Here is a 283,612-nt window from a genome sequence, read left to right on the forward strand (position 1 = left end):
GGAAATAGCTAAGATGGCTAATTCTATATTTTCATCGCACTTTAAAAAGTTAAAGTATAATTGCCTGAGGGAACTTCAGATCTCACAGAAGAGGAGCATGAATGTGCGCACGGCCCCTCCTGTTGGGAACTGGTTCTAGTGCTCTGTCTTATTTTGGCTCCCACAAGCTGCACTTCAGACCTGAGGTCCCTGCCTCCAGCTAGCTCCTGTTGATAATAAAGAATTGCCTTATAGCCTTCGGCTGGGCAGGGAGGCTGGGCGGGACTTTTAGATTGTGTGGGCAAGGGACCAAGCGAGGGAAAGGAGAGAGGAGAATTGCCATGACGTGGAGAGAGAAGGATCAGGTTTAAGAACTGCAGGAGAGAACGCATCTAGCAATTTAGATAGGAAAGGAATGTGACCCTACGAGGGGTTGGGGGATCCAGGGGTGGCTGCTCAGACAGTAACAGGGCAGCAAACATTAAATATAGACTTAGAAGGTGTTAAGCCGGGAATATGTGAGGGAAGTGTGTGCTAACTTGCTTACCTCACAAGTAGGAAGACCTAAATTCAATCCCTGGAATGCATACAAACATGACCTGTGTCACGGCAATGCTGTAATCCCGTGCCATAAGAGAATACAAGAGGATCCCAAGGGGTTGCTGGTCAGGCAGTCTGGACTAATTAGGAAAGTCCAGGCCAAGGAGAGATCTGATGTCAAAGGAGATGATGTCTGAGTGCACTCCATGTTCTCTTCCAGCCTTCACATGCACCTTCATGCATATGCACATGCACTCACATGGATGAAAAATAATACTTAAGGCTCCTGAAGTCCGTAACTCCAGTAGATTCAGCAAGTAAATACTACAGGAAATCCCTCATAGCATCCTCTTCCCACTGCCCCGTGGCTCGAGCACCTGCTCACTTCTTCCACACAGGATGGGAGATGCAGCATTGAGACCCAACGCCGTGTCTCCAGATCGAGATAAATGGCTTGGCTTCATCTACCTGGAGGCTGTTAATACCATGCAGTCCCCGGAAGCCATCTGCCCAGAAGAATGAGAGGCTGGCGTCCTACCTGAGCATCCCCCCACCCCCTTCAAATGAAGTTGAGGCTTTTCCCTGTAAATACCAATGGGAACACGGGGGAAATCTATTCATTTAATGCCAGGCTCAGTGCTCATCACTGGGGGCAGGGTGAATAAAACGTGGATCTTATAAGGTCCTTGTCTAGGGCTTTCATTTAATTTTAGAAAGTCTAAACTCAGTTTATAAGGTGTGTGACTGGAGGATTCATACCAATTACTTAATTCCAAACCAATATAGAACCATTGATGGGGCTGGAGAGATGACTCAAAAGTTAAGGACCCTTGTTATTCTTTCGGAGGACCTGGGTTCGAGTCCCAGTAGCCTGTGGCCAGTTACAAACATCTGTAACTCCAATCCTAGGGTCTCTGATACCCTCTCCTGGTCTCCAAGGACAATGCACTGTACACTCATAGTGCACAGACAGATGTGCAGTCAAAACACCCATACACATAAAAATAAACAAATACTTTTCAAAGATGTGGGGGTGTGTATTTATGATTCTAGTGCACAAGGAAGTCAGGAATAAGAGCTGAAGGACACCTCGGGCTGTGAGGAAGACACTGCTCAAGACAAAGGAAGACCAGACCCCCTTCCATCACTATTCCCCAGAGCAAAGAGCGTCAGTCCACTTGTTTTGATCACATATTGGGCAGCACTGTGCTAGCCCCTAGGTCATAAGGACAGGAAATAGCCACAATTTTAACACCATCAGCAAGTGGCTCTCCCAGGGAGGTCACAGATACAATGTATCTCCAGTCACAGATACAGGCAGACATTCTCCTGCAGAGTGATCTGTGTTAACTCCTACACTTGCCAGGCAAGTTCAGTTTCAATGGAGAGAAGACATTTGGGGATGCTAAGAAACACTTTTAGATTGCCTCAAAGAGAGAGGCAAAAGCATTGTGAGGACCAGGCAAGAGGTAGTCATGCTTAGACCCCAAAGATTCATAGCTGGCCACCTCCTCTGACATAGTGAGGAAGGACTTGTCATCAGAAACGAAAAGAATGAGAGCACAGGGTCCAGGTGAAGCATCTAGCCTGGCTCTCTGATTCTTCTGGGTCCAGCAGTGACAAGATACTGTCATTTCCACCACAGACCTCTGTACTACTACATGTGCTCACATAAATGTCTCCACTATTGTCATTCCTGGTCCCTTCTCTCCAGAGTTCCACCTACACTCCCAGTAGCATCCACACTATGAACTCAACTCTCCAGTCTTACTGGAGTCTGCCCCCTTCCCTTGCCCAGTGTAGCACCAGCCCTGGTCCTTGCAGTAAGCCCTGCTGTTAACATTGTCAGGCATCTGAACCCTTTGTCTTTGGGTTTTTAATTTGCACTGCATGTACCCAGCACCCAACAATGAGGGTATCTGTTACAAATCTATTATTAGCAACGAATGCCAGTCACATCATCTTGTACAAAGAGAATATTGAGAGTGAAACGTTTGGTCACTCACAGACACATGGCAGCCTAGAACAAGGAGCTTTGTCCAATGCTGGGACTCTAGGTGACACAGGGCAGGGAGGTCTGCGGTTTGGGGGAGGAAGTATGCAGAAGACAAAACAATGTAACTTTCCGTAGTTCCTTCTGCTTTGGCACTCCTGGGAAGTGGATACATTCTGTACATTGCCTACAAAGTCTGGCTGCTTGCCAGGGAGAGAGGGCCAAAGGACTCTTGAAGAACACTCAGGGAGCTTGGGTGCCGTACAGAGTCAGATGCACATGCTTGGGGCTTGGCTCATGAAAGGTGCACTTTTGTCAGGATCTACCTAGCTAGCAATTACAGACCAAGTTAAATGACCACAAAGCTTTTGGCCACAGAGATCAGAACACTTCAGGAATCTTGTCTATTCCACCAGCCCAAGCAGAGTAAGATCACTTAGGTTAGTTGTTGGGCTCTAGGGACATTTTTTCCAACCCAAATAGACTATGTATAGAACACCCAGTATTTCTTGGGGTCAATGGATGAACTCTGACCTCTGAAAGCATGTGGGGTTTTTAAGATGTTTTAATTAGCTGATGACATTGAAAACCCCAAATATTTTTCATAAACTTTCAAGTTTCTAGCTTCTTCTGAAAATCAGAAAATGACAACCGTGTGACCATCATTCTCTGAAAACACCTGTTAGATGCCTCCTCTCTGGGCGCTCGGACAAGTGGGCAGGGACAGAGGCAGGGGGAGAGCCTTAGTTGAGGAAGTATTTACTTCCCTCTATGAACAATGAAGGTCAACAGGGCAGGGAGATTTGTGGGGGAAGGGGAGGGAGAGAGAGAGGGAGAGCAGAGCCCACATACTTTTAAGTATCAAAAGCTTCAGCCTCCCTCTTGCCAAGTTTGCCAACACAGAAGGATGTATCAAGTCCTCCTGCAACCTCACATCTTCAAATAACAAAACAGGATGAACAGGGATGGCCAGATAGCCCAGAGGGTAAAAGCACTGGCCATGAAGGCCCATTTGAGCTCAGTCACCGAAACCCACAGTAGAAGATAAGGGACTTTCCATAGTTGTTGTCTGGTGTCCCCATGCCTGTACACACACATGAATACACACAATCACATACACACATACACATGCAATCACACACACACACACTCCACACACATACATATCACACACACACAATCACACATACATACACATACACATCATATACACATACACATCACACACACAATCACACATACATACACACACACATCACACACACCCCACACACATACACATCACACACAATCACACATGCACATCACACACAATCACACACACATGAATACACAATCTCACACACACACAATCTCACACAAACACACAATCTCACACACACATACACAATCACACACAATCACACACACAATCACACATACATACATATCACACATATATACAATCACACACACAAACAAATAGGAAATGAGAAAGCAGTAATTATCAACAAGAAGAAACTAGCAGTAACAGAGAGATGGGGCATGTTGGAGCACACCTTTAATCCCACCACTTGGAGGCAGAAGCAATAGGAGCTCTGTGAGTTCCAGGTCTGCCAAAGCTACATAGTAAGACCCGGTCTTAACAACAACAACAACAATAATAACAACAATAACTAATACTAAGGGTTAATGTCTGGAAAGGGGACTCCATAATGGAGCTTCTATGTGTTTATCATCTACCATAAGATAGACTCTTAAGTGACAAAAGTCTTCGAGGGTCTTCTACACTCCTGTAAGTAAGCTCAATAAACTTATTGTCTTAAGCCGGGTCTGAGTAGAAGAACCCTTCCTACTTGTTCTGGGATCAGTGGCTAAATGATCTGAGCAGACAGGCATAAACTAGCAAAATCCACCTTGTGGAGGAGACCTGACCATGGAGGGCCATGAGACCTGGAGCCGAGGTATACTCCTCAAAGCCAAGTAGACCTCATCTCTGAAAGGCCCAGTAAGCTGGGACCTCACCAGTGGCTAAGTCATCTGTGTGGCTAGATGTGTCGCCTCTCAATACCGCTGAACACTGCCGTGAGCATCATTGCCTGGGCCTGTATTAGCTCCCTAACCTCCACAGGGCCCTCACTGTTGTGAATGATGCAGCTCACTTCAGTTTAGGGAGAGGAAGACGCCAAGCCTGCATCGTCCATGAGCACAGACGAGCCGTTTAAATGCCCTGTGCATGCCGGGAGCACAGAGCTCCAAGTTTCCTGGAGTTACAGACTCCACCGGCCTTGCTGTATGGACTCCTGAGAGAGGGAAAGAATGGTGGACGCTGTCTTCATTAGAGTGTCATTGCTGTGAAGAGACAACAACCAGGACAACTCTTATAAAGGACAACATTTAATTGGGGCTGGCTTACAGTTCAGAGGTTCAGTCCATTAGCATCCTGGCAGGAAGCATGGTGACCTGGAGGCAGACATGGTACAAGACAGGGAGCTGAGAGTTCTACATCTCAATCAACAGGCAGCAGGAAGTGACTGAAACATACGTCCTCCGACACAGACACATACACTCTCTATGGTGTCAGGAGCTGATTGATTGTCTGCTTCTCTGAAGCAGAGAGAGAGAGAGAGAGAGAGAGAGAGAGAGAGAGAGAGAGAGAGAGAGAGAGAGAGAGAGAGAGCGCGCGCGCCAGGCTGAGTCAAGACAGGTCACAGTCTGTTAGATTTCCCAGCCTGCTGAGGTGCACCCAAGGTTCAAGGCAAGCGACTGAAGATTCGATTGACCTTGGTGGAAAGAATAGGGAGGTTTTGGGGTGAGAATAAACGCCTTGTGTATATTTTAGCATTATTGTTTGTGTCAGCTTGTGGCTTTGCTCCCCACAGTACTGTAGCATATGAAGGCCGTGAGAAATGCACTCAGAGCTGGTGTGGTAGTGGCTTGCAGCCCTCCCATATCTGTCTCTTGCACCCTTTTTTCTCTCTTTCCTACAACCTCCCCTTAGAGGACTGTTTGGCTTCATATTGGCTGGACCAGTACAAATGGGCCAATGGGGGCCTTTTTCTTTCAAACCTCCACAGATACAATATCTGTGAGATTCTTGGTTCTGATCCTTTTCTCTCATCTTACCTTCCCCATGAGTATCCAGGATTAACTTTAGATGAGTACTTTGCTGGGTATCTCAACTGGAACATCAATGACAAGTATCGTTGTCCTGATAGCATAAACCATAAACATCAGCGTCTTGGCTCTGGAGGCTGGAAGTCCTCCATCGGGGTACTAGTGTGATCCATGTCTTGTGAAAGCAATTACCAGATGGTTCCCTCCTTCCTCTCTCCCTCCCTCCCTTCCAAATATTTGTCAGTTTCTTTTTTTTTTATTTTATTGTGAAATAAGTTTATAAAGAATTTCAGTAATAATACAAATGATCCCTATGTGCTACCGACCAGGGTTTCTTTGTTCGTTTTTGTTTATCCTAATTGGACTTGAACTCACTGAGATCTCTGAGCACCAGGATTAAAGGTGTGTACCGCCATGCCTGCCCGGAAGACACATTTCTTTAAGGTCTTAAACCCAGAAGCTTGGGGACACCCCAGGAATCACAGTGACTTTTTAGGAGTGGCAGTAGGTGTAGTGAAACTACCTGCATCCCTGTCTGTCTTCATCTAAGGTGACTCTAATGTTCCCCACAAGCCACGGCAGAGTGACCAGCACGTAAGGAGTAATTAATAATATAGCAAGCGTGCCCTGAAACACAGGAAACGGTTATCATAACTCTTCAAGCTCCTTCGGATTAAGACTGTGATGCTTTTCCTTTTAACGTCTGTGGGTACTTTGATGTGTTCGGGCACTTCGCTTTCGTGTCTGTTCACTCTTAGCTTCCTGAGCGGTCACCTGAGCCACGCCCCCCCACCAGGTGTTTTATTTAAAAGATAGCGCACGTGACACACTGAGCTCAGCTGTTTCTTACGATGCTGCCTTGTTTTCATTTGCTCGAATAGTTTCCAGTTGTTGATTCCATCGGTCATATTCATTGAGTCTTCAACATACAGAATAAAGAGTGAGGAAGGTAATGACCTGCTGTGTTGATCATACGTGACGAAGGACTTAAACTTTGAAAACAATAGGGCAGTGGTTCTCAGTCTCCTAACGCTGCGACCCTTTAATACAGCTCCTCATGTTGTGGTGACCCCAACCATAAATTCATCTTTCTTGTCCTTCATAACTTGGCTACTGTTGTGAATCATAATGTAAATATCTGTGTTTTCTTAGGTGACCCCCTATTAAAGGGTGGGTCAACCGCCTTAAAGGGGTCACAACCCACAAGTTGAGAGCCACTCCAATAGGGTGTCTAGAGGGCCATTTGTAACAATAGTCAAGATGATGTCATCCCAGCAGGCCAGGCGGGAACACTTGCCATTTAAGAGGTTTCTCAGGTGGGAGAAGCAAATGCAGCAGGCCCTCACAATTGGATCCTGAGATCTTTGCAAACCATTCGTTCTAGAGCTTTCCTGAGTCTCCTTATCTGGAGCCAGGCTCCCCAGAACCTCCATGTCTGCTTTTCTTCACTCCAGCTTCCTGCCCTTCACTATTCAAGTGTGAACCCACTAAGACTCCATGGTGCAGGCTGCAGGCCACTAATTTGGGGTTTTGGATAAGTCACTAAAATGGTGTTGAGAGGCCAAATCTTTTAAGTTCAGACTCCATCTAGAGAACCTGACCTAAGTTTGAACTCAGGTAAAGTAACAGGCTGGTACCTAGCATCAGTTTCCAAGTTGTCACCCCCAACAAAACTCTAGCTCCAGCCTCTTGGCTAATCCCCCAGAAGATCAGTTTTTCCAGGTTACACCCTCAACAAGACCAGCTTCTCCAGGTTCCTCCCCCAACAAACCTGCACCCCAGGTTTTAAGCCCACCCCCTGCCTAACGACCACCAATGTAGGAGAAGAGAAATTAAGTTTATGATGAGTCCCAGCACCAGCCAATTATGTTAAAGGCCACAGTATCTTTACAATTAAATGCTTGCACATTAACCCCCTGCTTGCTGCTTACTCACCCAGATAGACATTTGGTGCTCCCCCGTGTGTGATAGTGGTGCACTGGGGGGGGGGGGTGAGGGGTGGTGGTGGTGAGCTAGCTCAAATAGACTAGAGACCCTGCTGTGAGTTGCAGCAGGTTGGCTCCTGTCTGTGTTTTGGGGGGAATCACTAACATTTCCCTGGCACAGCAGTGTTACCTCTTAGTAAATGTGGTACATCTATGAAGTGTACAGATGGTCAGACATGCAGTGGTTCAGCAAGGCACACAGCACCTACTCCTGTTTGCTGGGCTGCCTGCTACTTCTCCATTTAGTTGAACAGCATCAGTTACAAATGTTCAGTCTGTTCTGTGAACCCAGCTAGTATCAAGCACACCCCTGAATCCACCCAACTCCCACCAAGGCTCATCTCCAAACACATGTTCCTACCTGGCCATTTCTCCCTCTCTCTCTCCCCCTTCCCCCTCCCCCTCCCTCTCTCTCTCCATAATGATGCTCATTTCCATGTCTGTGTGTGTTGCAGGATATTTGATCATACCGTGAACCATGAGGTTGTATTGGGTTGTTTTGGTTTGGTTTGGTTTTGTGCCTCTGTTTTTAGGTTCTGGGGGGTTTGTTTGTTCTGGGAAAAAGCTGTTTCTAGTTGTGCGGTGGTTCAGCTTTAGCACACACCTTTAATCCCTCTGGCTGGAATACAGACACGCCCTTATAGCACGAGCCTTTAATCCCAAACAGTGTAGGTAGTGTAGGTAAAGTTAATTTGTAGAGGGAAGCACCCCATGTTTGAAAGTGATGTTCAATTGAGTGGCAAAGTGACAAATCAGAGAGATTTAACAGAAGAGGATATGAAGGGAGAGAGCAGGAAGGCCAGGAGAGAACACTTGCATTTAAGAAGTTTCTCAGGTGGGAGAAGTGAAGGAAAGTAGACACTCGATGTCCACACAATTCAATCCCGAGATCTTTGCAAAGTACTCATTCTAGAGCTTTCCTAAATATCCTGAGTATTTTCACAAGAAGAGAGAGGAAAAGGAAGCTACTTGAGGGGCAGTGCAGAGAAGAGAGAAGGCAGGTTTACTGGGACAGTGGTACAGACAGGTTGCAGAGAGAGAGCCAGCTAGACACAGGCGAAGACAGAATGAGTCACAGAATGAGAAGGAACCAGAAGGTTAGAACAGAATGCCACGGTTAGTGTGAAGCCAAGCAAAACAATTCAGAAGAAACTAAGAGAAGCCAGATTGAATCAGTCAGCACGGAGATGAGTTTTGAGCCAAAACAGCTGAGTTAGCCAGCCAGCCAGCCAGCCAGTGCTTAGTCCATAGTTTAAGTCTCAGAGGCAGAAAACATTATAGGCCTGAATAAGATTGTATGGAGGCTAGAAGCTTCCAGGAGTAGGACTAGGTTAGCAGACAGAGGCAGTGAACCTCCTAGAATATAATTATACCAGGTGAGTAAAAGTCTCTTTAACGTGTGTGGCTCACTTAAAGATTACATCCAAAATGGCATCCTACAAATACAGCAGAGCCTCTCGTTCTCAAACCTGACTCTGCTTTGTCTTCCACACAGCTCTTAGGAGGAGACAGGGTGTCTTCATATATCACTCTTCACGAGGGCTTCAGCCTCAAGAGTTAAAGTTGTCCACATCGTCAGTGTCCTTGAAGTTAAGACATCACCTGGTGCCCAGCAGATTATCAATAAACACTCGTTGGACAGATGGATGGATGGATGAATATTTCGGGCATTAAATATTGATGTCTACAAGTAAAGATGCCCTCTGGGGTTTAGAGAACCAGATGTTGAGCAGAGAACCCAGAATAGTCACGATACAAAGACACTGTTAGGTCCAAAGAAAACACCTTTCCCCAAAAGACAGTCCAAATATCCAAAAATGGGTTCAACCCGAACTGTAGGAGAATTTCTAACAGTTAGACAAAAGCCAGCTTTCCTCAGAACTTGTGAACCTGGTTCCCCTCTACCAAAAGGAGCCATTTCCCTTACCAGACACTAACCTATGGCGCCGGCGACACAAGTACGCGTTACACATTCCGACGTCTCTGCTATAGTATTCTAGCCCTCGGCGTCTCCTTACGCATTCTAAACTCCCTCCCCCAGCCGCTCGTTCTCCCTATAGCTGTATCAGCTGTGCGGTCTCGCTGCTCCCGCTTCTCTCGCCATGCTTTCTGTACTCTTTATCCCCTGCCGTTCTTCTTTCCGTGACAGATACCCCAGGCAATGTTCAGTCTGCTCCTTGGATTCTTGCTCTGACGTCTACCACGCCATGGGACAGTCACGTCACCAGTTTATACAGGTACTGTTTCCAGGACCCTAGAGAGAAGATTTTTAAAATGCAGAAAGTCAGCCGCCCCAGTCATGTCTCTCTGTAGCACAGAGGGTTAGCGAGGGTGCAGGGCCTCACCCTGGAGTCTCTGCGGCAATGAGCAGTAGCAGGAGAGTCTGGTGTTCCAGTATGAGGCTGATGAGCAGAGTGAGAGGCCCAAGACCACTAGAGCAGGCCGTTTCTCACCGGGGTGCTGTCAGCTCAGATGTTTTCCTTGCCACCAGTCTCTGCCGTGAGTTCCTGGCAATTGTTTGTGGGTTTCTATTTAGGTAACAAAAACACTGGGGAGGGAAAACACTTTTGAATCCATATATGGCTGCAATCCAATGTAGTACAAATATCTCTAAATATCTGGAAATAGCTGCTTACATATATATAAAACAAAATTAGCTAACATCATGGTCAATCATGATAAATAATTCAGTGTACCAGGTAGGTGAAACCCACAGCTGAAAAGGTTTTAATAAATCTTAGAGGAGTCCCAAGACATGAGCGCCAACCTCTACAAGCATGCGTGCAGGTGTGATTGCTAATGTAACAAGTTTGCTTAGAAGTAATAATAACAACAGCTGACATTTATTAAACCAAATTGTATGCCTGGGCGAAACCCGCACGCCAGTTCCAGCTCAGGTGCACTCCAACCAGGAGCTCGCTGTGCCCAAAGGAAGCAGAGAGCCAGAAGGCCGCCAGATTATTGAAAGATTACTCCGTAAGTCCTTGTAAGGTGCTATAAAGAAAGGTTAGGACTTTTGGCTCCTGCATGCTTACAAAATCCTGACCTTGCTCTGGTAACATGGCAACCAGGCCAAGTATGAGAAGGAATGGAATTTGCAAGTAAGCTCATATGACCCTTTGTATAAATAAATATCTGATTAGATCATGTGGGAAAATAACCGGAAACGTAATGGAGGGAAGATTGCTGGGCAGTTTTTGGTTTTATTTTTGTTTTAACAAAGCTAGTCATATATTTTTTATACCACCCAGTGACTGATTTCTTCATATTTTGACAAATAAACTCAAAGCTTTCCTCCACACAAAATACTATATAGAGATGTTTATGGCAGTTACAGTCATAATTACCCAAACTCGGAAGCAACCAGGACATCCTTCAGCCAGGTAAACAAACAGGGGGCAGGGGCAGGGGCAGGGGCAGGGGCAGGGGCAGGGGCAGGGGCAGGGGCAGGGGCAGGGGCAGGGGCAGGGGCAGGGGCAGGGGTGGGGCAGATGGATCTCTGAGTTCAAGGCCAGCCTGGTCTACAAAGCAAGTTCCAGGATAGCCAACACTAGAAAGCCCTATCTCAAAAAACTGAAAGGAAGGAAGGAAGGAAGGAAGGAAGGAAGGGAGGGAGGGAGGGAGGGAGGGAGGGAGGGAGGGAGGGAGGGAAGGAAGGAAGGAAAGGGGAAAAAGCAAGAAAATCTGCATCGTGTATGGCCCCAGTGATAGGATATACTAGATGAAGTATGAAGACAAAGCCCATGGTCAGGAAGGCATGGCTAGGTGGCAGAAAGGGGAGTTGCAGGCAGTAAAGCTGTTGTACGTGGTGCAATATCCAAGCCCATAGACTACACAGCACCAAGAGTGAACCTGATATGAACTACAGCCTTGGGCAACAGTAGACAGAGGGCCAATGTTGGTGTAAAAGGCACACCATGGTAGGGGGGTGTTGATAATAGGAGCTTCTGTTGGGGCTGAAATTTGATAACTATACCTTACTTTCTCTAAATGGTTAGGAACTCCTCAAAAGTATAAAGTTCATTAGTTTTTGTAAAAGGGAGAACCAGATAAACCTGTAGGATGGCAGTGAGGCAGTGGCACTCAAAAGCCACAGGAGGAAAGCCACAATGGTGTGTCCTTGGCCTTGAGCTAGAGTATACAGATGCACAGAAGCCATTCTTTTTCAAACCTACCTACTGCCTCCCCTTGGCCGCCCTGTTCTCACCATATAGAATCTATTTTATGAGTAGGTGTGTGTCTCCATGTACACGTGCCATGCTCATGCCTGGTGCCTATTAGAGTCAGATAAAGGTATCAGAACACTTGGAAGGTTGTGAGGTAGCATGTGGGTTCTGGGACCCAAATCCACATCCTCTGCAAGAGCAGCAAATGCTCTTACCCAGTGAGTCATCTCTACAGCCCTTCATACAAAGGCTCGCACTGAAATTTTGGCTCAGGGAAAATGAACGGATTTTTCTTTACCGAAAGACACGTCAAAAAAGTGGCAAAGCCAAGGGCGAATGACTCTGTGCTGACTCTAACCCCGTGTCCTCTCCAGCTGCCGGGAGGAGGAGTGGCAACTAAGGAAAGGTTTGCTTTCCTGAACACAGCACACTTCAAGTTTGTACCACATACGGTTCCCAGCAGGCACAAGAGTGGCCTCAGTGGGGGCAGAGAGAAAGCACAGACCACATTAGCACCAGTGTATACCTACTTCACTATTAAAAGAAAACAGTGGGTTGTGGGAGGTGGCCATGAAGTACCAAAGAACCATTATTGCTTCAGAGTAACTGGCTTCTGGGAATTTCTCTTCCCGGGGTGTTAGGTGTTTGCAGTGCAGGAGCAGAGGCAAACTTTCCTGGGAGTCACCCTCCTTGATGAAGAGGTGGAAAGCCCTGTAGCTCTGAAGCCATGCCAGGAAAGGTTGCCTCACAACCAGTAACAATGCAGGGCGCAGCTCACACGCTCAGGAACCAGCCAAGAGCTCTCTGCAGACACCACTTTGTTTACTCTTGGGAGGCAGAGACAGCAGCGAGAAAGCTCAGAACGCAGAGGGAGAGGCAAACTGTGAAAAAGTTCAGCTCTGTACAGACAGCTGGATGCCTCAGGACCACTAGACGGTGAATGCATGGGGTCTCTGACACCCATAACAACTTCATAAGATGACGACTACCTCATTCATTTTTTCATTCTTCATGGATCTGGATCGGAGCTCCCACCTTAGCTGGGATTTTGACACAGGATAGTTTTGTCTTGTGGATAATATCACTCTAAGACTAGAAGAATAGAAAGTAGAGAACTTCCTTAGGAACTTGATAACACATGTGTGTGGCAGAAGAGCAAAGAGGAGACTGGAGACATGTTCTCACTAAGTCCAGAAAGCTCTCACTAACTCCAGAAAGCTCTTCTAATGCAGTATGCTGGCCTCCACTGGGTAGACATCCAAAGCGGATGCTTTAAAGTCAAGGATAAATGGATGCGTTCTGGGGCTTCAGACACCAGCAGGGAGGTGCACATCTCCATGGGCCTCTTTAGAATTTGGACATAAAGCAACATTTACCACGTGACTCAAAAGCAGGAAGGGATTTCCACCAGTGTAGTAAAAGCAATTTAGCCCATGTTCCTTAAAAAACCAGGTGATCCGACTGTGTCAAAGTCTATGTGACAGGTTAAGTGTCTTGTGGCGAGGACTCTCAGCCTTGATGGCACGGTGGGAGCATTCAAGGCCATTGCATCTCGGATCTCCACAGTGCAATGCTGGTGCCTAGGCTCCAGTTCCAGAGGCTCTCGTCTAATTGGCTGAGATCCCTCTAGAGACCAGCCGTTGCCCAAGCTGAATGTCCATTAGCATCACCTGAAGAGTTTCTTAAACTAGATTCCTGGGACCAGGAAGATGGCCCAATGGGTAAAGGTGCTTGTTGCAAAAGTCTGCCAATACAAGTTCATTCCTTAGAGCTCACTTAAAGATGAAAGGAGAGAACTCTACACATAAGCACAAGCACTCGCGTGCGCGCGCGCACACACACACACACACACACACACACACACACAGTAGTAGTAGTAGTAGTAGTAGTAGTAGTAGTAGTAGTAGTTGCTGTTGTTGTTGTAGTAAATGAAATTAAGAAAAACAGACTTCTAAGGCCTACTCTAGAGTTTAATTCAGTGGGTTTATGACATTAGAATTTGCATGAGTAGCTCGCTAAGCAAATGCCCTGATCATACTAATCCCAGGAGGAAGGAAACCACACCCTTGAGAGTCACTGATGTTGGCCCCATTGAGCCCCTAGAAAAGAACCTGGTCGTCTCTCCATCTTGGCTACTCACCAATGATGACATCCGTGCCACTGGGTTTGTGTGATCTCAGCTCCAGTCCAAGCTCACGGAACTGAGTTTGTGTTTTAACACACTAGACTCATTTCAAGTCTGAGAACCCTTATTCTGGGCTTATGAAGCAAATCACTGCTATGTTTGATATAGAACCCTTTACCTTCAGAGCAGATGCCCCCTCTCCATTCTAAGAACTTGCCTTGCTACTGGGCACTGACAAGGTAGACCCTAGCATAGTAGGCCAACACACAGATTGACACCCCCATAATAAACTGATGACTAGGCCATCAAACCATATCCATTGTCTCTTAGTCATGAAGCAGATGAAAATGATCAGGGCATGGGTCAAAGCGATGGTTCAGTATAATGTTTCAAATCTATCACTGTGATTTCTTTTTAATGACCAGGACATGAAAAGTGTTTAAGGACAAGTAAATGTCACATTCAATAGTAGGCCAGCACACAGGCAGCTTCCACTATTCCTCACTTACAGCCTTCTTGAGAATCCCGTGGTGAGCCCGCCCTGGAGGAAGAAAAAGAGTGATCACAACAGCAGACAGCTTTGACAGCCAGCTAAAATATCAAAGGTGATTCACCCGAGGCAGAGCCTACCAGGTTCTTATCATCGACCTCTGGAAGGAAACAGGTAAGACCACAGCGAAGGCCATCTTGACAGAAAAGGAGCAAGGCCTGCTACTGGAGGCCAAGATCTATTATAAAGCTGAAAGAGTGAAGACACCTGTGATGGTTTGAATATGCTTGGCCCAGGGGATGGCACTCTTTGGAGGTGTGGCCTTGTTAGAATAGGTGTGTCACTGTGGGTGTGGGCTTTAAGACCTTCACCCTAGCTGCCTGGAAGCCGGTCTTCTGCTAGCTGCCTTCAGATGAAGATGTGAAATTCTCAACTCTGCCTGTACCCTGCCTGCCTGGATGCTGCCAGGCTCTCGACTTGATGATAATGGACTGAACTTCTAAACCTGTAAGCCAGCCCCAATTAAATGTCCTTTATAAGAGTTGCCTTGGTCATGGTGTCTGTTCACTAAGATGACACTAGATACAAAAACACGTCAATGGAGGTAAATAGTGAGTTGGAAATCAACTTCGTCTCGTGGAAGCAAATAGGCACATTGAACAGAGAGCATTTCCATAAGCAGTGCTGGGAAAATCAATATCCACGTGGGGAAACTTGGTTGGGGTCACATGCATGAAAGTGCAATTGTCATACAATAAGTACAATTTGAAAACAGGGCCCACTATTTTAAATGAGAATGGCAACTTATCAATCAAAAAATCAGCTTTCATCCAGCTCCCATGACAATTTCCTCAGACGGTAGACTTTCTGAAACCACCGAATCGTCATCTGGAAGGAATGCCTCTGACCTGAACCATCTTTTGGCATAGCTCCCACAGGCAGAGACAGCTCATGACCACACCCATTTCCACATCAACAAGTTGTGAATAAATGTCACATAACTGACAAAAGGCAAGGCCTGCTCTGCACTCAGGGACGGGAGGGCCAAGGAGTGTAAACTGCGGTGGTCGAGGCTGGCACCTCACCATAGAGATGAAGAGCGGGAGACAGACGGTCAAGCGTCCGAGGTCACAGGGAGGGAAACAGAAGAGGGCTATGCTTGCTGTGGTGCCCCCTCGCAGCTATGGGCTGCTCTGAGCTTCACCCACTGGTCTCCAGGAGAGGCCATTGGGCTAATTACCGGTTGTTCTGGCCAGAGGCCAAACTGATGACCTTGGGCTTAGCCGTCACCATTAGATATAGATCAGTTGACTTAGATGGATACACCCCAGCAATTCGCCCTCACTCTCCTTTTTGGAGAGAGGGTCTCACTGTCTAGCCTGGCCTAGAACTTGCTATAATGTTTGGGGTCAGAAAATCACCACGCAAACCACTCAAACACCAGTCTCAGTCAAATAGGGATGGTTTATTGAATGCCACACTCCAAGACTATTCAGGGAGACCATTCAGGCTCCGGAGCTGACCCATGACATTGAATTAAGATCTTATGTAGGTTTTAAGCCTCAGATATGGAAATATATGTGCCAAGTTATTTCCACAATTGGGATTTAGGGTTAGGGGATTCCCTAGGAATGTATGACAAATACACTTATTCTGCCGCCATTGGTTGTGGCATTCAACTGTGGAAGGGAACGTGCCTTGTCTAGCATTCGTGTCTTAAATTGTCATCCAGGATGGGAGAGTATAGAGAGAATATCTTATGTATTTTATGGTTGCATCACTTGTCATTTATAAAGCCTATGGCCGATGGCATAGGCAAGAAATAGAAGGTGGGATATCCAAGAAGAGAGAGAATTCTGGGGTAGAGCCAGGCACAAAGATCGGCCCTGGGAAGATGTGAGGAGATGGACGAATGGTACTGGTCAGAGTAGAGCCTAACTATACGGCCAAAGTATTTGTAAATATATTATGAGTCTGAGTCTTATTTCTGGGAGCATGGGGCTAAGAGGAAGAACCAGGCATAATGACTACAGGACTTGTCTAACATTCATGTCTTAACTTGCCAACCAGGATGTCAGTTCCCAGGGAGGAAGTCTTGGGAACTTAAGCTTTATTTGACCCCTACTCAAAAAGGAAGTCTTATTCCAAATAGCTCTGGTGCAGGTGTCTCTTATGTTGGGGATCTATCCCAGAGGCAGCTTATAAAAGCAGATACCATAAAAGCTTATGCATCAGTGCAGGAAGTGCTGTTGGGTGGTTGGTTTGGGTCTAAGCTTATTGTGGGTAACTATACAAACCAGTTCTACTGACTTCTATCATGATTGGTTTCCAAGAACATAACAGAATATGTAATCGACTTGGCCATGAGAAAGTTCCCATTAACAACAGAAACAACATATGGGAAAGTTTTCCTTTTAATGAAAGGCTAGCCAGGTAACAGTTACCTAGACCTTAACAATTTACCTAGTCCTTAACAATATAGCCAAGGCCTGGTCTTGAACTCATCTTGTCTCTGCCTCCCAAGTTCTGGGGCATACCTGGTGACCCTAGCATTCCTTTGCTTAATCAAGGTAGTAGTTTCATTTAATAACTGTACATCCTTTTAGTGAATATATATATATATATATGTATATGATATATACATATATATTCGTGTGGATATAGAAATTAATGAATCAAGCAATGAGATCCTCAGGAAAACACAAATGTATGAGAATATAGTAAAGTAGCAGTGGAAAAATTAAGTGGACATTCTTTTTAAAAATGTATATGTGAGGGGCTGGAGAGATGGCTCAGTGGTTAAGAACACTGACTGCTCTTCCAAAGGTACTGAGTTCAAATCCTAGCAACCACATGGTGGCTCACAACCATTTGTAGTGGTCCAATGCTCTCTTCTGGTGTGTCTGAAGACAGCTACAGTGTACTTATATACATAAAATAAGTACATATTTAAAATGTATATATATACATATATATATATGCATGTTTGTGTCTTCATGTATGCACGCATGTGTGGGGAACCCATAAATGCCAGAAGAAGTGGCTGAATCTCCAGAGCTTTAGTTAAAGGCAGTTGTAAGCTGTCTAACGTGGTGTTATGAACCAGCTCAGGTCCTCTGCAAAGGCAACAAGTTCTCTTAACTGCCGAGCCATCTCTCCAGCCCCTAAATTGGCATCCTTGATTTGGAAACAAAATTTGGAACAACATAGGGAGATTTCAGCTCACAGCAGCTGAGTTTATCTACACAAGATCTGCAGGGAGTCAGGCCATCATAGGTTGGAGAGCGGCCACTGAGATCTCCAACCCTGCCCCCCATTAGAGAAGCCATAGCCAGGTGATGTCTGCAGAGGTAGGAAGAGCCACTCTCCTTTGGTAACAATTTTAAAAGGAGGACTTGGAGCTGAGAGGGAAATAGGGGCACTGGAAAGACTCCAGGGGAGTAGTAGTGGGTTGATATTATATATAAATATATAAATATATATAACTATATGAAACTTTCAAAGAATAAAATATTAGTTATACTGAAAAATCAAAACGTATCTATCTAAACTAAAAATTTTCTCATTTAAGTTTCTAGAAAGTCCATTTGCCTGTTGTCAAACAGAGTTCTTTAACATTGCCCTGCAAGTTGAAAAAAGCTACTTTTTCCTTTAGTTTGTCCTTCTTCCCTGTCTCAAAAAGGATTGTCAGCTCCGCAGGCAAACGACTAAGGAGTTGTGGGTTTCTGCTTTGTTGTTTTATATGGGGTCTTTTATATGTCAGGCTGGTTTTGAACTTGCCAGAAAGGAAGATGTTTGAATGTCTGATCCTTCCCCTTTGACCTCTGAGTTTTGGGGATTACAGGTGTGAGACATCCATCTCCTGTTTGTTCAGAGCTGGGGATCAAACCCAGGGCTTTAGAGATGCTAGGTAAGTGCCCTGCAGGCTGAGCTATACAGCCAGCCCAAGACATTCTTCTTTTGGTTTTTTCATTTACTCCAACCCACCATCCCATCTTTTTGCATCGATCACCAGCTGTATTTCCTGAGTATATTCATATGTTCACCCTTTAGTGCCAGCAGCTGTTATTTCTTGTAGAGGTCTGCCCTCCCACCCAGCCGAGCTGACAGAGCCATTTTGTTCCATGCCCTCGAGCTATCTTATATTGCTGCTGTAACATGCCTGCCAGTCATTGATTGAGAACAGGGTCATGCTGACCGCATACTCTGTTTTGGTTTTGTTCTGTATGTTATGAGGTCTGCTAATCTTACAAAATTCCACAACTATAAGCTTCATGTAGGACCCATCAAATTAAAAGTCAATATGAACCGTTATGTCTAAATGGCTTGTGTCAGGGCTGACCACTGGGCAGCACGTCCAGCACCTGCATATGAGCTCATTGTGGATGTTGCTGTTTTAGCCTTTATAAGCTGACATAGAAAACTGTATGGGGCTGTAGCCACAGCCCCCCAATTCTGAGCTACAGATTTGATCAAGCAGTCTTTGGGTATGAGTTTAATAAACCATCCCTGCCTGAATTGTGTTTGTGTGATTTGTGGGGTGACTCCTGGACCCCAACATTTTGGTGCATTGCCAGGAAGCCCCCTACTGACAGTGAATACTACAAGCCATGAGGAGGTAAGGTTGTTTTTTTTTTTTTTTTTTGGACCTGAACACTTCATTTTCTTGGTTTGGTCTTAGTTTTTCTTGGTTTGGTCTTGTTTCTTGTACCGTTGGGTGACTTAACTGAAGGCAGCTGGACCCAGTAATGCTCTTGGGTCAGGGGATGGAGGATACTCTGATTCTCCTCTTGGCTAGGGAGTTAGCCAATCAACTCCGTGGATGCGGGCTTGGTCGGGACTCTTATCCGAGAGTCTCAATGTGCAGTGCTATCTTTAAAACTCCGTTTTGTTTGCCGTCTTTCACTTTTGTTTTGTTTTTTAGTACCTCTTTCCTCTATCTTTAACTCCTGCACTCTGGATACTTGGGTCCCTTCCTTCTCCTGCCCAACTCTAGTGGTTGTCCTTGGAGGTCAGTCTGTCCATATCTGTCCATTTGGGTCTATAGTTCTGTTTAGTTGCTTGATTGTTGCTGTGTGTTTCGTAATCAGAGGAGAAAGATGGTTAAAACTTGCTCTGCTGGCCGCTTACTCCTTCACTTAGCTTCAACTTATTTCAAGCATTTCTTGGGGGAAGCAGCTGGATAGGAACAACACCAACTGGTAGTAACTCCTGCCCCTGGAGCCCTCAGCTGCAGCCCCCGGAGTCCCCCACGTCTGGGGAAGCCCTGCCAAGCCACGCCTACAGGGGACCAGCTGCTTCTCAGGTTCTCTGGTGACAAAGCTGATGGCTAGTCCTGCTACAAAACCTCTGTGCCAGACCCTGAGAATCAGAATCAGCAGGTGGCAAGGTGCTAGAATAGAAACAAAAATAAAACTTTTGACTGTGTATTCAAAGTGTCTAAGTGTATGTGGCCACTACATCAATTCTGACTGGTCTTAAATGTTCGCTATGTTCTGCATGTCTCGGCTATAGATTATTGGCTTAAAAGTTATTGGGGTGTGGTTAAAAATCTGCAACGTCAGTAAAAAGCTAGCTTAAAACTGGTAACTCAGCGTTGGGGTCGTTCTGGGCAATAATTCACGGCACAGGGCAACCCAAGAAAACAAGTCTCTAAAGATACTTTTAAGTCGGGATAATATTTTTATTCAATTCCTGTCCAAAAAAAATCAGACTTATAAAAGATAGGATTTAAAGCAATGTTTCTCCACTGAAGTATTAAAGCTGCACCTTCATGCATTCATATATAAGAAATTTTCCTGCTGGCAGTCAAACTTTATAACAGCAAAATAGTACTTGATATTGATTTTAGGAACAACAACCTGATTAAACGGCTCCAAAATTTGCTTTGTCTTCTAAAAATTATGGTTATGCGCCATGGCTTCACTTTTTAAAAAAGATGTTTTGTTTTGATGTCGTGAAAACAGTATTTTTAAAAAGGATTTACATATATAGAACTATGGGACATTTTAAATGTTATTAAATGTTTTCTTACAATGTCTCTTTTAGTATAAGATGATTACAATGAAGGAGAAACTTTAACAGAAATAACTATCCTGTGATGGAAACTATAATGCCATTAGAAATTATAATAGAAAACAGCGATCAAATTATGAACCCGTGAAAGGGGGACAATTATGACTAAAACCTCAGGCAGTCCCCTACTGATAGTTATGGTCTGGTGGAGATAATATGATAGCAAGGTTTTCGTTTAAAATTACAGTTGTTGATCAATATGTCAGATAGATATACATTGTTTTTTTTCTTTTTTTTTTTCCTTTTTTTTTTTTTTTTTTTTTTGGAGCTGGGGACCGAACCCAGGGTCTTGCGCTTGCTAGGCAAGCGCTCTACCACTGAGCTAAATCCCCAACCTGAGGAGTTTTTTTTAATCTGCTGTAGCTTCGTCTTCTGCTTTTTCTTTTCATGACATCAGGTAATTTATATAAAATACAGGTAAATCTGTGAATTATGGTAATGATACCAAGAATAAAAACTGAGAAATTTTTAATTTAAAAAAGAGGCTTGCAATAGTAAAATGGTTAAGAATCACTGGCCCTTGAGATTGATCCCCAATCCCCTCAGTTTGCCTGAGGACCAGCAAGACTCCAACAGTGCCCCCTCCTCACAGCCCAAAGAGTTGAGCACAGAAGACTTCCCTTGCCATTTCTGCCAACATCTTAACCTTTTTCTATCCTGATATTGGCTTCACCTTAAACCTAATCCTATAGGGAACTGTTATGTTCTATTGTTGTGTGTAATACTTAAAAAAAAAAACAAGCTTTGGGGCTAATATCCATTTATCAGTGAGTGCATATCATGTGTGTTTTTCTGTAATTGGGTTACCTCACTCAGGATGATATTTTCTAGTTCCATCCATTTGCCTACGCATTACATGAAGTCATTGTTTTCAATAGCTGAGTAGTAAGTACTCCATTGTGTACACACTTTCTGTATCCATTCCTCTGTTGAGGGACATCTGGGTTCATTCCACCTTCTGGGTATTATAAATAAGGCCTCTATGAACGTAGTGGAGCATGTGTCTTTGTTGTATGTTAGAACATCTTTAAGCATATGCCCAGGAGTCCTCAGATAGCACTATGTCCAATTTTCTGAGGAACCTCCAGACTGATTTCCAGAATGGTTGTACCAGTTGCAAACCCTCCAACAATGGAGGCGTGTTCCTCTTTCTCCACATCCTCACCAGCATTTGCTGTCACTTGAGTGTTTGATCTTAGCCATTCTGACTAGTGTGAGGTGGAATCTCAGGGTTGTTTTGATTTGCATTTCCCTGATGACTAAGGATGTTGAACATTTCTTTAAGTACTTCTCAGCAATTCCATATTTCTCAGTTAAGAATTCTTTGTTTAGCTCTGAATCCCATTTTTAATAGGGTTATTTGGTTCTCTGGGGTCTAAATTCTTGAGTTCTTTGTATATATTGAATATTAGCCCTCTATCAAATGTAGGATTGGTAAAGATCTTTTTCCAATTGTTGGTTGCTGTTTTGTCCTAATAACAGTGTCCTTTGCCTTACAGAAGCCAAGTTCAAGAAGAAGGGTGACCAAAGTCCGGATACTTCAGTCCTTCTTAGAAGGGGGAACAAAAATATTCATAGGAGGAGATACAGAGACACAGTTTGGAGCAGAGACTGAAGGAATGGCAACTCAGAGACGGCCCCACCTGGGGATCCAGCCCATACTCATACAACCATAAAACCCAGTCACTACTGGGGATGCCAAGAGGTACATGCTGACAGGAGCCTGATATAGCTGTCTCCTGAGAGGCTCTGCCAGAACATGACAAATACAGAGGAGGATGCTCGCAGCCAACCGTTGAACTGAGAATGGGATGCGCGTTGGAGGAATTAGAGAAGGGATAGAAGGAGCTAAAGGGGCTTGCAACTCCATAAGAACAACAATAACCACCAATGGTCTTGATGGCCTTGATGTATTAAAATGTGTCTCACCCAGCTTTCACAAATAAAGGCCAATCAGCCAAAGGTTACAACTAGACTTTTTTCCTAATATTGTAGTTTCAAATAGTGGGATCACTGGACCAACAACATTTGCTCTGTCTCCAGACAGCCATGCGCATGTCTAATCTAGGGAAATACATCACTGTGTACTAACAAGTTCTACTTGTGTCTCCTATACCACACTTCCGGTGAAAGCCATCCACATATCCTTCACTAGTGTGTGAGTGTGTATGTGTGAGTGTGTGTGTGTGAGTGTGTCAGGGACTGTGTGAGCCAGGCTGGATGCCAGTGTGTAAGGCAGAGGATATTGGGTCTCTGTGTGCTATGTGGCCCCTAGGAATCCACTCATGAAAAGACTTGGAGGCGACCGTCTTTCCCACTTAGCCATCTCATCTGCCCAATGCCTTCTCACTTCCTTGTGAAACAAATTCATGTGGGTGTCCTGAGACCCTATGTCTTCCCTCTGTGCCTGGACACAAATGAACTCCTTCTGTTTCTAGGAGAACAATCTCTATGCTCCCTGGCAGTCTCGGGTCTGTGCTGATTCTGCAGATAGGATTTGGTGCTCTCACCCTGCCTTTTTCTACATCTTGGCCTCAGAAAGGCACCCTTTACTTTGCAGCCTTCCAGGATGAAGTGGCCCCAGGCATTCTCTCCATCCATGTCTGATAGTAACATCTATGGAGGATCAGCAAGATGGACCAGAAGGTTAAAATACTTGCCTCACAAGTCTCCCTGAAATGACACCACCCAAAACACAGACTCACACACTCACACATACTTACATACACCTAAACACTCACACATGCACCCTGCACACACACATATCTACATACCCACACACACACACAACCCCACATACAAACATACATACACACACCTACATACACACAACCTGCACACACCCATCTACACACCCATATACTTACCCTTGCTACACACATACACCCCTACATCCTCCACAAATAGACACATACACACCAACACACAGCTACACCCACACACATACCTACAAACACACACAACTAAATACAGATACATATTTACACACCCAGATACTTACACATCCACCTGACACACACACACACACACACACACACATCTCCACAAAACCCACACCCATACCTATACAGCCACATACATCTATACACACATACACAATTATACACCCCACCTAAATACCCAGACCCACATATACATACCCACACACATATATATCTACAACACACACACAAACAGCACTATGCACACATCCCCCCAACTATTATTAAACTATTATTATTAACTATTATTTAATCTAATAAAACACACTGGATCCTGCCTTTTGTCCACCTTCTTGTTGAGTGTTCATTGGCACTCCTATAACTGTCAGGGGTTCTGAAATGTTTTCTTCTAGTACATCTAGTACTTGTACTTCATATACTTACAATGTTAGCCGTTAAGTATGAGTGTAGGTAAATGCACTTGAGTGTGCCATAGCATATGAACCTGCAGTCCGATGTAATTTTTTTTTAACAAGAGAGGGTTTCTTTGTGTAGCCCTGAATATCCTGGAACTCTTCTTATAGGCCAGGCTCCAGGCTGCCCTTGACATCTGAGATCTGTGTGGCACTGAACTCAGTATGTTGTGTGTGTGTGTGTGTGTGTGTGTGTGTGTGTGTGTGTGTGTCATTCAAGTGCTGCCCATCAAGCCTCCCACTGCTCAAATGATGGGAAACCTGCAACATGTGGGATGGCCACAGGTTTTTCTCTGAACCCTCAGGTCTCAGAGGCACAACCTTGTGCCATAAACACCTTGCCTTGTAACTGAGGGATGGGGGTCTCTGCCTAAAATTTACCTTCCTGAAGGAGACTAATCCATGCGGCAGGCAAAGCAGAAGAGCCAGGGCTGTAAACACAGGTAGTGCTGGGGGTCTGGAGACACCAAATGGTTTTGGGACTCTGAAGCACCCAAATGACTGTGGAGATCGGCTGGGCTTCTTAGGAGCCACATGGAGATTGGCACAAAGGGGTCCCCCAAAGGATCCCCCTACCCTCCAGTTCAGACCCAGGGGAGGGCAGATCAGGTAAACTGGTGAGTGAATTCGGCCCAATTAAGAATGTTCTTCAGCTGGTGACTGACAGTAGCTAGCTCTTTCCTGTCCATGATTTTGGCTTCTACAGGGACCACAGCACCACACTGCTTTCCCAGTTCTCCACACATATGCTTCAGAATGCAGAGACCACACAGTGTCCATGGGGAAGCTCACCCTGGCCTCCCCACAGCTGCCTCACACTTCAAGTGTCCTGGGGGTTAGAGATGGCTGTGTGACAGGCACAGATGGAGTCTCTCCCAATCTAGACTAATAGACTTATTGGAGAAACCTGTCCTTGGAAGACAAAAATCTCTACCCTCCCTTACAGAATCCCCCACACATACTAAAGAATAAACCACACTTTAGTTAGGGAGGGAAGATATTTATTGGACCTATTTACAGAGCATGGGATAGTGGTAAGTAATAAGAACCCTTACGAGCCCTGCCGCCCTCGTGTGGACAGCAGGTTATTCATGCCCTCACATGTGGAGTCCCCCCACCCATTGTGTAAACCTCCCACAACCTCTAATCTCTAGCCCCACCTGAGCCAATGAGACAATTAGGACAGAATTACAACCAAAGGCCGGGAAAATTCATCAGAGAGAGCAGTCTGTAGCCTCCCAGTCTCTCATTCCTTCACATTTCTAGGAGGGAAAAGTCAGTGAACTCATCTGGGTCGCTTGGTGGTCCTTTCTGATGTTCCAAAGACAACGATTTCAGGGTGCAGTTTGGCCACACACGCATATGCACGTAGGCTATGCTGAGAGCCTGAGATGTGCTTTTTCTCACTGTGGCATCTGATTGGGGAGCTTCAAGTCAATGAAGGTCCAGTGGCCAGAGCAGGAGAAAGAAAGCATCAGGCACCCTCAGCACAGCCATGTCCTTCAAAAGATAGAAGTTCTTACTCCTCAATGCAATTGCACAAGACCTTGCAGATCCAACTTGTGCAGGAATTCTGAAGGAGACCCTGTGCAAACCAAGAGGAGACTCAAACGAATCATCCAAAGCTGATTTGCCAACATCTTAGACAGCTGTTTACTTATGTGATTAAGAATGTCCACTGGTAGCCAAACGGCCTCAGATTGTGTGTGTGTGTGTGTGTGTGTGTGTGTGTGTGTGTGTGTGTGTGTCGGGGGTGCGTGTGCACGAGATCTGAATGAACTTAGTTCAAGTCCTGAAGCGGCAGGGAGACTATGAGGCTCCTATCCAAGATCCTACAGGCCTGTGAGTGGTTCACAGCTAGAACATCAGCACAAATGGCAGGTGTCTTGGAGGATCCAGATGCCTGCTTGGAGCATCTTGTCCCTTGGGGAACAGATCGAGGAGCCAAAAGCTTGCCCGTGGGAGGGCATGGGGATTCTGCATGCACCTTTCTGTATGGACAGCTTTTCTGGCCTCTCCTCAACCAGTTCCTGCGAGGTCCTGAATGGGAACCATTCTGCTTCGAATCGGGTTTCAGCTGATCGATCCCGAGGGTCAGTTCCTGTCTGGGACCTGAGGTGAGCGCCAGGGGGTCCATAGCTCTTTGATTCCCTTGCTGTTTCCACATCTCATATGGCTCAGGCTGCAGGAGGCCCTCAAAGGCATCCATGGAGAAGCTCACCCTGGCCTCCCCACAGCTGCACTGAGATGCCACCTTGCCATAGTCAATCCACCTCGGCGTGGCGAAATTGATGGCCTCTGCACAGTTGAAGCCATGGTTGAAGCCCGCGTGGTAGCCATAGGGAAAGGTGACCATGAACTCCCCAGCCTCCTGGGTGATTCGACCAAAGGGGATGCCATTCTCCTTGAGCACAGTGGGTGAGATGAGCGCCACCTTGTGCCTCAGGAAGGCCTGGCAGCCCTGGGAGCTGCCTGGGAAGAGTTCCTTGGCTAGGAGCTCCAGGCGCCTGCCATGCTCAGGGGGTACAGCATACCAGGTCTTGGGCTGTCCAAAGTGCAGGTAGTTGATACTGTACAGGTCCATGTCCTCCGTGTGCCACGCAAAGGAGGTCTTCCACATGCCAAAATACAGGTAGGGCGTGTTGACGCCCTCAATCACTATGCCGCGGTCCTGCTTCAGCACATCCAAAAGGCTTCCAAGGTGGCCCACGTTCCAATGTTGAGTGTTCTCATCAAACAGAGAGCCGCTGACGTCAGCACCATAAATTGGTGATCCAAACAGGCGATTCTTCCAGTATTTTCTCTCCAAATCTTCAAAATCCAGGTGTGGTGGGGTCTGGTATTGTTTGCTCTCGGCCAGCTCACGATACTTCCCCACTGTCATGGCTTTCTTCTTCTTATGGTATTGGGTGAACACACCTGCCTTCCCAGAGACCACTTGCTGCAGAGGAGCAGGAATCGACATGTCCATGACATCCTCATAGGACTGTCTTCGCTTCCAGTCCTTGGGCGGGATGACCTTGGCCACCCCAGCTCTGTGTGCACCTTGGGACTCCATGTAGGCAATGTATTTGCAGAAGTCGGAGAATTCTTCCATGGTTGGGCAGAAGGTCATGATGCTACAGCCTGGGTTCTGGGACACATCCTGTTCAAGGTTTGTCATGGCCACAGCAATTCAAGAGCTCAGTCTGGGATCCTGGCTGCCCCTGGGTCTTCAGGCCTCTCAGAGGGATCTTTCTGTCTGTCTCTGAGTACCTCTTTCCAGGCTCCCGTGGGATTTTCTTCACTCTTATCTGTCCTTAATCTCCTCCTTTTACTCCTTCTCTTTGGTTTCCTGCTGGACAAGATAACATGTTGAGGATTCAATATGGCTCTCAGGAGAATTACTGGTCTGAGCAGACAATTATCTATGGAGCAAGAACCTTCTTTTTTTTTTTTTTTTTTTTTTTTTTTTTTTTTTTTTCAGAGCTGGGGACCGAACCCAGGGCCTTGTGCTTGTTAGGCAAGCGCTCTACCACTGAGCTAAATCCCCAACCCCGAGCAAGAACCTTCTAAACTCTACACTGGAAAGAAAAGCCAAGAAAATGAAGGACTGGAGAAGCCTTGCTGGCTTGATTTCCCAGGGCATCCTCCTCCTGGTCAGCACTTGAGGAAAGGAAGTGTCTGTGAGTAGAAGACCTACCCTGCTCCTGCAGCACTGGGAACAGAAGTCCAACTCCACACCTGGAGCGCTGGGAGCAGTAGGCCTACCCCACTCTGGAGCACTCCCTTGATTCCTACTCATACTTGGTCCCCCTTGGTCGCTGTGTGACCATAGGGAAGGCTCAGAGCCCGTGCCTTCTAAGTGGGATGCACACAGGAAGGAAAACAGTTCCCCCAGGGAGCATTTCCTTCTCCTGCCTGCTCTAAACAGCCGAGGGGGAAGGGGGAAGTGCCCCTGGACTGAGCCTAAAGCTAAAAGTTCCACATCTTTCTCTCTCCCAATTTACCCAACGATGGGTAAAACTGGAAAACTCAAAACAAAGCTGTCTCTGAAAAGAAGTGGAAACACTTCAGCAAGACGGGGGGGGGGGGGGGGGGGGGGGGGGGGGGGAAGGGAATTGCTGCACACAGCCCAGCCTGGATCACTGAGCTCTTCCTTCTGCCAACACAGGCTGAGATGATTCAAGCCATTTTTACTAGGTCCTCATTAGAAGGATTGAAGAAGGAGCTACAAAAAGAATTTCCCTTTGTCACCCAGTTGGCTGCAGATACTAGGTATAAACAGGTGTAAAAATGTAGAAAAAAGTTACATGTAATAGGTCCCAGTTTCTATGAAAAGGTGTTTAACAACAGAGGAATGATGGGGAGGAGACATTTTGCATAACAATGTCACCTGCTTCCATGGTGAGATGCAATTAGATTTACAGAGAGCCAGGAAACTTTTGTCTTGTCATCTCTCAGAGAGCATCTCCTAGCAGAAAGTCCACTCCACAAGCAAAAACCATAGGTGCATCTTATAACAAAGGGCAAAATCCATCAGTGGTTTCTCAGGCCCTATTCTTACACTATATAAATGATTGCCTCCAAGTCTGTAAATCTAAACAAGGTTATAAAAGGGTCACTGAGGAAGTTCCTCAAGAATTACAGACCTGGGTTTCCAGAGTGTTGCCTGTGCAAGTCCAACTTTGTACAACATGGACTGACTTCCTGTCTGTTCCAGCTGAGCGCTGGCAAAAGGAGTCTGCCTCAGAGGCTGCTGCCATCCTTCAGATCACAGCTCCAAACACTAACACCAGGGTGAGCCTTTCCAGCTGTGACAGAGTATGGTGGCCTCTGGGTACCAGTGTTTTGAGGAATAACAAGCCATCTGCACATAAGCAGGAGGTGGGGCCTGGACAGCAATGAGCTCTAATACAGAACTAGGCTACAAAATGGGGTATTAACCCAAATTATTAATGGTTGGACCCTTTAGTCGTAGAACAGCCCACCCATGTAAGAGCTGGGTGTGGGGGAATGGAAAAGCAAAAAACAAAACAAAAACAAAACAACACAACACAAAAAACCCACAAGTTAATCTGGATCACAGCACCCCACAATGCAGCTGAGGGAGAGACCACCTCCTGAGAACAGCATAACTCTAATGTCTGGGGGACTCAGGACCTGGTCCTCCTCCTAAATCACTGTCATTGACCCTGCAACTATCCTGCCTGGTGACAATCTATGCTCATCTATGACTGTCATGTGAGGGGACATGACATTGGGAACCTGGGTACTGCAGTCTTTACTTTCCCTGGAACTATTTGGATCCAGGCCAGGCCTCCCATCCCAGAGAGGACAACCAATCAGTTTAACCCAGGCTCTCAGAGAGAGAAGAGAAAGGCACAGCACCTTCTACACACACAGCTGCTATGACTTTCCTGCCATACAAGGACCCGGGATCATCTATAGAGAAAGAGGGCTTCCCATGACAGGGGCAAAAGGACATTAAAAAGAAGATGTCAGTGGGTCAACAGGCCACTGAGCTGACTCCTGACAAATGGCTCTAAGACTGTGAGGCTTTTGAGATCCGGATGACACTCCACTACCTGTTGCTTCCTGAGAATCCGAATCACAACCCAGAGCAACATAATGCAAAAAGGAAAAATGAACAGTGCATCTCGAGAAGATGGAGGACCCCAGAGGGAATGGTCACCCTCAAAAACCTGTCAGGACTCTGTAACTGACTTTCACAAAGGGGACCCATCTGAGATCCATAAACCCTGAAAGAGACCAGGATAGAGAGGACGCAAAAGATGATGTCTCAGTCACATGCCAGGTCTGTCCATCCCCAATCCAATAGAAAGCCTATACCCAGGAAGGGGCCTGAATGATGCCAACACCCCTGGAACCCTGGGAAAATGACTGCATGAAGATGTAGAGTGACAGGGCAGGTTACAAGAACTTTCCAGACTTTATAGGTAGCCTCTCTGGGTTCATAGTTGTATTCTCCACTCAGAATGAAAATGCTCGCTAACCAAAAAGTTCCCCTCGGACCTGTCCTCAGGGTTTGCCCTTCCCTAACTGTGGAACCTGACGATGGCCTGGACTCTACAGTTAACCACTCCTAATACCTGAAGCTTTAGATGCTCCTTAATGTAGACCTTAAGAGTTCTGCCCAGGACAAAGCAGATAATGAGGGCATTAAACGTACTACACAGGATGGATAGACCTACTGCCTTTGCTTAGAGTCCTCTGTGCCCCATGGAGAGAGGCACAAATCCCAGAAAAGAAGTTCACCTGAGAAAGGTTCAGTGCTACCCTGGGATCGCCAACACCCAGGACACATGCCTGCAAGCTACTGAAGTCTTTCTCTAGGTTCAAACCCATTCCCTGTTCTCTCCTCTGGTTGCTGCCCAATAATAATCTGACTGATGTGCCATGTTCACAAGAAAGAAACACAAATAAAGCTCAGATAAAACTGACACACTAAAGCCAAAGATGACCAGCATTGTCTGATGCTTTGTACAATGGTTGAATCTTAGGAACCGTCACCACCTGTCACTTTCTCACAGGAACAAGTATGCAAAGGTATGAAGAGACAGGACTCACCCAACACCAGTGGAACAGAGTCCGGGGAGCAGACAACCCAGCACCAGAGAGTAGCTTTCTCCTGTGGGACTGGATCTTCCTATGAGCCTGGAGCCTGATGGCCTCTTCTATTATAGCCATGGAGGAGGCCTGAGGCATTAAGTGCTTGCCCACCCACTGCTGTCTCAACCTATCACTTGCTCTCAGCTGACTTAGCCCCGTCCACCTTTGATGTAAGCAATCCCAATAGGAGATAAGGCAAGCCAGGAATACACTGGAATATTGCTATAATAGCAATATTCTATCACAGACTGCTCACAGAATCAGTGCAAATATTTTAGAATTCCTCAAAGCTAACTGGGAGCACGTGACAGAGCGACACAGAAGTGAGACACAGAGAACATGTCTCTGGTCTTGGACATACCACAGTGTCTGCACCACCACCTCTAATCCTGAAATCGACAAGAAAACAGCAGGGTCCTCAAGTCCTGAACAACTAAACGATGATAATTATTTAACCAGAAACTATCACAGAACACAGGAATGAAAATGCCTTTTTCCTGGCATTGGGTTGCATGCCTTTAATCCCACTCTCCAGAAGCAGAGGCAGGAGGATCTCTGAATTTGAGAACAGCCTGGTCTACAGATCCAGTTTCCAGCACAGTCAGGATTACAGGGATAAATCCTATCTCGAAAAGACAGGACCGGGGAGGGATGCCTTTTACATACATAAAATCATTTCAAACTTTTACCAGTAGTGATATACAAATCTGAATGCCATAGAACCAGTATTGAGCACAGGTTTGCCCACAGAGAGGCAAACAGAAAGATAATACTAAACATGCCCAAGTAAACAGAGCTGTCTGGCACACGCCTTTAATCCCAGAATCTGGAGGCACAGACCACAGAGGCAGAGGCAGAGGCAGAGGCACTTGGACTACAAAGTCAGTTCCTGACCAGCCAGGGCTGTTACACATAAATCTCATCTCAAAAACAAAAAACAGAAGAAACTATCCAACATGGGGAAGCAATCTCCATGTTACCTCTACTGGATCTGTGGGTGTTTGTTCATCTGGAAATTACTAGTGGACCCCAGGAGTCAATGCTGCCTGAAAGTATAGAGCTGTTAGTCAGTCAGGACTGTCTGGGCATTGTTTACCTGATCTCCTCCTATCACCTTCCCATCTAACCACCTTTTCTGAGCCTCTCTCTGCTGCTCCCTCAGACTGGGAAGCTTCTGCCCTGACTGCTGCATTTGATTCGTTTTTGTTTTAATAAGTTTTCTTTGATATTAATCCACCCAGTCCTTCACCTTGAATGGATAAACACTTTATTTCTCACCTAATGTAGGCCTTGACCTTACTATTCACCCCTTTATGACCTCCAATTCCTGAAACTTCCAGCCACCCCAAGTCCTTTTCTTTCTCTGAGATTCAATTGCCTTTCCCAGCACAGTTCAAACCTCTAGGGTGTTTGTTTGTTTGTTTGTTTGTTTGTTTGTTTTTTGGTTGTTGACCTGTATTTGACTTGACTTTCATATTTACATTTCCTTGTGTTTACCTTAATTTCATCTCGGTATTTTCTTTGAATTATGCAAGGATTACTTGATTACTCTATATTTTCTTTAGGTTCTGAGCTTAAACTTTTTTGGAGACACTGAGGCACTGTAGCCAAGTCCGAGGAATCTCATGCCCTCCAGAAAACATAAGACCAGAATGGCTGGTCATGCTTAGACCCGTGCCTCAGCCCCAACACTACACAGGGACAAGAACTAACCAGACTGTTACCCACTGACTGGCAAATCTCTCTGTGCATAGGGCAGCCCTGATGTTTAAACTAATACTAGATGACTTATAAGGGATCCAAACCTTTAGTCCTGTGTTTCCTCCATTAGCAGACACCTGCTGCTCTCTTCTGTGTCAGCTCATCTGGACAACAGCAGTATTACTGGACATCTGAGGCTGGTTGGCTGGCAGGGTACTCATGATTTGTCTATATGTGCCTCTTCCGAAGCTTTCCAAACTAACTAGACAGTTTGAGCAGGACCTAGAGGTATTAAAAGTTTCTGCATCTGTTAAACAACAGTTAGATTCCTTACTGAAAGTAGTCAGGAGTAATTAGAAAACATTGTGCCATGGTTGGGAAAAACAAAACTCAAAAGAAAAAGTCAAAGCCATAAATCAGATCCCGGGTACCAGTCTCTGTTCTCTTGGTCCCTGGCTAGCTTCTCTGCTGTCGGTACTGCCTGGGTCTTTAACTCTCATTCTGATTCATTAAGACCAGCAAGGAATGTGAGCCCCACACGTAGCACAACTGATCCTTTGAAGTGTGATATCTAAAGCTCAGCAGACAGACTGGACTAGCTGTGGAGATGGAATCAGAACAAAAGAACAAACGAACGCCAAAGTCCATAGTTCTGGGGAAATCTCTAAGCGTTCTAACCTCTGGCTTTAACGTCTGCAGCTCTGCTTCCTGCTAGCCATCCTTGTTAAGGGGAGCATGGCAGCACAGCGGCTTAAAAGCTAACCCTGGAAAGGCTTGGTGCTCTGCAGGGCTGCCGAACACACACTGTAGTCACTGGCAGCTTAATAAAGGCTTTCTACTGGTCTCAACCCGTGTCCCAGTAGACACCCCACAATAACCGAAAACCAAAGATTATGTGTTTTATTATGTGTATTTTATTCGGAAACAATCACAAAAAGGACAACTGTAAGTAGAGTGGTGGAACGAGATTTTAGTAAATTCTGGTATTATGAGGTTAGCAGAGAGAGTAAAATAGTTTAAGGTAAAGTGAAAAGAGAAAAAAAAGAAGAGTCCTGTTCAACTGAAAACTAATCAGGTTTAAATACAAAGCTGGAAGGTTAACATGGAAGGTAAATACAGATATTTACAGAGGTTGAGGCAAAATGAAACACAGCATGGACTGGGACATACATCCTTGGGCACAGTGGTTGGCTTTGAACCCTGGAACTGCACAAACTGTGTGTGGTGCTGCTTCCCTGCAATCCAACCACTGGCTAGGAAAAAGCAGGCCAGTCAGGAGTCCAAGGTTAAGGCTTTGGCCCCTACAGCAAATCTGAGGCCAGCTTGGGAGACCTGAGACTGTCAACATGAAAAGACAACCGGCTGCGTGAAGAGGACTTCAGAGCACCAGGGGGAACTGGTTGTGAGGAGCGGAAGAAGGATTTAGTAGATTGGTCTCTATGACCAGAAGCGCGATAGGGCCACAGAGGCAATCTCCATGCTGGGGTGAAAAGGAAACCTTTAGAGGGGGAGGAGGCTGGAGCAGGAAGCGGAGAGCAGGCCACTGTAGTGCCAGGACCAGGAACTCAGGCTGGAGACCTCGACTGAGTCTGGGCTCCACAGCAAGACTCCAATCATACAACATAAAGACTAAACCTCTGGGGGAAAGCAAATGCCTGAGATTCGCGGTTTAAAAGTACTAACTCGGTATGGTTGCAGTCCCTTTAAGCCAGCACTTGAGAAGTGGAGGGAAGAAGACAAATTCAAAGCCATCCTTAGATACATAGCCAATAGGAAGCCACCCTGGAATACATGATACTCATTTTTTTAAAACTCATTCTTTTCTTTGTTGTTTTTCAAAACAGGGTTTCTCTATGTAGCCCCTGGCTGTCCTGGAACTCACAGAAATCCACCTGGGTCTGCCTCAGCTATGCTGGCATTAAAGGCTGACACCGTCTTAAAAACACAACAGAATTACAGACAAGCGCCCCTCGTGGGCTTTGGTGGTTTCTATGAACTTACGAAGCTCCTCAGTCTGTGACTGGAATTTATGCAGCATTTTCTTCTCTGCAGAACTATTCTGAGAGTGTGGAAGCTCCCTGCACGATGCTAGGATATAGATTTTAGTTTCTTCTGAGCCTCAAATATTAATAGTCTGGCCTGGTTTGGATTTACACCCCCAATCCTCCTGCCTCTGCTTCCCGGTGCTAAGATTTAAGGCCTTACTAGGGACTGCTCAGTTTCAGTTCCTACCGCAGCTTGGCTTTCTGTCTCAGCGCTCTCTCTACGTGCAGGAAGTTGTCCACTGGGTGCATTCCTAGTGAGCTCTCTGCTCAGAGGACATTAGAAAACCCAAGCCTCTCTTTTAACCCATTAAGTATACTTAAACTATTGACTTACATTTTCTGTTTTTCCAGACAGGATCTATGTAGTCTTCGCAGGAGGTTACTGTGTAGAACAGGCTGGCTTATCAATACAGGCCTGCCTCTGCTTCTGAGAGCTGGGATTAAAGGCTTGGGCTGTCACACTGAGATAAATATTAGTATTTGTATAGGTACCCAGGTTGGGGGGGCATGTAGGTGTGTGTGTGTGTAGGTAGGTAGGTGTATGAGGTGGTGATGGTGTATATGTGGGGGGTGGAAGGGTAGGGGAGACTGTATTTTGGGTGGGTGCCATTTTGGGAAGATGGTTTTTCCTTCCGCCATTGTTTCTGAGGGTTGATAGTTCTTAGCCTTGTGAGGCAAGTATTTTAACCTTCTGATCCACCTTGCTGATCCTCCATAGATTTTACTATCAGACATGGATGGAGAGAAGGCCCGGGGCCACTTCATCCTGGAAGGCTGCAAAGTAAGGGAGGCCTTTCTGAGGCCAAGTTGTAGAAAAGGCAGGGTGAGAGCACCAAATTCTATCTGCAGAATCAGCACAGACCTGAGACTGCCAGGGAGCATAGAGATTGTTCTCCTAGAAACAGAAGGAGTTCATTTGTGTCCAGGCACAGAGGGAAGAAAGGGACTGTGTGGGGTGGTATCTTAGGACACCCACATGAATTTGCTTCACAAGGAAGTGAGAAGGCATTGGGCAGATGAGATGGCTAAGTGAGAAAGACGCTGGCCTCGAAGTCTTTTCATGAGTGGAATTCCTAGGGACCACATGGCACACGGAGACCCAACTCCAGCCAATATCCTCTGCCCTCCACACTGGCATCCAGCCTGGCTCACACACTCCCAGACACACTCACACACACACACACACACACACACTCACACATACTCACACACACACTCACACACTCCCAGACACACTCACACACACACTCACACACACATACACACACACTTACACACACACTCTCTCACACACACACTCACACACACACTCACACACACACTCACACACACTCTCACACACACTCTCACACACACTCTCTCACACACACTCACACACACTCACACACACACTCACACACTCACACACACTCACACACACTCACATACACACACTCACACACACACACACTCACACACTAGTGAAGGATAGGTGGATGGCTTTCACTGGAAGTGTGGTATAGGAGACACAAGTCGAACTTGTTACTGCACAATGACGTATTTCCCTAGATTAGACATGCGCATGGCTGTCTGGAGACAGAGAGTGTTGTTGTTCCAGTGATCCCACTATTTAAAACTACGATATTAGGAATAAAGTCTAGTTGTAAGCTTTTGACTGCTTTGCCTTTATTTGTGAAAGCCGGGTGAGACACATTTTAATACATCAAGTTTGAGAGATCATCTGTGACTCTCAAATGACTTTTGACCTTTTTTGTGACTACTTCCTTTGTGAGTAGTCATCTAGTGTCAACAGTTAGACATTTGCAAGAAATGGCAGAGGGAGGGAAGATGAGCACTGAGCAGTCTCAGCTGAACTTGGCTCTCAGAAACTCAAAAGGAGCAGCCAATGAAATCTCTCCTGGAAGAGCAGGAGTTAGCAGTATCCAGAGCTGGCCGAGTTCCGGAAGGAGGAAGGGGCAGGGTGTGTTTAGGAGTTAGAACTGACAAGGAACTCTCTCAGGTGTAGCCAGTGCCCTGCAAACTCAGTCAAAACTGAGGTAATGGCCTTAGAGAGCATCCTGAGTGCGGGGCAATGAGCTGTAAGTCAGGACATAGGTTTAGGGGTCAGAGGTCAATCCCCCTTCAGAAGCTGTCACAGGATGCTGTGGCCCAGGATTTACAAGGTCTGAGTTGACTATTAAGTCTCCAGTCACGGACTGGGACTGAAGCTCTGGGCTGGGACTTCTGTCATCTCTGCCTTCTGGAAGTCGCCTCTTGACTGGAGCTCCATTGGTGGACTCCTGAACTCCTAGTTCACAAGGGCGACGACCAAGACCACGTTTTCCAGTTGACATGTGGCCAGGAGAAGATAGACCCAGAGGATATGGTGGGGCTATGGCTGGGTCAGACTCCTGGACCTCATCACCTTTCGAATCTGCTGCTTGCCTGGAGGTGTGGCACATCTGGGTGTTGTTGGCAATGTTACTGTCAGTGGCTACAGGCAGAAGACAGCGTGAAACCTGGCGAAGCCGGAGATGCTTCAGGCCCCAAGTTTTTCTTGGTGCCTGGATCACCCGCCAGGTGGTGAGCTCCTGACTGGTAGGCCCCATAGCCTCTGTGTGGTCCACAACTGCCTGATCTTGACCTCGTTTCCACATCTCATATCGCTCAGGCTGCAGGATCCTCACAAAGGCATCCATGGAGAAGCTCACCCTGGCCTCCCCACAGCTGCACTGAGATGCCACCTTGCCATAGTCAATCCACCTCGGCGTGGCGAAATTGATGGCTTCTGCACAGTTGAAGCCATGGTTGAAGCCCGCGTGGTAGCCATAGGGAAAGGTGACCATGAACTCCCCAGCCTCCTGGGTGATTCGACCAAAGGGGATGCCATTCTCCTTGAGCACAGTGGGTGAGATGAGCGCCACCTTGTGCCTCAGGAAGGCCTGGCAGCCCTGGGAGCTGCCAGGGAAGAGTTCCTTGGCTAGGAGCTCCAGGCGCCTGCCATGCTCAGGGGGTACAGCATACCAGGTCTTGGGCTGTCCAAAGTGCAGGTAGTTGATACTGTACAGGTCCATGTCCTCCGTGTGCCACGCAAAGGAGGTCTTCCACATGCCAAAGTACAGGTAGGGCGTGTTGACGCCCTCAATCACTATGCCGCATTCCTGTTCCAATAGGTCTTGAATTGTTCCCAGGTGGCCCACATTCCACTGTTGAGTCTTCCCATCAAACAGGGAGCCACTGACGTCAGCACCATAAATTGGTGACTCATACAGGCGATTCTTCCAGTATTTTCTCTCCAAATCTTCAAAATCCAGGTGTGGTGGGGTTTGGTATTTTTTACTGTTGGCCAGGTGCCGGTACTGCCCAACTGTCATGGCTTTCTTCTTCTTATGGTATTGAGTGAACACACCTGCCTGCCCGGAGACTACTTGCTGCAGGGGAGTTGCTATTAAGATGTTACTGATATTGTCATAAGACTGCCTGGCCCTCCATTCTTTTGGCGGGATGACCTTGGCCAGTCCAGCTCTGTGTGCCCCTTGGGACTCCATGTAGGCGATGTATTTGTCAAAGTCGTTAAACTCTTCTTTGGTTGGACGAAATATCATTATGCTGCAATTTGGATTCTGAGCACAGGTGGACTTAGTCTTCATAGCTTCAACTTAAACACCAAAATCCAATATATACACAGGATTGAGGAAGCAGGATTTTACAAAAAGAATTGCTGTGTGTGTGATGTAGCCGAGTGTCCTGACGGCTTCTGTGCGGGTGATGGGACTAGCTTTTGTTAGGTTGCTGACTAACCCAGATCCAGCACTCTGGGCATCAGCTCAGTCAGGGAGCCCCAGACTCTCACATGTTCAGTTGGAACCTGGTTCTTTCCTCTCGTTGTCTACTGGATTGCAGAGACGGGTGCAGCAGAATCTCTTCAGGGATGTGACTAAAATATAATCTGAAAGAAAAAGGGTTGAAATGTTTTTTTAAAAGCTCTTAGGGAGATTCAAATTAAACACACAAATGTCTATTACTTTCAGAGGTCTGCGCCTTAGATGGCCGAGAGAGCTGATAATCCTGTTTCTAATCAGCGCATTCTGCACACACCCAACACCCACCAACAGTGGGGAGAAGTGCACTCCTATGTCTCTCCAATGCAAGACCGTCAAGTGAGGAAGATGACTGTTTCTTGCAGGAACCAATTTTATAAATGTGGTAGCAGAATTTTTCTAAATTCAAGAGGATACCTATTACATGACTCCATCTATATAAGACTGAGACAAGACAAAGAAATTTATGTTCTAAGTCGGTGTTCAAAGTTCACAGTGGGTGTCTCTGTGAAAGAGATGTTTGTGAGTGGGAGCCTCAGGAGAGATTTGCAGATCTGCAGTTGTGAATCTGTTCTGGACCCAGCTTAACGCTTCTCAGAGTGACTTGTTGTGACCATTCCTCTAGCATGAGGACCTTCACAAGCTTCTCTATATTAGCTCCAGATCGAAATGAGCACCAATGGCAGAGAGGCGTGAACGCCTGGAGTAGAAGAAAAATGTGCTTAGAAATGACCCAAACATTCAGTCAAATTATCTAGGGAATTAGGATATAAAGTGAAAAAAAGATATTGTTAAGAAAAAAAGAAAATTAAATATGGGACATGTGTTTGCTTAACTGACGTTGTATGATTTTTATGGTCACATAAATGTTTTTGCATAACTGCTCCTACACAGCCCAGTTCAGAAGGATGGAACTTTATGAGTAATGACTGTCAAATATATAAGAAAAGTAAATGGGAGGTATTCAGTCATCAGTCAGTTTAGGTTTCCCCATGGCCATGCGTCACAGAGATGACATCTACAGACTGTGGTCAGAGGGAAAAGCGAGCGCATGATAATGATTGATCATCTAATCTATCCTAGATCAGAAACAAACACAGAAAAGAGCATTGAAGGTGGCAAGGGAGGAGGAGAGGCCATTTCATTCTAAGACTAGTCTTTTCTCCATCAGGTCAAATATTTCTGTTAGGGTGCAAAGGTGAGGCGGGAAACACACCTAAAATGATTTCTAAGTGAACCACATTTTAAACTGAATGCGTTTTATGCATTCTCTTCCCTAGATTTTAATCTGTGCTGTTAGTCACACTATTTCCTCTCACAATCTCTCTCCCCATATCCTTAATTTTCCTATTCTACCCTTTCCTAACTAGATGAACTTGACCCTTATCTTCCTTTTCTGTCTCAGCAGAATCCATGCCTTTTCCTCCCTGTAAGCTCTTTCGGAATTTATTACGCTGACCTTCCTTTGCCAGGACCTTTCTCGAAGGTGTCCTACCCTACCCCTTGTAGCCTCACAGCTCATCCATGGAGTCGGCTCATCAGCACCCCCGCTTTATGGAGACCGGTGTGGAGATGATGATATGAAACCTACTAGCTTGTGTCTTCAGTCTCAGTTCCTATCTGGTCCTGCCTTGTCTTCCCTACAGTTACTGAGAGCTTAGTCTGCATGCCACTCTCCAGGATCATAGGACTTGGTTGTAGGCACTTGGAATACATTTAGTAGAGAGAGAATAGAATGAGGCCTACTGGCCCAGAGTCCAGTCTCCCCTAGGTCACACACCATCTCTCCTGCTCTCCTCCCAGGAGAAGCTGCTCCTCCCTGGCAGGTCCCTGCACTTCGCTCCTTCCCTTGGCATGCTCCCACCTTCACTTCAGACGCACTTGTGTAAACACTATCAGCATGTCCTCTATGAAGCTATCAGTCGCCAGTAAAGACAGGGCATCGAGTGAGGGAAGGAGTTGCTATCCCAGTCAAAGCTCTGACCTGTCTGAAAGAAATGCAGGAATGTAAATGGAGAAGAGCCTGAGGAAAAGAAGGTCCAGCAATAGGCCCGAATAGGGATCCAGCTCAAGAGGAGGCCCAAGACCTGATGCCATTGCTGAGGCTTGGGGCATTCACACAAAGGGACCTATCATGACTGCCCTCCAACAAGCAGCTGAAAGAGTCAGATGCAGATCTGTGCACCCAACCAATGAACAGAAGCTGCTGACCCCTCTGGTTGAATTAGGGAAAAGTTGGAGGAAGCTGAGGAGGAGGGCAACCCTGTAGGAGGACCAGCAGTCTCAATTAACCTGGACCCCCTCTCAGACACTGGATCACTAACCAGGCAATATACACCAGCTGATATGAGGCCCCCAACACATATAGAGCAGAGGGCTCCCGGGTCTGGGTTCAGTCAGAGAAGATGCACCCGACCCTCCAGAAACTGGAGGCCCTGGGGTGGGTGGGGTGGGAACATCCTTGTGAGACATGGGGGAGGGGGGGAGGAGGTATGGGATGTGGAACTGTTTGGGGGTGAACCAGGAAGGGAATAAAATCTGGAGTGTAAAAATAAATAAATTAAATTTTAAAAAAATTTAAAAAACTGAAAAGTGAGATAATTCAAAAGGAGTATCTTTTCTCCAAGGCATCACAGAAATGCTTGCTATTAACACAAGTCCCCATTTCTAACTGAATATTGATTGAATTAAATGTGGTTTGAGCTAGACAGAGTTTTTAAAACCTTCATTTGTAAGTATTCTAGAAATAAGGCAATGTGTCTCTGTATATAGTCTTAAGAGGCTACATATCCAAAGGCAACACTGTGCTTCTCCAAGTTTAATCGTGCCCATGACAGACTTGCCCAGAATGTCAACTACAGTTACAGCAATCCTCCAGTACTGCAGCCCAATCTCAAATGTCCACCTGACTGTAAGACCGGCCTCTGGGTTCTCTCAAGTAGAGAACACCTGTCACATAGACGTCATCTGATCCGTCGCAGCCAGAGTGACAGAGCCTTCACCCCAAGACTGGATGGTTCTGACAGCTGAAGAAACATACTTTATCCCATCAGTATGTAAAAGAAAAAACGATGTCTTAACCTGAAGGTTCTCTGGGAATTAGAAAGCCATTGCTCCACATCTTTAAAAACCAATGCCTCTGGTCATCTCCAGATTACTCAGTGGGTAGGGCGCCTGCTGGCCAGACTGGAGATCTGAGTTCACTCTCTAGGACCCACAGGGTGAAGGCAAGAACCCCAACCACAGGTTGTTCCCTGGCATCTGCACATGCACCCTGCCATATTCTCCCTGAAACTCTCCACACAGAATAAACAGTAACGATGCCTACGTTTTCTATGTATGTCCTTTTAAGACAAGAAAACATGAAGAGTATTAATGGCCCTTTCCACTACAGTCCTGGCACATGTCTTACATGCTATCAGCATGTTCCAAATCTATTGCTTTACATGGGGATTACTGTCACCTTGCCTCAAGTATTAGCCACCATTTCTTCATACAGCATCATTTTTATTGACCGTTTATTAATCATCAATCGTGACGCTCAATAGCTAAAAAGTGCAGTTGAAAGGATGCAGGAAGAATTATAGAAATGAGTCGCCCTCCCCTCTGGACAGTCGTTGGTTCACATGTCCACAGTTACTACCAACCACTTACATGCAGATACCTCATCTTCCAGAACCTGGAACACTGAAGTTCCTCGGGTTGCATACATGTAAGTGGGAGACAGTGCTGTGGGATGCTTTAAGACCTTTAGCAACAGTGCTTTTCTGTAAGAAACCATTCTGCCCCAATGTTGAGCAACCTTTATTTTTAAGCCTTTTACTATTTGGGGAAGTTATTATAACTCAAGTTATAATTTACGTTTCTTGGGTCACCATGGAGATAAATGTTTTCAGTGACGCTGGCCTTTGGAGCTCGCCATATTCGCCCATTCTCTTTGGTCCATGCTTCATCAACAGCGGTGTGTTTCACGCCGTCTATAGCAGCACTTTACACATTTCCTGTACATGGTATGCCTGAAGCTCTTCGTTACATTGATTAATATTTCTGCCTATTTGGGATAGCTGTTATATTTAATTCCACTGAAGTTAAAATATTTTACGTTATATATACTTTCTAATGTAAACACACAGCATTACCTTAATTTTATCTTTTTATGTGATTATTATAGTTTTATTCTGCAGTTTTAGAGTTTAACTTTTAAACTTGCTTTTGTGGGTCTCCGTAGCTGCCCCTTCTGCTGTCTGTGGTGAATTTGGTCTGGTTTTCCTCTTTGCCCCAGAGAAGCTTCTCTCCCAGTGTTCTGAAATTTGACAAGCTGGGGTGGCTTCATGACGTTTCTGAGTTATTTCTTTGAGAACTCTCCCTGCCTGACTCTGTGCATTACCTGTAAACTGGGTGCTACAATGCCCATGAGTTGAACCCTTCTGATATTTTTATTTCTTCCAATTCTCTAAGTTTTTATAATTGCTCTACTGAATCTTTTAAGGTTTTTTTCTCATCTTCACCAATCTATAATTTTCCCTTTTGTTGAACTCCCGATTTTGCAATAGGTCATTCCTGTTGCCTTGGTTTTCATTGTGTGGACTCCACTTTTTCATATTGCTCTTGTTTCCCAGACACATAAATTCTACCTCTAAAAACTATATCCCTGCTTTTCGAGTTCTGGTCCTTGATACAGTCTCTTTGAAGAGGCTGCTGGTCCCTTAGTTTGGGCCTCTTATGTGCACATTTAAAGTCTTCTTCAGACACCTGGCCCTCCTTAGTTGGTTACAGATCAGGAAGCTGACTGGCAGTGAGCTCATTCTGGTTGGTGCTCACCTGCATGGGAACCTTTTATTTCCTCTAGGCTGGACAGTCCACAGTGAAAGATCTCCCGACTTTTCTCCTGGGGGCAACAAGCCTGGCTTCTCCACTCAAAGGAAAACAACAGCTCAAATTTCCACCATCTAACTTTAAGTTCACCTGCCTTTACTCACTCCTGATGATCCCTGGCGATCCCAGTCCAGAATCTACCTTTGCTCCTGCTGTAGGGCATGAACTGGAGTCCTCTGGCCCTTCTGACTGGCAATGGCCTACATTGCCGAGAAAAGGTCTTATTTCCAGAGGTGCCACTGCCATGGCATCCTAAGTCCCAGAGGTTCTGCAGAGATAACTGTGTTGCTTGGCTTTCCTGCTAATTGCAGACTCTTTTGCAGGATTTTATAAATCAGCATGTATTTCTCCAACTAATTTCCAACTTCCACACTTTGCCACTCTCTCCTCTCTTATCTCCTTTGACACCTTCGTAAGTCTGTCAAGATACAAACACTGTTACTGTCCCCTCAAAAGGATTGGGGGTAATAAAAAAATAACACTTAAATTGTGTCCATGGGTTCTGTTTTCCATACTCCACGGTTGCTGTTCCGCAGATGTCTAAGGAAAACTGCTGGCACAGGAGCTCCCCAGAAGGCAGCGTGTTTAGCAGGCAGCATCTACCTCCCATGGGCGCTCAGAAGGTGCTGAGCTTTTTCCAGAGCTTTGGGTTTTTTGTTACCCAAGTCATCTCAGTGCTCCTCCCTCATCAGGCACAAATAAAAAGCACAGAAAAACAGTGGCTTTTCCTGTATGTTTTTTCCTTTAAATGCCAGTATTTTCTGTGGACATTCAAGTTAGAAGTATACAGGAAGTGTGCATATAGAGAAATATACTTAGCAGGAAGAATTGGGCAAGATCAGTAAAGGTTATATTGTGACATAAATCCCGAATTGTGGGATTTGGCCTTAAAATCCAGCAATATAACTGTCACATTATGACTTCAGTGTGGCCCATGATAAATTGGGCATAGTATTATTAACTTTGTTCTAGCTGCTTTATTCTGCATGGAGATTGGGGTGATAGTGATTGTACCCAGCTACAAAGAGGAGCAGAGGTCCTTAACTCCCCTAGCAAGGATATACCACTCAGTGAATAAATTACCTTCAATTGTAAGTTTTTCATCTGCTCCCTGAGTGAATCTGTGAATGTTGGTCATGATCCAACACTGACACAACCTCCCTTTAGTGTAAAGCATACAGGGTTTTGTAGCACACAAGTGAGAGATGCCACATTCACACATGTCCTCTCCTTCACTCCCAATCCCCAGAGCCAATTGCTGGTGTGTGTTAGGTATTCGTTCTGCCTTTCCTGTGCTTTCAGATCCCATGAACACATCCTACCAACAATAGAATGTGTTCTGTGATGCTCCATCCCACTGCAGACTACTGCCGACTCCTTATCACTGTATCACATTGCCTGGGTAAAATCTTCAATCTTTGTCACATAAAATTGACTACAGATGCTTTGTATAGTGAACGGTGACTGCACTGCTACTCATTTATAAATTTTTATTCTTTTCCCTTTTCTCTGCTTTATACATAGTTACTTCCTGATTCCTTCCTAGACATGTAAATCTAAATGCACAAAGCCAACTAGGTCACTGAAGCAGATTTCTCCTTTCAGGAATATTCTTCCTGGAGACCCTGTGCTTGCCTGAAGCTGAAGCCGTAGCCCTAGGTAGCTGCACAGCCTGCATGCTGGCCTGGTTCATCCTCCATCCTCCATGGGTCCCTGTCTATTATGATAGGCCGTCAGGCCCTTCCTGACAGGCTGCATCCATGTATACAGGATGGCGGGGAACAGCCTGGGAACATCCCTGGGAGCCCCACAGAGATTAGAATTCTCCAGAAGAACCAAGTGGGCTTTGAAGACTGCATCTGGGAAGAATATCCAACCATCTGTACTGGGCATGAAAACCTTTTCTTAGTAGAAGCAACAAAGACGCTGAGCAAAAGCCATTTCTGACTAGAATTCATGCCATGATTGTGTCTGCAAACTCACCACACCCACCACAAAGGTACACGGCAAACTTATCCAGGTCTTCCTAGGTCAGCGTCTACCATGTTTGCTGCAGTAAATGCCGTGTAATGAATTCTGGCTTCTGGTGTCAAAAGTTTCCTAACTATGAAACAAGAACCTTGAAGCTATCAGGTGGCCATAAACACCATACCTGTTTACCAAAGTTTGAATTCTGAAATTAACTTGGTTCCATGCTGCTACTTTCCTTTGAGAATTCTGAAGACATTCTACTGGTGTCTTCTCAAAAATCCCAAAGCAACCTTTTGTTAATCCTTTTCTGAACTCTGTGTACACTTTTAGAATAGTCCTCTGATCGTTCCCAATAGCTCTGTGAGGGTGTGAACGATGCATCTGCTCTGTTGTGTGCCTTACACACCTCCTGCTCTGCGTTGCTGTGGAACAGCCATATCCTCTCTTTCCAGACCATTTCTCCTTCTCTCCATGTGTATCATCCGGACGTCATTTGGACACCCAACCTCACAGCTGAGCCTTTAATTTTATTACTTCTTATTTTCAACATTCTGTTCTTTTGTTATTAGCCAAGCCTCCCATCAGTTTTTGGTTCCAGAAACTACTTTGGTTGTGTGAATGTTCATTGTAGATTAATTGCTAAGGATTTCTCCTCTCTCAGAGAGGGTTAGTTTGTTTTTAGGTTCCATTTGCTCTCTGCACTGCATCTTTTCTCTCTGTATTCACTTCATGAGGACCTTCTGGTTTCCCTGTATCAGGTTAGATTTAAGAAGCAGGCACTATGTAACTATGTTTGTCATGAGTGCTCTGGTAGGAACCTAGCCATTTCCTTTGGAGATAGCAACACCTGGCAATATCTAAAAGAGAGTCCAATTAAAAGACTTGAAATTTGTACCTTTTTTTGAGACAGGACAGGGAATGTCCACAGAGCGTTGGCTGTCCTGGAAGTGCCAGGGTTAAAAGCATGTGTCACCATGCCTAGCAATACATTTTAAAGAGTAACTGGACCCCAGGAATTTGTAGTGTCTGAGAGTTTTATGTTTTTGTTTTTGTTGTTGTTTTGGGGGTGTCGTTTTTGTTTGTTGTTGTTTTTGAGACAGGGTTTCTCTGTATGGACCTAACTCTGTAGACCAGGCTGGCCTTCCACTCACCATCATGCCCAGTTCTTCTTCTTTTTTTTAATAGATACACTAAAATAAAAAATAAGGTGTGGTAGTTGATACTGTAATTTCAGCATTCCAAAAGAGGTAAGAGGACCCTGAGATTGGGGCAACCCGGCTAAGTGGCGAGTTCCAAGGACAGGCAGGGCTACACTGTGAAGCCCTCTCTGCAACAGATGAGCAGAGATCAGATGACCAACAAAGCCTCCAGTCCAACCAGATAGAAATGGCAGTGTCACCTTTCACATTTGCCTCAGGAGGTTTTTACATTATTTACACGTTTCAGTATCCACGTTGGTGGTGTTAAGTGCTGTTTACATGTGTTGCTGTACAGTCAACCATCTCTAATTGTAGGGTATTTCAGTCACTCCAAATAGCACCCATCCACACCAAGGCAACTCTACTGTTTGAGTTGCCCTCTTCCTGATATCAGGTGTAAGTGAGACGTAGGTACGCGGCCTTTTGTGCCTAGCTTCTTTCCTACAGCAAATTCTTGAGATTTGTGTTCGATTACACGCCAGCATTGTTTCTTTTTATGACCAAATAGTGTTCGACGATGTAAAGACAGACTGCGTTTTATTTATCCATTCATCCGATGATATAAACTTGGGTTGTTCTCACTCTCTTGGATGCCTACAATTGGTGGACCAATTGACAGCTCTGTCTAACATCTTGAGAAATCGCTACACTGTTTTCCAGAATTAACTATCTTTTCTCTCCCACCAACAGTTATGAGGAAGGCAGTTGCATAGGCAGCCTCTCCAACTTCTTCTCTCTCAGAGAAATTCCAGGAGTGGCCATCTGGCTGTAACATGCACTTCCTCAGTGACTAGCTACACTGAGGATCTTTCCATAGGCGCATTCATCATTCTGCATATTTTAAAAGGAGTTTCTGCTCAAACCCTTTGTTTTATTACTGGATTGTAAAGAAGTTCTTTTATCTTGAGTCTTTTGAAGTACATGTTTTGATCTTTTGGGGGGCAGTGTTTTGAGACAAGGCCTAGGGCTGTATAGCTCAGTCTCCCAGCTGCTGGGATCACAGGCATGTGTTATACAACAAATTCTTCAAATCTGACAAGTCCAATTTACCAATGTTAAAATGTGTCACCTGCTGTGCCAAGGCACTAATTACTGTCTGATCCCAGACCATGATGCATTTGCTGTTCTATCCTCTCAGGCTTTGGTATTTTAGTTGACCTTTAAGTCTATGGTCTCAATAGAAATTAATTTTCATGTAGGAATCCAAATTTATCCTTTTGTACATGGATATTGAGTTGCTTCGGCTCCATTTTCTTTTCTGAAGGTTATTCATTTCTCCTTGAGTGGCCCTCAAACCTTTGTTGAAATCACTTATCATAAGAGCTTTGGGGATTTGTGTTCCCCTGAATTTGTGCACATCGGTGTCAATGTGGTGACCCAAGGGGCCATCCTAAAAACATGCCAACCAACAGAACAGGCCTCTTTTGTCTCCTCATCGTTCAGGTGCACTTACTAGTCAGCATCTTGGACTGACTATTTTACTGACTTATCCCATTATTGTTTGTGTGTGAACATTTTCCAGGTTTCAGTCTATGAACTGTGATGGTAGTTAATTCTTTAAAGTCAGTCATGCGGCTGAACTGCTTCTCTTGTTAACTTGTAAACTTTCAATGTTTACACGGTCAGATAATTCTGAGCATTATCTTGTCGCAAGTACCTTATTGCTGACCACCAGCCTCTATTTAAATTTACTTATTTAAATAAGTGGAAATCAGAAGAGGAAATACGTCTGGAGGTAAATTTGGGTAACAATAGCTAATAGAACAGAATCCTGAATTTGAGTCCCCTAAGTGGTCAGATGCTGATCCAATCAGTCATAACTTTTAGGATATAAATAGATGGCTGGGATTTAGTTATAGGGTAGTTCTCTGCTGGATTAATCTTCGCTTCTCACGAGCCTCTTTCTAGTTTTCTGACATCTTTACTCTCTGACTCTTATGTAGATACAAATGAACAAATAATTTGAAGCCATGATCCAAATATGAGAACATGTGGTCTTTGTCTTTCTGAGCCTTAGGATATTTCCTAGTTCTATCCATTTTCCTGACAACTCCTTAATTCCATTGTTCTTTATGGTTGAAAACTCGAATGTCTATATGACCATGTTCTCATTAGTAATTCGTCTACTGATGAATATGTAGGCTGATTTATTTTCCTAGCAATTCCTTTTTCTAGCAGGCATAGATGAGCAAGTAGCTTTTCAGATAGTCCTTTGAGGGCCTAGAGATGGATAGCTGGGTCACATGGAAGCTCTAAGTCCTTTCCAGCATTTTTATCATTTTCCTGATAGCTATCCTGACATGGGATGAGACGAAATCAGAGTAGTTTTAATCTGCATTTCCCAGATGGTTAAGGATGTTAGGCACTTTTGTTGTGTGTGCTGAGTATTGATACTCTGTCAGATGTATGCTGAGTATTGATCTCTGTCAGATGTATGCTGAGTATTGATCTCTGTCAGATGTATGCTGAGTATTGATACTCTGTCAGATGTATGCTGAGTATTGATACTCTGTCAGATGTATGCTGAGTATTGATACTCTGTCAGATGTATGCTGAGTATTGATACTCTGTCAGATGTATGCTGAGTATTGATATTCTGTCAGATGTATGCTGAGTATTGATCTCTGTCAGATGTATGCTGAGTATTGATCTCTGTCAGATGTATGCTGAGTATTGATACTCTGTCAGATGTATGCTGAGTATTGATCTCTGTCAGATGTATGCTGAGTATTGATACTCTGTCAGATGTATGCTGAGTATTGATACTCTGTCAGATGTATGCTGAGTATTGATATTCTGTCAGATGTATGCTGAGTATTGATCTCTGTCAGATGTATGCTGAGTATTGATCTCTGTCAGATGTATGCTGAGTATTGATACTCTGTCAGATGTATGCTGAGTATTGATCTCTGTCAGATGTATGCTGAGTATTGATACTCTGTCAGATGTATGCTGAGTATTGATCTCTGTCAGATGTATGCTGAGAATTGATACTCTGTCAGATGTATGCTGAGTATTGATACTGTCAGATGTATGCTGAATATTGATATTCTGTCAGATGTATGCTGAGTATTGATCTCTGTCAGATGTATGCTGAGTATTGATACTCTGTCAGATGTATGCTGAGTATTGATACTCTGTCAGATGTATGCTGAATATTGATATTCTGTCAGATGTATGCTGAGTATTGATACTCTGTCAGATGTATGCTGAGTATTGATACTCTGTCAGATGTATGCTGAGTATTGATACTCTGTCAGATGTATGCTGAGTATTGATCTCTGTCAGATGTATGCTGAGTATTGATACTCTGTCAGATGTATGCTGAATATTGATATTCTGTCAGATGTATGCTGAGTATTGATACTCTGTCAGATGTATGCTGAGTATTGATACTCTGTCAGATGTATGCTGAGTATTGATACTCTGTCAGATGTATGCTGAGTATTGATACTCTGTCAGATGTATGCTGAGTATTGATACTCTGTCAGATGTATGCTGAGTACTGATACTCTGTCAGATGTATGCTGAGTATTGATGCCCTGTCAGATGTATGCTGAGTATTGATACTCTGTCAGATGTATGCTGAGTATTGATACTCTGTCAGATGTATGCTGAGTATTGATACTCTGTCAGATGTATGCTGAGTATTGATGCCCTGTCAGATGTATAGCTGGCAAATTTCCTCCCATTCTATAGGATGCCTCTTCACTTACTAATTTTGCTGTACAGAAGAGTCTTTTAATTTCTTCAAGTCCCATTCGCTGATTATTAATTGACTCTATTTCCTGAGCTACTGGAGTCCTTCTCACAAAGTCTTTACCTATTGCATATCCAGTTTGGGGTTTGTTTGTTTGTTTGTTTGTTCATTTTGTAGTTTCTTCACATTTTGGAGTCTTACAGAGTGGGTTTCAATCCACTTATAGGTGATTTATACGGATGTAAAGGTAAAAGATAAGGCTCTAGTTTCATTCTACATATGGAAATCCACTTTTCCCAGCACTTTGTTGAAGACAGTAACTTTTCCATATTTAGCACTTTTGTCAAAAAAACACGGGACTTAGCTGTGAGTGTTTATGTCAAGGGGTTTTGTTGTTTGTTTCCTGTTTCACTGATCTGCAGTCCATTTTTGTGTTGGTACCTTTTTTCCTGTTTGTGTTTGTTTTCCACACAGATAAAATACTGTGTCTAGGAAAAACAAATCTGAATTTCTGGTCTTTGAATTTTCTTTCAATTTGGTTTCAGAGGTCCCCTTTTTAATTTTCCATCCACTCCTTCCTTTGCACATATCTATGTGACTGCTCTGTTTTATTTCTATACTACTTCACATTGAGAAGTGGCACACAAACTCTCACCATCCACCAGCATCCCCTTTGCAAAACTTGGCTAGATTTATAGTTACACTTGAGCATTTTTCTAGAGTAAACTCAATTTACTCCTGGTGCTTTGCATTAGGATAACAGTGAAATATTACAGTGAAATAACAAACAAACAAAAATTGGAGTCAGATTTTGTTCAGCCCTTTGGGCATTCTTGCTTATCGTCTGGTATTTACTCAAATCTTAGAATACTTCAGCAGTACATTAACAGGAAGGTGATGCATGCGTCCTTATACTCGGAGAAGGTTTGGTGTATGTGTGCGTGTGCGTGTGTGTATGCACGCAAAACACAAGCATTTCTTCATTTTACAGTCCTTCTTAGACATTATTTTTATTGTTTTGACTGACTATTGACTTTATAATATTTCACTTACATTATTATAGTTCTGTTGCTCATAGTTACTCCTTTTTGCTTTGGAACTGACACAAGCCATATACTTGCTAACTAGACACACTCATTAGTGAGATGCTAAATGCTGCCTGATCTATAAAAATCCTACACTCATTGCAGATTATAATAAGAATTACTCTAAACTTTCATACTATCATACCACCATTTATCACCTAATCTGGCACCCCTTTAAATATAAGAACCCAGGGTGACAGTATAAACCACAATCTTATTGTTACATCAAGTTAAAAAGCAACAGTAACACAGAATTGTATTTTCCCAAACTGCAAAATACATTTTTTTTCAAATATTATAAATACTTCAGAAAATTGACCATAGAGTATGGCTGTAAGTTTTCACAAGTGTCAAAAATTTAAAATATCTAGAATATATTCTACTACTATAAAACAATGAAGTAAAATCAGAAATTAAGGACAAAAAAAAAGAGAAACCCCCAAATTTGTAAAATATATTTTAAATAGACCCTTAATAAGAATGAATTCAAAAGTTAAGTGAGGAAATTCATTCTATATAAATGAGAATGAAACTACTACTTCTCAAATCTGTGGTATGCCAGTAAATAATATTAAAGAACAGTTGAAAACCTTAACTAAAGAAACAGTTAAAGCAGGAAGCTAGGAAATCATATGAACTGGGTAGGCATCAATCTAAAAATAAATTTTTCAAAAGAAAAAACTTATTTAAAAAAAAACTAAAAAATAGGACCATACATGGATGAAATACAAAACTGCATAAAATAGAGCACATAGAAGCCTCAACTTCTGAGAATTTGAATAAACTCAAAAACTCTTCAGTGAAAATGAAGAAGAATAACCAGCGAGCCACACAGAGTCAGCCCTGGTGACACAAAAGAAGGGAAAACACGAACAGAAATAGAAAAATGGGAAGAAAAAGAGAAAGAATATGGAAATTTTACACTAATGCACATTTTAAATTAAGGGAATAGATTTCAAGAAAAATATAACAGACACAAGAAATGAGAAGATTGACTACGTTCATAAGAAACTGAAGTAGCAGTCAAACTCTCAGAAGCAAAATTCCAAACCCAAGATGGCTGTACTAGGGAATTTTACCAATTCTTAAAAAAAAAGATGTAATTCCAATCTTGGGCAAACTTTCCCAGCGAACAGAAGATATGCTTCCTACCCTGTATTATGGCACAAATCCTAGGAGAAAGGAAAACAGTTAATACCGCTTTTGAACACTGACAGAAAAATTCTAAATACTGTATGAGCACACTGACTCTAAGACTAGGGGCACTGAGGGCTTACGTCGGCAAAAGACGCTGGGTAAAACTCTAAGTATATTACACACCGACAGGCTAAAGGGAATATCACTGCAGAAGAGGTACCTGATGAATTTATTATCATTTTACAAGTGAAGTTTACACTTGCACACTAGTGCTGTCATGATTTGGTCTGAGCAGCTTTATTTGAAGTGAGCAGCAGTGACAGCAGGGACTAGTGACTAGTCCAGAACAGAGGTAATGGCTGTCGGATGCTCAGCCCTAGGTGGGACACCCAGATCATCCCTTCCTGGCACGGTGAAGGGACTGGAACAATGGCAGGCAGTGGCAGAGTGTCAAAGAATAATCTTCAGGCACGACACGGCTTACACTCTTGAATTTAAAAGCTGTAATTGCCTGTGCTAGACCTACACAGGATTGGATTTGTCAGCATCCTGCCAGAGAAGAGAGAGGGACTCACAAGGCCCCACCCCTCTCGGAAGATCTCTAGGTGACTAGTGACTTCCAGAGGAAAGAAGACATTTTCTTCAGGGTGTAGCCACTAGTAAGATGCCCATGCTCCTGTATGCCCCTAATGCAACTCCATGGGTCACAAAATAGTAAGTAGATGTTAAAGTAGAAAAGGGATGAGTTGGGAAGAGGAAGTGGAATCAGTAGGAGGGGAAGAGGTATGAACACAACCAAAATACGTTATATGCATAGATGAAAATGTCATAATAAGGGCTGGAGAGATGGCTCAGTGGTTAAGAGCACTGACTGCTCTTCCAGAGTTTCTGAGTTCACTTCCCAGCAACCACATGGTGGCTCACAACCATCTGTAATGAGATCCGATGCCCTCTTCTGGTGTGTCTGAAGACAGTGACAGTGTACTCATACATAAAATAAATAATTATTTTAAAAGAAGAGACTATCAATAATAAAACCTATCAAATATATGACTTTTTAAATATTTTTCAACATCCTAAAATAGTAAGAAAAATACCATAAAACATATCACTGCAAACCATCAAAATGTACTTAGTAGTAATAAGTTAAAAGTTTTATCTTGCAGATCAAGAAAAAAACAAGGACACAGGATCAGAATCTTTATTTGACATTGCCCAGAAGCTCTAACCAACACAGGGCAAAGAAGAAGGGAAGGCTGGTGGAAAGAGACTGAAAAACAGGAAACATATTACTGTTATTGGCAGACTGTAATCGGGATATAAAAATATTCAGAGTAAACCACTTGAACTAACAGAAGTTTGCTGAGTTCTCTGAATTTAAAACAGGTATATATAAAAATCAATTATGCTTGTGTACGTCAGTTACAAATGATCCAAGTTTAAGAATGACCTCATTGACAATACCGTTAACTGTTACTTAGATTGTGTGAGATTTCCATGAGGAAATATACTTAGTGATGTAAATATACTCAGAGAAGTAGTATACTGACACACTTAGAAAACAAAGATGACCTAAACAAATGAAAACAGTGAAGGCAGGAACAAAAGTGGAGCAGAGACTGAAGGGGGAGCCATCTGGGGACTGCCCCACCTAGGGATCCATCCTGTCTGCTGACACCAAACCCTCCTGCCATTGCCAAGAGGCACGTGAAGACAGGAAAGCTTGGTGTGGCTGCTCCTTGGGAGTTTCTGCCAGCAACTGGCCAATGCAGATGTGGGTGCTTGGAGCCAATCATCAGACTGAGCTCAGGGACCCCGGTGGGGGAGATGGCAGATGGACTGGAGGAGCAGAGGAGTGCAACCCCATAGGAAGAACAATGTCAGTTGGCTGGACCACCCAGTGCTCTCAGGGACAGACTACCAACCAAGGAGTGTACAGGGAGGAATCCATGGCTCCAAATACATATGTAGCAGAGGATGGCCTTGTCTGACATCACTGAGAGGGGAGGCCCTTGATCCTGTGGAGTTTGATGTCCCAGAGTAGGGGAATGCTGGAGCAATGGGGTAGGAGTGAGGAGGGGGAGGACACTCATAGAGGCAAAGGGGAGGGGGGAGAGAGTGGATGGGATGCGGGAGTTTTGGAGGAGTAACTGGGAAGGGTGTTATCGTTTGAGTGTAAATGAATGGAATGATTAATTTAAAAAAGAAAATATACTTCATTCCTAAATCTAAAGACTCACTACTACATAAAAACATCAATTCTTAAATTTGCAAATGTAATGTTATTTCAGTTAAAATTCCAAGTGTGTAGAACCTGACAGTTCCTGAATATACAAAGGGCAAGAGGTCCTTAGATGAGAGGAAGAGGCCATAAGAACTGTTAACTAGTGTCAAGACACCACCATCACATCACGGATAAAACAAATTCTGGTGGCCTGAGAAGTCTTTAGAAGGTATTAACAGAGAATATGAGTATGACGTCAAAGAACACTCTCAAGTAAAAACAGCATGCACGTAAGAAAAAGGACTCTTAAATTGAACCCCCAAATGGAAGATGTCTATATTTCAAAATTAGTATAAAATACTTTCAAATGGGAAGCTAAGTAGGAAGTTGTATGTTCAGTATGAGCACGCAGTAGGAATTACTATCCAAAGCATTAAGAACTCAGAAATCCTTTAAGAAAAAGACAATTCAATAGGAAAGTAACACACACACACACACACACACACACACTCCAAGTAGATGATAAACATGAATTAGACATAAGGAAAACAGCCAAGACATTAATGACAAGTCACTACACACACTGCCAGGTCAGATGCTGGACAGTATCAGCCATGGTGAGGTGCGGTGAGGTGAGGTGCGGTGCGGTGCGGTGCGGTGCGGTGCGGTGAGGTGAGGTGAGGTGAGGTGCGGTGCGGTGAGGTGAGGTGAGGTGAGGTGAGGTGAAGGTGCAGTGAGGTGCGGTGAGGTGAGGTGCGGTGCGGTGCGGTGCGGTGCGGTGAGGTGAGGTGAGGTGCGGTGAGGTGAGGTGAGATGCGGTGCGGTGAGGTGAGGTGAGGTGCGGTGCGGTGAGGTGAGGTGAGGTGAGGTGAGGTGCAGGGCGGTGCGGTGAGGTGCGGTGCGGTGCGGTGAGGTGCGGTGCGGTGAGGTGAGGTGCGGTGCGGTGCGGTGAGGTGAGGTGCGGTGAGGTGAGGTGAGGTGAGGTGAGGTGAGGTGAGGTGAGGTGCGGTGCGGTGAGGTGAGGTGAGGTGAGGTGAGGTGAGGTGAGGTGAGGTGCGGTGCGGTGAGGTGAGGTGAGGTGAGGTGAGGTGAGGTGCGGTGCGGTGAGGTGAGGTGAGGTGAGGTGCGGTGAGGTGAGGTGCGGTGCGGTGCGGTGCGGTGCGGTGAGGTGAGGTGAGGTGAGGTGCGGTGAGGTGAGGTGAGGTGAGGTGAGGTGCGGTGAGGTGAGGTGAGGTGAGGTGCGGTGCGGTGAGGTGAGGTGAGGTGAGGTGCGGTGCGGTGCGGTGAGGTGAGGTGAGGTGAGGTGCGGTGAGGTGAGGTGAGGTGAGGTGAGGTGAGGTGAGGTGAGGTGCGGTGCGGTGAGGTGAGGTGAGGTGAGGTGAGGTGAGGTGAGGTGAGGTGCGGTGCGGTGAGGTGAGGTGAGGTGAGGTGAGGTGAGGTGAGGTGCGGTGCGGTGAGGTGAGGTGAGGTGAGGTGAGGTGAGGTGAGGTGCGGTGAGGTGCCACAGCGCTCTTGCCTCTGCTGATGTGTTCCATATGAAATGCACACTTAGAAGAATATCTGAAGTAGCTTTATTTGTAAGTGTCACGGTAACAGACGCATAACTGTTAGATTTATAGAGTCCATTTTTACAGTTGAATTCCACAGCTACGCACAATGCACACTAAGTGGGAGGGCAAAATTTCTTTTGTGACATCTACATAAACATGTAAATAGAGAGTTCAAGGTTGACAAGCCTGAATTTCCTTCACAAATTAATTCATGGGCATTCAGGATAACGTTCCGGGGCTGGGGAGATGATTCAGTAAGAGTGCCTGGTGGACCTGAACTCCAGCCCTCAGCTCACACGTGAGCAGATGGTCACGTGCATGCACTCGTTTCTTCATTAGGAAAAATAGTCACCTTTTTTGAGCTATCAGGTTCATACATGATGGATTTCAGAAGGAGGGGAAATGATTCAATCGGTCGGAATGGAGGGAGATTTGGTTAGTTGTAACTGGATTGGGCTAGGCTGACCTAACTAAAATTTTGATAGTGTATATGAAGGAGCCTGGCCATCACATGCGTTTTCACTTATGACATCACCTTCTGAGAGGAATGCCTTTCTTGGGGTCTTATGCCGTCTTTTAAAATCCAGACTCAGGTAAGTTTGATTACCTTTTTCCCTCTTAAACTATGCATGTGGCCAGCAGAAGACTGCCCACCTGTCACCTCATGCACACCATGACAGACACACGCAGGAAACAAAACTGTGTACAGTAGGACATGGTCTCTTCCCATTCCTTTGTCCGTCCATTCATTTATCCGGGAAGTCTCACTAGGAAAATGTTAGGCTAATGCCTGTTTTAACTGCTTGGCCTCTACCACTAAGCATGCCCTCATGGAGCTTATAGCATTGTGCATGTTCTGCATAGAGGTGGAGAAACATAACAACACGGGACCACACATGTGCAGAATGCTAGAGACCAGAGTACAGGATGCTAGAGGCCAGAAGGAGGAACAGCTGCAGCTTTAACCAGGGCTGTCATAGCTGGCTAGCACTGTCCTAGTAAGAAGAAAGTCCTTTCCTGGCAAAAGCTCTAGAGAAGACATAGCTGTGTCTTAGCAAGAAGGCAGGTAAGCTGTAAGGGCATAAGGGTTAAGTCCCGGAGGCCAACAGGCTGCGACAGACACAGAAAACTCTGCAGCCCACTGTATGAATGGTTTGCCCTCTCCTGGGAGGGCAATGGGGTGCTACTGCCACCTCGCTGTCTGGCTGGGTGTCCTTTTTCTCAATCCCATTCAAATGTTTGTTTTTTCATAAATTGCTGGGAACACAGGATTGTAATGTGATCATTGAAAAGTTGAATCATATGTTTTTAAGATTTTATTTTATATATACACACATTTTATATACACATATTTTATATAGATACATATATTTAATTATATATACATACACATATATATAGTTGTTGGTGGTGTTTGTTATTTTTTTTCAAGACAGGGTTTCTCTGTGTAGCCCTAGCTGTCCTGAAACTCACTCTGTAGACCAGGCTGGCCTTGGACTCACAGGGATCAAAGTTTCTCTGTTTTGTGTGCATCTGTGTGTGAGTACACCCATGTGTGTGTGGATACCCACTGAAGGAGGTGAGAGATTGCCTAGTGCTGGAAATACAGACAGCTCTAAGCTGCAGTGGGTGCTAGCAACTGAACATGGGTGTTCTTCAAGAGCAGTGCCCGCTCTCCCACCGAGCCACTCTCCAGCCTCATGCTTACTTGCTCTTGTTGGAATCTCTTTTTCTGCAGTTTCTACTGGGTTGTTTGCATGTATGTATGTATGTATGTATGTATGTATGTATGTACGTATGTATGTATTTTTTACATTATATGTTTTAGTCACAGGAGTAGCACTGAATATATGTTAAGGACTTTTGTCTTCTGATATTTAGCTCTTGACTTTGTTCATATAACTTACTTATTTGGAGACAGGGTATCTCTATGTAGCCATAGCTTTCCTAGAATTTTCTCCAATTCAGAGATGTTTCTGCTTCTGCCTCCCTAGTGCTGGGATTAAAGGAATATGCCACCCAAGCCTGGCTGGGGATTTTTTTTTCCTTTTCTTTTTTTCAGAGCTGGGGACTGAACCCAGGGCCTTGCGCTTGCTAGGCAAGCACTCTACCACTGAGCTAAATCCCCAACCCCGGTGATTTTTTTTTTAAAGACAGGGTTCTTGACTCAGCCTCAGGTGTACTGGGATCATAGATGTGGATCACCACACCCAGTTTAAATTTAAGTCAATGTGGTTTTAAAAACCACAAAGCCATAGGATGTTCTGTCTTCATCCTTTGGAATACTGTTTTTCTGTAGCCTTTGAAGGTGGAATTCCGACATTTTCCTCTCCATACAGTCCCTTTCACGATCACAAGTATTACATATAACATCTTCCTACACTATATGTTTGCTATATTAAAAATGAAGGTACACATAAGGCTGGTGTGGTCTACATGAGTATGAGACTGAACATGGGTCACTAAGGCTCAGGGAATAGAACCAAGGTTACCAGGAATCAGATAGGGTCACCTCATTTCTAGTGACACATGGGAAGTTAAGGACAAAGCAACCTGACAGATAAGCCAAGCAAGAAACCCTTGTTGAGGGGATTCTATTTCCCAAAATTCAAGGATCATCTATTATGGGGCTGGGAAGATGGTTCTGTTGGTGAAGTGCTTGCTGGCAAACATGGGAACTCAAGCTTTGATCCCAACAAAAGCTAAGTATGGCAGAGAGCATCTGTCAAACCACAAGGACAGAAAGGCAGGCAGGCAGGCAGGCAGGCAGGCAGGCAGGCAGGAGGCTCCTGGCTAGTCACTCCAGCCTAAGCTGACAGTCAGGGGGTTAGTGAGAAACTGTTTCCAACACTGAGGTTGAGAACAACTGAGGAAGACCCCTCACCCCACATGCCATGCCTCCACAAACACACACACCAAGAGCGCACACAAGATCTTCTCCAGAAAGATGGGAGGGAAAAGACCTGATCTAAAGAAGGAAATGCGTTTGTAGGAAAGCAGGTGGCTAATTCTGTCAAATTGACGGACCTGAAATCAAGTGAGAGATAAGCTGACAGGACCACCTGTAAGGGATTTTCCTGAAGAGATTACTTTAAGTAAGATGACCCACCCTAAATATGGATGGCAGCTTCTGGTGGCAGCCAAATAAAAGGCAGCCCAAGGGGAAAGTGTGGGGATTGCCTGCTTGCCTTCCATAGCACTGTCCAGTTCATCCCCCTGCTCTCAGGTTGTTGTCCAGTTCACCCACCCTGCTGCTACCATTTTTTTGTTGATATCAGAATCCAGATTCTTCAGCCTTCCAATGGGGAATGCAGACCAGGCAAGGACTGAGTCCTCCAGGCATTCAGCAGCAGACGGGACTGTTTTACACTACAGAGGCATGTGCTCTGGTAGGCTGTGTGGCTTCTGAGTTCCCAATCTCTCCAGTGTCAACATCGTACTGTAGCATGTAAGCCAATCTAGTAAATCCCCTCTCACTGTATGCTCACTCCATCAGCTCTGTTCCTCTGGAGAACCCTATCTAATACAGACATCTTTCCAACGGCATCTCTGTTTTAAGTGTTTTCACTGTTTAAGTCAAAAGCTCTATGGTATCATTTTGTTATTTACAGGTACTTAAGTTATTTTTTGTTTTTGTTTATCTTTCTTATTAGCACTTCCAGACTATTTTAATCAAATGCTAGACTGTAGTGGAATCATCACATCATCACATTTATTAATTATTAATTCCGAAGTCCAATGGACTGGGGTGACTTAGTGAGGGGTTGATAAAGTCAGCTGGAATATAAAAACTACGCCCTTTCTGTCACCACCTTGCCACTGAGATTTCATTCCTGTATTTATAACACGTCATTCATTCACTTGACTATGCTTCCTCAGCACCTGTCATGTACAGTGTACTGTTCCATATGTAGAGGACCCTAGTGAAGAGAGGCAGGGTTCCTGCCTTACTGGAATTCAGGTTCTAATGCTAGTATTACTAACAGCCAATCCTGATTCAGCAAGTCGCTTGCTGAGGTAGTTCTAAGCACTTTACAAATAGTAGCATAATTACCACAGTGACAATAAGTATCACCCCTATTTTTTGCACAAGGAATGGAGGCCAGAAGAGGAAAACTAATTGGTCCAATTGCACATAGCTAGAAAGGGCCTGGTGTTAGGGCCAAGAGAAGCCTCACAGATAGTAGATACTTGGTCTCAATACTTGGCCTCTGACCAAAAAGAAAAAGATGCATGAGGTAACATAAACAAAGAGGAAACCCAACTAGGGTTCAGCATTATGGAAATACAGAACTGGGTGCATAAAGACATTTTTGCAAGGGAAGAGTGGGGCACAGTGTAAATGTCAAGGAAACCTCACTAAGGAGGCAGCAACAAGCTATGACCTGAAGAATGGAGTTACAGTTGTCTTGGGGACAGAGGTAAGAAACACAGTCCAAGACTTTGAAAAACAGAAGAATGCACGCCTGCACTCAGGGGTCTGAGGCAGGAGACATATAATTTAAGTTCAAAGCTAGCCTGGGCTACAATGCAAGACCTTGATTCAAAACTCAAAGGCAACAATGGAATCCTGCCTTGGAAGAAACAGAAATGTCCAGTTGAGTGTATCTAGAGTGTTATGTACCCGAGACTGACTGAAGTCGGGAAGGCAGGCAGGCAGGAGTCAGCCTGGGTAAGTTAAAACACAAGTGGTTGTTTTATCCTAGGTGTCAAAAACACTAGCTGGTAATCTGAAAAGATCTCCTGTTCTGTGCAAAGCTAGGAACATCCCTTTAAGGCAATTACAAATCCAAGAGGAAAATGCCAGTGGCCTGAATTGAGGGTTAGTAACAGGGAAGGGAAGCTCAGGGTAATTTTCACAATACTGGGCAAGCATGGCAAGTGAACAGGATGTGATGAGGGAAGGTAGAGGGTCTCCAGCTTTGGGTTGGAGCCACTAATATGATAGCAGCGTCCTTTGTGTGAGGCTGAGAGAGGTGCACACCTTCCATAAATTAAAAAAAAAAAAAGAAAAAGAAAGAAACGAAGCTTTTCACCTTCTACTTTCAGGGGAGGCACATTGGGGGGGGGGGGTTCTTTTATAATTCTCTTTCTTCATTTAAAAGTTCCAAAGGAAGGTCAGGGAAGAACTGAAATGTTCAGTTTTAGGAGATCCTTCCACTTGAGATAAACTGGAGAACAGAATTCTCTTTATCGAGCATTGGCCGTCCCCAAAATCTCAATGATGGACACCAAGACAACGTTGGCGAAGCCATCTTACCCATCTCGTGCTCCTCCTGGCAGTTAGGCCCACTGTTCCATAAATTCTCACTATCGTAAACGCTCACGGCATCTCCTCTCACACTACAACGCTTAATGCATATAGCTATGTATATATATATATATATATATTTATATATCTTAACAAGCAATGCGACTATAACCCCTGCCTTCAAGGCCAGTGGTTTCGCAGGAATGGTACCTTTGGAAAGCTCGTGGCTGCCCCCGTACTTATTTGCGCCTTCTTCATATCCACTTAAGTGACAACTCTAGTCCCTAGGCTGCGGGGTCTACTGAGGAGCAGGAGCCGTTGGGTCGGTCAGTTGGCAAGCTCTCCTCAGATCTCACGCTTGCGAGACGCGGACCGGCTCCTGGCGCCTTCCGTCCTCGCAGAACCGCAGCGAAAGAGTCTGGGAGGGGGTCGGGAAAGGAAAAGACGCAAGAGAGATTAAGTAATTGGTTCTCAAAGGCACAAGATGATATTTGGGGTCGACTATGAAGCACCGGTTTCAAACGCCCGCCCCCTAAGCAGCCTTGGCTCCGCCCCTAGGCGACGTCACTCCATCTTTTTCCCGTGTCTCTGCGGATTGGTCACTGGGTCAGCCTCTAAAAGACGGTTTAAAAAAAAAAAAAAAAAAAAACCAACTCGGGATTTGCTTCCGGGTGTGGAGTTCGCGTCTTCTACACAGCCGTTGGGAGCGCGAAGATTTTGCTTCCGGGTCTTAGTTGAGTCCCAGGTGTAGAGACTGGAAGTTCTGCATTTTGCTTCCGGTTTTGCGCAGAGATTTCTGGGAGTTAAGGGTCGCAATGGTTCGTGAGTGAGCTTCTGAAGGCACTGCGTCGAACCCCCGCCACAGTGAGTAGCAGGGCATAGTGGTTTGTGGTCCCTGTGCGGGCCGCACCGGGGAGTCGGGGAGGCCCCGCGAGCCGTGACTATCGTCCGGGCCGCGGTGCTGGAATGGCGGTCGGGAGCTGCAGCCGAGCTCGGGGCGGTCACCGGCGCGGCACCGCTGACACTGAGAAAAGCAAAGGAGGGTAGGATGGGGTAGAAACTCCCACGTCCCACACGGTCTGTCTGAGCATGCTGCTTAAGCTAACGGAGATTTAGTAGCCCTGTAGTTAGGCTGGAATTCTTATTTGACAGCTAAAAATTGCAAAAGGTTCTCTGGTAGCCTAGGCTAGCTTGGAACTCCCGATTCTATTGCTCTCACCCCCCAAGCTCTGGAATCACAGGAGTAGTACCCAGTCATGCCCAGTTCTTGATGTTTGGTTGAGTGGAGTTCCGATTTTCTTAGGATTGCGTTAAGTTACAGCCTACCAAAGCTTTACGAATGTTGCGGTAACTGCTTTAGAGGGAAATTGAATCAACAAGATTCTGGGGTAATGTTGCCAGTGTAAATGTCATTGGGTTTTAAACAAACTCTAAGACACTCAATAAGTTTGCCTGTAACTTTAAAAGAAATTTGTTTTTTATTGGTCCATTTGCTGTAGTGTGAGGTTTCTGATAAAAATGCAAATCTTGGCCGGACAATTCCAGCAGTGCAGAGGCAGTCTGGTAGATCTCTGGAGAGTCCTAGGCCAGCTTGATCTGCATTGTGAATTCTAATTCAGCCAGAAATACATTGTGAGATCCTATCATAAAAAATAAATAAAACAAAATCTCAGAGAACCTAGTGCTAGTGGGATATAAAAAAAAAAATTTAAGTCATTTATTTTAAAAGCCACACTACACTGTTGTCCAAGATCTGACATCACGTGTCAGAAATCTCATAATAATTCTATAGAAGTATCAACATTCCACAAGTGATAGAATCAAGCTAGGAGACTTGCGCAGGGCTACCCAGCTAAAACAGAAGCACAGACTCAGACCTTCAGAGTAGTTATTTATATCAAATAAGAGCTGCCTGGCAGTGCATATCTAGTAAACACCCTGAATTTCATGATTCTGCTCTTTAGAGACTTGTACTGAAGCAAACTACTTAAGCAGTTCTGGGGAGAGTTTTGAGAATGATTTAAGGACAGGTAATTATGAATGATCTATAAAATGAAAGTATAATTAAACCCATGTTTGTCAAAGAATAGAAGATGACAACAGCAGCCAGGCCAACTTTTGAACCTGCAAGAGGTGGGAGAGGAAAAGGAGAAGGTGATTTGAGCCAGCTCTCCAAGCAGTATTCAAGCAGAGACCTTCCCTCTCATACAAAGATAAAGTACAGGTAAGAAGCCTTTCATTTGTCCTGTTCACAGAATGGAACCAACCATGACTTATGATCATGTCTAAATTAATAGTATTTAAGTTACCGATCTTCCAAGAAAAGGCTTTCAAAAAGTTTACAATACAATTATTTGCTGTAGTTGTAAAGTGCTCTACGGTCTTTCAGCATAAGTTCCTATTGAGCAGGGATTGCTGGTGTGGATGAAGCCCTCACTAGTCATGATAACCAGCTCAGTCTTCTGAGTGAGTATGGGAGTTGCTGTAACAGCCCTGAGTGGAGGACTGTTTTCAAGAGACGTCCTGCTGTAGGAAGTTGTGTGATACGGAACCCCACGAGTGTATTAATAGCACTCTGATTGGGATATTGTCCTCTTCCGTTTTGTTCTTGATTGACACTTACATTCTGAATTGTCTCAAGTTGCTATAGCCATATAGGTTCTTTTCCTTGACAACTGGGGGCAACATTTTTGACCTGTTTTGGCTTGTTTTGTTTTTCTACTTAAGACAAACCACACAGGATGCCCCTGAAGAGGTTCGCAACCGTGACTTCAGGAGAGAGTTGGAAGAGAGGGAGAGAGCTGCTGCAAGGGAGAAAAATAGGGACCGTCCAACCCGAGGTATCTGCTGTCCCTCGTGTGTCACATAGTTATGTGATGCAAACTGTTTCCTGGTGATTGGAAACAATTAACATTGTTGTGAGCTATACCTCTTTGATAAGAGACAATAATGAGGTTTATTCCAGTCCCATCTTGTCATGCATTGGTACTGAAGACATGGTGACCTGAAGTGTTTAAAACCATTTTTCAGTTCCTGTCAGTAGACTTTGACTTTACAGCAGCTGGAACCCGCCCGAGGCCTTCTGTCTGGGACTCCCCATGTAATTGATGAGTTTTGAGAGAAGCATCAGTTACCCTTTTTATGTTTCTACCACATGTGAGCATTGGCTAGTCTCCTGAGACGCTGTGATCTGCGTGCTCACTAATTCACCCCATGTTAACCAACAAGTATTTATCAGAGACTTACTTGCCCGTCACAGGGTGGGTCCCTGCTGTCACTGTGCTTTGTGTGGATTCTTTTTGCCCAAAGGTTTCTAAAATGTTACTTAAAATCCAGTATGTACTTCAATATGCTAAATGTTTGTTTTCTTCAGAACACACAACTTCCTCTTCGGTGTCCAAGAAGCCCCGCTTAGACCAGATTCCTGCTGCCAACCTTGATGCTGACGATCCTCTCACAGATGTACGTGTTTTAGGTTTGGGTTTGGGTTAGCTTGTGTTTATTTGTTTGCTTGTTTCAAGCCGCCTCAGTGCTGGAACTGTGGGCCTCTGCCATTGGGCACAGCATATCATATTTTCCTGAAAAAAAAATTTAATACACTTTGGCTTTATGTTACTGAAATATATCACTGACCTCGACTTTGAAGTTTATATTGTTTTTAAAACATCAAGTATTCTTCTGTGTCAAGGACTTTTAGGACAGGTTTAATCCGGAGGGCTGTGTGGAAGCAGTCAGTGAAAAAGGATATGCCCACCCCTGACAGTATTGTCAGTGGTGCAGGAGGTTAGCCTGCCTTGCTTGAACTGCACAGGACACTGTCAGGATGAGTGCCCTGTGAATAGCACATTGAGCATTCTACCCAGGGCTGCCCTTTACTTCCCTTAGATAGGATGCCTTTTTAGACACATAGCGCTCAGAGACCCCTTAGTGACTAGAGAGGCAAGCAGTCGAAGCGGATAGAACTTGAGCATTCACTGGGACACACTGCCATCTTTCTGTTGTCTGTGACTGAGGCTGGTCTACTAACCACAGCCTTCCTGCCTCACACCTCAGCCTCCTGAGTAGTCTGCTACGCCTGACTAACAGCGCCAACTGAGCTACCTGAGTGGCCTTCCTTGAGTAGTATCGAATTGCATATATGTCAGCAATTAGAGCTGACTGATGAGTCATTAAAATGAGAAAGTTTACAGTAAGTGGAATTCAGTTTTTCATTCCAGATATTTCTGTCGGAATCTTAGTACCCGTTTTTGCACATTTGCACTTGCTAACTTTAGTCATTTTGAGCTACGTGAAATTACTTTAACTCTTTAGGGGTAGGACACTGAAGATAGTAATGTACTTGAGTGTGAAGCATTGCTTGTTTTAGAACGTCCCATTTGAAAATGCTTTTTGGCCATGTAAATATGAAAGGTACTTTATCAGGGGTTGACATTTTATTAAGCATTTATAATTTTTGGTTGGGTTTTATTTATTATATTTGTATTGGTTATATCTTCCGGTATGTTTCCCTTTAAATTTGTTCCAAAGACTTGGTAAGTACAGTTTCTATGAGAAAAGTAAATGACGTATGTTTTCTTTCTGCTATTCCTGGTCCCCTTGACCTGTCACAGGAGGAAGATGAGGATTTTGAAGAGGAAAGCGATGACGATGACACTGCAGCTCTTCTTGCAGAGCTAGAAAAGATCAAGAAGGAGAGAGCTGAAGAGCAGGCCAGAAAGGTAGTGTTGCTATTCACACCACACCATCACGTTCTAAACCATGTCTAAATGTTCTAACACCTGGAGATCTGTCTTCTTAAAGTGGCATTCTCAGGCTCCTAATTATATGGGACATTTCTTTCAGATAGTTCAGATAGAACTATGATGCTCAACTTGTTTAAAAGCAAATGAATAAATGATTTCCTAATTAAACGCCAGAATTAAAGATAGTCTACAGCAATGGTTCTCAGCCTTCCTAATGCTGCAACTCTTTAATACAGTTCCTCATGCTATGGTAACTCCCAACCATAACATTACATGGTTGCTACTTCATAACTAACTTCATGCTTCACATATCTGTGTTTTCCAGTTGTCACAGGAAACTCCTGTGAAAGGGTTATTTAATCCCCAAAGAGTCGTGACCCACAGTTGAGAACTGCTGGTCCACGTGGTTTATAAAGATTCTCTTTTTGTCTCCTGCCTACTTTGAGACATTTGTGTCTCAAAAAAAAAAAAAAAAAAAAAAAAAGGGAGGGAGGGAGTTAGTTCTATATAGTCCAGGGCAAGACACCCAACCTATTTGCATAGCCACAATATCTTCAACTACACAATGGGGAAAAATAACATTGAACTGAAAAAAAATCAAGAGAATACTCTAGATCCTAGTGTTGAAAGCTCAGGCAGGTTTTGCAGTTTGAGGCCAGCCTGGGCTACAGATTAAGACTGCCTCAGGAAAGTTGAAGGTGTAGAGTACCAGGTTTATAGAGCAGTGTGTAGGACGTGAAGGCTTTGTTCTAAAGGATTCATGGAGCTCCTTCATGTGTGCAGGGTTGATTGCTTTTGGTAAAAGTAGAGAGGTTAGAAAAAGTTTGAGACTGTGTCAGTAATCCTCATATGCAATGAAATGAACTATAATCTGCATGGTAAGAGCTAGAGAGATGGCTCAGTTATTAAGAGCACTGACTGCTCTTGCAGAGGACCCAGGTCCAATTCCCAGCATGTACATGGTGGCTCATAACCACCTGTAACTCCAGTTCTCAGGGATCTGACTCCTTTCTGGTCTCCTTAGTCACCAAGCATGTGTGTGATGCATATACCTACTTGCAGGCAAAATACCACAAAATAAACATTTAAAAAAAATTGAAAATGAGAGAGACAAACAGATGTTGGTAACGCTGTGTGGACGGTAAGTACGTGACTATTGGTTGTGGCAGCAGAAATGACCTCCATTGGGCTGATAGACGGAAAGCAGAGAGTGAGAGAGTGGCGATGAGTTTTACCTTCACACAAAGTATCAAGTGAGAGGCCTCTGCTCCGTATTCAAGCGAAGTACCACAGCCTTTGCTGTGGGCTTTGGTATAAGGTTTTATTTGAGCCAAGAATAAAAACCTTCAGGGAAAGGCGCTCTCATGGGCCAGTGCTAAGCATCTAGGGAGGTAAGGTTCATGTTAATTAGAAGGGTCAAGGAAGAATTCAGAAAAAGACTAGATAGGCTTTGGAGACTGAACTCAGATTGGAAGAAAATATAATAATTCTCATTAACAGTCCTCATAAACTTTGGTCTATAGAGGAAAGCTAATAGATGCCTAAACTGTCTGCAGTTTTCTGGTTGACACCCAGGGGACAGATAGAAGCACTTTTTAAGGTCTTAAGAGTTCCTGGCATTTCCTCTAATTTCTGTATAGAATGTGCTGGTATTTCTTGGAATTGAGTGACAGCTTCACTTCTTTTGTCCCTGCCTTCCTTTTTTGCTGCTTTATGAAGGTCTTACAGTAGCTTTTTTTTTTTTTTTTTTTTAAGATTTATTTATTCTTATGTCTGTGAGGACACTGCAGTTGTCTTCAGACACCAGAAGAGGGCACCAGATCCCATTACAGATGGTTGTGAGCCACATTGTGGTTGCTGGGATTTGAACTCAGGACCTCTGGAAGAGCAGTCAGTGCTCTTAACCACTGAGCCATCTCTCCAGCCCCTTACAGTAGCATTTTGAAGCTAAGGAGCCAGTGTATAGATGAGCACACTTGCTGTGAGGACCAGACAATAACTGATCTTATATGGCTGACCACCGCATCTGTTCTACACTATTCCAGGGCAGAAGTGGGTACGGTGCCTATATAAATAGGGTGGCCATGTTTCCAAAGATCTAATTCTCCAGTGTGGAGGCGGGAGTGTGGATCTGACCCACAGGCTATCTGACCATTAGGCTATAGGCCTGGTAGCCGAGCAGGGAAAAAGGGTTGCCTTTTCCCCCCAGTGCTGTGTGTTAAGTGTGAGTGGGCACGCTCCTGGTTTTGTGGCATCTTTTGAAATTTTTTGCTGGATTCGGGGGTAGATGCATGCATGGAGATTAGAAGACCCATGGTTTGGTAACTGAACCTGGGGTTGAATTCAGGCTATGGCTTACTGACGAGCACCGCTATTTGCTGAGCCACCTCAGTGCTCTCTTCCCCACCCTGGTAAGCTTAAAAGCTGTTGATCCTAATTGTAATAGAAAGTTCCCGACTTTGAGATCTCTGCAGTAACCTAAAAGGTTTTCCCACAAGTGACGTACTTTTCGCCTACCAGTTACTCGTCCTGGTAAAAGTGAAATCCACTGTTCACATTTGCATATTAAAATGAAGTATCAGGAACCTATATGGGAATAAGGTTCATTTTTAAAGTGACTTCTAGAGAGACTCTTTCTTCTTGATCTATTAGGTCATCGATTTCTGTCATCCCCAAAGCACAATAAAGTAGGATTGATATTTGATTTAAGTTATGTTAACAGATAACTACAAAAATTACAGGTAAGAATTTTAGAATTTTGGGTTTCTAAGTCTTGAAATGGAGTGATTTGAGTTTAAGGAACCTGATGTTAAAATCGAGTGACGAAAATGATCTAGACATGGTGGCTCACACCTCTAATCCCCACACTTCATTGGCTAAGGCAGAAAAATGCCGTGTTGAAGGTCAAACTGAACTAGTATTGAAAACTTTTGTCTTTAAAACAATGGAGAATGGGCAAGATGGCCTACACAGTGAGAAGGAATTTCTGCGAGTTGTCCCCTGACCTCCATTGTACTATGGAACCCATATGCACGCATACACGCTAATATATACAGAAATGCTTTTTTAAAATATAGACAGTATTGTAGCTATAAAGAAAGTATATAGGAAAAGTATAACAGAACCCGGTAACCATAAAGCATAAGAAGAGAAGGTATTTATGTAAATTAGTGAAAGTGCAATTACTAGAATGTAACCATCTTTTATAAGATAGCTTGTCTGCTAATAACCAATCAGTCCTAGAGATGGAAACTTACATGGTTAGTAACTCAAAATTAAATTATGTTGTCTGTAGCCCTTACAGAGTGAGACAATAACCTTGCTAAACTGTTCTTCAGTAATATGTTCTTAAATTATGTTTATTAATATATTCTTAAATTAATTTGTATAAGCATCTCGGCTTTTCATAGTTTAGAGAGGCTAATGCCTATGTTGGCAAGGACAAGCTACTTATAATAAAAATGGCAAAGTACTCAACTTTTATAAATAAGATTTTTCTGGCATTTATCAAGAATCAAAAAGCGGAGTGAGTCAGTGGTAAAGTGCTTTTCTAGCATTAGCAGGCCCTGGACCCCATCCCTAGCACTGCAAAACTGGGCATGCTTTTGCACACCTGCAGTGCACTCAGAAGTTGGATCAGAAGGTCAGAGTCATCCCCTGCTCCTAGGAAGTCCTACGCCAGCTTGGGCTGCTGGAGACCCTGTCGTTTAAAAAAGGAGAAGGAAAACCACCCCTTCACCCTATGCTGTCTGACTTCATCTGTGGGCTAATCTAAGACAGTTGGCCTGGAGTGAGCAACTGGGTCTTCCTCTGTCATTGACAGGAGCAAGAACAAAAAGCAGAGGAAGAGAGAATTCGCATGGAAAACATTCTGAGTGGAAACCCTCTCCTGAATCTCACGGGCCCGTCCCAGCCTCAGGCCAACTTCAAGGTTAAAAGAAGGTACTAATAGTAATGGTCGTCGTATGTGTGTGGACTGTGGTTAGGGCTGCGTGTGTTAGATAAAGCTTCTAGGACCCCACCTCCTATTGATAACCTTCCCAGTTAAAGACTCTACAGTAAGGGAAGATGGAAAGAGGTGGAGGAGTGACTTCTAAATGAGAGAGCCACAGTGATGAAGCTAGCCCTTGACCGTAGGTACAAAACTGCATCTGAGATGTGGGTGTTGGGGTCCTCAAGACCACCCCTCACAATTCAGTTCTAGAAGGATTTGGGGGACTTGGTATGGCCATATTCATGTTTGATATTATAAGACACACAGATCATACACTTGTAAATCTTCATAGATATACATCCAAGTCACAAGGTGGAAAGATAGAGGCTTCCTTAAACTCCTGTTCCCTGTAAGAGGTCACTGAACAGTGAAACCAAGGTTGACACTCAGTGTTCAAGGGAGTGGTCCTGTAGGAACTTGTGCTGGGCGGAAGTCAGGTTAGTTGTGTACTGGAGGCACAGTGCTGACTAACCAAAGCTAAGTTAAAGTCAGGGCCCCAGAGGGAGATGGGGACGCCTCACAGGAGCTGCTGTAGCAGGGGAATTGTGGGTGTGGGTGTGAAGTACCTAACCTCACATCTATCCCTCCTCACCTCCCCAGTTCCCTCCTCCCCTCCCTCACCACCCTTCATGAGCAAAGCGCACATCCAGCCTCTTCTCATCCCAGAGCCATGGTTCTTTTAAAGTCATAGTAACAACTGTTTTTCCCTAAACTCCTTGGCTTCTTTACTCCATCACAGTAAATGTAGTGACCTTTGTAGTGACCTCTACAGCTAAAAACTTAACACATATTCTTGAAGGCAGGAGTACAGGCAAGGAGATGTTTGGTGACAACCTGCAGGTTATCAGAGCCGGTCTCTAAGCATTTGACCTGAGCAGTTGCCAGGCAGGAATGAGGATGAGTGTGGCTTATGCTGACTGAAAGAGGAAACAGGATTCAGGCATTGTAGGTTTGGAATACTCTGTACATCTGAATCTAGCCTGTGTGTCTCCAGAGCTTCTCTGAGCTGGAAATAATGCATCTGGGAGTTGCCAGCATGGGCAGAGAGAAGTGAAAAGATAGTGTCAGTACCTAGAGTGGTGCCCAGTCTAAGTGCATAGTAAATGCATAATGGATAGTATTTGAACTTAAAGTCTTAGACTGAGACTAAGCAGCCAGAGAGGAGGACAGCCAGAGGTTCACATAGGAGTGGGAGGGAGAAGAGGGATGGTCTAGGGCTAGTGGTGTAAGTGCTGGGAGTGAGCACCATACCTTAGCGTTGCAGGGGGGCAGGGCAGTTGGGTGTGGGAAATGAGGGAGTAAGTTAACAGAAACTATCAATTACATGTTGAATATGAAACAAGCATTTGTAGGTTCAGGAGTAACTGTCCCTGTCACACTGTCAAGTTCAGCTTTGTGTGTGTGTGCACTACATCAAGACAAGTTTACTGACATAGTTCCCACAAGTGGACATAGCTTTGCTCATTTCCCTTGGGCAGCTTCTCCTGTTAAGCATGCACCAGCACATACATGCATGTTACATAGGCTGTGTCCAATGCATGTTTGCGAGTGTCTTTGCTGTATGTGAAGGCTTATGTTCACAGAGGAGGTGATGGCTCTGATGTATGTACTTTCTGTAACACTGCCTATGGGTGTGTTTAATGTTTTCTGAAATGTGCCCTACTCTGAGCACTTGAGCAGGCTTGGGACAATCTATAAGTCTTACTTGTTCCATTCCTGTAGTGCCTCCTTGCATCATGTTGTGTGTCATGGTGGGTATAACTGATGAGAAGAATGTATGAAACTTTACAAAGCATGACAAACAGATCCCTTACTGTCTGATGATATCTGGATCAGGACAGTGGCCCTGCCTTTGGGTTTTAAATCTGAAAATGCCACACCTTTACCTAAGCCCAATCTGTGAGTCTCTCTTGTAACGCAGACTGGCTCTACTAGAGCAGTGGTGTGTGCTCTGAGTAGGGATGTCCTCCTGCTGTGACAGCCTAGGGCAGTGAGCAGGCTGCTGCTGTGACAGCCTAGCGCAGTGAGCAGGCTGCTGCTGTGCTATCAGGTGTGCTGAGCACTGTGATGACTTACGGTCTGTCCTGTTCTCGACTCCTGATAGAACTGTAACCACTTTGTTCTCTGTTTTTCCTCTTTAGGTGGGACGATGATGTTGTTTTTAAGAACTGTGCAAAGGGTATAGATGATCAAAAGAAAGACAAAAGATTTGTAAACGATACGCTGCGATCTGAATTTCACAAAAAGTTCATGGAGAAATATATCAAGTAGTACAGTTTTATGTGCTTAATTAAAGACTAAAGTGTCCAGGATCCATTTGATGTTTGGTTTTGTTCTTTCCCAGCTCTGACTTTCTCAATCCCTTCCCTAAGTGTCGTACTTTACTGGATAATGGGTTTAGAAATGGGTTGAGGGCTGGAGAGATGGCTTAGCGGTTAAGAGCACCCGACTGCTCTTCCAGAGGTCATGAGTTCAATTCCCAGCAACCACATGGTGGCTCACAACCATCTGTAAAGAGATCCGATGCCCTCTTCTGGTGTATCTGAAGACAGCTACAGTGTACTCATATATAATAAATAATAAATCTTTAAAAAAAAAAAAAAAAAAGAAATGGGTTGAACCAGGCCTTAGTTTCTTTTTAATATGGGGAAAGGGGAAATCTGCTTGTGATAAATATTTTTAACCTAAATCATTGTCCCCAACTTTTTGCTATAATTTATACAGCTTATAAAAAGTTGCATAACTCTTTTCAAAATGAAAATTATCTTTGTGTGCTGTGTTTTTAATACATTAAGTTTTCTCCTTTATCTCATCGATTTGAGGTCTATTGGTAGATGACATCACTGTTTTGTAAGTGTGGTGGAGGCTAAGAGGAATTCCACTTCAGAGACAGTGTCACCATTAGTAGTCACCTGGGGTGGCTCAGGAGCTGCCTGCCATCTCAGTCCTGAGGATAAGGTTCTCTTCTTGGCCTGTGATAAGCGTTCCCAGGACAGTGCATGGCACTCATTCTGCCCTTTGGTGCCTGAGTTAGGTCCGTGTGCACACACTGGTCTGCCTGAGGTGCAAAGCTGCGTGCAGTTTCACATCACACACACAAACAGCTCTCTGAGTGGCTTATTGTTGAGGGGTATTTCTGGGAGGTATACTTTATTCTACTAAAAGGCATAATTTCTGAGAAATGTGGCTTTAAGTGTGCTACTTTAATAGAAATTTTGGGACCACAAATTGAGCCTTTCACAAATGGGATGCCATTTTTAAAGTGGCATTTTGCTGTGTAGTCTACCCAGCTTCACCTCAAAACTGTAATCTTCCTTTCTCAGCCTCTTAAATGCTGGGATTGTGGGTGTCAGCAATGAGGACTGACTCAAACTTTTCAAAGACAATTGCCATGTCTTATTTCTGGTTATTTAGTTATTTTCCTTAAAAACCCTATTAACTTGAGGAGTGGAGTTAATATTGATTAACTTGACTCATTAGTTAATAAGGTTTGTTCTCTTGTGGAGAACATTAAGTTCCTATAACTAACTTGGGGGGATTTAATGACCTTTTATGACCTTCATGTACATATATGTGTACAGACACATAGAGAAAAATAAAATCTGTAAGAACAAATGGGAATTCACCCACCATTTGCGCCGTGGAGAGTTGATGTAATTGTTATGTCACCTGGATTGAGAGTGAAGCCGGGAGAGGAGCTAGGTCTGCACGCTGCATGCTCTCCCCGTTTCCTCATTCGTAGTGTGGCTGTGGTTGACCCTCCAGCCCCATTCATAAGCTACCCTCCCTCCACAGAGCCTCTGCCACTCTGAAACCAGGTTTACAGTCAAGCTCTTTAGGAATTTCTCATTTCATTTTTGCAAAATATACTGCTCTCTCCTGGCCTGCTTTCAGAGCACTGTATGAGGGAGGGGAGAGGAGCGTCTGCTGGCCTTCCTTTCCAGAGTAGTTCCCCAGCCTGTACTCCAAAAGGGGGAGGGAGTGGTGGGAGGAAAGGTAAGCTAACCAGAAGCAGCTTCCTTGGTGCACACGTGTGTCGACGAGGGTCATGGCCTGAAGCAGAGGAAGGACTCCTTAAAAGCCTCCTGGTCCTGGGCCTCTAACTACCAAAATGTCATTAAATAAGAACAGGGCCCTGAGTCTCTCCTTGAGCATTTCCTTCTAAGAAGCAAGCTGTCAATGAGGAGAACACCAAGGATACCTAACAGCTGGCAATGTCTGCAGTGAGTGTTTCCTGTGCCACAGGCCCTGCTGGCACCCAGTTCCTAGCCAGACCATTTCTACCAACTGGCTAAGATCTGACCATTTCCCATCTCTCACGCCAGCCCACTCCTAAGCCTTAGTGCATGGTAATCAGAAGTTGGAGCAGACGCATTCACCACAGCTGCAGAAAGTGTGAAGTCATGACTAAAACCATGCTGGGATTCTGAAGGAAAGTCTCAGCGCTCCCATAGGTCACTAAAAAGACAATAAGGGGGCTGGAGAGATGGCTCAGTGGTTAAGAGCACCCGACTACTCTTCCAGAGGTCCTGAGTTCAATTCCCAGCAACCACATGGTGGCTCACAACCATCTGTAAAGAGACCCGATGCCCTCTTCTGGTGTGTCTGAAGTCAGCTACAGTGTACTTATATATAATAAATGAATAAAATCTTAAAAAAAAAATTAAAAAAAAAAAAGACAATAAGGGAGAGGACTCGTCTGTTTAAACTACTAAAGTTAGTTCTCCAGCCAGGAGGAATCACAATTCCATGGATTCACACCTTTAAGAAAATTAGTATTTGGTCAAATTATTCTAAGATTTGGCTAGAACAAATAGGTGAAGGTGTGCCATGTCTCTAACTCCAGCACCCCAGGCGCAGAGGCAGGCAGGCCTCTGAGTTCTAAGCCAGGCTGGTCTGTAGAGTGTATTCCAGGCCAGGCAGGCCTACACGTTGAGACCCGTTCTTTAAAAATATAGAGAGTAGGTTGTGAGGGCCCAAGCACCGAAGGAAATGCCTAGACAACAGTGTGGCCAGGGCAGTCATGTAGTGAGTAAGTGGTGGAGTGAGGGGGGAGAAAGAGCAAGCAAACGTGGTGGAGTTGGAAGACAGAAGCTGGGATGTGTGCACCATGAAGAGAGGCAGGACTGGAGAACCAAGGCAGTTGCTGTTTTCGCTCCTGGGGGATGGTGAATTATGCTGTTCATTAACAGAGCCAATAACAAATGCAAGTGCCAGTGGGCCCTTGCCTTCTGAGAAAACTGACCACTATGAATCACTGTGACTCCCGGAGCTGCATCCTCGTCCAGGAAGAAGAGCAGGACGTGTGGAATGGAGACCCACAGCCGACTGATATGGTCTGCTCTGTTTACTTCTCCTCATCGGCCTGTCTGCTCGTCTCTCTGGTTGTGGTAGTGGTTCAGCCATGAAACCAGACAACTATATATTGAATCACAGTTTTACTGTGCTGTGTTTAACTTTGGCCAGAGGTTTATTTTCTTTGGAATCTTTGGGGGCAAACATTTGAAGACACCAGAGGCCTTGCCTGCTGTGTGGCCTGCTCACGGCATGAGACACTACCGTGAGCAAGTATGGGGCGGAGAGATGGGAGATAAAGAGGAGCGAAATGGTTTGAACACTGTGAATACAGGCAGAACTGGAGTCAGGGTTGGAGAGGAAGCCTGATGTGAGTAGCCTTCGATTCCACCTGAGGCCGTGGTGAAGTCTTGCCCATGCTGCCATGTCTGGCTCTGTGGCCTTGCAGCAGCAAGTCTGTGTAGATGTCCATGGCCCACATTAGCACCAAAGAGAATGCAGCTGTTGTGACGGTTTGCATATGCTTGGCCCAGGGAGTGGATTTGGAGAACTACAGAATGCTTTAAGTGGGGCTTAATGGGCCAACCTAGTAGGAAAATGGATGACAGTGATGCTGAGGGTCATTTGAACTATGTAGTGCTGCTGGCCCAAGAGGTTTCCGTGGAGAAGAACTTTGTGCTGTTTTGGTGAAGAGCATGGCTGCTTTTTGCCAGTGTCTGAGGAGACTGCCTAAGGCTGAGGTAAAGAGATTTATATTAATTGCATCGACAAAGGAGATCTCAAAAAACCCAATAGAACTCTGGTTAAATCTGATGAAGAGCATTTTGAAAAAAAATGTAGCAAGCTGAGAAAGGAAAATAGTTTGAGTATTAAAGGGACACTAGGAAATGAAATGGAGCTGAATCCTGTGTTCAAGGATGTTAAATTGAATTAAGGGAGTAGTGACCTTGGGGCAAGATTCCACCCAGCTAAATTTAGGTCTAGGCATGGGAGTACAAGCCTTTAATCCCAGGAGGCAAAGACAAGCAGCTCTCTGAGTTTAAGGCCAGCCTAGAACAGAGCAAGTTCTAGGTGAAGAAAACCTTAAATCCAGGCTTGGTGGACCACACCTTTAATCCCAGTGCTTAGGAGACAGGCATGCAGATCTCTGAGTTCAAAGTCAGTCTACGGAGCAAGGTCCAGGACAGCCAAGCTTAGGCAGTGAAGGTGTTGGAAAAAAGGAAGCTAATGATAAGGTAATAGAACAAGGGGGCCATATTGCAGCTCCTGCAAGCAGCAGAACTCAGCAGCTTCGGCCATGTGGCTCTGGCTTTATAGAGAAGAGGAGAAGGAGACTCCTGGGACGATTGATGCTGGTTAGCTGGAGCTAAGAAACTAGTGGTGATTAAGAGACCAGCATCACTGAGGTGAAATTTCCTGGGAACTGTTTTCTGAGAGCACAAAAAGAAATGTGTTCCAGAGTAGCACAAGGTTTTACCTAGTGCTGCAGATGTTCTTGGTAATGTGTAAGAGTCACCCAGGTGGTACTGGTTTTGATGGCATGAAGGCATCATGAAGAAGAGCTGAGGCTTGGCACTGTGAGAGGCCATGGGAGGCCATTGGTGAAGGTGCACCCTCAGTAGTAGTTGACAATCCAGGACTGAAGGGGTCATGCAAAGGATTTGAGGCTTGGCACCATGAAGAGAGCCTATGAGAGGCTATTGGTGAAGCCTAGTTACAGCGGAAGACCCCAGTGTATTGGAGATGCCAGTACCATGGGATGATCACCAAGAACAGCAGCAGCAGTGGAGAGGATCAATCTGAGCTTAGAGCGCTACAGAGGGCAGAGCTGGAGAAGTGACACCAGCCCTTTGGAGGAGCCCAGAAGATCATGTGTGGATCCCAGACATTGAAACAAGAAGCTGTGAAACTGAAGTTGACTTGAGGACCCCAAAATGTTAAAGATGCCAGAGCCACAGGCTCTCTGCTAAGGAAAGCTGCTAACAGGGAGGGGAACCAGCGTAGGAGAAAGAAGCTCATTGCAGTCAACAAAGATGAAAAGGGAGTTGAAGATCTGAAGATGACTTTGACATCAGACATGGAGATGCAGGGTTTGGAGTCTGCCCAGCCTGTCTTAAAGTTAAGTGATTAGGTGGATCTCAGAAGAGACTTTGAACTTTAGACTTTTAACATTGTTGATATTGCTATAGACCATGGGGACTTTGGAAGTTGGATTAAATGTACTTTTTTATTATGCTATGTTTAGGTATGGCCTTCATAGACTCATGTGTTTGAACAAGCCTGTCGGGGTCAGGGAGTGAAATGTGATGATTTGCATATGCTTGTCCCAGGTAGTGGTGCTATTAGAAGGTATGGCCTTAATGGAGGAAGTGTCACTATGGGGGTGATCTTCCTCCTAGCCACCTGAGGATGCCCAGTCTGTTCCTGGCTTCCTTCGGATGAAGATGTAGAATTCTCAGCTCCTCCAGCACCATTCCTGCCTGGATGCTGCAGTGCTCCCACCTTGATAATGAACTGAACCGCTGAACCTGTAAGCCAGCCCCAATTAAATGTTATTTATAAGACTTGCCTTGGTCATGGTGCCTGTTCACAGCAGTAAAACCCTAATTCAGCCATCATGCAGACACAGGGTTGCTGCTCATCTGCCACTTGGTGGTGTGAGCAAGGGAGAGATGCCCTCCCCTCCACCTTGCTCCTTGACACATCTGTCAGGTCCTGAGATCATGAGAGCATGAGAGTCATCCCCACCCATCACCAGCTAGCCAAAGCACTCGGGAGAGCTGACCCTGCACTTTGCCTGGCCAGCACAGTAGAGCTGATCCTGTGGGGGTTGGGAGGTGGCAGGGGAATGGGTGAGCCACCTGGAGGCATGGGAGCAGGGGAGCTGACCCACTCCTGGCCAGCTGCAGCAGTGAACTAGGTGTAGCAGTGCTGGAGAACTTGCCCTGGTGATGAGGAAGTGGGCGAGCTGGCCGGCTGACCATCAGCTACCACCTAGGCCCAGATTCAAGGCTTTGAGTTGACCCACCCCACTGTCCACCCCATCTATGATCTGCTGGAGCATGTGAAAGGAGCATGTGAAAGGGCCTCCAGTCCCGTGGATCAAAAGCTGCAAGATCTCCATGACACAGGACAACAAGATATCCAAGAGGAGTTGCAGCAAGGATCCAATATTGATAGTGTAGCCAAAGCCAGAGGCCTAGAACCAAACCAATGACTCACTACAATGAACATTAGTAAGTAAAGGTACGTGAACAAAAGGGTATACTGTGGAACACACTGTGACACATTGTAGCTTCCACAACAAGATTTTTGTTTGTTTGTTTCCTTGGGGGTGGGCGGAGATTGCAAGGGCAGAGGGTGGATACAAAGGGATGGGAAATGAATGGGAAGGGGTGCATAGTGTGAAATTCACAAAGAATAAGAGTTAAAAAATAAAAAGAATGAGTGTATATGGATGTTCAGAAAAAATATCTAACAGGCAACAATAGTGAGAATTCTGCCTAAATTTTTAAAGGCTAAACCCACCCCACCCCCACCCCCAGTATGTGCACATGCTTGTTTATGAAGGCAGACCATGTATAACATGCATGTAGAGGTTAGAGGACAACTTTGGGTGTTGGCCTTATTTATTTGGGGCAAGCTTTTTTTTTCCCTGCCATGTTGCGTACTCCGGCTATTGTCTTCGGAGCTTCCAGGGATCCACCTGTCTGTCTCCCGTCTTGCCTTAGGCATGCTGGGATTGCAGAGTGACCCTACTGCACTCAGCTTTTACACAGGTTCTAGGGAATTCAAGCTCAGATTGTTGTGGTTACACAGCACTTCTAGCCACTGAACCATTTCCCTGGCCCTTCCTCACCAATTTTCAAATGGACTGTAATTATGACAGTATTAGTATGCTTGTAGACTATCATTGGCTCACACACAACATATACCAGAGCAGAACACAGATGTGTCTTTTGTAAGTTGGTATAGGTTGTAGTCTCTGATAGATTCTGCCAAAGAAGAAGCACATGTCAGGCATTTCAAGTCCCCAGTGTTGGCTTTTTCACATGAGTCAACATGTCAAAATACTCTGTGTTTGCACAGATGTTCACAGGCTAGTCTGGGCTCAAAATAGATATCAAATGCCGATACCTGAAGTGTTTCCACAGACACATTCTTGTAGAGGGAACAAGGTCTCTGTGCTTACAGATAAGCACCAGGAACCCAGGAGCGTTAAACACAGGGTGGTCTCTTCAACAGAAGGGGTGTGTATACCCGTTCTCCATCCATCCAAAAATGGATATTGTTTCATGGCCTGGTGACTTCTGTCTGTATGACTGAGATCACATCAGATCCTAGGTGCTTAAGCCATAGAGCCCATCTTTATGGTAGAGCTCTCACGTCTTTGCAAAATGCTGTGATCTTTTCATGCCTGAAGCTTTATCGTGCACATGGAATCGAGAAAACTCCTTCCTAAAATTAGACTGTACTTAAACTATGTCTAAAATAAACTGCCTGGTGTCAGGCTCTAGAGGTTTGAGCCAGTACTGGCTAAGGCATGCTCAACCAGAGTTCCTTCTTGCTCCTTTCGAATTGTTTCTCCATGGCATTCAGAAGGACACATGCATCCCCTCGTGCAGACATTTGTAATCTCTCTCTTCCCTCTCCCTCTTTCAACACATGAGCGTCTCACATGGCGTTTCTTCCATACCCCATCCCTTAGCACACAGAACACATTAGCCCATTTGCTTCTGCACCATGGGCAGGTGCATGCCCCGTCCACTGCTTTCTGAGAAAAGGAAAAGAGCCTACCAGACGCTGGGGCTGAGGGGGAGATATACTTGTCCCTCAAAGTCAGGGATCGTCCAGAGTTCCTGGCCTTTCTTTACAGCACCTTTGCTGTTGCAGTCATTTTCAGAAACCCAAAACCAAAGATCTCTGCCTTGTTAGGGAAGTAGTTAGATCCCCCTCCACTTCTGGTCTGTATTAAATCACTCTTGGGCTTTCCTTGTCTTGATTATGAGTGCTTAGATATTCACAAATGCATAAAAGATGTCAAAAATGGTTGTTGGGTGGCCATGCCCACCACTGGCACAGGCCGAGGACTCATTACATTTGAATAAAGTCAACAGGCTTTGAGTGGCAACCCAGGTAACATGCTTTATGCCTGGGTCCCAAACAAAGGCTGACCCTGTTGGTCACAGTACGTCCTTACATGCTCTGTTTTCTTTCCCCCTTTGCCAGGGAAGTAGCTGGAATCTCAGATCCTAGAGCCCCAGACTATATTGACAATTAAGCTGCTGACTGAAGAGACATAAGACAAAGCTAGTTCCACTTTCACTGGGCCCAGACTGGGAGACCTACAGCCATGAGCTTGCTGCTGACCTCAGAGGGCTTTGTTTGCTGAGCCTTTTATGGTACTAGACATTATGTTCTTTGGGCAATCTTAAGAAGTAGGAAGGCAGTCTGTGTCTTAAAGTTTCATGTCTGTGAAGAGACGCCATGACCATGGCAACCCTTAGAAAAGGAAAACATTCGACTGGGGCTAGTTCAGAGGGGTAGTCCATTCTTGTCATGGTGTGGGAAGCATGGCATTATATAGGCAGACATGGGGCTAGAGAGGTAGCAGAGAGTTCTACATCTGGATCTGCAGAAGACTGTGTCACACTCTGCATGGGGAACCTCAAAGCTTACCCCTACAGTGGCACACTTCCTCCAACAAGGCCTCCTAATAGCACCACTTTCTGTGGGCCAAGCAGTCAACACATGAGTCTATAGGTTGGGTGGGGGGTCATAGCTATTCGAGTCACCACGGTTTGTTAACAACCTTTAGAGACAACTGAGGGTTACATAATCCGATGGATACCCACTGTAAAGAAATCTGATTGCCCCTTGAGAAGTCCACACTAATCCTACCCACCCTCAGCAGTGGCCTTGGAACCCTGTGTTTCTGCCCCAGTGACAGTTGCCACAGCTGCTTTAAAGAAAAGTCTGTGAGTGCAGGAAAAGCCCTTCCCGGTGAGATGCTAGATTCAGGCAGAGTGACCCTACGCAGGCCCCGAGGACTCCTTATTAAGCAAGCAGGTCTCCAGCAAACCCCTTCATTTCCCACTGGCTCTGTGCTTGGTCTGACCCTACCTGAGCTTCTCCAGAATCCAAGCTATGGAGTAAGGGACCAGATGGTAAACCACACCTAAGGGCGGGAAAAGGATTTCTTGCTTTCCTGTCTCAGCAGTGTTCCCTTCCCAGTTGTGGCCTGAGATAGTGGGCGTTGTGTCACAGCAAGAGAGGGGCTTTAGACAAAGAAAGGGGGATTTCAGTCAGTGCCAACTTTCCAGACGTCAAACGTGCCCAGAAGTTCTCATTGGCTGTCTTGGGATGAAGCAAGCAAACACAGTAGTACTCCAGCAGCAGTCAGCAAACAGAAAACCTACTCACATCCCCCTCTCTGCATAGCCCCGATAGCTGGGTATCCCCTGCCTTTGTGAGGCTGCTTGTGCTTGGATCTGATGGCCAAATCCAGCAGACAAAAATTCAGTTTGTAGCTCCCTCTTGACCAGTGCTCCCTTTGATTTATTTTCCCCTTTGTTTATATGGTCCATTTCCCCTCATTTTATTTGTATGATTCCGTTTCCTCCATGGTGCTCTGAACTCTGCTTGCCCCTCATATATTCTGCAATCTATTTATTTGGAATATCTTTTGCCTGTATGTATGTCTGCCAGAAGAGGGCGCCAGATCGCCCGGAACCGGAGCCTCCATATGGATGCTGGGAATTAAATCTAGGACCTGGAAGAAAGGCAAATGCTCTTAGCCACCTCTCCACCTCCACCTTCCCACCTCTGTATATTCTGATTTTATCTTGATTTCTATTATTTTATTTTGAGGTACTTGGAATTGAACCTAGAAAGAGTGGTCTAGCCCCAGGCTACATCCTGACCCTTCATCTTCTCCTGCCTGGTGGTCACTCACACTTCCTGACATATCCTCCAGAACTGAGTAAAGCACTTTCTTCCAATTTCTGGTGCACCTGCCCCACTGTCTAGTGCTTATCTGGCTTTCGTTATACCATAAGAAACGATGAAGTCCTTAAAGCCAGAGAAACTGTAAGGGTCCAAAAACCACTGAAGGAAGATCCCAGATTTGAATATTATGCTAAAACAAAGAGTGTTCATTCTGCAGAAACAGACAGCCTGTGGGGGCCACCCATCCAAGAAAAGCAGCGACCACAAGGGAAGCTCACAGGCCCCTTTCAAAGCCAGTTCGGGGCTCTCCGGTTGCAGTTGGGTCACCTTCTTCAGGATTGGTTGACTCTATGGTATGGGGTATTTGTCCAATTCTGATTGGTTGTACATGAAGGAGAGAGGGTTACCTTACAGGGACTTTATCTGTTGTAAGCTCCCGGCCAGACATTGAGGCAGTTGCTGATTGGCTGCTCTTTCTCTGCGTTTTTCTGAGAAGCCCTGGCTGTCCTGAGAAATTGAAGCTTAAGGCTGCCTGCTCTAAGATAGAGTGAGTTACTCTTATTCTCCCCCTGAGTAAGGGTCCATCTCAGATTCTTGAGTGGAGTCTAAGGGCTGGTATTAGGACTTTAGGTGCATGAGTTGAACAGTGGAAACTCGTTCCTTAGCAAATCTTATTAGGGTATGAGTGATGCAGGGCCCACACGCCAAGGCAAGTGTTAGTCGGGCCAAGGGTCCGTCTAAAGCTAAAACAAGTGTTATGAGCCATGCAGACCACTTGAAGAAGGACTCATACCAGCTCTGGGATTATCGTCTTTCTTTCTAGCTTGTAACCTTTTATGCACCAAAAACATTGATTCTGTTATGACCCCTGAATGACTGGCATAGAAACAGCATTGTTCTCCCAATGCCGGACATAGCCCAACCAGCTGTAAAAATAGGAGGTCCAGTCCTCCCCCGTCCTTGTAGAGCCGCCTCAGCCAAGGAGGTTTATTAAAGAGACTTCTAGGTGGGATATACACGTTTCTAATTCAGACAAATCAGCATTTACCATAGAACTTCAGGCTTTATAATCTTGGTCTTGGAGGATGAGAGCTGAAGTACCCATTCCTGCTGTGCCCACCATGCCAAGCCCTAAGACTGTAGGGAGGGCAGCTCATTTTATATGGGTGGCTGGGAGCGGGGATAACTTGGCGCTCATCTCCTCGTTTAAGTGATAGAGGGTCCCGGGACTGGTTGGACCAGTACACAGAACCCATCGGTGCAGTTGAGGATCTGCTTATGGATGCAAGGGGCCAATCTGGTAGAACAGGCCCACCAGGTATTAGTGGGGGTACGAGGTAAGTTTCCTCTCTGGGGACCTCCTAGGTGATATTACATAAATGTATATGGGTATGGGTGGATTTCAATCCTTTCGTGACACAAGTCTGTTTTCCTTGACAAGTTCTAAGGTTATTATCCCACTACCTGGGTGCTGCCATCAACAGTGCTTGCTGTCAGTGGAGGTGCTGTAGTTTCCAGGGATGGCTATCCCCATCCCCTCATAATGGGGGAGGCGGGAGGGGTGGCAGCGGCTATGCATCTAAGCCGAGCCAACCATCGGTAGTAAGTTATGACTTAGAGCCATTCAGTACCTGAGAAGTGGCCCACATCAGGATTGCAGCCCCTGAGTTGTAGGGACTGTGGATTGATTTGGAGTTCCTCCAGGTCCCATGCTGCTGGTCCTTTAGTAGGTCTTATCCCCTGAGGGGGTACCTCAAGGTGGAGTAGAGCCTGTTGCATATAACCTTAGTCCCCAGGTCTTACCAGTGGCCTACCCAATAGCCACTTTCCCTTGGTCAGTAAATCTAATTATCAGATTGTCAGGAGTCATCCCACAGGGTTCACCAAATTGTTGTGTCCCCTTAATGATCCCATATCCTATCGAGGTGGCTCCATATCTTTGGGATATGAGAAAGTCTGTTTTTACTTGGAGGGTCCAGCCAATAGTTCCATTGGATTTGCATCCCCAAGATGCATGAATAAGAATCTGGGCCTCCATGTTTTACTGAGAACTCATGACTACAAATCTTCCATTTGGGACTACTGGTGGAGGAGGTAATTTCTTGCTGTCATGACTGTAAGGTGGTGAGACCCTTGGCTAAGGGACACGGTAATGAAGGAAACAGGTTACTGGGTCAGAGGTCAGGTGCCAACTGGGAAATAGACTACATAGAAATCAAAATAGGTCTGTTCCGGGATACAGATATTTCCTAGTTCTTGTAGATATCTTTTTAGCCTAGGGGGAGGTGCTCCCCACCAAGAAAGAAACCGCCAACATGGTGGCTAAGAAGTTATTTGAAGAAACTATTCCCAAGTATGGGCTATCCACACTGCTGGGATCTGACAATGGACCAGCCCTCATCTCTCAGGTAGCACAATCACTTGTTAAGGTTGTGGGGATGGTTTGGAAGCTTCATAGTGCATATCATCCCGAGTTGAGGTCGGGTAGAGAGAATGAATCAGGCCTTAAAGGAGGTCTTAACTAAATTAACCCTAGAAATTGGTGGTGACTGGGTGACCTTCCTTCCTTATGAGCTATACAAAGCAAGAAATACCCCCTACACCTAAGATCTTGCTCCTTTTGAGAATCTCTATAGAGTACCCCTCCCCTTTCGCCTAACCTCCAACCTGAAATTCTTGCAGAGTTCGACCACCAGAGGTTTTTGGAATGTTTGCAAGCCCTCCACTGGGTTTAGACACAGATTCGGCCAGATATATGTGAAGTCTCTGAGTCAGCTCCCCCCTCCTAACCCTCATTGCTTTGAACCAGGTGATGAAATCTGGATTAAGAGCCACAACTGCTGGAAAAGTCTGCCACACGGTGATCCTGACCACGCCCATAGCTGTTAAAGTCGACGGGATATGGGCCTGGATACACTGCACTCAGGTTAAATCTGCAGGATGAGAGACAACCCAGCAGCTGTGCCAGCAACAAGAAGGACTGCTGGGTGGACCCTTACACTGTTTTTATTGATGTATTGTCAAAACTTAGCTTAAAGTCGGGCCCAGCAAATATCTAAGATGGAGAATGTTTTCTAGTCATTTGCTTGCTTTAAAGGAGATTCTTCCAGGTCAGCAGGACGGCTTGGTTGGTAAAGGTGCTCGCTGAGCCAAATTCGACCCTCAGAAGCCATGGGAAGGTAGAAAGAGAAAACCGACTTTGTGATGTCGGCCTCTGACTTGTACGGCTGCACGCGGCACATGTCCTCCCACCGTGCATGTGTGCACACATAAAACAGTGTATATCTATAACACATCACTAGGAGAGAACAAGTCTGTCATCACTGCCCAAATCAGTCTTCATCAGCGTTTCCAGACACCCACAGCTTGGCTAAGAGAAGCAAACAGAAACAATTCGCCATTGTTCCTGCTAATTGGGGCACAAGTTGGGGAATTCCTGAGACATCTGTAGCCTCACTTAAGTCTAGAGTTCCAAAGCCTTCCAAAGCACTGAGGCTGTTTACATGGAGGTTATCAGTTGATATTTCAGAGGCTTCTACTGACCCCATTTATCAAGGAATGACACGGCCCTCAAGTAGGAAGGAACATGGAGGCCTGAGCCCACGGGTTTCTGCCAAGCGGAACTTTATGGAACTCATAACCAACATGTGAGCTTCAAGGTGATGGACTCTCTCAGGCTGGGAGAGCCCCACTGGACTGTGTTTGCTGATGCCCAGTATCTCCCTTCAGTCCCATAGCAAGCCCCCACACACCATGTCAACAAAGCCATTGCCATTCCGTAGGGACATACTGTGTGCCTGGTAGTATGCCAGATTGACTTCATAAGTTCAGTTCTCTCACTGGCCAAATGAGTCATACCATACCTCAGAGCAGCAGTGACCAAGGCTGTCTTCATCATGGCATTGCTGCTGTGCCTGTGTGAGAGCTCTTCCGGGTGTCACTGGCTGGGTTTTTAAGTGGTCAATGTAAGACATAGGTCTCATTTTATAAATGGAAGACTGAGTCTTTGGTCACACATGACAAGGTCAGGCTAGGATCTCCTTGCAACCTCTCTCCATGGCATAACAGCTTCCCAGAGGATGGCTGTCCTCACCCATGTGAAGTCAGTCTTCTATGCAAAGAGTGAATCTAGAGGTGACCTCATTTCTATACTGATCATCTCTGCATGACGTGAGCTGTGGCCTCTTCCCTTGTAACTGCAGTGTGTGTCCTGGCTTCTCTGTGGAGTCTAGAGAGGGTCAAACTCCATTAGCTCAGTGGACAGTGTGAAGGCATCTCCTGGAGACACCTGGTCCTGTGTGTATTATTGGTAGGGACATGGCGTTCAGAGGAAAGCCAGGTTTCTGTGCTTTTAAGGTAAATGTTAGGAAGGAGACAGCTGAGCTCCTCACTCCCTGTGGCTCGGCGTGCTTTAATTCAAAAACTTTGAAAGCAAAGAGTGATATTTAGAGGCACAGCTCCCAGAAATAGGCAGGGAGAAGAAACTTGAGCTCCCTAGTGAGGGCCACTGGGGTCAGAGAACCTCCCAGGCCCCCATCCCCCTGTCACCAGTGTCTTCTCCCAGGTTCCAGGAAAACTCCCCATCCCTAGACTCCTTACCACACTGGTGTCCCATTCCCTCTCCCACAACAGCAAATTTACTTGAATTGGATTGGGGAGGAAATTAGAGGAGGAGGCCTGTGTGGTTGGGGAGAATAGCTGAGAGAATTCTGATTTGCTGAGCTAAATGCTGGGTGAGGTCCAGGGCCAAGTGTTTGGTTTATTTTATAACATGCGCCATTCACAATAGCCCAAATGGAACATTCCTGTTTCTGCTTCAGAAATGAGGAGACGGGCTCAGAATTGAGCTATGTGTCACTCGAGAAGGGTCCACATCTGTGGGGTGATGGAGATGACTCCAGAGCAAGAGGCCTTTGTGAGACCAGCAAGATGGCGCTCTGATTTCTCCCAGGAGTTCCTCTGAATGTGCCTCTGAGGAATTCTGGGTATGCGGATGCCCTGTTATGACACGGTGTTGCACCACGGGAGTCCAGCAGGTCTTTGGCTGTTCCTAAGGATTTGAACACAGCCCTGTAAACCTCACATCCACTCCATGCAGGGCAACACTCCCCTCTGATGATGATGCTTTTAGAATCTTCTCGACTTCCCCGAGTGTCTTCCCTGAGAGTGCAGTGAGCACCACACTATACGTATGTCTCATCCAGGGCCCTGTGCGACATCTGCTGTTGAAGATCTAGGTCACTCTCGATGCTCTTAAGTCCAGGTTGATAATGCTGAATGAAGGTCATCAAGACCCGAAAAACAAAGGTTGATAAATCTCCCGCCTGCTCTCTTTTACATTCTGTGTCTAACCAACCACAAAGAGCCACCAGCCCAGAAGGCTTCACTCACTGCCCAGTTGCTCAGGATTCCAGAGAGACTCTGCAAAATGCAAAATATCTCAAGAGGTCAGATAAAGACTCTCGTAGTCTCTGGGTTTGTCATTTGGCTAGTTGGTGTTGTCCCATGAATTATTTACTGTACGTCTGTCTCCCTGAAGGTGAGGTTTGTATCTCTGAAGACACAGAGACGAACGGTCCCCATTCGGCCTGCTGGATGATGCTCCTGCCTGGTTAAAAGAGCAATCCCAGGGCTGAAGAGGTGGCTCAGCAGTTAAGAGCTCTGACTGCTCTTCCAGAGGTCCTGAGTTCAAATCCCAGCAACCACATGGTGGCTCACAACCATCTGTAATGGGGGTCTGCTGCCCTCTCCTGGTGTCTGAAGACAGCAACAAGTGCACTCACAGACATGAAATAAGTAAATATTTTTGAAAGAAAGAAAGAGTAAGCAATTCCAGACACAAACTCCCTACCGCTAACTCACTGCTTCCTCTTCATACACACGAATCAGTATCACTTCCTGGGCCGTTCTCACTTTCACCCCAGTGAAGTCAGTAGGCTTTCTTTGGGTTTCGACAGTGGTCAGAGATGATAAGGGAGTCAACAAAGGATATACGTAGTCATTACCATTAAAATGATTTTTAAAATGGGGCGGGGGTTAGTAATACTTTCCAGCAGGTATTAGCATGTTAGATTCTCCAGAGAGGGCCAATAAATGCACACATTTGATTAGTTTACTAAGTTGGCCGGTGGAACTGCAGGGCCTGAGAGCTTCATGACCTGCATTCGGAACACAGGAGCCTCTCAAGTGCTTTGCTGATAGCTCCAGTCTGGCTGCAAAGGCCGGAGAGCCAGAAATGCAGACGATATGTTTCAGTTCAAGACTGAGAATGAAAAATGAAAGATTAATGTCACAGACTAACCCCATGCAGAGAGACAGCATTCTTCCCTCCCTAACCTTCTGTTTCCACCTCAGCACTTCCTGGATTGGTCAGAGCCAGGCGCAACTGAGGGGTCATTTTGGTTTACCCTACAAATTTAAATATTAATATCACCCAGAAAGACAGACATTCTCAATATAATGTTAGGCCACATACCTTGGTGTTCTTTGTACCGGGTGACACGTAGAATCCCCCGGCACAGTGCAGGGGGAACTTTTGCTAACATGAGGCAGTCATACCTGCACGGAGCAGGGCGATGAGAAGGGTCCAGCCATGAGAAACTCTGGGAAGGGGACCCCCAAAAGGAAAATCAGAAATGTAGTGCTCTGCTGATTTAAGAAGCAGAAATGGAACCAGGAAGGCTGGCCTGCCAAAACCCCAGATAGAGGCGTGAGAAGAGATGGGCAAAGAAGACGGAGACAAGGTCACATCCCTGTTTCCATCCCGGCTAGAAAGTCTTCCTGTGTAGCCCAGGCTGGTCTTGAACTTGACTCAGATTCTGACCTCATCCTCTCAAGTTCTCGGATTACAGACCTGCATCACCAGGGCTGGCCTTAGCTTTCGGCTTCCTGTAGACTCTGTAGTGTTTCAACCATGCTGGGTGACTGATGGGGCCACTGATGCGTCATAGATCCCTGTAGAGGAAGTGACAGGTTCTATGAAGTCCTACCCATGGCTCTCACGTGACATAATTCTCCTGCTTTATTAAGAGAAATCTGAGGCCGACCCTAAGTCTTCCGAGCCTATAAGGCAGGGCCAGCGACTTCTTCAGGTCAGGAAGTTAGCTGGCCTGAGAGAGAGGGTCTGAAAGCCGCTGGAAAACACTGTTAGAAGAGAGACGGGCGGGCTTCACGGAGAACAGGCAGGGAAACCATAGCAAGGCACAATGACACCAATGCGTAAGAAGCATGATGGAGCCGCTTAGGTGACATAACGATTTGAACTGGTTCTGAGAAGCCTGAGGTATCAAAATACCGAGGGAGACAGTGGAACATTCTATGGATGTTTCAGACCTCTCTGAAAGGGCATCTTTCCACGCAGGGCTTTTTATCCTGGTTTGTCTTTTTAGAATGTTTGGTGTATAGCTCCTGACTCCCAAACACACCACACTGCCCTGCTTGGTTTTACTCATAATTCCCCTCTGTGGCCTCGCTGTGCTTGCCACCCGTGTTAGATAATTTTATCTTAATTTACATAAGCTAGAGTCATCTTCAAGGAGGGAACATCAACTGAGAAAATGAGATCCAGCTGTAGAATATTTTCTTAATTAGTGATTGATGAGGGAGGGCCCAGCGTGTGGTGCCATCCCTAGGCTGTGGTCCTGGCTGAGCAAGTCAGGGGAAGCAAGCCAGTAAGCAGCACCCTCCATGGCCTCTGCATCATCTCCTGCCCCCAGGTTCCTGTCCCATTTGCATTCCTGACCTGACTCCCTTCGATGATGCACTAAGTCAAATAAACTCTTTTCTCGCCAAGTTGCTTTGATCGTGTATTTTGTCACAGGAATAGTAACCCTAACTAAGATGCCACCCTATTCTACTTCAAATGCCAATATTCAGTCAACCGTCTACTTGTCCTTTAACAGATTCAGGTCAAGGGTCACAACCTCTATGGTGCTTAAAAATAAACCCTACCCCCACCTCCACCTGAAGAGGAAATTGATTCTTAAGTCTTTATACAAGGTTTGATGCCTGGCTTCTCAAGGTTTGAGCTTAAGCAAGCTGCCCTGGGGTTCAGTGTCAACATTTTAAAATGTAGTTTGTTATGCCTAGCCCATGTGATGTCTGTGGACACACACAAGCGGCATGCTGGGAGATAATGCCAAGTTTCCCTACTGTTCTATAATACTATCCTTTTGAGAACTAGTGCACAGTGAATAGCCTTGAAGATAGGACTGGACTCTTTCCTGAGAGCTAAGGCAAGGATGCTTAGCATCCATTACAAAAGGCTGGGTTTTCTGCCACTCAGGTCTTCTCACTGTTAAGGCAGAGACCTTGGAATCAGCCTGGGTTGCTGCATAGAAATATGGTACCCTGGACACAGCTGTTGCTGGGCAAAATGAGCTCTGCTTCGTCTCTTGTCTCCTACAAAGAGCTATGCAACTGTAGCGGTAGAAAGGTTGAAGGCTTTCACCGACCGCAGGAAGTACTTGCCAAACATTATTTCCCCTCTGTGATAGCTCTCATTTCCCCAAACATCACCCTGGCTAGCAGGAGCCCAGGTCTAGGAAGTTCCTGCTCTGGCTGACAGTCAGCAACTAAGAGAAGTAGAAAACCCATGCCAGCCCTCCTGGGCTGGGATTAGAGCATTCACATAAAGTAGCAACTCGCTTCAAGGCTCATTCTAAGCTAAACATGAGTGCCTATGACCCAGAAAGATGCAGTCAAGTTACCCTGAATGTGACATGTTCCACTGTGAAATTCCATGAATTCTCATAGCCACAGAACACAAGCATGCCGTTAACCCGTGAATTTTAAAAATCTTCGGAGGGACATCAGGGCTACCGCAGAGAGATTTCTTGTACAGGATTTGCATCTGCCTTATCACATTCTTAGTGTTAGGCCTGCCAGAGGCCAAGTCCCGGCCTGGCATACATTCCAAGAGTTTTATGTAGCAGTCATGAGGACGTGAGGTCAGACAGTATAAAGGGGCACTAAAGAAAGCTCTTAACCTGCCACATTTCATCTTTCCACCATTCTAACGTTCTATCAGCCATCAACACAGGTGTGGCTTCTTCTCAGGGGAAGAGGAAATTCTGTGGTGGTCCTTATGGTCCAGAGCCATACCTTTGCATGGGGTTCAGGATAGACCCCCAAGGATGCATCTTTCCTCAGCCCATTCCTTTCTCTGTGCAGCTCTCCAGCCTCTCTCCCTCAGACTTCACCCAAGAAGTCTCCCCCAAATGACTCAGGCCTCAAACCATTTACTGGGCTGTACCGAGGACACACACAGCATTCTTTCTGCACCGTGGCTCAGGGTCTGCAGCCTGTCTGAGATGTGCACAAAGGCTACGACGTGCTTTCTACGGCACTCTACCGTCCATCAACCAGCCAGAGGCAGCTGCTGACCCCGGCGCTCTTAGGAGTAAGACAGGGGGTAAACCTTGTGATGTTTACATTTGATAATCAACATGGCTGGATTGAGGAGATTAGGAAAGCACACTAGGTGTGTCTGCAAGGGTGTTTCCAGAGAGCATTAATTAGGGGAGAGGAGTCGCTGTGAATTCCGGCAAAACCAATCCAGAAGCTAGGGCCCTGGGTGGAGTAGGAAGAGCACTGGAATACAGTTCTTGCTGTTTCCTGTTTCCTGTCAGTTGTGAGCAGAGTGGTCTCAGTCTCCTATTCCTGCCGCTATACCTCACCATAGGCTCAAAACCCATGGAGCCAAAGACATCTTTCTGTAGACATATGTCTAAAGAGAGGTTAAGACATTGGATTGCCTAAAACCCCTCCTTACAATGACTTATTTATGGTGTGTGCATGTGTGCGTGTGTGTGTGTGTGAGTGTGTGTACATGAGTGTGGTGCCTGTGGAGGTTAGAGGAGGATCCCCTGGAGCTGGACTTATAGGTGCTAAGAACTCTGGTTTGTAAGACCAGCAAGTGCTCTTAATTGCTGATCCTTCTCTCCAACTCTAAAAATACACCCAGGAGGGAAACTGGTGTTCTGTGGGCTGAGGAGCAGAGAACACACACACACACACACACACACACACACACACACACACTCATGTCTTCTAATACCCAAGGGCCTCTTTGTGACCATTTGAGGTTCCCTTTTCCATAAGTAGTTTGCAGCCACAGGGAGACTCCTAGGCTGCTCTCTCTGCAAGAGCAGAGACTAGCAAGCCAGATGGCTTCCCGTCTGTACAGGCCTCCTCTTTCTCTATGTTCTTGCTCTCCAGCAGTCGGACTTACACATTTCTGTAGAGAAAATGTAATTCTAAAGACCCAGCCCTTCCCTAAGAGTTGAGAGCTGTTGGAGCAACCCCAGAAGCAAATGTGTACAATCAGACATGAAAGCGGAAACTCAGAGCACTGCGCCATGAAAAGCTTCCCGGAACAGCAGAGATTTATCCAGGCTCCTTCTGCCCTCATAGTCTGGCCTAAGCCAAGCGCCTGGAGAAAGCGGCAGTCATTCCCAAAGTTGGCCACTAGGTGGCACCCCCATCACCAAGCAAGCGTTCTGACGGGATCTACTTCCGGGAGAGCAGTGTCAAGACTCAAGATGTCAAAAGGTGGAAGAGATCGCTACCTCTTCTTTCTCCTTTGACGGGAGGAATGTTATTAAACACACACAAGCTTTTCAAAACTCATTATAAAAGCAGTGTTTTTGACTTTCCTAATAAAGACTTTGCTCACCATTTTATATTTAGCTCACAGCTAGAAGGAAGTTAAAAGCATGGTTAGTACTTAAACCACACAGACTTATTTGGGAAAGAGATGACACAAGGAAGCCTATCAACCTTGTCATGTGCCATGCATTATGTGACCGGCACGAAGGGAATTTTGCTCCAGATTCTGGGCACCCAAGGGACACACCTGTAGGAGTAGTCCAGTTCTTTCTCCACTGTGGAGCCGTGGGAGTCTCTGGAAACACCTACCATGTGGCAAATCCAGATGCTAAAAGACGCCACTTTAATTCGGTGTCTTCATGGGCAATGAGCAGTGTCAGGAGACTTGTGAGTTTGCTGAGGGTTTCTACAGTCCCAGAATCAAAGCTTTCAGCATTCCTTTGTCTTCTGAACAGACACGTGATAGTTTGGGTATGCTTGGGCCAGGGAGTGGCACTATTAGAGGGTGTGGCCCTGTTGGAATAGGTGTGGCACTGTGGGTGTGGGCTTTGTCTTAGCTGCCTGGAAGTCAGTCTTCCACTGGCAGCCTTCAGAGGAAGATATAGAACCCTCAGCTCTGCCTGCACCAGGCCTGCCTGGACACCGTCATGCTCCCATCTTGATAATGGACTGAACCTCAGAACTGTAAGCCAGCTCCAACTTAATGTTCTCCTTATAAGAGTTGCCTTGGCCATGGTGTCTGTTCCCAGCAGGAGAAACCCTGAGACAAGACATTACCCCCAACATCCACTTGAACTTGGAGGCATCATGCTATCTTTGCATTTCTTACTTTGCCCCGGTGTGGTGTCCCCCATGTACCCAATGTCACATCCATGTTAATGTTTGCTTGTTTTTCAAGATAGGGTCTCTCTATGTAGTTCTTACTGTGCTGGAACTCACTACGCAGACAGGCGGGCCTCAAAGTCATAGAGATCCGCCCATCTCGGCTATTCTCTGGAGTACTGAGATTGAAGGCCTGTGCCACTACGCCTAGTATTTGCCTCTCTTGAAGCAGCTTGGGGTTCCTGGCCTCTCGTTACTGGAGCTCCATGAGGACCTTGGCATGGCGCTCTCACCTCTGGCTGGGACGAACATCTTGCTGTCCCTGCCTCACATGTGCGCCATGGGAAGACTCTCAGAGTGGCTTTGTGGAAAGCTCTGTCTTAGGGTTTCTATTGCTGTGAACAGACACTACAACCATGGCAACTCGTAAAGGAAGGAAACATGGCAGCGTGCAGACACAAGTGGTGCTGGAGAAGGAACTGAGACTTCTACATCTTGATCCCATAGGCAGCAGGCAGAGAACTAACTTGAGCTTCCTAGACCTCAAAACTACACACACACACACACACACACACACACACACACACACACGAGAGAGAGAGAGAGACAGAGAGACAGAGAGACACAGAGAGAGAAAGAGACAGAGAGACAGAGACAGAGTGACTCACTTACTCAGGCTAGGCCACACCTCCTAGTAGTGCTACTCTTCATGGGCCAAGCACATGAGTCTATGGGGGCCATACTTACTCAAGCTACCAGAGGATCTATTTTGATTTTTTTAAATTTATTTTATTGAATTTTTACATGTATGTGATTTTTCCTGCACTCGTGCTTACTACATCCCTGTACTGCTTGAGGTAACTGAAGAGGACATTGGGTCACCTGGATCCGGTGGTACAGACAATTGTCAGCTGCCAGGTGCATGCTGGGAATCCAACCTAAGTCCTCTGGAAGAGCAACAATTGCTCTTTAACTCTCCAGCCCCCAACCGTTTTGCTTTGCTTGTAATTTTATGCACTTGGGTGTCTGTCCTGAATGCACGTGTGTGTACCACATGGGCGCAGTGTCCACAGAGGCTCAAAGTCAGGCCCGTGGAGCTGGAGTTACAGTCGTAAGTCACTATGTGGGGGCTAGAATGCCAAGTGCATCCTCTGGAAGAGCAGCCAGTGCCCATAAGCCCTGAGCCATCTCTCTAGCCCTTACTCTGGTTTTTCAAAAGGAGTGTGAATGGTCACAAAGAGGCTATTAAACCTTGCGTTGTCAAGATTCCAAGGAGCACTCTGCTCTTTCTGCTGGATACTGACCTTAATCTGGAACTTTGAAGAATCTAAATGCATTTAGACCAGGGTTTCAAACAGCTGTGCAGATTCTTCTGTGCAGCCTGAAGTACGAGGGCACTGCTCAGGCTCAGGCTCTGACACGCGTGCGTCTCCATCATGCTCCCCGGCAGAACACATGGTGAGTCTCTGTGTCCTGCCATTGAGCTGAGCTCTTCTGCCTCTTCTGCCACTGACATGTCTCTGGCCGGGACGCCACTCACCTTGCCTTTTCTTTCCACTTGTGGCTTCCATGGGGGAGCCATTGGAATGTTCCCGACAAGTTTCTCAACTTAGTCACGGTCTGGGCCAGGAAAGGAAGTAGGATTGTGAAAAAACAAAACAGAGTAAAACAAAACCCTCACAATATAGCATTGTAAACTTTAAGCCCTGAAAAGATCCTGGCTAGGAATCTTCAACAAACTGACAAGGTGTCAAGAAAGTCCTTACCAGGTGAAAGTGCTTCTGGGATTCCTTGGATTTCAAAATCAGCCTCTCAAGTTCTCCAAAATGAGGGCTGCTCCTTAAAGGCAGAGCAACCAACCTCCAGGGGGAAGACTGTACTCACCGAGGTGGCTTGCAGGCCAGCCTGGGGTCAGATGGTGAAGCCTTGGGGGAAACAGGCCACAGGCCTGTCCTCGAGGCCCTCAGAGCCCACTCGGTGTTGGCACTTTGCTCATACTTCAAGGCTCACCCGTATCTCTTCCTCACGCACCTCTCAGGCTGATACTGTTGACTCTTTGTCAGATGGGTGGGTTGGCCAAATTCCTGTAACCACGAGGGTCCCTTAACGAGTCATTAGAAAAGATTCCAGTGTGACTTCAGGTCCCATACCCAAACCCTACTGTTACAAACCTCAATTCCTTGACTAGAGCACCTGGGTCCAGGTGGAGGGAGAGCAGGGGCAAGAAGCAAAGCCCAGGTTGGCCATCTTGGCTGCTGCAGAAGGTCACGGTTCTCAGTGGGGGGAACTGTTATTTACCTCAGAAGCTCCCAGAAGGCGTGTTCTCGACAGCAGGCTTCCTGATTTGAGTTCTCTGTCATCTGCAAGCTTGACACTGAGATGCATTTTCAAGACCAGCAATCACCAATTAGATTCAGAGTCTCACCCTAAAACTATTCAGACGCAAATTTCCAAAGAACTGGGAGGGTGGTCAGTCATGACTGAAAGCAGGCATGTCAAAAAGGAAGGGTGAGGGGTTGGGGATTTAGCTCAGTGGTAGAGCACTTGCCTAGCAAGTACAAGGCCCTGGGTTCAGTCCTCAGCTCCGGGAAAAAAAAAAAAAAAAAAAAAAGGACGAGTAGGGAAGAGAACTGAGGCTTTGGGGAGGATTAGGTCTCCGATGCGGGAGGAAACAGAAGAGCAATGTCTATGCCAGATGGATATAGAAGAGGTGTATACAGAAATCTCCCACTTGTCCCTCTTTAAGTCAGCAGCACTGGGAAGGCTGTCCATCTTCCTGGACCACTGTCTTGGATTTTAACACTTCCGTTGTCTCTCAGCAGGAAGAACTCTTCTTGAATGTGAGTACCATTTCTTTCCTAGTTTTTGGTCCAAACCTTGTGAGTAACGGGATCTGGGGTAGGAAGTGGAAGCTGCATGAGGCAGCAGGAAAGGGGAAGGCATGAAAGGAAAGGGTGTGTTATCTCCATTCTAATGGTAGCAAGCCTCAGAGAGCCCAGTGACTTGCTCAAGATCACTCAGCTAGCAAGTAGCAGTAGCAGATATACAGGCCAGTGTGTGGGGTCCAGCCTGACCATGCATGGTAGAGCGGGTTCCATACAACCAAATTACAAGATTGGACGCGGGTATAACATTTCCCTAGGGTTGTATATGGGCAGTTTGCCAGCAAATGGTAACCAAGTATCATGAGTAAAGAGTATGTTTTCCTAATTTACAGTAGCTGTCTTCAGCTTTGGATTATTCCGGAAGTGCACTGTGTTTATGGACAGCATGCTTAACACACTTGGACAGGTTAGTTCAAACCCCCCTAAGAACCTCTGACTCTGAACCAGGTAGGGGCAGAGGCCAGAGGACAAGAAATAAGAATTCATTCATCATGGCAATGAAAATGTTACTAAAACCAAACTATACCACGCAGGCTATACTGACCAGGAAGAGCCAAGGAGGAAAAGGAGCCAAGTCTGGGCTCCACCATCACCAGCTGAATGCTTAGCTGTCCTGGTTGCCCATGGCAACCCAGGACCAGTAAGGCATGTCCTCACCACGGCCAGTGCAGGCAGGGCTCCTGCACCCTTCCCAGGATGGTTGCTGAGGGACATGACCTCTCCCTGGTTGTCGAGCATCTCTCAAGGCTCCCACTAGGCACTTCAGGAATGCAAGTCCCCTACTACTCTTTCCTGGGCCCTTTCTCAAGGCTGTGTTCCCTCAAGGCTAGCAACCTTGAGAGATGAGGTAATGTCTCCCTTGGAACAAAAGCTGGTCACTGCTTAGCATAGAGGCAGTGACTCTGGGTTTGGGGCACCTCGCCTGGGACACAAAGCCCCTGTGTCTACCTAGCCAACTTGTAGGGAGGGAAGACACTCTTGGTCCCAGCAATACTGCATCCCCCGAACCCTAGTATCCACACAGCAGAAACAGACTGGCTGACCTACCTCCTTACAAGTCCATTTAAAATGCAGACTCAGCACTCTGGGGACCCTTTGGTTAAGAGAAGAACCTATGGTGATTTGCCCTTCGAAGGATCTTTATTTTGAAGATGTGTCTATTAACGCCTTAGGAGCGAGCAAGGTAAGAAAAGCGAATCCATTAAGGATCAGCTGTCTGTGCCCAATCTGGTCTGAAATCTCTTGGCTCCACCAGTGCACTCAAAGCTCCTCTGGGTACCAAAGCAGCCTGGGCTGGGCTTTGTGAGCACAGGCAGGGGACCAGGTATTGCCAGCTTTACCCTGCAGGGTGCAGCTGGGGAGAGGGAGGGGAAGAACAACATGGATAGCTGAGATAGCCTGGACTATCTGTGGCTCTGACTTCAGGGGATTTCAGTTTGGGTTCAGTTCTTTCGTGTCAGTGCTCTTCAGCCTTGTTAAAACTTGACGGGAGTGGGCTCAAGACCCCAAATGCCAAGGGTCTTTTGGTTTCTGAGTGAGTTGGGAGTCACCTCCAAGCCTTTCCAGAAATGACCTTCAGGTCTTAAAAGCAAGCAAACAAACACGGCTGGAAAGGTGAGAAGTTCGTGTTCAACTCCAATGGCGGAGGCCAGCAGGGGCCATTGGAGGAAGAAAAGACTTTCACAATACAGAAGCGACAGAGTCCCTGGGAGACTATGTCTGCTCAAATGCAGTGAAGCAGTTTCCAGAAATGCACTGGGAAGAAGGGGAGTTTCTGCTGTCACACGGATCCAGGGGTGAGCATGGTCTTGGGTAGGAGAGCTGGGGGGTTAGAGTTAGTGCTCCTTTTCAGGTCTACACAGGGTACAGGCGGGCGTCTCACACCTTTCTGCTGCCAGCTTCCGTGAGAAAGGGTCTGACATTCTCACTAGGATCTGACTCCATGAAGGGGGAGTGACTGGCCCAAGGTCACACGCTGTATCAGAGGCCACCAAATGCTCCAGCGAACAAGAAACGGTCTTCTCTACTTGTCTCATGACCTCAGACTCGGAGGCGACCACAGAAGTGTTGGCTCGGAGACTCACCCAGGCCTACTCTTAGATGATACCCTGCCACTTACTCGGACATGTGTCTGGGTAATCTGTCGAGCCTCTCAGACTCTCACTGTGCTGTGTGACGATTAATACGCTCCACACAGAGAAGTTTACCCAGGGCCCCTCTGTTTCCTCCAGGATCGCCGACAACGTGGTCCAAATTACCAGCTTTTACCCAGGATCTAAACGGTGCTGAACATGAAATCAACTTCCAGGATCCTCCTGAATGAGTCTTGAATTGGCCTTTGTACAAGTGATTCCCAAAGCTACTGATTTGTAAAACAAAAGAACAAAACCTCCTGGAGGTTCTTCCTTGCATGAAGATGCACCTGTCACCCTTGACACCATGCTGTCCAACCAACCCCTCACACAAGGTAGGGCCACACGCGCTGTTGGGAAAGCGATGACCTGGTGTTCAATGCAAACCACATGTTTGACTAGAGTGATCTGCTCTCCCGATCACTGTGTGTTTATACAGACCCTACACTTTACTACTTGTTTGCCTACTGGAAGAAAGTCCTCTAAGCTGTTGAGAACAGCTGTTTACAGGAGGGCGTGCTTCTGTTTTGTACACATCTACACTGTTTTGTACACATCTACACTGTCTTGTTGTCTTCATAACAGATATGAATCACTCACACAAACATTCTAAATAAAATTCCTTCAGAATGGCTTCCTCCAGTCTCCATGACACAGACACGGAACATATGTGGCGAGAAGCTTGGGGCATTTCGCAGCTAGCTCAGCTTTTAATGAGCGTCTTCTCTGGGTCCAATCCAGACTCTCCACCATCTGACAAATCAGCTGGCAGATGCTTGTGTAGGAAGCGCACAAGAGGCAGACCGGGACCAGAGCTGGGACAGCTGCCTGGCGTCTGTGATGGAGCTGTGGTGTTCCTGCTCCCTACAACTCTGCCCACATTAGACCCCGAGGGTTGGCTCCGTCAGCAGAGCGCCTGCATGCGTGAGAACTAGGCCAGGTACCTGGGCCACATTCCTGGGAAAAATAGACACGGTGTCTGCTCTAGTAATCTTACAGAAGAGAAACTCAGAAGTGCAATGACTTTCTCAAGGCCGCGCAGCTCATGATGCAAGAGCAGTGGTGACCTTGACCCTGGCAACCTGAATTCTTAATACTTACGTGTCTTAAGCACCGGGCCTCATCTTCAGTGCTGAAGAGAAGCTAGCCTGAGTCACCTCGCAGAGCCTGAATAGCTAGCTATATGGTAAAGGCTGTGGATCGGGCGTTCATGTTATGCTCCAAATGACTCAGTGATGTAGCCCCCAGTCTTATACATGACAGGCACATTAAGAGTTGTTAGGAACGTGGCCAGAGCTGCCTTGTGATAGACCTCACAGACGGTGTGTGTGTGTGTGTGTGTGTGTGTGTGTGTGTGTGTGTGTGTGTGTGTATGTGTGTGTGTCTCCTGGAAGCTTCGGGTTAAGCTTTTTTCCCTTCAGTTTTATGTGTGTGGGTGTTTTGACTGCATGCATGTCTGTGCACCGTGTGTGTGAATTGTCCAGAGAAGTCAGAAGAGGGCACTGGATCTTCTGAGACTAGAGTTATAGACCGTTGTCAGTCACCATGAGGGAGCCATGTGAGTGCTGGGACTTGAACCCAGGTCCTCTGAAAGAGCAGCCAGAGCTCTTAACTACTGCTGGGCCATCTCTCCAGCCTCCAGTTCAGCTTTAAAAGTCATTCATGTCAGAAGAGGGGCAGACCTGTCAGGAATAAATGCAGCTTTGCTCGCCTGGATACAATGGCCTGCTGGGATATAGAAAATGCATCACACACACACACACACACACACACACGCGCGCGCACACACACGCATGCACACACACACACGCATGCACGCGCACACACGCACACACGCACGCACCCACCCACCCACATGCACTTGGACAAACATATAATAACATCTTTTGATGGCAGAAAGCGCTGTCATGCTTTATGTTGCAATCTAACTTCCGAGCACAGTTGAAAAGGCATTGCTGTCCTCCAAAGTGTCTTCCAGGGATCTTGGCCAAGTCTGTGTTTCCTTCATGGTGGAGTGCATACTGCTAGGAATAGAACTTCTGAAATGAGGGCTTTTCCCCCACAGAGTGCCAAGGATAAAGAGAAAGGTGAGTGTCCCAGGGATGCGTCACACGAGCTGCAAGCGCTGTGTCAGGAGGAGTCAGGAGGATGCGGGCATGACAGACAGCTCAGAAAGTGTTCATCCGAGTCTGAGATGCAAACATTCCAGCAGCTGTCCTCCGGGACTATCCTGAGAGACCCAGGCTCTGCCAAGAGCCATCCATTGCGCAGTCACAGGCACATGCGGAAATGGAGTTTCCAATTTCCTTTATCTGCTTCCTGGATGCTGTGAAAAGATTATGTTCTTCTGCCACACGTCCCCCCTGCCCTGCTGTTCGGTCTAATGACTAAGTGTGGGGTCTCTGAAGCTGTGAGCAAAATAAATCTTTCCTCCTTTCAATTGCTTGCCTCAGATCATTTTATTATAGCAATGGAAGGCTAATCAATAACTGATTTAAAAAGAAGTGGCTATCAGATTCCATATGCAGTTGAGAGCTCCAGTGGGGATTGTTCTAGAGATCATTGACATTACATTGTGATGAGAACTTGAGTGTGCTTTGTTCAAGCCCAAGCCTTTGTGATGGGCTGAACATACAGGAGATGGACTAATGGATCTGGTGATACAGGTAATGGACTAACGGATCTGGTGAATATACAGGTGGTGGACTAACGGATCTGGTGAATACAGGAGATGGACTAACGGATCTGGTGAATACAGGAGATGGACTAACGGATCTGGTGAATACAGGTAATGGACTAATGGATCTGGTGAATACAGGAGATGGACTAACGGATCTGGTAAATATGCAGGTGATGGACTAATGGATCTGGTGAATATGCAGGTGATGGACTAATGGATCTGGTGAATATGCAGGTGATGGACTAATGGATCTGGTGAATATACAGGTGGTGGACTAATGGATCTGGTGAATACAGGTGGTGGACTAATGGATCTGGTGAATATGCAGGTGATAGACTAATGGATCTGGTGGATATGCAGGTGATGGACTAATGGATCTGGTGGATATGCAGGTGATGGACTAATGGATCTGGTGAATACAGGTGGTGGACTAATGGATCTGGTGAATATGCAGGTGATGGACTAATGGATCTGGTAGATATGCAGGTGATGGACTAACGGATCTGGTGGATATGCAGGTGATGGACTAATGGATCTGGTGAATACAGGAGATGGACTAATGGATCTGGTGAATACAGGAGATGGACTAACGGATCTGGTGATACAGGTGGTGGACTAACGGATCTGGTGAATATACAGGTGGTGGACTAATGGATCTGGTGATACAGGTGATGGACTAACGGATCTAGTGAATATGCAGGTGATGGACTAACGGATCTGGTGAATACAGGTAATGGACTAATGGATCTGGTGAATACAGGAGATGGACTAACGGATCTGGTGAATATGCAGGTGATGGACTAATGGATCTGGTGAATATGCAGGTGATGGACTAACGGATCTGGTGAATATGCAGGTGATGGACTAATGGATCTGGTGAATATACAGGTGGTGGACTAATGGATCTGGTGATACAGGTGATGGACTAACGGATCTAGTGGAGCAAATTTTAACACAGGGCCAACCTTGCATTATGTGCTGTGGGCACTCCTGGCCACTGGAATTCCGGCCAGGTTTGTAATGAAAATGGAGAGCAACAAGCAGAGGCCAGATTTGAAAGACTTTCCAGTTCAGACAGAACACTGCACAAAAACTGGGCCGAGGAAGGTGTTGCTGAAGAGATTAGCATCATTCAAAAGAAGCCAGGAACTCTGTCTTGGGACAACAGGGAGCGAGCTTTGTTCTCGCCCGTTCTTTCTGTCCTCTCTTTTGCCTGTCAGCCTCGAGGTGCCGCTTGCTCTGCCATGTTCATCCTGCCGCAATGTCCTGCTTTGCCACAGGTCCATCAGGATGGACCCAACAATTAATTGCCAAGCAATTAAAAGCGAAGCCTCCATAACGGTAACCCTCAGTTATTTCTCAGGCATTTTAATGCAGGGGTGGAGAGGTAGGGCAGATGAGGAAAGTGCACATTACAATCTTTAACTACAGAATGTTAAGGATGTCCGCTGTGGTCTGGGAACGGTTCCGTGGAGTTCCAGTGGCATTTGCACTAAGATTTCCAGTGTTTACTGTTTTCCTCTGTGGCACTTAATGACTACCAACTGGGACATTGAAATGGAATTTAAATTTTTTCATGGTAATCAGAACAAGAGGAGAAGAATTTCCCAATGAAATAGCCTTTCCCAAACACCTAGCCAAGAGTAATTGCTCCAAATCTGACTTGCGGATTCCATCCCAAACTATGGGTGGATCAGCCCTTCTCACTATTTAGGATCCCTGCCTCCCACACCGGCCACTCTGGCCCACACCGGGAAGCTCATTTCTTCTCTCCTTAGCTTGGCTTTGTAAAATGAATGGTATTAAGACGCACATAGTGCCAGCTAGAGAGCTACTGTCCGCTCATAGGCCGTGATAGTTCCTTTGGTTTCTGCTCCTTCCTACCTAAGTCCTGATGGCTTCATCAGCTCCAGACAGCATTCCTTGAAATAGACATGGGATGTTCCAAACCCGGAGCCAGAGTTAAAGGACATTTGTGAGGCCCCTCAACATAGATGCCGGGAACTGAACTCAAGTCCTCTGGAAGAGCAGCATACAATTTTTTAAACACTGAGCAGTCTCTCTAGTCTTCATGTTTTCTTTACACATAAAAAAGCACATTTCTCAGTGTAGACGGGTCTGTGAGGGGCAATTTCTGAGGAGGGGCTTAGGTTCACAATAACAGAGTGAGACAATGTGCTGGAATTAAGAATGTTGTCCTGGGGCTGACCTTTTCACAGTGTTCTCTACACCCACCTAGCCACACCTGCAACGTCTGCATAGATTCTATTTACACAGTTCAGTGGCTTCCAGACTGGGCTATCGCTCTGGACCATGTGCACATGGGTCCCTCTGCCCCAGCCCTGGGGTTCACTCTGCAGAGTCCCAGAGAGACTGAACCCAGCCCAGTGCCTCGATGCACCACACGGGTGTCAGAGTGCCAGCACAGAAGCACCCAGCATCCTGATTGGCTAATCCAGACTGGTTAATCTCAGAAACCTTTCCTCATCCCATCTGCACAGAGACACAGGCGTGCATACATAGATAGCACTCTGTCAGAAATTATAGTTTTAGAATAATTGCTTTCATTCAACAAGTTATACAGTCTAACAACACCGGGCCCAATGGTAGCAGCTATCTTAATCATCATTAATCCTATTTTATGTGAGAGAATCCTAATAATTCTGTGTAGATTACCCCCCGCCCAAGAAACCGTTCCCCCAGAAGATTTATCTGGGCAGAAGGAAGGATAGATTAGAAGCCAGGCACATGTGGGCTTGAACTCCTCACCTCTAAAGACCCACATGTTTGCAGGCCACCATCTGTCAGGAGGACCAGGGTTGGAGTCCCTGTCCCACTACCTTTTGCTACTACTTGAGCCTCAGTCTCCTGGTCTTTGCAGAGGGACGGTGACTGGACAACGGTGAGGAAGGAAGGGAACCAACCATGTTTGTGGTGGTTTAAAGCCGCCTCCTTCATGCTCTCTCTGAACTCATGTTTAGGACTCCCCTCCCATGCTGGGTCCTGCGGCAAGGAGACAGAGAGGTTTCCCCTCCAGAAGAAACGGCCGGAGATAAACAGCCAGTTCCCAGCCAGTGATGCCACGGCGTTTACTCTGGTCACTGTGTCTCGCTAAGGCTCCTTGCCTGAATTCTAGTTTCTCATGAGACTCATTGCTATTCTCTTGTGACAAAGCAGCTACCATTCCTGCCCATCTTGCAGCACAGAACATGTCTGCCTGTGGTTTGCTCCCTGGCATCCAAGCTGCTTGGACGAATCCCCAAAGCAGAGAACTGTTTCCCACAGTCACAGGCCAGCATCCAGGAGCCCCAGCCTCCCGGGATGCCTGCATATACTGAGAGAACACCCCCTCTTCCTCCTTTCCACCTGCCTTGCCCCCACCCCAGCCCGGCCTCCCACACTTCTTCCCTCCTCAACCATCTTCTGGGAATGGATGGCGGGTTGCCAACCCCAGCAGCTAGGACTGTGTCCACGTGAGCTGAGGGTGACTGGGGAGGGCACAAGTCTCTGGGGCTAACATCAGGAGGTACATTCCATGTGCAAGATGTCAAAGTGATATCCGTTCTTCGTCTATGTCCTTTGGAGGAAAAAGAAACGAGGAAGGAAAAAGAGGAGCCACCTTGCTTGTTTTAACCGTTTATATTTACAATATTAAGGCACAAAGTTTAAGCAGCAAAGAATAGGAAAGTCTTTGGCTGACCAACAATATCCATAGTCACTTTCAGGGGACTCCCCACTTTGCACACAGACCCATCTACACAGATCTGCACACCACAGATCTGTCAATGCGGTCCAGGAACACAGATGCCAAAGGTTACATGTGGATACCAAAGTCCACTGCGAAATGCGGCACATGCCCCAACAGAGACACACACACAACCACACCCATGCACACACAAGGCAGTAGAGAGGGCAGTGGCTCCAGGGCACTCAGGGTTGGGGTGAAGCTGGTACTAGTGTTGGACCCCGTTCACAGAATTTGACACAGATTCTGTGAGCACCTCACTGAGGAGGGGGCTCCATTGTCCCTCCCTGGAAACATTCAAACACAAGTACTATGGCTACGCCTGTCCCCGTTCTGCCTTGTAATAAATACTCACAGGTGTGTACGTGAGGACAGACTCTCAGGCAAAGCCACAAGTAAACACAACACAGGCGGGAAAACTTGAGAAGCTGATTCCAGAAACTGCTGTATATTTCCTTCCTCGGAGGGAGGGCAGAGTCTTAATTTGGCAAAGAAGCAAAGTTTCATGACAAAGACACAGCTCAGTCGCGGCACACACGACAATAACATGCACTTAAGTATATCCGTTTTACAGAATACCTACTGGGTGTTCATGTTAGCGAGTATGTACTTAGGTCTGTAGTGTACGCAGGGGTTGCACACGTATAAGTCCTGGCAAGAGAAGCAGCAGGCTTGGAAATGAGGCCCTAGAGGTTGCAGGTACTAACAAACCTTTTCCTACATCATAGATATTCTTCCAAAAACTCTGTGTGTGTGTGTGTGTGTGTGTGTGTGCATGTGTGTATGTGTTTGTGTGTGTGTATGTATGTGTTTGTGTGTATGTGTTGCATGTGTATGTGTGTGTTTATGTGTGTGTGTGACACTTGCATCGGCTGACTCTCTCCTGCTGCCATGGGGTTCCTGGGGACCAAACTCAGGTCTTGGCTCTGGTTGGTGGCAGTCCCTTTTCCGTGGAGTCATCTTGATGGCCCTGGGATTCTGATTCTGACTAATTGTTCTGTGTTCAGTCGCTTGCACTGTGAACAGCGTGGGGTATTTCCAAAACTTAAATCCATTCTCAAAAGACAATGACCTCTCACTTCAAAGGGAATCTGAGGAATGGGCCAGGCCTTGGAAGCCATTCTGCTAGAGGAGTCCACAACCATTTTACACAGTGAGCCCTGCAGTCCTCCCCAAGGAGAGAGCTCAGAGGGCAACAGAAGGACTTTTTTGGATATTAAGAGAAATTCCACCGTTTATGTATGCATTCACATATAATGCAATATACCATTAAATTACTAAATGAGAACAGGCATACTACTGAAAAGAGGGAAAAATACTGCTCTCCAATTCCTGAAGAAATCCACTGAACTTGGGCGCCCCTTGGATGACTGGCTGGCTTCTGAGGGTTCTTATTACACAGCCTATCTCCCATGGAGCCACACCACACACAAATGCCTTTAAAAAAATCCTCACATCAACTAAAAACATTTAAAACACACTGATTAACTAGAAAAAAAATAGAAGAAAGCCAACATGTACATACTTAGAGACTGGCTGACTCAGCTTTTAGGAAGTTACGGGGACTGACTTTTCTCTAGCACCACCATTTAAGAACATTTATCAATCTTGCTTCTAATATCCACAACACCCCTTTGCTTAAAGAGGGTGTGATCTTACTCAGAGAACACAGAGAAACACACCCTACTCGTTCAGCACAGACAAAGAAGGCACCATGTGTTCGTACAACCCAAGCTCCCAGTCAGGACAGCTCTCTGCAGCCTACGCACAAGGGACCTGCCTGGAAACACCTTGTGTCATGGTCATCCCCTGTCTCCCAGATTGGCCTTATCCGACTGCTCACACAAGTCTCTGGGACTCAGAAGGCTGTGGGGAGGACAGGACCCAGCACACTAGCTCTTGGAAAGGAGGAGTTTCAGCCACTTTATTAAATGTGTGGCGCAGGTGGCTGGGGCCAAGCAGGACAGAGCCTCTCTGTAGGGGACACTGCGGCTTCTTTCTTGAGTGCTGAAACCGCTGGGTTCTCTGTACTGAGGCCAGAATTCACTTGCCTCTAAATGCACTCACAGCAAAAGGTCAAGCCCCATACATGGGCTCCAAAGAGAGACTTCTCTCTGAACAACACTGGCCCCACCATTCCTTGTCTCCACCCCTAAGGAAAGCAGGGTGTGGGGCAGTCACCGCTGAAGGCCACAGCCTTTACCTGTCCTTTATCCCGAGAGGAGACCGTCAAGCTCTATGATCAAAGGCTCCAAGAGATCTGAGGAGGAGCCCTCTGCACCACGAGGAAGGGCTTTGACTTATTTTTATCGGCTTTGTACTTGTGCTTGTAACAGACCGTGAAGACTTCCATCCACGCCTGTGGATGGCAGTGGTATGGTTAGTTATATGGGGTTTGGGTTTAGTCCTGTTTTCAGGCCCCGAGAGGAGCGTCAGCTTCCCTATGTGCACACAAGTGTCACAAGTTGGGCCACCGATCACCCAGGCATAGTTCTAGATATCATGTTCAAGGCTGTGCAGCCTGTGACTGAGACTCCTCTTCTGAGTCTTTGCTTTAAGTGCTAGCCTCTGTGTCAAGCTTGGAGGTGGGCTGGTACACCTCACGGGTCCAGCTTCTGCATCTGAGCAATCAGGAGAGTGAACTCGGCCTCGTTTCCCTGATGCTGTGAGGGCCATTCAACGGGTACTTTTTCTAGTGCTTGCACAGTCAGTACCAAAGTACCTATGCAGTACTGTTGTTCCCGGTGTTGAAGGAGTTCAGGTCCCATGAACTTCCCGGAGTACAACATGGCTTCTGAGTGCCTGGGGCTCACGCTTCAAGAGAATTACAAGGACAGAAGACTGAAGGGCCTCGACCTTAAAGACATAGCCTCTCTCTTCTTCAACATGGATTCTTAGGCAAAATCTACACTCCACATGCAGTTAAAGCCTAGTCTGCGCCCCCTTTGCTTTTGAACAACTGAAACGTACTAACAGTATGGGGGAGAAGGTATGGGGGAGGGGGTATGGGGGAGAGGGTATGGGGGAGAGGGTATGCTGGAACAGGAGATTTCCTGTCCAAGTGTACAATGTGTCTGGAACACTTAGACTAGAATTTGAGTAAGGGGCAGTGCCCCACTCCTATGCTGGGAGACAGCCTAAGTTTGGGGTGGCTCAGACATTGCTCCAGGGCTGGAATATCTCATTAATTACCCATCTCTATACCCTTCCCTTTCTGGGTTGTCTCCAACATTAACTGGAGACAATATGCTCTTAAGAGAATTAGTTGCCGTCAACCAAACAACATGCCCTATCCAAAATGATTCCTACACCCACCTGCTTCATCTTCCAGCCCCACCTCAACTGGCAAGACTTCTTATGCTGTCCTCTCATCCCCTTCCCTGCAGAGCACAGGGCAAGCTAGGGCTACAAGGTCTGAGAGAAGAGGTAAGGAGGGGGTGGGGGACTCCAAGCCTGGTTCCCACTGCCATGTGCAGCATGGGGAAGCCAGTCCCACCTCCTCTGTCTTGTCAGATGGCCCAGGGTCCTGTAGGGAGACACGATTGCTCTCTCCTCCCTATCCCCCCTCCCCCTCTTCTCTGCTCTCCAGGCTAATCTCTCACAATACACGTGCCACCTCAACCTGGGGAGGCCACAGTCTCACCCTAGGGACAAGTCAGAGATCTCCGAGCCAAGCTAGATTCAGCGCTGCATTTAAGAGGGACTTAGAGTCACAGAGTTACCACTTTTCTTTTTTCTCTTGAGCAAAGAAGGAATGAGGAAGGGGACTTGGAAAACAAATCCTACTGATCTGGGGATAGATAGTTCAGGAGCCTGAAGGGCCACCCGTGCTATGGGCAGCGTCTCCTGGGGTTTGTAGGAAGCTAGTGTCCCCAGCAATGAACATGAGACCTTGTGGCAGCAGCCTCGGGGCCTGTCTCTCGCTCACAGGGGTTCACTTCCATGACATTGCTGCTTCACTTCAGGGAAGTCCTGTCCCTCGGGTGACACTGACCGTGCTGCCAGTCTACCAGCCTGATGGGCTACGAAGCAAATTCACAGGAAGAAAGAACTGATCAGGGACGGCACTGTGCTCATCAACAGGAGCCAGGGCAGAAGGAGGCCAGAGGGAGCAATGAACAGAACTGAGAGCTTCCGATACAGAAAGTGGCTGGGGGATGCCTGTGAGATCTCGCAGCCACCCAGAGAGCTCTGCATAAGCCATCATGGGGTTCCTGTGGTGCCTGCTCACAAGGAAGCCTTCCTACAGGGCATTGGGGTGTGACTGTCAAGTTCCTTGCAAGAGAGCGGATGTGAATGAGAGGCACATCAGGGCACGATGTTACCCTATCTATCGACTCATGGACTCCTCATCCAAGTTTCCCTAGCTCACAGTAAGATTGACAGCTGCAGTCTGGCTAAGCAGAGGTGTGGGGGAGCAGCCGGGGTGTCAACAGGAGGCTCTGTCCAATTGGACACCACAGCATGGATGGTAGTCTCCTAAGTCCCATACGTAAGGAACTCTGCTATGTCTAATTAAACAGAAAAAAATTACAACAAAATAATAAGTAGAGACAAGACAGATAAGTTCAAAGAAGTCAGGGCGGATGAGGGCCAAGGGCATCTCTCTCCCATCCTGCTCAGAAAATACCATTCAGTCCAGACAAGCAAAGCCTCACACTCTCTGAAACCACAAACCACAAATGAAAACAGCCAAGAAGGTGACAAAACTTGCCTGTGGAATCCCCCATTATCCTGGATGTATCTGCTAAGGACACACACACACACACACACACACACACACACACACACACACACACACAACATTATGCCAAGATTCTTCTTAAACCAAACCTGCTAAGAGACAAAGGGAAGAAGGTCATTCCAAGGAAAGGCTGGCTTTTCTTCATCTGTTTATCAGCCAAGAACGGGGAAGCATGGAACCTCCCCAAAACATACACTTTCTCTACAATGGAAAATTCCACTCCTCCTCAACTCTGCTTCTCAGCCTGCATGCGTTCTCTTTCACTCCCTCTGCAGACAAGTGAGCCAGCTGCGTTGGTAACACTGTGACACGAGCCAGCTGCGTTGGTAACACTGTGACACGGTGTCCACAGCTGTCCTGGTTTTGCAGTTGCTACTGCAACTGACCATCTGGATCTTCTCTCTTCTTGCAGCCTCTAGTGCGTCTGTCAGCATGCTGGCACCACACTCCACAGGACGACGGTTAGATGAGCACTTCCATTATCTCTCCATCCGGGAACTCAGGCTTCTGCAACAAGCTGCTGACTCGGCCTCTGTGTTCTGATGACTTCCCGTGCCCAGGAGAGTTCTCTGCCAGACAGAGGACAGATATCAGAAACCTGTTACTCAGTGGGTACCTTGGTTTACGGGGAATTTTTATGGTGGAACCATTTCTAACGTCACACCTTGCCCAAGAATCTCATACACCCCGGTGGAGGCTATGCGAATCTCTTGGTGCGAAGTGCACAATGACTGGAGGCAGCGCCCAGAGAAGACGGTGTCTTAGGGTTCTGGACTGAGTAAAAACTAAGGAGAAAGCCAGCTGCAGACCTGACTCCCCCCATTTCCTGTCTGCCCAGATGTGAGCAAGTGCCTCCTACTTCAGTCACTGCTACTTTGACGGATGGATTGTCCCTCAAACCATGAGCAAATCCTTCCTCCCTCAAATTACTTCTTATGTCTGTTCTACCTATCCCCTGGGGATACACCTTAGTCCCATGCAACAAAGAACACACGACCTGAGGTGATGACCACCACTGAACACGGGGGTTGACTGGACTTCCTGATCTCTCTAGGCACGGGAGAGATAGGGGCCACATACCCTGTTTCTCCACGGTTCCTTTGGCAGCTGGATGTTTCAGGACGGGGCTGTTGGAAGGGGCGGTGCTGAGCCTGCCGCGGCTCGGGAGGGAAGCCATGCTGGGCCAGAAGAGCTCAGTGATCTTGTCGGTCTGCGTGCTGCTGTCCTTGCTGCCTGTCTTGGCGTGGGTGCTGCTGGCTGATGTGGTGGAGGTCGGCGGGGACAGTGCAGAGGCAGGTGTGGCTGGCAGCAGAGGGGCAGAAGCCTGTCCCTGGTGCTCCTTCCCCAGCAGGAATCCTGAAGGCAGAAGAAGCAGCTTTTCAAGGATAATGTTTTCTCTCAAGTCCTTTTGTAAGAACACTTACCCTTTTCTTCCTAGATCAGGGATAACTTTATTTACTCAATGATATATCCATTAAACCCTTAAGTACTTGTGTGCATTCTTGATGAAGTGAAGTATTATGTATCAAGTCCATATAACTAAATTCTGTATGGAGTTGGTATTTGCATTCTAAATTCAAACAATGGAAAACCATATTTGACCGGTGGGGTAGCTCGGAAGGAAAAAGGGCCTTTTGCTGCCCTGAATCCCATCTTATTGATGCCCGGCGAAACTCCGGAGTGAGACGCAGTCATCTAGTAGTAGGGGAAGAGAAGGGATGGACAAGTGCTCCTGGGAGCTGCTCAGCAATTAGGAAGGTAGACACCATGGTCCTCATCAGCTCTTCAGGCCCATCATGGGTGAAATGGGAAACCCTAAGGTCCTATGCAGAAGCCTGTGAGGGTGGTTTCCACCCGAACCCCAGAGCCCCTCTTGTCTCTATGACTGACGTGAGGGCCCCAGTCACATTGACAAGGAGGTAGTCTGGTGCAGACAATATGGCCAGTCTTCCTTAGGCCTCAACTCTCTGGCCTTGTACTGACCTGCTAAATGTTGAGAGAGAAGCCCAGGCACCGTGATGTGTACCTGAATCATCACACAGATTTCTCCTAGAGCAGTTTCTGGCAGAACTGAACAAATTTAGACTCCTCAACCAAACCTGCCTCACTGTCCGTGTGATGGGCTTTAATAATCACAGTTCCCATCCCTGTAGATCCTCTCTGATGAGCTAAGGTTATTGGGGTCACCAATAGAGGGACATCAAACAGATGAGATTCTGGTTGAGAGTCTTTGATCCCCCTACTCTGTGGGTTCATACGGAAGCCCTTATACCCTGTGGAATAAATCAGCCAGACACCACGGAGGCCCTGTGCTGGAGAACATTGACTCCGGGTATAGAGAGAAATGAAAATGTGTGCTGAGCAGGGGACAGGTGTAAGAAGGGACAGACGCTGGCAGGCAGGGCGAGGGGAGAGGTGGTCTTGGAAGCTTCCTTTCCAAGCTCACTGGCCCAGCCTGTGAACAAGCATGTCTGTGCTAAGACCCCTGCTGGAGAATTCTCAACATCCCACATACACAACACAGGCTGACCCTCATCCTTGACCCTGACCCCTTTCATGTTCCACAGGTATAGAACACATCATGGGAAGTTACAGAGATGGTCCAGGATTCTGAGGGACTCTAGGCTTATCCTGCTGAGACACTTTATGTTGTTCTTGTTAATTATATTGACAAGAATCAATCCATGCCCAAGAGCTCACATAGCCTTTGGAATCCAAAGCTCTCCTGTGTATCTCATTTAACCCTCACAACCCCACATGGCTGGCTTTCCTCTCCCTTTGAAGAATGCATAAATTGACAAAAGATGACACCCCAAGATCCAGCAGTGATAAGGCGGCCAATTCAGGGCTTCTGTAGGTGCCGCTCTATATGCTCTCTTCTACGGGGTCCTCTTCTCACCTATACTCCCCTTCCAGGTCTTCTCTTCCTTCTTGTCTTCTGCCAGCTGGCCGCTGGTCAGTGAAGTCTGACGGGAATGTGTCCCGGTGGCCGCAGCAATGGATGGGACAGAGCGGGCAGGCCGCAGACTGGAAGAGTCAGTCTTCCCAGCATCCTTACGGGATCGCTGCTGCAGGACTTTTATCATGGCATCCTTCTCTATGATTTTGGCATGGAGGTTTTTAATACTGTAAAACCAAACCATGGAAGAACAAAGATGTGATTAAAATGCCAGTTAGATAGAAAACTCTGCAACACTTGTCTCAGGGACTTTCACAGTAATTCTGGGATATGGGGTTGAGAGTGGCAGAGGCAGTCTGCAACTTTCCCAAGCTGTGCTTCCCAAAGTAGATCAAACAGTGCACCTTCCCTGGCACCTCAGCAGATGGGGGAGACCCAGGGGCCTGTGAGAAGGACAGGAGCCATCTGCTAGGAACTCTGAGGACTAAACTAAGGACACCTGTGGCTCACATTTGGGGGTAAAGAGTGGAGGTGTGAACACCAGGGAAGCAGAAGCTCTGGTCCCACACGAGGTAAACTGTGACTGCAGGGAAATGTCTATGGGGAAGGAAAAGTGAAGAAATGGCTGGGTTCTAGGAGAGAAGATGGCTTCCCCACCGATGGCCAAAGATGAGAAGCAGAAAGCCGGGGGTCTTTCCACAACTCACAGATACTTGCTGAACCTATTTCTGGTTCCGTTGGGAAGCCCTTTCTTCATATCAGCCCATGGGAGCCTCAGGCATTCCAGTGACATCACAACTCCTGCTGGACACTGTCCATCCGTCAGGGGAGCACATGCTGGCTGGTTAGAGCTCTTTATCTTTGGTGGGAATAGGTAACTCTGGCCCCCAATCTCTAGACCTTGGGGATGGTATTTCTGTTTCATTCTCAGCTCATAGGATTGTGGAGGTAGGGCAAAACCGCCCAGAACTTTCAGGGACTGATGGAGACTCCAGTTATTAGACAGCCTCCGTCTTCACCTTTCCCCTCTCCAGAGCAGGAGGCTTTGAAGCCCTTAAGCTCATGCCAGTTAGAACCAAGGAAAGTAGGAGAGTGAGGAGGGCCTGGCATGGGAGTCCAGCACCTGCTGGTATCCACTCAGAGCTGGCATCTTATGTGGGTATCTTACGTGTACTCCATGTCCTGACACCGCCTGTTGGCCTGCACCACCTCCTCTTCCTCTGGCCAGATGTGGGCCTCCAGGGAGCTCTCACCATAGCTGCCATTCCTTGAGTGGTTGCTGATGGTAGTGTCCCTAGGAACACGAGACACACTTTGACTCTAGAGCCCCCTTTCCTTGGTCTTCAATGCAAACACAAGTAGAACGGAGAGAGCAGCATTTGCTTGGTAACAGATGCACTTTACCTTCTAGAGGGCATCAAAGGCCCTCCTCCACCTCCAGGACCCTACCTCAGGGTCAGTGTCCCCAGGATGGGAACTCCTGCAAACACCTCAGGAAATGTGAATCAGGGGCAGCAGCTGCAAAGTGTCCCAGAAAAGCCCCCATCTGGCAGCTCACCCCAAATCTTGGCTCAATTTTCTCTCCAAACTTAAAAGAATCAAGACTCTAAGGGCTGCACTCACCAACACTCCTGCTTACTGCAGCTTTAACCTGCACCAGACACACTGCTTTCTGCAGCAGGCAGATTGTTACACGGAGTACAGGGAATGAGTGGATGCAGAGAGCGATCTCAGGGAGCATCGTGGAAAATGGGGCAGAGATGGAAAGAGCTGGATGGAGGACGGGAGGACAGCTGCGAGCTCGTGTCTTCAGCAAAGTGACACCCAGGAACCCTCCAAAGCTACGGCTGTCTGCACAAGACCCGTGCAAGCCAGTCACCATTCTAGCATGGACGGGGAGGGGGAGCCTTCACAAGATACTGTGCTTAGCTGAGGAAGTAGGGCTAGTTAGTGGAGAGAGAGAGAGAGAGAGAGAGAGAGAGAGAGAGAGAGAGAGAGAGAACAGGGAGAGACAGAAATACACAGAGAGATACACAGAGAGAGACAGAGACAGAGAGACAGGGAGAGATAGAGGTACACAGAGAGAGGGGGAGAGAGGGAGAGACAAAGAAACACACATAACACAGAGAGAGGACATGAATTCAAGAGAGGATTATGGCAAGGGGAGGGACTTAGAAGGAGGGATGGCTAAGATAAAAATTCATTATAGCCATGTGAACTCTTAAATAAAGAAATGCTAAACAAACAAGAGAGACAGTATCTCGGGAAAACAATATTTATTCACAAAAATCCCTACTTCTTGTATCATCAAGGCTGCTCACCAACCTATGCTATCTTGTGTGTGTGTGGTTTTTTTTTTTTTTTTTTTTTTCTATTTTTCAGAGCTGGGGACCGAACCCAGGGCCTTGCGCCTGATAGGCAAGCGCTCTACCACTGAGCTAAATCCCCAACCTGCCAACCTATGCTATCTTATGAGTGTGTGGAAGGTGCCCATACTGGGTCCGCTGACACATGGAGACTAGGGCTTCTGCATTTGCTGCTGGCCTTGTACTTACTCTCGCCCTAGCTCGCTCTCCCACCAGCAGTGGAATGTCTGCCTCTGTGTATCACCCATGTAGCTGCTGTCTGTGTATTTTAGGACTGGTGGCTACTCAATATGTAGGTCTTTACCCTGCTGCAGGGCAGCTAGTGAGGAGTGAACCCTTATTTCACTCAGGGAACACCGGAAATAGTACACTTGGCATCCATTCTTACAGCGTGTTCACAGACGGTGACTTCTAGGACACTGTCAGTGTAATGACAAAAAGAGGCCCTAGCCCTTCACTACGCCCAGCCTGGTTCTGAATTTCACTTGTCTTTATGAAGGAGGTCTCAGCAAAGATGCATCATGGTAAAAACAAACACATGAAAGTGCAGGGGTGAGAACGTGACCCAGAAAAGTAAACAGTATGGCCGTGAAAATGTCAGGAAAATGAATCTCAGAGAAAGCAAGCAGAATGCTTTGAACCACTATGCAGAATCATAAACACCCCGGGGTTCACAGAAACATCCACACAGGGACCAGTAGCTAGAAACATTGCCCATCGAGTTACTTTGAAAAAATTCTTGTGGCGCCAGAAGCATATTTAAAAATTCATGTGTGGGCTGCTGAGTGAGCCAGCAGGCACTTAGGTAAAAAAGCAACAGATAGCAAGGGTCCAGAAACTCTGAGGGACACTGCTCTGCTTTGAGGTCTGTGAAGTTTCAAAACCTTGCCCACACATTAAAAAACAAACAAACAAAAAAAAAAAAGTAAAAACCCACTTCAACATCCTAGCCAATGCTGTCAAGATTGATAAAGAAGTGAATAGCAGCCTCTGAGTAAAACGACCCCCATTTTATAAGATCCCCCATCTCAGTGGGGCTTACAGACAGCCCCCATAGAAGGAGAAAGCAGGGTCACGAAATCCACACCAGATACCACTCTTCCCAGAGTTGTGTGCAGTGTGTCCTAACTGCACATGGTCTCAGGGGCTTGGGAAGGGTTAGAGGGCAGAGGGAAGCCAGGGGGACATGAGCTGCATCTAGTACACCCTCTGGGAAGCCATCATCAGAGTCAGACTTTCCAGTAACCCCTCCGCACTCTCTCTGGAAAGGAGTCCAATAAATCCATTGCTTCTCCAGGGCGACCTTGGTGGAGAGCTGTGGTTTGCCTTTGGAACCTGGAGGAGGTGGTGGGCACTGTTCACATCTCCCTCAGGGAAAGAATTTTAGCAAAAGGAGTTGGTGGGCAAAGACCATGCTGCTTGTTTAAAGGTTGGTGCTTTTAAATGTGACACATGCACCTGACTGAAAACTCAAAACGTAATGGCTGTAATCAGTCTCTTTTGTCCATTTCTCCAAAGCCAATCAGCATGGAGACAAGAGCTTAGAATTTCATTCTTTCTCAGAATAGTTTGTGTGGTCCTTCCCCCCACTGTATCATCAGAAAAGCCATGGTTAGAATGACCAATTTTTTGTCTTGTTTTTATAAGATTATCTATCTATCTATCTATCTATCTATCTATCTATCTATCTATCTATCTATCTATCTATCTATGTACCTACTTATTGTGTGTATATGTGTGTGAGTGTGTGAGTGTGTGTATGTTTGAGTGTGTAAGTGTGTGTATGTGTGAGTGTGTGAGTGTATGTGTGAGTGTGTGTGTATGTGTGTGTGAGTGTATGTGAGTGTGAGTGTGTGTATGTGTGAGTGTGTGTGTATGTGTGTGTGTGAGTGTGTGTGTGAGTGTGTATATGTGAGTGTGTGTGAGTGTGTGTATGTGTGTGAGTGTGAGTGTGTGTATGTGTAAGTGTGTGTGTATGTGTGTGTGAGTGTATGTGAGTGTGAGTGTGTATGTGTGAGTGTGTGTGTATGTGTGTGAGTGTGTATATGTGAGTGTGTGTGAGTGTGTGTATGTGTGTGAGTGTGAGTGTGAGTGTGTGTATGTGTAAGTGTGAGTGAGTGTGTATATGTGAGTGTGTGTGAGTGTGTGTATGTGTGTGAATGTGAGTGTGTGTATGTGTAAGTGTGAATGTGTGTGAGAGTGTGTGTGAGTGTGTGTATGTGTAAGTGTGAGTGTGTGAGTGTGTGTGAATGTGTGTGTGTGTGTGTGTGTGTGTGTGTAATAGCACTATGGCTTTAAGGATTTCTTGGGTTGGGCTGATGCCCAGCAATTGCCAAGCAAGCAGGACGACCTGAGTTTGAACATCCAGATCCCGTGTAAACTCTCAGACTCAGCACACGTCTGTAATCCCAACATGCCCCTACAGTGACAGGAGAGGCAGAGATGAGGGAGTCCCTGAAAGCTCTGGGGCTGGCTAGCCTGGTGTATCCCATGGGAAGACTATGAAGAGGCCCCGTCTCAGCTAAGGTGAACACCCAACATTGTTCTGATATCCCCTCCTACGTATTCCAGGACGTGCATGTGACTATACTTACGTACAGACACAAAACAAGTGTTTAAGAAAGGGGACGTGCATTAGGAAAGCGGATGTACACTAATAGCTTTCCGAGTTTTAACTCTGTCATGGATTTTTTGGTTTGGGTGTAGACATGTATACAGAATACATTTGATACTAAAAGTATAAATCTAACACAAGCTCCCCGGCTTTCCTCCTGCATCCAATGCTATTGCATGAAGTTCACTTAGTTGTATGGACTTTGGACCTGGTTAGCTTTTCTGTGTGATGTTTTTACTTGCAAATTTTCTTTGTTTTTGAATAATGAAGTTTATTTTTTAAAAAAGTAGATATTGCTCCCTGGGAGAGTCTTCTCTAGACTTCCTTAGGCCCCCTGATATTTTCATTTGCTATTGAGACAAACTTTTAACCCAGCCCAGACTGTTTGTGAGTTCCTCGGCCACTGTGCCCAGCCCCATCCGTCTGAAGCCCTGAGAGGTGGGGCCACCTCTTACCTCTCGGCCGTGGCAGCGGCGGCGGCGCTCATGGCAAAGTGTCGGATGGTGCTCTCTTCCAGGTACTTCTGCTCCCATTTGGTCATGTCGGCCTCCAGGGCTAGAATCCGCTCCTCCTTCTCCCGCACAAGCTCCATGAGGGCAGGAGCATTATATTCCGGGAGATTGACGGGCTGGCCATTCCCATGTTTCTGCAGAAGTAGACACAGTATCGGAATGTTCTAAATGGGCCACAAGATGGGTCGCAGCCCGGTCTGCCGCTACCGGATGAGCGACGCTCAGCTCCTGCATTCTGCACTGACCTCACCTCAGCATGTGCCAGCCCAGACTCCCTCTAACACGAGCACCTGACTGAGCAGGTCCTAGCTTGCCCCGTGCCACCTCCATGCGCCTCTGTTTCATCTAATGCCCACCTGGTCCTGTGGAACACACGCTATTCCAGTTTTACACACAGATTAGGTCCCTGAGAGACTGAGTTCATGACTTGATGCCTCTAGATAACGCATAACAGAGCTGCGCTTCAGGCTCAGGCCTGCCTCCCCATCTCATTGTAAACCATGCAGTTAATGCCACAATCGTGAGAACAGGACCAAGTCCTGGCCTTGGGGCGCTTTCTCTGGAATTGCAGGGAGCCATTTCAGACTGCCGTCTCTCATACTGGAAGGTTAAAAACAAAGGCACAGAAGTAGAGTGAGAAGCCCAAACATGCAGGTTCTAGGTGGCGGACTGTCACCTGGGAAGAAGGTACTGGTACCGGGTCCTGCCCTGTTGGAGGCAGAGACAGAGAAGCAGTGAGGTGATACACAGGAAGGTGGATATCTTTAGGGCAGGGCACAGCCATTCCACTCTCAGTTAGAGGAAATAGGGTGCATGCTATTTGGATGTCTCTGGGTCTGGGAAGAGTCAGAGTCAGACTTCTCCCTTAACTTGGGAATGTATAGCTAACCCATCTTTCCCCCCTCCTCTCTTCACTCTGACACATTCTGTCATCTGTTTTGGAGTAAATAAGTGTGAGGGGACAGAAGGTAGAAGTGTCCTGTGGTGTCATGCACCCTAGGCAAAAGCGTTCAACCATTGACCTACAGTTTGAAGCTTGTGCAGTTTTTCTTAGCTGCAGTTGCAAATACAAGACGGGCCTCGTGTGCTTCCCTCATTTTACAGAGGAGACAACTGAATCACGCTGTTCACCCGGGCATGAGGAGGCACAGGGCAAGAGTGCATAGAAGCAAGCATCATGGGAGCGAGCTTGCCCAGGGGAGGGGCAGTGGGGTGGTGAGCGTGTGTGTGTGTGTGTGTGTGTGTGTGTGTGTGTGTGTGTATTAGTATTAGTATGTAATGTGCAGGGAATGAGTTTGAGTGGAGGTGAGCATGTGCAGGGAGTGACCATATACGTTGGGGCATAAAAGTGCACATGGTGACCATGTATGTGGGCAGGGTGAACGTGCTTAGGGAGCGACTATGTATGGGGTGGAAGTGTTAGGGGTGAGCCTGTACAGGGGTAAGCATGTACGTGTAGGATGGATAGAAGGAGTGTGTGCAGGGATGAATGTGTGTGGGGTGAGCGTGTAAGCATGATTCCAGACTCACGGTCCTTCTTTATTTATAGTTGAGTCTGTTCTCACAGCTCCCGGAGTAAGAGGTCCACAGACAGGTCACCTAACCACAGGGCGGAGCATGGTGACTGGAAAAGCACATTCTTCCTGGCTCCAGCCAAGCTCGCATTGCCAGCCAGAGATCTTAAGGTCTACCATCCGGGTGTCAGCATGGCCCGCGGTGGGGACAGAGGTCTCAGTAGCTGAGCGACAAGGACTGGCTGTGGGAGAACCGTCTCTGTCCTGCGTGGACCTACCATGCACTAGGGCTGAGCTGCCCCAAGGGCAGCTTTCAAGGGCAGTCACAGCCACTCTGCCCTATACAGTGAGTGGATGATTGGAGCCTGCAGTGCATGTCCCCGGGCGGCTACAGACGGAGCTCACTCACTTCCCTAGAAAGCCAGGCGAGCCTCAGAGCCTCAGAGGCAGGAGCTTGCCTGAACTGGTATTTCCTGCACGAATTCTCTTTGCTGAGACATGGAGACATGTACAGTACCTGGACAGGCATATTCCTCTCTGTGGTTCCTCACTGCTAAGCTTCACAAGTGGCTGTCACCAGCAGATGCTGGAGGAACTGTCGTTCACAGCCAGTCTTACTACAGGTTGCTGAGTTTCTTCCTCAAATGAATTCATCGATCAGTGTGACCCCTATTTTCCTTTACTTGCAGCTCCTCCTTGGCTCTCCAGGGTCAGACTTAGACTTCATGGAAGTCCCTGGTTTACCACCAGCATCCTTAGGGGTTCTTCTCTGACTCACTGCAGGTTCCCCTAACTTGATCCTCTTCCCAGGTGCTTGCTCTCCATCGACATAGGATAAGGCCACACTCTACATATGGCCAACTGCCTTCCACGGACAACTCCCTCCATAGCTGATCTGGCTGCCCTGGCTCTGCAACACTTTCCAGGTTCTGTCTTTTACATGTCCTCCTCTTCTGCCTCTGTGTTTTTGTCCTGCAGGCCTAATAAGTCAATGTCCCCTATGTAAGGTCACCTAAAATTCCCTTCTTTTTAGCCTCAATTCAGAGACTCCCAGTCTCTACAGAGGCCATGTAGGTGCACAGAGTCCATCGGAGGGTCCTGAGGGGGCTGCTAGGTGAATCTGCAGGCCGTTCTACCTGATTCACCAGTCCTGTCACTCACCTGCTGTGTCCTCAGAGCATCCAGCTCCCTCTCCAGCCAGGTCCGCAACCTGCGCTCCATCTGCCCTCGCTTCTCACACGCAGACTGCAGCTGGGTCAGGGCCTGCTGCAGCTTCTCCACCTTCTCCACATAGGCTTGCTTCTCTCGTAACTGAGGGAGACAGAAACTGAGTGAAACAGTGCAGAGTGGACACCAGTGACCCTGCAGCTGGGCTGGGGGACAGGCTGGAGACCCCCCAGCTGAACTGCAGGAGTGAGCACCACCTCTCTCGATCCTGCAGAAGCCTGTGGCAGGTATGGCCAGGTGTCCAGGAGGCTGGGGATGGAGGGCCCTCTGGTGTGCCTGCACAGAGTTATGTGAACACCTAGGTACTCTCTGACTCATTACTGGTTTATAATCATAGCACTTGCAGCCATTGGAAAGGAGATTAATAGAAAGCTTTTGGTGTATAGAACACCTAATCTCTAAAGCCTAGCGAAAAATCCTAAACCAGAAGTTATGTTATCACAACCATACCCGTCTATTATGTATATAAAGAGCCGTGAAAAAAAGAGAAAGGATAATCTTTACACGTATTTGTCATGTTTATGGTAGAATAGCCATTTCTGCAAGAGTAAGGGATTTATTATTTTCTGAATTTTCTCTACTAAATGAAAATCATTTCCATAAAGAGCAATATATGAAAAATATAATTAATAAAAATGCACTATGTAACAAATGCGCTACAATTATTTCTACACCAGAGGGATTAGGTCTACATGCATGGTTTGGATGTATGCAAGTGCACATGTGCACACACTTGCTGGTACAAAGAGAAACAGTGTCACCTCAGCAGTGTCTGGAGTGAGTAGCTCCAGAAGGAAGCTACTCTGCGGCTGAGTAGCTTCCTGAAGGAAGAGGAAGGACACAGGGAGCACCTGGGGGAATGACTAAGGAAGTGGAAACGACTGCTAAACAATTGCACAAACACACCATCAGGATGAATTTAGGGTCATGACTCACAGTGCCAAACCCTAACCCTTAGCACTCAGGGCCCTGTCTGCTCTGGGAGTCTGGTTCACGTGCATAAATCCATGTGTTTTTCCTGCTTCCTGGGAATCAACTGGGGCCAAGACATCAGGCCAAAACATTTCCTGGATCTGGTGCTCTGCGAGATGACACCGGATGCTGTTTTCCTGTCTCTCCACACCTGGTTGAACAGACGGATGCCTTACTAGTGACTCAGCAGTGCGCCGAAGCCCTGTCACCCAGCAGGCTGTGACTCGCCCGGCTGAGGGAGGCCTCTGGCTGTGCGGCAGCTCTGCCAAGAGCCTTGCCTACATCTGCTCGCCCTACCAGAGCCACCACAGTAAGGGAAGCGACAGCCGTTACCTGACAGTTGGATGATTTTCTCTCAGGGTGCTTTTGACTGTTTACATTAGCAGACTCTTGAGTACAACCTGACTACCAGGCAGGTTCCTGAGCTTGGCGTTCTCACTGGAGCAAATGATTCATGTCAACCACCAGACACTCTTACCACTGTATGCAGGCAGCGTTCTGAGTATACAGCCACCATGAAGTGTGTGTGTCTATGTCTCTGCTGGACAGAGCGAGCAGTGTGTCTCCAATGCATGGGCCAGTACCAGCGGCCAGCAGGCACTCAGTGTATAATGTTACGTGAAGAGTAGTATCCCTGAGCATCTGCAAGATCCTTTGATGTGTGGATCCATCCCCAGATGTTTCAACCGTAAGGCTGGCAAGGGGCATTTCCCAATGAGGATGACTCATGGCAGCCATTCTACTAGCTGTCGTTTTCGGAGCACTGCCCCACCAGGTATTTGCTCTGTAAGTGCATCTCATCTAATCCTCCTGAGGACAATAAGGAGCAGTGTCCTATTCTACTTCCACACGGGGGACGAGAAAGTTGAAGGCCAGGAGGCCACATGACTTGGTCACAGTCATGCAGCTGGTGTCATGCCGGGAAGCTTGTGTGTCACGCTGCCAGCAGCCTGGCTCTACGACCCTGTTGTAGGGACTAAATCAAAACCCTTCCAAAGAAACCCGCATTAGAACAGGGAGTGCAGAGCTGGAGAGATGGCTCAGTGGTCAAGGGCACTGACTGCTCTTCCAGAGGACATGAGTTCAATTCCAGCACCCACATGGTGGCTCACAGCTGTCTGTGGCTAGAATCCCAAATGCAGACAAAATGATATGCATAAAATAAATTTAAAATAATAATAAAAAATGAACAGGGAGTGTGAATAAAGCCAAATACCCTGAGTCATGCAGCCAAACACATCCAGATACAAGGGAGGCCAAGAAAAGACCATGATGCGGTTTAGGAATTAGTGACAGGAACCATGATGGCCCTTCAAGTGCCCATAAATGACTTTCACTTCTATAAAGAATATTAAAACCAAACAAAGGCTGGAGAGACGGCTCAGTGGTTAAGATCACTGCTCTTCCAGAGGTCCTGAGTTCAATTCTCAGCACCCACATGGTGGCTCACAACCATCTGTACTGGGATCAGATGCCGTCTTCTGGTGTGTCTGAAGGCGACTACAGAACTCATAAATAAAATAAACAAAAGGGCTGGCACAATGGCTCAGAAGATGGAGGTGCCCACTGTGCAAGCCTGCAGTGCAAGCCTGCCAACCTGAGTTCAGTCCTGGAACCCACATCAAAGTTGTCCCTTGAGCCCCACACGCATGCTGTGACACATATGTTCTGCTCCCATGCATTTTAAAAGGTAACAATAAAAGTTTACACCATAGAACTTCCCTTAGCTCCATGCACAGAGAGGAGGCCTCAAGACATGATTTCATTGAGAACAACGATACAGGGGCCTCCAGGTCTCCCTTGCTCAGAGCAGACCTCCTGTCTGCAAGGTCAAAGGGCATTCTCTCTATGATGACAAGGTAGGTGCTCTTGGCTGCCACTCAGGATTCTCCTGCTAGTACTCGCATTTGAGCTTTTACACAAGACTTGCGGGGTTAAAATGCACCCAAGGGGCATGGCCCTTGATGCCTTTGGTGCCAAGGGCCAGGTTCAGTATTGATGTGTTCGTTTGCCGTCCTCCAGATTTCCTAGCTTCTACTTACCAAGATGATGCCTGCTTAGGTTGCCCCATCATAGACGTGACAGGCACCTCTGTAGGGAGAGAAGGTGAGGGCCAGCCCTGGGGTTAACACCTGTCCTCCTCCTCTTAGACTACAGCTCGGAGTCCCCGGCTTGAGCCCTGTACATGGTTCCTGTGGTCCCTCTCTTGGGGTTAAAGGGACAGTGAGTGCAACTACAAAGGTAAGCTAGAAAGCCAGCTTCATCACAGACCGCTAAATCAGCATCTCCAGAATGGGGGATGTGGGTTACCGCACAGCCAACCAGGAAGCGAAAGTGGGTCAACTGAGTACCACGGCACCCACCCTTTGCCTCAGAATTGGGAGCCCAAAGACAGGCCACAGTGACTTTTCTTTACAGAAGCCAGCGGCTTCTGTTTGTGCCAATTATTTGCAGCACTGGACAGTTGCCTACCAACAGGCTGTGGGCTCTCGGGCTATGTTGTTAATATCTGTCTCTCAGATCCTGCCCGGTTCCTCGATGGGTAAACTGTGTATTCGTTTGCATTTGGGTTGTTCTGGGTAAAGTAGCTGGGTCGGGGGCAGCAGGGGACGTCTTCTGGGCTCTACTCCTCCCCGTGCTGGTCTCACCTCTTCCTCCAGCTTGATCACTCTGGCCTGGGCATTGCTCAAAGCTTGGTCCAGGATCTCAATATGCCTCCGGTGGTCCTCGCTCGCCGTCCGCACTGCTGCCAGCTCCATTTCCAACTTCTCCTTCTCCTTCAAGAATTCTTTATCTGGAAGGGAGAGAATAAAACAGGGCGAGCTCCATCAGGAAGTGCTGGGCCTGCGGCTCGCTGCCAGGCTACATCTGGCAAGGATGACGTTAAAACTGTGCAGATGGCAGAGGGACGCCACGGCTGCTGCTAGCCAGCAGGGGAGGGTGGGTGATGTCTCAAGCCCGCCCTTAACTCTCAGGACATGCTTCCCCAGTCATGTCTCGGTGGGAGAGCATGGGCTAAGCATACACAAGGATTGATCCCAGCGCAGCAAGAAGGACATACACACAGGAGACAACGGCTCCCAAATTCTCCCACAATGACTTTAATACTCACAATTAAATCTCGTATGTTTCTATTTATGCTTCCAACCTCCCCTGCTTGCATCATCCAAGCCTGAGATGAAAGGGTAGGCGCCCCTTGCAATAGTATTATATTTCCCATTCCAGAACAGCAAAGCAGAGAGGGGCTCTTTCACTGCAACAGGACAAGGGATCTCTCGGCTCCAGCCTGACCACTGGCTTCCCCTATGATGAGCTGAGGTTTTCCTCTAGTCCTGTCTAGATGGGCTAGGGACTCCAGCTTTAGGAGAGCTGTTCTCCCACTCAACAAAAGATGATCACACGCCTTTGTGGCTGGGACTGTGACCCAGCCGCCTCTCATCCCCTTCCTGAGCAGCCTTCCAGTGAACAGGGAAGTCCACAGGTCACGGAACGAGTATTGCTTAAGAAAATGGGTTTCCTGCTTCAAAAGCTGTATCTTCACTTTGCACATACATCGTATAGACATGCTTCCCACAGTATGAAAATGCCTGGAAGAACTTGTCCCATGAGAATAAAAGGAGCCAGGCTGGGTGATGAGCCTATAAACCCAGACAGACATTTGGGAAGCTGAAGGCCTGACCAGGCTATGCTGACTTCAAAGCCAGTCTGGACAACGTGGTAAAGTCCTGCCCTCAAGAGAAAAGGTCAAGGGCTGCCTGGAGGTTTGGCTCAGCCTAGAATCTGCATGCCTAGATTCAATCCTCGTTATAACCAAAAGTAGGGAAGGAACGGGCTAAACTATTAATCCTACCGGAGAACTAGAGAAGACCATCATGACTGACATTCAGGTTACTTCATCATCAACTTTACACAGCCAGGGCCATCTGGGAGGAGGGGGCTTCGGCTGAGAAAATGTCTCCATTGCATCAGCCTGTACGCACGTTTATAGACTATTTTCCTAATTAATTGATAACTGATAATTGTTAATTGAACCCTGGGCAGGTGGTCCTGTGTTATAAGAAAGCAGAGGGAGCAAGCCAGGGGGAGCACTCTCCTCGGCCTCTTGCTTCAGTTCCTGCCTCCCGGTTCCTGCCCTGATTTCCCTTGTTCCCCTAGAAGCAAAATAAACCTTTTCTCTCCTCAGGGTGCTGTGGTCATGGTGCTTATCCCAGCAACAGAAAGCAAGTGAGAACAACTGATAAAAGGTAACTGACAAAACCAACAGAATTTATATCTATAGAGAGGAGACAAGCAGCTCCAATGGCAGCTTCAGGAGAATCTCTCTAATATCATGTCACCAGAGCACTGTCATCAATCCCCCCAGCCACACAGGCGGAAACCGAGAGCCAAGTCTGGAAGCTGCACCAGCACGTTGCTATGGGGGCATTCATTCAGTGGACGTTTCCTCCCATGGGCAATCATTCGTGCATGTAACAAAAATAGACCTCGGGCTGAGGACCGGCACCTTGAGCAGAGAAGCAACTGGAACAGCGTCTCACAAAAGGAGCAAACAACATGGGTTTGAATGTGGGGCCTGGTGACCCGAAGCTTGAGGCTGCAGGTCAGTCACTAGGGAGAGGCCGGCAGTCCACACAGGAACCGAGCAAGGAACCAAGTGCACTTGGCACTGTGGGAACGGAGAGCAGAGCGCAGGACTGAAGGCCTGTGCGTGAGGCCCACCGGCAGCTGAGGCAGAATGGGCTCCCAGGGTGCCTGGCTACCATCCACTGGGATGTCCTTCTCACTTAACTGAGCTACCCTTGCAACAGCGAGTTATGTCAGTGGGGCCAGCCTGGTCTGACTGAGCACCTTTTTTTCTTCGGTTGTTTTTTTTTGTTTTGTTTTGTTTTGTTTTGTTTTTTCTCCATCTTTATTAAATTGGGTATTTCTTATTTACATTACAATTGTTATTCCCTTTCCCAGTTTCCAGGCCAACTTCCCCCTAATCCCTCCCCCTCCCCTTCTTTATGGGTGTTCCCCTCCCCATCCTCCTCCCATTACCACCCTCCCCCTAACAATCCTGTTCACTGGGGGTTCAGTCTTGGCAGGACCCAGGGCTTCCCCTTCCACTGGTGCTCTTACTAGGATATTCATTGCTTCCTATGAGGTCAGAGTCCAGGGTCAGTCCATGTATAGTCTTTGGGTAGTGGCTTAGTCCCTGGAAGCTCTGGTTACTTGGCATTGTTGTTCATATGGAGTCTCAAGCCCCTTCAAGCTCTTCCAGTTCTTTCTCTGATTCCTTCAACGGGGGGTCCTATTCTCAGTTCAGTGGTTTGCTGCTGGCATTCGCCTCTGTATTTGCTGTATTCTGGCTGTGTCTCCTGACTGAGCACCTTTAAGGGTAGGTACAGTGAGGCTTGACTGTGATGTCACCTCTCAGACAGTCCATCCCATCCAAGAAACAAACAGGATGGGTTTTGCAGGACCATTCTTATAGTTTAAACAACCATTAAAGATGTTCGTTTTGGCATCCGGTGCTTAACAGACTTTTGATTAACTAAAGTTAATAAATATCCCCGGAGACTTACCATGCTCCAGACACCGGGACAAGAGCTTCACAACAGAGGCTCCGTCCTCCTCCTGTCAGCCAGCTGATAAGTGAGGAAAATGGAGCAAGTGGTTTCAATATGGGATTTGGTTCGAGGTCTCTGGAGGTGCCACACACACCCTTGCTCCAGGAAAGAGGAGCCAGGACTTTGAGTGCGCTAGGCAAGCACCTGCTGTGTTAGCTTTACCTATACCCAGGCCCGCAGCCCTTGCTGGTGCTCCTGCCCCTTCTGCCTCCTCCCCTCTCCTCTTCTCCTCTCCACCATGGTGGGAAGTAAGGTTAGTAAACTATGATCTGCAGGTTAAGTCCCGCCCATGGCCTGCTTTTTGTTTGGTTTTTGGGTCTTTTGTTTTATCTTGTTTTTGTTTGCTTGCTTGCTTGTTTGTTTGCTTTGTAAACACATTGTACTGGAGCATGGCTCCATCCTTAGGGATCATCTGTGGGTGCCTTGAGGCTCTGGCTGCCGAGCTGAGCACTGGTTGCTCCAAAGCTGAGCCCCACATCACCCATCCTTCAACTGAAAGGGTGCTCGCCAAGCCTAGGACACAGGAGATCACAGCAAATGAAAATCATGGCCACCGTTTCACTGGAATGTTTACTAAATGCCTCTAAGTGTCAGGTTCTGGAAACACAGCCGAGCAGGGGTGTAATGGTGTGGGTGGCAGGTCAGATCTGAGTTTACAGACTGGCTGGGCAGCGGGGAACACTGAGATGGCTCTGTAAGCCATTACTAATGTACACTTGCGATGAGTGTGGGCAGAGGGAAGGACGGAGCACGTGCACGGAGTGTACACCAGGAAGAGCCAACTCCCTTAGGAGGCGTCCCTAAGAAACTGCCATCTCAGCTGAGGCTTCCCCAAGAAACCGCCGTTTGAGTTGAGGCTGGCAGGCCTCCAGTATCCGTGAGGAGGGTCCCCGACGCCACGTGAAGCTGAGATGGTGATCTGCTTCCTCCGTCCATCTAGCCCTCTATACAGCGGAAGGAATGTGGCCCACACAAAGCAGCTCAATTTTCAACTCTATCACGTGAATGCCAAGCAAAACGACACCTGTAAAACCATCGGTGTGAGAATCTTAATGTGTGGAGGCAGCTAGACATCAAAATGTGTCTAGCAGTCTTCCTTAGTCAGCTCGGTTCACGAGGTGGGGACAATCAGAGCTTGAATTAACTCCCGTTTATTTTCACACTTGGAGAAGATTCCTTTGCATATAAACAGCTACCCTTCAGACACTCTGTTTCTGTAAAGGCCTGGCTGTCTCAGGGGTGCCTGCAGGGCCAAACCAAGTGGATGAAACCCTTGAACCTTCTACTGTTAAAATACAACACGGACAGGCAAGCTTTGAAGGCATGCTTGGGGAATTCGCTCCCCTGAACGCTGGCAAGGTGTGGAGACCCTGTGCAGGCCTCACATGTGACTTACTACACACCCTGGAATAGCACACATGCCCGGCTAGCCAGGTGTGCCTTATCCAAAAATGTCACAAAGCTTGACGTGGTCATTTAAAAACTCAACAAGATGAAACTTCATACCTCTCAATGCAGCTTCCCCCATATCTAGTAGTTTATTTTTACTTCCCTTGGCTGAAACAGACAAATTTGTAGTCATTGATTTTCATAAAGGAATGACTAAAATATGAAAATTCTAGGGCTAGAGAGATGGCTCAGCAGTTAAGAGCCCTGACTGCTACTCCAGAGGTCCTGAGTTCAATTCCCAGCTACACGAGGTGGCTCACAACCATCTGTAATGAAGTCCGATGCCCTCTTCTTGGTGTGTCTGAAGACAGTGTACTCATATAAATAAAATAAATCTTTTTAAAAAGAGGTCGAATGGCTGAGAAGTTGTAACTAAGATTGATAGATATTCTCAGGTGGTGGATGTGTTTTTGTGGTAAAGCTGACTTTAGCAGGTGAGAGGTGAGGTGGGGATGGGGATGTAGGTGGGGATTGAGATGATGGAGATGATTGATAGATATGGATGGGTGGGTGGATGTGGGTGGGTGGGTGGATGGGTGGATGAGTGGAGAGAGGGGACCTCAATTAAGCTAAAGGATAAAGAAGGCTCAGTTTCACACAGCCAGTGGCCTACAATCTTGTTCTTCAGTAACAATTTGGCCTTGACATTGTCCTCTTGCAGTCTGTACAAATTTGAAAAACACAGAGACAAAGTCATAAAACAAAGTTTTGAATTCCTCTGGTGACAATCATTAGGGGATAGGAAAGGGATCTCCTTAAGATCCTCAAACCCCTGTGCACTGAACCTCCAGAGAAACACCAAGTTTCATGACTACACAGAGGCCAGCAGACCTGTGTAGTTCCCCCCTTGGCCTTCGGAACTCAGTGGCAACTGTGCGGAACAGAGTTCAGTTTCTAGTATTGGGGTGTGTGTGTGTGTGTGTGTGTGTGTGTGTGTGTGTGTGTGTGTGTCTGTGTCTGTGTGTGTGTGTGTGTCTGTGTGTGTGTGTGTGTGTCCGTCCATCCGTCCATGTCTGTGTTCCCTTCGGACTTACACATCTTACATCAGGGATGACACCAAGCAAAAAACCATGAAGCTTCTTACTCTGTACCTTGTCTTACCCTCGTTTTTTTGCATGAGCCAAGGTAGTTGTCAGCCTTACACCCCAGTCCCTATTCTCAGCACATGTATCCACGTGTCATGACTAATGTTTGGCTGTCTTGCCTTTCTCTGAACCAACTGCTAGAGTCTCAAAGGACTCATTTGAATAGGATGCTGCTCCTTGAATGGGTGATATTGAGGTTTTGACGAGAAGGGTTTGATGACCTGTGTTCTCTTTTGTTCTAATACTAGAGTTTCTGGGAGAATATGGAATAACAGAGCGTGTTAATACATAGGCAGAGATGTAGTAATCCATGCCTGTCACTCTGTATCCACACCATGAGTGAAAGCTTGGTGGAGTGCACCTCACTTTCCAGCCTTCTCCCGTCCAGCCTTCTCCCACCCAGCCTTCTCCCATCTCTGCATCTTTTTATTACAGCTGTTCACGAGCGAGGCTACAGAGGCAAGATGAAAGGGAAGATTGCACAGTGCAACTTTCACTCATTGTCTGACCCCCAACTTATACTTCCTGCATTTTATTAATAAGGGTGACCATGTCATGGTTTGAACAGGAATTGCACACTTGGTTGTGCTTCTAGGGGACACAATAGAACCTTCAGGAGATAGGACCTAGGTGGAGAAAGCTGGTCACTCAAGGGTGGTCCTTGAGGTTTGTATCCACGTCCTCTTCCTGTTTCCATAATCAGCTGGGCAGTGGTGGCACACCCCTTTAACCCCAGCACTTGGGAGGCAGAGGCAGGTGGATCTCTGAGTTCAAGGCCAGCCAGGTCTATAGAGTGAGTTCCAGAACAGCAAGAGATACACAGAGAAATCTTGTCTTGAAAAACAAAAAATAAAACAAAACAAAAAAAAATAAATAAAAAGTGAACAAAACCCATAATCAATCACCAAATACTGTAAAAGCTTCTCTGATGAGGGCTGTGTGAGCAGGAAGAGCTGACAGTTCACATCTCAAGTTATAAGCAGGAAATCGAGAAAGCCAATTCAAAATGGCAAAAGTCTTTCAACTCTCAAAGGCTGCTTCTAGCGACATATTTCCTCCAACAAGGCCACATGCCACATACCTTCTAAGTCTACCACACACTGCCATTAGCTGAGAACCACCTAAGTATTCAAATTCCTGAGACTGGGGGATGATTCATTCAAGTCCACACACATGAATGATACCTTCCAGCACCGTGGACACTAGCAAGAACAAACACTGGGGGATATCTGCACTTTAACTGGGGGCCACGCTAATTTTCTCAATATTCAAAAGGTTGTCAGGTTTCACTAAGGAAAAAGGTCTATGTAAACATGGAAATCTATCCATTCTGGTTGAAGAGGGAAACATTTTGAATCCTGATAACGCTGAAGGAAGGAGGAAGGTGTGCTAGGAAGATTTCATGTGGGAAGACTGGTCAGGAAGCACCATTATCAGGTCTGTCTGAAAAGCCCTGCCTAGACTCAATTACCTAACACATCAACCTCGGGATACTCTAAGCAGTTGTGAAATGCCTGTGGCCTTTGTCTATGCCTTTGAAAGGTAGCAAAGCACGTTTGCAGAGAACAAACCATGCCCTATAAGTCCAGGGGGGCTCTCGATGCCTGACTGCTTTGAGCTAGAGATGAAAGTCTTCAGGAATGTGAGCTCACCAAACACCGTTGTTCCAAGCTCAGCCATTGTCTGGGAGACCAAATGAGTGCTCATCCCACGGCATGAATGACATACAATATGGACTTATACCCTGACAGAACACAGCCAGCACGTCTCCCTCTGCCCACGCACGGTCATCCAAAAGCACATCCACGCAAATAACACACAGACCTGGCCTTATGTCTTACGGTCTCTTATGCTGAGATCAGACACCATGATCAAAAGCAAGTTAAGAAATGGTTTATTTGGCTTATACTTTCACATTGTAACCCATCACTGAAGGGAGTCAGGACAGGAACTCAAACAGAGCAGGAACCTGGAGCAGGAGCTGATGCAGAGGCCATGGTAAGCCTGGGTACTGGCTTGTTCCCCTCTGGCTTGTTCAGCCTGCTTTCTCATAGCACCCAGGACCCCAGACCAGGGGTGGCACTGACCCCAATGGGCTGGGCCCTCCCCCACCAGTCAGTAATTAAGAATATGCCTCACAGGTTTGCCTACAGATTGATTGTAAGGAGCCATTTCCTCTGTGGGGGCTCCCTCCTTTCCAATGACTCTAGCTTGTGTCAAGTTGACATAAAACCAGTCAGCACAACTTTCCTATGCAAGCTCAGGTGAGATGGCAAATACATGGCATCAATATCAACAGACACATCCTGGAGCCCACAGCAATCACCCGAGGAGCAAAAGCCTGGCTAGCACCAGCGACCCCTTGCCAAAGACAGAACTTAAATAGAGACAGGGCGTGAAAAGGTGGAATCGTGAGGCAGTTTGGGAGACAGAAAGGATGTTAGGCCAAACTGCTGAAAAATCACAATATTTAGTCAATTATTTCTCAGTGTTAAAACTTGAAGGGCTTTGATACACCCACATGTCAGAATGCCGTTATGAGAAGATGGATGGCCACTTCTCAAACATGCGAACTTTTCGCTGCTTTGGATTGTCTTTAAGCGGTGAGCACTGACTCGTGATGTTGTCAGGAATTATGACATACGCCAGAATACAGTTTTGTAAACAGCTTTTTAAAAAGATGACAGTTGGAGTTTTACACTTCGGGCTCATTTCATGCAATGAGTTTGCAGAAATTCACACTTGGCTGATAGCTCTTCAAAACCCATCTGATGCTATTGTTTGCCTCTCCCTGAAATCTGGATGGAGGCCTACAGAGACCCTGCCCCTGTTCCTGGATGAAATGGGTTCAGTGGTTCCTGGGACACCGTGCGTGGAGACGCGAGTGCAGTTTGATGATTCCCAAGGAATGTGTGTGGGAATCACACCAGGCTGGCACTCCGACCTGCCCAGAGCGCCAAATTCCCCCACCGAGTATCCTGTCCTTTCCTGGAAGGAAGGGTTGTGATTTATTTGAAACAGTGGCCCACACGTGTTTCCTGCAGGGGATCATGGATAGCAAGGAGCTGTAGGACAGCTTCATTAGATTAATAAATGTCTCAGGCATTTTCACACAGAAATAACGGAGGAAGAAAAACCTCCCTGAAGTGGGCCAGGGCCCCAAACTAAATGAAAAAAGGAAACAGGAGAAAGCAAGCTGAGTGGGAAGACTCTTCTCTGCTTCCTGACCTACCCTTATGTGAACAGGCAGTCCTGTATGATGCTGTCACACCCTTCCCCACCATAATGGCCCTTATTCTCAAGCCTTTCCTCCCATAGGATGCTTTTTCTCAAGAGTTTTGTTACAGCCACAAGAGTAGCTAATGCATACACAGACTTAACATCCCTGAGATGAGGTTTGACAGCTCAGCTTTGCCCCTGACTGACTGAAGAGACTCATCTGAGAACCATCGGTCCCAGGTTAGATTAACTCACAAACAGGAAACAGCACGAAACCTACTAGAAGCTGGTATGAGCCTTGCTTCACGCTCCCATACTTTGAAGGTAACAGCTTTGGGACAGACACACATACTCACTCTGGGACATGTGATGGCTCTCTGCAGCTTTGTCTTCGTGCCCTTCATATTCCCTGCTGGACAGCTGCCTGTTGGCTGTCTCCAGTCGATCTGCAAACACAGGAGAAATGAACCCAAGCCATCACACAACAGAGAAAGACAGACAGTGCCAAGAGCTGTGTATGATGAGAGGGGTGATCAGGTAGGGCTCCAGAATGAGCAGTTCGGGGGGCAGGAACAATACTGCACTGTCCAAGCTATCATAGGAGAAACATTGGGGGGCTGGGAAGATGTCTCAGCCCCTAAAGTTCATTCTGAACAAGCATAATGACTTGAGTTTGATCCTAGCACGCACAAGAGAGCTGTACACGGTGGTGTGCATCTGTAATCCCAGCTCTGGGAAATGGAGACGGGAAGATCCCCAGGGCTTCCGCTAGTTGTACTGGCCAGCTCCAGGTTCATCAAGAGAATCCCCAGTCTCACAAAAATAAGGTGAGGCTGGCTAGATAGAAAAGGCTAACCGTGAAGGCCAGACTACCTGGGTTCAATTCCCAGACCCACAAAAAAGCCATATGCAGTGGTTTGCATCTGTAAGCCCAGACCTCTTGTAGAGTGACACTTAGAACTTCATAAGCCAGCTGGCCTGGAGCATTAAGTGTGACAGAAATAACAAGACCCTGACTTAAGCAGTAGAGAAAAACAACTCTCAAAAGTCAGCACACACACACACACACACACACACACACACACACACACAATCAGGCAGAGAATGGTCAAGGAAGACGCCTATGTTAACGGCGTGAAAGCACAAGGCATACCTCGGAGATCTCTGTTGAAGTCATGAAGCCTCCTTATCTCGCCTTCGAGCTTGTTTCTCATTGCCTTGTCCAGGGACTCACGCTTGGTGGTGGACTTGACCAGGCTCTCATAGGCCTCTGAGATACTCTGCAGCTCTTTTTCAAACTGTAAGAAAGACCTAGCATTGAAGTGGCATTTGTGACAGGGCCTCTGTGCTGCTGGCTGTCCAATACCCCGAGTATGAAGCTGCATCTTCATGGATGTCTTTCTGTGCCACAGCCTTCATATCTACTCCGCCTTCCTCCTCCTGTCTCGTAACAGCTTCAGTGACCCTGTCAGAACAGTCTCTGGTCATGCTGTCCAACACACCCAGTAAAGTCTCTCTCTGACAGGAGGGAGGGAGAACTCTAGGCTTTACTTACTTATTTGCTATTGTTTGCATGTCTCTGTGTGCTCACACACATGCACACACACACATGTGTGGGTCAGTACCCAAAGAGTTCAGTAGAGGGTGTTGAATGCCCCAGAGTTCCAGGCAGATGCAAACCCCCCAATATGGGTCCTGGGAACTCAGGTCCTCTGTAAGAGCAGCAAACACTTTTAGCCATTAAACTAGCTCGCCAGTTCCCTAAATATCTTATTTCTGTAACCCCATTTATAATCATTAATGAAGTTTCAATTTCACGTAGGAAGACATTAAGGTGCGGATGAACTCAAGTATTCCAACCAAAACTCAGACTTCCAATCCTTAAGCACAGCACTCTTTCCAGAGATCCTGCTCCTGTCTCCATGCCAGACTGGGCTTCATTACTGAGTGCTGTCTGTCAAAAGCTGTACAGAGAACTAACGCACCCCCAACCAACTGTAAACAGATACACAGGTATCGTATACAAAGGAATTGCAGCGACTCGAATGAAGCAGCAGCTGTGAGTTTATCAAATCAAGGCTACTAATGGTGGAGCCTTTAGCCTACTGCAAAGCCAGACCAACAAGTGCTGTAACTGCCTTACTAACAGTCAGGCATAATACTGTTTCCAAGTGAATATCTACGGCTTCTAGCACAGTGTTATGCAGTGCAGGGCAGACTGGGTGAGGTGACACACAAGATATGGGACCAGCCTAGATCTAGATGCCCATCTAATGGACAGATGGGTAAAAAAAAAAGTGATTTAATAATATGTATGCGTGTGTGTTTGTGTCTGTCTGTCTGTGTATGAATGTATATATGTGTGTTGTATGTATAAATGTATGTATGTATTATGCATGTGTACTTGTATGTATGAATCTATGTATATATTGTGTGTGTATGTATGTATGTATGTATGTATGTATGTATGTATGTATGTATGTAGAGTTTCCCTAATTGTTAATTGGCTAAATAAAGATGGCAGAAACTTTAAAAGGATTGCTGGGAGAAAGAGAAGGTGGGATTTCTGGACAGGTCTGGAAGAGAGGAGGGAGAGGATGGGAGTCGGAACAGACTGGGGAGCGGATAAGAGCTACACACATGTAGGTTTCTTGGGGCACTGATAGTTTGTGGCTTCTGCAGGCAACGGCTAAGGCCATGGAGGATGGGGAAGGATATTCCTCACCCAGCCTTTGAGTTGTCTGGTCAGTTTTAAAGTATAAAGTCTCCAGTGTTTCCCTTCCATGGGGCTAAAGGGAGCTGGGTGAGGCGGCCATTGCTGGCACTGGGCAGGGAACAATCAGAGGCCATAAATGAAGTCATATGTCATGACATAACATATGAATATGTTAGGATGAAGCGGACTCAAAGAGCACACGTGGAAGCTCTCAGCCGGTGACTGCTTACAGCAGGACCTTAAGCCGTGGCCAAGAAGCACATGTGCCTTCACCCTGGCCACCAGAGGGCTAGAGCCTGGCTTTCAGTCCTTCCCTGGAGTACGCAGGTCATCCGAGCGGAGCGGCGTGGAGGGAGCAGGTTCCTTTGGTGCCCTGTGATTCTCCCTTAGGCCTCCTCATACAGGAGCTGCTTCTCCCTTTGCCCCACTCGTTAACAAGGCCTTTCTGTTTCTTCCAGAGCTACCATGAGTGGCTGATGTGTCCTGAATTGTGTTCACAGAATGGCTGCCAAGATCCTCCTTCCTTTGAATTACATTCAAAACAGGAAGTGCCCAGACAGGCCATCAGACTCATAAGATCTCTGTGAAACACCCTTGTGGCTCCGAAATGAAACCCAAGCATCTCATGGTGTCCTGCCAATGACAGCCCACTATTTACCTATCTCTCTTTCCCAGGATCCATCAAATTACCCCAGCATGTCACGTACCTTGTGGAGCTTGTCGGCGTTGTCATAGCAGCCCTGAAGCTCCTGGTGAAGCACACGGTTCTCCTCTGTGAGGATCTCTACCATTTGTTGGGCTCTCTCCACAATCGCGAAGGCATCTGGTCCGAGCTGCTGGCTGGGGGAGGCCGGTGGGGGCTGTGGAGCCGCCAGGCTCATGGGAAGTGGAAGAGGCAGGGAGACCGAGTGCAGAGGACCACTGATGGAGGAAGTCTGAGAGGACATGGGGCTATGCTGCTGCACCGTGGAGGGAAAAGGCAGCTGGCAGGGGCGACTGCGAGGGAAGAGAGGACCAGTCGTCAGACTCCAGAGGAAGTATGGGAGAAGGAAGGCCATGCGGCCAAAGGCATAGTCAGTGGCTTCGTTCGGCAGGGGTCAGCCATGCCCTTCCTCATACCCTGCTAAACAGCAGGCTCAGGCTCAGAGGTATTTATCACATTCCTCTCACTGGAAAGACAGTGCACAAGGCAGAGCAGGTCTATGCTCTCCACAAGAGACAAGCAAGCCGTGCTGAAAGTGGAGTCTTGTTCTCCAGAGAAGAGAATTTTAGAGAAGCTATTTCTGGGGGCTCAGCGGTTAAGAGCTCTGACTGCTCCTCCAGAGGTCCTGGGTTCAATTCCCAGCAACCACATGGTGGCTCACAACCATCTGTAATGGGATCTGATGGCCTCTTCTGGTGTGTCTGAAGACAGCTACAATGTACTCACATACAATAAAATAAATAAATCTTCAAGAGAGAGAGAGAGAGAGAGAGAGAGAGAGAGAGAGAGAGAGAGAGAGAGCTATTTCTGTGAGAGGAAGAGTCTCCCAAAGTCTGAAGGCAGTCAAGAAAGACCCAGGGATTTGGATGAAAGGGTGAAGTCAGGGAAAGATGTACTTCGGACAGGAGGATTGGCCAGTGCACGAGACCCGTGGCAGGAAGTGGCACCAGCCAGCATCACCAACCAGAGGAAAGCACACCCATCGGGTGGCAGTGCTCGACGGGGGGTAGAGTCCACGCAAGCTGCAGCCACAATTCCTTAAGAGACACACAGGCCAGTGGGGGCTGCCTTGCTAGGAAGAAGAAGAAGAAGTTGCCGAGACAGGACTCAGTGTACAAGTCTGGGTATGGTGCATATGAAGAATGAAGAAAAAGCAAAACTGGAGGAAGATAAAATATTTCTAGATGTGGGGCTTAGCAAGAAATGGGCAGGGGTAGCACTTAATCAGATGGGAAGGCATGAGCAAAGGGCTGGCCTGTGCTTTGATCTGTCAGTGCTGAGGTCTAAACATCCAGACTTCCAATCTGGCCCGGCGATAAAACACCCAACAGTGCCCTTCAACAGCTCAGTACCTGGTTCTGGACTTCAACTCAGAATCATGAACTTCCGCCTCTGGTCTTCACTCCCTCTCCCCTCAAACTCCTCACCATCCTGGCAGCCCATGAGAATCACCATGGTTTCCTTCACGCTAAGGCAGGGGCGCCACACGGGAGCCTGCACAGGTGCAGGAACACGGCATTCATAAATCTGCGGCTGACCTCAGGCCTTGTTTCCTGACATCAGCCTTTCCCACCCAGCCTCAGGAGATGCTCCAAGGTGAATCTCCTTCGAGTTCCTTCTCCGAGTCATTCTAATCTCTCGGGGTCTCAGCTTCCTTTCCTGGTTGAGGTAAAAATATTGGAGCACCATATAGTTCTTTATTCTGTAAGTGACATCGCCCCCCTTTTTCCTTCCTCCACTCAGAAAAGTCAAGAACAAAACCAAACAAAAAGCCATCACCAGGAGCCCGAAGCATCTTTTTCCCTCTCTATGAACTCTAGAGAACCACTTAGCCTCTCTTTAGACTACGACATTTGACGCATCTGTGCCCATTCTGAGTGCTGTCCTGTACAAGAGGGTGGGACCCCATCACAGGAGCAGACAGGTTGTGAGTTCTGTTCATACCGTGAAAACACCTGTCATGCACGGACCCCAAACAACTGACTTATTAATGCTCATGGCTGCCTGCAGGCCAGTGGATCCTGCACTGTATTTTACATAGAAATGGAGTATTTTAGAAAGAGCCCAATGCCACAGTTGCAGCACTGGCTTCAAAGGCTAATGCTCCTTCATACCTCTGATGCTTCTCCTCACAAGGCATGAAGGTAATGAAACGGCTAACCTTAGAGCCAGGGTGGGGGACAGCTTTGCTCTCGAATGGACTGCAGGCAAGGGTGGGGTTTCCGTCTGAGATGTACTTAAATCTGGGTTGAGTCCACTTAGTGAACACCACCTCCGTGGTCCTCTCTTCCTGATAACAGGAAACTCAAGAGGAAAAACAGACAATGACATCCTGATGCCTACCTAATGCCTTCGAAAGGCAGGAAGGACACGGGGAAAACACGTTTGTCAAGCTTTAAAGAAGCTTCTGCCAATCGGCAAAGCAGCTCTGCCCTTGCTGTCCACCCAGGAGAACTTTCCAGAGAACAACGCCTGTACTCGGATGGGTGATGGTCAGACAGGACAGAAAATCTCTGTTCCTGAGGTCCACTACTCAGGCAGCCAGGGCTTGGGCCTCCTAGGGCAGGGCCAAGTGGAACTGGGCTTAGAGTAAGGAGCACCAGGGAGAACGTATAGGCACATGGGCAAACATTTCAGTGCCAAGGCACGGCCTGCCCTCAGCTGAGACAACATAACGGTGGGCCATCACCACCATAAACACTTCCTAGTTATGGAGACCAAAGAGGGAAAGAGGCCATGGGAGTCAACATTAATAAACAACATTATGGTTCTAGACTGTAACTGACAACCTGTGAGCCCCCTTCCCCTGTTGGATCATGGTAGAGCATCCAGCCTGGCACACACCCCTGGACAGTGCCAGCTGCATTCTCTCTATTTCTGTAACCTCACAGAGCCAGGCACAAAACATTCGTGAGAAGCTCTCAAAGCTTTACGTATGACTATTATCTCTTAAGCACAGCCTATATCCAGATACTAGGGTTAGCCTGTGTCACACGCATTATCCCGTTCTGACCTTTATAAGATAGGTATCGAGCCGGTGAGATGGCTCAGTCTGTACAGGGGCCCCACCACCATGGCGGACAACCTGAGTTTGTTCCCAGGTCCTACATGGCGGAAACAGAGAATCAACTTCCACAAACTGTCTTCTACCCCACACATACACACCACGGCACGTGTGCCCCTATGCACATGCGTGCGGCACATCCCCCCCATACACACATACACAACATGTCACTATTTGTCTATTTAGAATAAAAACAGCACAGAAGGCAACCTCCAAAATACAAGAGATGGACAAACAAGACAGTCGGATGTGTCGTGTCTGTGGAGAGCACCCACCCCACATTCGCCAAGGAGTTACACTGTCTGCCGGGTAGGCACTCCCTCACCTTACCAAGAACCTGCAAGGGTAAAAGCAGGCGCCGCTGGCCTAGTGGTCCAGCTCCTTAAATGACCAACAGAACCTTAACATACCAAAGGTGTGAACTGTTTCCAGCTAACAGACTGTTTTTTCTTAACACATCTGAATAAGAATTAGGATTAAGGGGCCTCTCATCCAGGAGGCCACAGTCAGGTAAAGAACAGGGCCTGCATGGTCGGAGAGTGGTGTCCTGAGAGATGCTGGAGCAGAGGCTGACTCTGTCAGTGCTGGCCTGGGCCATTCTCCCAGGACTGTACCTAATTCTCCCCTCTGAACTTCCAACGTCGTCTTAATCACTCCCTGACGACCCACCCTGCAGCCTTATGCTGTCCCTATTCTCCAACTTACACTTTAACATTACTTAATGCCTTCTCTTCTACCTAATTATTAGTGGGCAAGCTGTTCAAGGATAGATGCTTATGACTCAGAGTGAGCTGAGACTCAGCAGCTCTGTTAACTGACTTAATCCCCAACTCTGGGACCAAGTTGGCTCTAACTGCTTGATAGCTTTTGTAAGAAGAGACAATCCTTTGGCAGTGTGTGCAGGAGACACCCCCTGCCGACCAGACTTACTTAGACTATGGAATCATTGTAACACAGTAGCATAGTAACCACAATAACAACTCAGCCCTTCTCCTCCTTCGTGAGGAGGTCACAAAATTAGACTAACAGCATTAAGTGGTTTGGGAAAACAGGCTTTTAGTAACATTTGTTCCTCTCAACATACACCAGTCTTCATAAGCATATTTAAATACGCCTTCTACACTCTACCTGCAAATAGGTGTGTCATGCATAGCCCTGATTTAATCTTGCTTCTCACCAGCCTGGGCATCCTCGGCTCCCACACCAGCTGAGTATTATTCTATTTCACAAGTATGCAAATCAAGCTCCCAGGATTTACAGGACGAACCAGAGATCTGACATCCGTACAGAGTTAAAAACACTTCCCAAAGCATACGCCGCACCACACCAGGGCCCACCGCGAAATGCAGGCAAAGGACCTGAGCAGCTCAGGTGCTGCAAGGACAGGTCACCCTCGGATCTCACTCCTGCGTGTCCATCCAAAACAGAAACAGAGGCAGCCAAGCACCTACGTGTGCTGTGGGTAAAGACATCAGGGTTTAAAGACTTGAAATGAGAAGGAAAACATCTGGTTTTTATCGTAAGTATTTGCAGAAAGATAACGTTTTCCATACCTGGACTGACTAAAGAATGTGGGGATGCTGCTGTTTGGACCTTGGGTGTATGTCTAAGAGCTGCGTATGTATCGTTAGTGAGGATGTGTGCATGTGTGTGGAGGCCACACACACGTCAGGTGTCCTTCCTGAATCACTCTTTGCCTTCATTTTTGGAGACAATCTCTCAATGAGCCTGAAATACAGATTCAGCTCGGCTAGCTGGCTGCTTCGAGAATCCTCCTGCCTCACTGGGTTGCAGGTAGGCCCCCGTCACACCAGGTTCCAGGAATCAAGTTGTGCAGCAAGGCACATTCCTGGGTCATCCCCTTAGCACAAAGGTGCCTTTTACATGTTTTAAGTGAATCAGCAAATAGACTTCTACATAAATTCATATGTATCTTTTAGTATTTAAGAAAGCGCTGGAAAGGTGGCCCAGTGATTTGGAGCACATTCTGCTCTAGGAGAGGACCAGAGTCTGGTTCTCAGCACCCACCCTGGTGTCTCAGATCTGCCCAAAACTCCAGGTCCAGGGGATCTGATGCTCTCCTCTAGTCTCTGTGAGGCAAACACAGACACACAGACACAGACACACACACACACACACACACACACACACACCCCACAAACAACACATGCACACACTACACATAGACATATACACACAGAACGCACCACACAGACATACACGTACACACATACACATACCACACACACACACACACACACACACCACATACCACAAACAACACATGCACACACTGCACACAGACATACATACACAGAACATACCACAAAGATATACACGTACACACATAGACACACACTCACACACACACTACACATAGACATACATACCCAGACACATACCACATAGACACACACTCACACACACACACACCACACCAATATGCACACACACTACACGCAGACATACATACACAGACACATACCACACATACACACACATACACACAGACACACACATACACTGCACAATTTTAAAAATAGAAAGCTGTTAATATAATTTTCAAAACACAAAAATAAAACAAAAATAACTGTCCAAAGCATAACGTATGAAGGGATGACCAATCTCTAAATTACAAACTCCAGTTTCTCAAAATTAGTTCAATAAACTAGTTCTTAACCATGAAAAGAAAGCTGATGAACACGCTAAAGGTTTAGATATTCCAGTATGTTATATCACAAACTAATATAAGTTGAACTTAATAGTTTAAAATAAAACAAACCATTATGAAAGGAACTGCTAGAAAGTTTTATATTACATACAGGCCCATACAGTACTTACATTTTGTTGTTGTTGTTTATTCTGTGTTTTGTTTCTTGAGACAGGGTTTCACTGTGTAGCCCTGGCTGTCATGGAACTCCCTTGGTAGACCATCTTAGCCTTGAACTCAGAGACATCCACCTGTCTCTGCCTCCCAAATGCTGGGATTAAACCATGCACCACCACTGCCCAGCTTCATTTCCATTTTTATTGATTATGTATACATGTGTGTGTATGTATGTGTGCATATGCATGTATATACATGCATGTCCATCATGGTAAAACTTTTCTCCCACCTATCCTTCCTTCTCATCCAATGACAGGCCTTGTTCTATCTTGTACCTGACTTCACCTGTATGACATCCTACAAGAGGGTACAATTCAGGTCAGTAGGCTTGGTGGACAGTTCCAGAATTCAGTGGTATCAGGGAACTCAGGTAAATGTCCAGCTGTCCTTCCATGACCATGAGCAGGCAGAGCGGGAACTGCAGGCTACATTCTGTGCACGAGACTCTGTGTGTATCTACAGGTCGGTCATTACAAAACACAGCTTACCTCATTGACAAACACTTGGGAAATACAACAGGAAATAAGACCAAAGGCATAAACAGATGGAGAATGTGATTAAATAATTTACAAAGAGAAAGTTAAAACACCAAAAATATATTTTCCAACATAAACATGAATAGAAATAAGAAACTGCAGGAAGTTCTGAGTGTATCCATGAATGCTCAGTACAACAGACTTTTATGCAGTGTGTGTTTCATTTCCCATGAGCACTCTTGGCACGCTAGCTGGGTTAGTTTAGCAGGAAAGAGTCATACCATATAGCCCAAGCTGGCCTTGAGCTACGTAGATGCTAAAGGTGACTGTCTCCAGTTAAGGGAGTTATAGCTCTTTGTTTCTTCTTTCTTTCTTTTTTCTCTTTTCTTTTTTCCTTTTCTCCCCTTCCCCCCCCCTTTTTTTTGCTATTTTTATAGGATATATGTAGCTTTTTATTTTAATTCCTATTATGGTTCCTCCTCATTGTCAACTGTCACCTTGACTGGATTTGGAGTCACCTAGGAGACAGACCTTTGTGTGTGCCTGTGAGGATTTTTCCCAAGTGGTTTATCTAAGGAGAGACCCATCCTGAATGTGGGCAGCACTGTCTACACTTGAGACCAGACTGAATAAAAGGGATAAAAGGTACAATTAAACACCTGTGTTCATCTCTCTCTGCTTCCCGACAGCACAGGTGACCACCCACATGTGACTACCCACAAGCTGGAAGCCACACTTCCCCCACCATGATGTCCTCTTCCTAAACCAGGAGCCAAAATAAACCTTCCTTTCCTAAGTTTCTTCTCAGTTATCTGGTCAGAATGAGGAGAAAACAACTAATATAATAATTATCACCTAAGTAATACATGTGTACTCTATAAAAATTAAAAAAAAAACAAAATAATCACCACTGTTATTTTAGTAATTAAGAAAAAGAAACAATGAGATGAAATAATAAAAGGCCACAGAAAAGAAAGAAGTCATTCTGTTAAAGTGCCTTGCAACATAGTATTTTCTTAAAGCTTTCCGATCCTTAAAGCAACATAGTGTTTTAAGAGAGTGTTTAATACAGGCTATATTTGAAAAGGAAACTGGAGAAAGCCAGTATTTTTTTTCTTTAGAAATAAAGTACCAGGATAAACATGCATACACACATATGTAATTGCCACAGTAAACATATGATCGTTAAGGAAGTAAAGCTGTTGGCTGTAGGAAAAACAGAGACGAAGAAAGGGGGCAGACATGACATACAACCCTAGCCCCAGCCACTTAACTGGCTGATTGAGGCCGGACTGCTTGAGCCTAGAAGCGTCAAGGCCAAGCTGGGCACAGAACAAGAACTCACTCAGAACTACACTAGTAAACAGACAAGAAAAGAAACTGAGGTTCTGCAAACTGAAGGAGCAGAAGTCCCCAAACAATCGGTCCTGCAAACAATCATGGGTCTCAAATGCTCAAATTAAAACTCGACTCTTGAGTTAACTGAATTCAGAATCCCTGCTATGTGGGTGGGTCTCATCTGTTTAAAGAAGTTGCCCTGCTATGCGTTGCAGCTGGGGCTGTGTCAGGTTTCCTGGGAAAGTGACCTGAACTTGACCCTTAGCTCTTTAAAATTCCCACACCGCAGAGTCATTTCTCAGGACACACAGGCACTACACTTAATGTCGTATTGCCTAAATACTGCGGGCTGTGGCGCTCTCTCTCTCTCTCTCTCTCTCTCTCTCTCTCTCTCTCTCTCTGTCTCTCTCTCTCTCTCTGTCTCTCTCTGTCTGTCTGTCTCTCTCTCTCTCTCTCTCCCTCCTTCCCTCCCTCCCTCCCTCCTCCTCCTCCTCTCTCCCCTCATCTCTTCTCCTCTCTCCTCTCTCTCCCTTTCCAAGAAGGGTCTAATATAACCTTGGCTAAGCTCGAACTTGCTAGCTGGCCAAGGATGACCTCTGCTGAATTACTGCCCCTGCTGCTCCATCCCCGAGTGCTACAGTTACAGGTGTGCACCACCAAGTCTGGCTGGCACTCCTGAGTCCTGACAGAAAGTTCAGCGCATACAGTTGAACGTAAATGAATGTGGCTACACGGCCTCATTTTCACTAAGGGAGATGTGTAAACGAAGAAGCCAAGGGTTTAGTTTACCCACTAATTCCAAGTATTGCTTCATTTTCATGACCGTATAAACTACAAATCCTAATTCACCATTTCAGAAGCACACACTCACCAAATTTCCACTTTTTCCAGCCCTGGCCCATAGTCAGATGGGCCATTTCCACATGCCTCTGCACATGCTCCTGATAAACTGTCCTTGTTCGGGTTACACTGTTGTAATTGCTCATTGGTCACATGTGGTCCCGAGCTCTCCTCCCCCCTGGCTCTCCCTCCTCCATGGAATGTCATTTGTCATGTTCCCAGAGAGTGACCATCTTGGTGAGGGGGTCATGATAAAATACCATGACCAAAAGCAACTTGGGCAGGAAAGGATTTATTTTGCCTACAATTCGGTATAACAGTTTTTTTTTTTTTTGCCAAAAGATCTTAGGACAGGAACTCACGTAGGGCAGAAACCTGAAGACAGGAGCTGATGCAGATTCCATGGAAGATGCTGCTTACAGCCTTGGTCTCCATGCCTGCTTAGCCTGCTTTCTTATAGAACCCAGGACCACCAGCACAGGGATGGCCCCACCCACAACAGGCTGGGCCCTCCCCTATCAGCCACGATTCTGAAAATGTCCTACGGGCTTGCCTCAGTCAGATCTTATGGAGGCATTGTCTTAATTGAAAATGTATCTTGACAGAGAATATAGTTACTGTACAATTTGAACCACTACAGTTTTCTCCAGTCACAGCACGGGTGGTGGTGATGTCACACTTTTACAAGAAGCAAGAAGCCGGCTCTGTGCAAGGAAAGCCACAGACCCTGGCTTCTCAGGGCCCGAGACTTCTCGGCAGCCCGAGACAGAAGCCTGGCCAAACCCAACCATTCTCTGCTTTACAGGTACCTACCTACCAAAGTCAAGTTAGTCCAGCCACAGACGGGCAGAAATGTCAGCAAATACTCGCCAGTCACTCTCTCCTTTGTTTCTAGGAAGCTGGGAAGAAAGCCTCTCTGCTGAACAGGCATAACGGGTCCATGATGAAGGGCGGAGAGGCCAACCCAGGCTCAGCAGGCAGAGAGAGGCTGTCAGAGTCCTTCACTAATGGTTGCTACTGTCTTTTCCTAAGGGAGGGGGGTCTTACTAAAACAAACACTGGTCTAAAGTAAGTGCTGACCACATTCTAAGACTGTTAAAGAATCTAAAGAACCTTACCTCAAAAGACAGCAAGCCACAGACACTGCTGCAGGTGTGCCCAACCTGGGTCCACTGGGCAGACCAACACAAAATTGTGAGTGTACTTAAAACAACGGGACTTTTGCTTTCTCCCCTCCGGCCCATGCCATATTGACTATGTAGTACCTGAATGTGCATTCTGTGGCTGACAGACTGCCATAAAGAGGCTAGACACTCCTGTAGCTCACAGCCTGCAGCTCCTGCAAAGTTAAGTTTGCTCCCATTGTCTTCTGGGAGCAAGGAGGAGGACGGAGGAGTCTGGTGAGATTTTATAAACTAATAACAAATTCACCATTACCTGGTCAAGTAAAAACTTAAGTGTGTTTCCAGCACATGCACAGCCATTGAGTGCTTAACCAGGGAAGGGCCACGTGCAGTAAGGGGCTCTGGGCTTCCTACACCACCGAGCTGTTGGTCATGACTTGTTACTGACCCTCTCTCTTCGGTCAGGTTTTGCCTACGTAAGAATGAGCTTTTTAATAGCACCTCTTCTTTTTCTTTTTTTAAAGATTCATTTATTTTTATTTTATGTGTATGGGTGGTTTGTCTGCACATTTGACTGTGGACCTCATGCCTACAGTACTCATGAGGCCAAAAGAAGGTGCTAGATCCCCTGGCACTGGAGTTACAGACAGACAGTTGTGAGCCACCATGCAGGTGCCAGGAACTGAACTGGGGTCCTATTTTGTAAGAACAGTGCTGCCCTTCGCCACGGGACAATCTCTCTATTTCCTAGTTCCCATTTCTTAGAAATGCTGTAAATGTTAAGGAACATGACCCCCACTAAAATCCCTGCATACAGTAAGGCCTTGGGAAAACCCTTGCAGCCCTGTTACAGTGCTCCACGATCACACCCTGAGCTGCAAAGTGCCAAGCGTCTGTAATGGAAAACTCAAACAGGTATTAGAGAAAACAGGTTTTAGTCTTACTTTATACACGATCCTGATTAAAGTATATAAATTATAGGAGCAAAATCATTTTCAAGATTGAAAACATCTAGCTAGTAAATCCCATGTTTTACCGTGTTAGTGGTTTACTGGGAAATGGGAGATCAATATGAAATATTTTATCAGCTCTAGTTTTTCATTTTCATTTTTGACATAGAGCTCTTTGGGGGAAAAAGGACTGCATCTTGACTAATATACTCTAAACTACTTTAGCAGAGAAATCCAACCACCCCTGGAATTCATTGGTGCCTTCATTCCCACTAGCGACACGCACTACACAAGCCAAGTCACCACAGAGTGAGTCAGAATTAATAACAAACGTTTGCTTTGGGGCTGGAGGGAGTCACCGTCCTCAACAAGAACAGCCCAAGTCTCATCTTGTCCTCACGGTGACCCACTTTCAATTCCAGATGAAGATGAAGCAAACCAAAGCAGAGAAGACCAGAAACGCAACCTCTGAGCTGCCCCGAGGCCAGCTCTCATGTTCTTAGCACCTCCCCTTCCTCATGGCTTCCTGAGCTCATTCACAGAAGGAGCCATGACGCTGTTCACTGCCGGTCAACTCTGCTTGGGCCAGTGGCTGCTCTCATCAGTTTACACAGGAGTTGAAGGGGAGAACATGAACCACCAGAGCAGGCAAAGAGCTCTGAGCGACTGGAGTCAGACCCTCGCTTTCCTCCCAAAGCTTTCACCTGTTCCTCAGACTTGTCTCAACACGTAATGGGTTGGGTCAAGTTGCCGGGTTTCCGTTAGATCCTAAGTAGGGCCTCTTGTAGCATCAGGCAGAAAGACCCAAGGGATCTCAGTGAGGGTCCATCCTAACCCAGGAGTCTATGTTGCCACGTGCATAGTGTGCACCCAAAAGCTTCCTAAATTGTCACCATTAGTGGCAAACATACGACCACAGAAAAGGAATCAGCCCGGTGAGATTCTAAGGGACACTGCTTGCCTCTTGGGTGGTATATAATGCCACACACCACTGAGTCTCAGGCTCAAACCCTAGATTCCAGGCTCTGCTAACCATGTCTGGAGCAGGCCCTGTGACGACAAGCTTGTTTATCTAAGCCAACCAAAGGCTGTACTGTTGGAGCCAGGTTGGCTCACCATGGCTGTGCTCACCAAGTGGCCTTACAGCCCTGGGGCCAGTCACAGTGGCCTGTCTGTTACATCTTCTAAGACACTTTGATGGGCATGTAAATTCCAGTGCCAAGCTTCTCAGGGCACTCAAACCCCACGGAAATGTCTTTCTCTGACCTCAGAACTTGGAGGCGAATGGTTTCTCCACAAGTCACCAGGGAGACCTCTAAGAACTGCCTCACTCCCACTGGCCCAACTCACATCATGGTTTATTGACAAGACGCCAATGGGTCCAGCTGTTAGAGATGGCTCTGCGATCTCTGGCAAAAAGAGTGGTCACCGCTATGCTGATAGAGGACCAGGGTTCAATTCCCAGCACCCATGCGGTGGTAGCCCACGACTGTTTATAACCCCCATTCTAGAATCTAGAACCCTCTTCTGCCCCTCCAGGGGCACCAAGCACTGAAGCAGTGCACAGACATACATGCAGGCAAAACATACAGATAAAAAACAAAAACCATAAAAAGCTGTGAGCCAGCAAGGAAGAAGAAGGCAACTTCACTGGAAAGATTTCCCATCCTTCTCAGGGTCTTCCAGAGACAGAGAAATGTTCGGGATGAACTATGAAATGACGATGTGACACAAACACCAGAGGTGTGGCATCGTTCGAGGTGAAAGTTCCCCTTTGGTAAAGAGAGGAGATCCCGGGGGCCACCGCAGAGTCAGGTTAAACCCATGCTAAGACCACAACGCACTCTGCTGCTCACGAGGGCTTGGGCTGGCCAGGATGCATCAGAACCGGCATTCATCACCGAGATGGCTCAACTTTACGTAGACCACATCTGCACTCCCCTAGAAGACACACCTCGGGACGTGTCCCTGAGGGTGTTTCCAGAAGTTTGACTGAAGAGGGAAGCCCCCCCCCCCCCCGGGATGTGAGTGGCGACACATCTCTGAGTGAATAAGAAAGGGATGGGAGTAGAAAATCAGCTGGGCGCTGGCATTCACTCGGGACCTCTTCGTCCGGGTACACAGAGATGTAGGAGTGACAGGGTCCAGCCACTCCCCCAGGCCCTGAACTCCATTTTGCCTTCCAGGCCATGAGAGATACCATGTTCTCAAAGCATGAGCCAAGATAAATCATTCCTCTTACATGTTTCTTTTTGCCGGAAATTTGGTTACAGCAACAGAAAGATGGCTACGAAGCCCACCTCGTGTCAAATGTGTCAGAGCTGAGGAGTAGCTGGCCACCTCCCAGCACCTTCCCAGCACAGTGAAGCCTCCACCCAGCCACTAGGGTTCCATCAGGAGCTCCCGCTCAGTTTAGACACAGACAAACCTCTATGATGACGACGCATCCAATAATAGCAGGAGACACCTGTCTTCTCAGGGCCGTGCTCTTCCTGCACAAGCAGAGTACCCTCCACGCTGGCCACTCCCGCATTCTCCCCAGAGGCTGCATGTCCAACTGCCTCAAACACATGCCTCCGCTCCTCAGTGGTCTAGCCAATCACAGACTCCCCTCAGTTCTACTTCCCTGCCTCTCGTAACAGACGCCTCTCCCCTGCTGCTGTCTCCACCTGGACACCCAGTTCTCTGAAGTACCAAATCCTTCCCGGAAAGGCCTCGCAAGCCGAGTCTCCCCGTCTAACCATCCCGCACCACCACTGAATGTAGTTACTAAATACCAACATGTAGTCTCTGCTTGAGAACACCAGGCTTCTCTCTCCTTAGAGTAACTGTGAGAGACCTACAACACCGTCCACAACTTCCCTGCTCAAACACATCCTCTGTCTCCTACTACACCTAAACGCCTGGGCTGTACGCCCTTGCTCTTCAGTCCACTTTCATGGCTTTCCTGCCTCTGGAGATGGTCTTTCTACCAATACCTACTTTTATTAATCCTTTGAGACCTCAGTCAGTGTCACCTTCTCTTAGCTTTCTTGTTTGTTTGTTTTTGTTTGTTTGGTTTGACATTTTTTGAGACAGGGTTTTTCTATGTAGCCCTGGCTGTCCTGGGACTCTCTCTATAGCCTAGGTTAGAGCAGAAGCAGCCCGAGAAGCTTTCTAAATCTTCAGATTTTGAGCTTTTCTAACTTATCCAATCGCCTGGTACTTTTGGCTGTTTCTACCCTAAACATCATGCTGAATGGCAGTGATGTGTTCTGATACTGGTTTCCCCAAAGGCAATGCTTCAAGGGATCTTAGGGCAGGCACCATACTTGTATCTGTGGATCAAGGCTGCACAGAAGTCACGCACAAGAAGAAAGGCTGAACCTGCCCATCAATCAGAAAACACACTTACACTACAAGCCAGCGAGATGAGTTGGAATGGAAGATGGAGAAGCTGGAGGCTGGAGGCCAGGCCTGGTGCTCAGCTGCAAGCTCTGGACACCTGCGCGAAGCTCCACACGTCAGATTCATGTCTACTGAATGAGCTGAGACTAAAGGGCTTCCGAGGTCTGTCAGTGCCTACATTCTAGCATCCAGAGTAGCAGTAGCAGCAGTAGTAGTAGTCTCCCTCCTCCTCCCCCTCCTCCTCTTCTGCTTCTGCCTTCTAAAAAAAGTGTGTGTGTGTGTGTGTGTGTGTGTGTGTGTGTGCCTGTCATGTGTATGAGTGCCCATGAAAGCAAGAAGAAGGCATCTTTAAATTATATAATGAAGTCAAATATCACGATGCACACCTATAGTCCCAGCTTTGAGAGGCAGAGGCAAGAGACTCATGAGTTGAAAACCAGCATAGGCTACTCTACCTAGTAAGACCCTGTCTCAATAAACAGAGGAAGGGAAGAACAGGGGTAGGAAGAGGAACAGGGAAGGGAGAGAACGGCTTTATTAATATAACAGAAAAGACTACAGAACAACTTTGTGGCTGGAGAGACGGCTTCGTCTTACAAGCACAGGGACCCCAGTTCAATACTCAGAACTCACATTAAGAAAGCTGGTTGTGAAGGCACATGCTTGTGCTGGCGAGACAGACACACGCAGGTCCTGCCAGCCAGTCTAGACTAATTGGTGAGTTCTGGACAGACTCTACCAACAAAGCAGCCCAAAAAGGGGATGGTACCAAAGGGACAACACTCAAGACGATGACATTTTCCTGTGGTCTCGACATGTACCTGTACATATGTAGTCACATCTAAACATACCCACACATACCACACACTACACACACACACACACACACACGTACCACATACACACATACCACACACATATAACACATCTCACACACACTATACACACATACACACCACATACACACATACCACACACTACACACACACACACACCACACACACATACCACACACATATACCACATCACACATGCACACACACATGCACCACATACACACATACCACACACTACACACACATACACACACACACCACATACACACATACCACACACATACACCACATCACACACACACATACACACATACCACATACACATATACCACACACTACACACACATACACACACACCATACCACACATACCACATCACACACACACATACAGACACACACACATACATACACCACATCACACATGCACACACACACACATACACACACACCACACTACACACACACACTCAGACACACCACACCACACACACACACACCACATACACATATACCACACACTACACACACACACACACTCACCACATACACACATACCACACACATACACCACATCACACACACACACACACACACACACACACACACACACACACACACATACACACACACACACACAGAGTAATAATACTTCTCAGTAATCAACAGTCCCATTCATCCCCAGCCGCTAAGACTGGAAGACATTCTAAGTCTCCCTCTCCCTGAGCCCACAAATGGCTTATTAAATACTATGGACAAGACAAAAGTTTTCCTAAAAGCTAACATTCCTCACAAAACTCCAAACATACGGCTGAGCTTTGCAAAGCTGGGTTCAGAGGTACCTGGTGACGCCATACTCTGGGGGTGGCTGGTACCTCAGGACGGCCACTTCTGTTCTCGCAGGCTGAGGTGCTGGGTAAGGTTTGACCATCTCGTGGAGTACCCCAGGGTGCTGGTCACTGTAGTAAAGACCGTGATCTTGGTTCTTGCTGACTGGGGATTTCATTGGCTTGGTCTTGAAGGGGTATTCAGGTGGAGGGCCACGAGGGTCCAGTGCTTTACAGACGGGCTGGGCAGGAGATGGCTCTCCTCCAGCTTTGAAGCTCTTTCCATTTCCCGAGCTGGGGAGGTGTTGCTTAGTTCCATTCCTCTCCAGCGACAGCTGCATGATCCTCTCACTGAGGGACCGGACATGGCCCTGCTTTAGTTCTTTTAGGGCCTCATCCTTATGTGCTTGTCCGCTGTTGGCCCGGTTCACGGTGGGCCTCCCCTCGGTGCGGGACTTCTGACTGGTACCTCCGGCCATGTAGTAAGTGTGGCCGAGGGGCCCCTGTCCCTGCTGTTGTTGTTGCTGCTGCTGCTGTTGCTGCTGCTGCTGCTGTCCCCTGAAGAACTGGGACTGGGCCTTGGCCTCCTCGTACGTGGGCAGCTCCTCGTTGTTCTGTTGAGGCTGTGTGGACCGGACCTGCTTCTCCATCACCGTATTGTCTCCCTGATGTTCTTGACCCTGCGGTTCTTGGCGGGCCGACTGATAGACCATTTGTGGGTCTTCTTGAGTGAGGGTTTCCGTGGAAGAAAAGTTGTTGGTGCTGTGGGCTGGCCCTGCACTCCCTGTGGCCTGGTGCTGAATGGCCAGCAGGTTCATGTTCTCGGTTGGGGTGCCATAGCGCAGTTGTTCCTGGATCAGCCGCTGTAACACTCTTCCAGAAGCTACATCCTCAGAACCTCTCATTTCCACCTCCGGCGTCCTCAAGAAGTTTGGGGAGTGGAAGCTGGAGAGAGGGTCCTCTACTGAAAGACAAACAGGAACTGAGCTAATAGGATGTCCCCAGGAGACACTGACTGATATGCTAATCAGAGCATCATTGAAAGACCAGGTTCCAAAGATGTCATCGCTGACCCATCCTGCAATGCCTCAAGGGTGTGTTTCTCAGACTTCCTGAGCCTCTGCTCTCCCCTCCCATCCCTTTTCTGTCCCCTCTGTGACTTGATCTACCATGACATATCTCCTTTTCCTAACAGGACCACTGTGGCACAGACTGACATTGTCTTCCCATCGTAAAAACAAAAAATATTAGTCACAAAGACAGCACCCATGGTCGTCTGTCAGGTCTCTAATGATGGCTCTCCAACGCACCCTTCCCTCTCTCAGAGCTGTCCTCAGGAGGCAGCCCACATTGGCTGTCCCCATGTTTCAAACACCACACACTGAGTTTTCCAGCTCTCATGTTACACATGTAACCTTTCTACAATATTGAACCTTGTTTGCTCTCTGTTTAGAATGACCTTCCAATTTAGCATCTAAATCATTGCCTCGGTACACCCACTTCCTGCCTCTTCCAGTCTGGACTGCCCCAAGCTCCATCTGAATCCCCTTTTGCTCCCACTGAGCAAAATTTCCACCCTTGTCTTCAACTCACGAGTCAGGGCCCCACCTCTGCAATGGCAGCCGCTGGCCCTTAGCAGCCATCTTGTACCAACACATCTTCCTTCCCTCCCTGACTCCTATACCCTGTGTCTTGTTGGTGTCTTGATTATTACTAAAGTGTTTCACACTGGGTGACAGTAAGAAGCCAGAAGCAAGCCCTACGCTCTGTACCAAACTGCTGTCCTGTTCAACTCTCTTCCAGAGGCCCCCATTCCCATGTTCTGGCCCCACTAAACAGTTACTGAGATTCCAAACAGAAGCCTCTTGCTTCTGCCCTCCTCTGTCTCTATCCACAAAACAGTTGTTTACCTCTCTGTACCAGAAACTAGTGAGTCCAAAGCCTAGGAGATGCTCATAGAAACTAAACAGTGAACACGCCAGAGACAGACAGACAGAACCTTTGATTGTCCAAGACACTGTTAATGTAAGTGCTGGAGTTATGAGCCTGAAGCAATTTATCCTCAAAGTCACAGATCTGCAAGACTTAAGGGAACAAGTATCAAAACTTAGCTAAAACTAAAATAAAAGTACAGCAGAAAAAGTGATTTAAGTGAATGGGTCCTGAAATGAATGGGTCTTAACGGACAGGAAAACTACTACATCCCTTTTCTCATTGGAAAAGGGGGTGTCCATTTGTCAGGAGCCCTGGGACGCTTTGAAAATGGCTTCACCTCTCTCCATCACCCCAGGACATCAACGATAGAGAATTGTTCGTTTGAAAGGAGGAAGTTCCTTAGGAAGGGTTTGAATTTCTTCCGAAGTTCTGACTTGTTTGCAAAAACAAGAGCTGGGGAAAGAGGCAAAGGGCTCGAGAAAAGGCAGGGGAAGCATTTAGAACTTGAGATTTATAATTCAGAAGAGCCGGTTACAGATGATGCAACTCAAGCTTCCGAGGACGAAGACCTGTAGAGGCAGTCACTCCTTACAGTGGGGAGGGTGTTATGCATATTTGTTTGGGTGTTCCTGTATGCAAGGAGGTCACAACCTCAAGTCCTGTTCCTCAGGAACCACCTACCTTCTTTTTCCTAATACAATATTCTTTATTTGCTCTTTGACAATTCCATACATGCAAATGATGTATTTACTATCCATTCCTAGACTCCCCCAGGACCACCCAATCATTCCCTCCTACCACCATCCTCTCCCTCCCTCCCTCCTCCCTCCCTCCCTCCTCCCTCTTTCCTCCCTCCCTCCTCCCTCTTTCCTCCCTCCCTCCTTCCTTCCTTCCTGCCTTTCATTTTTGAACCCATTTTGTAACCCAGCAGGGACGCTGGCAGATCTGGTTGCCACACATCCCGCAGCTGCTGTAAGTGTACAGCAGCCCTGTGAGGAAACCAGCATCTCACGGCACTCGTACTTCCTCCAGCTCTTACATTCCTTTTGCCCTCTCTTCCACAAGGTTCTCTGAGCCCTGGGGTTGGGGAGAAGGTCACCTTGTGCTTTTGAGGCAAGTCTCTCACTGGGACCTGGGGTCAGTAACTGGACCAGTGAGGCACAGGGACCTGTCTCTCTCCACCTCACCAGTGCTGGGGTGACAAGCATATGACGTCCAGCTCCGTTATGTTGTTGGGATCCAACTCAGGCCTAAGTTGCTTGGGAGACAAGCTATTTCTCCCAGCCCCAATTCTTATTAATATCGTGGTACAACATTAATTAAAATAAAGTTCCCAGCTGGAGACAACTCTTAGCTCAGTATGACAACTTAAGGCTAGAGATTAAAGAAATGTCTAAATGACAGCAGCCCCTCCTTTACCCTCAAGGATACATTCTAAGACCCTCCGTGGAATCTGTGGCCAAGGACAGTCAGTACCAAGCCAGTATGTGTGCACATGTGTGCGTGTTGTGTGCATGCATGCACGTGTGCATGGGTGCGTGTGTGTGTGTGTGTGTGTGTATACACCTGTAAAAAATTACACAAATTACACATACAAGATTGTCAGTAACAGCCAATGGTAACACAGTCCCGATCTGACAGCACAGGGCCGTGACTGTGTTTAAGACTTACGAACCATTTGCTTCCAGCACTTTTCAACTAGAGTTTCCGGATTGTCATCGAAACCATTGTGTGAAAGTGGTGGAAACTAAAGTCACGGGCACAGGGGTTTCTTAATGTAGAAGAGGTGAAAATGAGAAACGCCGACCCTCTGGGCTCCCAACGTGCACTCCAACAGCAAGAGGACTTACCGCTTTTCCCCCTCAGGCCTCCGTTTGCCTCCACTGTCAAAGTAGGTGCTTCATGCCTCCCAGAATAGAGCTGCAAGTCTGGGTAGAAGTAGGCGTGGTCTTCTAGAATCTGCGCAGGACTGCCGGGGCTGTAGCAGATGGGGGGAGGAGCTGGCAAGAGAGAAAATGATGTGTGTGTCAGTGCCAATCACGTGCCCCTCCTTCCTGCGTGACTCATGTACCCCACATGGCAACTCGCAGTGTTACTCTGCCTATTTCATTCATAAAATTCCAAAGTTACTTCCCAGAACTGTCACAGATCCAGCCACCCACCATGCTGACCCATGAGCTTTCAAAGACCCGCTGAGCGAAGGCGGGAAGCTGTCACCTAGGAGCAGCACCCACAGGCTGCTGAGGAACTGCAGGAGGCATGAGGGTTGGAATGGCCAAGGTGGAGGACAGAAAGGTGGGAGTGGAGCAGGCCAGAAAAAGAAAAGCGAGAAGAAGAACAGCTGTCTCTCCAAAAATATGTGATCGAAGAAGGGGTGGCCACTTTGCCAGGCCATGTGTCAGCAAGAGAATGTCCCAGACTGAGACACAGTGTGCTCTGGCTCCCTGGGAGGCTTCTGAGACTCACATTGCTGTAGAACCAGGAACCTGGGTCTGGGCCTCAGCCAAGCAACGGCCATTCACACACACACACACACACACACACACACACACACACACACACACGCACACACACACGCACTTCTTTTTCAAGTTACACTTGATGCTACCCTTAGACCCACAGCCACCAACCATGAGACCCCACTTCAGGGACACTGACAGTGGATTAGCCAGTTGTGGGGACTCTGGCCAATCGGCCAATTTCCTTTCCTATACCTCTGTGTGGACACCAAGACTAAAGCTCTGCTTTTTCTTCAACTTACTCTGGAGAATCTTGTTACTATTTATTAAGGTCCTTGCCTGAAAGATATTTCCATTTGAAAATAAAAACAATCTTCAGAAATTGCCTCAAACCAGGCATCTGAAATGTCTTCCTAAGGTTTGGACAAGACCAGAGCTACCAGTGACTCATGACAGCAAGGGCCAAAGATAGGACTGTCGCCCCCTCTCCCTGAGTCACTGTGCCCCAGAGGTGAAATACCATTTGAATGTGTGCTCACCATAGTGTGGACACGTCTGACCCATAAAGATAAAATTCTGATTTTCATGCTGCAATGCTCACCATGTAAATTTAAAATAAAATAATCCTAGTTGGGACTCTCACCTTAGAGAAGATTACATAGCAGACATGAACGGCATGTACGGAGATCAGTCTAACACTACGTCCTAAGCCAGAGGCTTCTCCTTCCAGCAGTGTGCACTGACTGCCCCAAAGAGAGGAAAGGCCCTTCTGGGCCTCATCTTTTACAACTATGGCTAAAATCGGGTATTCTAGGCAGCTTTGACATTGTTTCTAGCTGATGAGTATCAAACTAGAGGGGAACAAGGCACGGGCCTGACTGCATATTAGAGATTTGGGGTACTTTACAAATCCCACTATAGGGTAGGGCCCAAGTAACTGTATTGTGTGTGTGTTTGTGTGTGTATGTGTTCATGAGTTTGTGTGTTTGTATGTGTTTGTGTGTGTCTGTGTGCATGTGTGTCTGTGTGTATATGTGTGTATGTGTGCATGTGTGTGCATGAATGTCTGCATATGTGTATGTGCATGCATGTGTGTGTATCTGTATGAGTCTGTGTATGCTTGAGTGTGTGTTCACATGTGTGTAGTGCTGAGAACTGAACTCAGTGTCTTGTACATACTAGGAAGAATTCTACCACTGACTGAGCTGTATCTGTTTCTTACTTAATATATTTTTTATTTGATAGGGGTCTTACTAAGTTGCCAGATTAGTTTAAACTCAACTCAACTCTGTGGTTCAGGAAATTCTCAACACGCAAACCCCCTGCCTCTACCTCTGGGGTAGCTCAAATTGCAGGCAAGTACCATCAGGCTGAGCCAGACAGGCGTCTTTTCCAAAGCTCTCAAAATGACTCCAATATGCAGTGAATGTTGGGGACCCCAAAGATAGAGGGAAAGTGGGGCCCATGGGCAAAATAAACAAGTCACCTCTGTTCACCTCCGCCCTGTACCAAGTCGGGGGCAGGGGTGTGGAGGTGGGCGGAGTCAAGAGCTCACAAGCTCCAATCAAAGTGTGGCGTTTTTTCTTAAAATTGTGCTGGGTCAGGAGTGGTCTGGGGCAGCATGAACTGACTTTCCAGGCTATTGTCTATTAGAGCAACTAGGAGAACAAGCTTTGAATACAACAGACATGGATGTACATAAGGGGAGCGAGAGAATGTGCACACGTTTAACATAGCTCTCACAACGGACCCTGCATTAGCCATCAGTCCCAGCAGCATTCACAGCAATCATTTCTCTCCATCTTTTCAGTGGTTGGCCAAGAAAAAACGGGCTCAAGCGTTCCAAGCCACAGAATAGTAGTCCCTAAAGGAACCTGTGTTCAGAGAACACCAGAGATGCACTGCCATTTACTACGTGGTCGTGAATGAAGAAAAACTAGTGAACACACACACACACACACACACACACACACACACACATGAACTGATAGACAGACAGTCACTGTGCCAGTTATATGGCCACTCAAGACATCTTTCACACACACGTGGGGCTCATACATTTAGTGACAGACATTCTCAGGGCTACCGGGGTGCTGAGGAAAGGAAAGGGGAGCCACAGAGAAGAGGCCCTGCAGATGAATGGCCTAGGTAATTTATTCCAGCTCAGCAAGAAAAGGCTGGGCTATCCCAGCACCCGCCCTGCCTAAGGAACCAGGGTCAACATCACACCAGGAACCGTGGCAATGATGCACGTCTTGAAGTCTGGATGGGAATCCTGGGTCAGAGAACAAATGTCTACACCATTTTGGGGTTCCATCCCATGTGCTCCCACTTCTTAATGACCATTTTAGTCCACCATCTTGAACAGGGACCTTCCCCAACAAGAACTCTCTCTCTCTCTTCCTTCCTTCCTTCCTTCCTTCCTTCCTTCCTTCCTTCCTTCCTTCCTCCCTCCCTCCCTCCCTCCCTCCCTCCCTCCCTCTCTCTCTCTCTTTCTTTCTTTTTCCTAAGCAAAGTGCTGGACCCAGGCTGTGTGAAATGAGAGCCTGGAAGTGGACCCACAGCCTGAGCAGAAGGCTGTTTTCTTTGCTGGCACTTCCTTATGGGGAGCAGGGGCTTCAAAAACCCACAAAGCCTTCCAGACACGGCTTCCACCCAGAAGGCCCCTGCAAGGCCTGGCTCAGACCCAGAGACCAACAACCCTGCCAGAGTAGGGAGATCAAGGGCTTGCTGGCTCAGCACTGTATCCATACAGCACGGCTGGCTGTGTGGAGAGGCTTCATAAGGGTTACTTCCACACGGCCCCCTTGTCTACGTGACTTACAGTTAACTCTCGGAGGCCAGACCGTCTGCTAAGGGTTTTGAACACTGGGCCAAAGCACTGAAAAGTAGGCCAAGGTGAGCCTGGGGGCACCAGGTCATTGGGGAGGCCCACAGAGCTCCTGGTGTCCCTACCAGGAGGGAAGGCAAGGGTCTTCATTACTGGGCTCGACTAAGACTGAGCTCTGGGATTCTAGAGAGCTTAGAGTTTCCACAGACTGACAGCCACCCATTTTACCAAGAACCTTTTAGGTTGGTTGGTTTGTTTGCCTAACAAAACGCCCAAGTCACAGGATCCATGCCCCCACCCACTTCTCTCCCCATTCTGAGATCAGTGTTTCTGGCTCTCTTTGGAGGCGCTGGAAACATAACTTCCCTTTACAATCCTGCACTGCCTCTTTCTTTGTGACCGTTCTCTGGTCCCGCAGGGGACGTGGCCTGACCAAGACTTTTCCTCTCACTAGCTTGAAGCAAATGCACAGAAAATGAAGGGTGTCGCTGTTGAAGAAAAATGAGTTAGGGGGAAAGAGGCAGGGCAGGGGACGGTAAAGTTAGCTCCATTCCTGTGCTAACTGGTGGATCCCCCTCAGAGGCAGAGCCGGAATCTATCACCATGCCAACAGAGCAGGCTCAGAAAGCCCCCGTGAGGTTTAAACTCTAGACATCAGTGCCCTACTACCACACACACACACACACACACACACACACACACACACACACACACACCATGGAGGCAGGGGTGGGGCCTGGAACATCTCTGTCCTTAGGTTCCTTTCCACAGTCACATCTTGCATACACAATCTTCTGGTCTATCACTTCCAGGTCAGAGTTTAATATCCAAGGCTGTCAATCATCAGGCTCCCCCTCTGGTTGTCAGCAGTCTTCCTGAGTCCCTCAGCATCCCTGCATCCTGTACTGTCACCAGCTCAGGACTTGGCGACAGGCCTTGTTGAAGGTCATGCTGCTATGCCCCTCGTGAAGATAGCGCCTTGGAAGACGTGCCGAGTGTCCTTGTGGATGTCTACAAGTGGCATACAGTTAGGTGTATTCTCTGACTACACAGAGAATAAAGTTTTGTTCTCTGGGACACTCTCAGCACCACATAACTCAAGGAAAACATTAGTACTCCCTCTCTGAGAAGCCTCTGAGTGTTTCAGATAGCTCCTTCACCCTTCGGCTTCCTAGAATGTGGGGATGTTTCCTGCCCCTTTGCAGCGAATGCTGGTGCTTTGAGGGGTCTACAGGCCAGAGGTCCTGTCATCAAAGGTACCTCTGACAGAAGGACAACAGCCAGGTGTCACCAATTTCAAAAACTTCCTGATAGTTTCATATCATTTAAAGCTTCCCATGCGCCTCAAAACGACTTCACCACCAGATCGTAAGACCGCCATATCAAACACTAGAACCAAGTCCACAGCTTCTGCCTCACCTCCGAAGGGTAGAGGGATTTGCTGAGTATGCTAAGGCCTCACAGCTGAACTGGCCTGGCTCAGGAAGAACGGGAGGTTTTCCTGAGGTGTGGAATACCCCACTCAAGGAGAGTCATACTTGAAAACATTGGCTTCAAGGAAGTGGAAAACCCATGAACACGGCTGGAAAGAAAGGGAGGAACCAAGTCACATCACAGGCACCTGAGACCAGGTATGACTTACAAAGGCAGCCTCCTGACACACCTGACACAACACACCTAGAAGCACACGGTATCTCTGCTCCTAACACACAACTGTGCTCAACACACGACTATTCACAACGTAAACCTACAACACACACCTATACACACAACACACGCCTACACACAACACACACCTACACACAGCACACGCCTACACACAACACATACCTATACACACAACACACACCTACACACAACACACGCCTACACACAAAACACGCCTACACACAAAACACGCCTACACACAACACATACCTATACACACAACACACACCTATCACACAACACATACCAATACACAACACACACCTACATACAGCACACACCTATACACAACACGCCTACACACAACACACGCCTACACACAACACATACCTATACACACAACACATACCTATACACACAACACATACCTATACACACAACACACACCTACACACAGCACACGCCTACACACAACACATACCTATACACACAGCACACACCTATCACACAACACATACCAATACACACAACACACACCTACATACAGCACACACCTATACACACAACACACGCCTACACACAACACATACCTATTCACACAACACACGCCTATATACAATACATACCTATACACACAACACATACCTACACACAGCACACACCTACACACAACACATACCTATACACACAACACACACCTACATACAACACACACCTATACACAACACATGCCTACACACAACACACACCTACATACAACACACGCCTACACACAACACATACCTATACACACAACACATACCTATTCACACAACACATACCTATTCACACAACACACGCCTACACACAACACATGCCTACACACAACACATACCTATACACACAACACACACCTACACACGACACACACCTACACACAACACACACCTACACACAACACATACCTATACACACAACACACACCTACACACGACACACACCTACACACAACACACGCCTACATATAACACACCCCTACACACAGCACACCCGCTCACGACACACGCCTGTGCACAACATACACATCTCTGAGAGGAAATGCACCCTGTCTTCTCATTTTCTTTGTCCCTGGAAAACATGCCTGAAAACCCAGGGCTTAGTGTGGGGAGAGCGAATGAAGCTTCCATGATTCCTGGCCCCATACAAGGCATGGTCTTCCAAACTGTCTTCAGACTTGAATCCTATTCCACGGCCTGAGCCTTCTACTCCAGAAAGCACACAGAACCAATACAATGATGCCTGTTTAGCTTAGACTCCCTCAAAGGGAAATGTGTGGTAACTAACTTTAAACCTGTCTAAAGTTTAACTTAGCTGTGCTTACTTAGAAATGTCTCTGATATTTTATCAGTGAGAAGCAACGTGTTGAACATGTTCAAGAGTCCGAGATAGGAGCTGTAAATACAAAGAAATAAGAAGCAAGTCCTTGCCCTTAAGATAGTGGGATTTGCTTCTAGAGAACACCAGGCACAGTTGCCCAGAGCCCACTGGAGAGCCAGTGAGCTGATAACACAGCGTACAGCTTTGGAGGACCAGGAGGGATGGACACCTACAGGCAGAGGGCTGCCACATGATGTCACAATGATAAAGGGCACAGAGGAAGCTTAAGGGAGGTCTGTCTAGCGCAGGAAACACAGAACACAGGACTGAGTTAGGCCAGTGTTTCTTCTGATACTAACGACAGATAATCCAGGGCCAGGGCAGGGCAATGTGGGCGTCAGGGTAGGGAAACTGCAGGAGCAAACCCCACCCTGAGCATCTCCAGGAAGTTGTCACGGTACTTGCATGTTATTTTTACAATACAACGAAACTGGGAGCCTACCACTGCGACCTACAACTGTGAGCTAAAAAACCAGCCCTCCCCTAAGTTGCTTTTTGTAAGGGATTCTATCACAGTAGCAAACACGGAGGTAGGACAAATGCCCCTTGTTCCATTTAAAATCACAGGTTCCTGTTGTTCACTTTTGAGAAAACACTGACCAAATACCAACATCAGAAAAGGCACTGGCTGCCCGCTGTTCTTCCATGAATGTGTAACTTTCAGGTCTAGAGAGACGGCTTGGTGGTTAAGAGCACTGGTTGCTCCAACAGAGGACCTGGGATGGATTTCCAGCACCCATACGGCAGCTCCCAAGAGTCTACAACTCCAGCGCCACGGGAATATGCTGCCCTCTCCTGGCCTCTGTGGGTACTGCACACATGGTATGGTTTACAGACAGCTAGCCCCTCATACACATAGATGCCTCTCTCTCTCTTTTTTAACTTTCCCTTTGAAGTCAGCTCATTAAATGCCCCTCATCTCAGGTGCAGGCTTTCCTCCACTTCCGGGAAGAGGCAGTTCCTGTTCCTCTGGATGCAGGATGCAGAGCAGTACTCAAGTTTGAAATTTGATGACATACTGCTAGAACTAGGCTGTTCTTAAGTGAAATAGGCGCTTAAGTTCCATTTTCTACGATGTGTGCAGAATAAACTGGCTCTGGCTCTGGAACAGACAAGTGCGGCACTCTGGCCACTGCTAGGGTCCCCGCAGAGGTACTGCAGTGTCGCTTCTGCACCCAGAACAGATGTCAATGTGCAGGAAAGGGTACAAGTGCATCGGATTGCTAGGACAGGGGTGTTGAGGTCCCGGGCATCTCCACGGGCCCCACAGAGCACTCTGAGAAACACGTTCTGTATCACGCATGCCCATGCCTTCCAAGGGTTATGCCTGTGAGACGGAAGTGTAAGAATTTTAAGATGAAAATGCTAAAAACAGGCTGAATTAAAAATGGGTTCTCTCTCAGGCCAAGCACAGGAGAAGGCCCAGCACCCCTGGTGATCACTGAGGTCACCAGATGAGGGGAACCCTGTGGCTGCGGGATGGACAGTAACCCAGCTGACCCTGCAGGAAAGCCCCTGAGCAAGAATGAAGCAGAAAAGCTCCTTCTCAGGGTGAAGGAGAGGCCCCGTGACACACACTGCTCCTAGGAAGCAGGAAAGACACTGCGGTGACTCACCCAACAGGAAACCAGGATAGTCTCAGACAAAGGGACGGACACCAGGACAGAGTGACTGAAGAGGAAAGGGAGTGACTCTATCACAAAACACCAGCATAGAAAGAGGAAGACAGAAGATAAGACAGCCAGGGATGTGTATGCTTTGGGCTTTGTTTTGACAAATCTGCTTCTTGGTGTCACAGCGCTGGCCACACACGTCATCGGCTATGACTCCTGAAACATCAGACCTAAGATATTTTACCTAACAGGAAACGAGAATCCTCACAACTACTACTTAGGCTGCTGCGACCACTAAATAAGACAAGGGCAGTGCAGGGTTCCCCTCAGAGCAAGTGTTCAGTAAAATTCACACCATTTAATAAAACTAGAGAGAATTAATGGTAAAATTCATGTTCACAAGATGATCACAGGAAGCCGGGGAGACGGTTCAGGTAGGGGAATACCAGCCATACAAGTATGAAGCCCTTAGTTAGGATATCAGTTCCCAAGGGAAGAACCAGATATGGTGTCACATCTGTAACCCCAGTACTGGGGAACAGACAGAAGCAGGTCCTGGAGTTCTGGATGGACAGGCCACCAGAGCAAATTCATGGCCCTCAGGTTCAGTGCGAGACTCTGAAGCCAGGATCTAAGGTTCACAGCCCCTCACAGTTTGGTGACAACAGGGTACTAGATGGGGTGGGACACATCTGCCTACTGCATTGCAGAAAAACAAAAACCAACCCAAACCCTCTTGTGAAACTTTGCTCTATGACTTTTCTGCTTGCATACGGCACAGCACTTGGCCAGCATGAGCTCCTAGGTTCTATCCCTGATAGCAGAAAAAAAAAAGATATAAATAGAGACTAAGGTAGAGAATGATTCAGGGTGACGTCTGACTTTTGACTTCCACATGCACATACATATGTGTGTGTGAATGTCAACATACAAACACACTCATAAAAATACATTAACAAAAACATATAGGTTTCCTGGGGGCATACAGTTGGTACTCATCTGATATCTGGTACAGGGAAACTTTAAATATTGAAAAGATAAAGTGTTTTTATAATGCCTGCTCCTGCTCCATTACAGTTGCTATGGTAAAAAATATTCCTACAGTGAGCATCTTGGCAGAGGAAGACTTTATTGGACTATAAGTCTACATTACGGGTTCATCACAGTGGTAGAACTATGCTTGGGGTTAGTGGTCACTCCACATCTACAGTCAGGAGCTCAGGGCAGGCAGGATACAGATCCCTGTACTAATGCTGCCTGCTGGCTGATCACTTAGCTTTCTTTACTCTTACACAGGGCAGGGCCTGGACTAGGGGATGGGGCCACCCACAGTGGGCTGGGTCACTTAGCAAGTCAGTCTCCCCCAGGCAACCTGATCCAGATAACTCCTCATTATGATTCTAGGTTATGTCAAGTTCACAGAAATCACTTCAATGCCCTCATCCAGTTGTCCACTCAAGTTCTCCATATTCAGTGTGGAAACAGTCTAGTCCCTCATTAGACAGATAAGTGCTGAAGTGAATGCGTCTTAAATCAATTACTCTTTTATTGCTGTGACAAAATATCTGAGGAAGAAGTAGTTAAGAAAGGAAGGGTTTATTCTAACTTACAATTCAGTGCATAGATTCCATCATGGAGGGGAACGGTTGGTGGCAGAAACACTGATGAACAGGAAGTAGAGCTGGGCTACAAAGCTTAAAGGCCCGCCTCCAGTGACTCACTTCCTCCAATGAGGCTCCACCTCCCAAATGTTTCTGACCCTTTCCAAACATCTACAGCAGCTGGGGACACCAAGTGTTCAAATACCTATGGGGACACTTCACATTCCAATTTCTGTATTCTTTTTTTTTTTTTGCTTAACTAGTCTAAAAGCAGGAAATATCACCTCAGCAATGCTCAGCAGATACCTTCCTCCAAGAGAGAAAAATGAAAAAATCTACAAGCAAACTTCAGGAACATATTTGTAATTATTGCCTTAAAATTAAAAACAAAACAAAAACAAAACCTACTAACCTTGGGCTGGAGAGACGGCTCAGAAAGTAAAGTGCTTGTCACATGAGTACAAGAACCAGTGTCCACACCCCCACCATCCACATAAAAACCTGACCCAGGGAGCTGGCCTGTGTTCCCAGTTAGAAGAGTCAGCTCTCTGGAGCTCACTGGCCAGCTCTTCCAGCCAACCCACCCTCAGTGAGAGACTGAAACCAGGGTGGAAGGCAAGATGGAGGAAGATACAGTACCACACACACACACACACACACATACACACACACACACACTCACTCGCATGCACGCACAAACACTCACTCACACACACACACATACTCACACACTCACTCACACACACTCACACACACACTCACACACACTCACTCACACACACGCACTCACACACACACGCACACACGCGCACTCACACACACTCACACACGCGCACTCACACACACTCACACACTCACACACACTCACACACACTCACACACATGCACTCACACACACACTCACACACTCACACACACACGTACTCACACACTCACACACACACTCACACACTCACACACACTCACACACTCACACACACTCACACACACACACTCACTCACTCACACACACACTCACACACACTCAGACACACACACGCACTCACACACTCACATACACTCACACACACACTCACACACTCACTCACACACACTCACACACACTCACACACACTCACACACACATGCACTCACACACACTCACTCACACACACTCACACACTCAGACACACACACACGCACTCACACACTCACTCACACACTCATACACACACACTCACACACTCACACACACACTCACACACTCACTCACACACACTCACACACACACACTCACTCACTCACACACACATGCTGTCCCAATACTGCAAACCTGTTCACTTCATGAGCAGCCTTTATTAAAATCTCTGAGTTGTGCTCCTAAACTAATAAAATGATCTTAGTCACTGAGTAAATGTCACTGGAATATAAATATGTGTTTTCTTTTTTCCCCCTCCAAACTCCTGGAATTTACTTTGGAGAAAATATAGAAACTTCACAGTTTTGAAAAAAAAAAAATCTCATTTTTTTTTAAACTCAGAACTAAGAAAATCCGTATCTCAGAGTAGACATTTACACTTATTCTTACTTTCCTGCTCTATACTTCCCAGGGTCATATGTAAATCTATTTATGTAATCCTGAAAATACCAACAGCCTGGGACTGCCTACCCTTAATTATCCAGTGTCCATAATTCTACACTGTTCTTTAAAAAAGTACATTTCTAGTATGTCTGTCCTTAAATCTTTTAACTTTTCCCTGAATCTCCAAAATGAGCAATGGAAATAATGTCAGAGATACTCAGGGTATGTGTGTGCACGGGGTGGAGGGCAGGGGACAGGGGGCAGGGGAAGGGGGACGGGAGAAGGGGGACAGGGGAAGGGGGCATTCCCAGGGAAACAACCCTTACCAGAGAAGTACTCCTTCCATGAGGCCCCCAGATGGAGGGGACTGGTTAACAAGAAATGTGGTTCCAAACCATTAAGGAAGGGAAAGGGAGAGGCTTCCTTCGAACCTACATCCCTGAGCATAGTCCCCAAGGCTGCCCTAAGTGTACAGCAGCAGCAGCAGCAGGAGACGCCTCCTTCCTCACTGGCCCCTTCCTCGCCGGCTCCTGGCAAACCAAGCCTGTGAGAGGAGCTGGCAACCTACCATTCTTGTCTTGCTTGGTCTGTTCTGAGATGATGGCGGTAGAGAGGGAAGAAACAGAAAGGACAAGACAGCTCAGAGGCCTGAAGAAGAAGCTGCCATGTGTATGGTACCTGTGGCAAGCAGAAGCTGAGGAGACTGCTGTCAGCAAAGGAAGAGAAAGCATGTTAAAAGGTACCTCATTTCAGAGGTGGTCTGTAAAGACCTGGGGATGGGGGTTGGTGAGCAAGTTCAAACACTTGAGAGAAAAACTGGGCTAGCCCCCAACTCTGGTTCAACAGAGATACTGATCAAGTTAGGGTGGCCAAACTGGCTTGAATGACCTTGTCCAGAAGGGCTTCTCAGTGCCAATTCTGCCTGGGCCCCTCAGTGTATCCCTCTCTAAAGCATCCCCTAGGAGAATGCCACCGGCTGAGCATCCTTAGAAACTGAAAGGATGCTTTGATAAGAGCCTAGGAGGAGGTCTAGCCTGGCACACTTCAGGTACCATGCTGCTCTGCCTACCAAATGAAGAGAGAAGTGGCATGGGGAGGTAGGGAGGCTCCTTCGGATAGAGCACTCCCCTGGGAGTTCTCACCATCTAGCTGCAGCTGACTTCAGGGGAGCAGCTTGGCCTTTCTCCTTCATGAATGGGATACCATTCATCCACACTGGATAGGAATTGCTGCAATAGTGGAAGTAATCGCTACAGCCTGAATTGTGGCCAGCAGAGCTGAAGACCTGGACTTTCAGCTTTTTGTTGATTTAAGGTGGCTGGTGGTGACTACAGACACTGGAGATCTAAATCAGAAGGACGGAGGGAGGGAAGGAAGGAAGGAAGGAAAAAAGGAAGGAAGGAAGGGAGGACTACAGATATTATACAGATCACATCTGCCCTAAACTGGCAGGGAGGAAAAACACATAGAAACCTGTTTCTGCAAGGAAACAGTATGCCACTACCTGAGCCTCCTTGCAGAAGGTTCAACACCAAGCCCTTCTCTAGTTGCTGTTGCCATTTGTCAACGTGCCTCTACGACATCTTGGTTTAGAAAACCCAAGACACCCAAGTCAACCACTCGATCCCTGCAGGGATCTTCTTCACATGTCTCTACAACCATAACCAAGTAATCCTTAGCACGAGCAGAGGTGGTTGGTGGCCTTTTCAGCATTAGGAGAGATGGCCCACAGCATGTCCAGACACTGCTCAAAAGACACATCAAGGATGCACAAGACCATTTTTTTAAAGGGGCTGGAAAGACAATTGAACAGTTAAGAGCACTCACTGTTCTTCTAGAGAACTCTAGTTCAGCTCTCAGTATGCACATCAGGAAGCTCACAAGCCCCTGTAACTGTAGCCCCAGAAAATCCAAGGCTGCTGGCCTCCACAGGCACGGGCACACACATGAACATAGCCTCTCACACACATATGCATACACGAAATTAAATACAATGTCTTCGAACCTTATTTTCCAGTACCCTGCCTTTGTCTCCTTTGAAGAACTTTCATATTCATTGTCCCACCTCAACTCCATGCTCATGTCAGAATATAAATATTTAGCAAATCTGTTTATTTGACAGAGGCTGAGGAGTATTTTTCCTCAGGCAGTATAACCTGTCTACAGTGGCACAGACCCAGACCTGACATGTCCTCTGAGTGACAAAAGACAGGTAGAGAAGAGGAAGCAGGTGTATGGGAGAGAGTTTGACCGGAGAGACCCGAGGAGAAAGTACACAGACACCCTCCGCTCATCTCAGAAACCAGCCTGTTCCAAATGTCACCTTTCAAACTCCATTCCACAGAGGGCTGCTTCAAGGCAGGCCCAACTTAAAGGGCCATGCCTCTCCATGTGTGATCTAGAGGTGTGTTAAAAACAAAGTCCTAGGCCCTCCTGCGACCTCCTGAGACAGAACAGCTCCCAGGGCTGGCCTGGCACCCAGTGTTGTAACAAGCCCTCCCAAAGACTGCTCCGCGCCCTCCTCAGGATGAGAACTACTCTTTTTTCCTCTGGAAACAAAAACCTGAGGTCACTGAGGAAAAGGAAGCAGGGCTGCCGGTCAGGAGGTTCAGATCACATCCTGACTGATTCCAGCCTTGGGGCAGCGGCCCATATCCTGCCACCTGCTGAGGTCAGCACAGAAAGGGCATCTTCCTCTACTCCCTCACTGTTTTCAAAAAGAAAATGGCCCGTTCTACAGACTGAACCAGATCGTGAATTCAGCATCCCAGCTTCCAAACCACTTCATTGATGATATGAAACGCCTGAAGCCCCAAGCTGAAGAAAGAGAGGCTTCTGTAAGAGTACCTACAAGAACACACAATACTGTACAACGGTTTGCTTACCCACTGTTTTGGTAAATTTTGTTTCACTTATTTTATTCGGCGGGGGCAGCAAATGCCGTGTCCCATCCCTGCGGGGGTTGGAGAACAACTTCCAGAAACTCATTCCCTCCTCCTGCCATATGGGTCCCCAGGACTGAACTCAGGCCATCGGGCTTGGTGGCAGTGCTTTTACCCAGTGAGCCAGCCATCAGCACTTCCTGCTGTTTTAGTCCTAGTGGTAGCATGTGTTTACTGCAGGCTCCGTTGTGCCTGGCACTGAGCTAGTTATGACTTACGTCTTATATTTCAGTTTTTCCCCTCATGCAACTCTGAGGTATGGGAGCTGTCTTCAACCTCACTTTACCTCTGAGGCTTCAGCAGGCAAATTCCCCGAGGACACATAGTATGGGGGTGGCAGAGGTTAAGACCGTTATTAAACATATATTAAATATATACCAACTCATCTATTCATTTTCCTCACCTTTGTGTTACTGAGTTATAAACACTGTGCTTTCCCACCTGTGTTTCGAGCCATCATTTCATGCGCTGTTCATAAGTCCTCAACTAGCTGGCCTTGTCAGCAAGTATTCATAGTCCTTGGGAGACTAACGCACAGAGACTGCTGTGAGCTGGAGACCAGATCCTAGACTTCAGCCTTTTATGTGGAAGGTTCAGGCCATGAAACCAGAAGCGGGACCAGGAGAGGACTTAAGGAAGAGGTAAGGGGGGGAAGGCTGATGGAGTGTGTGGGAGTTATTCCAGGGTAGGAATAGAGAGGAAGCAAGAGTGCAGAAGAGGAGGGCCAACAAAAAGTGTCTGAAAGCCAGAAGGAAATCACATTTTTCATGCTAATTTACTTTTTTAAAAAGTGGGGCTCAGTGGACAAGCACCCCTGCTGCCAAGGTTGTTAAACTGAGTTCTATCCCCTGAACTCACACAATAGAAGAAGGGAACTAACTCCCGTAAGTTGTCATCTGACCTCCACATGCACACCCCACACATGCAAGCACAAATGCACACACAATAAACTAATAGTTGTTTGTAGGTAGAAATAAATAAGGGCCAACACTAAGACTTGCAGATTTTGAGACATAATTTACAAGCATTTTAGAAGCAAGCATAGTCTTAGGGACACAGGCCTAGGCAAGAGATACTTAGGAGGGACAAATCAGTTAGTTGGACTTTACCAAAATTACAGACTTAGTTTTTCAAAATGGTTCCAGAAGGAGAACGAAAGGAGAAACCCACAGAGTGGGAGAAGATGCATGCCACAGACTGCATACAAAGAACCACTGCAGCCCAGTGGTAAAGTAAACGACCCAGTGAGGACAGAGGCAGAACACAGCTCAGGAATGGTTTTTCCTCATAGAGGCCAGACAGCACATGAGCAGAGAGGATGTGCAAGTCTGTAGGCATTGGGGAAATATGAATTAAAGCCACAGCAAGCTTACGGCACCTATTAGAACACCCGCTGGGACAGCTAAAATAAAAACCAATGACATCGGGGGTTGGGGATTTAGCTCAGTGGTAGAGCGCTTGCCTAGGAAGCGCAAGGCCCTGGGTTCGGTCCCCAGCTCCGGGAAAAAAAAAAAAAAAAAAAAAAAACCAAAAAAAAAAAAAAAAAACCAAAAAAAAAAAAAAAAAAAAACCAATGACATCAGGTGGTCAGGATGCAGAAAATCCAGGCATTTACACTGCTGGGAGGAATCTAAAACGAAAAAGCTACTAGGAGAAAAGTTTAGTAATCATTTTGTCAGAAGCATGGCCACCATATAACCTAGCCCCCTGGCTGCTTATCTGAAATAGTGAAAAAACACGTCCGCACGAAACCCTGTTTGTGAGCATCCACAGAAACTTTATCGGTAATAAACAAAACACTGAAAGTAACACAGGTGACCTTTAACAGGCAAATGGCCAAACCACAGCACACCTAGACCTTGGAATACTACTCGGGCAGTAAAAATGAACAAGCCACATGCGTGCGTGCAAACCCAAGACTCCCGTACAGGCTCCGAGGACTGCGCCCATGCTATGTGGGTTCTTCTAGGGTGCCAAGACAGCAAAACGGTCACCAGGAGAAGAGAACCAGTACCCTGGACCTCACTACTGTTCCTACAACATCCTCTGAAGCTAAGATTATTTCAAGTGGAAAGTGAAGACTGGGCGAACCACAGACGACAAACAGAAGTGCGTGCCTAAAGCTGCAGTGATGGCCAGTGAGAAAACACAGCCTTTAGAAAGCTCTACCCGAGACTTAGCGGGACCGTGCTCCTAACTCCCATTCCTCTACCTTCCTCCTACAAAGAAAGGGGAAAGACCGAAACCTAAAATCCTGATGAATTGTTGAGCCTCTTGGGGTGGCTGGGAGTTCTGCCCAGAGCTTGGGATGACTGTCCCTAGGGTCTCAGAGTGACAGAGAGTCCATCCTAAACCCAGCGCAAGACCCGAGAGCATCAATGGCTTCCTTCCAGAGAAAGATAGCGTGCTGACCCACCTACCACTGCCAGGTGTACACAGAGCCACTCCTCTGAGACAAAGCAAAGGCAAGCCAACAGGAAAAAAGGTCTCTAGGCAAACAAATATTAAAAACCTCAATAACCTCAGACAACAATTTCCAGCAAACTTTGTAATCTAATACGTCCTCTAGCCTGACCTCCCTAACCCCTTGCTTTCCAAGGATTCTGTCATCTTCTGAGTTCTGGGTGATAAGAACCTCCAGTGTTAACGAAACATGCCAAACACTATAAACTGTCCAGGCCTGAGCTTCCATATGCACAGGCACACACAGCACACAGACAGGAAAGAATGCTGTTTGAGAAAACGTTGGTAAATGTTAGAAGTGTTCGCAGTTCTCACAGAGCTCAACCTATTGGTCTGAAAATCAAGGTTCTGTACTGTCTGTCCTCCCCGAGTCACTCGGTGTTGAAGTCCTGTGCACTGTAGAGTTATCATCTTCAAAGCACTTCCACAATCACCCCAGAAGACATCCAGAGGACACTGCCTCACATCCATTAATTCTGCCTCCCTCCTGGGCTCTGGGGTCACACATCTGTGTGGGTCTGGACATCAGAGAGAACACAGCCATCCAGCGAAGCTCTGGAAGCTGCATTCTCCACACATCGACAGAGACTTTCCCAGAAAACCACTCAGGTTTCTACATTCGTGTGCTGCTGCTGCAGCAGCTGAAAGATGTGCTTTTAAGTCCTTCGGTCTCCACATGTTCTTCAGTCCGATGGAACCCTCCAGCCCACAGCTGAACAGAATCTGAACCACCTAGACAACAGTGCCTTCTTCTGAAGAGGAGGAGGAGGGGAGCCACAGGGACAGCATCTCCCTTGCTTGCCACCTCTAGGTGGACAGAGGTTTTCCTCATGGGGAAAAAATGTGGCGTGCAAGATGAAACAAAACCAGCTCACCTAAGAACTATGCACACACACCAGGAATAGCACCAAACAAGAGGTCTCTATAACCTAGTCTATGTCCTGTTCCACACACGACCCCCCCCACACACACACCAGGAACCCCACCAAACAACAGGTCTCTAGAACCTTCTATTCTATATCCTGCTCCATGCATGACCCCCCAACACACACACACACACACACACACACACACACACACACACACACACGTACCAGGAACCCCACCACGTAAAAGATCTTTAGAACCTTCTATTCTAGGCCTCACTCTTTTTCTTTCTGTTCAAATCTATGCATTCTGGTCCTTTGGTTTCCTTCCACACAGTTTGACTTAAGAACTGTTCCCTCATTATTCTAAGAACTCGAGTCCCAGAGAGCCCTAAGTACTGACTAACACCACCTGGGCCCTGTGTGGTAGGCAGCCAGGGAGAATCTTAGCCAGTTTGGCAGAAGCCACGGCCTAGGTTTGGAAGCAGGAAACCATGAGCATTCCATACTTCAAGCCCTGACTTTTCACTCCCTGAAAGGGAGTCTTCTGGAACTGTAGCTGTTTAATATTACCCGGTTCTGGTTGTGCACTTTCAGTGAACAAGTTGACACTGTTCTGAGCCCAGTGGACCTCTGAGGTATCACATCCTCCGCCACCACCAAGGACTTTAATAAGCAAACCCCGCCAAACTTGTAATAGTCTTTGTAGGAAAATAGAACCAGGGGCAGGAAGCAGAGGGACCAAAGGACCAAATCCCATCCAAAATGCAAGTAAGCATCAAGGCCCTTGGGGCCAAAACTTGTCTCCAGAAACCAAGGTCCAGATAACCCACACACTATCCCGGCTTAAAGGCATTTGCAATTTAGACAATACACCCACGACACAGGCAGAAAGGCAAACATTTTCCAGAGGAAAATGGGGCAGGTAATAAAGGGGTCGGCCTGGGATTCGTCTCCTGGGGTCCCCAAGCAGGGGACTTGGAGAGGGTGAGACTCCATCCCCCCAGCCTGGCTACCTAAGGCTAGTACCAGCGAGTTCCCTGGGCTGTCAGGGGCCGTCACCAGCCGAGGTTCCACTCTCCTGTCTGCCACAAATGTCACGTTCCAAGAAAGTTCAACCAGCTACCCCTTGGAAAGTTTATGTTTCCTCCCGGAAACCAGATTCTTTTCACGGCACTGCCAACAGGTCAGGGAAAGCCGGATCCAAGCCCTGATTTGTGCAAGAAACTTGTTTGGGGAGAACAAAGAAGGCACAGGGGCGGAAGGGGCCCGAGCCTCCGGGCCGGGCGCGTCCTGGGGTCCGGGCTGGGCGCCCCGCGCGCCTTTGTCTGCGCGGGAGCAGCGGCACCGCCAACCCTCCGGCCCCTACAGCGACCGGGATCCGCCAGCTACACGGGAAAGACCAGTCGGGCGTCAGGGGCCCACGCGCGTTCCCAAGTCCCCGGCCTCCCGGGGGAATCCGCCCCGGGGGGTGCTGGGCACTCGGAGGGTGGCACGGAATCGGATTCTGATTTTTGTCTTGTTGAACCTTCTGGATCTCTCACGGGACACTCAGAGGCCCCGGCGCCAGTATGGTTCCCCAAGTCCCCACATCTGGAGCAGAGCTGATGTCAGCCTGGGCTCCCGGGAGCAGCCGCGGAAACCTCTCGGCCCAGTCGGAGGGAGCCCTCCCTGACTCCCCAGCTTGAGCTGGTTACCTCTCAACACTGGCTCGCAAGGTCCGCGGCGCGACTTTGCCCTCCGCATGGGGCGACCATGGGGCGATCCTGGCTTGGGTAACGCGGCGGCCGGGAATGGCGGCAGGGGGATGGCGGCTGAGAGGCACGGCGAGGGGCGCCTCTGCGCTCAGGAAGCAGAGAGATGCCCGGTTCCCCCTCCAGTCCCACCCACCCCACCCCGCTGCCGGGTCCCTGGGCGCCCCGCGCTCCCAGTCTCCGGCGCGCTATCCCGGAGGGTCGCTGGTCTGGTCCCTGTAACCCTACACTCCACCCCGCCCCGGCCCGGGCCGCGGGGCCCTAGAGCCCGTCCCCAGTTTCCCGTCGCCCCTCCCGGGACTTCAGAAACTGCTGGGGCTCTGGCTGACGTGTCTCCCTGAGACTAAAGAGGGAGACAGACTCCCTTGTTTTTGTCCCCTGCCGCGTTTGAATTCCTGTCGCACTCACCATTTCTGTCTGAATCCTTAGAATCCTTAGCTGGGATATGCCTCCGAACTCCTGGCTAGGTTCGGTTTAGGACCAACTTTTCTTCAAGGTGGAATTTCCAGGTGAAAGCGTTCCCCAGTCCCTAGTACTTCCATCCATCAGGTAGGGCGTTCAGGATAGGAGGGGCTACGATGTGCTCCACTGAGGAGCAGAATAGCCTAAACAGACCTTCCTTAGAGCTTTAAACGTTCAGTGGGTTCCTAGGACCGTACATCCTATGGCCACAACCCCCAGGCCGTTATCTGCTCAAGCAGAAGCAAAGAATTTTAAGTGTTGGGACGGTGTTTCTGACTGCCCCGCCTCTGAAATCAGGCGGTTCCCCTAAGCAACACTCCTTCCCAGCCCTAGACTACGTTACACTCACTGCCTTTTGAAGCCTACTCTAGGACGTTTCTGCTCTTCTGAGAGGAGAGGCCAGTGGCGCTGCCCAAGCCCTTACATGGAGGGTTAGGGGCATATCAAGGTTTCTGTTTGTCTGCGCTCCTTTTTCTCCCTTCTGATCAGGCCATGGGGGTTGGGGGGTGTCAAGTCTGGCTTGTGCCAACTCCCTAAACTCTGCTGCTCACAAGCTTCACCCTCAGGGCTCCATTTAGATTCCTTGACAGCCCTCTTATGATCTGGTAACCTCCGTTCCTCAGACACGAGGCCCAAATGTAATTGGTGAAGTTATTTCTCAAGCACAGGCTCCATTTAAAGTGTATAAGACACAAAGCCAAAACGTGTACAGGGAAAAGAGCAGAGCAAGAGGTCCTCACTTATTAGAAGTCCGGACAGGAGAGAGAGGACGCCAGCTTTGTGTAGAGAGGGTGGAGGGGCAGGGCTTGGTGAGCAGGAAAAAGAAGCACCGGGCAAGAGGCAGTGATGCCCAGAGGGAGTTGGCAGGGTCTCTCTTCCAGGGGCACTTGGCAAGAAAGAATAAATGGGGGACAGAATTTTTACTACAAAGGAAGAGACAGCATGAATAAATGGACAGTCACAAAAGTGTGGGCCTGGGAAGAATTGAAGAATATGTGTACCACAGCTTTCACTTGGTGAGGAAACCCCACCTGGCTGTAGAACAACTTCCCTAAAGTCACAGAACTAGTTCAGTAGCAAAGCCAAGGGTGGAAACCCATTGGTGCCTCTTACCTCACAGCAGCAAGGCTGAGGGCCAGCTCAGGAGCTGTCAGCCCTCCAGTCAGCGGGGACCAACTGCTTCACTGGTTCCATCTGTATGTATAGTTATGGAGAAGAGGGAACGACTAGAAATGGAGGGAGCTAGTGTACACATTCTAATACCTCTACTGTGTTCCCCTAGGAGGGAGTGAAACTGACCAGTTGCAAACACCAACTCTAGAATACAAACAAGTGTGGGCCTCGTGACAGCTCAGCTGGTTATCCTAATGACCTTGGACAGGTCATCTAATATCCCTAGACCTCAGTATCCTAAGCAAAGGAACCAGACTAGCATCAAATCATGCAAAGAAGTGTAGCATTCTAGCTAGCCTCAACTGTCACAGCCTAGAGGCATCTGACAAAGGAGTCTCAACTGAGGGACTGTCCAAATCAGAATGGCTTATGTTTACGTCTGTGAGAGAGCATCTTGATTGTTGGTGTAAGAGCTCAGCCCACTGTGGGCAGTACCATTCCCTAGGCAATTAGTCTCATCTGTGTTATAGGTAGCTAAGCATGGCCTGTGGGCCAGCTAGCAAGCAGCATCCTCCATGGTCACTGCCGTACTTCTATGACTGTGAAGTGAGCTCCTCCAGCAGAGGAACCGCAAGCCAACCCTGCCTTTAGGTCCCTACTCAAGTTCCTCCCTTTATGTCCCTCAGTGGTTTGTCACCTGTAGGATGAAATAAATCCTCTCCTCCTCTATGCTACTTCTGCTCATGATGTTTGTCACAGCAACAGGAAAGAAACAAAGCATATGGATTCAGTAAATGTATGTTACAGATATAAAGTAGACTGTACATAGCATGTGTTTGCTGATGTTTCAGTTAGCCTTCCAGAAGCCCTGTGAGGTGGACAATTTTGGACAGTTTCGGGAAGCAATGAGGTGTGAGTTTGGAGGGAGGGAGGAGGATATCATCTCTCTGATGGCATCCAATAAGAAAGATCACAAAATTTTGAAGTGAGGTTTTTCTCCTTTCTTTAAGAAGGCTATCCTGGGGGTGGGGGTAGGGGAGGAATAGACAAGCAGCAGATTTGTAGCCCTAGGCCCACGAAAAGGCCCTTCTGGGAAGAATGTGTCATGAGCACAGTTGAAAGACTGGTTTCAGGAAAATGTTAAGTGACTTCTTCTGGGGGAAGGTGTAGGGGACCAAGGTGTAGAGGAAAGAGAAGGATGGAACCACCGCGTGAACCAGTTCATACGGAAAGAAAGCCCAATTGCAAAGGAAATGAGGGTGAGGAAGAGTTGGAGAAGCAAAGGGCACGGGAAGCCCAAAGGCTGACCTCTAACCCAGTGCTACAGATCTCTAGGGCACAGCCTGCAGGCAAAAGAACCTTCTGAGCTCATCAGGAGAACCTTACCTGCATCCCTCGGGTTGACTCCAAGTAGCCGGACACATGGCAGCCTAGGCAGTAAGCCCAGCTTGAGGCCGACCGCCTTGGACCCTCTGTCTTAACCCATTCAACTGCTAATAATCTGAACCTTGAATGTAGAGCGTGAATGTCCTTCTAGTGAAATGTATCTGAATCTATTGCTCAGAAACTATGGGCTGAGAGGGAAGGCTGCAGCTCCAACAAGGCTGTCTCCATAATGTTTCGAAGAATGTTTAGTTGCAGAGTCCAATGCTTCATGTGAGCCAAAGGGAAATAAGATATAATGATGACGATGACTTCATGGTGGTACATGTGTAGAGTGGCAGAGGCAGGAGGATCGCAGCAAGTTCTAGTCTCACGGAGAGAACACCGGTCCAGCCATGGTGATTACTAACACCCTGCCTAAAATAAATAATTTGCCTTAACTGGCATGCAAAGCAGTGATTCATACCTGTGCTTCTGCGGGGATCTATATACTCACACTAAATGTCAACAACCATTGTAACGTGACTCAAGTTTTCACTCGCTAATTGCCAGGGAAGGTCACCAACAACGATGGCCCATTTGAGTGCCTCCTGGGACCAAACAGGATGGATACAGGACTACTCATAGAATACGGGCAGGGGTGGTAAAGTGAGTTCCCCGGGGACCCACATAGAAAATGACTACAGCCTTAGGGTGGGACCAGAGCTGTGGCCTAAGTTCTTTCAGACTTAGGGGGATAACACAGAGGTAACATATCAACATCTGCATCTCAGGAACTCAGCAAGAGTCTCTTTTTCCTCCAAAATTTCAAAATACCAAGGACACTCGATACTTCATTAGCATGCAAATCCATCCATACACACTCACTCGGCTCCCATCCGAACACACACTCTAAGTCTTTATTGGTTTGTGCATTGTTGAATGGACACCAAGCAGCCAAAGAAAAAGGCCCAAGCTTGCTAGAGAAGAGGAGGACAACAACAGAAGGAGAAACCATGGACTTGACCATGAGAGGAACCACAGAGCCTCCACTAGGATGTCACTACTGTCTGTAGGTCACCGTTAATGACAGTTATAAAAATCAGGCAGCCTTGATTAAAATGACTTCTTTTGCTTCTAGAAGGATCATTTTAAAGTTCGAGTTCCATGGTACTTTTTTTTTTGAACCACAGTACATAGGAATTTGAACTCCCCATCTCCATATTCTGAACATCTCAGCGTAGATGTCAGAGCTCACACTGAGTCTCTCAGATGTTCACTGGGTGGGGAGCTCTTGAGGTTCCTCCACAAGTGCTGGCTACGACGACGGATCTGTGTGTGTTAAAGGTGGAGGGCTTAAAGGTGAAGGGCGGGCGATGGCTCATGATGTCACAGGTGCTGAGGCACAGCGTAGATGTGCACAAAGGGATCTCTGACGTTGCTGTTGTTTGATGGAGGGCTTATTCTTGTTTTAGGCAGGGTCCTTGCTAGGCAGCTCTGGGTATCCTGGTGCTCACTATGTAACCGAGGCCAACCTGAACTCATGGTGATACTGCCATAGCCTCTCTAGAGTCAGGGTTAGAGACACGGCCAATCATACCTGACTGAGAAGAGGATATTCCAAAGTCACAGACACATTAGCATCGGGGCTGACGGACCAATCACACGCACATCCTCTTATTCGTAATTTCATTTTCTATCAGTTAAGTTTACCTGTTCAACGGCATTCCCAAACTATTACATCACAAATTCTGGAAATAAAGTTTCCATCAAGTTTATGAGTACCCTTGTGTGAGTATTAGGATCTCACTGCTGTCCTCTGTCCAGTGCAGCTGTGTAGCACGCATTCCCCACCCATGAACAAAACAAGGTATTGTGAGCCAGAAAGAACAATATATTGTATAACTGTCCTGGTTTAGTTAACATTATTAATGTCTTAATAGGTGTATCGTATAACTTATGTTAGGCATATGTATGTATGTTAGCATATATAGGAGAAAGCGTATTACATATAGATAAATGAATTAGTTTTCTCATTCCCATTACCAAAGACCTGACAAGACGTAAGTATTTATGTTAGCTCATAACACTACAGGTGGGAAGGCATGCTGGCAGGAACGGGGTTGCTGGGTCACATCTGGGCAGATCAGGAGGTAGATAGAAAAAGGGGCTTTTGCCTGCTTTGGTCTTTCCCTTTTATTCAGTGAGAACCACGAGACGGTGCCACCCACAGTCTACCTTCACTTCCTCTGGAGAAAGCCCTGACAAACACAGGCACAGACTGTTTCATTAATGTCCTGTGCAGTTCTTAATCGTCAAAGCTGACAACATAAGCCGACTGTCACGATAGGAGGCTGGCGCCCACAAGCAGATGTGGCAGATACCTTCCTTGGATAAGGGTACTACCCTACTCCTCATAGACAAAGAGCTTCCCACCCCCAGAATCTTTTCATTTACTCTACTGTTCCATAGACAAGTTTGTCTTCCCTTCCTTAGCTTGTTTCCAAGCGTACAATCATATTCCTGAGTAAGTCTTGCATCGGGCATGCCGCCTCTAACGAGTCAGGCACATGCCCTGCCCCATCCTGTGACTTGTTGATGGCACCGTGATTCGGGGATTGATGCCTATGAGGTTCTGGGTACTGAAAGAGGAGGAGGGGGCAGAAGAAAGTCCTTGACTGCTGCCAGACTCATTCCTGTGGAAGAAGGAAAAACAGGAGACAGGGAAGGAGGGTGAGGAGGGAAACTGAACAGAGAGCCAGGGTGGGATATCCTTTGCATCCTGGAAAGTGTGCCCAAGGATGAGAAGGCTGCCCCTAAGAAAACTGTTACATAACAGAATCTGTTCCAGTGTGCCTTCCACTGCCGCGGGGAGCACCCACTGTAAGAAAACTGTTACAGAACAGAATCTGTTCCAGTGTGTTTTCCGCTGTAAGCACCCACTGTAAGCAAAACAACTTGGAGAAGAATCTCAGGCTTACAGTCCACCATGACTGGACATCAAGGCAGGAGCTCAGGGCAGGACCCTGGAGGCAGGAACTGATGCAAAGGCTGCAGAGGGATGCTGCTTACCGGCTTGCTCCCCAGGGCTTGCTCGGCCTGCTTTTATACATCTCAGGACCCAGGGGTGACAACCACCCACTGGGTTCAGCCTCCGAGTCAATCTTTAATCAAGAAAATGCTCTACAAATGGGCTCATCCAATGGAGACCATTCCCTAACTGAGGATCTCGCAGCCCAGATGGCTAGAGCTTGTGCCAAGTTGAGAGAAAACCAACCAGTACAGAATCCATCGACGGGAAATCTGCTCCCTTTTGAAATTCACTGAAGGACTTTTGGATGGACAAAACGGCCAGGCTCGGTGCTACAACCACAACAGGGGGCTTGGCTCACTAAGGGTCTGAGGCCTGTTTGGGAGCTTCCCTCAGCGACACACTGGTCTCTTGTCTCACCAGTTTCTCCTGGGGGTGCTATTGCCTAATATCCACTAAGCATATAATTGGAGCCATTAAAATGTGAGAGACAGAGAAGATAAGATCATGGCCAGAAAGAAAAAAAAATGTATTTACACCATGACACCACGAAGGTAATGGGAAAGGGTAAAGGGCGTTTGGCTCTGAAAACCGGCTACAGACACAGACCTTGGGGGAAGATGCTGGACAGAGTGGGTAGCTGTGAATATAAGGCGCTTGGCAAAGTAACCATTCAGATGATTAATTCACCTGGAATAATTAGGTTATTCTGATTCTTATCGAGACTCTCACTGCAGAAACCTCGGGACCACTGGAAGCTCATGATCAAGTTCTCTGACTTATGATTTAGTGTGAGGTTTCTCAGCCTTCCGCACTGACAGTAGGCTGAGAGCTTTTGTTGTGGGTACTGCTCTGTGCGTTGTAGTTGGATAGGCAGTAGCAGCTGCCTCTTGATGTCTGGTTAAGAAAACAGGGGTCTAGAGAGACCAGTCAGCATTCGAGCACACTTGCAACTACTGCAGAACGAGTCCAGTTCCCAGCACCCACATAGTGGCTTACAACCATCTGTAGCTCCAGTTCCAGGGGATCCACCCTCTTCTGGAGCTGCAGAAACTGTGCAACCATGCAGCACATATATATATATATATATATATATATATATATATATATATATATATATAGATAGATAGATATAGATATAGATATAGATATAGATATAGATATAGATATAGATATAGATATAGATATAGATATGCAAAACTCCCACACAACAAAGTAAATACTTTCTTAAGAAAGAAAAAAAAAGATCTCTAGACATCACTGAGGGTGTCTTTGGGCACTAGGTTGCCCAGGGAGGAAAACTACTGAATTGGTTATTTATTTGGCACTGTTCAATGGAAAAAGGCCCATGGGCGTCTGTCCATATTGATCTTTCCTTGAGGGAAAGCAACCCCAGCCGTTTCTGCCCTGTGACTGTACCTCACAGGAAGAGGGCAACTGCGGCCTGTCATCTTTCCATGAAATAAACATTCTTTTCACTCTTAATGCTGATACACAATTTCGTATATAAAACCGAATGCACCTAAGAGTTTCTAAAAACATCAAGACAGACAGCCCTGAAGGAGGTAAAGCACTTGGGTACCCATGGTTAAGCCACACAAGAGCCTGTCTGACAGGGACCTGGAGCTGTCTGACTTCTAACTCAAGCCATCGTGTCTCCCTTTGAGCCCCAGAGTGTGGGGGCAGGGAGGGGTGTAGCTTGTAGAGTCCAAAAAGGAAAGCTTAAGTCTGAGGAGAAAGCTCAGTTGGTAGAGCGCTCCCTTAGCATGTAAGACTCCTAGGTTTGACCTCCAACACCACCACATATAACCAGGCATGGCGGCACACAGCTGCACTCCAAGCCCTCGGAAGAAAAGAAGCCCAAAGAGGGTTTCAGAGTCATCTTTAGTGTCCCGGTGCTTTGATCAACTTGACTCAAATACAGGACCTCTTCCTTGACTGAGAAAATGTCTCTGTAGGGAAATCTGTGGAGGTCTAGATTGATGTGGGAGGGCTCAGCTCTATGGGTGCTGCCAGCTCTGGGCGGGTGGTCTTGGGGTGCATAAAACGTAGGGTGAGCTATGGGGAGCACCCCAGTGAGCAGCGTTCCTCCATGACAAGCTCTCCTCTCCCTTTAACCCAAAGGAGGAGGAGAGCTTCCTGCCTCAAGCCCTGCCCTGACCTCCCTCAGTGATAGAGTGTGAGCTGAAATCAGCCCTTTCCTTCTGAGGGGTCATGCACGGTGTTTTACCACAGCAATAGAATCCCTAACCAAGACACTTAGCTTTCATAATGAGTTTGAGGCTAGACTTGACGACACAAGATCCTTAGGAAGAAAAAGCAAACCAACCAGCCAATAGCAGACTTTTCTCATTTCCTCGTGGGCAACAACAGTGACCCAGGCCCAGCTGTGCACATCTGTAGTCTCAACACTTAGGAAGTAGACACAGGAGGACCAAGGACATCCTTAACCACATGACAATCTGAGGCTAGACTATCTGGTCTCAGACACCAGTTCTAAGCAGCCGACAGTACAGAAACTCCCCTATCACCAAATCAAACGGATACTTTGCTTCAGTCCCTATAGCAGCCCGGACTCCTTCCTCCACTGTCAATTGCTTCCTGTTAAGGAGTAACCTGCACGTAAGTACGAGGGTGGGCAGCGGTCCAGTATTTTAAAAGCTTTAAAAAGAAGTAGAAAATAGCATTTCTGCCAGCAGCCAGTAATCCTGTGCAGAGTAAATCTGAGTGCTCAAAGGTTACAGGGAGAGGAGCATTAAGGAGAAATAAATATTCAGACACATTTGGTGTTGAAATAAACGCATGTCTGTGCTCTGGGGTTGGATGCTCATCTCCAGAAACCCTGCTGCTGCAGACATCGAGGGACAGACACGCCAGCACCAAACATCTGTTTCCCCCATTTTGCCAAAGAACATTCTTTTTTAAATCCCCTTTCATAATTTGACCTGCTCCACTTTCTGGCAGGGAGCCCTAGGAAGGCATCCAACTTAGGGTGGAGAAGGAAAGGAAGGAGTAAGGAAGGGAGAGGAGCCCGACCTCAGCAAACACAGGCTAAGCACAGAGACTATGGTGGGGCAGGGAAAGAGCTAGAGGAAGGGGGCTAAAGGGGGAGGAGAGAGAGAAGGGACAAGGCAGGAGCAAGGGCAGCAGGCACGCAGCAAGCCAGCTTAATGTGTCCACCTGGTAACACAAAAAAAGCGTGAGACACACAAACAGGGCACAATCCAGAAAGAGCAACTGTGTGCCTCAAAACTGTGGCCATAGCACTCTAGAAAAGATCAGGCCAGTTACTCACACTCAACACCCCACTCACCACTGCAGCCACCTCGTGCTTAACAATTGGTGCTGCCCCAACGTTTCTATGGAGGCACACACGCTCCATAGAGCAACTGGCCACCTTCCTTTTCATTCCTTCTGGTAACATCTACCTGGCAGAAAAAAGTCTCTTTCCCTCCCTCTGTATGCTTCTCCCATAATTCCATATTCTTCTCTCTTTTTTCTTTCTTTTTTCCCCCCCAAAGTGGGCACTCATTCATCTTCTGGAATATGTGGCCTCCTCAGCCCATTGCTTCTCCCAGCTGGGATTGTCAACTCCTGAGCAAGCTGCACCATCACTTTGTGAACAGATCTAGTGGGGAGCAAGGCTTTCTTCTACCCCTGCTGGGCCCACGCCCCGCCCTCCTGAGCCCACGCCCCGCCCTCCTGAGCCCACGCCCCCTGAGCCCACGCCCCGCCCCCGAGCCCACGCCCGCCCCCCCAGCCCACGCCCCGCCCCCTGAGCCCACGCTCCGCCCTCCACCACAGTCCAGCAGTGCCGTCCCCCAAACCCTGGAGTTCACAGGAGTTTGCTTTCCCTTACAGGTGTGTCAGCATCACCAGTAGCCGTGAGTTCCGGGGCCTGGTGCAGGAATCTTAGAAACGTTTCTGTACGGTTGCTTTACACCCTGCCATAGAAAATCCCTCTGGAGCAGACTGATTCTTGTTGGGTGGTTTAAAACAATATGGCTCTGAACAATTGCCATCTACAACTGTGTCCTCAACAGCCACATACGACCAGGACCCTTGCTAGATACAACCATCCTGGCCCCCATATTTGGAAGAAGAGGCTTTAGCACCACCACCCCAAATCTATGATAGCCAAGGCCCAAGCTCCTAAAGTAAGATGGTGTGAATTTGCACCTAGCTGATACCTGTCCTCCCTTGTAAACTTTAAATCATGCCTGGGTTGCTCACACGTCTGACACTGGGGAGCACTGGTAAAAGCCATTAACACCGTGTTGATCCAGAAATAATGAAAACACTTGCACGTGTTCAGTATGTGCACAGAAAAAAAATCTGAGCATAAGTGATTGAGTCCACACATATGGATGAGTAGAGGGTGTGTGTGTATGTGTGTGTGTGTGTGTGTGTGTGTGTGTCTTGGTGTGTGTGTATGCGTTTGTTGTTTTATCCAACTCTAAACTGAATCTTCCCCAAGAGAATAAGGAGCACTGCTCACCCCAGGCCACCGAGATTGGATCATGAATGAAAGATTACATGTCTAATCTTCTAACTAGCCCAGCAGCCTCGAGCAGATAACTCCATTTCTCTGAGCCTCCGTTGTCTTCTCCATAAGATGAAAATGTCTTAATGGGCTTTACTGAGTCAGTCTGAGGATGAAAGGGCTGCTACGGCCAGAAAGATAAATCAGCAGAAACCGAGCTGCTCGGTGTGGGCAACAGTAATCAAGTGGAGTCCTCTGCGATTGTTCTGTTGGAGCCGGGAGGCTGGACCACACCCTGCAGGAGGGTGAGGTTTCCTGTGAAGGGAACTGAATTTTCCACTGTCAATCATTCCGAGAAAAAGTTCATCTGGAGTAAAATCCCCTCCCTCTCAGAAGCTCTGTCTGATGCCTCCAAGGAGGACAGCTGGACAGACAGGCTTCCAAGGGGTGGAGATAGCTGGGGTGGATCCAGGGGTGGAGTTGGAGAAGAGCTTGAAGCTAGGCAGATGGCCAAGTGGATCTCAAATCCCAGGATGAGTTGGGTTTCTGCAGTTATTAGGAAGACCAAGCCCCTTCTGAGACTTCTAGGGGCCCAGGGTAGCAAATCTGCATGCCTACAACCAGAACACAGAGCAATGTGCACTACCAAGGCACTCAGCAAACCGAGACCAAGGCTTAAGTCTGGATGTGAGCAAGGACATCAAAGGCCATCACCAGAGTTGAATGGCCACCAGATTTTGCAGAGAGAGGACACAGACTGTTCACCATGCTGTTCCCTTGGCTCTCCTATCTCTGAGGACACAGACTGTTCACCATGTTGATCCCTTGGCTCTCCTATCTCTGAGGACACAGACTGTTCACCATGTTGTTCCCTTGGCTCTCTTATCTCTGGGCATGATGCTGTTACAAAGGGCAGCATCCTTTTCTGAGGATTCCAGGCTGTTAAACTGGAGGGTAACTTGAAAGGAAGCCGTGGCTCCTTAAGTCATGTGACCTGATGAATCCTTGGAAACCATTGTACTGGGGACACCAATGAGGGGGTGTGACTTAAATCCCACCCTGGTGAGCTGGTATGGCTCCCTTGTATGAAGAACAAGAGTCTAAAATCCCCGTTCCTTCTCTTTGTTCATCTCCTATAAATGCAACGAATTAGACCAGATCTATGAAGCATTCCGCCCAGAACAGATCTGCGCATGACTTCTTGAGTCTCGACACACTCTCTTGACACAGAGTGGGAAAGGGTGGTGAGTAACAATACTATTTAATGTATATATATAAAAAAGGAATGTTTACAATTTTCAGATCCTGCTGGGAAGTGTGTGAGTACCTGTCTAGGGCCGGAAAGACGTCAAATGTGAGCGGTGCTGTGAGCTTCTGAGTTTGGATACTGCTCACCACTGTGGCCTGAGGTCAGAACTATTATTATCCGCATCAGCCACGGCTCAAGAGGAATGAGTGCTGGGAACTTGAAGAAGGACTACTTAGCACATTGTAATGGTCAAGGCTAAGGAAAAGCAGAGTTAGGATGAATCACCCATCGTGGTCACAGTCCCTGTGACAGCTAATTTGAAGTTCTATCTTGATTGAATTAAGAGGCATTCCCCAATAACTCCTGCCCCATTCACTATGCATCCAGAAGCCCCCGTTAGCCCAATCCTGGTGGAAGCCGAGAAATGCAGACACATTCTCCAAGGCACGGAACAGAGAGGAAAAGAGTGAAGAGTAGCTTCGGAAATGTGTTTGAAAGTAGCTGGCACATGACCCTAGAGATTATAAAATGTCGGTAGGGATGAACCCACCCAAGGTCAGAAAGATGTAAACTACATCCAAACCTACACCATATGTCCGGCCCATACTCTTAGCCTCTAAGATGCACTGCCTGTAATTCCTTAAGATTCTTGTCAGCCAGTACCCTACTTTGTCTCTCTACTCTGCCCAACCATTCTGATAAGACGCCTTTCCTACTCCCATCTCGTCCAGTCTCCAGCCTGCTTGCCTCTGGGATGGCAGGTTGTAGAGTCCAAGAGGAAGGCTGCTTTCGGCTGTGCCTCCTTCCCGTCTCCCTGAGCTGTGGAATCAGTGCCAGCTCCTTCTGACCACTCAGTGGAGCTGCCCCGAAGAGCCAGAGCATTGAGAAGCTGCCCCCACAAGGCAGGGTTTGCTGGGTAAGGGAAACTAGCTTAGACCCGGTTTAAGCATTTGCATGTTGGCCTTTGTGAGAGCAGCCCATGTAACAGAGATGCCAAGCTTGTGTGAGGCCAAAGTGAGGCTCAAGCCACAGACTGAGCAACAGCTAGCGACCATCTGTGAATGAGATGCTCTTTGCTTCCTGTGCCAAAGTAAACTGTACCATCCATTGAGCCTACCCTTCCCTGAGATGATAGAGCTGTTTCTCAGCTGGATATGACGGAAAGAGTACTTTTAGCTTTGGGCAGGATTGTCAAGAGCGAGTGTCCCTAGCACACCTACCTGACTCACTTCTTTGTTAAATGGATACAGAGAATCCAGTGGAAACCTCCCCGCCCCCCCCCCATGGTGATGCCAAGGGAGGAAACAACCTAGATTTAGAGTCTTCTACCATCCCAGTGCTAAATCACGAGCCAGAAACAGGGCTCTGGTGTGTTATGCCACTGGCATTGGGGTTCGGCCTGTCCTGAACCAAGCATACAGGCTCTCAAACAGAGTTGCAAACACTTTCCTCATCTGAGAAAGATGCTGTGGTGGATAAACATTTAAGTTCCTATTTTAAGAAAGTTACACAAATGCTATCTTGTTTCCCCCTCGCTAACTGGTCCCACACATCCTGCCTGGATATAGCTGGCAAGAATAGCCTAAGAAAACCCTTTCTCACGATACACTGGCCCACCGGGGAGTTAAGGCTGCAGGCTCCAAGAAGCCCAGTCTCAGGAATCTCGTCTTCTGCTCTCTCAGGACCATTTGCCCAACCTGAGCAGACAACAACAAAGGAGCTCACTCAGGGTTCCAGAGCAAGAAGCCACTACACAGGGCAAGCAATCAGGGAACAGAGAATGGGGACAGCTTGCTTTGGGTGCCAATGGGTCTGTCACATTGTCTATTTTTTTTCTAAAAAAAGTATGTATTCCTGCAGACTAGCACATTCGAGTCTAAAATGTCGGTTTGAAAGACACAGAGTAAACTGGAAAATTCCAAGGAATGGATAAAGAAGACAGCTGGTAGATCACAGATCCAGAGTCCAGGCCCCTCTGTCGCTACATCGCCTCAGGATGAGGGGGTAGTCATCGTGGTGGGAAGACATGGCTGAAGCTGTGTGCTTACATCTCAGCTGTGGAGAGGCAGGAAAAGGCTCATCCAGCTCCTCCTTTCTCCCTTTGGATTCACTCACAGGGTGGTACCGTCTACCTTCAGCTGTCTCCCCTAAGTTAATCAATCATTCCTAGAAACGTTAAACTGTTCTCACAGACCCATCCAAGGGTATGCTGGCTAATGCCCTAAGTATCTCCCTAATCCAATAAAAACAAAGAATCACATGACCTGGTCACCACCCTCAGCGGTATCTCATGACACTTCTGCATCCAGCAGAAATTAATTTTAGAGATCTAGAACTACCAGAAAAAAGGGAAGCCCCACACGGCGGCTCCTCCTCCCCACACTTGCTCAATAAACAGTTATTAAAGATTTGTAGATGACCAGCAGTGTGGTAAAGGAGAAGGGACGATGCCATCTTTGCCTGTCAGACCTTCCTGCCCCCCCTCAGTGTTTGCCCCCTGCTGAACCTGCTGATGCATGTGAAAGCCTTTGTTCTTTTGTAGGAACGTCCTGGCCTTTCTATTTGGCCATGGTGGGTAACACCTGGGTGCTAACATCTTTTGATGTCACCTCTGGGTTTTGGTTTCTGTTTTCCTGCTGAGAATGTAAACTTGTTTCTCCATTGTGCTTCCTCGGTGTTGGGGTATATATTCTGTGAGCCTTAGTAAAAGCTTTGACATTCTTGTAACAGAAATGACCCGGATATGTGTTTTCTCTTAAACCTTGCAGGCCCAGGTATTGTCAATTGCCTGCAAAATGTGTAGTGATGTCAATTTGAATGCACACTGGACAGTACAAAGCACCAAAGCAGAACAAGTTTGATTACTGGGTCTCGAGTCCCCTCCAAGGATCGTATTGCAGAAATCCAAGAATATGAGCTGATTTCAGGATTTGAAATGAGTTTCATGTTAATGTTCAGCCAAGGCCAAGAACTGTTTTGTGACAATTTGAATGAGAGTGGCTCCCATAGGCTTGTGTATTTGAAAGGTTAATCCCCAGTTGGTGCAACTGTTTAGGAAGGATTAGGAGGTGTGGCCTTGTTGGAGGAGGTGTGTCGCTATCTCAGTCTCCCGTCTCCTTTCCCCTGAACTCTCTCTGCCTCCTGATGGTGGATCAGATGTAAGCTCTCAGTTACTGCTTCAGCACCATGTCTGCCTACCTGCTGCCATTCCCCTTGGTATGACCATGGACTCACCCTCTGAAACTAAGTCCCAATACGTATTGGTTAAGGTGTCTCCTTGCAGAAATAGAAAAATAACCAAGACATGCTAGGAGGACACATAGAAACAGTTGGAAGATGGATCCAAGTTCCAGGGGACAAAGGAGAAGAGGAGGACATCCAGGCAGAGGGAACCAAGGGGATTCTGGAGCTCACCAACACAGCTAGAGTGCTGCAGTGGGTGGGAGGGTGTGTATCCGAGAGCCCTCTGTGTCAGACCAAGGGCCTAGTCTACAGGAGAGCCACGTAGAGGTAATTAAGCAGAGTGCTGTGGTTCAAATGTGCAAAGTGCCTATAGGTTCCCGTATGTACCCTTGGCCAGCCCGGTGCTGCTTTGGAATGTTATGGGTGTAGAGCTGCACTGTCAGTCACTGTGCCTTGAAGTCTGATAACCTGGGGCCATTTCCTGTCAGCTCTCTGCTTCCTCACTATGGGTCATATCCCCAACACTGTCCCAACCTTCACCGACTGCATTCTTTCTCAGACCCTGGCATAGGATGGTCCCAAGTCTCATACACTCTACCCTGGCTCACAAAGAGCCATCTAACAAGTTACCTATAGGAAAGGCACTTTCCATGCAAGGAAAACAGAACCCCAACAGGGGAGAGGGTGGCTTCTGTCACTGCAGCCTTCTGCGTAGCACACCTTTGTCTGTTGCCTCTTCAAAAACTCTTGTTTGGGTGACTAAATTTCATTACATAGTAGAGAAACCTGCCTTCTGCAACAGCGATAATAACTCTTAATTTGCTAGCAGATTTCTATAAAATTCCAGAGGTCGAACTGACTTCTAATCATATGCCAAAAAGTAGTGGGTCTGTCAGCAGAGACTCAAATGGAAAACCCCATACACTGCTCTGGGGACAGTGTGTTAAATAAGTCACTGACCTCTGGGGACAGTGTGTTAAATAAGTCACTGACCTCTGGGGACAGTGTGTTAAATAAGTCACTGACCTCTGGGGACAGTGTGTTAAATAAGTCACTGACCTCTGGGGACAGTGTGTTAAATAAGTCACTGACCTCTGGGGACAGTGTGTTAAATAAGTCACTGACCTCTTCACCATCCCCGACTGACAGGTATGGACGCTAGATAGGGTACAGAGACACTTCAAGAAGTTAAAACAGTTTAGATACTAGATGAAGCATCTGATAAAAGCGGTTCCATCATTCAAACGCAGTAAGTACGAGTCTTTCAAGTGGACAACAAAAATGAAAAACTAATCCAAACCAAGTGTTTATGGATTTCTGTGTTGTGATATGGAATCGTGAATTCTGTCTTCATTCCATTTGTAGATACAGAGTTTTTTAAAGCCCTTGGGATTTCCTGGGAGGAAATCTCTCTTTCTACGTGTATTCTAGTCCGACTAGTTACTACAAACGGAAAAGTCCCTACACAGCTACCAGCGGTGGCTGACTGTCAGAGGAACGACGCCATCTTAGAAGCTGGAAACTTTGGGTTGGATAAGGCTCTTCTCAGGACCCCGCATCCAACCTGACTTCTGGGAACCAAGGCCAACTGACTAAGGTGTTCTGAATGAAAAATGGCAGCCAAAGGGTCATGTGCGTGCATAGTCGGGTGTCAATAGGGAGGTTTAGAACTTTAACAGTGGAGGCTTGCTGAAGGAAACATGTCACTGTCCCCGGGGGTGGGTTTGGGAGCTTACAGCCTCACCCTGTCTCACTCTCTGCTTCCCTCATGTGGAGGGAAATATGATCTCTGAGATTCCTGCCCCTGAAGCCTCCTGCCATGACTCCTTCACCATTATGGCTTCCCTGCCTAGAACCGTAAGTGCAAATAAATCCTTCTTCCCTCTAGGTTTCTTGGCCATGGTGTTTATTGCAGCAACAGCAGCAGCAGCAACAACAAAAAATGAATATAGTCACCAACGGCTGAAGATTATGCCTATTATGGCAACACAAAGACGGAGCCTCTCTAAAACACACTAACTATAATTTGGAGAGACCGAGTCGGACGTCGCATCACCCCGACTCTTCGAGACAGATGGTCCTGTGTTCAGGACCTTTCCATGGCTTGCCCTGTGTGCATTTTCATCTGACTGCTCACTCTCACCCTTTAGATTATCCTACCAGATGAAACCAAAGCATTTCCTGGAGTTGTGTTGTCCACTATTGAACTGGAGGAAAAGGTTGTGGGAACCATCAATTTGTAGTCACGTGATTCCACGTAGAAAAGAGCCACTGCTTGCCATTGGCAACTGAAGAGGAGACAGCCTTGTGTGACTGAGCCCATGCCCTGCGCTATGTCTGGTAAGAAACCGCAGCATTGAATTAGATGGTAGGACACCCAGGTGAGATCTGCAGAGGTTAGGAAAATCCCTTGGTGTGGGAAGTCTACACGGCGAGTGTCAACAGGGTGGTGGGTAGAGAGATATTTTCCTCCAGCTTCTCTCTACCTCTTGGTGTACTCTAGCCAGAGCTGAACCTCCCTCCGCACCAGAAAGCACAAGCTGCTAGGTGAGCTCATTGTTCTAGGAAGGGTGCTTTCTCTGCTGTGCCTAAGCATGGTGCCAGAAACCGTCATGCCCCTTCCCAACAAGAACTTCCTCAGACCTGAATCACGTGGAAATAACACAGACGCATCCAGTGAGCGTTCTGTCAGTGTGGACAACCCCCTGGGAATTGACCGGTACTCAACTAGCCTGGAGCGTGAACATATCCAACAGACACCTTCAGCTTCCAGCCCCCTCACAGCAACTTAGGAAATCTGAAGCAGAAGACTCCAGAGGGCGGAATCAGAACCAATACCGTTTCTGTTGTTTACAAACCGCCCAGCCTTACAGATGGCTTTTGTTACTGTTACCACTGCTGTTTACAGGGCAAACGGAAAAGCTGCCCTCATCTCTGCCTGAGAAAACTGGCTCGTCTCTCAGGAGAGCTGAAGAGGAAGAAAGGTTATTTTCTTACTCGAAATTAAAGAGGGAAAAGAAGAGCATTTTTTCAGTGCCTATTTGGGGAGCTGCCCTTCCTTATTAGTGCCTGGGCAGGGTGGTCCAGTCTGTTAATCCCAGAAGGAGATGTAGAGGGGTGCAACACCTGAGCCTTCAGAGACATAAACCATCATTTAGTGCAGACGACTCACAGCTGGAGAGCGGGTTCCTCTGAGCAAGCAGGGTGCGCCTTGCCTTTGCTTCTGCACAGCTCCAGCATGAAGGGCTGAATAGCATCTCCCATCGGTGCATGGAGCACAGATGACATCAGTGCTATAGGACACATGGAAAACATGACCCAGTCCTTCCCTCTAACAACCCACTTCTGGAAAGTGGCCCAAATGTCATTTGCATTTACAAAGAAGCTTCTCCGCTGTGCCTAGAAAACCAGCTTTGCTCAAGTGTTTGATCTGAGATTCCATCTACAGAGGTGCAGCAGCCTTACAACCTGTGTGAACCAGTTTTCAGCATAGAAAAGCCGCTCCCCCATCTCAGGATGCATCCTTGGTAACCAGACCTTTTGTTTGCTTGGCTGGTTGTCTTTACTTTTATTTTTTTCTCTTATTCTGGAGACAGGGACTCATTCTGTAGTCCAGGCTAGCCTCATATTCATAGTGATCCTCCTGTCTCAGCGTCCAAAGGGCTGAGATTTCAGCCATGAGTCATCATGTCTACCCTTCTGACCTATTTTGAATCCAAGAAGTAAATGCAAGTTGTGGCTTGGATGGAATTTCACTCCCAGTGCTATGGTGCTCCATAAAAACCTATTATCCCAGGACACGGCAGTTCCTGTGTATCCGAACACACACACACACACACACACACACACACACACACTACACACATACACACCACACACCACACATACACACCACACATACACACCACACACATACACACCACACATACACACCACACATATACACCACACACCACATACACACACACACACCACACACCACACACCACATACACACACACACATACACCACACATACACACCACACATATACACCACACACCACATACACACACACACACCACACACCACACACCACATACACACACACACATACACCACACATACACACCACACACCACACACCACACACCACACACCACACACCACACACCACACATACACACACACACACACACACACACACACACACACACACACACACACGTACGTACGTCTCTGGCTCTGTGGGTAGTTTTCCCTCTCTGTTATTGCTACCTCATCCCCTCAAGTCTTTTTATTTCATGACAGGGCTCATGAGGCCAGTGATAAGAACAACCGGAAGAGCCTTGCAAACCAGGCTGGCCAGGCCACAAGTGAGGCTGCCCCCAGGGATCCAGGACTGCCTTCTCTTCACACAGGGAAGTCTGCCTCCGTCCCTCTCCACAGACCACGCATGCATCTCTAACAGCTACCAGCATGGGAGGATGCAAGGTTCCATTCCCAAGGCCTACAGACAAACTCGGTGAACACCAGGGAGAAAGGGTGGCCCTAGGACCTGTAATTTAATGACTACACGGCATCTTCCAGAGAAAATATACCCTTACAGGTCCTCCTCCTACTGGTTACCTGGCAAGACAGACACATATGCCAGCAACATCCTGGGCAGGGGTTCAAGATGCTCATAGAAGCCAGATTTGGAAGTCTGCAGTGTTGCAAGTAACAATTGATCTGAAGGCAACACGTGTCTGTGAGCCCCCCTAAAATGCTCTGACCAAGCAAAGGGCGGTGGCATGAAGACACCAATTCCAGAGAGAGGAGCCTGCATGCAGGTTTGTCTCCTGGTCCTCTCCAGCCACCTTCCAACCCTACTCCCTCTGGAACCTCATGGTTCTGGGAAGGAGTTCTGATAGTGGGGAGAAAAGGAGAAAAGCCAGACTTACCTAACTCCTCCGGGCTGAAAGATGCGGGAGTGGTGTCCACAAAATCACTCTCTGGGGGAAGAAAGAAGGCAGAAAACAAAAACTGAGTCTCTGCAACCATTCAGGGCTAATAAAACAGGAATTCTGGAGAGCTCAGATCCCTCAGGACAGCATGGGGCTCTCTCGCTCTCTCTCTCTAGCTGACTCCAGAAGAGATTCAGACTGCCTAATCCATTGAATTTGAAGAACCCTTCGGCCTAGGGACACTCATCCTGAAGCCCTCAGATGCGCATCAACTTTCTTTGGTTGGGATTGCGCAGCTCCCAATGAGTGGGGCTGCAACCCCATCATCTGTCCTCAGCCCCTGGGGTGCATGGCTATATCCGCCGGCCGGGTGCTGACATCCCGAAGTTTTCCCAGGAGCCTCGCGGATACTCCTGGAGCCGCAGGTACTTCTGGATGCGCAGCAGCTGTGAGGGCTGTGACGAGTGAGAGAAGAGAGCTGCGCCCACCGGCCCCACAGCCTGCATGCATCCCTGCCCGTTGTTGCTAGGCTACCGTGGCTATCACGAGACACACACGCTGACTCCCCACTCCCTGATAGAGGACGTCCTCCTGCACCCTAACCCTTTTGCTCATTTATTTAAAATGAGAGACTTGCTTGTTCTGAATGGATTCCTTGCTCCTCTGCATCAGGTCTGCACTCCTCCCAGTGCCCAGGGGTCCCAAGAGCTGGACACTAGAAGCAGGCAGGGCAGACTATGCCCTGCTCCGTCCATATTTTTAACCTGCATTCCAGCTCTATAGCCTGAGCATTGATCTCCTCGTAGGAGACCACTGGGTTTAAATAAGCTAAGTAATTTGCTCTGCATTTCACGGGCAGAGAAGCAGAAGCTTAGTAACTTGGCACAGACACACAGAGTCCGACCTTCCTGTCATGATGGGCAGAGAGTGAGGGTGGCCTCTTCAGCACACGGTGATTGGTTTCAAGTAAAATGGAGAAGCAGAAGTCTCCATCTGAGCGTTGTAAGGAGTGTCTGGCTATGGGACTCTCCTAGTTCGGATCATTGAGTAGTATGTGTGGGCATACTGTGTACTGAGTGACTGTGGGCATACTGTGTACTGAGTGACTGATGGCTCTGCCAGGACAGATCTAGTGTTTGGGGTGTGAGGTGCTTCAGACACAGAGCCCACAGCAATGCCTCCTCTTCCTACCTGGCAGTGACAGAGAGGATGGAGGGAGGGAGCCTGGGTTTCTCTTCTCCCTTAAAGAACTGACAGTTGGCAGCTCAAAGCTTCTGGGGCCAGAAGTGACCAAAGCAGTAGCTGTAGTACCCAGAAGGTGCCGTGTGTGGCTCAAAGAGTTACCTTGTAAAGTCAGCCATGGGTTTCCATGCCGGGCTTTTGGTTACGTAACACTGTGGGGAACTAGAAAGACGGCCCAGCCTGCATTTGTCACAGAGCAGGAGAGGAGGCTGTCCTTCCCCACCCAGGCAGCCATTCTGGAGCCATCACTCCAACCCCTAAAGACTGTTGCCCTGTTATTGATGATGAAAGTTCCCAATCCAGGAGCTGAGTATGCAGGAATGCATTTCCACCGTGCCACTCCTCTCCACCTCTTCACACAAACCCCAACACCCTTTCATGCGCTTTCAGCAGCAGCAAGAGTGCCTGTCACTCTCCTCATCCTCCTCTCTGAAGGGGTCTTTGAATTTCTTGCTGTCTGACCCTGCCTCTCCCTGACAACGCTGGGTCATAGTTCACGCTATCCCCGCTCCTTTTGGCCAGGCACAGACCCTTGAGTAATTCTGACCACTTCTTTGGAAGGCTTTGCCTTCTGGCTGTTACCTTCCTCAGCCACACTCCCGAGTAGTCTGGACTTTCCCATTTGTACAGAGTGGGTGGATTCTTCTCACCCTCTGCTCAGCTCTTTGACATTCTCTCTCATGCAAATTCTCCCTCCACCAAAAGTTCCAAACTTTAAGTTTAGAATAGAAAATGAACAGCCAAGGTTGCCTAATGACCCGAAGATGTGACGAGGTCACGTGCCCGGTGAGCATGGATTAAACAGTGTAAAGTGTTGAGAAGCTCCTTCAGGTGGGTTTGTTAAGGACCAGGTAAACACACGTGACAAAGAAAAAGACAAACCCTGGATGCCCTGTACGGCCATCCCCTCCTGATGACACAGGCAGAGCAGAGGGAGGAGAAGCCTCATTGCACTAGGGTTTCCATTCTGCTGTCTGGGCTCAATCAGCATGCCTGCCACGTGGGGCTCACACAGGACTTGGAAACATTGTAATATAAACTGTCCGGCTTTGGCTATTCTCGGTCTCTGGTGCTCTTACTATGAAGTGGGGGGTTCCTCATTTCTCATACCCCCAAATCTAAATTTCCTCTGCTGTCCAGCCTAGCAACCACCCCACATTTCCCTGGTGTGTTTTCTCTTCTGCCCTATTAGTTTATGAATGAACCACCTGTCCTGATAGAAGGCCAGTTCTACTGAGGACGGACCCAACTGACATGGTTTCCCCTTTTCCACCTAAACGGATGCCCTCCTTTGTCCCAGGCTATTCCCATTGAAGGCGCTGACTCTTATATTAATTCCTGCTGCTTTGATGTCATCTCTCCAGATGCCACTTTCTTTATTAGCTGCCTCTTTACAACAGAAACCATCAAAAGAACGTTGGAGTCCTTCTTCTTTTCACTCTCAGAAGCTAGCCAACAAGTCTCTGTGTTACTTCACTTCTGAACTGCCCCTTCTAGTCAAGGCTGAGAATAGTCTCTCCACTGCCAATTTCATGGCCAGGTCTTGCTCCAAAGGAGGGTTTCAATGTCGGTCAGACCTGGGTTCTAACAGCAGCTGCGTCATTTGCTGGCAGTTTCAGCAGCCTTTCTTTTCTTTCTTTCCTTTCCTTTTCTTTTCTTTTTTTAGATTTTATTGGATATTTTATGTATTTACATTTCAAATGTTATCCACTTTCCAGGTTTCCCCTCCAAAACCCTCATATCACATCCCCCCTGCTTCTTTGAGGGTGCTGCCCCACCCACCCACCCACTCCCACCTTACCGCCCCACCTGGCATTCTCCTACACTGGGGAATCCAGCCTTCAAAGGATCAAGGGCCTCTCCTCCTACTGATGCCAGACAATGCCATCCTCTGCTACATATGCTACTAGAGCCATGGGTCCCTCCATGTGTACTCTTTGGTTGATGGTTTAGTCTCTGTAAGCTCTGGAGAGGTGGGGGTCTGGTTGGTTGATACTGTGGTTCTCCCTATGGGGTTGCAAACCCCTTCAGCTCCTTCAGCCCTTTCTCTAGCTCCTCCCTTGGGGTCCCTGTGCTCAGTCCAATGGTTGGCTGTGAGCATCCACTTCTGTATTTGTCAGGCTCTGGCAGAGCCTCTCAGGAGACAGCTATAACAGGCTCCTGTCAGCAAGCACTGCTTGACATCCACAATAGTGTCTGGGTTTGGTGTCTGCATGTGGGCTGGATCCCCAGGTGGGACAGTCTCTGGACGGCCTTTCCTTCAGTCTCTGCTCCACACTTTGTCCCCGTATTTCCTTTAGACAGGAGCCATTCTGGCTTAAGAGTTTGGAGATGAGTGGGTGGCCCCATTCCCCAACTGGGGGCCTTGCCCGACCTCTGGATATGGTCTCTACAGGTTCTCAGCCCCCTTCATTGGGCATTTCAGCTACTCTCATCCCTGTTGGGTCCTGGGAGCCTCTTGCTTTTCTGGCATCTGGAACTTGCTGGTGGCTACCCCCAGTTCCCCATGCCCCATTAGCTTTTTATTTTCTATGAAATATGGTCATGTCACCTAAAAACTGCTTGCTGTCAGGGCACAAGTTAATTCAGTAAATCCAAGAAGGGAGAGGTCTGCTGTAAAGACTGGGGAGTTGTTGGTTCTTACTGGATATTATGAGTCTTTATAGCTTGTGCTGATGGGTTCTTTATGTCCACTAACCAGTCTTAGTTATAGTTATGGAAAGAAAGACAGCATAATATACATTCAAATTAAGGGAGAGTGGTGTTCTTCCCTAGGGTTTAAATATGATAACCCAAAACACATGTATTATGACCCCCAGGTCCTTGGTTTCATGCAGAGGGCCTTTGAGAAGTAATTAGGGTTTGGTGAATTTAGAAGTGGGGCTCCCACGGCGGCATTCATGGCTTCCTAAGAACTAAATCTGAGCTGGCACTCATGCTGTATCCCCAATGTGGTACCCTCCACCATGTTAGGATGCCCCAAGAAGACCCTCATCAGATACTGAGCACCGCCCACCACATACACTGGGTTTCCCAGCCTCCGAGTCTCCGGTGCTTTGTTATAGCAACAAGGAGCTGAGGAAGACACAGTGTAACAAGTGTCCCACAGAGTGATTAGGTCTGGAGTCTGCCAAGCTTCCTGCCACGCTGCTCTAATCTACAGCCGGCTGGGTTTATTGTATAAACGCATGGACTGCAAACCAAGGCCTTTCTTCCCAGCACTTCCGTTGCCTGCACTCTGCTGTCGGCTGGAAGGAAGCTAATGAGAACACACTTTTCTCCTTTCAATATTTGCTACTAAAGAACTTTCCTGGAATACGTGGCTCCAATTTTCCATGTTTTATGATGAAAACATTGCACACACACACACACATACACACACACACACACACACACACACACACACACACACTTTGGTAATTGAAAAGATAGTTATGCCAGGCATGGTAGTCCATGGTTCTAATCCCAGTATTCTGGAGGCTGAGGCAGGAGGATTATGAGTTAGAGGCCAGTCTGGACTATGAAGGGAGACCCCATCTCGAACAAACAAAGCCATTCACTAGGAATTTGCTGTGCTTTCAAGGCTGTGCCAAAATCTGCAGATGCAGAATAGACTGGTGCCAACTCTCCTGTTATTTCTCTACCTTCCTTCCTTTTCTTTTTCCATTTTCCTGTGTGTGTGTGTGTGTGTGTGTGTGTGTGTGTGTGTGTGTGTGTGTATCCATGTGTGCATGTGCCTGTGTGTGTATGTGTGTGTGATGTGCATGTGTGTACACATGTATAGACCTAAGGCTGATGTCAGCAATCATCCTCCATCATTCAATGAGGCAAGGCCTCTTAGTCAAACTCAGAGCTCACTGATACAATTAGTCTTGCTAGCTAGTTTGTTCTGGAGCTCTTCTATCTTGTCTCGATTTCTGGGTCTGGAATCACTGGCAGGTTTCCACGCCCATCCAGCATTTAGGTTCTGGGAATGTGAACTCTAACCCTCACGGCTGATTGGCAAGCACTTAACCACTTCACTAGCTCCCCAGCCCTTTCCTGTCACTGTCTAACAAGGGTTTCCCCTGCAGAGGACCTTGGCCACACACCAAGTGCTTATTCTAGAAAATGATGGTGCTGGAGCGTCACTGAGTTATAACAGACACTGCACATTCAATAAGTTTGCACCTCGGCTGTCAGTTATGAATGGGGACACTCTCTCTCTCAGGAATGGGGACACTCACTCTCTCAGGAATGGGGACACTCACTCTCTCAGGAATGGCAATTCTCACGTAAAGGCTCAACTTCCTGAGAACAGGAAGGAAACTTTTCTCATTAGATGGTTGGGAGAAGCCAAGCAGATGTAGTATCTGTCAGCTGGGTGCTTAAAATTCTTCCTTCTCCTACACAGTGGTTCACAGCACTCCAGAGTGCTACCTTTCTGTGTCCCAAGTGGAGAGCGGCTGCCCTGCTGTCCTGGCCCCTGTGGTCAGCAAGAGGTCCCTGCTCCTATTTCAAGCAGTGTGAAGAACAGAGAGGGCCAGGACCTCTTCCTCCAGCCTGTGCTCCCTGGCATGGCCCTCGGCCTCTTTCTGCAGGTAGTGGAGGCCTGTAGCAGTCCACTTGCTGGAGGCCTCCACAGTAAAGAGCAGAACACAATGGGGAAACAGCCTTCCTGCCTCCCGCCCCTGGAGAAGACAATGTGCTGGTGGTGTAGCCCCGTCTCCCATCCACACACCTTAGAACAGACTGACAAATGTCAGACACCAAGGACAAACACAAGCCCACCCACCCAGACAGAGGCTTGCAGGTTTGTTTTAATTGGTGATTACCCCCCAGGGTGAAGTGGCCCAGGTGACATCCCTCCTGAGGGTTTACTATCCCTTCCTTTTAGCACAACCTTGCTTCAGATCCTGGATGAGAAGGAATTTAAATAAAAGAGTTGCCTAAGTGGGAATTCGTTGAAAAACAACGAAACAAAACAAAAACTTCACAGTTGTTACCCTTGGCACAAACTGCAAGGATTCATTTTGGTAAAACACTAAGTAAGGTCTCTAGACTGCTCACAAAAGCAAGACCCTTGAAAGGTGCGAGCCGACTGGCTGTGTCCAGCCCCTCCCCCAACCCCTCCCCCAGCCCCTTAGCCAAGTATGCTGCAGAGGTAAAGCTTTAAAAGGCTCTGCACTCAACACCATTGGAAAGGCAACGGGCTCAGACCGAGTCAGGATGTTCCTGGAAGACGCATGCAGACAGGAACCAGAAGGAAAAGTGATTCCAAAAATACACACACAGAAAGGGCCCTGCAGAGGGAAATAATGCACTTCCCACTAACGCTCTGCTGGATCTACTGAAATCAGACAAAATAGCGGTGTTGGGAATAGGGGCAAATGCACTTTCGGTAACTGAAATCCGCAGCCGATGCCCAGGAAGAGTGGTACGGATGCCAACATGCAGCAGCCATTGGTCCCATACCTCACCCCAGCTCCCTGGATTCAAGGGAGAACTGCTCTTTCAGAAATGTCATGGAGTCTTCCTGGACTGCCTGGGTGCCTCTCTGTCCACATTGGCATGGCTTCCTCAAGAGGTCGCCTTGGCAGTCAACACGGTGTGCTTGGGGCAGGGACAGGCAGAGGCCTGCGCTCTAGGCCTGGCTTTGCCATTCTTCTTGGTAAGACTCCAAATGTTCCTTTGCCATGCCCTTCTCTGTAAAATGGACATCCGGGGTAAGAGGGCTGCTGCTCCGTTCTACCCCAGGGAGGATGCGAGACAAGGAGCATCAGGAGTCACAGGAGTGAAGAGGCTGGAGAGGGTGACCTGTGAACCTGGCAGAGAAGTGACAGGACAGAGTTCTGGGCCCTGAAGACACGAGTCTCCATGAAGCCGTGCTGCTGTTCGCTGTATGAGCCTGGCTTCACCAGATGCCTCTGGACTCAGGGTGCTGATGTGAGTGCAGAGATAAGAACAGCTACCTCACAAGAGTCTGGTGAGGGTTGTTTTGAATTGTTTGAGACACAGAGGGTCTTTCTAGGCATCCCAGGCTGGCCTTGAACTCCGCTGTAACCTATCTAGATGGGCCTTGAATTCATGGTCCTCCCCTCTTAATACGGTGATCACCTCAGAAGTGATAATGACAAAGGCGGCAAGGCTCGGCGAGCACGCTGCACTCAGAAATGGCCACTTCCTTCCTTCTCCACCAAGATTGGCTTCTCCCCAGCCCTGCGGCACCACAAGGGAAATCTTTCTGTTTTGATGACCGAAGTGAGACCTTAGCCACTGACCTTCTGTGATTTGCTGGCCTCATGCTGGCAGGCTGGGCTTCCCAATCTTCCTGCCCCTCCCCTAAGGAGGAATGCAAGCAGGGGGTGGGGGAAGTCCCCAACCTCCACCCCAAACAGCTGAGTGAGCACAGCTAAAAGAAGAAATGCTTTGTGGGTACGGAAAAGGCCAGTTCACCCTGCAACAAATCCCAGGTGTGGGAGATTGTAGCCCAGGCCAGACCAAATTGTACCGTGACACTCAGAGGCATAACAGTGTTCCAGGTTGTAATGTGTTCCAAAGGACCCACTGGGCCAGGTCCTTTGAAGAATTTGAAAGCGTGTAGGAAGCAAGAACCAAGGAGGGGGACTTTCCTTCGGAAACTTCTTATCACCCCACCACTGCCACCGCCACCATGGCCGCCGCCGCCACCACCACCACCACCACCACACCACACACACACCCTGGGCTGAGGGCCTTCTTAATCGGCTTCCTGGAATTAGTCCCTCCCTAACAACTTCGGGGAGAAACTCAGGATAATTTGTGGATCTGCCTGAAGATCTGTGACTCAGGATGACTGAGCCTTACTGGCAGAGACAGAATTTTAATGAGGACTCCATGAAGCAAAGAACAGAGCCCTAAGGCCTTCACACTTCAACTTTCCGTGGAACTTCACTACAAATGAAAATCCCACCCTGGGTATCAGGCCTCTAAGCTGCCAGCAGCCTGCTGAGGTGGGGTTAGAGGGTGGTTTTCCAAGCAGATGACCCCCCCCACCCCAGACCTTGAGATGTGTAAACAGACACAGATGTACGCCCCACCCCCACCAACCCCCAGCGTCTGAGTGTTTCAGCATCACTGTGCTTTCTGCCTCTACTCTGAGTTCTTTTCTCTGCAAAGCAGTCACTAGTTGCCAGCCACCCGGGTCTGTCAAGGAGCCACCCACCGGAATCTCAGATTTCACAGGCAGAGCGAGGAGTGTTTGGCACTGACTGGAACGGCCTATGCTGCCTGTGGTGCTGCATATTCAGGCTCCAGGCTCAGCTCTACCATTTATAGCTGAATGACTCTGGGCAAGTTCTCAATACTTCAGGCCTAGTTTCTTCATTCATCATCCGAGAATGGTTTCTTTCCGATAAGAATTGTTTGAGATGTCTATGTCTATTAAAAAAAGGGCTTAGCCAGGAAATCGCATATAACCAGTAAATAATTTTTGTAATTTATCCAGTTCAGACCTAACTCTGCCACAGAGGGTTTGGCACCGTTTCCAGTCTTCACCAGGCTCTGCTTTAAGCCATGAACTTTTCCTGAACCTCTGCCCAGGTCCTCTGAGGATCCCCGCAATACCAGCTGCCCACAAGAACTCTCAAGTTCCAGTCAGGGTGACCACTGGTCACTGGGCTGTGTCCTGTAATGTCAGCTCTGCTTCATTCTGTCCTGGGTGTCTCCGTCACTGCAGACCGATAGTCTGAGCGGACACTCCGCTGTGTTAAGTACCATCAGCTTCAGAAGCTCATCCCATACCCGGGCTCCTCTGCGGGCAGCTTCAAAACAGCTCTACCCCCTGCTATGGCCAGCCTTGCGGAGGACTGTGGGTCTGTGAGCTTACAGACTGATGTGAGAGCGTGGTCACAATAAGCATGGCCATGCCCCTGTTACCATGGTAACTGAGTCTTACCATTCTAAAAACTCTAGAGTTGATTCTATTGCATGGCACCAGTGGGTCCCACTGACGTCTGTTCTCCCCACTACCCTCAGCCATTGGCTGAGATGCTGTTCACATTCTGAGAGCAATGGGAAGGGACTGGTGTGTGTGTGTGTGTGTGTGTGTGTGTGTGTGTTGGGGAGGTATAGAGAGGGGAGGGCGATGGTAGAAGCAAAAGTATTCTCACAAAGGCACAGATACTCATGGGACAGGGCATCCATCACACACTCATTGTCAGCCACCCAGGAGCCGGCTGCATGGGTATTGGGTGCAAAGGACTTTGGCTTTTGTAATAGGCTGCAACAGTGTATCTTCTCTCAGAGCATATGATGTTCCTTTGGGAACAGTGGTTCTCAACCTTCTTAACTCTGCAACCCTTTAATACAGTTCCTCATGTCGTGGTGACCCACCACCACCATAAAAATGATTTTCATTGCTGCTTCATAACTAATTTTGCTAATGTTAAGGACCTTAATGTAAATATCCGTGTTTACTGATGATCCTAGGTGGCATCTGTGAAAGGGGTCTGGACCCACAGGTTGAGAACCTCTGTTTTTAGAGGCTTTCCCTCTGGTAGTCTTGGTGAGAGGAGATACTAGAGTATGATCCATAAACACCATCCATATTCATTCCGTGTGAGCTACTCCATGTCAGAGCTACAACATGCCAGAGCAGTCTAATGATCCCAATGTCTGCCTGGGTTTTCATCCCCTTCCCCCTCCCCCTCCCCCTCCCCCTCCCCCTCCCCTCCCCTTTCCCCTCCTTTCTCCCTCTCATTTCATCTTTCCATTGTTTGGCAATGGGCAAGTACACAACCTAGAGGCACATTCTTTAAAAGCATGGGCCTCAGGGATCTTGGATCTCATCAGTGGCTCCAGCTCTCGCCACAGAGCTCTATCAGTTTGGGGGCATGGAAGGGTGACATAAAGTCAGTACAGGACCACAGCTCTGCATCAGCCTTCTGCCTCTTACAGGTAGGCTCTACTCCACAGAAGCCTCAGCACCCTCATTGTTTAGGGCTGAGCCCCACTGATTCAATAATTGGACAAAGAGAAAGAACGGGAGGGGGGCTAGCCTAGACTGTTAGCCCTGGCTGTTCTGTCCTCTGCCCTCGGAGCTTGTAAGCAAAGCTAGAGCCCAGTGCCTGACACTCAGTGTGAGCTCAATGATGTTGGCTGGTATCAAATCTGGTGAGGACTAGAGCTCAGGAGATGGCAGTCACAGCACCTCAGGTCCCCATCAGCACTCTGCAAAGCAAACATTCTGAATCCTAGTTTCCCAGGGGGCAATTGTTTTTTCTTAAAGTAGCATAGGTAATGCTGCATACATTGAGGATCTGTTTGATGTCTAATCAGACTCTGTCAGGCAGGCTGACACAGTGAAGGGGAGGAACGGGAGAGACCATGAGAGCTGGCAACGGGAAAGTGGCCATACCGCCTCTGCCGTTGGGGAAGTGGCGATCCCCAGTGGGTGACAGCCAGCTTCCGTCCTCCAGAGTCCAGTTTCCACTGAGATCCATGCTTCCACCTAGCCCCTCGTGCATGCAGCTCTCATCAAACGCCTGAAAGACATAAAGGGCAGAAACAGGTATGGATTACTGCTGATGTCCTCCAGGAGAAGACGCCTTCTAGGTTCAAAGTGGCCAGCTTCCCGTCCATCCTAGTATTTTAGCCTGCAGTCTTATTACAGAGCTGTGAATCTGGCCTGAGTGTCCCCAAGCCACGCTCCTCTGTCCATTGGTGAAGAAATGTTCTCCAGAGAATGTTATCACACCTGCATCTTGGGAAAAGAACTTTCTTTTTACTTTTATCTTTCATGTGTGTTACTGACTCCTAAAATTTCAGGGAAAGAGGGGAGAGTAGAAGTATGAAGAGGAAGTTAGGAGGTGAAAGAGAAGGAAGAAGGAAAGGAGAAAGATAGAAGGGAGGGAAGGAAGAGAGAGTGCATATATATATATATGATCAAAATCATCAAATTAAAAGGCTATAACTAGCTATCGTTATATATAATATATACATATATTTCTACAGTTCCTTATAGGCTTCAATAATGGGGAAGAGTATTGCAGGACCCCAGAGACCAATTTTCCATTTGCCAAGCCCAATAGGAATGCTGTGTCACAAGGATGCTTGGCTTTCATGAAAACGTCCAACCGCCACACTAACTACCCCTGAGAAGGCCCTCCTGGGAAGTAAACTGCATTTTCGTTGATGACAACTCATGGCCAAACTTTTGCCCACATTACAAAGCAATGTTCCTAAGATTATGGAAGGCACGGGGCCTCAAATAAAAGTGGTTTTTGAATAATTGAACATGACTGAGTAACACGACTGTGGATGTGGCAAGTGGGAGTTCCACTGGCAGAAACCCTGAGGCCTGATTGGATGGGCATAGTTGATGGCTTACTGTAATCAGACCAGATAGCTTGATTTGATCTGTGAAACTTCCAAAATGCTGTTCAGAGCCGTCCCGTGGGTCCGCCCACAGCCTGCGCGGCTGTAGCCAGAGCAGGTCAATTGCTCCTGGGAGTCGCACCAAGCAAAAGTCTGAGATGAAGCTCCAAGGCTGATAAAAATTGTGGTCCACTCAGTAGACAGCTCGCCAGAAATCTGTGTTCAGTCTCAAGGTCTTAGAAGATAATTCTGAACAAGAATGAACGTAACACAGTAGCTGATGACAGCCTTGGACTCCAGAATCCAGAGCGCATCCTGGCTCTAGCATTAACTTTGACCTCTCAACAAATTTCTTTATCTGGACTAAACTTTCCCCACTCTTACTAAAAGAATCAAGATGGCATCAGAGGGTGATTCAGGCTCCCAAAGTTTGCAGACTAGCATATTTTGCTTTTATATACGTGTTTTGAACGATGATGACTTGTACAGGTTCATATATTTGAATGCTTGGTGCCTAGCTGGCGGAACTGTTTGGGAAGGACTTAGGAGGTGTGGCCTTGCTGGAGGATGTGTATGACTGTGGGTGGGCCCTGAGGTTTCAAAAGCTCATGCCATCCCCACACCCCTTTCTCTGCCCTCCTGCTCATGGATCAGAAGTAAGCTCTCAACTGTTGCTCCAGTGCCATGGCTGCCTGCCTCCTGCCACGTTACTGACCATGATGATGGCCACGGACTTTAACCCTCTGAAACCAGAACCCCAATAAACTCTTGCTTTTGTAAGTTGACTTGGTCATGCTAGCTTTTCACACCAACAGAAAAGCAAGGCACAAAGGCAATCTCTCTCCTGTGTCAGTGGACTGAGGAAGCTGCATTATTTGTTCTTTGGCTAGCTAAGTGTGTAATAGGTAGCCAACTGAGCTAGAGGTTGCTTACTATTGAGCAGGATACATTCTCTGTGCAAAACTAAACATGTAAGTCAAATTGGGAAGCATAAGCTGATCTCAGCCCTTGGAAGATGAACATCAAATGCTCAATGTCATTGACAGCTATATAGAAAGTTCCAGACCAGTCCAAACTGCATGGGGTAGCCTTAACACAAAACAAAACTAAAAACTCAAAAGTTTCTGGAATAAATCTAATCTGAGTCATGTCCATAATGGTCTTGCTTAATTGACTGAGATAAATATATAATGTTTATATCTGTATTGATCATTAAATAATATTAGTAAACTAATAGTCCCGGGAAAGTTTTATTTACAACAGGCTAGGAATTCCAAATCACTTTATTAATTCTTGTGTATCCCTGAGGAGTTGAAAATTCCAAGAACTTTGCTTGATTTTTTAATTACCCCTCAGAGAGCAGTGTGTAAGGTAGATTCCTGGAAAGATAGACACAGCCCTGAGTTTCAGAATTAGATTTGTAAGATGCTGTCTTCTGGGCTTAGACTGGAGCCCGTAAGTGAATTTTAGCCATCTGGACATTTGAGGTTCCTTTTGGTAGACCCCACTGACGTGTCTTGACACTCAGCTTGGGAAAGCTATCTGCTGCACTATCCCTCCAGACCCAGAGAGCCCTGGGATCAGCCATAAAATTCTAGAGTTTAGAAAACAGTTTCCAAGCCTGTGTCCCTATGAAGAAACTTATCCAGAGTTTTCTCTAGGAATCTAACTTCTTCCCAAGTAAAAGCTCAACGATTAAAGTAAAATTTAAGGAAGCCACGTTAATCTAATGACAAACGAAATTGCCGCAGCTCTGAGAACAGGGAGCAGGGACTGCATTAGGTAGCATGGGACAGCATGTACAGTGATATGTATGCCTAGAACTGCCCTCTACAGAGATGAACCACCTACACACATGGGCACTGGGGGCTGCGAGACGCTGGGTGCTGTGAGTACACACTTGCTATTTAATAAATACTGGCGAAGAGAAGGAAGGACTAAGTAAGGCTTACACGTGAGTCAGGATCCTAGCCAAGCATTGCACCCCCTTAACCTCCCAAAGGAGACATGTTGATTTTGATGAAGGAAGGTGAGTAGTAGGGATTCAGATGTATGGGGATTTAGCACGGTCACTCCGTGACACTAACTCCTCTCTCCTTGCTTGTGTGCCTCCTAAGTGAGGTGGTCTCCCAGCCACTCAGGCTGGGATCTCAGCCCTCCACGGCTGGTTGATCATTCACATCTAGTCAGCCACTGGCCTTTGGTGATTGCCCGACATAGAATCCATTTGGGTTGGTTCTCACTGCCTGCACTGCACTCACAGCCGTGTGTCCGTGGTGTCTCTTCCCGTCCCACTAATCACACTTTTGTGGTAGCAGGTGCTCTTGAAACCTATCCGATGAACTCACGCCTCAGGTGAGTCGACTCATTGTTACTAGAAGAAAGTGAGGACTATTCAATGGAGCACACAGGATCTAGCTATGGCTGGGTGTGTACAACTCCCGAGTAAACGTCATCCCTGGCCTTTTGCATTTTTGCTCATACACACATCCATACCTTGAGTAGGATTATTTTGACTGATCGTCATCCTCACTGTGCTAACCACATCTTACCTATCTCATGTTTGACCTGGTCATGTGTTCCCAGAGTCTTCCACCAGCTCCCGCCCCTTTCACCACTTATGACACGGTATTACAACTCTACTCATGTGTCTGAGAGGTTTGGCTTTCACTTTACTAGCTTAGTGTGCCTTGTTTATATTGGTGTGTTTACATTTTCCCAGTGGCTGACACTGAGTAAATGATACAGATTGTGCTGAACAAATGAATACACTCAGAAAGGGAGGAATGTGTAGTTGTAGTTGGCATGAGCCAATCTCAGTTTAGCAAGTCCCTTTGCATAGCACTCTGCACCCTCACCCACCACCCCTGTTTTGGCAATTTCTCCACCTAGGCACACCATATCTACCTCTGCTTGTATCTGGTCTTGACCCCGTCTGGCTTAAGTGGCTGAGAACTCCCCTACCCATGATCCTATTTCAACTTTCATGTCTGCCCACCTGCTTGGCATGTCTGATTGCCTGTGTAGACACCAACCTCCCTAAACCAGCCAAGTCACATCTAGAGTCCTAGTCACCAGGGTCATTTCTGATGTTATGAGCTTGACCTAGAAATACAATTCAGAAGAATCCTGCCTGTACTTTGGTAATTTACTTTGCCATTCTGTGGTCCAACCTGTAAAGGAATTCATTAACTACAAGTACAATGCTTGGAGAATCAGGTAGTATATTCTGTTGTTAAGGGATTTAAATAACCATTTGTTCTAAGGAATGTAGACCTGACCATGGGAGGCAGGACTACTCGCTGATAACTTGAGCTATAAATTAAAATGTACACAAATGTGTATGCACCCATAAATGCATGCTATAAAGTCACTCAGTTGATAAATATTTATGCAATCTTTAGAGTGGCTCCTAGGTCCTAGCCACTGGACTAAATGGAGTCATGGATAGATTTTTGTTTCCTTTTTTGAGGGAAACATGTCTGGACAGATCACTACAGCACAAAGTAACAAGTAGAAACAGGGCTACACACAGGGAAACACAAGGATTTGCAAAGAGTAGGTTCTAGAATTGTGAAGATGAGCTGGAGGTCTTAGTTCAACCCTTGTCTCCTCCTCTGCTCCCGAGCAAATGCTGTTCAACCTGAGCTGAAACCAGAGATGCCGAGCTCCCTGAGTACCCCACTGCATCTATGAGCACCAGTCAAGCAATTCAGTTAGATTTTTCAACAGGAGACTAATCATGCCATGCATTCTGAACTGTTTCATCCCTTTCTGGACTGTGTTCTGCCCTTGAAAGGATGTCTAAAGGCGAGACGTATGTCTCTCTATGACTAGCAAGATCTCACCCCACTTCTAGTATTCTCCCTGCTTGCAAACCTAGGCCTGCTTCTTCGATGAGCCAGGCCTAAGAGGGTGACATAAACATATATGGTCCCACACAGAAGCTAAATGAAGCAACTGACTGAAGTGGGGAAGGGAAGAGGCCACAGCATGGGAATCAGTCTCCCTTACCACTCAGTTCTCAAGCACCTGAGACCCAAGCTTCGATGTCAAGGGTAGATTGTCATAGCTGACCACAGTTGAAGGTGGGTATTCTTCTCTTTGGGCAACCTCAAGGGTTTATTCTGAGTTCCAACATCTAAATTTGGAAAATCCTTTCCCATCTAGCTTAAAATAACCCAAATATAGAAAAAGAGACACTTGGACTCTTAATATTCAAAATATATAACTTAGTAGCACTTAAACTTTGGAAAAAAACTACGTGAACATGTACTGTGAGGACATTGTTCTTGGTTGAATAAAAGGGTGAGAAGCACTTGGAAGGACAGAATCCTCTTCTGTCTGTAACGCTCGAGGTCTGAGCATTGAGCCAATCATTCTGTGCTTCTCACTGGTGTCTGAGAATCCTCCCCACATCATAGAACCTGGAAATTTCAATAACTTGAAAAACATTATTTCAAACTAGCTTCTCCAAACGGGTAGAGTGTTTTCAAGGCTATGGCATAATTTATTGATGTTAATATTTTACGTGTGCCAATAAATAATTCATACTGCCACTCTCTAAGGAGCTATGGCAACAGGCATATTTTTAGGAAACATAATGAAGTTGAAAGTTTTAAGGTCCTCTACTGAACTCAGGCATTTCATTTCTAAAGCTGGAGAACCAACTCAGGACCTTCTCCATCGGAACTGCCCCCAGCAGAGGGCAGTTCCTGGTCCCCTTTCTTCTCAGAACACCGCACACTCCTTCAGCACAGTCCTTTTGCACCGGAGAGAACTCCTCTCACATGATGGTCTGTCACATTAAGGCTACCTCCTCAGGACAAAGCCTTACATTCCTACTGGAGCACAATGACCAGACTGGCTCAGACTGGTATACTATACTCTCATCTGAGAAACTCAACTTCTCACACAACACAGGGAAATCTGCAGTCATAACAAAAACTCTCCCACCAAAATCCACCATCCTGGCAGTTCAATGTCTGGATACAAATGGATGAACGAAGAAAAAATATGAAGACACTGAGGTTCTCTTATTTTTTTAACGCATTGACCCAGCATGGGACTCTCCCCTACACTCAGTTTTTCCAGTGTGCTAAAGAGGTCTCAAAAAGTCTCGTCTCCCTTCCTGAGCACCATTTGGGGAAAGCAGAAATCAGCTAGCGAATATGCAAAATGATACACAAGTATACAGCTGCTCGCTCTCCTGGCGAATTTGTTTATAGACATCACTCCATAATCGGCATTGAATTTCAACTTGGCTGCTCAAGCTGTGAGGTGACAAGCCTATGGGAGACAGGGCAAACATAGTGGTCAGCAGCAAGGACTCTGGGGATAGCTCTAAGCTAAATCCTAGGAGTAGCAGTGGTCTTAGGTAAGCTAATCTGATGAACCCCCCCCCCCTTTTTATTTTCATTTTTAACATTGGGTCACAGCATACCCTTGTCAGGTCATTGTAGTAATCAACTGATAAATATCTGTAATGTGCCCAGTGGAACTCCTGACCACACTAAAAAACATCAACCACTGATGGTAGTAGCCATTGTTTTTGGTTGCCATCAGTAACACTTGAAGAGTCTCTTGGTCCTTTTTGTTCCACCTGGGGTGAGCATGAACTGTGAGGAGGTTTGAAGGCTGTCACTGGTCTCCATGATGGCTCCATTGGCTGATGGCTAGGGTGCATTTGTCTGGAAGAAGATCACTGGAAAAAGTGGGTAAGAGTGCAGCTGCCCTGGGGGCCAGTTCTCAGAGGGAGAAGGAAAGCCAGCCAGCAAAGAGCAACAGAGGTGAAGAGGCAAAGCAACAGCACAAGAGCCTTCTGGGGAAGAGCCCTAAGCAGCGAGTGCCACAGGGTGTGGGGAACCACTGCAGAGGATTAACTGTCTTGGGGAAGGCACTGGGATGAGGCCAGGGAGACAAAGAGCCAGATGAGATAGCTTGCAACAGCTCTGATTACAAACCAAGAATAGAGAGTTGGCAAGAACAGAGCCCGGGGCTGTGGTGCATCTTGAAAGACATATTTGAGTTGGAGGAAAAAAAAAAAAAGCTACCATCCAAAACAGCCCTGTGAGGTTCTTAAATAATTTCTAATTCTCTAACTGCCACATGCTTTAGCAAGCTCGACTGAATATAACTGACTGGTTTAACCACAGCTATCTATGTCCAGCAGTTCTGGAGGATGCAGAATTCTAGAAGAAGGTGCCATCTGATAGATTACATGCCACCACAAAGGAGGCTCTTCACCACTCACTCCCTACGTCTCACAAGGCGGAGAGCGATGGGAGGCCTCCGTCTCTCTGCTCTTCTTGCAAGGGCCCTCCCTCATTATCCATGACCTCAAATGAATCTACCCACTCTCCAAGGTCCCGCCTTTAAATACCACCACCTGGATGGAGGGTTAGATCTATACAAATTTGAATTTCGAAAGAAACAAGCATTCAACTTGAGTGTATTCATTTTAAAAATTTTAAATTAAAGTAATCTTAAAATTACTCTTAAATTTTATCTTTAAATCACAGAGGAAATAGATTTGTTTTTCCACTTCCATGTACTAATGTGGTATTCATGTGTGCGTATGTGTGTGTTTGCATCTGTGTGGGTGCAAATGCTCTTATGTGTACCTGCACGTGGAGTTAAGCAGGTTGCCGCAACACTCACCACTTTCTGTGTGTTCTGGTCCTCATACTTACACAACCAGCTCTCTAACCACTAAGCAATCTCCCCAGCCCCCTAATTTTAGTAATACGACTTATTTAATCTATGTAGTCAATATAGAATATGCCATTAATGCAAGACATTGTTCGTGTAAATGTTTGATGTTTGCATGTTGCATTGTTCACAGCTGCCTGTACGTTTTCCACATCACATTGGACTGAATTGTTTCAAGGACTGAATAGCTACACAAAGCCAATATTCAAAGTCAAGGGCAAAGTGAACGTTACCACCCTGCTCGTTCCAGCTGAGGAGGCCTCCGAGAAGTCTAGATTCTTGTAGTCAGAACAGGACTTTGGAGGTGAACCCAGGCTTCCCCCAGCATCTTACTCCACTCTGGGAAGTTTCATACTCCACCGAAATCTATCTTCCACGTCATGCACTGGGGCTGATTTAGTGCTTCGCTAGGCTGTTCATAGCACATGTTCTGTCTACACAAAGGAAACCCACCTCTACCATCACTTTCTCCCTTCAATCACATTGTGGCTTGATCATCTTGTTTCGGTTGCTCCCATCTTCCCTTGGGCCCTGCCAACCATAGGGTCACATACCTTCCCCCAAAATGGATTTATTCCTACAGTCACCCATTCAACCTCACCCAACCAGAGGCAGACCATTGTGAGGGAGGCCAAGCATGTGTCAAGAATATGGAGACAGGATCAGTCAGGGTGGAGAAGGCATCAGGAGAGATGTGCAGAGTGGAGCTGAGAGGGAAACAGCTTCCCGCATTGGGAATCTAGCCCCATCAGGGAGGAGTATTAGGTGGAGAGTAAGCCGGACAGGAGAGTTCTTCTGTCCTTTGAGTACAGGCTTCCAGCCATGTCGTTAGAACAAAGTAGCTCTCCAAATAAAGAATTCCTACCTCCTGATGCCAGTCACAGTGTGGGAATTTTTGGTGTGATTTCTCAGGGACATGGCTAGGATAGGCTCGTTATATCTGCTTGGGTGGAAGGAGCTGAGTAGCTCCACCTTGGGGTAAAAAAGGCAGCCTGTCCCAGAACTGCGTATGTGCACACAGTGTGAGCATACTTTGCTGCAGCTTTCCAGGTTTATTTGAATTTAGTTTCATGTCAACACCACAGAGAACGGAGAGTGCTCTGGATCGTGATTCCATAGACCCACGTGCTGAGACTGCCTCGCCATGGTGGCCTTCTGGGGACCCTGGGTGCCTTCCATCCCCTGCAGCAGGATTTCCCATCTTCTGTTGTGCATTAGAACTTTCTAGGGGACCTTTAAAATATGTTAATGTGCTGATTCTGAAGCAGAACATGGAACTTCTGGGGCAGGCTCCAGGCTTCCGTGTCTCCTAAAAGCTCCCGAAGCTCTTCTAATGTGGAGGAGCTGAGGTATAGAATACACCCTCCTACAGGCTTAGGGTTTGAGCAGACATTATTTCCAATTATATAAGAAATGCAATACGATGTTTTTTGTTGACTTCAAGGAACACGGGTGTTGAGTATGATCAAAAGGAGAGATCCCATTCACCAGTGACACCCCAAAAGTCACTCTTCCAATATAGCTGTTCCTGTTTCTTGTTTTCATTTCCAATAATTACCGTTGTACATGCAGATGTGGATGCATTTATAACACCGATAATAACACTCGCCATAAGACTGAAACAAAGCAATTGTAGCTGGAATAAACTATTTGCCAAAAACATTGATGTAAAGCCAGGCATATAATCCCAGCATTTGGGAGGCAGAAGCATAGGCAGGCAGCTCTGTGAGTTCAAGGCCACCCTAGTCTACATAGTAAGAACCCAAATTGTGTAGATGATTTGGTGTATGGAAAAATAACCTTGCCACTCAGTAGGAGAAGCTAGATTTCTAAGCCTACTGTGCAGAGCAGGTGCAGGGCACTATCTTAGATGTGTATATGCAACATTCTTTCTAAATAAAAGTGGGAACATTTGTATAGTCCTTAAAAAACAGTTAACAAAATACAATTTATACTGGGAAACCACATAGCCACACAAACAAACTAGCACTGTAAGAATATGTAAGAACTTTTCATGACTGAAAATCATGTTGACTTGTAAAATATAAAGCAGTTTACAAACAGAGTTTAATTATAAAAGAAAGGCACACACATACTTAAAATCACATAAAGGAGGGGCTGGGAGGCCCTTTGAACAGAGACACTTACAGGGAAAGAAGTGAGATTTCACACTGGGTTGGTTGTATGTGTTGGTAAGAGTGTGTGTGTGTGTGTGTGTGTGTGTGTGCCTGTGTGTGTGTCTCTGTGTGTGTGCTGTGTGAGCGCGTGCCTGTGTCTGTGTGTTTGAGAGATTTTCATTATGAAACTAAGTCCAGCCTCAAACTCTCAGCAATTTTCCTATTTGGACTTCCAAGTACTAGGATTACAGCAAGTGCCACCAAGCCCTGCCAGGCTTATTCTTGACAGAGTGCAAAAGTAACCCAATGGAGGAGGCCTAGCCTTTTACAAATTGGTGCTAGGGCATTTTGACAAATTTACACCCTCCCTCCAAATTACCTTTGATTTGACTTGAGCCTTTATAAAAAAATCAATACAAAATAAAAATCAAAGGCGTAAAGTGCAATATATAAAGCTACAACTCTTAGAAAAATCAAAGGGTAGAGTTCAAGAATTATGTTTAGGTAAAGAATTAGAACTTGCCGTAGAGAGCACACTGTGTCACAGGAGAACCTGAAAGGCTGGAATGTGGCACATTGAGGGCATGTTTCAAAAATGAAAACACTGATAAACTGAACTCTATGAAAATTAAACACTTGTTCTACAGAAGGTTATAGCATTGGTGAAAATATTTGATATGATGTTTCCAAACATATGATAAATGGCTTTAATCTAGAATAAGGATGTGTGTATGTATCAAATTTTTTGTTATGTTAAACATGTAAACTATGCAAGTACACATGTCACTGAAAGTTCACACTGACAGCAAACAACTACATTTAACCCACTAGGCAAGCACAGATTACAGCCACAGTAATAGAACACGCCCACTTATCATAATGAGTAAAATAGGAAATAGAGATAATGCTAAGTGTTGGCAAAGATACAGGTAAATTCCGTGATCACACATGGCTACGGGCAATATAATGCCCCCCTTCTAAAAAGCAGCTCAGAGGCTTCCATTAAAATTAAAATCAACTTCCCATAGGAATCAGATGTACCGTCAGGATTTGTCACAGAGAAGTGTACATTTGCCTTCATACGGAAACTTGTATGTAAGACTAACGGCAGCATTTGGGTTATATGTGTCCCCCACGGGCTCATGCATTTGAACTCGTGGTTTTCCAGCTGAGTTATTTTAGAAGGCTGTGGGACCTTTAAAGGTGTGAGCGTCACAGGAGATACTGGGTCACTGTGGAAAGGCTTCAACTCTTTGTAATCCCACCCACTTCCTGTGTGTCCTCTGCTTCCTGACTGCAGAAATGTGAGCAGCTGTGTGGGGAAGCCTGTGCCACACTTTCTCTGTCATGATGGACTGTATCCCTCAAACAGTAATCCGAACTGCTTCATGTTTCATATTTGTTCACACCAACAAGGAAAGTAATTAATGGATTTGTAGTAAACAAAAGATAGAAACAACTTCAGTGTTATTCCAACGAGCAGGATGGCAAACAGCCAGCCCACTGTGGTGCATCTATTCTGAACAGTGCCACTCCCTAATGAGATAGAATCAGCAGTAATGTGGGCAAAAATCTGGGGGTCCTCAATGTCCCACTCCAAGTGGGCAAAACTACATAAATTCTTTCCTAACACACAGTATGATATAGTCAATGGGCTTCAAGGAAATAGAAATAGCAGGAAGCGGTAGAAACAGGTCTGCAGTTAGGTCAGAGCTTTGCGTATTATTGATGTGGTAGTCACATGAAGCTCATGAGATAAATTTACATACAATCACGCACACACACACATACACATACACACATGCATACACACACACACAAACACACACACACACACACACCACAACAGAGTGCAAGCAACTAGAGAAATCTGAGTGTCTGTGGATCGTAACAGCATCAGTGACCCAGTTCTGATAAAGCACTGTAATTATGCAGAATGTTAATCTAAGTGAGGCTTGTTGCAGTGGGCCACAGACTCATAGATACATAAATATTTCATAATAAAAGATATAAAACATATGAGCCAGTCATTCTTTAATGATTGGAATGCCTGCATCATGCTTGGTCTAGGACTCTGGTATGACTAGACCAGCTATAAGCTGAACAAGCCGTGCCTGTGAAGAATTAATTAATAGATCAAATTTTTTGACCCAATTGATAAGATATAATTTCCCACTTAAACATACAAAGCCCAGTACCATCCATCTCTTAGGAACATTAATAACAACCTGTAAATACACAGAGCAGAATTTTAACATCGCCTGCCATGGCTTCTCACCCTCTCTTCTCTCTCTCCTGTCTCTCCTTTCTCTTAGATCAAATTTTCATAGATTAAAATTTGGTATTTTCTGCAAATCAAAACAACCCTGAGATTTCACCTCATACCAGTCAGAATGGCTAAGATCAAAAATGGATGTGGAGAAAGAGGAACACTCCTCCATTGTTGATGGGGTTGCAAGTTGGTACAAGCACTCTGGAAATCAGTCTGGAGGTCCCTCAGAAAACTGGACATAGTATTACCTGAGGACACAGCTATACTACTCCTGGGCATATAGCCAAAAGATGCTCCTCATATAACAAGGACACCTGCTCCACTATGTTCATAGCAGCCTTATTTATAATAGCCAGAAGCTGGAAAGAACCCAGATGTCTTTCAACAGAGGAATGGATACAGAAAATGTGGTACATCTACACAATGGAATATTACTCAGCTATCAAAAACAATGACTTTATGAAATTCTTAGGCAAATGAATGGAACTCGAAAATATCATCCTGAGTGAGGTAACCTAATCACAGAAAAACACACATGGTATGCACTCATTGATAAGTGGCTATTAGCCCCAAAGCTCGAATACCCAAGATACAATCCACAGACCATATGAAGCTCAACAAGAGGGAAGTCCAATATGTGGATGCTTCAGTCCTTCTTAGAAGGGGGAACAAAATACTCACGGGAGGTAGATGGTGGCAGGGCCTTGGGAGGAAGAAAGGAGGGGGTAGAGGATAAAGGGGGGCAGGATAAAGTATGGGAAGAGACAGGGGAGATGTACAGAGGGTCAGGAGATTGAACAGAGGTATGTAGCAATGGGGGATGGGGAACTGGGGGTAGCCACCAGCAAGTCCCAGATGCCAGGAAAGCAAGAGGCTCCCAGGACCCAACAGGGATGAGATTAGCTGAAATGCCCAAGAAAGGGGACAGAGAACCTGTAGAGACCATATCTAGAGGTTAGCAAGGCCACCGGTTGAGGGACGGAGCCACCCACTCATCTCCAAATTTTTAACCCAGGATTGCTCCTGTCTAAAAGAAATATGGGGACAAAGTGTGGAGCAGAGACTGAAGGAAAGGCCATCCAGAGACTGCCCCACCTGGGGATCCATCCCATATACAGACACCAAACCCAAACAATATCGTAGATTCCAAAAAGTGCATGCTGACAGGAGCCTGTTATAGCTGTCTCCTGAGAGGCTGTGCCAGAGCCTGACAAATACAGAAGTAGATGCTCACAGCCAACCATTGGACTGAGCACAGGGACCCCAATGGAGGAGCTAGAGAAAGGGCTGAAGGGGTTTGCAATCCCATAGGAAGAACCACAATATCAACCAACCAGACCCCTTAGAACTCCCAGAAACTAAACCACCAACCAAAGAGTACATATGGGTGGACCCATGGCTCCAGCCACACATGTAGCAGAGGTTGGCATTGTCTGGTATCAATAGGAGGAGAGGCCCTTGGTCCTGTGAAGGCTCGATACCCCAGTGTAGAGGAATGCCAGGGCAGGGAAGCAGGAGGGAGTGGGTGAGTAGGAGTGGGAGAACCCTCATAGAAGCAGACAGAGAGGAGATTAGATAGGGGGGTTCTGGAGGGAAAACCAGGAAAGTGGGTAACATTTGAAATGTAAATAAAGAAAACATTCAGTAACAAATTAATTAATTAATTAATTAATTTAGTATTTTCAAGATATAAATAAAGGAGGTGAACTGAGTATGTACGTCTTGCTCTCCAGAGTGATGTTATGCTTCATTTGGACTATCTTACCAAAGAGTAAGCTGTGAGCTGTTAAACTGAAATCTTTTGGAGCACACTGGGTTCAGGATCCCTGTCAAAGTCACCCAACTTCAATGCCTCCTTGAATAGACTTTGTGCTCCATTGTGTATGCTGTATAGGACAAAGATTGATGTTGGGTGTCTTTCTCAATGTATCTCCACTATAGATTTTGAGACAGAGTCTCTCACTGAGCCCTGAGCTCACTGATTCATCTAGATTGGTTGACCAGTCAGCCTTGGTGATCCTTCTGGCTTAACATACCCAGGATAACGGGTATACACTGCCACATCATGCTTTCATGTGGGTTTTGGGGCTTGGACTCGGATCCTCATGATGTGAGTTCTTTACTAACCAACCCTTAACCCCCAGAGTTTAAAAAATAATGGCTTAAATGAATGGAGCTTCGAAATACTCAACTATCAGCCATATGGGTAAGAAGAAAATTAGAAGAAGACTCAAAAAGTCAAAACCACGTGGCCTCACATCAGCCAGCAAGGCTTGGCAATCTTTGAAAAAACATTTTGGACGGTAAGAGGAAAAATCTGGGTATAAAGATGGATATTCACAAAGCAAGTACTCAATTGAATATATTAATTGATGGCTTGTCTTGGTCACCTGTACTGTGACTGACTAATGGCCTGGGCTTGCCAGAGTTGCTATGATATTGGCATGGTGGTGGCAGTACTCTTATCAGCACCATACCAACATGGTCACTTGTACAGTTAGCTAGTGTTTGCCTATGTGGCATGAGCATAGGGGTGCACTGTGCAACTGTTAGTTACCCTACAAGCATCATTTTACTTAATACCCACAAGGCCATGGTGCAATGACATCATCATCAAGACTTGAAGGATGAGGGAGCTAAGGCAAGAGATGGCTCCATACCGTGTAGGTTCAGCCAACTAGAAATGTCAGAGCCTCGGATTCTAACTCTAGCCATCTGGCTTCAGAATCCATGCTCTTAACTACTAAATCTGTGTCTTCTTTAAGACTTATTTTCAATCCCAGTCTTCGCTGATTTTTTTCCCTAGGGGTGATCAGCTGGGATGTTCCTTAACTTCCTCTTTTCTCCATGGTACCTGTTCCCCTAAACAGTTTGTATCAGAAGGTGAGATGGGGCCAACAGGTTAGGCAACGCAGAGCTTCTGGAATTGCTTCAGAGACTGAGGTAGATAGGAGATAGAAGGAGATGACGTGAGGTGTGTGTGTAACAGGGTACTTACCAATGGTTGTGTTACAATGGTAGGACTCATTAGCAAAGTTATCATGTTTCTCACACTTCTTTTGTCAAATAAGAATTATTGACTCAGTAAAATTTTCCTACAAAAATAAACACAAATAATGACCTTGGGGTTTTTTTGTTTTTTGTTTTTGGTTTTTTTTTGACCAACGATATCATGGGATATCTGTCCCTTATATCAGCTCAAGGGCTCTACCCAGGAATGGTGTCTGAGTAGATTAGGCTCCACTCAAGTTATCTAACGCTGCATAAATCTACCCTTGAGCTCGGACATTGCACATTATTGTCTCCCAAGGTTCTGTGGGTGGCTGGGCTGAGCAGGGCAGTTCACACCTACCGTGTGAGTTCCCCACATTGCTGTCCTCTGACGATGGTGAACGTATCTTCCCACCTGTGCTTGGGATGCCTGAAATGCCACCCAGGGAGGGTTGGCACTACGACAACTAGTAATCATAAAGTTCAAGCTGAATCCTCATTTCCCAGAAGTTAGTTAAGCAACAAGCCGCTTACATCACTTTCTATGGTGACTGGTTTCCCTCTGAGTGAGGGGTAGACAAGGGCAGACAGAAGCTGCAAACCTTAGCTCTGGCTGTCTCTGGATGTCACCTTCTGTTTTGTTGGCCAAAAACCAGCTCCCCAAGACTAGCTTGGGTTCAAATGAGAAAAATTTCCATCAATCCTCTACGGTAGAGCAGACATCCAGATGTTTAGCCAATGAATGAATGAATGAATGAATGAATGAATGAATGAATGAGCTTGTGCTTAAAGCACTAACATGGATATCCTTAAGTCACTCTGAAAGCAAAAGGCCTTCTGGAAGATTTCACCTCAGAATCCTATATGCCCTGCGTTTCCAAGGATTCTGAACATAAAGGTGCTACACATGAACGTTCCGCTTTGTCTTCAGGTACATAGGAACCGGCTCACTCAAATCCCCTGCTACACACTCAGTGGCTACTGTGTTCAGTGCATTCTCTGGTTGCTTGCCCGTCTCAGTGTTCTGTGCTATTTATTTATCAGGCCTCACATAGTGTCCCTCTGTGTTTGTTGCTGTGCCTCCTTCCTGCTGTGCCACATATAGTTAAATTTTACACACACACACACACACACACACACACACACACACAGAGAGAGAGAGAGAGAGAGAGAGAGAGAGCTATGCTACAGTGAGAGATTAGAGACCTTCAGAGAAAAGGAAAAGAGAAAAAATAGCCAACGGTTCTTAACTGCTCAGTGTTGGGTCTTCTACAAGTACACTTACTTCTCTATCCCAGTGAGATTGGCCTTATTTTTGCCCCATAACAGGGAAAATGAGGAAAGGAAGGCCACGCGGCCAAGACCAGGCCAAGGCGGGCTGTAAACCAGGCCAGGGTTCATGGCAGCGCCAGTGGGCCCAGCTCCTTGGGAAGCTGACACTGGAGGATCCTGAATGGGTTACAGTAAGTTTGAACCAAGTTTGGGCAACTTAATGAGACCATCTCAGAATAAAAAGTAACCCCAGCAGCTCCCAGAAGGCTGAGGCAAAAGGGTTTCTGTGAGGCTGAGGCTAATCGGGAATGCACAGCAAACTGCCGGGCAGGCAGGGGTCCATAGCAAAAATCTTGTTTGAAAAAATAAAGCAATAATTTTAGAAAACTGGTACTGGTATCGTTCAAGATTGTTCCAAGTACTTGTGAGAAAGAGAGTCCTGTGTCGAGGGGTGAAAGGTCACACTCTTAGCAGTCCCTTGGTAGTAGATCATCTCCTTTTCCAAATCCCGTTCATTATCTGTAAGCATCTCTGTAATAATCTTGATGCTTTTATCAAACCTCCCCAAGGTTGTAAGATCTCTGTGTGTCAGTCAGTGACAATGTAATTCAGGGACAGAGTGGCAGGGAGAGTCCTCTGGTGTTTGGAAGCACAGGGCCTGTGCATGCACACCACACACACACACACACACACACACACACACACACACACACACACACACACCCCTCGTTCCCATTTCCTTAGAAGAACTTGCATGAACAGGCACTAGGATGTGTTTGCTCATTTCTGCCAGGAGTGCAGCAACGCAGCCGTTGTTTATGAGAGGTACCTGCATGTCGGGGCAGAGATCCTGGGCCCCTTTGTCTCCTGCTACATGCCTGAGAAAGAAGGAAAGCATTCAAGCCAGCAAAAAAAAAAAAAAAAAAAAAAAAAAAAAAAAACAAACAAACTGAGGCTTGCCACAGAGCCTCTGCCTTCTGCATACCAAATCTCTAAGGGTTGACTCAAACACAAGACCAATGGTCAGAAAGGTACGGAGTGTGGAGGATTCCAGCCCGACACAGGCTGCTTTTAGTTACCTTATCAATTAAAGCACAACTTATGAGAGACACCCAAACCCAGCCCCTACTCGCAGCCCCCGACTACTCCTGAGACTCAGAGTTGAATCATTCAACCAGGGTCTGCTACCCTTTCAGGTGAGGACCCAGGACTTTCCTCCCCGATCCAAACCAGCATCGCCTGACCTCACTCCAATATCTCCAGGGATGCCCTCCAGAGTCTCCTGAACCCGATGTCCCTAGGAGGGAATGAACTAAATGAAAATGTGCTTACCTGAGAGAAAGTTCTGGTGCCCAGCCGTGGGAAAAAAAACCACTAAGTTCTAACAGCAGTGACAGCGACTCACGAACAAGTCAGCTAGTTTTAAAAGGTGACTTCATCCCTGGTGCCGTGGAGTTTAAAAAGAGCAGCGAGTGCTCCCTGACCGAGCCAACTCGGCTGCCTCATCCGTGATGACTCCATCCAGAGCCACAGGCATTGCCCAGACACGCTCAGCCCTCACAAGGTGGAGCGCAGGAATCCCACAGCTCTGTTGTTTTGGATCCTCTCAAGGTCCTGAAGCACCAATCAGTAGCCTCTGCTGACTCAAGGGGAGGAAAGCCAGGCACTTACTTCTTTGAGCCAGGTCATTATCTCCCAAGAATCCAACATGAAAAACCCCAGCACTCTAGGGAAAGAAAACGCATGGCTAGGAAAATGGCGGAGAGGGAAAGGAAGGCGGGCGAGAAGTTTGGAATAATTGCCTTGCTAGGGAGTTCTCGGAACTCCTGGGTGAGCAGAAAAAGGTTACTAACGAACTGGTGACTGGACTTCGTAGGGGAAAATATTCATTTTAGCAAAGAGGGCTGTCTAACGAAGGTGACTGGGTTTCATTTTCTGATAATCACCCAATTGAGTGTGGGGTCGTTGGTCATATTGACAAATCAGTCCTAAACGTGTCCACGTCCTACCAGAAAGACTGGGAAAGAACGTTTATAAAGAATTCGGTTTTAGGGGTTGGGGATTTAGCTCAGTGGTAGAGCGCTTGCCTAGGAAGCGCAAGGCCCTGGGTTCAGTCCCCAGCTCCGGAAAAAAAAAAAAAAAAGAATTCGGTTTTGTCTATTAAACAGAAGGTGCAGCAATTGGGTTTCTAACATGGGAGTCGGGTCAGTTACTCAGTGGTCCAGGAAGCAGCTCTCCATGACAACTCCTTGTTCTAGCTGGGGTGCCGAGTGGTGATGGCTGCAACCCCCTCTTGGAAGTGGAACAGAGGGTTGAGTTGAGCAGCTGACTGCCCTTCACCCATCCCTCCATGTCATGGGAATTTAAGGAAAATCTAGGTCACTGGACATGGATTCGATTTCTTGCTGAGCTATTCTGAGCCTCTGGATCTCTCTGTGCCAAGTGAAACTGCAGGAAAAAATAAAACAAGAAACTATCCCTGTCTAATCGAATATTGTATTAGAATCTGACAGTAGAAGCGGGTATTTGAACTTTGAAATGTAAGAAACGTCAGCATGGCTTTTAGAAAGGGACTTAGAAGGCCTCTGTTCAGGGTGCAGATAATGAGCCAATCGGAGAAGGGGTGGAGTTTTATCAATAAAAAGATCCATGAGTGAAGAAGCCATTTTTATTTAGTTCATCATAGTATCCTCGAAGGCTAGTCTACAGAGGCGCAGAGCAAGTGTCCCACAGAGGACCTGTGGTGCCAGCTCTGCCCTTTCCGTGTTTCTAGAATAGTCCTGCTGAGTCTTAAAGTCACTACTTTGCCAGTAAGACCATTAGAGAGGATGCAAGCCAGGTCTGTGAGACACAGGAGATTTTGGTCCTTAGTGTTATCTCAGTTTTCAGGTTTCCCACAGAAGTCACAGTGGACTAAAGAAGAAGCCTCCTTTTCAGACCTCATCGACTCTGAAGTCAGCTAGACACTCATATCTTCTCCCTGAGACCTGGACACCGTCTAGGCAACACCAGTTGTCAACATTCTATTAACGTTGTTAAACATGGTGGGGAAGTGGGCTGATCTTAACTTGAGACTTGCCCTGAGTTGGTACAGTAATCAATACCACCTTTGCTTTGGTCATCGGGGCTTCTAAAAGTGTTCTCAAATATTTCCCTTTGACCCTTAGCAGTGAAATTATTTTTAAGTATTTTTCCAATTCATTCCTGATAACACATAAAAACACAAATGATGTCAGTATACTAATCTTGAACCCGCAACTCTGATAAATTCATGAGAAGAATGTTCATGTAGGTAATCACATCATCTGACATTCACACCCTTCTGAACTGCACATTTCCTGTCCATTTATTCACATTCTTATTTAATGGCTTGGGTCCTCCTATCCAATACTGAATAAACATGGTGACAGTTGAGGTTCTTGCCTTGCTCCCAATTTTAAGGGAATTTTAAGAACTCAACAATTCACAACCATGATGTAGGCTGAAGGTCTTCTGTAATTAATTTGCCAAATTAAAGCACATTACCTTTTACTTTAAGGTTCTAACTTTTAGGCTTACTTTCCTCAGCACGAAGAAAACAGGCTGGAGAATTCTGGAATTCTGGGAACTCACAGACAGCATAAGCTAATGGCAAAACCCAATCTCAAAAACAAACAAACAAACAAACAACAAAACCTAGCTTTTTGCCTTTAGTGATTTCTAAAAAAGGTATTTTCTTTCTTCTATTTATTTTGGATTCATGTTGTCTGATTTTCTTCTTTTTCTAGGACCTTAAGACAAAGTCTTATATCTTTGGTGTCACATTCTTCCGATATATTTTGAAGCTAATGATAAGCCTTACTTTAACTGGAGCTTCGATTTCAAAATGTTCTATTTTGCTCTTTCAGTTCAAAATGTTTCTGGGTCTGCTTGTTTCTTTTCATTACAACAGATTGTTGAAAAAGATGTTATTAAATTTATGATTTTTTCCCTACTACCTTACTGATTTCTAATGTAATCTCACATGGTCAGAGGACAACTCTACACGGTGTCTGCCCTTGTAGCTGCATGTGTCATGGTGCACTGATCATGTGTGTTTGTATTGAGTGTAGATTTTAGTGAGGGTTGTTCTGTAACTATTACATAGGTCAAGGTGATTGGTAATTGCATTAGTTTCCTAAGATTGCCATAATCATGTACCCTAAATTAACTTAAATGACATAAATTTATAGTCTCACTATTCTGGATTCTAAAATCCAGCTATCAGCAGGAACATGGGCCTGGAACTCTGGGGAACTCTTTCCTTACCACCTCCTTGCCTCTCCTCATAATGGGCATCCTTGGCCTGCCTTAGCTGGTATGGCTTTGCCTCTGCCTTTGTATGGTCTTCTCCCTATTCATCTGCACCCCAGCTACCACCCTCAGTCCTGTGTCTGTGTCCGCATTTCTTTTTCCAAAAATTCAGCTTCAGGATCTGCCCTAAACATCAGTGCAACTTTTCATTTAAATCTCTGTAAAGTTCCTGTTTTTAGCAAAGTCACATCCTGAGTTAATCTTCACTCTCAACTCGAGGGCTTAGCGTCAGCCTAAGGAGACACACTTCTGGCCACATTTCTAATAGATTCCCCCTAAACGTGGGTAGCGCCATCCATCACGGGATCCTGGCTACACGCAAAAGTCAGTGAGAATGAACAGCAGCAGCGCTCATCTCTCTCTGCTTCCTGACTAGGAATGCAATGTGACCAGCTGCCATGCTCCTGCTGATAAGATGTCCCAGCCACAACAGACTGTACCCTAAAACTGGGATCCGAAGTCAACACCCCCTTCCTTGAGTTGCTCTTGTCAAGTATTTTGTCATAGCAACCAATCATAGCAGCACCTCATCCTGCTACTTCGAGGACAGGACAGAGGAAAGTGACGGATCTTGTGCTCCACAGCCTAGTTTGTATCCCTTCTTTACCATTCAGTGACTGTGTGACCCTCGCAGAGTGGATGCACACTTCTGGCTTCCATCTGGTTAACAATCAAAGGGTCAAAGGGCAGGAGAGACCAATGAGGAGATGCTGGACCTAACACAATGAGCATCCAGCAGGTCCCTAAATGCTCCCTCCCCTCCCTGCACCTTACTCCTTCCCAGTTTGCAGAAACTGATGTGGGCACGTCCGGCTTGTTCTAAAGCAATCTCTCCTTGACCCTGGCCGTGTCAGCCTGGATTAGTGGTCCTGGTTCCTGGACCCAGCATTCTGGTTCCAGTTTCTGAACTTGATCCTGCTCTTCTTTTAGGGCCAATTTTCCATCACCTGTTTCTACCACTCAGTGCTGAGCCCCAGGGCAGAGGGTGCTGCCACAGTGGCTGGCTCTCAGCTGTAGCCGCTCTAGCAGAGTCTCAGCCTGGCAGGGAATGTGGCTAATTTTAGATTGTCCTGGGTTCACATCTGATGTGACAGGGCCAGGCAGTTCTACCTGCCCCGCTCAGGATCTTCTCAGGGCTGTGGTTTGTCAGAAGTGGCATGACCCATTGGTCTACTTCATGCCGAGAACGTGAGATGCTTGTTGCTGGTTGCCTCAAAATCTATTTGAATTTGATGTGCTAAAGATTTCTCTGAACTGGCATGGGTTGTTTCCTGCCTACCCTCAGGGAGGGCAGTCAAGTGTGAGTAGGGCAGAGCATCAGAGAAAGGAGGAAAAGTCTGGTGTGAGCGCAGGTAGAAAGGGTTACTGAATGATTTGTGTTTAGTGAGTGTAGAAGTCACGTGACAGAGTGTCACTGGGGAGCAGTAATGGTGCTCCCAGACCAGGCTCCACACCGAGTAGTGTGGGTTGGAAAACTTATGAGGTGAGGAGGAGGAGTTGTTGAGTGCTGCCCTGTGAGCACCTGATGCTATGCAGATCACAGTGCTGCCCAGGGGTTATGAAGGACAGAGAGAGAATTCGTGGGGCTGGAGTTGTAGTTCAGTCAGTAAAGTGTCTGCATCAAAAACCAGAGGAGCTGAGCTCAGATCCCTAGCACCCACTGCAAACCAAAGAGTAGTGGTGTGCACTGTAACCCTAGCACTGAGGGAGAGGGAAGAGGCGAAGCCTCTGGAGGTGGGCAGCCCAGGGCCTCACTGGCTAGCCAGTCTAGCCAGTAGGTAAACCATATCCCATACCTACTCCACTCTGCACACATATGCACAAACACATATCCATACCTACAAACACACATATACACAAACACACACATGCATAAGACACATAAACCACACATACACAGAAACATATACACACACATATATATAAACACACATATATACCACATATACACATAAAGCACACATACACATAAGTATACAAACCCATATACCATATATGAATTTACACAAATGAACATGTGTATATCACGAATACACACATATACACATATATATCACACATACGCACATATATAAAAACACATACATTCACAAAACACACACCTTTATCACAAATGCATACTTATATACAAACTATATGCATAAAACAGTATACACACATATACACAAACACACACATATACTACACATACATACACATTGCTACACATACATCATATATACACATGTATATAAGGACACACATGTATAACACACCCACTTATATCACATATTTACACAAACACAATACACCACACATATGACATACATACAAATACACATATGCCATGCACATATACATATAGCATACATGCATAAACATGCATACATCACTCATGCACACATATATACAAACACACACATGCACAAAACAAGCATAACATACCATACATATACCCAAACATACACATACACACATATACCACATACATATACATACATGTACACACACATACATACATGTACACACATATACATACATATACACATACATATATCACCATCACACATATTCACAAGCATACATTTTCATCCCCCCGAGGCTTAGGTAACATGATATCAGAGGGCAGGAAGGGTGTAAAAGCCAGGAGACAGGGGAAAGAGCTGTGGAAAGTCGTCCTCTGAGTATGCCATGGCCACTGTAATCACAAACACACCGAAGATGTGGCTGCACACATAAGACCTGCATGCGAAGAAATGTGAAAGGGGGGGTACTAAGCTAAGAAGAGGGGACAGCAGGAGTGGGGGAGACAAGAAATCTAATGGAGGTGAAGTCTATTACAGTGTGTTGTATTCATGTATGGGATTGTCCAAAACAGGAAGGAAAAGAAAAAGAAACGAATGAGTGAATGCTGCTTCAGAGACGCAGAGGAAGACCAGGCGGAGAAATGGATAAGGGGTGGGCTGTGGGCGGTCCAGCTGGATTCTCTAGGCAGCACTTGCAGTTGTGACCCTTGAGCTACAGTTTCCCCATTTTTAAATTAAATGTCTCTTGACAACTTAAGTGTCTATGACAGACACCAGAAGCTTGGATTCTGTAGTAAGCAGTGGGGATAGGTAGCTTATCTATGTGTATCTGACAAGCTGATACAGAGGCCAGAGGAAAAGCCTCAGTAAGAGGTGGGTGGTGCTGAGTGCTATGATGGACGGAGGAGGGATGCAATGGTGGGACAGCTTCTGTCAACAGAGCCCCAGATGGGAGAGAGCACCGGGCCCCCAACCACTCACAGCAGAGGGACCAGCAAGTGAGCAAGTCCTGAGCGGAAGAGAACCAGGTAGGTCTAAAGCAGGGAAGAGACCAGGGGTGATGGAGGGCAGGGAGCCGAGGACAGGGTCTGAGATAAGAGACAAAGGCTGGGTTGGGCAAGGCCTGCAGGACTGTGAGTGTTTGGGCTGGGTGGGCGGGACCTGTTCTTATGTGGAGAAATGACTGAGAAGTAGATACCACCGTGGCACCCATGAGATCCTTAGGAAGCAGCCCGTGTTGGTGGCATTGTGCTGGAAGCCTTGTAAGAGAATGCTTTCTGGGTATTATTCTCATCTGGTATCAGAGCACGGAGTCTGGTGGCAGCGGGCTTTCCACGCACGTCATGGGTTCAAACTCCACAACAGCTCCCAAAGGAAACAAAACCTCCTGCTCGGTTTGATATAGGGCAGAACCCAGAGTCTGTTTCCATAAAAGGCACTGCCTTTGCAGATGCATCAGACTGGTCTGTCATCTTGAGAGGATTTCTCCTTAAAGCGCTTATCAATCAGTTTTCTGGTCAACTCGAGTAAGATTACGATGTGTTCTGGGAACCGAGCCCCAACCCCACATTTTCTCAGTCAAATGTCAGTGTTAACTTGGTTGATCAATGAAATAATCCTTTCTCTTTAGTCTCTTGGTCGAATAATCTCACATTATCTTTTCCTGTGAGGAGTCACTCACCAAGGAACTTTGGAATTAGCTTGTGAGGGACCTCTCACTTGCAATAAAAGTATAAAGAGAGTTGGGGTGTGCTTTCAACTGAGTCTCTAGAACATTCCTTGACATTCCTGAGGTCAGTGAGCATGTTCAGCCTCCCTTGAGTTTATGTGACCCCAACACCTCTCATCCTTACACTTCTGTTATATTCTCCTCTCTGGCCAGGCGCATGGCCCTAACTGGAGTATACCCTAAAATCCACTGCCACCAAGCCTCAGGGTGAGATTGAGACAGAGGCTGTGCTAGGAAACCATGCTCCAGAGCCCAAACTCTGTTCCTCAGAGTGTGGCCTTCTTTACATATGGGTTCATCACTGCAGCATCAAGGCATCGAGGGTGGGTCCAAATCTGATTTAAAAAGTAAAAGTGGCCAACTTGGAGCCACACTCACAGGAAAACAGTATGTGATGACAAGGACAAAGCCAGGGTGATATTCTGCTGCCAAGGAATGACAAGTGCCAGTGAATCACCAGAGGAGAGGCAGAGAAGAGCCTTCTTACACAGAGGACACTCGGCTGTCCGGCTTCCAGCCCCAGATCTATGAGGCAGTAGATTTCTATAGCAGAGGCCGCCATGTTTGTGTTACCTTATTACAAAACCCTAGGAAGGTGATTGTGCTGGATAGTTTCAGTCAACTTGTCACAAGCTAGCATCATCTGAGAAGAGAGGACCTCAATTAAGAAAATGCCTCCCTAAGATCAATCTGCAGGCAAGTCTATAGGACATTCTATTAATAAGTGATTGATGGGCGACCACTGTGGATGGGGCCATCCCTGGGCTGGGTGGTTCTGGGTCCCATAAGAAAGCAGGCTAAGCAAGCCATAGGGAGTAAACAAGTCAGTAAGCAGCATCCCTCCCTCTATGGTCTCTGCTTCAGCTCCTGCTTCCAGGTTCCTGCCCTGTTTGAGATCCTGTCTGGACTTCCTTTGAGTTTCGTGAACTGTGATATAGAAGTGTGAGCTGAACAGACCCTTCCCTCCCCCGCTTGCCTTTGGAGCAATAGAAACTCTAAGACAGTACTGCAAGACTTCTACAGGGGACATTACAGCTGGGGCTGAAACATGTTGTGCACCTCAAGGATCAAGTTGAGAGCTCTGCCGGGCAGGAACAGTGCTGAGAAGAGGGGCTCAGGGGTGAGGGCTCCAGCCTAGCAGATGGACTAGAACTGTCACTTCAAGGATGTGTTCCTGTGATGGGTTGTCCTGGTTGTCAATTTGACACACCTGGAAAGACAGACTTTTAGTTGAGAAAATTACTTCCATTGGTTTGTCTTGTGGGCATCTCTGTGGAGCGCTGTAGTAAAAGTTATTAAAATCACTGCCCGGGGTTACTGCCCTGATTTGGTTATTGAGTTAATGGATGAAAGACACACTCACAGCTTTTATATTTACAATAAACCTGATCAGCACAAGAGCTGGGCAGATACCCAGCCTCCATGAATTAGAATCTATTTCCCTATTGATAACCCTGAGTTATTACTTGCTATTTCCTATGTCCCATCTGGGCTGCTCTTAACTTCAATTGGCTAGCTCTCAAGGCCACACTCCCTTGACCCTTAACCTATGGCAGCTTCTCCTTCCTCTCCTGAAAGCCAGCAAAACCTAAACCCCACCTATGTCTCTTCTGCCCACCTATTGGCTGTCGGCATCTTTATTCACCAATCAAATTAACTTGGAGGAAGGGTCACAGGGGCTCTGTGCAGACCCCAGGTCTCTTCAGCACTTAGCATTACAATAGAGAGTAAAAAAAAGGGGCTGGGGATTTAGCACAGTGGTAGAGCGCTTACCTAGGAAGCGCAAGGCCCTGGGTTCGGTCCCCAGCTCCGAAAAAAAGAACCAAAAAAAAAAAAAAAAAAAAAAAAAAAAAAAAAAAACCTCAGAGGGAGTTTTTCCGATTGCTACTTGACAGAGGCATTGATAGGAAGCTCTGGGCTTCGCTATGTAAATCACATTGGCCTCGAATTTAGGATGATTCTGTGGTTTCTGCCTCCTGACTGTTGGGATTACAGATGTGAGACACCAAGCATGGCTAAGGTAAATTTTCATCATGTTAAAAACTGTCTAGAAATTCTCCTCAAGGAAAAATTGGCTTTACCTTCAGCTGTATTCCAATTATTTGAATATTTGCAGCAGAGCAAACAAACACCAAACAACAATGGGAAACGGTGAGTTCGAAACCAGCCGAGTATCACTTTGGCAGCCAAGGAAAGAGTTTGAGGGAAGAGGACCCTGGGAAGGGAGCCCCTCCTCCAGTGATTTGCCAGCCCATCATCAGCATGGAAAAGGACCCAAGGCACCCAGCAGAAAGCAGCAGCTAAGTAGAGGTCTGGGCCCTGGTGAAGGTCAGGGCTGCCCTGGGAGTTGGCAGCAGAGGGACGAAATAAAGAACAGGGAGTGTGGCATCATGGGATACTTTCCCTCTCAACACCTTTGAGGAGGCATAAGTGATGTGGAGTCTTGTAAGCAGAGCAGACAGCATGAAGAGAGGGCTGGAGACTTAGAACTTCCCCAAGGCCAGCCAGTCTAGTAGCACAGTCTGGGCATCAGCTTCCTCTTGCCACACAAAGCCAGATCTTAGAAACAGGCAAATTAGAAGCAGACTCAGAGAGCTACAGGCTGAACAACATGCTTGCCTATCCCGCCTTCCACCTCTGCCTTGAAGAAGGCTTAGCCTGTGAGATCAGAGTTGGCCCAGTGTTACCATCAGACCTCTCAGTCCCCACAAATAAATCTTATTTTTCAAAACAGCAACAGGTGGCGCCAAATATAGAGAATGCAGCCGTTTGAACTCAAGTTGATCAGCCTGTAAAGTGCGACCTGGGAGGCACCAAGGGGCAAGGTCTAGAAAAGCGCTCTGTAAGAGACCTCTGTTAATAAAAGATGCAGTGATTTGATACTGTGTTACTTTTCTCAAGGCTGGGGCCTCACAAGAAAACCACAAGAGAGTTCACACTCTCAGGAATACAGTCCCACCGCAGGAGCAAACCAGTGGTCATGTAGGATCTGGGCTCAGGAAGCAGACAGCAAACAGGAAGTGTCCCCCGTGAGAACTCAAGCCGCCCCTCAGCCCGCAACTCACCTTTTCCATCGAGGCCGCACCTTCTAAAGACTCCACAATTTTAACTGTCCAAAATAATACCACCCACTAGGGACTTAGTGTTCAAGCACATGAGCCTGTGGGAACGATTCACATTCAAACTACAACTGCAGCAGGTTACTGGAAACCTTTAAGAGACATTACTTCCCAGGCCCACAGTCTTCCATCACTTTCAGAAATAGATGTGGTTGGGGTTGGGGATTTAGCTCAGTGGTAGAACAATTGCCTAGGAAGCGCAAGGCCCTGGGTTCAGTCCCCAGCTCCGAAAAAAAGAACAAAAAAAAAAAAAAAAAAAAGAAAGAAAGAAATAGATGTGGTTATCTTATAAGAGGAGACCAGTGGCCAGGTGGACATGCTTTGAGGAGTAATCAATAGAAAAGCTAACAGCACATATTAAAATGGTTAGAATTGGAGAAGATTCCCTTGACAAAGAAAAGATACAAAAGACATTCGAGATTTATGTGCAGATAGTGAGTTCTACTCATCCAATGGCAAAGAGGAGAGAGATCAGGAGAAGGCAGGACTCACTCACAGGTTTCTGGTTTAGGCAACTGAGTTAATTTCCTTATGACATAATTACAGTGCTGAGCCTTGCCTGTCTGCCTTCAGCGTGTAGGCTTCTTGGACGGAGCAGTTCAGAACCACAGGAATGCACTGAGTGCCTGCTCCAGGACAGGCACACTCAGCATCTTACTGAGGCTAGCACTATTTGTCTTACCCTTCATGATTAACTGCACTTCAGATCCCACAGCTAGAAAATGGATGAGTTACAAACTTGAGTCCAAGTATATTTCTACTTCTAGACCAGAGAATCTATTTTTCAAAATAATTTTTTGGCCAGCATACAGAGAAAAGTAACCATTTCACACATATATGCATCATATTTTGTTCTCTTCACTCGTGCATGCAAGGGTGAGAACAAGAATTCAGTTCCCTCTCCAGCTTCCTCTAGACAGCTTCCTTGGGGCTGGAAAGATGGCTCAGTGGTTAGTTCCCCAGCACCCACATAAATGGTGCATGGGTGTGTTAGCCTGCTGTCATTCCAGAAATGACATAGAAATGTTTGGTCCCAGAGCAAGCTGACCAGTGACGCTAGCCAGATCAGTGAGAGCTGGGCTTACGTAAGAGACAGACTCTACCCCCAGTGCATTGGTATAAAAGTGTTGAAGGGCAATTCCTGAAAACAACCTTGGGCTTCCAAATATGTGTACACATAGAAAATTAAATCTAGACTTAGACCTGGAAATCTTGTGTTTCTAGGAGACTTGCTTGGCTTTTAATTTAAAGCTTTGAACTGGTTCTCAAACCCACCCAGGCTAGATGGCTCAGAAGGAAGATGGGATGGGTCCCGTTATCCTGAGGGCCTTCTGCACTGGACTGACACAGCCTGCCCCAGTGGCTGAAATGCACCCGGGTCTTCAATTAGAGAACCCTGGACACAGGATGCGTCACAGTCCCTCCCATCTGGAACCTTGTCCCAGCTCTGGATCTGCAGGGCTGAGAACTTCCTCTCCATCAGGGGTTCTCCTGAGCAGTGGGACTTCTAATAAGAGTAATTAGTGGCAGCAGGAGAGAGGTCCATTCTGGGAAGGTGACCCATCTGGGAACCAGGAGCAGGCAGGGAACTAATTACAGTGCGTGCTCCTTACCTCCTTCCCAATCCAAAAAGAACCAGTCGCACACCACATCACACCCTCCCTTCCCTCTGCCGCCCTAAACTGAGAGTCAGGGATATTTTAATCAGCTCATCTGTCCCTTGAGGATTATTTCCTGCAAATTATCTCCAGATAACAACTGGATTTATTGCCTGGGTCTTCTGGCCCAAACCAGCCAAAGAATACATTATAGTAACAATCGTCAGCCGAGTCTTAATTTAGAATTCGCAACATATTGAGATGGGCTCCTTTCTCCTCCACTGCAGTCCTGGGCATGGCTGCCATTTTTACATCAGAGAAGATGGACAGGAGGCAAGGTGGAATTGGCCAGGGGCTGCACCAAGGTCACGGCTAGTACCTGTCGAGTCAGTCAGAGCCCCACACACATGAAGGCAGAGTGAGCTGAATCAAGCTGGGACCCGATAGGGGATGAATGTCGGAGGTAGAGATGGGAGGGAGCTGACGGGGAGAGGAAGGCTTTCTCTCCCTTGTGCTAAGGACTCAGATTAAGAGCCACACAGGGCCTGCCTGAATCTGTTTGCACACGCCTGCCCTGGTCTCCTGAGGACAGAAGGTCTGGGTGCTGTGCCCACGGCGGTTGGGACAGGTTCAGGCCCCACCTGGTTATCCTGGAAGGGAAGGGTCAATCATCCTCCAGTTCCATGCTGGCAAGCTCTCTTCCAAACCGCCTCCGGAGGCGGCCCTGGAATGGGTGCCTCCATTTGTCTGGCTCTCAGGAACTCTGCCCATCAAAGTTGAATAGAGTCCAAGGCAGGTGGGCATAGCGAAGCTCTTCCTTCTTAGAAGTGGGCGATGGTCCCTCCACCTGCTTGCACATGTGTATGTATTAAGGAGTATGTACTCTATTGAGAGATGCCTGGTCCTGTCTTCTAGCTCTTATGGGTCTGCATCTCTACCAAAGCCTGCTGTCATCATGGGATTAAACCCCATGCCTTTGAGCTTGTCTACGTTCCCAGCATTCCAGCAAATAAGAAAAAAAGAAAGAAAGAAAGAAAGAAAGAAAGAAAGAAAGAAAGAAAGAAAGAAAGAAAGAAAGAAAGAAAGAAAGAAAGAGAGCAAGCAAGCAAGCAGGAAGGAAGGAAAGGAGTGAGGGGTTAGAACACCCAGCCAGTTACATCATGGATCCTGTTTATAAGGGACAGTGTAAGGGGTGGAGGATCTGGCACTGACCCCAGTCTTCTGACCAGGAACTGGTATTTCCACATTTTTCAGCTTGGCTGCGGAAGTTACAGATGGGAACATTAATACCTGTCTGCCTGACTCATAGGGCTATCGCAAAGAGAGCAGCTGAAGCAGGTGAAGCACCCTGCTGTGCCCTTCTAGCCTTGGGACCACCATGACTGTACTTCTCCTGAGGAGAGCTGCTTCCCCACCCTGCTACGTACGAAAGGGAGAAAGGAAGTCATGGGTTGGTCAGGGTGGTAGGCAGCTTGGAAAGGTATCTCAACCATTTTGCTGTTCTCTGAGCTGCAGTCACAACAGGGACGGTCACATTTGCAGTCCTAGAGGGCTTCATGGTGGCCGCTCCTGGAGGAAAGACGGTTGAGATACATGGTGAATCCCAGGCCTCCTGAGGTCCTGACTGCACCCTCTGTATCAGACACCTGGCTCAGAGGGCAACTTAAATCTCAGTTAGCACTCCCCCCTCCCCCGGGTGTGTGTGTGTGTGTGTGTGTGTACCTGAGCACCTGTTTGTGCATGCGTGTGGGAGTCAGAGGTCAACACATGGTATCTTCTTCTATTGCTCCCCACTTAACCTGAAGTTCTCACTGGGTGTCCAGCCGACTCCTCCCCACAGTGCTGGGGTTACAGATGTACGTTGCTGTGCTCAGCTATGAATGAATGCTGGGACCCAAGCCTAGGCCTTCCTTCTTGCTCAGCAAACACTTCAATCATGGGGAGCCATCTCCCCATGGAGGGAGATTTTGAGCAGCAAATACGGAAGGCAATTGAGATTATTTTAGAGACTGGGCCACCTTGGAAAGGGTCAATGTGAAGTGACCGGGACATGGGGACATTTCTAACAACCACGGCACAGGTGCTAAAGCAGGAGGTGCAGAAGCTCCGTCCCTCACCCACTCCTGTCAGATGAGGGGAAGCTGGATCGATCAGGTCCAGACCCGTGGGTGGGAGCTGGAGTTGCTTCTAGGTTGGGAGTGAAGGTGGGAACAGGGTTGCTGAAAGCCAACACTGATGTATAGGGTCGGTCTGAGGTGTCTACTCAAAGCCAGAGGTTCCGCTAAGGGAGAGGCAAGGCAGGATTAGGCCTATACTTTACTAAGCCATAGAACTCTGAAGAGGGCAGAGCTGACAGAGATGTGTATATACATGTAAATGCTGCCTGGTGTGTACCTACATGCAAAATACTTTTATATTTCACTTGATGTAGTATATAAAAGTCTTTCAATTTTCATCTGATTCTGTGCTGAGGAAATGCCCATCCATTTTTTTTTTTGTAGTGTGAGAATGCCCACAGTAGGACATCAGATTCTAAACCCTGGTGGTCTGACCAGAAAGGAGAGATGGGTCATTAACTGGACTGCAGGACTTTCCCCGTTACTATTTGAAAGGATTTATTGCAGGTGGATGAAAACTAATGGTTTTTAGGGATCAAAGAACTTTCCCAGTTTTCAGCATTTACATCTACAGCCCCCATAGTACTAACTTGAAGAGACACCTTCATCACAGGCCCCGTTCACAGAAAAAGAACCTCTTCTCCTGTCTTTTCAACTGATGTTAAAATCATAGGGTGTTGCATGCCTGCAAATAATGATTCTTTAAAAATTAGATTATGTAGAAATAAGGTAACTTGGCGATATTAACTTGAAAATGTAAAATATGTCCAGATGTTTAAAGGGCACTGACCAATTTAGTGTCATTAATGAACAGACAGTTTGTTTGGTGTTCCCCACACGTTTTGGTTCGGTTTCTTTCCTGGTTCTGTGGCCTTTGTCCCAGCACTAATAATAATATTGGATATATAAAGGACCCTGAGAGACAGAGTGGCAGTTGTCAGTCTTCCGCATGTAAATGTCCTCAAGCCATATGAGAGGCAGGACTCTGGTGAGCCAGTGACAGCCCTGTTACTGTTACAAAAAGGAAAAGGTGTCTACTAGCAGGACACAGCTGGGAAAAGACGATAGCTCATCCCACGACAGAGGACCAGCTTCCCTGAGTTCAACCCAATCCTCAGAGAGCTATGGAAGTTGGGGAGAAGTCACAAAATTTCAGCGCCATCCTGGAGAGTCAATGCCGTGCTTCCCAATCTGAGTATTACACATCATCACACATCATCTTAAAGTTCTTAGGAAGCAATCTGCTTCCCAGATCCCCACTCCTGTTATAGGAACTTGGCTAAGAAGCCCTGGGATGACACCAGAAGGATGAGCTATTTGCTTGTTGGGGCGTCTGGTTGATCTCATACGCAAGGTATACGTTCAAAGCCAGGATCTCCTTGCCCTCCTCCAGGACGATGTTCCTCGTGTCCTCGCTCAGGCAAAAGAGCACTGCCTTCCTGTGTTTCTTCACTTCTTCTGGTCATGAAGTCTTGCGAACATTCATGTCATTGAACACCTTGGTGACACCATCAGAGATAGCCGCACCATAGGCCATGTGTCTGGAAACAAAAGGGAGACAGAAAGAGCTACAGAAGAACTGAGCTGCCTCAGCTGCTGCTGAGATCCAACTCAACTACAATCATTATCTTAAGGGAAGATTCTTCCAACTTGATTGGAGGCAAAAATCCTTTGCTGTGAAATTTATCTGATCTGCTATTAAAAAAAATTTAACTCGGGGTTGGGGATTTGGCTCAGTGGTAGAGCACTTGCCTAGCAAGCACAAGGCCCTGGGTTCGGTCCCCAGCTCTGAAAAAAAGAAAAAGAAAAAAAATTAAACTTAAAAAAAAAAAAGAAGCCTGCTGAAGCCTGCTCTGGCTGGTTATGGTAGGAAACTTGAGTCCTTAGAGAGCACGGAGGCCACTGGACTGAGAGGGAGCTACTGTCATGTGGGTTGATCCATCGGTGAATTCATAGCTGAGTGAGCGCTTCAGAAGTGGAGCCTAGTAAGAGACGGTGGGGTCAGTGTGTGTGTTGCAGGGACACTTTCTCTTCCTTCCCTGTTTCCTGGTTGCCACAAGGTGAGCAGCTTTGATGTCCCCCTGTTACCATGGTGCCCTGTCTCACCTCAGAACCGTAGCAACGGTACCAGCAGACTGTGCAGAGGATCCTCTGAAAGCAAACGGACCTCTTAGTTGAGGTTCTAAGTTCATTTTCTCTGGCATGTCGTTGCATCAATGCCCTTCTTATTGCCCTCCTATCTCCCCTCTGCCTTCTGAACAGAAGTCTCCTTCCTCATCAGCAGTGAGGCTCTGGGGTAGTGAAGGGGGAAAGGGATCTTCAGAAAGCAAGACTTTTAAAAAATATTGAATCCTATGTAACTAAACTTGACATGAATTTAGATATATTTATTTATCAGTCATGAAAGTTTAATTGACAGTGAAAAATAGGTCCCATTATCTATAATTTGAACTGGGTTTTTTTTGCAATTTTTATTTATACTTCTCTCCAACAATACATCCTGACCACAGCCTCCCCTCCCTCCACTCCTCCCAACCCCCTCACCCCCTCTCCCCCAGATCCACTTCTCCACTTCCCTTCAGAAAAGAGCAGGCCTCCCAGTGATATCAACTGAGCACAGCATAACAAGATGCAATGAGACTAGGCACAGACCCTCATATCACAGCTGGATGAGGCAATCCAGGAAGAAGAAAAGGGTCCCAAGAGCAGGCAAAAGATTCAGAGACACCCCTACTCTCATTGCTAGGAGTCCCATAAAAAAAAAAAACCCAAGCTAAACAACCACAGAGGTGTAAGTGGTCCTGGGATGGGATTTAGCCTAGGGCTGCATGCGTGATAGGTGTCTTAGTTACTGTTCTATTGCTGTCAGTAGACACATGGCCTAGGCAACTTACAGAAGAAAGCTTTTAAATGGTGACCGGCTTAGTTTCAGAGGGTTGGTCCATTGTCATCATGGTGGAGAGAGAGCATGATGACAAGAGTTGAGAGATCACATCTGATCCAAGAGATGGAGGCAGAGAGGGAGGGGGAGGGAGGGAGAGAGGGAGGGGGAGGGAGGGAGAGAGGGAGGGGGAGGGAGGGAGAGAGGGAGGGGGAGGGAGGGAGGCTCTAGTGTGGGTCTTGGAAACCTCAAAGCTCACCCCCCAGTACCATTCCATTCAACAAGGCCACACTCCAAAAAGACCACACCTCCTAATCCTTCCTAAATAGTTTACCAACTGGGAACCAAGCATTCAAATGGGGGCTGTTCTTATTAAGCCACCACATCAGACAAGCATTTTACCAACTGAGTTCTATCCCCAGACCCCTAGAATAAGCCGTTAATATCTATGGGCTTTGAGGGACACTCAACTTTCAGATTACAGCATCAGTTAACAAAGTGATTTTATTTTACAGGTTCAATATCCTTACCCCCACCCAAAACCAAAGTATATGAGCCGTTGAGAGCTGGTGTCAAAACCCTTGTTATAAAATTGAAATGAAAAGACAGAGGGACCAAGGTGCAGGCCTCACAGTCAGGAGGCACTGGGTCTGACCTGCCAAGTCCCCACCCAGCCGTTGTTCTTCTCACTTGTTATGAGAGAAAGCTAGGCTTTGTGGGCAAGCAGTGTAGACTCTAGACAAGACTTCTGGGCATAGCTCCCAGTAACAGATATCAGGGACAGGGTGCAGTAGAAATAGGTCTTGTGTGTCAGTGGCCTGTATGTTGACAATCAGTGGCATGTCTCATGTTGATGGTCAGTGGCATGTCTCATGTTGATGGTCAGTGGCATGTCCCATGTTGACAGTCAGTGGCCTGTCCCATGTTGACAGTCAGTAGCATGTCCCATGTTGACAGTCAGTGGCCTATCCCATGTTGACAGTCAGTGACCTGTCTCATGCTTGCTCCTCCATGCACTTCATTGCTGTCATCTCATAAACAGGGCTGGCATGACTCTCCCTCTTTCCATTCACCCACCCTAGAGTCACTCTGCCTGCCATCCCAGGAGCCATTACCAGCTCAGCCCTCTCTTTCACCTTTTACCACCTGAAGTGACTCATCCCTGGCCTCATGCAAGGGGATTGCCTCATGCAACAGAGATCTGCTCAAATGGTCTTTCCCAAATGCCGTTCTGGGGTGTGGTGCTCTTATGCTGGTGCTCAAGCCCTGCTCTTCCTCACTGGCCACCGCCTTAGTCTGCTGCTGATCTTTGTTTCTGTCTTCTGAAGGGAATATCTTACAGGCCAGAGGAGGAGAGTCTCCTGGACTCAGGGACCATTGGGTTCTGTCCACTTCATGGCCATTCCTCTAAGCAAAAAGCCAGTGAACTATGCCTGAGGTGTCTACTAGGTTCCTGTGGCCTCTGGCTATGAGAACATTCTAAGTCACTGTGAGGAGAGTAATGGGAAAAACAATGTAGAGTTGAAGGGCCTAGCTGGGGAGATCTTGTCCTGGAGTCTCCCATTCTGAAGCTCAGGGTGTGTGGAGGAGGTGTTCCCCACCCAACACCTGCTCTCCAACACAGGACAACAGGTAGGAGGAAGGAGAGAGGCAGCCTGGGGTGATTTGTGGATTACATAGTGAGTGGCCTAGATTTCATATTGAGATGAGAGAGAGAGAGAGAGAGAGAGAGAGAGAGAGAGAGAGAGAGAGAGAGAGAGAGCTGCTGAGGAGATGTGAATGCCAAGCATGTCTCCTGTTTTAATTGGACTTTTCTCCTCAGCCCTGACTGGTGACAGGCCCAGCATAGGCTCCTTTTAATCAGTGAGATTCACTTTCCCCCACTGAGGAGAGCAGCAGTGTTGAGCCCGAGGGAGGAGGATGGGTTTCTGACTGGAATGTAATAATTCAGAAGATGGATATTATCTTGAATAGAATCAGCAGGTTGCTCTATGGCTTGTGCCTCAGTGAGGGGACTTTTCCAAAAAGGAAGAGGCTCAGCTTTGGCTTGAGGTATCACAGGGGTGATCTTCGGGCCTGTTTTCTTCCCTCTATGGGATGTACGTGGGGACGGGAGGCCTTTTCCAAGAGGACAGACAGGTGTGCATGGCTACAGTGAGGGAGGCAGGAACTGGAGCCTAGCCCTTCATGCCAGGAAAGAGCACACAGAATCCTGGACCACGGAGAGAGAGGCCAGGGCTGCAGGCTGGGGAATCAAATGTCTTACTCTAAAAATACCTGACACTGTTTCTTGACAAAGCACAAAGAACATATTCCATTGAAGTTAGAGGCAGAGTGAAAAGCCCTGAAAATGGGTCTGGTTTGAGCAAGGATCAAAGCTGGCTAACCTTGGGCTCCATGAATAAAGGTTAGAAAATGTGGGGGCAGAGCACGCCCAGTGCTCTATAGTCCCGAAAACAAGAAGCTGCTCGACTCCACTGTGGGCCGTGGGGAGGGGCCCTGGGTCCCGGCTGCTCACTATTCCACCTACGGCCCCTAACTTCTGAAAATGTCAGCTATTCCTCCTTCAAACCTTAGTTCACGCATTTCCACCTCCTGACAGGGTTAAACTTCATCCCACCTCCAAAAAGCCTCAGAGCTCAGAGCCGCCATTACAAGTGTGTTCTTCATTTGTTCACGCTGTGTCCCTTTCATGAGCTCCAAGATCTTTCTAGCGTCATCGTGCTCTGTAAGACCGGTGCAGAAAGGATGTTCAGAGAGCACCATCCACCTCTGAGGGATGATGTCGCAGGTGAGGCAGGTACAAGATAGAAGGAGGCTGGTCACTGGACAAGAAAGAAGGATGGGCAGTAGAAAAGTTTGAAGGAAGAGGAGGAGACGGAAACAGAAAGGAGGAAGAGACAGGACGGGAGGGAGAAGCCGTGGTAGGACAAATGACAGTTGACGTTAGGCGTCCATGCTGTACCTTTACAGGATACTACAAATGTTTCTAAGGGATGGATGTGTATTGGGCTTTGTATGTTTAGGTGGGCAATTATATCTAATCAATTGGGACAAAGGTTATTGTGTTGTGTGTTCCTTCATATAGCGATGTAAGTGTAAGAAAGTGTGCAGCGGCTGGTATGGGCTGGCACAGAGTTGGGAACTAGATAGGTAGAGAAATTGCTGTGAGGCTCAGAGAGAGGCCTTTGGCAGTGTGATATGGGATAAAGCAGAGCAGGTGAGACGCTTTGCTGACTGAGAATTACGACAATCAAGAGATACCTTGGGGCACCAGGTGCCGAACTTAGAGCCGGTAAAGAACAGGCTTTTATTTTTTTATATTTTTACAACGACAGATGGCGAACAAGCATGATGGGGAAGAATCCACTAGTAACCCTAAGAGTTGAGAGAACGTTTTAATTTCTAAGTAAGAGGAGGCCAGCGCCACGTTAAGCCGTGTGATATATAAAGAGGGGGAACTGAAACAAAGAAACAGGGAAGCAGCCTGGGAAGGTAGGCTATAGGTACCCTGCTATGTGAAAAGTAATGTCAGCTCAGACACTCACAAATTAAAAGCTGCTCTTTAAAGAAAGTTGTTTAGAAAGTCTTTCAGGATACTCATATTTATTTTACCCTGGACTCCAAGGGAATTTTGAGTTGAAATCCTAGTGAGACAAGCTAATTCTTAATGTCAGGTTTATTAAAAGATGAATAAGTTTATTTGTAGAAAGAGGAGAGTAAACAGACTAACCATATCATGTGGGGATTTGAATACAATGTTCAGAATTTAGATAGGGAAAAATTAATTACTGACTCCAGGAAGAATATTGTGATATTTACAAGTTTTACGGTTAAGTAAAAACCAGTGAGTCCAGGGAGGGAGCTTAACAGATGGATATATTTTGGGCTAAACTCCTGTTTTGATACGTTGCTTATTGGGATTGGAATGGAGAGAAGATGTTTAGTTTGTTTTATGAATTACCCCACTAAAGGTCATAGGGCTCCTTAACGACAGCTAGAAAGGGTTTATGGTCACTTTTGATATTCACAACAAAAGGAAGCTTGGATTCATTTAATGCATGCTCCACAGGAAACATGGGTTCATTTCCTGATAACACAGAGTAAAAAACCTTATCAGGCACAAGTTTAACTTAATTCTTCTTCTAAAAATTGCTTAATCTGCATAATAGGTGTGACTTTGAGTTTGACGATTATATTTTTGCTGTACGAGTTGATTTTCGGCAAAAAAGCTGAAGACTTGAAATCCCATGATACTAATGGGGGACTGTGCTAGTGGAGATTTCTCTCTACAACCTCTCAGTTCTGGAAGCCGCTTTAGGCTTCCTATGTGTACAGATATTTGGTCATTCTCGAATTTCTGACCAGGTTGAAGACTGACTACAGTCTGAGAGCCTATCAGGCTGTTTAACTCTGAATATACATATGTTATTAGATGGTTATCAGAGAGTATAAAAACTAGCCAAGATATAATATAGATTTTAAGCCTTTCTTAAACTGGACTGGAAAACTAAACATTCTGTTTTACTGATAGAGTGTTGGGCTGGGTGGGAGATATGTTTTATGCTTTCAATTCCAAAATGATAATAGTTGTGCTTGGCTTATATTTGAGAGAAAAGTTTTGTTTTGTTTTGTTTTGTTTTGTTTTGTTTTGTTTTGTTTTGTTTTAATTAGGCCAAAAGTGTGAAATGTGGGATGATGTCACAGCTAGAAGGAGGCCTGTCATTGGACAAGAAGGAAGGATGGGCGGGAGAAAAGTTGGAAGGAAGGGGAGGAGATGCAAAGGGAAAGGGAAGAGACAGGAGGGAGAGGGAGGGAAGCCACGGCAGGACAATATTGGGGGTGAGGTTAGGATTCCATGCTGTACCTTTACAGTTTGTTACCAATGTTTTTAAGGATGGGTGTGTATTGGGCTTTGTATGTTTAGGTGGGCAATCCTATCTTATCAATTGGCCCAAAGGTTATTGTGTTGTGTGTCCCTCCGTGTAGCGATTTAAGTGTGAGAAAGTGTGATGCAGACATAAATTATACAAGTTGTTAGGGTTAAATAAAAAATCTGAGGCTCCGGGTAGAGAGCTTAACAGATGGATATGTTTGGGGTGCTGTCCTGGTTTTTGATACCTTCCTTAACGGTATTAGAATTGATAGGAGGTATTTATTTTGTTTAATGAATTACCCGGCAAAAGCCCGGATGGCTCGGTGATCCCACCTTGCTAGGGTTTGTGGTTACTATTGATATTTACCACACACAACAGGGAGCTCGGGTTCTCTGAACGTGGGCTCCACGGGAATTTTGGGTTCATTTTCTGATATCATAGAGTACAAAAGCCTATCGGGCACATTGTTGAGTTTACGTCGTTTTTTAAAAATTGTTTCATCTTCATAATGGGTGTGCCTTTGTGTTGGACCGTTATATTTTTTACTCTAGCAGGGAGTGCAAGACACAAGTTTTGTCAGGTTACAGACAAAGGAACACAGTATTTTGGGAGAAATATTTTGTCTTTGTGGTTCTAAAATTGTGATCAGGCTCTGGAAACCTCACAGAGTCAAGCTGATCAGATTTGATAGCGGTAGACAACCTGTAAACATTGATTCAGGATATTCGAACAAAAGGATACCTGGATTCTAAACCCTCGTCTTGATTGCTGTATTTTGCCAAGTGTGCCTACTTGGAGTCCTGCTCTCAAGGACTTTCACCTGGGTCCTGTCAGGACACATCCCCTACAGCTTTTGCTTCATATTTCCTACCCTTTACCCCCAAGGATATCTCAACGCCCAAGCACAGCTTGAAGAAGTTATGGAGGAGTCATCGCCCCAATTCCCTGGACTTTGGGGGGCAGGGGGCCTGAAAACGGTTATTCTAAAGTTCGATTCTCGAGGAATTTAGAAATGCGTGTGATTTAACAGGGACAAAGTAGCCAGACTGAGTTATACAGTCACAATCTCACTTGTTAACAATGATAAAATCGTATCTTTGCTTTGGAATGGAATTTATTTGACAAAAGGTTTTAAAAAGTGCAAGGTTTAGAGCCAGTCCTTCTATCGATGTCATTGCAAACTTCTGGGTTGATTGCACCTGTGAGTTAAGGGCCAAATAACAGATTACTGGTTCTGAACTTGTGAGAATACTTTCAAGATGATATTTAGGGTTAGGAGAATACTTTGAAGATGATAGTTAGGGTTAGGAGACAAAAGCCCAGATTACTTTCTAGAGATAGATGGTTTTCAAAATCGACAGAAATCCACCAAATTTGAGATTTAACGTTATTTATCTTTGGTTGAGACCCATCTGCCCCTAACAGTTCCCCTTCGGTGGATCTAATGAAGGATTTGAAGATCTCTGCCTCCAGGCGAGGCCGTACTTTGGGGGCTAGGCAGACAGTGAACAAAACTCCCTCTTTCATCTGCAGACTGATACTGTCCAGAAGAGGACACATTATGCAGAAGAGTTGACTGATGAGCCCTGACAAGATGGGGTGATCAGCCCTTTAAAATCTGCATTTCAACAGTCTGTCAGTTGATTTTGGGCCAGAAGGCTGAAGACTTGAGCTCCCGGATTGGTAATGGGGGACTGTGCTGGTGGAGATTTGTCACTACAACCTCTCAGTTCTGGAAGCCGCTTTAGGCTTCCTATGTGTACAGCTATTTGGTCATTCTCGGATTTCGGACCTGGTTGAAGACTGACTACAGTCTGAGAGCCTATCAGGCTGTTTAACTCTGAATATACATACTTTATTGGAAGGTTATCAGATAGAATACAAGCTAGCCAAGATATAATATAGATTTTAAGCCTTTCTTAAACTGGACTGGAAAACATAAAGGTTCCGTTTCACTGATACAGTGTTGGACCGGGTGGGAGATATATTTTATGCTTTCAATTCCAAAAGGATAATAGTTGTGCTTGGCTTATCTTTGAGAGAAAAGTTTTGTTTTGTTTTGTTTTGTTTTGTTTTAATTAGGCCAAAAGTGTGAAATGTGGGATGATGTCACAGCTAGAAGGAGGCCTGTCATTGGACAAGAAGGAAGGATGGGCGGGAGAAAAGTTGGAAGGAAGGGGAGGAGATGCAAAGGGAAAGGGAAGAGACAGGAGGGAGAGGGAGGGAAGCCACGGCAGGACAATATTGGGGGTGAGGTTAGGATTCCATGCTGTACCTTTACAGTTTGTTACCAATGTTTTTAAGGATGGGTGTGTATTGGGCTTTGTATGTTTAGGTGGGCAATCCTATCTTATCAATTGGCCCAAAGGTTATTGTGTTGTGTGTCCCTCCGTGTAGCGATTTAAGTGTGAGAAAGTGTGATGCAGACATAAATTATACAAGTTGTTAGGGTTAAATAAAAAATCTGAGGCTCCGGGTAGAGAGCTTAACAGATGGATATGTTTGGGGTGCTGTCCTGGTTTTTGATACCTTCCTTAACGGTATTAGAATTGATAGGAGGTATTTATTTTGTTTAATGAATTACCCGGCAAAAGCCCGGATGGCTCGGTGATCCCACCTTGCTAGGGTTTGTGGTTACTATTGATATTTACCACACACAACAGGGAGCTCGGGTTCTCTGAACGTGGGCTCCACGGGAATTTTGGGTTCATTTTCTGATATCATAGAGTACAAAAGCCTATCGGGCACATTGTTGAGTTTACGTCGTTTTTTAAAAATTGTTTCATCTTCATAATGGGTGTGCCTTTGTGTTGGACCGTTATATTTTTTACTCTAGCAGGGAGTGCAAGACACAAGTTTTGTCAGGTTACAGACAAAGGAACACAGTATTTTGGGAGAAATATTTTGTCTTTGTGGTTCTAAAATTGTGATCAGGCTCTGGAAACCTCACAGAGTCAAGCTGATCAGATTTGATAGCGGTAGACAACCTGTAAACATTGATTCAGGATATTCGAACAAAAGGATACCTGGATTCTAAACCCTCGTCTTGATTGCTGTATTTTGCCAAGTGTGCCTACTTGGAGTCCTGCTCTCAAGGACTTTCACCTGGGTCCTGTCAGGACACATCCCCTACAGCTTTTGCTTCATATTTCCTACCCTTTACCCCCAAGGATATCTCAACGCCCAAGCACAGCTTGAAGAAGTTATGGAGGAGTCATCGCCCCAATTCCCTGGACTTTGGGGGGCAGGGGGCCTGAAAACGGTTATTCTAAAGTTCGATTCTCGAGGAATTTAGAAATGCGTGTGATTTAACAGGGACAAAGTAGCCAGACTGAGTTATACAGTCACAATCTCACTTGTTAACAATGATAAAATCGTATCTTTGCTTTGGAATGGAATTTATTTGACAAAAGGTTTTAAAAAGTGCAAGGTTTAGAGCCAGTCCTTCTATCGATGTCATTGCAAACTTCTGGGTTGATTGCACCTGTGAGTTAAGGGCCAAATAACAGATTACTGGTTCTGAACTTGTGAGAATACTTTCAAGATGATATTTAGGGTTAGGAGAATACTTTGAAGATGATAGTTAGGGTTAGGAGACAAAAGCCCAGATTACTTTCTAGAGATAGATGGTTTTCAAAATCGACAGAAATCCACCAAATTTGAGATTTAAAGTTATTTATCTTTGGTTGAGACCCATCTGCCCCTAACAGTTCCCCTTCGGTGGATCTAATGAAGGATTTGAAGATTTCTGCCTCCAGGCGAGGCCGTACTTTGGGGGCTAGGCAGACAGTGAACAAAACTCCCTCTTTCATCTGCAGACTGATACTGTCCAGAAGAGGACACATTATGCAGAAGAGTTGACTGATGAGCCCTGACAAGATGGGGTGATCAGCCCTTTAAAATCTGCATTTCAACAGTCTGTCAGTTGATTTTGGGCCAGAAGGCTGAAGACTTGAGCTCCCGGATTGGTAATGGGGGACTGTGCTGGTGGAGATTTGTCACTACAACCTCTCAGTTCTGGAAGCCGCTTTAGGCTTCCTATGTGTACAGCTATTTGGTCATTCTCGGATTTCTGACCTGGTTGAAGACTGACTACAGTCTGAGAGCCTATCAGGCTGTTTAACTCTGAATATACATACTTTATTGGAAGGTTATCAGATAGAATACAAGCTAGCCAAGATATAATATAGATTTTAAGCCTTTCTTAAACTGGACTGGAAAACATAAAGGTTCCGTTTCACTGATACAGTGTTGGACCGGGTGGGAGATATATTTTATGCTTTCAATTCCAAAAGGATAATAGTTGTGCTTGGCTTATCTTTGAGAGAAAAGTTTTGTTTTGTTTTGTTTTGTTTTGTTTTAATTAGGCCAAAAGTGTGAAATGTGGGATGATGTCACAGCTAGAAGGAGGCCTGTCATTGGACAAGAAGGAAGGATGGGCGGGAGAAAAGTTGGAAGGAAGGGGAGGAGATGCAAAGGGAAAGGGAAGAGACAGGAGGGAGAGGGAGGGAAGCCACGGCAGGACAATATTGGGGGTGAGGTTAGGATTCCATGCTGTACCTTTACAGTTTGTTACCAATGTTTTTAAGGATGGGTGTGTATTGGGCTTTGTATGTTTAGGTGGGCAATCCTATCTTATCAATTGGCCCAAAGGTTATTGTGTTGTGTGTCCCTCCGTGTAGCGATTTAAGTGTGAGAAAGAGTGATGCAGACATAAATTATACAAGTTGTTAGGGTTAAATAAAAAATCTGTGGCTAGACAGAGAGAGCTTAACAGATGGATATATGTTTGGGCTGCTGTCCTGGTTTTTGATACCTTCCTTAACGGTATTAGAATTGATAGGAGGTATTTATTTTGTTTAATGAATTACCCGGCAAAAGGCCGGATGGCTCGGTGATCCCACCTTGCTAGGGTTTGTGGTTACTATTGATATTTACCACACACAACAGGGAGCTCGGGTTCTCTGAACGTGGGCTCCACGGGAATTTTGGGTTCATTTTCTGATATCATAGAGTACAAAAGCCTATCGGGCACATTGTTGAGTTTACGTCGTTTTTTAAAAATTGTTTCATCTTCATAATGGGTGTGCCTTTGTGTTGGACCGTTATACTTTTTACTCTAGCAGAAGTGCAAGACACAAGTTTTGTCAGGTTACAGACAAAGGAACACAGTATTTTGGGAGAAATATTTTGTCTTTGTGGTTCTAAAATTGTGATCAGGCTCTGGAAACCTCACAGAGTCAAGCTGATCAGATTTGATAGCGGTAGACAACCTGTAAACATTGATTCAGGATATTCGAACAAAAGGATACCTGGATTCTAAACCCTCGTCTTGATTGCTGTATTTTGCCAAGTGTGCCTACTTGGAGTCCTGCTCTCAAGGACTTTCACCTGGGTCCTGTCAGGACACATCCCCTACAGCTTTTGCTTCATATTTCCTACCCTTTACCCCCAAGGATATCTCAACGGCCCAAGCACAGCTTGAAGAAGTTATGGAGGAGTCATCGCCCCAATTCCCTGGACTTTGGGGGGGAGGGGGCCTGAAAACGGTTATTCTAAAGTTCGATTCTCGAGGAATTTAGAAATGCGTGTGATTTAACAGGGACAAAGTAGCCAGACTGAGTTATACAGTCACAGTCTCACTTGTTAACAATGATAAAACCGTATCTTTGCTTTGGTATGGAATTTATTTGACAAAAGGTTTTAAAAAGTGCAAGGTTTAGAGCCAGTCTTTCTATCGATGTCATTGCAAACTTCTGGGTTGATTGCACCTGTGAGTTAAGGGCCAAATAACAGATTACTGGTTCTGAACTTGTGAGAATACTTTCAAGATGATATTTAGGGTTAGGAGAATACTTTGAAGATGATAGTTAGGGTTAGGAGACAAAAGCCCAGATTACTTTCTAGAGATAGATGGTTTTCAAAAACGACAGAAATCCACCAAATTTGAGATTTAACGTTATTTATCTTTGGTTGAGACCCATCTGCCCCTAACAGTTCCCCTTCGGTGGATCTAATGAAGGATTTCAGGATCTCTGCCTCCAGGCGAGGCCGTACTTTGGGGGCTAGGCAGACAGTGAACAAAACTCCCTCTTTAATCTGCAGACTGATACTGTCCAGAAGAGGACACATTATGCAGAAGAGTTGACTGATGAGCCCTGACAAGATGGGGTGATCAGCCCTTTAAAATCTGCATTTCAACAGTCTGTCAGTTGATTTTGGGCCAGAAGGCTGAAGACTTGAGCTCCCGGATTGGTAATGGGGGACTGTGCTGGTGGAGATTTGTCACTACAACCTCTCAGTTCTGGAAGCCGCTTTAGGCTTCCTATGTGTACAGCTATTTGGTCATTCTCGGATTTCTGACCTGGTTGAAGACTGACTACAGTCTGAGAGCCTATCAGGCTGTTTAACTCTGAATATACATAAGTTATTGGATGGTTATCAGAGAGTATACAAACTAGCCAAGATATAATATAGATTTTAAGCCTTTCTTAAACTGGACTGGAAAACATAAACGTTCTGTTTCACTGATAGAGTGTTGGGCTGGGTGGGAGATATATTTTATGCTTTCAATATCAAAATGATAATAGTTGTGCTTGGCTTATCTTTGAGAGAAAAGTTTTGTTTTGTTTTGTTTTGTTTTGTTTTAATTAGGCCAAAAGTGTGAAATGTGGGATGATGTCACAGCTAGAAGGAGGCCTGTCATTGGACAAGAAGGAAGGATGGGCGGGAGAAAAGTTGGAAGGAAGGGGAGGAGATGCAAAGGGAAAGGGAAGAGACAGGAGGGAGAGGGAGGGAAGCCACGGCAGGACAATATTGGGGGTGAGGTTAGGATTCCATGCTGTACCTTTACAGTTTGTTACCAATGTTTTTAAGGATGGGTGTGTATTGGGCTTTGTATGTTTAGGTGGGCAATCCTATCTTATCAATTGGCCCAAAGGTTATTGTGTTGTGTGTCCCTCCGTGTAGCGATTTAAGTGTGAGAAAGAGTGATGCAGACATAAATTATACAAGTTGTTAGGGTTAAATAAAAAATCTGTGGCTAGACAGAGAGAGCTTAACAGATGGATATATGTTTGGGCTGCTGTCCTGGTTTTTGATACCTTCCTTAACGGTATTAGAATTGATAGGAGGTATTTATTTTGTTTAATGAATTACCCGGCAAAAGGCCGGATGGCTCGGTGATCCCACCTTGCTAGGGTTTGTGGTTACTATTGATATTTACCACACACAACAGGGAGCTCGGGTTCTCTGAACGTGGGCTCCACGGGAATTTTGGGTTCATTTTCTGATATCATAGAGTACAAAAGCCTATCGGGCACATTGTTGAGTTTACGTCGTTTTTTAAAAATTGTTTCATCTTCATAATGGGTGTGCCTTTGTGTTGGACCGTTATACTTTTTACTCTAGCAGAAGTGCAAGACACAAGTTTTGTCAGGTTACAGACAAAGGAACACAGTATTTTGGGAGAAATATTTTGTCTTTGTGGTTCTAAAATTGTGATCAGGCTCTGGAAACCTCACAGAGTCAAGCTGATCAGATTTGATAGCGGTAGACAACCTGTAAACATTGATTCAGGATATTCGAACAAAAGGATACCTGGATTCTAAACCCTCGTCTTGATTGCTGTATTTTGCCAAGTGTGCCTACTTGGAGTCCTGCTCTCAAGGACTTTCACCTGGGTCCTGTCAGGACACATCCCCTACAGCTTTTGCTTCATATTTCCTACCCTTTACCCCCAAGGATATCTCAACGCCCAAGCACAGCTTGAAGAAGTTATGGAGGAGTCATCGCCCCAATTCCCTGGACTTTGGGGGGGAGGGGGCCTGAAAACGGTTATTCTAAAGTTCGATTCTCGAGGAATTTAGAAATGCGTGTGATTTAACAGGGACAAAGTAGCCAGACTGAGTTATACAGTCACAGTCTCACTTGTTAACAATGATAAAACCGTATCTTTGCTTTGGTATGGAATTTATTTGACAAAAGGTTTTAAAAAGTGCAAGGTTTAGAGCCAGTCTTTCTATCGATGTCATTGCAAACTTCTGGGTTGATTGCACCTGTGAGTTAAGGGCCAAATAACAGATTACTGGTTCTGAACTTGTGAGAATACTTTCAAGATGATATTTAGGGTTAGGAGAATACTTTGAAGATGATAGTTAGGGTTAGGAGACAAAAGCCCAGATTACTTTCTAGAGATAGATGGTTTTCAAAAACGACAGAAATCCACCAAATTTGAGATTTAACGTTATTTATCTTTGGTTGAGACCCATCTGCCCCTAACAGTTCCCCTTCGGTGGATCTAATGAAGGATTTCAGGATCTCTGCCTCCAGGCGAGGCCGTACTTTGGGGGCTAGGCAGACAGTGAACAAAACTCCCTCTTTAATCTGCAGACTGATACTGTCCAGAAGAGGACACATTATGCAGAAGAGTTGACTGATGAGCCCTGACAAGATGGGGTGATCAGCCCTTTAAAATCTGCATTTCAACAGTCTGTCAGTTGATTTTGGGCCAGAAGGCTGAAGACTTGAGCTCCCGGATTGGTAATGGGGGACTGTGCTGGTGGAGATTTGTCACTACAACCTCTCAGTTCTGGAAGCCGCTTTAGGCTTCCTATGTGTACAGCTATTTGGTCATTCTCGGATTTCTGACCTGGTTGAAGACTGACTACAGTCTGAGAGCCTATCAGGCTGTTTAACTCTGAATATACATAAGTTATTGGATGGTTATCAGAGAGTATACAAACTAGCCAAGATATAATATAGATTTTAAGCCTTTCTTAAACTGGACTGGAAAACATAAACGTTCTGTTTCACTGATAGAGTGTTGGGCTGGGTGGGAGATATATTTTATGCTTTCAATATCAAAATGATAATAGTTGTGCTTGGCTTATCTTTGAGAGAAAAGTTTTGTTTTGTTTTGTTTTGTTTTGTTTTAATTAGGCCAAAAGTGTGAAATGTGGGATGATGTCACAGCTAGAAGGAGGCCTGTCATTGGACAAGAAGGAAGGATGGGCGGGAGAAAAGTTGGAAGGAAGGGGAGGAGATGCAAAGGGAAAGGGAAGAGACAGGAGGGAGAGGGAGGGAAGCCACGGCAGGACAATATTGGGGGTGAGGTTAGGATTCCATGCTGTACCTTTACAGTTTGTTACCAATGTTTTTAAGGATGGGTGTGTATTGGGCTTTGTATGTTTAGGTGGGCAATCCTATCTTATCAATTGGCCCAAAGGTTATTGTGTTGTGTGTCCCTCCGTGTAGCGATTTAAGTGTGAGAAAGAGTGATGCAGACATAAATTATACAAGTTGTTAGGGTTAAATAAAAAATCTGTGGCTAGACAGAGAGAGCTTAACAGATGGATATATGTTTGGGCTGCTGTCCTGGTTTTTGATACCTTCCTTAACGGTATTAGAATTGATAGGAGGTATTTATTTTGTTTAATGAATTACCCGGCAAAAGGCCGGATGGCTCGGTGATCCCACCTTGCTAGGGTTTGTGGTTACTATTGATATTTACCACACACAACAGGGAGCTCGGGTTCTCTGAACGTGGGCTCCACGGGAATTTTGGGTTCATTTTCTGATATCATAGAGTACAAAAGCCTATCGGGCACATTGTTGAGTTTACGTCGTTTTTTAAAAATTGTTTCATCTTCATAATGGGTGTGCCTTTGTGTTGGACCGTTATACTTTTTACTCTAGCAGAAGTGCAAGACACAAGTTTTGTCAGGTTACAGACAAAGGAACACAGTATTTTGGGAGAAATATTTTGTCTTTGTGGTTCTAAAATTGTGATCAGGCTCTGGAAACCTCACAGAGTCAAGCTGATCAGATTTGATAGCGGTAGACAACCTGTAAACATTGATTCAGGATATTCGAACAAAAGGATACCTGGATTCTAAACCCTCGTCTTGATTGCTGTATTTTGCCAAGTGTGCCTACTTGGAGTCCTGCTCTCAAGGACTTTCACCTGGGTCCTGTCAGGACACATCCCCTACAGCTTTTGCTTCATATTTCCTACCCTTTACCCCCAAGGATATCTCAACGCCCAAGCACAGCTTGAAGAAGTTATGGAGGAGTCATCGCCCCAATTCCCTGGACTTTGGGGGGGAGGGGGCCTGAAAACGGTTATTCTAAAGTTCGATTCTCGAGGAATTTAGAAATGCGTGTGATTTAACAGGGACAAAGTAGCCAGACTGAGTTATACAGTCACAATCTCACTTGTTAACAAAGATAAAACCGTATATTTGCTTTGGTATGGAATTTATCTGACAAAAACTTTTAAAAAGTGCAAGGTTTAGAGCCAGTCCTTCTATCGATGTCATTGCAAACTTCTGGGTTGATTGCACCTGTGAGTTAAGGGCCAAATAACAGATTACTGGTTCTGAACTTGTGAGAATACTTTCAAGATGATATTTAGGGTTAGGAGAATACTTTGAAGATGATAGTTAGGGTTAGGAGACAAAAGCCCAGATTACTTTCTAGAGATAGATGGTTTTCAAAAACGACAGAAATCCACCAAATTTGAGATTTAACGTTATTTATCTTTGGTTGAGACCCATCTGCCCCTAACAGTTCCCCTTCGGTGGATCTAATGAAGGATTTCAGGATCTCTGCCTCCAGGCGAGGACGTACTTTGCGGGCTAGGCAGACAGTGAACAAAACTCCCTCTTTCATCTGCAGACTGATACTGTCCAGAAGAGGACACATGCAGAAGAGTTGACTGATGAGCCCTGACAAGATGGGGTGATCAGCCCTTTAAAATCTGCATTTCAACAGTCTGTCAGTTGATTTTGGGCCAGAAGGCTGAAGACTTGAGCTCCCGGATTGGTAATGGGGGACTGTGCTGGTGGAGATTTGTCACTACAACCTCTCAGTTCTGGAAGCCGCTTTAGGCTTCCTATGTGTACAGCTATTTGGTCATTCTCGGATTTCTGACCTGGTTGAAGACTGACTACAGTCTGAGAGCCTATCAGGCTGTTTAACTCTGAATATACATACTTTATTGGAAGGTTATCATATAGAATACAAGCTAGCCAAGATATAATATAGATTTTAAGCCTTTCTTAAACTGGACTGGAAAACATAAAGGTTCCGTTTCACTGATACAGTGTTGGACCGGGTGGGAGATATATTTTATGCTTTCAATTCCAAAATGATAACAGTTGTGCTTGGCTTATATTTGAGAGAAAAGTTTTGTTTTGTTTTGTTTTGTTTTAATTAGGCCAAAAGTGTGAAATGTGGGATGATGTCACAGCTAGAAGGAGGCCTGTCATTGGACAAGAAGGAAGGATGGGCGGGAGAAAAGTTGGAAGGAAGGGGAGGAGATGCAAAGGGAAAGGGAAGAGGCAGGAGGGAGAGGGGGGAAGCCACGGCAGGACAATATTGGGGGTGAGGTTAGGATTCCATGCTGTACCTTTACAGTTTGTTACCAATGTTTTTAAGGATGGGTGTGTATTGGGCTTTGTATGTTTAGGTGGGCAATCCTATCTTATCAATTGGCCCAAAGGTTATTGTGTTGTGTGTCCCTCCGTGTAGCAATTTAAGTGTGAGAAAGAGTGATGCAGACATAAATTTATACAAGTTGTTAGGGTTAAATAAAAAATCTGAGGCTCCGGGTAGAGAGCTTAACAGATGGATATATGTTTGGGCTGCTGTCCTGGTTTTTGATACCTTCCTTATCGGTATTAGAATTGATAGGAGGTATTTATTTTGTTTAATGAATTACCCGGCAAAAGGCCGGATGGCTCGGTGATCCCACCTTGCTAGGGTTTGTGGTTACTATTGATATTTACCACACACAACAGGGAGCTCGGGTTCTCTGAACGTGGGCTCCATGGGAATTTTGGGTTCATTTTCTGATATCATAGAGTACAAAAGCCTATTGGGCACATTGTTTAGTTTACGTCGTTTTTTAAAAATTGTTTCATCTTCATAATGGGTGTGCCTTGTGTTGGACCGTTATATTTTGTACTCTAGCAGGGAGTGCAGGACACAAGTTTTGTCAGGTTACAGACAAAGGAACACTGTTTTTTGGGAGAAATATTTTGCCTTTGTGGTTCTAAAATTGTGATCAGGCTCTGGAAACCTCACAGAGTCAAGCTGATCAGATTTGATAGCGGTAGACAACCTGTAAACATTGATTCAGGATATTCGAACAAAAGGATACCTGGATTCTAAACCCTCGTCTTGATTGCTGTATTTTGCCAAGTGTGCCTACTTGGAGTCCTGCTCTCAAGGACTTTCACCTGGGTCCTGTCAGGACACATCCCCTACAGGTTTTGCTACATATTTCCTACCCTTTACCCCCAAGGATATCTCAACGCCCAAGCACAGCTTGAAGAAGTTATGGAGGAGTCATCGCCCCAATTCCCTGGACTTTGGGGGGCAGGGGGCCTGAAAACGGTTATTCTAAAGTTCGATTCTCGAGGAATTTAGAAATGCGTGTGATTTAACAGGGACAAAGTAGCCAGACTGAGTTATACAGTCACAATCTCACTTGTTAACAATGATAAAATCGTATCTTTGCTTTGGAATGGAATTTATTTGACAAAAGGTTTTAAAAAGTGCAAGGTTTAGAGCCAGTCCTTCTATCGATGTCATTGCAAACTTCTGGGTTGATTGCACCTGTGAGTTAAGGGCCAAATAACAGATTACTGGTTCTGAACTTGTGAGAATACTTTCAAGATGATATTTAGGGTTAGGAGAATACTTTGAAGATGATAGTTAGGGTTAGGAGACAAAAGTCCAGATTACTTTCTAGAGATCGATGGTTTTCAAAAACGTCAGAAATCCACCAAATTTGAGATTTAAAGTTATTTATCTTTGGTTGAGACCCATCTGCCCCTAACAGTTCCTCTTCAGTGGATCTAATGAAGGATTTGAAGATCTCTGCCTCCAGTCGAGGCCGTACTTTGGGGCCTACCAGACAGAGAATAAACTCCCTCTTTCATCTGCAGACTGATAGTGTCCAGAAGAGGACACATTATGCAGAAGAGTTGACTGATGAGCCCTGACAAGATGGGGTGATCAGCCCTTTAAAATCTGCATTTCAACAGTCTGTCAGTTGATTTTGGGCCAGAAGGCTGAAGACTTGAGCTCCCGGATTGGTAATGGCGGACTGTGCTGGTGGAGGTTTGTCACTACAACCTCTCAGTTCTGGAAGCCGCTTTAGGCTTCCTATGTGTACAGCTATTTGGTCATTCTCGGATTTCTGACCTGGTTGAAGACTGACTACAGTCTGAGAGCCTATCAGGCTGTTTAACTCTGAATATACATAAGTTATTGGATGGTTATCAGAGAGTATACAAACTAGCCAAGATATAATATAGATTTTAAGCCTTTCTTAAACTGGACTGGAAAACATAAACGTTCTGTTTCACTGATAGAGTGTTGGGCTGGGTGGGAGATATATTTTATGCTTTCAATATCAAAATGATAATAGTTGTGCTTGGCTTATCTTTGAGAGAAAAGTTTTGTTTTGTTTTGTTTTGTTTGAATTAGGCCAAAAGTGTGAAATGTGGGATGATGTCACAGCTAGAAGGAGGCCTGTCATTGGACAAGAAGGAAGGATGGGCGGGAGAAAAGTTGGAAGGAAGGGGAGGAGATGCAAAGGGAAAGGGAAGAGACAGGAGGGAGAGGGAGGGAAGCCACGGCAGGACAATATTGGGGGTGAGGTTAGGATTCCATGCTGTACCTTTAAAGTTTGTTACCAATGTTTTTAAGGATGGGTGTGTATTGGGCTTTGTATGTTTAGGTGGGCAATCCTGTCTTATCAATTGGCCCAAAGGTTATTGTGTTGTGTGTCCCTCCGTGTAGCGATTTAAGTGTGAGAAAGAATGATGCAGACATAAATTTATACAAGTTGTTAGGGTTAAATAAAAAATCCGAGGCTCCGGGTAGAGAGCTTAACAGATGGATATATGTTTGGGCTGCTGTCCTGGTTTTTGATACCTTCCTTATCGGTATTAGAATTGATAGGAGGTATTTATTTTGTTTAATGAATTACCCGGCAAAAGGCCGGATGGCTCGGTGATCCCACCTTGCTAGGGTTTGTGGTTACTATTGATATTTACCACACACAACAGAGAGCTCGGGTTCTCTGAACGTGGGCTCCATGGGAATTTTGGGTTCATTTTCTGATATCATAGAGTACAAAAGCCTATTGGGCACATTGTTTAGTTTACGTCGTTTTTTAAAAATTGTTTCATCTTCATAATGGGTGTGCCTTGTGTTGGACCGTTATATTTTGTACTCTAGCAGGGAGTGCAAGACACAAGTTTTGTCAGGTTACAGACAAAGGAACACTGTTTTTTGGGAGAAATATTTTGCCTTTGTGGTTCTAAAATTGTGATCAGGCTCTGGAAACCTCACAGAGTCAAGCTGATCAGATTTGATAGCGGTAGACAACCTGTAAACATTGATTCAGGATATTCGAACAAAAGGATACCTGGATTCTAAACCCTCGTCTTGATTGCTGTATTTTGCCAAGTGTGCCTACTTGGAGTCCTGCTCTCAAGGACTTTCACCTGGGTCCTGTCAGGACACATCCCCTACAGCTTTTGCTTCATATTTCCTACCCTTTACCCCCAAGGATATCTCAACGCCCAAGCACAGCTTGAAGAAGTTATGGAGGAGTCATCGCCCCAATTCCCTGGACTTTGGGGGGCAGGGGGCCAGAAAACGGTTATTCTAAAGTTCGATTCTCGAGGAATTTAGAAATGCGTGTGATTTAACAGGGACAAAGTAGCCAGACTGAGTTATACAGTCACAATCTCACGTGCTAACAAAGATAAAACCGTATCTTTGCTTTGGTATGGAATTTATCTGACAAAAGGTTTTAAAAAGTGCAAGGTTTAGAGCCAGTCCTTCTATCGATGTCATTGCAAACTTCTGGGTTGATTGCACCTGTGAGTTAAGGGCCAAATAACAGATTACTGGTTCTGAACTTGTGAGAATACTTTCAAGATGATATTTAGGGTTAGGAGAATACTTTGAAGATGATAGTTAGGGTTAGGAGACAAAAGCCCAGATTACTTTCTAGAGATAGATGGTTTTCAAAAACGACAGAAATCCACCAAATTTGAGATTTAAAGTTATTTATCTTTGGTTGAGACCCATCTGCCCCTAACAGTTCCTCTTCAGTGGATCTAATGAAGGATTTGAAGATCTCTGCCTCCAGGCGAGGCCGTACTTTGGGGCCTACCAGACAGTGAATAAACTCCCTCTTTCATCTGCAGACTGATACTGTCCAGAAGAGGACACATTATGCAGAAGAGTTGACTGATGAGCCCTGACAAGATGGGGTGATCAGCCCTTTAAAATCTGCATTTCAACAGTCTGTCAGTTGATTTTGGGCCAGAAGGCTGAAGACTTGAGCTCCCGGATTGGTAATGGGGCACTGTGCTGGTGGAGGTTTGTCACTACAACCTCTCAGTTCTGGAAGCCGCTTTAGGCTTCCTATGTGTACAGCTATTTGGTCATTCTCGGATTTCTGACCTGGTTGAAGACTGACTACAGTCTGAGTGCCAATCAGGCTGTTTAACTCTGAATATACATACTTTATTGGATGGTTATCAGATAGTATAAAGCTAGCCACGATATAATATAGATTTTAAGGCTTTCTTAAACTGGACTGGAAAACATAAACGTTCTGTTTCACTGATAGAGTGTTGGGCTGGGTGGGAGATATATTTTATGCTTTCAATTCCAAAATGATAATAGTTGTGCTTGGCTTATATTTGAGAGAAAAGTTTTGTTTTGTTTTGTTTTGTTTTAATTAGGCCAAAAGTGTGAAATGTGGGATGATGTCACAGCTAGAAGGAGGCCTGTCATTGGACAAGAAGGAAGGATGGGCGGGAGAAAAGTTGGAAGGAAGGGGAGGAGATGCAAAGGGAAAGGGAAGAGGCAGGAGGGAGAGGGGGGAAGCCACGGCAGGACAATATTGGGGGTGAGGTTAGGATTCCATGCTGTACCTTTACAGTTTGTTACCAATGTTTTTAAGGATGGGTGTGTATTGGGCTTTGTATGTTTAGGTGGGCAGTCCTACCTTATCAATTGACCCAAAGGTTATTGTGTTGTGTGTCCCTCCGTGTAGCGATTTAAGTGTGAGAAAGAGTGATGCAGACATAAATTATACAAGTTGTTAGGGTTAAATAAAAAATCCGAGGCTCCGGGTAGAGAGCTTAACAGATGGATATATGTTTGGGCTGCTGTCCTGGTTTTTGATACCTTCCTTATCGGTATTAGAATTGATAGGAGGTATTTATTTTGTTTAATGAATTACCCGGCAAAAGGCCGGATGGCTCGGTGATCCCACCTTGCTAGGGTTTGTGGTTACTATTGATATTTACCACACACAACAGGGAGCTCGGGTTCTCTGAACGTGGGCTCCATGGGAATTTTGGGTTCATTTTCTGATATCATAGAGTACAAAAGCCTATTGGGCACATTGTTTAGTTTACGTCGTTTTTTAAAAATTGTTTCATCTTCATAATGGGTGTGCCTTGTGTTGGACCGTTATATTTTGTACTCTAGCAGGGAGTGCAAGACACAAGTTTTGTCAGGTTACAGACAAAGGAACACTGTTTTTTGGGAGAAATATTTTGCCTTTGTGGTTCTAAAATTGTGATCAGGCTCTGGAAACCTCACAGAGTCAAGCTGATCAGATTTGATAGCGGTAGACAACCTGTAAACATTGATTCAGGATATTCGAACAAAAGGATACCTGGATTCTAAACCCTCGTCTTGATTGCTGTATTTTGCCAAGTGTGCCTACTTGGAGTCCTGCTCTCAAGGACTTTCACCTGGGTCCTGTCAGGACACATCCCCTACAGCTTTTGCTTCATATTTCCTACCCTTTACCCCCAAGGATATCTCAACGCCCAAGCACAGCTTGAAGAAGTTATGGAGGAGTCATCGCCCCAATTCCCTGGACTTTGGGGGGCAGGGGGCTTGAAAACGGTTATTCTAAAGTTCGATTCTCGAGGAATTTAGAAATGCGTGTGATTTAACAGGGACAAAGTAGCCAGACTGAGTTATACAGTCACAATCTCACTTGTTAACAAAGATAAAACCGTATCTTTGCTTTGGTATGAAATTTATCTGACAAAAACTTTTAAAAAGTGCAAGGTTTAGAGCCAGTCCTTCTATCGATGTCATTGCAAACTTCTGGGTTGATTGCACCTGTGAGTTAAGGGCCAAATAACAGATTACTGGTTCTGAACTTGTGAGAATACTTTCAAGATGATATTTAGGGTTAGGAGAATACTTTGAAGATGATAGTTAGGGTTAGGAGACAAAAGCCCAGATTACTTTCTAGAGATAGATGGTTTTCAAAAACGTCAGAAATCCACCAAATTTGAGATTTAAAGTTATTTATCTTTGGTTGAGACCCATCTGCCCCTAACAGTTCCTCTTCAGTGGATCTAATGAAGGATTTGAAGATCTCTGCCTCCAGGCGAGGCCGTACTTTGGGGCCTACCAGACAGAGAATAAACTCCCTCTTTCATCTGCAGACTGATAGTGTCCAGAAGAGGACACATTATGCAGAAGAGTTGACTGATGAGCCCTGACAAGATGGGGTGATCAGCCCTTTAAAATCTGCATTTCAACAGTCTGTCAGTTGATTTTGGGCCAGAAGGCTGAAGACTTGAGCTCCCGGATTGGTAATGGCGGACTGTGCTGGTGGAGGTTTGTCACTACAACCTCTCAGTTCTGGAAGCCGCTTTAGGCTTCCTATGTGTACAGCTATTTGGTCATTCTCGGATTTCTGACCTGGTTGAAGACTGACTACAGTCTGAGAGCCTATCAGGCTGTTTAACTCTGAATATACATAAGTTATTGGATGGTTATCAGAGAGTATACAAACTAGCCAAGATATAATATAGATTTTAAGCCTTTCTTAAACTGGACTGGAAAACATAAACGTTTTGTTTCACTGATAGAGTGTTGGGCTGGGTGGGAGATATATTTTATGCTTTCAATATCAAAATGATAATAGTTGTGCTTGGCTTATCTTTGAGAGAAAAGTTTTGTTTTGTTTTGTTTTGTTTGAATTAGGCCAAAAGTGTGAAATGTGGGATGATGTCACAGCTAGAAGGAGGCCTGTCATTGGACAAGAAGGAAGGATGGGCAGGAGAAAAGTTGGAAGGAAGGGGAGGAGATGCAAAGGGAAAGGGAAGAGACAGGAGGGAGAGGGAGGGAAGCCACGGCAGGACAATATTGGGGGTGAGGTTAGGATTCCATGCTGTACCTTTAAAGTTTGTTACCAATGTTTTTAAGGATGGGTGTGTATTGGGCTTGGTATGTTTAGGTGGGCAATCCTGTCTTATCAATTGGCCCAAAGGTTATTGTGTTGTGTGTCCCTCCGTGTAGCGATTTAAGTGTGAGAAAGAGTGATGCAGACATAAATTTATACAAGTTGTTAGGGTTAAATAAAAAATCCGAGGCTCCGGGTAGAGAGCTTAACAGATGGATATATGTTTGGGCTGCTGTCCTGGTTTTTGATACCTTCCTTATCGGTATTAGAATTGATAGGAGGTATTTATTTTGTTTAATGAATTACCCGGCAAAAGGCCGGATGGCTCGGTGATCCCACCTTGCTAGGGTTTGTGGTTACTATTGATATTTACCACACACAACAGGGAGCTCGGGTTCTCTGAACGTGGGCTCCATGGGAATTTTGGGTTCATTTTCTGATATCATAGAGTACAAAAGCCTATTGGGCACATTGTTTAGTTTACGTCGTTTTTTAAAAATTGTTTCATCTTCATAATGGGTGTGCCTTGTGTTGGACCGTTATATTTTGTACTCTAGCAGGGAGTGCAAGACACAAGTTTTGTCAGGTTACAGACAAAGGAACACTGTTTTTTGGGAGAAATATTTTGCCTTTGTGGTTCTAAAATTGTGATCAGGCTCTGGAAACCTCACAGAGTCAAGCTGATCAGATTTGATAGCGGTAGACAACCTGTAAACATTGATTCAGGATATTCGAACAAAAGGATACCTGGATTCTAAACCCTCGTCTTGATTGCTGTATTTTGCCAAGTGTGCCTACTTGGAGTCCTGCTCTCAAGGACTTTCACCTGGGTCCTGTCAGGACACATCCCCTACAGCTTTTGCTTCATATTTCCTACCCTTTACCCCCAAGGATATCTCAACGCCCAAGCACAGCTTGAAGAAGTTATGGAGGAGTCATCGCCCCAATTCCCTGGACTTTGGGGGGCAGGGGGCCAGAAAACGGTTATTCTAAAGTTCGATTCTCGAGGAATTTAGAAATGCGTGTGATTTAACAGGGACAAAGTAGCCAGACTGAGTTATACAGTCACAATCTCACGTGCTAACAAAGATAAAACCGTATCTTTGCTTTGGTATGGAATTTATCTGACAAAAGGTTTTAAAAAGTGCAAGGTTTAGAGCCAGTCCTTCTATCGATGTCATTGCAAACTTCTGGGTTGATTGCACCTGTGAGTTAAGGGCCAAATAACAGATTACTGGTTCTGAACTTGTGAGAATACTTTCAAGATGATATTTAGGGTTAGGAGAATACTTTGAAGATGATAGTTAGGGTTAGGAGACAAAAGCCCAGATTACTTTCTAGAGATAGATGGTTTTCAAAAACGTCAGAAATCCACCAAATTTGAGATTTAAAGTTATTTATCTTTGGTTGAGACCCATCTGCCCCTAACAGTTCCCCTTCGGTGGATCTAATGAAGGATTTGAAGATCTCTGCCTCCAGGCGAGGCCATACTTTGGGGCTAGGCAGACACTGAACAAAACTCCCTCTTTCATCTGCAGACTGATACTGTCCAGAAGAGGACACATTATGCAGAAGAGTTGACTGATGAGCCCTGACAAGATGGGGTGATCAGCCCTTTAAAATCTGCATTTCAACAGTCTGTCAGTTGATTTTGGGCCAGAAGGCTGAAGACTTGAGCTCCCGGATTGGTAATGGGGCACTGTGCTGGTGGAGGTTTGTCACTACAACCTCTCAGTTCTGGAAGCCGCTTTAGGCTTCCTATGTGTACAGCTATTTGGTCATTCTCGGATTTCTGACCTGGTTGAAGACTGACTACAGTCTGAGTGCCAATCAGGCTGTTTAACTCTGAATATACATACTTTATTGGATGGTTATCAGATAGTATAAAGCTAGCCAAGATATAATATAGATTTTAAGGCTTTCTTAAACTGGACTGGAAAACATAAACGTTCTGTTTCACTGATAGAGTGTTGGGCTGGGTGGGAGATATATTTTATGCTTTCAATTCCAAAATGATAATAGTTGTGCTTGGCTTATATTTGAGAGAAAAGTTTTGTTTTGTTTTGTTTTGTTTTAATTAGGCCAAAAGTGTGAAATGTGGGATGATGTCACAGCTAGAAGGAGGCCTGTCATTGGACAAGAAGGAAGGATGGGCGGGAGAAAAGTTGGAAGGAAGGGGAGGAGATGCAAAGGGAAAGGGAAGAGGCAGGAGGGAGAGGGAGGGAAGCCACGGCAGGACAATATTGGGGGTGAGGTTAGGATTCCATGCTGTACCTTTACAGTTTGTTACCAATGTTTTTAAGGATGGGTGTGTATTGGGCTTTGTATGTTTAGGTGGGCAGTCCTACCTTATCAATTGACCCAAAGGTTATTGTGTTGTGTGTCCCTCCGTGTAGCGATTTAAGTGTGAGAAAGAGTGATGCAGACATAAATTATACAAGTTGTTAGGGTTAAATAAAAAATCTGAGGCTAGACAGAGAGAGCTTAACAGATGGATATATGTTTGGGCTGCTGTCCTGGTTTTTGATACCTTCCTTATCGGTATTAGAATTGATAGAATAAGTTTAGTTTGTTTAATGAATTACCCGGCAAAAGGCCTTATGGCTCCGTGATCCCACCTTGGGAGGGTTTGTGGTTACTATTGATATTTACCACACACAGCAGGAAGCTCGGATTCTCTTAAGGTGGGCTGTGCCGGTAATTGGCTTCATTTTCTGATATCATAGAGTACAATGGCCTATCGGGCTCATTGTTTAGTTTACGTCCTTTCTAAAAATTGTTTCATCTTCATAATGGGTGTGCCTTTGTGTTGGACCGTTATATTTTTTACTCTAGCAGGGAGTGCAAGACACAAGTTTTGTCAGGTTACAGACAAAGGAACATAGTATTTTGGGAGAAATATTTTGTCTTCGTGGTTTTAAAAATGTGATCAGGCTCTGTGATCTGGAAACCTCACAGAGTCAAGCTGATCAGATTTGATAGGGGTAGACAACCTGTAAACATTGACTCAGGATATTAGAACAAAACGATATCTGGAGTCTAAACCCTCGTCTTGATTGCTGTATTTTGCCAAGTGTGCCTACTTGGAGTCCTGCTCTCAAGGACTTTCACCTGGGTCCTGTCAGGACACATCCCCTACAGCTTTTGCTTCATTTTTCCTACCCCTTACCCCCAAGGATATCTCAACGCCCATGTACAGCTTGAAGAAGTTATGGAGGAGTCATCGCCCCTATTCCCTGCACTTTGGGGGGCATGAAAATGTTTATTCTAAAGTTCATTTCATGAGGAATTTAGAAACGGGTGTGATTTAACAACGACGAAGTAGCTGTACTTAGTTATACAGGCACAATCTCACGTGCTAACAAAGATAAAATCATATCTTTGCTTTGGTATAGAATTTATTTCACAAAAAGTTTTAAAAAGTACAAGGTTTAGAGCCAGTCCTTCTATCGATGTCATTGCAAACTTCTGGGTTGATTGCATCTGTGAGTTAAGGGCCAAATAACAGATTCCTGGCTCTGAGTTTTGTGAGAATACTTTCAAGATGATATTTAGGGTTAGGAGACAAAAGTCCAGATTACTATGAAGAGATAGATGGTTTTCAAAAACGTCAGAAATCCAATTTGAGATTTAAAGTTATTCATCTTTTGTTGAGACACATCTGCCCCTAACAGTTCCCCTTCGGTGGATCTAATGAAGGATTTGAAGATCTCTGCCTCCAGGCGAGGCCATACTTTGGGGCTGGGCTGACAATGGACAAAACTCCCTCTTTCATCTGCAGACTGATACTGTCCAGAAGAGGACACATCATGCAGAAGAGTTGACTGATGAGCCCTGACAAGATGGGGTGATCAGCCCTTTAAAATCTGCATTTCAACAGTCTGTCAGTTGATTTTGGGCCAGAAGGCTGAAGACTTGAGCTCCCGGATTGGTAATGGGGGACTGTGCTGGTGGAGATTTTTCTCTACAACCTCTCAGTTCTGGAAGCCCCTTAGGCTTCCTGTGTGTACAGCTATTTGGTCATTCTCAGATTTCTGCCAGGGTTGTAGACTGACTATAGTCTGAGAGCCTATCAGGCTGTTTAACTCTGAATATACATACTTTATTTGATGGTTATCAGATAGTATACAAGCTAGCCAAGATATAATATAGATTTTAAGCCTTTCTTAAACTGGACTGGAAAACTAAACGTTCTGTTTCACTGAAAGAGTGTTGGACTGGGTGGGAGATATATTTTATGCTTTCAATTCTAAAATGATAATAGTTGTGCTTGGCTTATATTTGAGAGAAAAGTTTTTGTTTTGTTTTAATTAGGCCAAGGGGTGAAATGTGGAACGATGTCACAGCTGTGTCAGGTACAAACTACAAGGAGGCCTGTCATTGGAGAAGAAGGATGGACTGGTAGGAGAAAAGTTGGAAGGAAGGGGAGGAGATGCAAAGGGGAAGGGAAGAGACAGGAGGGAGAGGGAGGGAAGCCACGGCAGGACAATATTGGGGGTGAGGTTAGGATTCCATGCTGTACCTTTACAGGTTGTTACCAATGCTTTTAAGGGATGATGTGTATTGGGTTTGTATGTTTAGGTGGGCAATCCTATCTCATCAATTGGCCCAAAGGTTTTTGTGTTGTGTGTCCCTCAGTGTAGCGATTTAAATGTGAGAAAGTGTACTGTTACTTGTCTTGGCCTCCATAATGTTGGGATGTGTTTTTCAGACATGGAAGCCTGTCTTGGGAACTAGATAGGTGGAGAGATTGCTCCATCCAACGTAACACTGCCAAAGACCTCTCTCTGAGACTGGTAGCACAGTGGGTAAGATGCCTTGCTGACTGAGAATCAAGATGTCCTGCTGATACCTTGGGGCACCGTGGTTCCAGATCTAGCTTGGGTTAATGACAGCCTTTTTCTATCTTTTTACAACAACAGACCTGAATTAAAAATTAATGGAACCCTTGCTCTCTCCAAGTGGTTGTAAGGCTGCACTTCTCTGGTTGCAATTTCAAAAGCAAATGTAGGTTGTTGGAGACACACTGAGTTTCCTCATTTTAGAGAGAAGGCAGGTCACGTCACAGGGTCACATCAGAGCAGAACCCTACGCATCCCAAAGGGGCCATGCTGGGTTCTGACCCATTTCAAAGTAACCTAATTCCTCTAAAAGAAAATTTTAAAAGGGTTATTTTTGTTTTGCCATTTGTGTGTGCACCTGTGTGTGAGCAAACACGCTTGTGTGCAACATTCTTGTGGATGCGTAAGCTTGCTGTAGTAAATTATCCTCACTTTTCTCCTACCTTATTCATTGAGGCAGGTCAGTTAATCAAACCCAGAGCTCACTGATATGGGTGGTCTTGCTAGCCAGCTTGCTGGGTATCCCCTTTTTTTACTTACTAAAGTGGAATTACAGTCCTTGCTGGCATTTAAGTGAGACTCTGGGAATTGGAACTCTAGTCTTCCCACTTCCTGACAAGCACTTTAACCACTGATTTATTTCCCTCCCCCTGTTATTTATTAACCTTTTCTGAGCAAGCTTTGAGCAATTGTGTTCAGATATGGGAAGAATGGGCCGTATCGATTAGACCCTGCCAAATGTCCCCTCAGCTAGACATTAATTTCTGTAGAGGAGAATACTCACCTCCTGTAGAGGAGAATGTCACCTCCATGAGAACTGACAAGACACAGACCTTAAAGGCCTTCAACCCAGCTGGCCTGTGGTTTGTGTCACAAGCTCTTGATGCTCAATATCACATCACAGAATAAGCAGATAGGTAGTTGTCCTGTGTTACAAGTACTTTGTTTCAAAGACATGCCATTCTTCTTATTGCTAATTTGGGGTGAAGACTTTTTCCCTTCCACAGCAAGGAATCAAGAATTAGCTAGCACCATTTTCCCTGTGGCTTCAAGTATGGTGGCAATCCTATCTTTGTATCCAGGCTATACCAGGGACCACACTGCCTCACAATGTGGCTCATGTCTCCTGTTTTCTTACAAATTCCCCTCCTCCAGAACTTCAGAGAAGGAACAGTGCACTTTGGTTTCAGAATCTTCCAGAAGATCTTGGTCTTAGCATGAAGAAAGCAATGTGAAGGCTTCATGTCACTTAGCCCTTTCCTGCCGGCTTCCAGGTTGTTTACTCTCCACTGGAGGAGTTCAATGGCTCCCTTTAAAACTCTGACCCTCAGGGTGCAGCACTGTGCCTGAGTGGCCCCTATGTGGATCTGTATTAACTGATCTCAGCAAAGCTCTTCTCAGACTGTTGGCTGGGCTGCCCTTGGGTCCCAGAGGCAGTGACCAAGGACCTGATATTGTCTCTGTGAGAAGGAAAACAAATGCTTCAACCATTTTCTCTGAAATATACAGAACGCCTATGCAGGGGGGTCAAACACAAGCCTTTGATCCCTGCCTCTCTTGACCACTGCCATATTGATTATCCCCAGCTTGTTCCTGCATCTCAGCTGAACTGTGTTCTCACTCGCCCTTCCCCTGAATGACACAATAACCTGGTCCTCTCCCATGGCTGCCCCTGCTCCTCTCTCCCCCCACACTATTTCCAGTCATAGTAGTATTCTATTGTGATCTGAAAGCGGAAGCCCTTGGCTAAGGACTCCGGCTGCCATGGCTCTCTGAACCATGTGGAATTCCAGTTGAAACTTTAAAGTCCTTGGCCCCTTTCTGCCTCCTTAGTTTTCCTTGCCTCCCTTTCCCCTTCTCAATGAATGTGCAAAGGTAAAAAGATCTAGTAACATGACCAAAGATGCCAATCTATTCCCTGTACCTGGAATGCTCTCCTTACCGGCTTCCCTCGTAATACATGTTGGCTTTTAGATCTAGCTTACTGGGTGTTACTGTAGCAGAGTTTCCTAATCTCAGTACTGGGCTGGTCACTCAGTAAGCTCCTATAGAACCTTGTTCAGTTTCTGCACCATCTGCGGTTATCTGGCCGATGGGTGGTTTAGGACATGCCTGTCTTGCTCAGTGACATACTCCTATGATACACTGGGAAGGCCCTTGGCACACCTTGGGGAAAGGGCCGAGAGCTGTTGGGAGGAACGTCTTAGCTTCTTTCCCTGGTTCTGCTACTTCTAAGCTGTGCGATCTTGATTAACTTGTCTTGATCTCAATTTTCTCACCTAAAATGTTGTGCATGGTGCGGCCGGGGATGTAGCTTAGCTACTGGAGCACTTGCCTGGCGTACAGAACCCCTGGCTCCATCCCCGGCAGTATATGAACTAGATGTGGTGGTGTGCGACTGCAATCCCAGAACCCCAGAGGTGAAGCAGGAGGATCGGAAGTTCAAAGTTGTCCTCTGTTACAAAGCAAGTTCAGGGACAACCTGGGCTGTATAAGACCCTGCCTTAATAAATAAAGTGAATAATTGCGTTGTACCCAGGACTGTTGGAAAAATGCAGCTAGCAACAGTTTGGAAGGTGTGGGTCATTATGTGACTGTGAGGTTTTGTGTGTCTTTTGTTTGGGTTCACCATTTAGCCTGACTCAAATTGCATGCCTCTTAGCCATCTAATTGGAATGACTTCCATTCTGAATAGCCAGGGGGAGTGCTGGTGCCCTTGACTTGCTTGACTCTGACTAATAAGTGTGGGGTGGTAGGGCAGAGGGATGATCCAAGTGAAGACTGTTGAATGGGAAGGGAACCAGGTCTTTCCGATTAAGGGAGCACCTTTACCTCGCTCCCCATGGGAGGAGCCCTTTCTCCTTGTGCTGTCTTGGACCAGGATGATTTCACACCTGCTCCATCCCCAGGATCAGGTATCCTGTCCACGTTCCCCATTTTCCTTCTCTTCTCTTTGGGGCTGATGAACGGTGCATTCTATATAACAAGCATCCGTTCTGTGATATTCTGCTGCGGAGTGATTCTCCTGAGACTTCAGTGGAGGAAGGGCATGCAGCCAGGCTGAAGGGTGCACTGAGCTGCTTCTCAGGGTCCCTGTGCTCAGACACACCAAAGCCACGGCAGGCCAGATGAATAGCCAACCATTCATTTTCTGCAAAGCCAATTTGTTAAGGGGTTGGGATTCTAGTCTCATAGGTGAATAAAGTCCATATGACAGCTAGGCAGAATGTTACCTGAGGCCTGGAGTCTTCCAGGCTCACAACAGTACAGGAAGAATGTAGAGGGCCGCTTTAACATTCGCCACCACAAGATGGCACTGGCTTCCACTGCGCCCCACATGGAAGGCCAGGATAGCTCCCGCCATTACAAGATGGCGCTGGCCCCCGCCGCGCCAGCCGACTTCCTTTCAGGAAGTTAACTGTGTGCGCATGTGCAAGAGTGCCTTCGTGCCAGGTCTTTGCCCACTCCGGGGCATGCCTAATGAGATCATGGGTAAGCGACCAATCAGGTGTGGATGCGCCGTGCTAAGGTGTATATAAACCGCGCCATGCGGGCGCACGGGGCTCTCCTTAAGATTGAATAAAAGTTTTGCTGCCGCAAGGATTCGTATGTCCCGGCGTGTTTTCTTGCTGGCGTGGTCGCGCGTGGGACAAAAGAAAACATGTGCTCATAGCTGTAAAACTGAAGCATCTTATCCCTTGTTGACAAGCAATTAAGAGTGAGTCCCTTTTCTTAATAACTTACTGTCAATTAATTAGAGCCTGTAGAAAGAGCTAGATCCCAGCACAGCTACAGGGAAGGAATTACTCAATGGTGTGAGCACTGGGCAAGGGAATCTTGGTGACTGGGGGGGCTGAGGATGCAGCTCAGTTGGTAATGTGCTTGTTGGTCCAGCACAAGGATCTGGGTTTGGATGCCCCTCACCACCTGAAAGCCAGGCATGCCAGGATGTGTGCAAGAGGATCTAGGGTTTGTTGCTCAGCCAAGTCAAGCAAACCACCAAGTTCTGGGTTCACTGAGAGACTGTTCCTTGAACAATATGGCAGAGAAAAAAAAATCAGGTATTGAGCAATTAGAGGAGAAATTTGATGTTGTTTTCTGGCCTCTACACAGAGAGAGAGGGGGGGGAGAGAGAGGGGGGGAGGGGGAGAGAGAGAGAGAGACAGACAGAGAGACAGACAGAGAGACAGACAGAGAGAGACAGAGAGACAGACAGAGACAGACAGAAAGGCAGAGAGAGAGAGGGAGGCAGAGAGAGGGGGGGAGTCAGGGAGGGGGAGTGAGTCAGGGAGAGGGGGGAGGCGGGGAGAGAGAGAGGGGGGATGGAAGGGAGAGGGAGACAGAGAGACACGGAGAGAGAGGGAAAGAATCAGAGAGGTTTAAGGGTCGAGAGATGAGTCAGTGGTCAGTGGTCAGTGGTCAGTGGTCAAGAGCACTTCCTACTCTAGCAGAGGACTGAAGCTCAGATTCTAGCACCTACATCTGTGGATCACAACCACTTATAACCAGCTCAAGGGGCTCCACCTCATCTGGCCTCAGCAGGAACTCACACTCCTGTGCACATACCCACACAAAGACAGACATAGACACACAAAGACAGACATACCCACACAAAGACACACAAAGACAGACAAAGACAGACAGACCCACACAAAGACACTCAAAGACAGACAAAGACATATACATAAGTTTAAAATAATAAAATTTAAAAGAGAAGTCACAAAAGCTGTTTAAAAATTCTGCCCACCGCACTTCTCATTGGCTGAGCTGTCTCTTTCCTCACTTCATGCTCTCGGCTGTCCCTCAGTCCCTCTTCTCATCTGTCTCTCCTGCTCCTGTTTGCTCTGTAACAACGATCATCTTCCTTTGGTTCACTTTAACAAAATCAGGAGAATTTCTCTAAAGGAAACAAACATGTCCTGTAGATTGGTCCTATGTAGCACTTCCTGGCACAGAGGTTAGGATGTCCGCCAACCCCAAGGGAGCCACGTCCAACCACATGTTCCCACATCTCATTGTCTCTGCAGAATAAGGCCCATTTGTGTTTCCTTTTCTCTCCATGACCACTGCCCATGTCCTTGTCATCTGTGGCTGAGGTAGCCATGCTGCAATCATTGCTCCTAGGGCTTCACCTGTGGTGGCTGTCTAGAGAGGGAGTCTGATGTGGAGCAGGGCTGTGTCAGAAAAAGGGGAAGTCCCAAGAGATCATGTTAAACAATGACATCAGTGGCCAGTGGTCACTCCCCACTGGGCATTGTTTAACAGAAAAGCCATTTGATTGGTTAAAAAAAGAAGCAGTTATGGGGTCCCTCAGGTTGTGCCATGTGCTCTAGGCGCCAAGGACTTGACTTCGGCCAGAAGTGACTCTTGTCAAAAGTTTAACATTATGGGCTCATTAGCCCTACACCAAAAGGGAAGTTGATTTCCACAGAAGGCTTCAGTAGCTGCCAAGAAGGCAGGACCAGGCACAGAAAGCCAAAGTCAGACACGGAGCCTCGCTGGCAACTTAGGAAACCTTTCCAGGAATTGGCTGAGGGCAGCGGAGGGCTACAGAAAGCAAGGAGCACTGCGTGATCAACGCTCTGATGGAGGAAGGAATGTTCCAGCACAGACTGTACAGCTGACATTCTGATAAGAGCAGAGGGAGACACAAAAGATACCGGAGGCAGAGTCATGAATTCTACCATGGCCGGCCATGTTCTGAAGCACTTTTACCAGTTTTTATCTGAGAGGAGCTGGTGTGAGACTCTCTGGTGTCTTACGTAGTTGTTTTGTGTGATGTATGAACTGGTGTGTTCCTCACTCAGGGTCTGAGTACATCACAAGCAAACTCCACTGTGAACGCACACTGATGCCACACTGACGCCATGGGACTTAGAACCTGATCAGGGGTCACAGAGGTCTCTGGGGCACCTCTCCTCACACATCTGTGTGAGGCTCAAGACTGGCTGGTGTTAGAATTTCACGAGGTAACAGGCATCTGTGGCTGTCCACGGACTGGTCATCTCTTTGTCATGGTGCCAGAATGGGTAAGTGCACAGAAGCACTCACCAGTGGGTAGAGAGATGGCTCGATGGGTTAGAATACACATTGCTCTTGCACCCACACTGGGAACCACATGACAACCTGTACCTCCAACTCTGAGGGCCTCCAAAGATACTGCACATGCCTTCTACACAAATACACGTACACACACACACACACACACACACACACACACACACAATTAAAATAATGAACTTTGCCCGTACCTCCTTGCATGAGTGTGGTCCCAGATGTGCTGACAGCCATCCATTTGAGCAGGACTTCCATTCAGAAGTTGACGTTTAGACTGAGTCTGAGATTCTAGCCCTTTCCTGTGTAATTGGTTGAGAAGTATTTCCTGCTCCAACCCCTCAGGACACTCCCCTATATTTCCTCCTAGTTTGTCACACTTAGGTGCAATCTAATGAGCCTGCTCGTTTCTTTTTTGCTTTATGTAAGAATTAGGAAGCTCAGCTCTCTTAACCCTGTCTCTTGATGTGTGGTGCTAGAATTACTCAATGACCGGGGTCTCTGTGCAGAGTACTCGTTTTGAGAATTCCGAAACTGCTCACAGATAGCTCTGGTTAGACCACACTCTTCCACTTAACCAACTCCACAGTAAACCTTTGTATCTGGTAAAACACACAATTCTTTCTCGGCATTCCCCTCTCAGAGTTACAGTGACTGCTTTTGGAGGTTTACTCTCCCACATGGATGTATAAGGTTCTCTATTAGGATTTGTATTGGAAGGACGCAGGTTGATGTTTTGAGGACAAATCTTTACTACACTGATTACCCCGTGAGGAACACAGTCCGTTAAGATCAACTTAGTAAAACTTCAAAGAAGCTTCCTCAGCCTAAATGTGTATAGATCTTCTGTGTATTCAGGCATTTGTTTATTTTCCTTGTAAATATTGACTCATGCTTCATTCTGCAGAAAATACCAGTTCTGCAGGGCTGTCTACACTCTACAATAGACAACCATACCCAGCAACAATCCTCAGCTCTGTCTCTAAAAATACAAAACCAGAAATGAACAGAGGGCAAGGGGAGATAGAGTCTCATGTAGCCTAGGCTAACCTCAAACTTCCTATGTAGCTAAGGCTGGCCTTGAACTCCTGCTCTTTTTGCCTCTCTTCCCAAATGCTGGGCTTGTAGGCCTGTGTCCCACACCAGATCCTTGATCCTAACTTTAATGGAAAACCCACGTTGACCAGGGAAACGAGTTACACTGTGTAGGAGGTTTTTTGCCTTTTTAAGTCCCAAATAAGTGCTAAGTACCAAGACTAGTTCAGTGCCGACATCCACTCCTGGGCTTCCCCCTTTAATCTGGTATTTGATAAATAACTGATAGTTTTTTTCTCAAGCTAGATATTCTGTCCATTCCCGGGATGCTGGTCCTGTTTTTAAAATGTTTCCTCTGGATTTGCAAGTATTTCAGAATCGTTACATGGATGTTTCCAGATGGAGTGGCATATCCTGTCCACGACCAGCTGAGGAATCCTATTATACTATCTCATAAAACAGTATCTGGAACAGCATGTATAAGACAGGGTGATCTGTTCTTTGAGCACAGCGATCTTTCCTGTTATTCTCCTTTTGGGGAAAGGTGCTTATGATGACCAGTGCTTCTTGCTTTCCCCCTGTTTATTACACTGGCAGAGTTAATATAACAAATGCCAGGTCCTCCTCTAAGCCATTGGTTCATTAACTAATATTCACTCAGTCAGCATGGCTGTCTTCTGGGCAGTTTTTTTGCTAGAGGGAAGAAGGTGAGGAGGGATCGGGTTTCTTGTCAAGCTCACTATGAGGAGCAGAGCCAAAATGGAACCCAGCCAGTCTACATTCAAGCTGCAGACTCGTGGGCTTAACTTCACACTCTAGTGAGATTTTCCTACTCTTTTTTTCCTGACAAAATTCTGTCAGTTTACATATCTTTTAAAAAATATATACCAATGTTTCGCATGTCAAACAGATTAAATATGCTCAAACAGTCTCGTAGTTTGACTCGTGCTGATCCTTAAGGTTTCCATTGATATCGTGGCCCCTGTTGCTTATTAATTAATATTACTCTTACTGCTGTGTGTGTGGGTGAGGTGGGGGTGGCGGTGACGGTGGCGCACAAGCGGAAGAGGGGATGACTCTCTCCTCTCACCTTTAGTGAGTTCTGGAAGTTCTTGGGTCATCAGGCTGTGAGGAAGCCTGTTTCCCAGCTGACTCATCTTGCCTACTCTGTGCCTGCTTTGTAAACTCATGAGTTATACTAAAACTTTGTTCTCCTAGGCCACCCCATCTCCGTGGTAGGCATTTGAGGTTAGGAGGCTGACTGGGAAATAAAAGTATGGCATCCATGCTAGCACACAGAGCTGAGTCAGCCAGGCTCCTGGGCTGCGTTCACCCATAGCTGGAAGTTTCCACAATGGAACATTAATAAAGATAAAAGAATAGGATTTTTTTTTGGTTCATGTTTCTGCTGGATTTTACATTTTGGTTATTTTTTTCAGTAGGCTATGACTTTATCTTTATTCTCTAGCTCTTTCTTTAGGATTTCTTAATGGATCTTTTCCCCTCATCAAACACTTAGCTAGGGGCTGTGGTTAATCAGTGGTGGAGTGCTTGCCTAGTGTACTAGGGGCCCCAAGTGCAGCACCCAGGATGGCCAGGAGAAAAACAGCTCAGTTAAATAATGTTCACTTTGGGTTGGAGAGATGGCTCAGAGGTTAAGAGCACCAATTGCTCTCCCAGAGGTCCTGAGTTCAAATCCTGGCAACCGCATGGTGGCTCACAACCATCTGTAATGAGATCTGATGCCCTCTTCTGGTGTGTCTGAAGACAGCTACCATGTACTTATATATAATAAATGAATAAATCTTAAAAAATAATGTTCGCTTTTACTTTTTAATGTGTACATTGAAGGGCACGCATTTCTCTGTAAATACCCATTCTACGTTAGCCTTACAAACCTTTCAGCATGTAGTACCCTTTTTAATTTTTAAAAATTCCCAGTATGGTGGTTATTTTTAAACCTAGGGCTGTTTCCAAAGATCGTATAATGTCAGTTATTTGCAATCAGTGGAGATTAACTTTGCCCCCTCCTCACTAAATCATGTTTCATAACTACTTTAAAAATTATCTCTACAGGGCCAGTAAAAATGGCTCAGCTAAACCCGAGTTCAATTTCAGGACCTGCATGGTGGAAAGAGAGAACCAGTTTCCACAAGCTGCCTTCTGACCTCCACATACACACAAAAATAGATTAAATAAAATTATTTGTGCTGTTATACTACTTATATATAACTTGTCTGTTTAGGATTTGTTTTTTTTCTTTTCTTTTCTTTTTTTCGGAGTTGGGGACTGAACCCAGGGCCTTGCGCTTGCTAGGCAAGTGCTCTACCACTGAGCTAAATCCCCAACCCCAGGATTTGTATTTTTAAGGTCTCACATTGACCCAGGCTGGCCTTGAACTCTCAATTTTCCTGCCTGCCTCAGCCTCCCAACAGACCACTAGGCTTGGTATGCTCATGCCTTTTTGATCAGGTTTGAAGAAGCTCATGTTACCTTGCCATGCTTGTCTTTGTCACACTGTGTCTCAGCGTTGCATTTCCAGTCACTCTGGTGCCCGTGTGCTCTTGATGGTTACATCTTTGTTTGGATTTTTTTCCCATTTGCTATTTTTAGAAATGAGAACCTTACTTTCATTTTAATATATTTATATCAGCTACTGATTCATGTGTTTACTTATTTTTAACCTTATTTTTATATAAGTCTGTCACTGTCTTCAGATCACAGATCCCATTACAGATGGTTGTGAGCCACCGTGTGGTTGCTGGGAATTGAACTCGGGACCTCTGGAAGAGCAACCGGTTCTCTTAACCACTGAGCCATCTCTCACTGAGCCCTTATAATGCACTCTTAATGATGTCCTTCAGTGTCTTTTCCCTACCTTACACGGCATGTTCTACTTACATTCATTTTTCTTCCTCCTTTACCTTATTTTATTTAGCAGGCTACAGCCCATTCAATGGAGGGCAGAAAAAGTAAACATGTGCCTAAATCTGTACTTTAAATTCTTGGGCAATAAACCACAGCCTACATTTTTGTAACATGGCAGGATTTCATCCAATCACAGACCACCGAGCTTCAGCCAATCATAGACCGCCACTGGTCAGGGCCAATAACGCAAACAACCAATTGGGTGGTTTCTGTGATTCTGTTTGCCTACGTCTGCTAACTGCGCAGTGGTGATCTAAGTGTGTAATGTAGCTTTGTTCGCTCTCTTTCTCCCTCCCACTGAGTTCAACCATGAAGTCTTCCTTTAAAAGATGGTCACAGAGGCCGGAAAGATGACTCAGCAGTTAAGACCGCCGGTCGTTCTTACAGCCATATGAACTTGAGTTAGCTCACTCCATATAGTAACCTCTTCTGGCCTCATCAGGTGCCAGGCAAACATGTGGTGGACAGAAATACATGCAGGCAAGACACCTGTACACAATATAGTAAATTAAAAAACTTTATTTTCTAATCAAGGATAGCATTACTATCTCTAGCCTTCTTCTAACAACAACTCTTCCTCCTAATGTGCTGTTACTGTGGCCATGTTGATAGATAACCATTGATCAACAGCAGATACAATTTAGCTTTTCCGAGCCAATACCGACTTCTTAACTCAACTGGCTTCTTTCAGTGGGCTTGTTTTCTATCTTTCAGACCTGTACTCTTTAGAAGACCTTTCAACAACCAAGCGAGCCTCTGTCATACTTGCAGTTTTGAATTGCTCATCCTTGAAAGACATAGCTTCACACAGTCTTCCCGGTCTTTTCTCTTTAGAGGTTAAAGCTGTTACCTTACTTAATGCCTTTTCACCACATAGCATGTGACTGTTTCTCTGCAGGCATCCTGTGTCTGCTTCCTTTCTGAAGTCTTGAGAGTTTCCTCCACATTTGGTGTTCTGCAGTCTGGGTTTGGTGCTCCAAGTGTATTCAAATGCATGCTCTCCAGCTGGTGGAACTCTTTAGGGAGGATTAGCAGCTGGAGTGTGGTTGAAGGAGGTGCATCACGGGGGCAGACTTCGAGCCACTTCCAGATAGTGCTCTCTCTGCTTCCTCTTACCTGTTTACGGATCAAGATGTGAGCTCTCACCTGTCTGCACTACAGTGTCTTCTTGCCATCAGGAACCCTAACCTGAAACTGTAAACCAATTAAACACTGTTCTGAATAAATCGTCCTGGCCATGGTCTCATCACAGAGAAGGAAAGAAGCTAAGACAATGCTCTGTTATTTCCCCCATAACCGTACATTCCAGGGATAGAACACTCTTAGGCATTGCTCTTTGAGTTTGTCCCGACCTCCACCACTTTCTCTGAAATTCCTAGGGTGTGTGTGTCTGACCGACACTGTCTCTGCGTTGCACTCTGGGTAACGCCTGAAAGTCGGCCTTCTCCCTATGAACTTAAAGGAGTCCATGATCATTTGAGTATACAAACTTCAAATACATGTGGCTTAAATATCACCACAACATTTGAAAGCACACAGCAAGTTGAAAACAAAGAGAGATGGCCTTTGTAATGGCCTCATATATGTTAATTTTTAAAGCAAACAAAAATACAAATTACCAGTTAGCATTTTCAGTTTGTATTTACTTACTAATCTACTAAATACCAATAAACACATTGAAAATAATACCAATAACATAAAAGCAATCCCTTTTGATTTGGTGGAATCTGCAAATTCTACCCTAGTGCCGCCCTGAGAACACAATACCTGAGGCATTCTAGGGAGAAATTGATAATGTATATTAACAGCTTCGATGTATTCAATGTGTAGTGACAGCTTCTAATGTATTAGTATACTCCGTGTGTGTGTGTGTGTGTGTGTGTGTGTGTGTGTGTGTGTGTAGCTTGAGCCATGGCTCAGGACTTGAGAGCTTTGGCTGCTCTTGCCCCTAACCAGGTTCAGTTCCCAGCACCCTCACAGCAGCTCACAAACACCTGTAATTCCAGTTCCAGGAGATCCAGTGTTCTCCTCTGGCCTCTGTGGGCACTGCACACACACGGTGCACAGATGTATGTGCAGGTAAAACAAATCACACATAAAATGATAAAGATTAATTTTTAAGTATTAGAACTTTTTGACTTGAAAATTTTTCTTTTAGAATCCTAACCTAAGGAGGCCATCCAAAAACATACGGGGAGAAATATTGTATGCCATGTTCTCATAGCAAGAAATAACTTAAAATGCAGTAAAAACAGAGAAAAGTATTTGTTATATTTATACCGTAAAGTATTAGTCACTAAAACATGCCTATAGAAAGTCTGTGATCAAATGGAAAAATATACGTACTATGACTTTACATGGATAATAAAGTTTGCAGAATTATGTGTGCAATATACCTAAGGGAACGAAGTCCAGGTGTTCACCTCTGTACCAACCTTGGGGACTCTTTTTTTCCTACTTTTCAAAAAAATTTTCCATATATTGTATAATGTCCATCTATAATTTCCATAATTAAAGGTTAGTGGTAACAGAAACAAGCCAAAAGATCAATACGTAGTACACAGGAAGGGTCTTTATCTTGTCTTTTATCTACTCTTTGTCCTTTCTTCATTAGAAATGAGTCTTCTCTTTGCCCTTCAGGAGCAGCTGCGGGTGTGTCCTTGGCTGGTGTGCACTGGGTCAAATCAGTGTGCCAAGCACAGGTTAATGTGAGCAGCAGACCCTGACATTTGACCATAAGCTTCAAGAGCAGTTGACATTTTGTGTTTACCGTCTTGAAGTGAGCTAAGGTTTGAGTCAATTTTCCCATGGGAAACTGCTAAATCAAAACCCAGCATTTAAAAGGTTACAGCATCCCATGGTACACAGTTTCTTTTAGATTTCCTGTTTTTGATTGGTAGACATTTTAAGACTAAAAGTGCTTTTTATTGAAACACAAGATGGGCCTCATGAAGAGAATTGGGTCTCCCAAGCAGCAGACACAAAACTAGAAACCTATGTGAGATAGTCAGTGGGGCGAGGCCACAGGAAGGAGACGGGAGGAAGGAAGAAGCAGGCAAGCACCCATCTGCCACCAGTGAAAGGGGTGGGAAGGAAAGAGGAGAGCTAGAAAGAGTCAGAAATTCCATCGCATGTCTGAGACAGACTTGGCCACTTCAAGAGGAGTCAAGGCTGCGAGGCGGCGGAATCTCCCGCTGGGAAGAAATGGTCCAGATCTATTGCCTCTGTTCTGTGTGGCAGGGAAAGAGCCACAGTCGGTTCAGTCACAATGTCCCTTTGAAGGGACTCCGAAGATGGACCATTTAAAAACTGAAAGTCATCTTCATTCCTACTGAAGTTTTTAATAGAAAATGAGACACGATTGCTACACCTCCATGGGACCCCCAGGAATGTATTTAAAGTACGTTTTCTCCCACCTCCTTCCCGTCCCCCATGACGGCGAAATTCTTTGCAACCCCGTCTTTAAGCAGCAGGTTGACTTTGCTGTGCTGGGGTTTGAATGTCCTCCACATTCATCTGTGCATCAACCTTCCTTCCCCGCTGGTGGCGCTATTGTACAGGGTTGTGGAACCTTTAGGAGGCGGGGCCCCGCTGAAGGAAGTGAGTTGCTGGGGAGCTAGGGCTTCCTGTCCTCTGCTTTTGATCCACGGGTATGTAAGGGAGCCACCGGGCTCTCCAGACACTACAACTGAATGCCTCCTGGTCCATGATGCTCTGTCCCCTCAAACTGTGAGCCAAAACAAACCTGTCTTCTCCTTAGTTGCTTATTGTCATGCATATGGTCACAGCAATGAGAAAAGCAACTGATAAGTATCTAGGAAAAAAATGACACTTTAAGCAGAGTTATGAGATTTGAGTCTAGTGCTGACTAAAATGTGGCATCCGTTCACCTCTCATCTGATCTAATACTGTGGTTCTCCTCACTAAAGTCAGCTACCTTAGGTTTGAGGCCCAGCGTTCTTACACAATGGGCATAGGAGTTTTTACAAGATCTGGGGCTCAGGGTGGCTAATTTACCCAACTGCCAAGCGGAAGTTCTAGGACTCAAATCCAGTGCTGCGCTGAAGCCGGACGCACGCTTCCTTTCTCTTTACTTCCGGTAACTTTAGTGAGAAGCTAATTAACAGGCGGTCACAGCAGGAGAGCTGGAATAGAGCTTAGATTACAGTGTTTTTGTTGTTGGTGGTGGTGTTTTGTTTGTTTGTTTTTTACCAACTGCCCTAAAGACGGCATAGTGGGACGTGACTTTTTTTTTTTTTTGGTTCTTTTTTCGGAGCTGGGGACCGAACCCAGGGCCTTGCGCTTCCTAGGCAAGCGCTATACCACTGAGCTAAATCCCCAACCCCCCGGGACGTGACATTTTTAAGCATTAAACCTGGCGCTAAAAACATTTAGATGTTCAGGCTTCATCTATGATCAATGAAATCACTGTGTTTGAGGCGGGGGTGGGTACGGGGCAGGGGGTTAAATGGTAGAAAACTTGTCTAATATGTTTGAGGCCCCGGGTTCCACCCCAACACTGAAGGAGCGGCAACAAAAAGCTGTTTCTGTGGTAAGGTCTGTCTCCCACAGTGCAGTCCAAGCCTCCTCATGGTGGACGCAGCGTAAGAGTCCCGAGAGAAGTCTACGCAAGGCCCAGCCTGTTGGAATCTGGATTTAAGCACAGATTTCCTAATTCCATGCTGCTCTCAGGGAGTTGATTCAATGCATTCAACCTCCCAGCACAATAAAGGGAGATTCTGCCCAAAGGACAGTGTACGTGCGCCCTCTGCTGGATCCATTGGCACCCTTGACAGGGGCGACGCTAGACCTCAGCATCCGTCAATCAAAGTGCTTTGGGCGGATGCTAACGAGGCATCTAGTTAGATGGGGCCTCTAGGTCACCTTTGCTGGTTGGTTTTATCAAGTCGACACAAACTCGAGTCACCCGGGAATCAGAAACTTCAAATAAGGAATTACCTCACCGGACGAGCCTGTGGGTGATTAAAGATTGATGTGAGAGTAAGCAGCCCACTATGGGCGGTGCCACCTCTGGACAGATGGTCCTGGGCGGCATACAAAGGAAGCTGAGCAACAAGCCGCAGCCCTCCGTGGTTCCTGTTCCTGCTGAGTTCCTGCCTTGATTTCCCTCAGCGATGGAATGCAATCAGGATACATCGCCAGAGGCCTTTCCTTACTAACTTGCACTTACTCACAGTGTTCATCACATAGACAGACAACAAACCCTTAAAGCTGACGGAAGGACACAATGACACAGACCATTACTCCTGCCACTGCCTTGAGTCTCAGAAGACTCCTGTTTATGACACCAGGTTCCTCACAAAGAATTCCTGCAAGGTTTTTCAGTTTTTCAATACCATGCATTAAGACAAGAGAGTTTTTAGGCTTCTCCCGCAAGTCTGTCTGCATGACATGTTAATCTCATCAGCTCTGGTGAATCTTGTAACTAATCCGTCATTTTATCATTTGCCAAGTGCACATACAGCCATGAATATTAAATGTGGACGTCAAGCTCAATACCGGT

At 46.4% G+C, this 283,612-nt stretch overlaps 4 protein-coding genes across 7 annotated transcripts; 1 reads left to right on the top strand and 3 right to left on the bottom strand.

The window, feature by feature from the left end:
• Nucleotides 1-25,515: 25,515 nt before the first annotated feature.
• Nucleotides 25,516-35,432, bottom strand: Kdm4dl2 (lysine (K)-specific demethylase 4D-like 2). Its single transcript, NM_001408803.1, is given in 3 exon segments — nucleotides 25,516-27,177; nucleotides 32,261-32,438; nucleotides 34,536-35,432. A coding segment is annotated over 1 exon segment (1,383 nt). The 5' UTR covers nucleotides 27,007-27,177; nucleotides 32,261-32,438; nucleotides 34,536-35,432; the 3' UTR covers nucleotides 25,516-25,623.
• A 412-nt stretch (nucleotides 35,433-35,844) lies between these two features.
• On the bottom strand, nucleotides 35,845-61,247 carry Kdm4d (lysine demethylase 4D). Its single transcript, NM_001079712.1, is given in 2 exon segments — nucleotides 35,845-38,129; nucleotides 61,204-61,247. A coding segment is annotated over 1 exon segment (1,533 nt). The 5' UTR covers nucleotides 37,831-38,129; nucleotides 61,204-61,247; the 3' UTR covers nucleotides 35,845-36,297.
• A 488-nt stretch (nucleotides 61,248-61,735) lies between these two features.
• On the top strand, nucleotides 61,736-72,536 carry Cwc15 (CWC15 spliceosome-associated protein). 2 transcript variants are annotated; one of them, NM_001024987.1, is given in 7 exon segments: nucleotides 61,736-61,857; nucleotides 63,084-63,217; nucleotides 63,721-63,833; nucleotides 64,367-64,455; nucleotides 65,604-65,711; nucleotides 69,559-69,677; nucleotides 71,871-72,536. In NM_001024987.1, coding segments are annotated over 6 exon segments (690 nt in total). In that variant the 5' UTR covers nucleotides 61,736-61,857; nucleotides 63,084-63,086; the 3' UTR covers nucleotides 72,001-72,536.
• A 32,183-nt stretch (nucleotides 72,537-104,719) lies between these two features.
• Amotl1 (angiomotin-like 1) lies at nucleotides 104,720-223,619 on the bottom strand. Of its 3 annotated transcripts, NM_001429440.1 has the most exon segments (15): nucleotides 104,720-110,157; nucleotides 110,669-110,944; nucleotides 112,488-112,714; nucleotides 113,656-113,781; nucleotides 117,923-118,113; nucleotides 120,655-120,804; nucleotides 124,341-124,486; nucleotides 133,414-133,503; nucleotides 134,211-134,355; nucleotides 136,481-136,769; nucleotides 152,220-153,168; nucleotides 155,990-156,139; nucleotides 195,097-195,147; nucleotides 205,718-205,844; nucleotides 223,372-223,619. In NM_001429440.1, coding segments are annotated over 14 exon segments (3,006 nt in total). In that variant the 5' UTR covers nucleotides 205,827-205,844; nucleotides 223,372-223,619; the 3' UTR covers nucleotides 104,720-110,050.
• Between the last annotated feature and the right edge of the window lie 59,993 nt (nucleotides 223,620-283,612).

This window comes from Rattus norvegicus, chromosome 8, assembly GCF_021556685.1.
Source record: "Rattus norvegicus strain SHRSP/BbbUtx chromosome 8, alternate assembly SHRSP_T2T, whole genome shotgun sequence".
NCBI lineage: Eukaryota > Metazoa > Chordata > Mammalia > Rodentia > Muridae > Rattus > Rattus norvegicus.

Excerpts from the sequence above, each read along its gene's own strand:
- Cwc15 (XM_087560776.1), top strand. The coding sequence starts at position 63,087 with ATGACAACAGCAGCCAGGCCAACTTTTGAACCTGCAAGAGGTGGGAGA. Across the intron at positions 63,834-64,366 it reads TAGGGACCGTCCAACCCGAG|AACACACAACTTCCTCTTCG; the intron begins GTATCTGCTGTC and ends TGTTTTCTTCAG. Across the intron at positions 69,678-71,870 it reads AACTTCAAGGTTAAAAGAAG|GTGGGACGATGATGTTGTTT; the intron begins GTACTAATAGTA and ends TTTCCTCTTTAG.